Source organism: Strigops habroptila, chromosome 15 (genome assembly GCF_004027225.2).
Source record: "Strigops habroptila isolate Jane chromosome 15, bStrHab1.2.pri, whole genome shotgun sequence".
Classification (NCBI taxonomy): Eukaryota; Metazoa; Chordata; class Aves; order Psittaciformes; family Psittacidae; genus Strigops; species Strigops habroptila.
Window position 1 is genome coordinate 3,049,723 of NC_044291.2, and position 255,832 is coordinate 3,305,554.

The 255,832-nt window shown below is 46.7% G+C and overlaps 6 protein-coding genes across 13 annotated transcripts; 3 read left to right on the top strand and 3 right to left on the bottom strand.

Annotated features, from left to right (window-relative positions):
• The first annotated feature begins 1,744 nt into the window (after positions 1–1,744).
• NEK6 (NIMA related kinase 6) lies at positions 1,745–63,467 on the top strand. Of its 3 annotated transcripts, none has more exons than XM_030506749.1 (10): positions 1,745–1,988; positions 26,054–26,178; positions 34,122–34,262; positions 35,559–35,621; positions 38,328–38,438; positions 41,925–42,033; positions 43,419–43,526; positions 52,547–52,641; positions 57,996–58,109; positions 61,735–63,467. In XM_030506749.1, the coding sequence occupies exons 2-10, from the start codon at positions 26,086–26,088 to the stop codon at positions 61,843–61,845; spliced, it is 945 nt and encodes a 314-aa protein (XP_030362609.1). In that variant the 5' UTR covers positions 1,745–1,988; positions 26,054–26,085; the 3' UTR covers positions 61,846–63,467. The 3 variants fall into 3 exon arrangements, with proteins under 3 accessions (XP_030362609.1, XP_030362610.1, XP_030362611.1); XM_030506750.1 differs by having other exon boundaries at positions 26,057–26,178; XM_030506751.1 differs by lacking the exon at positions 1,745–1,988 and adding an exon at positions 13,356–13,622.
• A 1,515-nt stretch (positions 63,468–64,982) lies between these two features.
• Positions 64,983–89,213, bottom strand: PSMB7 (proteasome 20S subunit beta 7). The gene is made up of 8 exons (XM_030506752.2): positions 89,081–89,213; positions 88,855–88,948; positions 88,420–88,517; positions 87,553–87,693; positions 87,305–87,420; positions 79,807–79,865; positions 66,114–66,265; positions 64,983–65,216 (listed from the first exon to the last, which is right to left on the bottom strand). Exons 1-8 carry the CDS (start codon positions 89,140–89,142, stop codon positions 65,105–65,107), a joined length of 834 nt encoding a protein of 277 aa, XP_030362612.1. The 5' UTR covers positions 89,143–89,213; the 3' UTR covers positions 64,983–65,104.
• An 11,391-nt stretch (positions 89,214–100,604) lies between these two features.
• Positions 100,605–127,291, top strand: ADGRD2 (adhesion G protein-coupled receptor D2). Of its 3 annotated transcripts, none has more exons than XM_030507398.1 (26): positions 100,605–100,990; positions 102,603–102,680; positions 102,764–102,827; positions 103,546–103,776; positions 104,494–105,144; positions 105,464–105,562; positions 105,988–106,073; positions 106,471–106,752; positions 107,843–107,954; positions 108,321–108,452; positions 108,613–108,733; positions 109,494–109,599; positions 109,846–109,901; positions 110,761–110,887; positions 110,997–111,100; positions 111,447–111,549; positions 111,821–111,974; positions 112,767–112,900; positions 113,540–113,655; positions 115,066–115,186; positions 119,970–120,011; positions 120,225–120,278; positions 120,604–120,742; positions 121,089–121,147; positions 123,494–123,524; positions 126,697–127,291. In XM_030507398.1, exons 2-26 carry the CDS (start codon positions 102,633–102,635, stop codon positions 126,702–126,704), a joined length of 3,180 nt encoding a protein of 1,059 aa, XP_030363258.1. In that variant the 5' UTR covers positions 100,605–100,990; positions 102,603–102,632; the 3' UTR covers positions 126,705–127,291. The 3 variants fall into 3 exon arrangements, with proteins under 3 accessions (XP_030363258.1, XP_030363257.1, XP_030363260.1); XM_030507397.1 differs by lacking the exon at positions 126,697–127,291 and adding an exon at positions 124,255–124,528; XM_030507400.1 differs by lacking the exons at positions 120,225–120,278; positions 126,697–127,291 and adding an exon at positions 124,255–124,528.
• A 2,556-nt stretch (positions 127,292–129,847) lies between these two features.
• Positions 129,848–149,004, bottom strand: NR5A1 (nuclear receptor subfamily 5 group A member 1). Its single transcript, XM_030507065.1, has 8 exons — positions 148,757–149,004; positions 146,614–146,665; positions 146,407–146,525; positions 145,883–146,024; positions 141,597–142,237; positions 135,103–135,222; positions 134,424–134,571; positions 129,848–130,284 (listed from the first exon to the last, which is right to left on the bottom strand). Exons 3-8 carry the CDS (start codon positions 146,506–146,508, stop codon positions 130,037–130,039), a joined length of 1,401 nt encoding a protein of 466 aa, XP_030362925.1. The 5' UTR covers positions 146,509–146,525; positions 146,614–146,665; positions 148,757–149,004; the 3' UTR covers positions 129,848–130,036.
• A 5,520-nt stretch (positions 149,005–154,524) lies between these two features.
• NR6A1 (nuclear receptor subfamily 6 group A member 1) lies at positions 154,525–240,460 on the bottom strand. Of its 4 annotated transcripts, none has more exons than XM_030507351.1 (10): positions 240,247–240,460; positions 223,546–223,605; positions 175,834–176,064; positions 172,527–172,582; positions 170,429–170,586; positions 169,339–169,563; positions 168,400–168,654; positions 164,376–164,497; positions 162,079–162,231; positions 154,525–161,099 (listed from the first exon to the last, which is right to left on the bottom strand). In XM_030507351.1, the coding sequence occupies exons 1-10, from the start codon at positions 240,311–240,313 to the stop codon at positions 161,011–161,013; spliced, it is 1,416 nt and encodes a 471-aa protein (XP_030363211.1). In that variant the 5' UTR covers positions 240,314–240,460; the 3' UTR covers positions 154,525–161,010. The 4 variants fall into 4 exon arrangements, with proteins under 4 accessions (XP_030363211.1, XP_030363212.1, XP_030363210.1 ...); XM_030507352.1 differs by having other exon boundaries at positions 168,400–168,588; positions 169,339–169,566; XM_030507350.1 differs by having other exon boundaries at positions 169,339–169,566.
• Positions 240,461–240,586: 126 nt separating this feature from the next.
• Positions 240,587–248,589, top strand: OLFML2A (olfactomedin like 2A). The gene is made up of 8 exons (XM_030507354.1): positions 240,587–241,090; positions 245,001–245,264; positions 245,428–245,535; positions 245,648–245,833; positions 246,043–246,304; positions 246,398–246,631; positions 246,737–246,922; positions 247,167–248,589. The coding sequence occupies exons 1-8, from the start codon at positions 241,025–241,027 to the stop codon at positions 247,766–247,768; spliced, it is 1,908 nt and encodes a 635-aa protein (XP_030363214.1). The 5' UTR covers positions 240,587–241,024; the 3' UTR covers positions 247,769–248,589.
• The last annotated feature ends 7,243 nt before the right edge of the window (positions 248,590–255,832 follow it).

Below are 255,832 nucleotides of genomic sequence, written 5' to 3' on the forward strand. Positions count from 1 at the left end.
ACAGCTTTACAACAAAGCCAAAACCTAGTGACATTTCATAGAAACATAATCATGGGCTGGTTTGGGTTGGAAGGGACCTTAAAGCTCACCCAGTTCCAAACCCCTGCCACAGGCAGGGACACTTTCCACTAGAGCAGGTTGCTCCAAGCCCCGATCTTCCCGAACTGCCTGAATACCCTGCAAATGTTTGCTGCCATTTCTTGTCTCTGAATGCTAGAGGTGGCACTGCTTTAGCAAGAATGTTTTCTTCAAGTAGGAGTTTCAATGGGTAAACACCACCATTTGAGCAAGGGCCTGCCAGCCATGATTTTTCAGGTTCTGCAGAACAGAGACTGACTTGGGAGCTTGAACTGTGTGAGTGGAGTCTGATGGAGAAAGTGACTTATTTGAACCAAGATGTCTTTGGTAGCATGTTGTAGATGTAGGTGATGCAGTGATGGAGAGAGGAGACGTAGCAGCCAAGCGTTACACTGCACATGGCTGCATTGCCCTGGAAGTTGTACATTGTACATCCCTGGTTGCACAGGATGCAGAATGGGACCTTTCCCCACAGCTCCCAGGGAGTGTAACTAACAAGTACTCCTGTTGGGAAGGTGTCATGGTGTCCGACTGTTCTCCAGACAGCCGAATGCAGCAGCAGGACACTGGGGGGAATTTGGGAAACAGGAGAAGGCCAAGGCAGGGGACAAACAAGATGGAACTGCCAGTCATGGCCAAAGAGCATGGCTCCCCAACTGTGGGACTTTACACATGGGGACCCCCATGGTGCTAATCCTAAACACCAGGCACCTGGTGTCAGGAATAACATCAGGTGCCTGGTGTTAGTCCTAATGAACCTCAAACCTAGCAAGCAGGTCCCCTCCTCGTGCCTGCCCTTCCCACCCCAGCTGAGGTGGCAGCTCATCAGCTCCACACTGCTGGTCTGCCGCAGTTCACCTCGTCTTGCTCAGAGACTGGTTCTTCATCCCAAAGTAAGTACCATTTTTAACTGGCTCAGGGCTGAATAGAAGTGGAGTTATGTTGGCATTGCTTGTTCTATTTGCTGAGCTGCACTGAGTCCTGCTGGCATTACCATTTTCTGCTATGGCAGCGCTGGCAGTTTCCCAGTCACACCAGCAAACACCTTCGGATGGCGTCGGGCTTTGGTGGACGGAAGCTGATAAAGTTCGAGCAATCACGTTTCCCACCATGTGCTGCTCCCGCCCGCCTTTCGCCCAGTTTACACCATTGGTGAGACTTCCTAGTTCCGTTTTTACTTATTGTGAGGTTTGCTTTCAGGTTTTTGGTATCTTGTAAGAAATCCTGTCGATTTCCAAGTTAAAATTCAACTTAACCATACTAACATTGGTCCTCATCTGCAAAACGCGCCAATTTGTGAACTAAGGCTTTTTTGTTGGGAATGCTGCGCATGGGCCCGCCGAGACCTTTATTCCTGTAAACCCACGGAGGTGTTTCACTGCGGGCACACGGCCGCGTAGCGCCTGGGCTCTACCGGGGGTGTGGGACCCGAGCACCGCACCGCGCGTCCTCCCTTGCCGCCCTCCTGCACGGGCAGCGCGGGACCGAAGCGGAGGAGGCGGCGGCGGCCGCTTCCCCGAGCGCGGGCGGGAGTTGCTCAACCCGAGCCCGCGAGGCTCCGGGAAACCCCTTGGGGCGGGTGCTCCGGGCGCGGGGACTCCGCCGTGTCGCGGCGGGGCGGTCGCTCGCTCGGGGCCCCGCGCGGCACCGCCCCCCCCCCCCCCTTGCGCGCTCCCGGCACGCCCGGCCTGCGTGGCAGCCGGCGGGGCGCGCGCCCGAGCGGCGGCAGGCGGCGGCGCGTGCGCTGGGGGCGGCGAGCGCGCGCGGCGAAGTTGCGTGTGGGACGCGGCGCCGCTCGCTCGGTCGCTGCGGGGCTGCGGGGGCCGCGGCCGCCTGAACCTCCCCCTTCCGCCCCGCTCCTCCTTCCGCGACGGGTCACCGGCGCTTCTCCACCGCCTCGCCGGCCGCAGGTGAGCACCGCAGGGCCTCGCCGCCGCCGAGGGGCCGCGTTGTGCCGGGGGTGTAACCGCCGCGGGCCCTTCTGCGCCGCGCGGCCCCTCAGGCGGTCCGGCCGCGCCTCCGCCGGCTTCCCCCGGGCCGCGCTGAAGGGGGCAAAGGAGGGTGCGGGATGCCGGGGCCGCGGAGGCCCGCGCGGGGTCCGGGCCGCGGCGCCTCGTGGCCTGCCTTCCGCCTCACCGGGGCTGCCGCGGCAGCGAGGCCGACACGTGCCCGGGCGGGAGGGGGAACGGACGGGAACGGAGGGGGTCGGCTCCTGCGGGAGGTGGCGTCCGGCAGCGCTGCGATGCGAGCGGAGTTAGAACTGTTGTAAAAGCAGGAATGTTTGCGCGGTTTGGTGTCACTGTGGAGCTCTCTGGAGGGGTTTTGGTATGTTTTAACACTAAAAGCAGCAGTGTAGCACGCACACGTGCCCGGCGGAGGGGTCCTCTCCGAGCTTCGCTGCTCGCCGGGGAGCTCGGCGTGGGCTGTGAGTCCGTCTGCCTCATCTCTGGGGGAACCGGGTGCTCCTGCGGCTGGCGGAGGGAGCCCCCCGAGACCCTCCCGAGGGGCTTCCCCCTGCGGCCTCCTGAGCCGGCAGCTCCGGGCCTGCCCCGACCCCGCTGCGAGGGGAGCGGACCTGTCTGGGGATGCTCCCTCAAACGACAGGAACTCGGAGAAAACCAGCGCTTCAGGGATTACCACGTTGCTTTGGAGAGAGCACATGTTAGAGCTGAACTATGAAATACCTTCTTTTTTTTTTTTCTTTCTTTCTTTCCCCCCCCCCCCAACGTGTTATTCCCTCCGAAGTGTGATTTATGCCTGTTTAGAGCAATGGTGGATTTCTGAGCTCCATCTGTTTGTCTGTCTGTTCGCACACGCAGGGTATTTCTGCCAACGGTGATTGCCGATGGCATTATTGCAGTGTAAGTAGTTTGATAGGAAATATTGTAGCAATTAGAAGTCCAGTGATGCAAGTTCCTGATGCGTTATGACTGTCTCACTGTCATTTCTGTGTCTTCTTTAAAAGTTCGTTTTTGTGAATCACTGTAAGCAACCGTTGCACTTCTGCAGCGTTTGTACGGGTTTTACATTTTGAGACATCTCTTGACATTGAGTCAAACTCTTTTCCACTGTTATTTTTTCCCTGTCGACAGTCTTTGTGACAGTCATCTTTTAAGCAGCAATGGGGAGTGGGGGGGAAGGAACCTCTTTTTGATAAGTGTTGCTGCCCCTGTTTGCTGTGGCTCTGCCTTAGAGACCTAAAAAAGTGGGGGCTGTGAGGAATTTCTCTTCCGATGGAAAAAGAGCATCTTCTGTGGGAAGTGAGATTTCTAGACGGAGTGTGAGTGACTGCTGTCACCCCAAAGGAATTGCACAACAGAACCAACCTTTTGGTTTCTTAACACCTGTGACCTATAAAACACTTGTTTGGTTTTCCCGCCTTTCTCTGGAATTCTGTTTCTTGATGAGTACATACTTTATGAGACAGGACAGACACGTAATTTGAACACTAGTTTTAATAGACCTTTTCAAATGCCTCAGCGTTCATTTTGTAGGGAGAAAAATGAAGGTGAAGATGAATTACTTGGATCCCAAATCCACACAGGGAAACAAATTTTTTTTTGTAGCACTTTGTAGCATTCCATGGTCCTACCCGAGAGCTTTCACGTGAGTGTAGAACACTTAAATGTACATAGAAAAATATTGAGCCTACGCTGGCTTTTCTTGTGCCTCGTAGGGATCAAGGCTGTGCCGGGGAAGGTAGTGGGAGATCCTGAAGTTTCTCTTTCAGCATGCTTTTTGGCTTTATTCAGACCTACCTGTTGCATACTGAACAAGCGACTAGTGGCTGTTTACTCAGAGTAAAAGGAGTCACTTTCTTCTGTGGTGATGGGAGCCAGAAGTACCTGTGTGGGTTTTTCTCCTGCTTTGCCTCTGCTTTCTTAGCTGTGAAATGGGGGATAGTTACCAGCAAGTGTCCACCTCCTGCACACCTTCTAAATGCGTAGAAGACAAATTAGTGGGTGTACTTTAACATCTCTTCCTACTTTATGTGGTGCCAAATAGATTTAACCTCAAGGCTATGACAAATGTATAGACAACAAACAATGTGCACTACAGGCTAGACCGTGCGAACTGGAGGAGCCAGTAAGTGGGGCAGGGGGTGTAAACCAAATGTACTCATTCTGAATTTAAAGCAAGAAAATGGACAGTATGTTCTGGAGGAGCAGAGGAAGTACTAGGGGAAGATTTAAAAAATGAGATGATGAAAGTGGGCGTCCGTGTGACCTATGGGGTTTGACTTTTGCTCTCTCCTAAATGAAGCCTAGTTGGGATACAGTCCTTACAGGAAGTGAGTTTAATAACCCAACTTGTGGTTTGGGTTTTCTCATTTTAATTTGCTTTTCTCAGATGTTCTTGTTATAGAAGAGGTTGGTTGTGATGATCTCCAGCAAATGAGAAAAATAAGCACACAGAACCTCATTTTAGAAGTTGGGATCATCTTTACCATTAAATGAACATGTTTTTAATTGCAACCTCCTCAGTCTTATTACAATTCGACACTCACCTAGATGCACAGTGGCCATGATGCTCTGTGTGGTTAGAGAATTGGGAGTAAGGAAGTCATGAAGAGCCATGCTACCTGTGACACACGCTTCTGTATTTGTCCTGTAAACTCACTTAACCAGTTTGGTTTATCTTCCATGGGAATGATGGTGACTAATTCATTGTACACCTATCCAAGTGTTTGGCTGGGTTGTTTGTAGGAAGTTACATATTTGTCTTTGCATACAGTGTAAATGCAAGATGCAAGAAAAACTCTCTTGCAGTATCGAAAGCAAACATGCAATTTTCCTGTAGCTGAAATATAATTCCCAGTCGTCTTGATACTGTTTGGCACTGAAGGCCCAGAAAATGTGATTTTGACGAGAAGACGGTGACCCACTCTGCTGGCTCGACAGCAGAGGAGGCTCATGTGTGTTTGTGACACATGGACTGGACAAAACGGCCTTTCCTAAATAAAATCCTGTGGAAGTTAAAGTTTGTCTAAAATGGACAGAGTTAATAAATACTGTGTCCGGTTCAAGGCAGGGTCCTTGAGAATCCTTTCTTCTGTTACTAAGTCCTGTTAAATGCTGTTTGTTATATTCACCCTTCCCTTTGTAAAGCTTTTAGTACAAGCACATGCAAGTGCTCAGCAAGTTCTTTGTGCTTTTTCTGAGTACTTTTCAAAGTGCCTTAGAAGATAAGTATGGTTTATCTGAAAGCTAAGGATAACAGAATTGGGAAGATTTGGCATGTCTTATGCACAGTCCCTGCATGGCTGAGCTACCATCAAACAGCTTGGTGCTACCAACCATTATGTTCTCTGTTCTGCTGTGCCAGGGGTGGCATTCTGGATAGTGGTGTAAAACTAAGGAACCAAAAAAGGAGGGGAAAAAACCCAAACCAAAGTTGGATTAAATAAAAGGATTGAACCACTTTACTCTTTGTGGCAGCTGAAAGGGCAAGTTGTGTTTTCCTTGGCTGTGTTTTTGCCCAGAGGGGAACTGAGCCACGGAGGGACGGAAGGACTGTTGCAGTGGAGGGGCTAGGATGTGCACTGAGGAAAGCATGTTGGACCCTTCTGGCCTCATGCTTTTAATGGAGCAGTGGTCTGATGGCTGCAGAGCATGTTGGATGTGATGTAATAGGTCTCTTCACTTCTGAATTCCATGTTTCACTGTAGAGCTCTGTCTCTAAGATTAGTAGGAGGGGAAAACAAAGAATAGTATGTAGGAGATAGAAGGTGGTGTTGAAACTGAGAGATAATGTTGGCCCTGGCAGTATCTTCCTTTCTGAAGAAAAAAACAGAAGCCAAAAAATTTGCATGCAAAATCTAGATTTAAGGCTGACCTTAAAATTACAGCATATTTTTTTCCCGGCAAGTCGAAGTTGCTGCAGTATGTGTGAATTACACAGAAAATGAAATGGTATAAAACACTTGTTTAAAAATTTCTCACAGGTTTGGGGGTGTGTGGAGATCTATGTCTGCTTTTAAAGCCAGTTGGAAGCTGCAAGGCTGTAGTTGGCTGCCGTGTAGGACAGGGAGAAGCGAGGTTCTGTGTGTGTGCAGTCCTAGAGCTGGTGAGCTAGATTTTGCTTAAAAGCAGCAAGCCACGGGGAGTTATTTTTAATAGTGGTTTGAATGCAGAAGTTTGTAAAGCTGACAAATCTTTTAATGGATAGATGCATCTTTTTCTATCTTGGCTTATTTTTATATGCATATTGGATTGGATCAAGATTACTGCACGTTCTAACCTGTGCTAAGTATTTAAACATCTGGACTTGCTGTAAATGCCATTGTTGTTCATGTGTGAGGAGTCTTTTGGATTGCTTTTTAACGTTTAAAAGTATTTCAGAAAAAAATGTTTTTCTTCAATTCCAACAGTAAATTTGGCTTCCTGTGTTCAGTCAGATGATAGAGTTTATCCATGGCATGGTGAAATAAATTGCAAATAACTTTATGGTGTAGTACGATTAACAAAATTACATTTCTAAAGTGTTTACTTCAGCTTGGTGCTACTTTAAGTGTCTGCTATCATAGATTCCAGGCAGTGAACAGCTGTCTGTCGCAGATGGGAGAGGAAAAAAACCTTCCCCTTAGCTGCTTACTTCTAAAAAGGTTTCCATATAAAACCAGTAGTAATGTAATACAACCTTTTAGTCAAATTTGAGTTTCCTGTTACATGTTTAAGTGAAGCGACAGCAGACTCTTATCTGTTTGAAACCAAATAGTGTAAGTGAAGGAGACTCTAGGAATTTTGTACTTGAAACTGTTCTTGAAAGCTCACAAATGCTTGTTTAGCAGTCGGAATGCATTATTTATTATATCTCAGGAAAAACAAGCAACAACCCCCCCACCCTCAAACAACTACCCCCCCCTTGCAGATAGTTTGAGTTACTACTTTAGTCTGCTCTTTCAGTAAGGTGAAGTGGTATTGTCTGTCCTGTTCTTGTACTGTGTTTTACACAACAAAATCAAGTAGATTAGAGACTGTTAAGAAAGCATGTAGCAAATCCATATTTTTAATACGAGCCAAGTGCAATGAAGTCCAAAAAAGAGCCAACGTGAAAGGAGTTCTGATTTTTGTTGGAGTTGAGTGTTTCCTGCTGAGATCTCAAGATGGCAGAAATGGTTTGTGCACAGAACTACCCGATTTTGGTTTTAGATTGTAAATGGATATGCTGTTTTATTGCTGTATGAGCTAGTACACCATGGCAATTATAAAGCCTATTAAAATAGTTTCTACATGTCCGATGACAAAATGCAGGAGATGGTTAAGATTGTTCTTTTGAAATTAAAAAGTTGCTGCTGCTGGCATAGAGCTTTTCCCCTTATGGTTGTTTCCTTGATATCTTTATTTTTTCCCCCCTCCTTTTTTTTTTTTTTTTTTTTTAAGCAGATATATTACAACCCCAAGGCATTTCTTAAAGGTTTTGTGTTTACTTGCTTTGAGTAACTCAGGTCTCCAGTTCTGGACCTCAGTCTTTATATGTGCTTCACATGATGAATCAAAGTAGGTGCCAAGCCAGGCCCTGCCTTAGGACAGACCTCGGGTACCAACTCTAACAGATCAGTACATTTGCTTTTGAGGAAGGCAATTTATTTTGTCATTTTATCAAAATGTTGAGTGGTTTTGGTTGTGATTTCAAGAAGTTCTCATTCTGAAGCTGTTCTGGTTTTTCTGTCAGGAGCTGGCAGGTGGTCCATGCACGTTTCGGTTCACCATGTCTTTAAAATGTGGCTGCACCTCTGAATTGATTTATCGCAATATGATATGTAACATGCTGCTTTTTTTTTAAATTCAGTGGGTGGGTGGTTTGTGTAACATCAGTTGGAAGTTGTCTGGAAATGTTGTTTTTCCAAGCATGGAGATGCTGCTGAGGCTGTTCCAGAATCCCTTTTGGAAATAGGCCTTCTAGTTAGGGGAAGGACATGGCTCCAATCTCATGTTGCTGGTGGCAAAACAATGTGTGGGAGTGCTCATTTCAGGCAATGCTAGTTTGATGATCTTAAGCCTCTTATAAAGCAGCCTAAATGAGGAATCAAGGGTAATAAATCCAAGTGTGGCAATGCTAGAGACAAGGGCAGAGATTCCCCTTTGTGGAGGGAGGGGGGTGATAACGTTTTGTGCTGCCTCAGCTATGTACAAGATGAACGGCTGTCAACAGCCTGGCTGGTGCATCCCCAGATACGCATTTCAGCATCGCCCAGAGACAGCTGAGGGACCTTCCTGGGGAGGTCTCAGTGTCTCATTTCAGCGCAGCATCCCACCTTTTGGGCCCAAAACATCCTTTGGTATTTGATCTGGGTGGGATTCCCCAGGACTGTTTCTGCTGTCCATATCAGGGACACTTTCACCATCCTCCTCGTCAATGCACTATGTCCAAGTGAATCATACTCACCTCACCTAGTGCGTTAGTGGTCAAAAACCAAACTGATAAGGGCTGTGACCCTGTGCCCAGCCCAGCCTGCTGACGGAGCAGGTGTTGCTCCACACCCTGGGGAGGATTTGCAAGTCTTTCCTTTTGCAGAGTTCAGTGACAGATCCTGTTCTTCAGTTACTTTTGTTGTTGGGTCGTTGAGAAGCCCACTTGCTGCAAGGCGGGAAAGATCCACCAGCCTGTTGAAAACTCATGGCGTGCATGAAACTGAGCTTTAAGTCCACGCTGACAGGGAAAATGGGTGCTGGATAGTTGGGGTTGTTCCCTCCAAGATCTGATGTGCTGGGAGGTAGCACAGCACAAGCTGTTGAGTCCATGCTCGGTGCTCAGTTGAGGCAGCCACTGTCTACTGGTTCAGGTGGTGCAGGATAGATAATATAGGTTCCAGTATTTCTTTGCTTAGAACCAACTGTCCTCTCTTACATGGGAGAATAACTTTTTTCTTAACCTAATGATTTTTGAACTGTGGAATTGGAGATCAAAATCACTGCAGATGGTGTGATAATGGGGGAATGTTGACCTACAGGATGGGTTGCAACTTCACAGTACATTCAATACAATTCCTTTCAGGAATTTCAGTTTTAAGTCTCTGTCCTGCTCTTAACCTTGTGGACAGTTGTCTCTGCTGGCCTGAAAAGGAATGTGCTTTTTTGTTGGAACATTTTGTTTCTTGCTTAGGGAGACTTTGAAGGTCAAGCCTGTCTTGGAGAGTTTGTGATGGGTTCTGATTCTTTGGGCATACATACACCATTACGGTGAGGAGATGGGGAGAAAAGCTGTGGATATATTAAGATTCCTTTCCTCCAAGAGTAAAGACTCAGGATAGAATAGATACCAACAAACATGGACACAAAAATTCCCTCCTCTTTCATTCATGGAAGTTCTGCTTTCATTCTTCCATGTTGTCAGTATTTCATTAGCTCTTCTGTCAGAGCTGTGCAAAATGAGAAGTCTCGGAAACATTTAACTGGAACAAAATAACCCCCTAAACAAGCTTGAAAAGGTTTTAAAAAATATATGAGTCTATTCCAAAGAAGCAAGTAAGTCACAACTCAGTGTCTCTGCTACCCTTTAATCAGTTGGGAAACCTAAGTGGTGACTTTCAGCTGTCACTGTATTAAGAGCCAGTGCTGCCTTTTGTGGCAGTCTGTATATACTGAACTCAGTACTATGTAGTAAATATTCTTGCTGTGTTTTCATAATCATTCTACTTAGAGTAAGCGCTTCTTGGGTGGGTATTACAAATCTGTTAATCTTTATGGTATTTATAGGGTAATTTTTAACTCTCTCGAGCCCCTTACTTCCTCGTGGGTCAATTACTCAATTTGTAACGTTATGTCAGTTGTAAGAACTTTACCATTCAAGGGTAAACAATGTTGGGTATGGTTCCTTACCTGTGTTTGCTCTTAGTTCTTTGTATATTAAGGTATGCAATAACTTACTCTGTGACTTATTTATTGGGATTTCTTTTAGTCTCCCGGGTTTGCATCATAGTCACTTTGAAGTGACTGATGACTTATTTGGGCTTTGGTGCTTCATCACGAATGCGGGGCGAGGGAAAGCTTGCAGCAGTTCTCACTGAAGGAAAGGCTGTTAATCAACTTGCAACTACTTAAGTCAAAACTGCTGCAAATAGTGTTTAAATATTCTTGATTGTCTAGAGGTGAAACTGATGACTGTAAGTCAAATACTTTGTTGTGTTGTGAGCACACAACCCTCCAAGGGAGGATTTGACCCTCTAGTGGGGAGAGGTGGCTGACTTGAGTTTTATGTTCTCACTGTAGTTGTCCATCTTAAAGCGGAAACCTGCTCTGACTCCCTGGGGTTTCAGTTGGCCTATGGAAGAGAATGAAGTCATCTCCCAGCAGTGGAGTTTTTCTTCCTGAAATTGCCTTTCTTGTTGCTCATTTATCACATTACCACAGCACCGCAACCTCATGGTGGTGATCCTTGTGGAGCAATGGGGCATGCCCTCTTTCCATAGCATTTTACCCATTGAGAAGAAGTTTGGAGCTGTAGGGTGGGAGAGAGGTATGCGTAGTCAAGAAGATTGCTGGTGACATGGCAACTCTGGGTTTGGGAAGGATCTGTCATTGCTCAAGTGGCCAGGAGCTCTTGGAAATAGCAGGATGGTAGGAAATTTTCTGGGAAGCCTGAGGTAGATAAGGCCAGAGATGCTTAACAGTCTAGTGCTGCAGTCTCTTCCTTCTGTTACCTGTGAATGCTGAAGTGTGAAACTTATGCTGCAAAAGCACGTTTCAACATCTGTGATGGCTTTTTGAGGATCTAATAAGTCCCTGAAGGAGCCCAGTTCCAGTTGTACTTTTCTTTCTTCCCAGGGGTAAACCCTGATACATTCCCATGGGCAAACAGACCTTGTAGCATTTAGAGTATAACGTGCTGTACATTGTCACTCTCAATGAAGTGTGTATTGTTTCCAAAGATTCAACCAGGGTTTACTCAGAGCTGCTTGTTTTGTAAGCACATCGCACTATGTGTGATGTTTGTTTTCTGTTTGTGGGATGTTTGTTCTTGCTTTTCCATAAATCCCTTCAATATTCTGTGTATTTATGGATTAGAAAAATGTCAAAGGGGTAGTGAAGGAAAGGAGCTTTATTTTCAGAAGAGGAAAGTCAAATGTTTACTGCCTCAGCATCATCTAGTCTGTCAATAACAAGGCAATGAAAACCAGCATCTCAGCACTGCTTGAGCCATCCTTTCCTAGTCACCTTGTCCAGATCCGGGCACACCTTTTTGTTTTTTGGAGTATTTGGTTTTACATTTTGCTAAAGGCAGCTCCATAGGGGAGCTTTGTGCTGGTGTCTTCTCTCCCACTCAGCATGGCCATAGCATGGCTCCCTGAGGTGCCCCCCTGCCTTTTGGCAGCTTTATTTCAGAGTTCGTGGGACTAGCAGGAGAACCTGGCAGTGTCTGTGCTCTGGCTGGTGTGTGGGAAGTTGGTCAGCTGGAAAAGCTTAACAGAAAGTGAAGCCTGGGTTGGCAGATGAGCGTGTTGTATCTGTTTTTAAAGAACCTGTTTGCATCTGGTGCTCCAAAGGAAGTTCAAGTTTGAAATGAATCATTCATCATGAGTCTTATCAGGCTTTGCTGAAGTCACATGCTGTCTTTCTTATTATCCATCGGAAATTGGGGGCAGCTGAGTGCCAGCTTGCTCATTGTTTTGGTGGCATAGATGGCACTAATGAATTTGATAAAAGCAGCTAGATAATGTGGGGAATATAGTTTCCCTTTGGAAACGATTTCTAATTTGTTATACAGGATTACATATAAATTTCTATCTACTCTTAAGTCATGAGGCAGCAGTAATAACCAGGGTGGCTTTTGTTCATGCATGCAGTGTGGCATTAATTCCCCTCTGGGCTCCATTGCTGTTGTCCATAGTTTTTCCTTCATGCAGTTACCATAGCATGAGATACTGGTGCTTGCAAGTATGTGGTTGTACACTTTGCTGGGAGCACGTGGCAGGTTCTTCCATAGACCAACTATCATTTCACTAAGAAGGCTTTTGGCTTGGTTTAAACTGTAAGCTCTTCAGGGAGCGAGTTATCATGCAGTGGAGCTGGGGTTACCAGCTGTGCTGAAGCAATTCCCCCTGCCACCTCCCATGTTTTAAATGTCAGGTTTGACCTCTCAAACTGGTTGGTGTAGTCCTGCCTCTGCCTCCCTACACCAAGGGTTCGCGTTTCTGGGGCTTGGATACAACTCTGTCGTGCCTTGGTTCCGTCTGAAGTTGTCTGTCAGCCAATTGGTAGATGGTGCAAATTCATTAATAAATATGTTCTGTTTATTGAAGTATCTTATTTTTCTTCTGTGTGTTCCCCTTTTCCACACATTTACTCTTTTAAAACAACGCAGCTCTTGATGGTAGTGTGGGAACTCTGTCCGCTCAGAGGAATGTGTGCTACTGAAATGGCTTTGTTGTTTTTATAGAAACCTTGCCCACACACTCCTTTTGCTTTCCAAATACCTACAAATCCCTGCAGGATCCTGCTGACATCACTGTGGTGACCCACATTTATTTTGTGATCCTGTCTAGGGGTTAGAGCAGAGTGTGGAGTCAGGACAGGCCTGTTTTGACTCCATCTTTGACTCCAGTCAAGTCTGGATGCTTAATACAGCAATTCATTCATTTCCAAATAAATTGCTACATCACTATTGAGTTATATTTTCCTCCTAGCTCTTGAAGCTGCTTGGTTTTACATTAGGTCAGTTTGATCCTTTGCTGTCACTGCTCTTTCGTGTTGATTTTTCTGGTTTTGCTCTCGCTTTGCTGCTTCCCTGGTCTGGGATAGCTGTGCATGGATTTTGCTGGACTTAAAATGATTTCTATTGATGAGTAGTAGTGTGTTATTCACAGGTATTAATAAGGTGTCAACGTAATTTGCATTAATATTACTAAAACATGTTGTATCTTATTTTGAAATACTGTAAATATTTGTGTTTCTTTTCTGAAACAAACCTTTGTGTTTGTGCAAGTATCTGGTGGTAAACAGTTGTCTTTGAATGCTGATGAACTGGTCCGTGGTAGATATTTTCAGCTGTGTTCTGCATAATTACTCTCAAAAACTGGTAATTTGAGATGGTTGGAAAATTACATTTTACTTAGTTCATGGATTGCTGAAAGCTAAATTGCATCCTGTGCCTCAGCTGGACTTTTTTGTTTCTTTCTTTTAATTGCATTAGCACTTTAACCCTAAGTACTTCTCGTCATGGCTGTGGCTGATGGGAAGGTATCTGGTGGCGGATGGAACAGATGCTGCATTTTGAAAACATAATGTAAAGCCTTTGCAGACGTCTGTTAACTCTTTGTTTTCATGCTCTCTGGCACAAGTGCTTTTTTTATTAATATGTGAAGGACTGTGTAGTATCTGCAAAACTACTGTGAGATGGACCTCAGTTTTAGGGGGGAGGAGAGACTGGGGCAGGGCAAGTCTTCTCCACTCTGCCAGTCTTTTGTACCCATATTGTGAGAAACTGCTTAGTCTCTCATCAGAATATTGCTGTGGAGCTGGGAATGTTTGAAAGGCATTGTGTGGTGTAGAGCAGAGATTTCTCAGACAGGAAACTGGAAGTGAAACTATGGAGCTGTTGTTTTGGTAAGTAAAGTATAATCTTTCTGCTCCCTCAAATAGACAAATTTGTGTTCTAACAGCACAGTATTAGTGTGAGATCCATGCGGTGTCTTGGCAGCCAGGGGAGGTTGGGAAAGAAATGCGGGGTGGGCAGGATAGATTTTTGTTTGCATGAGTGAGCTTATGGGTTTTAATAATCGGATATGATGAGTTTATGTTTCAATATTGAAGCTTATTAGAATAATAGAAAACTGTTTCATAGAGGGCAGAATGTAGTGTGAAATGTGACTTGTCTCTTGCACAGAGCTTGTGCATTTAGTTATAATTTTCTTGAAAGGTTAGTTCCCAGTTTCTCTTCAGAACATTCTGTGCAGGCCTTTCTGTAGGGGGGGGGGAATTGGACCCAATTTAAATAGACAAGTCTTGTGAATCCTGAAAGAATTTGGGCATTTAGCCCAGGAAGGGGAAGAGTTTTCTCAAGAACTTCATTAACCCTGTCTGTCATCAGAATAAGTAATAAAAGTAGCTATGCAGACTTTATAAAGAACAGGGGTTGTTTGTTGTACCCCATAGCCTTGATTTGCAAGACACTCTTGAATGAGTTGTCTTCTTTAAGGAAAACTGTGCCCATGTGGGAAAGGAGATGGAGATGTGTCACATACAGTGATATAGAAGTGTGGATATGAGCTAAAGAGATACAGTAATTCTTGGAATACTGATGCCATTAGTTCCAGATACTCAGGAACGTGTAAGGAAGCAGATTATTTAGTGTAGATGAAACACGTTATAGGAATATTGATAATACAGTCTTATTTAGCTTATTTTGAGGCTGAAGAAATACCAACCTATTTCTAATGTAACTATTTTCGTAAGTAGAAAAATGTTAAGTCTTTTTACATGAGGAAGAGTTTCTGCTTCCTTTTGGCCATTACTTGCAGGATCCAGATGCTGCACAAATTCTTGCTGCAATGTGAGCATTTGGCTGCTTGGAAGCTTTGCATAGGGTTTTATGAGGTGGCTTTGAAGTTGCCTTTGGATTTGAATCATATGAGCCTTTAGGTTGGCTGGGCTGTGTAATTCTCGGCATCATTTCCTCTTGCTTATGATTATGAGAAATGTAAATACTTCAAGCTGTTGTTCTGATGTTTTGAAGTTGGGTGAACATATATCTATTTATATAGATACAGATATCCATATATTCCTCTGTTCCTTTTCCCTGTATTTGAGACAGATATGTTGGCTGTGAAGGCTCACATTAGTGGCTGTAGAGACAAACTGCATGAACTGAGCGGTTACAGCAGGTTTTGTGCATTCCGAGCCCATCAGACACAGGCTTGCTCTTTTTCTTTGGCCTGCCTAAGCTTTCCTTAACCATTTGAGACATTCCAGCAATATTTCAGAAGTATCTTTGTGAGGTTTGCTTATTTTTGGTCAGGTGCTTGGAAGTGTGCTAATAAAAAGCTATTTATTAGTGCTAATGGTGGTTTTTCCAATCACACATGTATTTATAAAAGCTTTGTTAGGATTTAAGGTTGTAAGTTTGTTAAGCTTTCTGAGAACAGGCCAGGCTGAACAGTTCCCACATGGGGGGTTTGGGGCTGTAGCAGCAGAACTGACTTATTTTTTTTCATACTTTTGCATGTTATTTCTGTTTTTGCCTTACTGGCTTAAGATTTGCCTGTGCTCTTGTTTGAGATGGCTGGTTGCTAAAGCTGTCTCAGTGGGAGCAAGCTGTGGAAGTAGTTTAAATTCTTAGTTGTGTGGGGTAGAAACTTATTTTAGGGATTGGTTTCAATTGGATCTTTTCACCATAGTTAGGGAACAATCAGTCTTCTCTATTACTTGATTTTTTGCTCTTTTTTTTACAAGGGCTCTTCAGATGTTGGTTGAGAGTGGAAACTTGTATTTCACATGTAGATTGTCAACTTGCTGGTAGTAAAGAAAGTTTGCTTACTTATGGGCAAATGGCTGGCTGTTCCCTTGATGGGTGAAGGAGATGGTACAGCCAGCAGGGTAATGAAGTTGACATTACTGGTACAGACAGCACACATTTCATAGCTGTATGTGATGTTGCTTACTTCAATTATGATTTAATGATGTGAAAATGTCTGGCAGTTTCTGTGAACATTCACATGATGAATATATTTCCAACCTATATTTAATCTTTCCTTCATCAAAATTAATGAATTCTGAGAAGGATAACAGAAATGTTCTTAAATAATTTGGCTTCAGGCTTGAAAGCTTTATTGCATTATGGATGAAAAGGTGAGCATGTTGTTGCATGCTTGGTAAGCAATACAGTAACATTCCAGGTAGATTTAGTATGTGTTTATTTTTAACATGTGTTTCATTAGCACCAGTAGTGGCCTGAGAGGTCTATCGCTAATGTTTCAAAGGTGGTAAAAATGAATATAGTGACTACTTTTGGAAAGCTCAAAATTGCAACTAAAAGGATATAAATTAAGGTGTGTTGGCTTTTACTTTATCTGAAACATACATAAGTGAAAACTAGTTGGGGAAGAATGCAGCCTGCTGTTGCTGTGCTGTGTTAACAGTATTCTGTCTCTTCAAAGGAACCATTGTCAGGTTAAATGCCACTGACTGTTATCCATCCTCAATTTTGAATGTGAATATGTCTTTGATATTCATCTACATCTCGCGCAAACATTGTACACAAATATTTACATGTAGTGTTGCACTAGGGAATTCTGTGCAGTGAAATAAGAGGTGGGAATAGTCCAGTTAGGCTGGTGAAAAGGAATATTTACCACATTGATTACTTAGTCATAATTATAAATCATCAAGTACTTTTGGCACTGATCCTAGGACTGCTTAATAGAAGCTATGTGAAATCATCTCTTGCAAGAGATAGATTGAGCTGCATGGCATCTAAACTGTATTCGGAAGACTTTTGCAAACAGTTGTGTCTTTTGATTTGGGACAAAGTTTTAGAGAGCTGATACTATAAAATAGGAAAAGCCCCACAAACCCAACACGTAGCTTAAACCTTTTTAAACCAAAGTTAGAAGAAAGCTCCCTGCCTTCCTGGTTGTGGTGAGAACTGGTGGAAGTAATGGGCATATGAAACATTCTATCAGAAGTACTGAATAAACTCAAGTAGCATCTTCAGGCATAGTAGTACAGTCAGGGAGGGAGAATACTGTGTCAGACCTTGCAAGTTGCAAGTAATTTTCCTAGATTTGTCCCCAGCTAGAATACAGAGTATTTGAGATAATCCGGCTTGTCTAAAATGGAAATATGGACCTGAGCTGGATGTAGAGAGTGATTTGAGAGTGGGAAGCTTGACACAGATACTTAATTATTGGCAGGAGGCATTTGTTTTATTGACATCTACAGTGATGTGGCTCTGAAGAGCTTTAAATAGTTGACTTAATGTCATTTTGCTTCTAGGTATGGAACAGTGAATTACAGTGTCTGTCACAGCATTTGTTTAATGAATATCAGTTGTTGACATAGTATGAAAAAGCTCTAGGGCTTTTCAGCCGTTTTACTGAAACATTCTCAGTCTTTGAGAAGCCTGTTGCTGGCTGTTGAAATGTAGTTTGCACAAAGTCTGGACAAAATCTGTGCACAAAGTCCTAACACAAACCTATCTGCAGCTGCTTTCAGGTGTAAAATGGACAGTGTGTTTAAAACACCATCCTTCTGCTCCGTGTTTGATTTGTTACAAACATCCTCGTCCTTTTTAGGGGTTTATAAATTGCAGGTACAGTTTTCACTGAGGGCTGTGACTTGGTTTCTACATTTTGATTGGGCAGCAGCTACTTGGAAAATTTTGAATGTATAAATGCATAAATATATTTTTGTATTTTCTCACAGTGAGGTTAATTTCATGGTTTGGGTATTTGTACCTTCTGTTAATACAAGTTATCAAAGTTGGATGAGGATGTGCTTCTGAAAGTTTGCAAAAACACCCATCTGCTAAGTGAAACTCAAAGGTGGAGTTAAAGAACACAGATAGGGGTCTTGGTGCTTAAAAATACTGATAAAGAAACTCTTACTTTGCAACACAACTATTGTCTTTAATTGTGTTTGGTACTGATGCTTTTATTACTTTTAGTACTAGATCCAGGGCCCTTTAAAGCTTTCCTGATCTTAAAGGCTGGCAAAACTGATTGCTGCCAGTTTTTATTTGCCATTTAGAGCTTATGTCAATGAGGATGAGAAAAGTTATATTAGATAATACACTAACTTGAATTCGGTCCTTCCTCTGCAGGGCTGGTGGTTGTGGGCAGCCACTGGCCAGCTCTGTGTTGTGTAGGCAGCTCTTTCTGAGCAATTCTTTATTGAATAGTATTATTTAACTGTGCTCTTGCAGTTCTCTCCTGTCTCATGCATTTCAGTGGCGTTCCTCATGTTGTCTCCTTTAACATTCATATTCATATTTATTTTCAGCGTTGGCAGGTGTGTATTTCACATTAACATGAGGGGTTTTTTGGATGTTAGGCTGCTATTTGCTTATGGTAATTTCCAGTCATCATAAGGTGACTGTTGAGAGAGATGAGCAGAGAGGAAAAAATTGTCAAGCATTTACAGTAAATACTCTCTGCTTTTGGAAACGCTGTCAGAAGTTTAATTGTTAGGTTCAAGTAAGTTTGTCATGTGCCAGACAGAATCAGTCTGCTGTAATGAATGGGTTATGCACTTCACCAGCAAAAAGGGAGAGTGAGAAACCAAGGGAAGCTCAGGATTTCCTGTCACCTTGCACTGCAGAAGGAATGGGGTAGGCTTTTTAACCTAGCCTGTAATTAGGTTTTGCATGGAAGCATATATTACTGCGCGTGCTTTGCCAAAGCTCTTCAGTATGATGGATGAGATTTAAAGGTTGATCTGACTAAATTGCAATGAGAATACTAACGACAAAGATATTTCTGTTGTGAACTATTCCTACCAGGCATCATAGCTGTGACAGAAATGGTGTAAGATAATGGACAATAAAAGTCACTCGAAAATAATACTCTCCTAGGATTGGACTGCCTTCCCCACAGCACGTACCCTGAACCGCAGCGATAATGTAATCATAAGCCAAGATCATCATTTAAATATATAGGTAATCTCATATAGTATCCTGACAGATTTATTTTATGAGCAAGCTACAGGAAGAATATTATTGGGCAGTAGAGAGGCAGAAAGTGTTACTGATGTGGCTGTGTTTATTTTGCAAAAGAGTTTGCACTGCTCCAGTCTTCGGGGAGCTGCAGTGAGCAGCTCCTGCTGCCTTGGGAGGTGGGAGAGCCTGGGCCCCCCCAGTGTATCCGCTGCGGGTATCCACAGCTGACGTGGGAGCTGGTTTGTGTGCACCCTTCATCTCATATGGATATGTATAAACATATTTGTGTATGTTAAAAGATGGACGTTTGCGCAGTAGCTTAAGTAATGTACTTGACTGTGTTTAAACAACTCATGGATTTCTGGAACTGTGTAAGACTTGTCTTTTTCATTCTAAACAAGGTACCTGAACAGAGCTGCTTTCTTCCCTCTCCCAAGTGCCTGTGAAGTGAGAGGCTATTGAGAGGGATATATATAAAAGCATATATATAATATCACATGATATTTGAGGGCATTGGAGCAGGTCAGAGGCAGAAAAAGCCCCGTAACATTTCCAGGAAGGGCACAGCTGCCCCCACAACCAGGAATGCTAAGGCTCCTTGAGATGGAGTTGTGTTGCTTTTGGAGTAGGAAGTGATGCAAAAGTGGAAAACCTCATAGTTTATTGTGCAGTATACTTCTTTGCGGCAGTACTAGGGAAAGCTGGAATCACTGTGGCTCATTCTGCGTTTGCAAAGCTGTTCACTGTAAGTCTCTGATTGCAGAGAGAGCTGCTCTGTGCAGTGCCACCCCTTGCTGGGGCCCTGCAGATCGGTTTAGCAGTGGCTGGAGTGTTTGGGTTTGCTGGCCCCTGCAGTGCTGTGGGCAGCAGCAGAGCTGCATGCAGGGAATATGGAAGCAGCTGGTGTGTCTTTGCAGGAAGGTGAAGAGTGTTGGTACAGAAAATGGTTGTAACACCGAGCACTCAAACTTCTGCTTTGCTGTCTGCTTTAGAGGTGCATTGTCCTGTCACGTTGATTATACATCTGGGAGCAAATAATTTGGCCTGTAGTTGAGTTTGAGGCATCCAGAGACACATGGTGATACCCGATTAGACTGGTCACAGCTGTTTAACCAAGCTGGTTTAGAGAGGAGCTGCACCCCAGGGCAGTAGGTGTGTGAGACTGAATGCCAAGATGCTGATGAGGTTCTGCTCCTTAATGAGTATCTCGTAACTAATGATCTTGGCCTTTGCTACCAAGTGCCCTGGGCCGTTCTGCTCTGCGAATCCCACCTGTCAGATACCTGCAAGGTACCCTGGGGTTTGATGGGGTTTTGTGTGTTCGTTTGATTTCTACTGATTCAGGAGTCAGATGGAGGGGATGAGGCATAAGGGTACAGTTAGGTACCCAAAGAGGAATTGCAGCCTGGATGTAGTAGGGGAGCTACCCTAACCCCCAAAGATGGGGTTTGTTTTCCCTTACTTTGTAAAAATTCCAGGTTACCTGTGAATACTGCCACTGTCTGCAGGAATAACTGTACTGCAGAAGGGTGACAGTAAGTGCCAGGGTGCTTGAGGACTGTGACTCCCGTCATGTTACTGTGCAGATGGAGTCTCTTTTTAGGTGCTTTGGCATAATATGTTTTGTGTTTCTCCTTTTTGCATTATTCCCCTGTGGAGTGGAGGACACATAGTGACAGACAAACCTACATCAAGTTCTAGTTTGAGAGAATAAGCTGCTCATCCCACGTGGGCTTTGGGCATATTCCCCATTATGTTGTTAAATTTATTCTGAATTCTATTATTCTATTCTAAGAGTAACTGAATTGTCTGCAAGACTATGGAGATACAAACCTGAGGTGGAAGGTTTTGGTACCTTGGGTATTCTCAGTGTGTCATTTTCAAGATTTCTTAGGTTATACCTTAAGACCTGTTGGGAGAAGTAAAGCAGCTCTGCCCTGGGTTCAGTTACATTTTCTCAAATATTGATTTATTTTAAGATGGCCTCTGATTCAATTGGAAATCTTTCATTTCCTTCCATTGTTTCAGAAACTGTTTTCCCCAGTGGATCAGGTACAAGCAAACAGTTGTATGCCTGCACCATTCAGTTGGATGGGAGCTGTCATTGTTTGTGTGTGGCTCTGTGCTGTCATGATGTCTTTCTTGTATTAGAGAGTTAATAGCTTTACCAAGACAACATATGTCTCACTTTATGCTATGCAGTTGAATACCCATATTTTAGTAATTTGAAATACCAGTGGAATCTGTATTTATGAGAGTTCCCTCTGATTTTGGTATGATAATGTGCTTTTGTGGTTGGTGCAGAGGGAAGTGAGCCTGTGTCTGTAGCACAGAGATGACACATGTACAAGGTAATTGATTTTGCTAATGTTGAATGATTGTAAACTCCAGTATTTGAACGTAATCTGAACTGCTGACGCTTTTGCTGTTGTAAAAGTTGCTGCATTGGTTGGCAGCCAAACCAAGTAATATGGAATTTGGCTGATGAAAATTGACCCAAAATACTAAAACAAATTGTGATACATTCTTAACACGACTTGACTGGAATGTCCTGGAAGTAATGCTGCATTAATAGGGCTTTGATGAAATCTTATTCCCTGTGCTTCATTTACCACTAACCAAACATGGTTATCTGCTCCTTAATCCAGGACTGGGACCCAGTTGCTATCAGTTGTTTTCTTTTTTAGCATATAGTTCTGAAAGCAGCTTTTCTGGAGGTAGAGATAAATGCTTCAGTTTTGATTTAAAATAGGGTGGAAATCAGTTTTCAAAAGCTGGAAAATGCTTCAAGAGATTTTATGAACTATGTACAGTCCTTCTTTTGTATATGTGGATCTTTGAGGCATACATTTTATCAGGGACTCGTGTATGAGACACTTGAGTATTCATAGTAACTCCAGAAAGCTGTTAGGTCGTTCTTGTAAGGCCTTTCACAGATGATGATCCTGTTCTTTTATCCACTTTCTGGAAAGATATGTGATGTTTCATGCAATTTAAAACTGTTCTAATTTACTGTCATGGTCAAGACCCAGTCTGAAGATGTTTGACACTGCAGAGCTTTGTAGGAAACTTGGAAGCAGGAATAAAAAAGCCTGCCGCTGGAGAAGTGAGAGTGCAGAGCGAGAACAATGTAACTGAAAACGTGCCAATGTGAAAAGAGCTTATTCCAAGACCTCTTATTTCCACCTATTGTCTTTGGCTGTTTAAACAGATATAAAAATCTTCACTTATTTGTCTGCAACTGCTCCTCCTCATCCCCCCTCATTTGGTAATAGGAAAATGAGACTGAACCTGGAGTGTTACTGTCACTGCTTGGTTTTGAGTTGAGTAGCTTTTTTTTCTTCCCTATTTGATTTGTTTGATGCTGTGTCATGTCAGTGATCCTGTTGCAGCTAAGAAGTGACGTGTAAAGTCAATTTGTTGATTTTGGTCCAGTTGTTAGAGTTACATCCTGAAATATACCAGGACAGTAGATCTGTTTTCTCCCACTTCTCATTCAGGTCTGTGACTGACTTAGATGAGGAGACATGACTTTGATTTAGGTATGGTAACCACTGGTTCTAGATGTTGCTGCATTAAGGGTTGCGTTTAAGATTGCTACTTTAAAAATGATTAAAAGAAAATTCATTAGCTCTTGATGTCACTGTCAGTTAATGAGGCTTTACATGCTTTAACTAAGCTGAAATGTTACGTGGTTCAGCCTTTTTACTGGGGTGTGTCTAATGAACATTCACATGACGCTGTATGGAGAAACAGCTTCTCTTAGCATGGGATCCTTCCATCCTAACCTGTATAGCCTGAGTGAGGTGGGAGGTTGTAACTCATTCAGGTAAGTTTGAGAAGATGATTCCTTTTCAAAGGAATCAGGATGTGGCTTTTGATATGCTACATCTCATTCTAGTGCTTATGTTAATTAAAAGGAAAGGTTTTATGGTAACTGTTGCATTCTGTGAGATAACTTAATGTACAGATTGTGTAGCCTGAGTGGAGTGATAGAGTAAGGGTGGCTGAACAGATTTAAACATTTCTTATGTATTTATGGTTTTGTTCAGTAGTCTAAACCAGCTCCTATCTAACCAGCCTAAAGAGTGGTGGTGGATGCAGTTCAACGCAGTTGGTGGCTGGTCACAAGTGGCGTTCCCCAGGGCTCAGTACTGGAGCTGGTTCTGTTTAGTATCTTTATCAATGATCTGGACGAGAGGGGATCAAGTGCACCCGATCTTAAGGATTAACGAAAGGTAGCTCAAAACATGGTCACTTCCTCAGGAGAGTGCAGGTATCTGGAATAGGGGTCAACGTCACTGGTTTTAAGTGTCATGTTCTTTGCTCAACATTTTCATGTTTTAAAATAGAATTCAAACTATAATTAAATTTCAATTTAAACCAATATATTGATTCAGTAGTTAAACCTTTTAAAAGAGAATCTCAAAAAGCCCATAGGATTTTGCAGAACTATGGTTCTGTGCAATCTGTGGACCCTTTTTGACATAATAAAGTGCCTTTGTGGCATTGGCTGTTATTTCAAGACCCTCCACGAAGCCCCTTCCTGGGGATCCCCCTTCTAGTCTACCTATAGTGTGTGCCTGCGAGTAGCCCAGAATAGCCGAGCTGACAGCTTCCAGCAGGACACGCTGTCCTGTAGGTGTCAGGGCTCGGGGCTGGTGTCATGTGAGCTGTGCCGTATCTCTTTTCAAAGCTGATATTTCGTTCGTTCTTCTTCCTTTGCTTCCAGCTGTAGTGCTTTAAACAAACAGTGATGAGACCCAAATACTCCACCTAATACATTCCCGTACATGCTGGTGGCAGCCAGGCTGCCCTGCACTGTTAATTGCCTTCCCGTTGTCTAATCCCTTATGGTAAAAGTAATTGTATCTTGAGTTTCCTTGTGGCAGCTGGGAAGTTATGGTTCTCCTAGGAATGTCCCAGATCTGTGTGTGATCAGATGACTCATGTTCTTGTATTCAGAAATAACTCCCTTTTTGAGCTTTCGTCCTTTCCGAAGGCAGGACACGGTAGACATGATGTTTGATCAGCGTTAGACTGCAGATATTTCACATGACATTGCCTGGACGTGCCTTTTATCTGGAGGCTGTAGATGTGAAATTTCTGAATCCCTTTGGAGATCAGTAGTGAGAAGCAAGGCCCTTGGTGGCCTGCAGTCCATCGCAGGGTGTTCTCTGATCTTGTGAGCTGAGAAAGAACATGTGGTACGTTCTCCCTTCAAGTAAACAGCCTTTCTTCAAATCCTGAAAAATAAAAAAGATAGAAATTTCATCGGACAGTTTAATGTTGATATTAAGAGACATATTTTTACTTTTTAAGTATTCACCTGGTTACTAATAAAGCCTGATACTGAAGGAGTCTTAAAATCACACTAATTTTATCCTTCTCCCAATGGAGTTTCATAGTACTGACTTTGAAAAACCTTTTACTGAGAGCAGCCCATGTGTTAGCCTGGTTCTGTGCAGCAGGTGCTCCAGCTCCCACAACTCTTTTCTAGTGAGTGCTTTGTTAGAGTGAAAGTTCATTTGCTTAAGAAACAAGACGAGCCTTTTCTCATCTTTCTCCCTGATAATGTGTGTGTACGTGTTACAGTAGCTGGGGTTGGGAAAGATCTGCCAGAGTTAAAGGCTTTATTTCACTGACAGCTGTTAAAAGAACCAAGCACAACTTGCTAGAGAAGTTCTTCTGCGTCATATTTTCTCCCCTACTCCCCCAAATATTTAAAATACCTTTGTATTTTAATTTAAGAGTTAGTCATTGCCCAAGTGCCAGGCATGCACTATTAATACACTAATGAGGTCAGGTTGTGCTCTTTCACTGAATGAGTACTTGCCAAAACTCTTGAAACAAGTTTCTGCAAATGCTTGTGTTGGCCACTAAATCTTCCCTTGTCACTGCTAAGGACGGCAACAATGTGACTCTGAATGACATATTACCTAGAGTGTGTGTGGATAATGGAATAACTGGCTATGAATAACATTATTAAATAAGCCCCAAACCTTCACACCGCCCTTTGTGGGGAAAGGGCGTTTGTGTATTTATTGTGCACGTTCTGTATATACTGTGAATGTACTTTGAGGACCAGAGCCTGACCCCGGACTGGCATGGAGCAAGTTGCACTGAGATCTGCTCTCAGTGTCCCCTGAACAACTGATCAAATTACCAGGGTAGTTGTTGGACAGTTCAGGAAACCAGTTCCTTTACCTCATTCAACCATGGGGGAATTTCTCCTATATAAAAAAACCTGAAAAATGGAAACCCACTACCGCACTTCCAGTTCCTTCTGATTGGTTTGTGTTAGGGTTGATGGTAACCTCTTTTTTGAGCCCTCTCACGCAAGTACTGGTGTCTCTTCTTCCTTCCTGTTACTCACAAGTTTTTATATATTTATTTGTTTGTATATATTGGCTTTATAATACTGCTCAAAATAAAACTAATCTCGGCATATTGTGAAATAATTTGATTCAAGGTAGACCAAGAGGAGCTGTGTAGAAGTTGTGTGTTACAAGTGCTGGATTTCACAGCTCTTTACCACCTGTGCTGCCAGCATAAATGAAGGTTCAATTTTGTTTGTTGTGACTCAGAACTTCACAAAGGAGATTTTCACACTTGAGGGAGGGAGGGGAGACTGAATTGGTCTCTACAGGGTGAGGGATAATTTGAGATGGTGAATTTATTTTCACCTCCTTACACTAAGCTCTGTATTTGATCACTTCTATTAGATTCTCTTCTCCAACACCACATCCTTTTAATTTCTGTAGTTTTTGTAGGACATTCTGCTGGACAACTGTGCTTAGTAATTGCTGTAGGTAAAACTGGAACAAAATAATTCATGGAAATTTCCTTTGTTTGTTTGTTTATTCCTAGAATAATGCTTTGATCTCACTGAATCTAACCTGGTTTCTAGCCACCGCTTCCTGTGGCTTACCAACTTGCATGAAAACTTTTAGTTTCAGAGTGGAGAAGAAAGGATGTGGGTAATGCTACTCTTTTAGGTTGTCTTTGGCCAAAGAATGCTGCAACTTGTCTGGTGCGACTTTTTGTCACTTCTGTTTTACATATGGAAATGTGCTAACCTTTCTTGAGTTGTGCACTATGTGCCTGGTACAAATGGGGATCATCTCTGTTCAGCAGTTCTAGGGGAGGTAATGCCCACCACTGTTAGTTGACAAAAGTGATATCTTTCATAGATAACATACCATTGACCAAATAAACCCATTTTCTGCTAATTTGCTTATTGTGAAGTGATACCAGTAATATTTGTGGTATTGGTGGTTTTGGTTTGTAATCTGGGGAGAGCAATGGTAGCTTTGACCTGTTGCCGCTTCCCGTGCTGGGTGGACAATGATGAGACTTCTCTCTCCCCTTTCTTTTACTCCAGCAGAACTGTGAGGCAGAGTTTGGTATGATACCATGGAAGGGCAGCATAACCACCCGCATCATCTAGGGGACCAGAACAACCCTCTTTGCAAGCTGCCAGGGCAGGAGTACCAGCATGATCCTCAGGTAAGTACGTGTGTCTCTTTAATCTTTCTCCTTTTGTGTTTTCTTCCCTTGCTTTTATAAAGGTCTATAGATTACTTAGCATTTAGCCTTTTCTTCCCCTCTCTTGTTTATAGTGTAGTTATAGCACTTTTAGGGTATATCCAGTTTGGAATTCTGCCAGCCTGCCAGAGTTTCCTGAATCCAGTTTTTTGATGATAATAAGAGAAAAAGGAAATAGCTTGAATTTTGCTTAAAGCAAGTCTTTTTAAATCATCTTATAAAAACATGTACTGGGTTGGCTTTCTCTTCTCTCTTGTGCTTTGAAGAAAAGGCCAAAGAAAAGCAGTTGGTTGTGTAAGTGAATAAATGTATTTTATCTCCTTTTATAGTTTAATAATAAATGCTGAAGAGGTAATTACCAAATACAAGAAAAAGTTCATCCTACATGAAACTGCAGGCTCTCTGGCTTCATTTCCTGTGCGTCTCTGGAATCTCTCCCGCAATGTATTTTGTCTATACTATTATCAAGTTTCACTACTGTGGCTCATATCTCTCTCCCTTCCCTGCCTTCCTGCAGAAGTGGGCTAAAACTAGGATTAGACCTGCATTCAAAGTAATGGTGGTACCTTCACTGGAATCATGAAACCTGGACTTTGTGAATTGTGGCTGCTTGCCTTCTTTAGACTGTTTTGTCCGTTGATCAGAGCAATTGAGTTTTACCTATATGCATTTTAAGGAGTAAACAAGAAGCATTGTAGAAAACCTGCCAGAAAGAAAGATATTGCAACTGTGGTGTAATGTCACCTTGGGAAGGGGACTGTGGGTATCAATTTGTCATTCCAAACACACAGTCCAGTGCTGATCCAGGTCCTTGACCAGGAGGTGGTTGTTAGGAAAGCTGGATCCAAACACAGTGTAAGATTTGCAAAAGCCATAAGTTGCCTACACAGAGAGTACAACGATGAATGTATCTTGTGCAGCACTGCTGGGAAAGTAATGTCATATGGAGCAAAGCCCCCCTCTCCTAATGTAGCAATTTGTCATATTAAGTCATTTAATAATAATTGAATCCCCTTGATTAATCTCCTAGAATTAGCCAGTTGCATTTTGAGCAATTAGGGTTAATTACTGCCTCATTTGGCAGGATAGAGCCCCTGTAATTATTTCATGAACAAGATTAGGAAGTGTTCCTGTGCAGCAGATACATTCATGGCATCTTGGAGCACATGTTAGAATTTGTAATGACATAGTTAAGCGTAATTAGTAGCTAATAATCTGTGTTCTGCTGCTATGCTGAGGCAGAGTGGGCTCATCTTGCTGTATGGTCATTGTTCAGTGAAACCTCCCCTCAACTCTCTTAATACCCAAGTTGTATTAATGGAAGTCTCCGAGTATATTAACTGCTCTGAGGATGATCTCATTTAGAATTAGGGTTGCAGAAAGGATTTCTTTGGTTTTGTTGTTAAAGTACATTTTAAAAAAAGCTGAGTAACAAAAACAGAGTCTACCAGAGAACTGAACAAAATGTCTCCTCAGCAAACTCGGTTTAAAAATTGACAAAAAATGTGCTGTTTAGAGGCCAGGCTGCCTGACACTGATGGCATGACATGATTGCTTATGACTGATTTCTGATTTTCCATTTTGCAGGAACATAATTATATATAATTTCCCATTTTCTGGTACCTATTACCTGGAAGGCTCCAAAATTACATCATTTCTTTCTGCTGAAGATCTAAGTAATGCAGATATGTTAGATAATAGCTTATGGAAGAAAGAGAGGTTTGAGAAGGGAAAATTCACCAAACTTGTCTCAGCAGAAATGCCGTGAATGGCAGGGATTAAAGCTTAAGCATCAAAACCAGAACTTGAGTTTGTAGAGTATTGGATGAGGGGAGTTTTTTTCAATCTGACAGAGGTGTTATTTTTGGTTTACAACTAGTTGGTATAGAGCTGTGAGTGTATCAGGCTTTCCTTTCTGTCTTTACGATAGTAATAAGATGACACACTTGAGTAATGCTTCATATTTAGAAGTTTTCTACAGTAAGTCAATATATAAATATAAAAAGGGCCAATAAAATCACACTTTGCTTCTGGCTCTCCTACCTGCCCAGCATTACCCTGATGAAGCTTGTCAGCAAGAGGCAGAACATTTTCTAGTCGTGTTCCAGAGTGAAAATGTCAGTTATTTAAGTCTCTAGATTACTTAGTGTTTATAGCAATAAGCAATTAAAGTTATTTAGAAGTAAATCAGTGATATAAAAATATGGAGCTATGATTTTTTTTTTACTTAGTTTTCATACTAAATAAACACAATAACTCACTTTTAAACAACCCTTTTATATACTCACACAGTTTAGCAGCAGGGCTGCTCATGGTAGTTTCATTTTGGTCTGTGAGTTGGAGGTAGATTCGAACTGGTCATCTTGCAGCAAAGGTTCTTCAGTTTGTTTCTGAAATGCTTAGGTTATTTTTATGTTAATACTGATTTCTTTATGACTATCATCTTGGGTCTGCTATTTTCAAGCTGGTATTTCTCTTTTTCCTTGTCATAAGCCAGTGCAAACATCTGCTGATAGAAATGTTAAAACTTTGAAAGTCAAGCCAAATTTTCCAGCAAACTTCAAATTCTAGGTAGCACGTCAGGTTGAGGATATTTTATGACTGTGTAGTCTAGTTTTGAAGCTGCAATTTGAAAAACCTGATGTATCCTTCAATAATTACTGGACTACCTGTTTGAAGGATAATCCATATTTTAGAAGTTTCCTCCTCTTTTGGGAGCTTAGAAGTTCTTAATCAATCTGTTCTAATGTGAATAAATTCACGCTGGAATTTCAACCTGAAAGTATGCAAAATTATTTTCAGGTAGGCATTATGGAATGGAGATGGATGTATAATTTTGAACATCATAAAGAGGTTTGAAACACTAATGTTGATAGTAAATCATTGCTTATAATGTATGTGTGCTCAACTGGAGGGGCTGAAGCTCCCCCATCTACTATCGCAGATGTCTTTTAAAGGTGAAATTAGTTTATGGTAAATGTCATTCAGATGAAGTATGTACTTTAGAAGCAAGGAAACCATTCCTTTAAAATTAATGATGCATTGCAAATATCAGAAAAAAACCCCTTCTATCCAGCATAAAGATAATTAAAATTCAGGTCAGAAGTGTATGACTTAGTCGGGCTAAATTTTTTAATGAGATTTCAGAAAATTAATTGGGCGAGTGTGTTTTTACTCTTCTAAAGAATATTTCATTTCATGGCACTACAGGAAAGATGCTTTTATTGGCATCTGAAGATTGTAGAGTCTGACTGTTTAACTGTTGGTTACCCAATCTGTAACAATTTTTAGGTTGATTATAAATAATCTAAACATCTCGTGACCATTTGCGCAGGCTGATGACTAGTGCTGGTTTCTCGCATGCCAGTCAGACAGCAATAGAACAACTGACTTCATTATTAATTAACATTAGCACTCTGGGTTTGTATATTGTGCAATTAGCAGTGAATGTTCCCCTTTTTCAGCTCAGAGTTATTTTTTTTTCCTGTGCCACTGGGAGAAGCAGTCACACACAGGCATTGCTCTGCAGCATGTCAGTATGTTACTGGTGGTTTTGTCTTCAGTCTCTCAGTACTCTCCTTTGCCTGCAACATCGAGTTGGAGACTGCTGGACAGTTTAGGTTTTCCCCAGCTCTTAAATAATTACAAAGAAGTAAATTTATTGGCCAAACACTAATTGTTCTGGAGATTGAAAGTCTATCAATGGAACAGGTCTTTTTCTTATCAAAAAAGTACAAATTCTGAGCTGTACAACTACTCATTTAAAATAATACAAAACTTGGATTGATGATGTAGCTGTCCTACCTGCATGTGGCTGTAGAAGTGTGTGGAGGATTCAGAGGAAACTATCAAATCTTCAGCTCTAAGTTTTGGCCTGTTTGTGTTCTCCTGTGCTCAGAGAGTCAGTCAGGTACCTCTGGTAGCACTGTGGCAGACATCCCCGACAATGTGGGAGCATAAGTAGAAAGTACATCCTGTCACCTTACTAATTCCATTTTGCAGAAAATCCTGTAACACCTCAAAATTGGAGGCTGAAAGTTCTGGCAAACTTGTGTAAGTGTTGTGACAGGGGCTGCCGTGGCATCCTTCTGCCAGCTTTGAAAGTTTTGCTCTCACATCAGTGATTACATCTCAAAGATGTAATCTTGTGTGCCAGAGATGTTGTTCATAATAGCTTGTTCTTGGAATAATCTCTGCCTTTCTTTGTAAAAATGAATAGCCTCTTTATTTGAATGAGGAATTAATTTACTTTTATCTTCAGCTTTTTTTTAAATGGAGTAGCAGAAGAATGAGACTTCATTGTATGGATAATAAGAAGAGCCTTTGTCTCAAAACTAGTTCTTCCCAGACTGCTCCCTTCCTACAGCTGCCCTGGGAGCAGAAATGTGCGAACAGCCCAGTTTTCATAGTACCTTTAGAAATCCGGTGGTTGGATGGGATTTTTAGTTGGTTTTTTTTTCTTTCTCTTTTTTCTTTTTCTTTCTCTTCTTTTTAATTCAAACTCCATCATTGACCTTGAAACCTGTTCTGCGGAGACAGTAGCTTAGTTTTACTGTATTCACACAGACCTGAACCCTTCACCGAGCTTGAATCCATCCTGAAAATGAGAAAATCTATTTTTGATGAACAGGTTTGAAGGTGATGGTGGCATCTAATTTTACACACAATTTATATCTGTGTATGAAAACTCTCGGATTGAAGAAATAAAGATCATGGTGTATTTAAATAAATAGGTACTGGTTCTTCAAGAGGTTTATGAAAAATTGTAGTGGTTAAATGTGAAAGGACTTGGAAAAAGTCATAAGTGAAATGTGTGCAAGGTAGGACTAAAGGGATGGTGCTCTGAGAAGGTAGATATTTCTTAGGTATTCTTGACCTTGTGACAGTATTTAGAAGCGCTACCTCTTACGTTTAGGTAAAGCAAAGCATAAGAGAAGGTGAAGTTTAGAGAGACATACGGGAAAATGGACTGCTGTAATCCACAGGGAGCTTCCTGGCATGGTTTGGTCTAACCTGAGCTTGCTCTCTGGTTTATACCGAAATCAAACATCTTCCAGCCTGTATGAAAGCTCCAAGCTCTGTTACTTTAATTAGGTCTGATAGGTTGTGATAGCAAATGCAAATCTAGGTCATTGCGTATGTAAATATGCAGCTGTAGTCCTGGAGGATGCCAGAACATATCAGCTAAGGTGTCCAGTCATCACCCGGCATTAACTCCAGCATGGCAAGCAGACTTTATGTGCTAACCATGTGAAAGTGGTTAGGACACACGCATACACCCTGTCACTTCCCTAACGTTTATTTATATTTTCAAGTTAAGAAGTTGCTAGATACTTCTTGGCACACGCTTAAAATATTAATTTGCACTTAAACACTCTTAGTTTTAACGCACAATTTAATGATTTATGAAGGGCAAATGGATACCATCCTTGACTGCAGCATGGATTTCTTCCTTTAAAAGAAAGTTTTGCGGTAGTTGCTTCATTAAATCTCATTAAAACTGCTACCTTTTATTGTGAATGTTAACTCCAAGTTAGAAAAGCTTTTGCTCAAATGTTCTTACAGCTCAAGAAGAGCTGGCTCAGGAGGCACATGTTCACAGTTAAGGAAATGCTTTGATTTCTTTCTAATTTTTAATTAGGAAAAAGCGTTCTGTAATTTTATGTACTGACACCTTTGTTTTGGCTGGATAAAGCAATCTGACTGGACAGCTCAATTTGTTTGCTTAGTAGCTCATATGTGAAAAAGTTGGGAAATGGAGATGTTAGTTACCAGTCAAGTTGAACAGATCCTTGGGTTCAGACATTCTTCTGGTGATATTTAAACAGAGAAAGCTGCAGGGGCCGATTCCTTTGAATATTTACTTGTCAGGTTTCATCCCATGTTGCCTTGCTTTGTTGATGATTTAGTTACTTAAAGGGGAATGTGTGTAAATAATAAAGTAATGTTATCTTAACATTCTGCTATTTATCTGATGACCCATTGGCTCCCTTTTTCCTCATCAGCGACAGGATACTCTTGTTTTATTGCTAAGTATACACTGCAAAGCTTAGAGAAGCAAATCCTGGATCTTCAGTTTAGTTTTTATTTTGCTGTGGTGTTATAGCTTGTAAATGCAGTGTCACTTCGAGCACAGCACAGGTACTGAGAGTAGCTTACACAAACGTTGGCAGTCAGTGGTGGCTGTGCAGTAAGGTGGCTGACGGGGCTTCTTTCACAGTTAGGGAAGACTGAAGTGATCTTAAAAGGGAAGCTCCCTGAACTCTTGAAAGGAAACACTTGATGAAATGAGCTTCCTGTTTCTGTGATTCACCTTAGTGAATAACTGGAAATTCTCTTGCACCCCTCCTATTTGTGTAGGTTATTGTACATGAATTAAAATTTTTACTGTGCCATCTTTGCCTAGAAGAAGGAAAACCATTTCTCATAGTATGAAATGCTTAAATGCTCATGGTGATAGATGGAAAAACTTACCTGTGGCCTTGGCGTTTCACAAGTAGTTAGTCAAAGTGATGTTTCATCTGAAGAGGAGTGCGGGTTTGCTCTTTTAGGGAGCTTAAACTGAGAAAGCTGATGATCATGATGGCCTGGAGTTATATTCCCAGTTATGTTCCTACTTGAATTAGCACGCATTGGCTGGGCACTGTGGTGTTGCATTTTTGTCTTCTCTGGAGTTCATACCTATCTAAGCTTCTCAGTTTAGCAACAGTCCTCTCTTTCCAGAACTGCAGAGCTTTATCCTCAGGAAGTTCTCAAGGGCGTGGGGGAGTGCAGGGCAAGCTCCAGCAACGAGCAGCCTTCTGCTGCCAGAGAGATGAGGGGGAAGGTGATGGCAAAAAGACCTGATAATCTTTCCACTGCCTGGTTTGTGATTTATGTCTCATCTCTGTAGCCTCAGCATTTATAAAAATAATCATTTTTATTGATGCCTGCAGTAGAGCAGCTTTTGTAGTGGGGATTTCTCCTGTGTTTGTTGTGATAAAAATGCTGTAAAGGTAACAGTTTTCAAAATAGCTTCTCTTGGTTGCTTGATGCAGTTTGTGGGTCAGAAATTACTATTTAGGGGACTTTATTGGTGACTTTTCTTAAAAACATTGAATTTTACAAGTTTGTTTGCAAAACCTCTGCCAAATAACTGTGAGTGTAGTTCAGAGTTGCACAGACACCTGGAAATCTGGAAGCTTTTTCAAATATCTCATTGATACTTTTTATTGTTTGTTGAATAATAGTCATTTCTGTTTCTATTGCAAAGGGCAGCAGCGCAAACTTACTTAAATATACACTGTAAGAGATCCTCACTCTCTTGTGTGTATTGCTGGCAAAAGATGCTGGACTGAAAGCTTTACCTGCATTTTAAATGCTTCCATCCACACCCCTCTGTGTCAGGAAATGACAGTGGTAGCACTAGTCATCTCCTTAAAACATCCAGCCCTCCTGGCCTGCCCTTCCTGGCAACTTGCGCTGGGATGTCTGCTGAGGATCAAGCAGTAAATGGTGGCTGCATCCCTTGGAAGCCCTCCCCCCAGCTTCTGTTGTGTACTTGGTACTAGTTTTATGCTTTAGTTAATGTTTTTGCACAAGTCTCTGCCATTACATGTGTGTATGCACTTGCAGGTGGATGCTGTGCTTTACTATTGTCACTGCTCTGGTACAGTGTTGTCTGAAGTGGGCAAGGAAAATTGAAGGTGGAAAAGGAAAGCCAGACCACTCCATTGTCCATTGTACATCAAATTTGTTTGTCTTTCTTGCTGGTCAGTCCTTACTGTGAGGAATCTATCCTTCTGAATATGATGAGTCATAGAAATTGCTACTTTGTGGTCGTAAGGAAGACATCGGGAATGCAAATTCATGGCTTTGCATCACCTTTTCTAGTTTATTCATTTAATTTCTTTTGTCTTGCACAGAGACATTTAACATCGTACCCATATCGCTGCACATTGGCAGATTTTCAGATAGAGAAGAAGATTGGACGAGGACAGTTCAGTGAAGTTTACAAAGCAACTTGTCTTCTGGACAGAAAACCTGTGGCATTAAAGAAAGTTCAGGTGAGTGCTTTAAGTTCATAGTCTTACTATTTAGCAAGTAGAATAGGAGTGTTTTAAGTGTCTACACAGATTACTGAGTCAAATACTTGTTTCACTATTCTTTTGTCAGCAGTAACAATGCAATAAAATGCTTTATAAATTGAGAGTTTAAAGTTTGGGAGCAGTGGATGATCAGGTTTGACATTTTTATACTTAAAAGCCCCAATGTTCGGCATTCTTATGTTATTCATTTGGGTTTTAGAAGTTTGTTTGGTTGGTTTTTTATTACTTTTTTCAAGATAAGAAGTAAAGAATAATGCTTCTAAAGGTCTCAAAGCAGTTTTGCAGATACTGATTAAGTCAGGTTAGTTTCATGATGTTCAGCTTACATCTGGATATAAGAGCCCAAGTGATTCCACTGCTGTGGCTCCCTCCTTGTGGTGATGATCTCCATACAGCCTGTATATCCTACACGGGACCCTGCTTCCATTTGAGCCATCTGTTTGCACTGCATGGTCTTTATCCCTCATTGTGTTGGAGTGGGCTTATGTTTCTAAATCAGAACTATGAAGCAATAGTGCAATTATATTTATTTTTCATTTCACTTTTTACTTTATAAAAAGGATTCACTAAGTTAGAGTTAAGTATGTGTGAAGGAATGAGGCCCTCATGGATGTGCTCATCCAGGTAGGAGGCTGCCATCTCATCACAGAGAAGTCATGAGAACACAAGAGTGAAAAATGCCTGCGCTTGCTGATGGGTGTTAGAAGAATTTCTGAACAACTTTCATGCAAACTGCATAGATTTGTAACTTGGTTTAAGTATTGTGCAGTGTTCAGAACAGCACTTTGTTTGAAGGAATTTGCCTTTAATCCTTCAGCAGATCCTTTAAACTCTTATTTCTAGTGACTAACTCTCTTGATTACTACAGAATGAATATTAATGCTCAATATTAGCGTTAATTATTACAGAGTAATCAGTGGAAGCTGTATCTGTTGAAAAGAAAAAGTCAACTTTTTTATCTTTTATTTAGCATGTGGAATTAATAGAAACTAAACGATGTTTTGAAAATGACAACAGCAAATTCCTTTTTTTGTGCTGCTTAGAATATTGCTACAGGTTCTACAATTAATTTTACCCTATTGCTGGCCCTTTAGTGGTTTCAAAATAAAGAAAACACTGATCTTGCTTTGATCTGGGGATTGTGTGAATACTCATTACAGCAGAAAATCCACAAATTGGGGGAGGAAAGAGCAATTTTTAAAATGCAAAATTATTTTTTCATTTTATTTTTCTTCTATGCTTTTGTCTTTGAAGATTTTTGAAATGATGGATGCCAAGGCTAGGCAAGATTGCATTAAAGAAATTGACCTCTTGAAGGTAAGAATGTTTACAATGACTCTTTTCTGATTTAAGAAAAAACCTGTTTTCAGGTTGGCAAGGGTCATTTGCCTTTTTATGGCAAATAAAGCTTATATAGCACACACAAGGATCTTAAAAGACTGATTTCTTTTGCAAGCTAGAATGTCTATGTGATGCAAGAGTTATGGTATTTTTGGGTTCTAGGTCATTTAAACAGTTTTGGTTTGAACTCTGGTTATAGAACATCATAAACTTGCACTGGATTTAGAGCAGAATGTGTGAATTTATTAGAAGCAGAGGAAACAAAATAAAGTACCCACAGTGACAGGAGAGTCCAGAAGGTCAGCTCCCAACTCCCTGGGTGGGATGACCAGAGGCAGCTTACCTTCTTGAGTGAAACTCATCAAGAAGCCATATACCAAACCAGGGTTATCGGAGCAGCTGAGTTGTGAAAGGGAATATGCTGGCTGCTGCTGAAGTCATTTAAATGATATCTCACTCTCCCCATTCTCATAACATCACCAAAGCTCTCTGGTCAAGCTGTGGCAGTATTAGAAGCCTGATTCAGCTCCTTTTGAAGTCAAAATGTTGTGTCTGTCTCTGAGAGAATGTATCTAAGTTCAAAATCTCTGGCTGGAATGAAGCACTATCTGTGTGTATTCCGACCATTGAGGAACTGGTGATGGAATTGCACAGACTTGCTGTAGTCCATCCCTGTCAAAATAATAGTTCGTCTTTTTTGATCAAAGATTTCTTTGTGACCATGAAAAAGGGGGGTTTTTGTGATCTGTAAGTGAATTATGATTATTCAAAATTTACCAGAAGCCAGACAAAATTGTATCTTACTTTCAGTGTAATTCTGGCTAAAAGGTTTCGGTAAAGCAGCTCAATAATGTGGCTGTAATCAGTGTTTGGGCTGCCAGCACCCACGCTCACTCATTTAGAGGTGGCTTACCCTTCCACATGCCTCTTGCTGACAGTGCTGCTGTGCATACACATCAGACATTAACTGCCATCACACTTTTAGGATGCATTAAAGAAATAGGAAATGTCATTAACCCAAGAGAAAGTGTTTGTGGTGTTTGGTGCATTTAAGAATCTCTGAGAATGAATACACTTTCCTTCTGACAAAAAAAAGTCCTGGTAGCCTTTTGCATGCCACACAAATATACAGTAGTTAAGAGTCAATATATTTATTTAAAGTAAGTTTGACAAGAGTGGAGAATGGAAGTTTAGCTTCTCCAGAGTGATCAACCTGGCTGTTCTGGGATAACGGAACAGGAAAATGTCAGTGTAGTAGCTCTCCCAGCAGTGTGTGGGCTTCATTCCCTGTTATAGTTGTAGTATTTTGATGTGTTTTATTGGCATGTGGTGCTGAGGCTTAGAAAAAGGCTTGTTTGACTGCCTGAACTCTCTGATGCCTTTGGGAACTCAGGAGAGAGTTCCCTCAGAGCATCCTAAAGAGGACAGAAAGCATCTCTTAAATCCAGGGCTTCACTGCACCTACAAGAGCAGTACACAGCACCCAGCATCGGGTCTGCCGTCACAGTGTGTGTGATTGTGGGGGGAAGGCACCCTGGTGTGCGTTAGGTGTCAGGGGCTACTCTGCTTGTGGTTTTGGTGCTGCTTTTTCACTGGAAGTTGGTCTTTGATCAGTGCACCTGAGAGCAGGCATTTACAGGGAATTTCAACAGAAATGGTGGGCTGTGACATTTATTTATTTATTTAAGGCTTGGGCTTGTGGGAATGTTCTTCTCCTGATGCCTGCACATGGATCCCATTAAGGCTAATGTGTGCTAGTGACACAGCATTGCAAGGGAGAATCTATCCCCTAATGTGCATGCAGAGAGGAGTGATTAGTGTGATGGATCATAACAGTGTTTCTTTCGGCTTTGTAACCCCTAGAATAGACAGGTTGAGTCACAGCTGTTTAGTAGACTACATGCTCACTTCAGGAGTTTCTAAATTTACTGCATTTCTAAGAGCACGAGAGAGAATCTGAAACAAAATGAGGGAGTGAATAGAGATATTGAGACACTGCATTATTTTTTAAGCAATTACAGTTTTCCACCTTAAGAAATTCAGACATAAAATATTAAACCTGAAAATTTAATTTGAGCCTGTTTCTTAACTTGTGAATGAAGTGAAACAATCTGAGAAGATGCAAGTTTTTAAGAAACATAGAAGGAAAAAAAAACCCTTAAATATCAATTGTGTCTGTAAGAATCTGTACTGAAATGGAAAAAATAATTAGTAAAGATGCAAGCATAAAGAATCAGAAAAAGTATGCAATTTGTGCATTATTTTCCTCCATCAGAGTTTTATTAAAGCTGTTCTTTTAAGGGGCAAAGAGACCTCAAGGAGCACTGTAGTCAACAGTTGGGTTTTTCTTTATATTTAATGAAGAAAAAAAATCAATTATTGCTTAACAAAGCTTCTTTCAGGACATTACTTTTAAATATTTTGTGAGGTTAAAATGGAAAAGGTTGTTTCACACTACTTTGGGCTGTATTGCTCTTTACTCAAGGCACTTATTATGCTGTGCTTATGATAAATGAGACTTCTTGCAGGATTTTTGTCTATAGTAACTCAGAGCACGGTTTGTGGTTGCCCCTGTTGTGAACTGTTTTGCATAGTGATTACAGAAGCAGCACAGGTATTGTATCTTGGCATTTGCTACTACAGCATTAAGCTTTTTCTTCTTGCGTTCCCTCTTATTTGCAGCAACTGAACCACCCCAATATAATTAAGTATTTGGATTCTTTTATTGAAGACAATGAACTTAACATTGTCCTGGAGCTGGCCGATGCTGGTGATCTCTCCCAGATGATTAAGGTAAGGATGTGCCAGTTCCAGAGGTGCTACAAACTGTCAGGATTAGGCAGACAGAGACACAAGGTGATGGGCACATCTGTTCTGGAAGCACTTGTATTCTCTTCTCACAGTTCTGCTCACCCACAGGGTGCTTCCAGAGCCAAAACCAAGGTGTCTGGTGACATTATAAATACTCCAGGCTATGCTGCTTGCTTCTGGTCGCTGCTTTGGGAAAGGAAGCAAGCTTCTGCATGGTTTGGTGGGACGTGTGTGTTACTTGCAAGGTTGATTTATGCAGCTTGTGACTGATAGGGACATTTAATTATTGCTAGATTCACTATTCACATAGCCTTGTCTGCCACTCTGCAGACATTCAAGAAAGTGTATTGACTTTCTTGGCAATGGGGATTTGGGTTTGAGAAAATGTTTCAAGTACTTGTTCTTCTTTTATGTTGCTCTTAGGAATACTTGTATTGCTGCAAACCAGCTTTAGTTAAGCTGTTACCACCTGCTTTTATATTTTCTTTGACATGTTAATCTTTAGACATACATCCCTTGTGAGAACAGATGTGTTATATCAAGTTTGTTAGCACTCTCAACCTTCTCTCCATGTTTTACCTGTTTTTTTGCCATCATTATTCTGTAATTATCATAAATGAATGTTTGGAAAGTTCTCCTCCTCCTTGTTGTCACAGTTAAAATATCTTATTAACAGATTTGTTTTCTTTGCCAGCAGAGCAATGAGGCACTAGGCCAAAGGCTGTCAAACAAGTTACCCATTTAGTCCATAGTCAACGGCTAAATTTACAGTATCCATGAAAATCTGCTCCATCTCATAGGAGAGTCCCCCTGGGCGAGTGAGTTGGGAACAGGCACTTGGCAGAGCTGCTCCTGGGAGGAGCCCCAAAATTCCAGATACAGCCTCATTCCACAGCGCTCAGGAGTGATGGTTCTGCATCAGACCCCAGTGACCTGCACCAAAGGATGTCAGGGTCGTGGTTCTGCTCGCTGAGGGTAGTGGGGACAGAGCTGGCCCTTCTGCCTGGGGAAAGCTTGTGTGTATTTTTATCTTATGTTTTCTTGTGGCTTCGTGTATGTTTTAGCCTTTTCCCAACAGATCCTGGGAAAATTGCAGTTTATCTCAGGCTTTTTGTAGTTGTGGTTAAAGATGGAAAAAAAATGAGGATTGTAAGAGCAGGAGTTGGGGCTGTGATTGTCCTGGGGTGGGCAAGTGTTTTGCTTGATTTCTAGATGTTAGACTATAAAGTTTTACCTACATAATTTTGAGAGATCATCATAGAAAATATTTATGTTTCTTTTGTCATTTACAGTTTTTAATTTAAAACATTCCTTACTTACAAACACGTTAATTTCTCTATCAGAGTTGGGTATTTAATTTTTTTAAATTACCTTTTATCTCTTTCTAAATAGAAATTACATTTTCCCAAACCCCAGTTTGTAGATTCCAAGGTTGATAACTCAAACAGCACTGTAACTTGCATTCTTTCTGCCAACATTCCCCAGCCTGGCCTGCTTTCCCATGTGTTTATCAGGCTTGAAGAAGATGCAGTAGATTTTTTTTCAAAGTCATATAAATTATGCTTTTCCATTGGTGCAAACCCTGGAATTCCATGCATTTTTTTTAACAGAAGGAAAAAAACCCAAAGGAAATTAAAACCAAGAGGGAACCAAAGTCTTCCCCTAAATACAGCTTTAAGTGCAGGAGTGGAGTTTGCCTGCTTGCCCCTGAGTCACCCCACACCCTGCTCATCCCCTGGGAATTGAAGCTTCTGTGAGGATTTTCAGTTTCTGAGAGGCGGTAGGAACAGCAGTAACAACACTCTGAAGGTGTGAGAGTGATAAAAACAGGGACTGTCTTTGTCACGCCCCTGGTGCCTGCATTATTTATGAGGTATTGTAAAGCTGATGTAAGAGAGAGCTGCAGGAAAACCCACTGGAGAGCTGGGACTTTCTTGTAAATGTCAGGCGAATCTTATTGGACATGACATTTAGAAAATTATCACTTGTGGTCTTGCATATCCACTCTTAAATACTTTAATGAGAATTAAGTAATTTTATTGTGTATATAACACTTTGTCCCTCACCCTCTGTAATTCCTCTGTGCTATCAAGTTTTGGTTTAAAACTGTTGCAATCTGTCAGATTTGCTGCCTGGGGAATTGCACGGTCGTGCTCCTTCACAGCTGATCTGCAAAAGAGAATTTGCCATTACTTGAGTCAAACACGAACTAGTAACAGCATTTCACATAAAATACAAGATGTGACAACGGACATCCGATGTCTGTACTGAGAGGAAAAAGCACAAGATGCACAAAGGGGCAACAACCAATTCCTTTCCTTTATTCTTGTTCTTGCATGCCACTGATGGAAATTCTCAAGGGTATGATGCAGAAGAAATGCAGTTGTAGTGTGCTGGAACGGGGTACAGCATTTCAGAGGTAGTTATACAATGGCACCTTGTATATCAAAGGGTGAGGATAAATCTTAAACCTCTGGAAGTGTATTGTGTGTTGTGTTAATGCTCTGGATGAAGAACTCAGAATCTAGCACGGGAAGAAGCAGTGAGAAGTAAGGGACCACTAATCGAAAGCAGTGTAGTTTTGGGATGCCTTGGAGGAAGCTGTCGCACTTTCCATGTGACATACATGGCTGTTGTGCGTCTTTGAAATGGAAAAAGAGCAGTTGAAGATAAATGTTTAGTCTTCACTGAAGCGTGCAGCTGGATATTTATTCCTGTAATAAGTTGCTTGGGAAGAAGACTTCAGTATTGCAGAGAACAATCACGGTGCTGCACTCCTTTGCGTTGTGTGCATTATGCTTAGGATTATTTTATTTGAGAGCAAGTAGTGTCCAGAGGTCCACGGAATCTGGACTCAGCTCTGCTCGGCACTGCTTAAATGCACACAAAACGATCTTTTTCCAGATCTGTGTGTCTCTTGATCAGCAGTGTCTTTCTGTCTCACCAGAGATAGTTCAGTTAATTTAGTATTCCGAATATGCATGAAATAGAATATATTATTCTGCCTGATCACAGAAGAAACATGGATACTTTACTGATGCTTTGGCCATCTTTTAAAATGGGAAACAGATCACCTTGTTGCTTTACAGACTATACAATAACGAATGTTTACAAGATTTTTTTTTTTTTTAATGATCTTTTGTTACTTAAGGCAAAATATTGGAGACATTTGTTGTTTTGAGGCATTAAATATGTTTTGCAAGGTAATTAAGGAGATTAATGCTAATCATAATTGGTGTCCATTCAAAAATGTCAAACCTATTGAAGCATATTTTTCATACTAGTTGTTAATTAGTGAACTGCATTGAAGTTTACATAGAGAGAGAAAGAGTTAAAAGCTAATCAGAAGAAAAGTCATGCTGCTGCAGATCTGGAAGACATGAGTAACCTGCAGCTGACTAACACAAGTCCAGGAACGAGTCAAATGTGTTGCTTTTTCACTGATCTTTTATTTATTTCCTCCCACAGTATTTTAAAAAGCAGAAACGGTTAATCCCGGAAAGGACGGTGTGGAAATATTTTGTGCAGTTATGCAGTGCAGTTGAACACATGCACTCCCGCAGGGTGATGCACAGAGGTAACATTAATTCAGTCTCTTTTCACTGAATAATAATATAATGTTCCAATTAGTAAGCGCCTACATTCAAAAACAATTATGCTGATGTTCAGCCAATGCATGTTTAGAGAGGCTGGAGCTTGCAAGATGGATTTCTCCTTCTGTCTCTTTGCCTCATTGTTAAAGGATTCAGTCCGAAGTGAGTGTGGTATTAGGAAGATGAGCTGCTTTGTATTCCAGACACTGTTATTAAGTAGAAGTGTCAAACTTGCCATTAGAAAAGTGTCAGAACTAAAATGCTGAGACTACTGGATACAGTAACTCTAAGAAATAGTCTTCATTATATTAGCTGTAACCTTACAGAGTTTAGAAGAGTTTTTCCATCTTGCAAGTTTTCCTGAAATATTAATACAAACATGTCCCACACTCTCATAAGCTGGTCTCTATTTTCATTAATTATTTTTTAATCTTGTCTTAGAATTTTTTTTATCTTTGAGCCTTACACAAAAATTACATTGCTGCTTTCGGCATAAATGAAATGCTTTGTGAAGGACTTGACCCAGGAAATCCAAATATCCCAAAAGGCACCAATCTCTGCTGCTGGTTATTTCCTTTCTCCTTTGAAGCAATGAATTCTTCACTATTTTTTTCAGCAATGTGATACCATTTTTGGTCCTTTATATATCCCTTGATGCAGTTTATCAGTTGCACTTAGGTCTAATTGCCGGCTGAAATTTGGAGCATTGCATATCTAGCTCTTTTTAATGTGAGGAAAGAGCCTCTATAACTGAATCCTAGCATGACTGCTGAGGAAACTGGAGTTCTAGTAATTTTTATGCTCCATGAACAAACTGGTCTGTATAAAGCCCAGAATTTATGTATATGGGGGACAATAATTGGCCTTTGGTGTGAGGGGACAATGGTGGGCAGTACAGTTTCCTGTAGAAAACTTGTAGTAATCATAGAATAGTTAGGGTTGAAAAGGACCTTAAGATCATCTAGTTCAAACCCCCCCTGCCATGGGCAGGGATGCCTTGCACTAAACCATGTCTCTCAAGACTCCATCCAACCTGGCCTTGAACATCGCCAGGTGGAATGATCATTTCCAAAGAGAAGCAGACTTATTCCTTTGATGTCCATCTGTTAAGGAGGTTGCCTCTATTCTGTTGTGCTGTTTCCTACTTTTTCCCTCATTGGTATTTCTTGTATGCTGGGAAGTACACTCTGATTTTTGTGTATGTGCAGAGCTTGAAGTCTTGGAAGGTTCAGTCTATCAAAGCTATAAAGAAACACAGTTCTGCTGGAGCCTCTTTTGTACAGAGAGTGCTCCAGGCTATGTTTCTATTGCAGTATTAGAACCAAATAACCTTTTGTGGCTTTGACCTTTTACCTTTTTCTTCTTGCAGACATAAAACCAGCCAATGTGTTTATAACAGCCACAGGGGTGGTGAAGCTGGGAGATCTTGGATTAGGCCGTTTTTTTAGTTCTAAAACCACTGCAGCACATTCCTTAGGTAAGATGTTAAGCAAGCGCAGCCATACAGTTGTCAGCTGTGATGTTCAAAACAAGTGGTGTCTGTCCTCTTACTATGACAGAGGCTTGATTTAGTGGATGCATGCTTATATTTTCTGTGATATGTATTTAAAATAATCTTCATATAAAATGAATAGGTATTTTTTGTTTTAAAACTCCACTTGATACTTGTTTCTGGAAGGTCTGGCTGGTAAGCATATGAATTATATAGCAAATGCAGCTTTTCCACTCTAAATAGAATGTTTCCTACACTCTGCTGACTAGAATTAAATGTTAGACCACCACCATTTTTAGCAGATGCTGGTCAGCCCTCTGACCCTGAACAGGGGTGGTGACTGTCATCTGTGGTGAGGGAAGTGTTCAAAACCTTCATGGTTCATCTGTTCCAAAAAGGAACTTCCCTTGAAACCCAGCTTAGGCTTTAAAGATCAAAGTTTTCTTCATGTCTTCCACATATCTCAGGATTCTTTTCCTGCTCCTCTGTTGGTGCAGCTAATTCTTGCCAAAGCATAGGACCTTGCTTTTATTCTCGTTGAATTGTGTCCTGTTTCCAGATGCTCCTACTTGTGATCACTCTGAATTTTTATTCTGTTGTGCTTTGGTTCATCCCAGCTTCTTGTTATCCACAAAGGCAATAGCACTGCCACGGTCCCATGTGTTAATGCATGTGTTGAACAGAACTAGAGCTATTGGCTGTCTTGTAGGACTTCACTTGAAGTAGCCTTCTAATTTGGCAATTAACTGCTTTTCCAACCAATTTTGCATCCATTAAGTAGTTTCATTTGGACAGATATAGCAGTTTGCTTGTAAGTAAAGCTACATAAGCCTTTGATAAAAGCATTACAGTTGTAACACATCTGTTGCTTCTGCTTCCCTCCCTATGAGGCCTCTTATTGTGGAAAAATAATGTTGTGTCATGATGCTTCATGGACCAGTCATAGTGATGATGATTTGTTTCTTTTTTTGTGTTTTACAAGTGGCATGATCATACCTGCAGCATTTTTCTAGGAATTAATAAAGTTGGCTGGTTTAGAGCATCTGGGTTCCCTTCTCCCTCATTTTTACCATTGGCATTAATTACAATGCTACAGAAAAGTATACAGCACATACAGTTCATTCTGTAAGTCTTTCAGTGTGAAGTATTTCATAATTGTGTCTGTAACCTCTTGAGAGGTGGCTCATTTTCTGGTTTTATTAATGGGCCTCAATTTGGAGTCACAAAGGTACCTTCTATACCTACACTGCTGTGTTACAGCAGTGAACGACTTCAGCTTTTAGTACAGTATTTAAGCTCTTCTGCATTTAGCTCTCATAGTTGATTTGGCAATACACAGTGTTTCACATCTTTCATTGTCTTTGTGCAGTTTCCTCCACTGAGTGTGAGTCTTGCTCTATTGTTTCTTATAAGGGGTACAAATTTAATTGATAATACTCACCAACACCACTGGGGTTTCTCAGAGCACAGGAAAGGAAGAGAAATGCCTTATTTTTTGTGTGTTCTTTTACTTTCATCAAAATGTTATGAGATTTCCCGTTGCATCAAAAGCTATCCTAGGTTAAATACACACTAAATAGATTAAAATAAATCCTCTTCACAGAAAGTTACAATCACATCATCTGAACAGGCAAAAATATGATCATGTCTAATGATATGATCTTACCTAGTTTGACTGATGCACTTATTATATTAATAAGAATAAATTGGGGCTTGGAAGCTGGCTGCACGTGTAAGCCAAGCTTGTGACCTTTACCAGGGCTGCTCCCTCTTAATTGAGAAAGCTTGTGTAGGAGGAGTTGAGCCTCTTCTGCATGAACCTTGCCCTTCCTCAAATCAACAGCATCCTGGAAACAGGTGAAAGAGGTGCACAACAGTGAGGGAGTGATACTGGAGACAATGTGGTGTGTTGTGGGAGGGATGGATGCACCAGTGGTTTGTGTATCCAAGTGAAAAGAACCTTCTAACAAAAAAATATGCGGACTTGAAGCTTTTCTTTGTTTTTTTTGGTCATTTGCCAGACATACAGGTTTTGTAGCAGCAGGAAATCTACTGATCTTGGGTTTGGTTTAATTAAGACATTTGTTTAAGTAGCTGTGAGTGATAAGCACCCCGCAAACCAGAGCGTGGTACCCGCACGGACCCAGGCTGCGATGCTGGGCACTTCCCATAGCCGCGTTGCCCCGGCAACCGCCCTGCACCATCATTTCTCTGGCTGCTGACCCATGAATTGAACACACGGCTTATGCAAATATATTCAGCTAATTTTTTTGTGTCTTTCGTTGTATTTGCTAGCATCAGACTGGCATAAAAGGGCATTAGGCAGTACCACGACCCGTCTGACAGGTGTACCACCAGGCTGCGGCAGCACGGCTGCCGCAGTGTCAGGGATGGGAGCCGTAATTAGAGCAAGGAACAGAATGCACGTCAGATGAATTACCAGGCAGCAGATCATATTTGTCAGGAAGGATTGCATACATAAAAATTAAGTGACAGTACATGCCGGGGTAATGAAAGAAAAATGAAAGATTTGCCCATACACAGCTCGTGAGATGCAGGCGAGCACCCGGCTCGGAGCAGCAGCAGGATGCCTGACTGGTGACACGGCGGGTGACCAGGAGGCAGGGAAAGCCCCGGCCCCTGGATAACCCTCCACGGGCAGACCTATGAGAGGGGAAACGTGGACACTTCCTGTCTCACTGAGTAACAAAATTGTGTTAGGAAAGGCAGCAGTATCATTGTGGGATGGGTGATAAATACCAGAAACCAGCCGGGGGCTGGAGGATGTGGGTGGATTCACCAGCTGGCACCTCTTCTGCCGCTTTCCCTTTTGCCTGTGTGGCTCGTGAGCAAAGACAGGAGATACTTTTCCATAGGGAGAGCTCTTCATGCACATGCTTTACCAGAAAACCCCTGTTTTAAAGGTAACGAGTGTAGCTAAGGTGAATTTTACTGCTTACAACATGGTGGTTTACCATCCTTCCTTCCCTAATTTAAGCTCCCCTGCAGCAGAAGTTCCAGGATTTAGTTTAATAGGGATGGACTCACATATCGCAAACTTCATTTTGTTGTGGAGATGTGGGGGGGGAATGGGGAACAATTTAGCTTGACAAGAGGAGCATGACAAGCACTTATGCCTTGGTGGGTTTTGGGGTGGGGAGGAGAGTGTTTTGGGGGGTTTTGGGCAGGGTTTCAATACTGCTTACTATTTTCTTGAAAAACTTTTATAACCACTCAGTTTGGGTTGATCTTTATAGTCCTGGTGTGTGATGTGTTTTCTCTTTATTCAGGATTTCCTAGGGCTAGTGGTAGTTTTTTGTCTGTTTTTAATGTTTGGTTGTGTCCACTGTTTATTTTGTTGATCTCTGAGGTGTGTAGAGACTCTGGAAAACTGCATAGTCTTGAGAAAGCTTAACAGTAAGCTCATAGATCTTGTTTTACTAGGAGCTGTAATAAATAAATATAGAGAATTTCCATCAGTGTTAAAACAGGTAACTTTATTGTGAACTGGTATAATGCCCATTTTTAGCCAAATAAACTTGGCATTATCCAAAGCTGCTGATTGGTTTTACATTTTGAAGAAAAAAAGGGGAACAGCCACAAAATCAAACAATAAAAAAAACAAATAAATTTTCACAGAATAGTCTTGTTTTGGAACAGATGATTTATTATTTATTCTTGGACAAGAATAAACTTGGAGCAGATTTTCCTTCTGGGGGATGCATGTAAGTCAAAGCTTCCCAGTTTAGAGCGTGCAAACCGCCGTGGCCTGGAATACGTGGGGTGTTACATGTTCCTTCTGGTTTTTTGTTGGATATGAGGGTGAACAGGGAGGAACCGCAGTCACGAGAAGAGCTCTTTTATAAATGGACTATTTGTCTTTTTTCTTTTGCTTGCCAAGCGAGTTTGCCATCTGACACAAAATCACAGTACTTCAAGGGGTTAGTAAGCAGTACTTGTGAAGAAAATATGGACACAAGAAATCCTCTTAAAATAAACCCAACCAAAAAAATAGAAGGACTTTGGTAGAGTTTGTGTGTGTAATTAAATACTAATAAGACAAAAATAAAGAGCTTAGAGCAACAGGTCTTGTAGAAACAGCTGAAATATTATGCACAAAGTATCTGCTCTTTTTTGTAAGAATAAGTAGATTTTCTTAGTACTGTTTCTCCCCCCTCTTCCCCCCACGTTGAAACAATTAGTGATGGAACCTCACACTGAGACTTGAAGGAATTTAAAGCATATCTTAGTGCCTTTGACTACTGTTTCACTTTAATTCCCCAAAGTTGAGCTAATTCCCACATTCTCCTTCTGGGAAAAGACCTCAGCCTTCTGGTTGGAAATATACCCCAAGTCATGCAAACATTTAGAAACAGATACTAGACTCCTTTTAAATAGTGCTGTCAATTTTTCGTGGTGACCTGCAAGCATGTCTGGAGGGATGAGAGGTGAGAGCTGTGGACTTCCATTTGCAAGTAGAATTCCTTCCCACCAGATATTACTAAAACATGCTGAAATATTTTCCTCAACTGTACATATGTTCCTGTAACATGTAGCAGTGTGTCTTGCATGTTAATCATTCTGGAAATACTTAATTATTGGTTTTTTTTAAACTGGGTGGTTTTATGTTATTCATGGATGGCATCTCAGGTTTTTGAGCATCGTTCTTTGCCTTTTTCATTGGTAATGAGCATGTTTCAAAAATCACAAGTATTTCAAAACATTGCAAAGTTTGTTTTGACAGGAGTGGAACAGCTCTAGAATGAAGGAATGCTTTAATCAGTATTACCCCTTTGAGGCCCACGTTGCGCTCTGATATCTCTTGGTTTGAAACTGGGAATACTCTGTAAAGATACAGTAAAGGTCAGATTTTGTTAGGTTCTTTCATATTCAGAACTCTGTTCCCTGCTGTGAGAAAGAGAAGTGATAGATTTGGAAACACTTTCAGCTCACCATTAAAGATTAGCTGGAAGGTGCTGGTGAAGGCGTAAAGTAAAAGCTTTCTTTATCATTTGTTCTTGTACTTTGCAGCCAAATATGGCTTTGGAGTTTGATTAATTTGAAGAAATGCTTATTTTTTTTTTTTTTTTATAGCGTTTTAAAACCCCTCAACATACAGAGCCTATTAAAATATTTGGAAATATTCTGCACTGATTTCAGGCTAATGACAATCTGTCTGACGGTGTGGGAGAACTGCTGCTGCAAGGGACTCGTCTGCTGTACATTAAATTTGGTGAATGAGGCTGTGATAGAGCCTCCTGAAAGTGTGAATGAGATTTTCTCTTGTTTCTGCCTATGAGCAGCTAAGGATGAATTCCACAGGAAGCATTGATCTGTATTTGCTTGAGGAGAACCTCTGTATAGAGGGTAACAATCCTGTGTATGACTGTACTAATAACCCAGCTAAAAACTCCTGATTCAAGCTGAAAATCGTTTTGAAAACAGGTGAGTGTGATCTTGCCTGTGTAGTAAAAGACTTGCTGTGTTCAGGAGTAATGTAGCTCTTCACCTGGGTGTTTCCGTGGCAGATGTGGGAATTCAGCTCAGAGTACCTATGTGTGCTGGTTGCTGTAGTTGCATGGGTAGGGTTTTTAATTGAGATTCTGTATGAGAGGAAAGGAGTTTGAATTTTATTGCTGGAATAACTTTGCTGCCTTTGCCTGTGTGTTTTCCCAGCGAAACAAGAGACTCTGCTCCTAATCTAACTCTGAATAATTAGCATTTCCCTAACTTGGGTGCTGCAGATATCCCAGAGCTGTTCTGGTCCGTGTGGGTGTTGTAGCTGTGCATGCAGACAGTGCTGGGGAGAGCAGGAGAAACCTTGTTCTGGCATCGCTGAAGTAGGCTGATCTTCAAGTGAACTGTGTTGACTTTTCAGGAATAGAATGGGAAGATGCTTGCTTACTCAGAATCTTCTCTACCGTTTTGTGACCTGTATAACTTTGAAGGCATTACTCTACCACCTGGTGACTAATTCTGAATCTGAACAATGTTTTGTATTTTCAGCAGGGCAAATGCCAAAGAAAGTTTCTGATTAATAGTCTCCGATTAGACTGTTCTTGCCAAATTGACTAATGTAATGCAGTGGTGAGCCCTGACTGATTGCACTGGAAGCCTTGTGAGGTTTTCTAGAAGATGCTCATTACAGGAGATTCCCATGTAATGTTGGACAGGCCATAAAGAGAATTGGGCTTGTCAGTCTTTTATCATGACAGTGATTTAAAAATTAATGCATCAGTTTTGAAACGCAGACACCTGCTTGTTGGTACATTTGCTGACAACACTAGAGTAATGATAGGTAAATGCACAAGGTAGACTTCATAAAATCAGCTCAGGCATGGGCTGCTCCACAGCCCTATTAATATAATGGAACAGACTAATCAAATACGGGCTGTAACGCGCTCATCCGTGTTACAAACCCTGTCATTCTGCTTTGATCGAAGGTTGGTTTAAGGCATTATCTGAAACGACAGTTTTACCCAACCAAGCAGACCCCTGCGAACGTGGAAGGCAAGGCTGTAACTTTACAGCCCACGCATTATTATTTGCTCTGAGCTTGTCACGCAGTGACCCAGAATAACTGATGGCAAGAACAGCTACAGCTGGAGGCTGCCCCTGGCCCCAGCACTCGGAAACACGAAGACTTCGGGGAGCAGGAGTGGGAATGATGCTCGTGTCCCCTCCTGCCAGATGTGTGCCGCTGTCTGCCTGTGCTCAGCTCCTGTGCTCGCTGTCAGCGAAGGGCTAGCGAGTCGTCTGCTTCAGCTGCTCCAGTAGCTCTCCTGGCAGATGTGAGAAACGCAGCAGCACTGGGAAGGAAGTTGAAGGTAGGGAAGTGTCTTACACACTGGTGCACAGTGGGGACTTCCAAAACTGTCTTCAAGAACTTCACATAATGAATCACTGTTTCTTCTGGAGCTGCGTGTTTTTAAGCAGGAAAATGAATCAGTGCTTTCCAACCAAGTCAGTTCGTGTACAGAAGTCTGGCAAATGTGTGGGAATTACTTGGAGAGCTGGGCTGTCCATTGTGTGCATCTTGCATGCACTTGGGAGAGATCCTTGGAAAGCCTTGTTGCGTTCTTTGAATGTCTGCTCTCAGTGTTCTGTGAAGTTACTCTCTGCAGCCTGTTAAAAAATATTAACTATTAACAGAACTCCGGTCTCATCTGTACATAGAGGCCTTCTGCTGGCAATTAAAAGCAGCCAGATCTGGGACAGTGTCAGTTTGGCATGCTCCTAAACTGGATATGAGATTTCTGGGCATGGAAATATAATAATCTCCATGTGTTATTTTTCCTGTGCTGTTATAGTTTGTATAGAATTAGCAAAAATGTAATTTCTTATTAGGGTACTCTTCACATTGAATGTGATTTCTTATTTGAATGACCTGTAAACACAAACTGAGTTTATCGTATTGGGCAGCTGATTACCAAAAGTCTTTGGGGACCAAACAAATGAGCCAGTCAGGGCAGTGGTTGTCTTTCTAGTTACTTGTTCTATTCTGGTAAGCAGAGTTTTACATATGTATTCCTATAACATCTTACGTTTCACACCGATGCCATAGGGTTACTTTCATGCTATATCCTACGTTTCTGAATAGCTCCGAGTAAAAATCATTGAGGTTCAGTAGACTCAAGGCTTGGGCATATAAATGCCTGACAGAAAAAGTAGAATGAAGTTGAGGTCTGTGATGTGGTTTATTTTGAGGTAAGCTGCCTAGTTTATACCCCAGAGAAAGAATATACCTTGAGTATTTAAAGTAATGTGATCTGTGCACTTGGCAGAGTGATTTTTGCCTTTTGGAAAGCTGTTGCTTTCTGCCCCAGAACTCATTTGTTCCCTGCAGTGTGTGAACCTCTCTCTAGGAAAGTCAGGTGAAGGCAGTGGCTGTTCTTCCTCCTCCACCTCTAACACCATCCTTCGTCTGCATATTAGTCTTCCAGCTGTCTGCAGTCAGCATTTCAAATGGAGAAATTGTAAACTGAACGTTACAGGCAAATTAAACATTTGCCATCTTGTGAGGAAAGGTCTTTAATTAGGAGAAGGGTACACTGGAATGCTAAAAGCAAAGAAAAAAAACCCAAAATTGACAGGGGATGGGCGAACAGGGGAAGCAGGAGAAGAGAGAGCGTATAAAGTCCTTGGATGTTTTAATAAATGATGTATCTGAGGATTATTTGATGTAGCTGAAGCTGCCAGGATGTCTTGTATTTTCAGTGCCACAACTGAAACTTATTTAGGATTTAAAAAAGAACCTTTTTGAGGTAAGGAATTTATTAATATATTCTTGTAACTTCTGTCCAAAATGCTGGGGTAAATTCCTTTTGATAAAATACAGACTTCTGGAAGCACATGGAAATCCCATGGCTTCTGCTGTGACTGCAGGTTGGAGCAGTGTTTTAAAGTTTGGAATGATTAGCTTGGTTCTTTCAGAAAGTTTCCGAATACCTGTCTGGTGCCGGGCTTGTTCCTTCCATTTCTCTGCTGCAGTAAATGGTCTCCTGAACTGTTAAAAAGGGTACCCCATCATATCAGGAGCCTCCCTGTCATGCTGCAAGCCAAGTGTGTGTCAAGTGAACGTTCAATTGATTGGCTGTCACAGGAGTCTTGTTTGAGCAGAGCACGTTTCATGACATCTAACTTGCAGTTTCAGTGCTGTTGAGTGAACCAGGAGAGGATGATCCTTTACGATTGCTCTGTCCGCCTCAGACACTCTGAAGGTACTTGGAAGACTGGCAAGGGAAGAAAATGTTCCTCAGATTTCAGAAAGACACAAGATATTTTCAGTAATGTTCACCAGCCCTCTCGCTCTATATGTGATGATATATTTGGTTCTGCACCTTCGAAACCATGACTTGTTTCCAAATTTTTGTGCCAGTCTCTTCTAATTAGCTTTTCATGCTAAACCTAATCCTTAAATGAAGTCAAGCTTCTGTATAATCCAGGTTGTACAGTCACTTTTTAAGATGTAACTCCTTGTTTGTTTGTTTGTTTGTTTTTTACAGTGGGAACTCCATACTATATGTCCCCAGAAAGAATACATGAAAACGGCTATAACTTTAAGTCTGATATCTGGTCTTTGGGCTGTTTATTGTATGAGGCAAGTATCTTTTAACTGTGTTTTTTCCCCCAGGTTTGTCTTAACCACACAATGCAGTACAGGAATTGAGCAGGTGAGACTTACTGTAGTTTAATTGTTGAGAAACCTTATTGAGAAGTTAACTCTCTTTGTTCTCATCATGTGCTTTTTGAGCATGAATAACAAAGGGATTGTGCCATCCAGCACAGTACTTGCACAAAAGGAATTCAGTAGGTCACTGTAGGTGTTGAAGGTACACACATAAACAAGCCAGCTCGCTGCGTTCTTTCTTCCTACAGTGAGCAGAGCTGCTGTTAGGGCAGCATATTCATAGTCTCTCCTGAATATTGCATTTGTTTTAAAGAATAGCAAATGCATTTGAAGGTAAGCTACTGGTTTGTTCCATTGAATTGTGTCCAATTGGAATATCTAAATTTTGGGAGGTTTCAATAACGAAAAAGAGAGGTTTTATGTAATGTGAAATCAGTTTCTCTAACTTTGTTAGACTATAGCTGGATTTTATTTTTCTGGTTGTACATTGTCTTCCAGTGAAATGCAGAGCTACAAAGCAGGCACGCTTTGTATCAACTACACACTTAGTGTGCAACTTTTCCTTGAAAGCTATTACATCCATTTTGAAAAGAAGTGCTATGATTTTATAACAGTACTTTGAGTTTTGTGATTTCATTTTTAGCAGGAATCAAAGGGTGTTGAACAGTCTTGTATTCCTTATAATCTAATCTTAATCCTTTTTCAGCTGTATGCATTTTAGAATTGAAGTGAAAGTGCATGTCAACATTTAGAAAGCTTTTATCCCAGCCCAGAGAATTAAAAATCCCAGGGATGTTTAGTAACAAGAATATTGCTCACATCCTTTTTGGATAATAAATTATGTGAACTGGTGACATTTTGCTTCTCACCACAGCTTCTTGTAACCACATGGAATTAGAGAATAAACAGAAGGGCTTTATATTCCTACCAGTGACCATCCAAAGACTATCTCTCCCAAGCTTCAGACAGCCGGTTCACAACTGCTGACTGCCCTGTACACTTGACCTGGCATAGACTTTCATTAAGGAAAAAGATTTCTCTGGGTGCCTGGCATAAATGCCCCGTAAGTCACCCTGAGCAGTGTAAAGACCCAGCATTGGCATTACTAATATCAGAGCAAATAGATCTGCCGGAGGGAAGATCCACTTTTGTAGAAACACTGGAGCCCGATGTGGTTGTATCACTATTATATTGTTAAAATTCCATGCGTTAGGAGAGAGAGAAAGGGTGTGAGACACCCTACTAAGTAATTGATCAAAAATATTTGGGAAATTGTGAACTTAAATTAAGTGGCTTTGTGCTTATCTTCAAATTCTTGTTACCTCTAGTGAAAGAATTGAAGCAACATACCATTAAAAAATTTTTAATTTTTATAAAGGAGGGTTTTGCTTGTAATGCTTCTAATGAGATGCTGAAAACTGGAATGGTGCAGGATAGCTGTAGGTACCTGGGTCTGCTGGTGGTGTTTGAAAAGGAATTTGGAGACTCTTCTGTGGGAACAGGGGGAAGGCAGCCTGAGCTCCCAGTAGTTCATTATGCAGAACAATTCCAGGTGCACTTCATGTAAAAGAGGAACAATCAGTTTAAGGCTTTGCTGAGTCAAGGACTTTGGCCTTTCCATGTTGGACTTGCCACGTCTGTCAGTAACAGCCAAACGCACCCAGGTTGGACACAGCTACTCGCTTGCTGCTGTAGTGTAACGGCTTCTCTGTCAGGCTGCTCTGAGTCACTTCTGAGGCTGAGCTCTGCTGGAGATGGAATTCCAGATTTATGCAGAGAGAAATATTTAGCGTTGTGCTAAGATGTGTTTTTGTTGCAGGCAATATGGTCCCCTTATGGCACAGTAGTCTTGGTACTCCTTATACTTCAAGAAGCTGACTTAATTGCACACTAAACATAATTCTCTGGTAGGAGTAGCAGTACTATAGTATCATGTGAAAGATCTGGCATGTGAAGCATTTTTAAATTTACTTCCTACGTAGGTAAGCCTTAACTTTGAGAACAGGAGCTGGAAGATCTTGCAGCTTCCAAGGGGGCCTGGGCAGTTCTAATTCTGTGCTCAGTAGATAAACAGCTACTTGGCTTTTAAAACTTTCTAGAATTTGGAAAATTAAAACTCAAGTTGGTGTGTCTCTGAAGGAGCTGTATTTTATCTTCACTAATTCCTTGAAATGAGAATGTTTTTCCATTTGGCTTTAAAAGTAAGGAAGCGATGCTTGTTTGGTTGTGAGTCACTTCTGATATTTCTCCAGATAGCTTGTATAGATAAGCTGCAGAGAGATTTAATGTACAAATTGCCTTCAGAGACACGCGTGTCCACTAGAATCCACTTAGGGAACATTGAGGGGTTTGGGATGTGATGCCACATAGCACCACTTAGCTTTGATGTTGATAATCATACAGTGATTTTTATTCAATCTTATCAATATAGTAGTAACTGTCTTCATCCCTCACTTCCTGTAGATGTCTGTCAGCAAGATAACTTGGAGGGGATAAAAATAAGTTGTTAATTCCCAGAATATAGCTACAAGCAGTGACTTCAGCAGTTCTGGCAAGACAATCAATTTAAACACTAACAGTGATTCCTCTCTCTATATAGTTTTAACTGGTCATACTGCATGGTGGTCATTTTAAATGGAGATCTGGCTGTCCTGCAATAATTGCTCTAATCAAAATGTCAGGAGCAAACCCCAGCGTAGCATCACAGACTGTTGTTAGTGAGATATTTGGAGTGCCTGTGGTCACAACCCCTGCAGACCTGACTGTTTTAGTCAGAATGTGTGTGCTCTCTCTTTAAATTCCCTGAGTTTACCACCCCAAAACCCTGCGGTGTTTCCTCCTCTTTTGCACATGACCACTTAACTAGACTTGGAAAGAAAAGTTAATGGGAATTGAAAACTCCCTTTCAACCTTACTGGCATTATTGATGCCTGTATTGAAATCTCAGAGACCTTGTTTAACCCTTGATTGCCTTCTGTGCCTTCCCTAATGCACCCATTAGTGTTGTTCTTAGACCAATCTTGTGTGCTGAGCTCTCCAGTATTGTTTTAACTGATGGAGAGCAGTTTGCTATCAATCTTTAATTGGAGATTAGAGTCTCTAATTGGAGTGTGTAATTTTTTTCCCCACTGATTTGCCTGTTACTGTTACGATACAACTTCACCTTTTGCCTTCAAAAACTTCCACAAGGCCTTGAGCACAGGGTTGTTGGAGCTCCGTTCACCAACCTTTCGGGCAGCTCTTCAACCTCAGGGTCTGCAGGGTTTATGAGGAGTAGCTTAGCATTAGTATTGATAATAGTGGTGAAACTCAGAGAGGTCAAAGTGTGCCCATTCCCCAGCCTGCTGCTTTGTGCAGCTGTTAAAGGTGTAATTCCTCTTCTTGCTCATCCTGCAGCAGAGCACAGGAAATGTCACTAGCACAGCAGATATCTCAAGCTACGTTATATGAAGCCTTACCAGACAGAAAATTGAAGAAGCCTGGAATTTTCTGAGATGTTTTGGGGAGCTTTGTACTCAGTTCATTCTGTCTTTCAGTGTAATTTGGATAACTTTCTATATTCTGTGTTGCCATTTATAAGCCTCTTTGGATAACTGATAAATACCTCTGGAAGAGCTTCCTGAAAGGTATTTCAGTCTAGTGATACATAAGGAGATAACTTAGGAAATTTGGCCAGAAATACATCTTATTACTTATAATTGCTGAGAACTCATTGCAGAGGGTCTCTTACCTTGGCTGTCTTGTGCAAGGTGACCCCTTACAACTGAGTCATAGAGTAACCAACTTGCAGATAAGCAAGGAAGAAACACAAGAACTTTACTTAAAAGATAGGTTTATGATTTAAACCAAGGATAATCCATCAGTCTTGATTCCTAACTGCAGGATAATAGATTGGAGGACCTGGTATTGACTTTTTTTTTTTTAACTCTGCTGGGAGCTTGCTGTGTGTGTCAGCAACAAGACAGCATTCCTCAGATGGCTTTCACAGTGCATGGTAATGAGCAAAAGACTAATAATCATCAAATAACCTCTTATTAAAGCCATAGTGAGAAGCATCAACTTCAGCTGGCCTCAGTATGAAAAGCTTGCCAATTTGGTGTGCCTTGTAGCAAAATGGTTTAAAAAGATCTAAACAGAGCAGATAATTTCCACCATTCTCCAGTGGTGCTTCATTAGAAGGAGGTATCGCTGTGCTGTGTGGGGCTGCCTCTGACAGGCACGAGGGGGACGAGCAGCGCTTGAGTAACGCCCTGGACTAATCAGCAGATGGGCTCAGCATGGTCAGTGACTGCAGGGGGTCTGCTGGGCTTGGGTCCTGGTGGGGGGACACGAGAAGGAAGGTGCTGTGCTCATCCTGTGTCCCTTCAGTAGACACAGCTTAGGCCACACGCTCCAAGTTCAAAAAGGCTTGTGTTGCTACGGCTGTTTTTCTGAGGCTCAGCATGTGGTGGTTGTTACGACCTCCTGGTTGAGGACTTTCAGTGTGAATGGTTTTCCACACACAAAGATGCAGTTTCCTTCCTGAGACTTAAGGATAATATAAACATTTCTTTGTAAGGAGTCCCTGCGTGCCCTGGAAGGAATTCTTTCCCACCCAGAGCCTCCCATCGTGCTCTCCTTGCTGTGTGAACAGCCTGTTTATCTTGGACATCTGTCATATTTTTGGAGATGCAAATGCTGGATTCATAAAACAGAATTGAAAGAGGAAAAAGAGCAGATTGATTAGGAAAAGTTTCAGTAGTTTGGTTCCCAAATCTGCCTGGGATACTCTTTTCTAAATGGCAGATTTCTGGCAGGAGGAGATGTTTGTTTTGAGGTCGGTTGGGTTGTTTTAAAAGGCTGAAGTACATTCCTCATGCTTACAGGATTCTTTGTATTCTAGGTTGTTGAATGTCCAAAAATAACCCATTTATTCTTCGTAGCAGTCTATTAAAAATCTACCAGTTGCAGAGAGCAAATGAACTGAATGTGGTCATAACCGAGGAAGATTGAAAGCAGGACATGTTATCAAAGAAGAGATGATTGTGTTCATGAGAAGTTTTCATAGTTACCTTTGAGCCAGTTGGTTTCTAACTGATTGGCCTATGGTCCAAGCATCCTGTTTCTTGTTTAGTTGGTTGATTGGTGTTTTGGGGTTTTGCTATTTTAAAAAAGGTACTTTTCTCTGTGCAAACAGAAGCAGCTTTGGCTGTGGGCAGTCTCAGAGAGCAACATCATCATCTGCTCACTGTCAAAGAACAAAATTTGTTCTTGCAAATCAGCAGTACTGAGGGCTATGAAATCCTTTGCATTTCTGAAACATTTTCTGTTTTTCTTCTCTCCAGATGGCAGCTCTTCAGAGCCCTTTCTATGGAGATAAAATGAACCTGTTTTCTCTTTGCCAAAAAATAGAGCAATGTGACTACCCACCTCTTCCAGCCGAACATTACTCTGAAAAGGTAAATTGGGAGTGTTTTTGCAGGGGGATGTGGTGGGGGTGCAATGAGGTTCCTCCCTGCTCAGGGCAAAGGGAATGCAGGAGGAGAAACTCCCCCATCCAAGGCAGAAGAGGTGGCCAGAGTGTGCTGGGTACCTTTAGGGCTGGCTGAGGAAACTATTGTGATATCTGCATACTGACAAGCTAAATAAGACAGAAAAGATTTCTAATTTGGGTAACATTGTGAAACAAAGCCTGACGCTGGCAAAACCCAGCAGTGAGCAGTGGGAAAGCCCTGTCCTTCGCTTCCTTTCCCTTCAAACAGCATACCCTAAAACATGCTTAAATTCTTGTGAAGTCTTTGGTGTGTAACAAGGGGAGAATGGTGGTTCTTAAGAAAAAGAGAGGGAGAAAGCTCTTCAGTTTAGTGCAATAAGCATCTCTACAGCAGTTGTTCAGGGGACTTTTAAGCCTGGTCTTTGCACGTGTGCGAGCAAGGGATGTAGAGCAGTAGCTGAACCAGAGCATGTAAAACCCTGTCCCTGTGCGTGCTTGCTCGGTGGTGTTTCACTTCAGCTGCACACACATGTATTGGTTTTGTTCAGGCCCTTTTGAGATGGGTTTAACATTTTTTTTCCCTTACCTAGGCAAAGCAGCTGTTTTTCCTTACCTCCTCATTCCGTTACAGTTGCCTTCTATTTGAAAGGAAATGGCTAATGTAATTTTAAATGTTCACCATATCCTTTGGGGTTTCTCTTTTGTTTTATTCTACCTCAGAGTTCTGAGGAGCGAGAGGCAGGATGCGGGGGAAATACTGTATGTGGCCTGGTCTCCACCCTGAGAGGGACCCTGCACCACACGTTTTACCATTTACTTAGATTTTACTTGCTGAGTAACTCGTGCAAAGAGATCATTTGAGAACTGTTCTGGAAAAGTGTATTTTTTTAATCTTCTCTTCCCCAAGCTGCCGCAGCAGCGAGGCCTGGCTCGTGCATTCACGTTTGCCATGCTGTTGTAGCATGCATTTCAGGATATGCCTGCTGGCAGCAAGAATTAGTGTAAGTTGACAGATGTGTTTCCTGTCTTTACAATTACTGTCTGTTTGCTTCCCTCTGGCAGTGCTAAAGAGTGTGTGTAGTGTAGTGATACAATCCAGGGTGAGAAGGATGGTTTTAAAGCTAAAAGGCGCCAGGTCCCAGAGAACTAGACTCCAGATGGTGTTCATACACTATTAACAGAATGCTTGACAAAGTCTGGGGAGGGCTGTGCCTTTGGCTGTAGCTCATCTCGCTGCATTAGCTGCTGCTTCCTGAAACCACAGAGAGCTTCGATTTTGTTGAATGTTAGAATGTGACTCCACCGTGAACAATACTCGGTTTAGTACATGCTTTTGAAGATGGCATTTTCAGATGCTTTTGGAGTGGATAGCCAAAGGAAAAGGTGTGTTGGTGTCTCCGTGCAGCCAGGCTCGATAACCCAGGCAGGCAGGATCAGAAACAGACCAAGTTGCACCATAAGGAATTTGTTGTTCCTGCGGGTGGTTACGTTGGTCTGGATGTATGTGTTTTCCTTCAGGAGCGGATGTCTCCATTTTAGATTGAAAAGGCTGAGTCTTTACAACCGCTCTGTTATTGTCCCTGCTGCAGGTTTGTGAGTGATGTGGGGAAGCAGTAAAAAGCCTTTACATCCTCCTGCCCAAAGGCAGGGGTGAGGATTAGGCCGTGCCATGCTACCAAAGCTCTTTGCGATGCTCCGGAGCCATTGGTGTATCTCCTTCACCTCGCAAGTGAAGCTTCAGGCTGCTGCTGATCCCATGAGTATTTTAGTTGCAGCCTTGCTTTAGATGAACAAGGCAGAACATTTATGGCAGAATTCCTGCTTTAATGGTGTTTCCTTTCTGCGATGTCCCTCTTCTCTGTACCCTTTGTGGCTAACCAGTGCAAACCCTGCTGTGATCAACTGCTGTCCTGCTTGTAGCAGGGGGAGGAGCTGGGACTCCGGCCAGGATCAGTTTTCCATATCGGGAACAAATTTGCTGGTAACTGGAGATCCTGGTTGGTGCTTCTCCTGGCTTGGTCTGCCAGTTCCCTGTAGGTGATGGTGAAACGCCTGTGCTGTCCTGGGCATTGACTGAACAGAGCTTCCCACCTGTGTTTAAGTGCTGTATTTACATGGGAGCACAGCTGCTGGTTGGACAAATCGTGCTGATAGCACAGGGTCTGTCAGAGCTCTAGAAGCATTTTAGTTTGTTTGTAGGCATTTTGTGGTGATCTTGTCTGAGCAGGGTTAAGGTACGTGTTAAACCTTCGGGGTGTCAGGGTTACAAAGGCAGCACCCTCTGTCCTCAGATGGACCAGAAAACGTCACAGCAGGTACGAGAGGATGGGCCAGGCCGTGGGGTGGGTTTGCTCTGGAGGTGGCCTGCTAAGAGGGGTCGTGTTGCTCTCTCTGCACACAAAATGATGGGGAAGGTGGTGAGCAGGAACTCTATTACAGTGTGTCCCTGCTGCTTGTGCTGCCTGTGCCACCCCCTAGGAATCCCCCCTAGATGTGCACGGGCCCAGTGATGACTGAACCATGGGCCCAGCTCCATCCAGAGCTGAAAACCTCACTCGAGTAGGCTCAGTGCTGCAGCTGAAGCCGTGTGCTTGATAGCTGTATGGGCATGCTTTTAATTACCATTAAAATAATTGGCACTGTGGCTACTGGGAGGATGTGAGAAGATCAGAGGCTCAAGGCTGTTTCTCCTGGTGCCTCGGGGGTACGAGCAGCTTTCAGTGTCTGTATAATTAAAAGCTACAATCTTTCATGTGCACAATAAAGAGGGTTGGGAGGTGGGGAGGCTTCAGCCCTTCTGCATTTTGTTTATTAAACATAATCAATGACCAGTCTCTCTTCTTCACAAAGGTTTTCAGGAAGCCCTGGTGTCTGACAGCCAAGCTCCAGTATCTTAAAGATACACAAGTGCTGGTCAGACTTCTTACACTGAAAAGCTTGAACTGGCTTATGACAAGGGATTGATTGATGTGGGAAGGGACGTGCAGTTGTCAGACAGGAGAGCTCTGTTCCAGCTTCCCTCTTTCCTCAGAGTCCACTTTCATGGACAAGTCCATCAGTCAGATTTCTGGTAGTGATCTTGGTTTCCCTTCAATCCTTATACCTCCCTCTGCCCCCAGCCAGGACCTCCTCACTCCTGTCTTGTGCTTCCTACTCCTTTGGACCACAGGCTGATGACAGTGGTCATCTCTGCTCTGGTTTTCTGAGGTAAATCAAAAACCCCCCAGGAAAAAAAGATTTCTATTTTTATAAAAGGTTTTGAACCTCCCGGTGTCAGAGCTGGTGGTTGCATCCTCTGCAGAGCCCACCAAACCCCGAGCACAGTGTAAATGATGACGTCAGATCCACTGGGTTGTTGTGTGGAAAATTTAAATCTTCAGCACACAAGAATTGGTGGAAAAGGTTCTTCTGGCCCTTTTGTAGGGTGACACACAGGATGGACAGATGGATGGACACACACCCAGGAATGTCTGCATTAGGGTTCTTGGCTCCTGTCCTGGCTTCCAGTGGTTGGACAAACATTCCTGTAGCCTTTTCCAAGAAGTCAGCGGATCCATTCACGTCTGCGTGTCTGTTTTCTTGTCTTTCAGCTGCGGGAGCTGGTCAGCATGTGCATATACCCTGATCCAGATCAAAGACCTGACATTGGTTACGTGCACCAAATAGCAAAACAAATGCATGTGTGGACCTCCAGCACATGAAGCATCTGCAGCCGCTCTCGAGAAGCCAGCACAGCTCAGTCTTACTTGAATTCTTTTTTTCTCAGCTGAAACCGAGTGGTGCCTTGTCACCCCCGCGAGAGGGTTGAGCACTCGTAGCAAGAGGCTCCATTATTTCTGCAGGTTATTTGACAAGGACTCTTACGCCGTGGTCATGCTTTAAAGTGAAGATTCTGTGAGGTATTGCAAGTGATTAGTTTTTCGTTGTTGTTGTTTTTTTTTTTTTCTTCCAGGCCAATAACATGTTACAGATGTAGATCATTTAAGGGTCCTTTCTTAAAACTGTCGTGTGTAATCTAGGATAGATATTAACAAGGGTGCGGGTTTGCTGCATCCCCTCTATCTTAACTGTAATGTGAACTATTGAAATAATTCCTTCAGTGAAATCACTTTATACTAGTGTAAGAATTACAGTAGATTTTGTGTAATTTGTATAACTGCTACTTTGCCTCTTCTGCAAATGTTCAATAGCAAATCCAGTTTTTACTTCGTATATTTTAAAGCAGCCATTTATGTGTTTTTATTAATTCCCTCTTCCTCAGACACAGGAACTGGGAAAGGTTGGGGGGGTGGGAACCCATTTCTTTTAAGAGTTCTCTTTTTTTTTTTTATTTTTAATGGAAAATGTGGAGTGAGTATTTTGCTGATGCATTGATCTGTTAACCTGGCTACAGCCAATAAGATGAGTTAAGGATGTACCTGGGGACAGAGACGAACATGCCAACAAACCAACCCAAACCAAGCATTGCTCCTGTAAGGAATTGTTCTTTATACTTATTTTTCCCATTTGGCATGATTCTTTTTAGACTACAGGTCCTTGTTAAAGCCCAGTGTTGTATCCAAGCCAGCTTGATTTTGGTGAAGCTACTTCTACGCGCTCAGTTTTACGTCGGGTACTGTAGGTAGAACTGAAGCAAAGCAGTGTTTAAACATTCTTTAAACAGAAAGAAGTCAAATGCTTTGTGTGTCTAATTCTCCATAAGGATCAGCCCCGTCTGTTCAACTGTGAAAGCTCATTTACAGAATGTGAATTTTTATAAAAGATCTCCACCTGATTTGAAGGAGTCGTCTTTAACTACACGGAAATTTTCAACCAGCTAAATTCATTCATTGAATCAATGATTTGTTTCATTACTGTCGATGAAAAATAGTCACTGCTTTAGGAACAAACGTGGATTCACGTTCAAGTGTTTCCATTTCATGTGCCTGTTCAAAGGAACAGGCTGCACTTAATGTTCTGGAGGGCTCCAGTGGGGGAAGGCACACGCCTGTCCTGTGGCAGCGCTGCTTCCATGTGTGATGGTGGCTAATGCCAAAATGTACATTTGTGTGTGACAGTTCAAATGCAGCCTGTGCCTGTTGGTGTTTTTTTTTTTTCTTAAGAGAAGTGTACAATCCTTAATTTTTTGGAAATAAATAGGATTAGGGTTAGAGGGTTACCTACATATATACGCTTTTAGTGGATTTTTTTTTTAACCTAATTTGCTCTACTTAAAGGAAAACTGCAGTGCCATCTTCAACTCCATCCCATCGAATTTTGAACTATTTATATAGGCTAGCAAGGAAAAGCTATTAATTGCTGTGAATAAGGTTGGTATCATTAATGCAAAGTGCCATTTCATTGAGTCTTTTCTCAGCAGAAAGTTGAGCCTGCTGCTCTCCTGAGAGGCAGGAAATTCAAATCAGCATGAGAATGTAGTGGAGGCACCAAATTGCTTCCCCTGTTCCCATGCTAACATGGTTCATTTATACCCGGCTTCTTCAGCAATTCTTAAGCCTGAAGACTGTCACTCTGACACTGCAGCTTTCCTTTAAGCCAGGGTGGCAGCTACACGTTCAGAGGGATGGACACGCTGCGCCTCTCTTGGTGTAACATGGAAAAGGATCTTTGGCTTCCAGGGAAGCTCAGCTTAAATTTGAGTATCTATCTTGAGAAGTCTGGTCACTTTCTTGCTACATAGAATTTCTTAGTGCTTCTAAGTAAATGTATTTCAAAAGGTAATTTTTTTTGCAATTGTGCCTTTTTAGATAAATAAAAAAATGATTTACAAAATAAACAAACACCTTTGTTTAAAAAAAAAAAAAACCAATTAAATAGTCTAAGGAAAATATTTTGGAAACCCTGAAAACAGGCCTAAATATGTGTGAAACTGTTCCTAACTGCTGTTACATGTAGTTACTTTTCCAGAATGCCTCCATAAATTGTACCTGTTGTCCCAGTGGAAACCTATGTATGAGAGTCCTTGTCCTTACCCTCTGAAATCATGGCACAGCTGAAGCTGTTTTTTCCTGGGTGGTTGTTCCAGGAGGCTGAGGTTAGGGCCTGGTGCCTGTTGACATTTTGGAGCAGAGTGTGGATGATGTCTTTCCCTTTTGACTAAATGAGAAAATAATGCTGCAGGTGGATTTTCTGCCTTCCCCTCTCCACCCGCAGGTTATGTGATCCTGTATGGAAGTTTGCAATCAGTGTCTCTCAAATAGCACAAGCTTGGGATTTTTAGGACAAGAAAGAAAAGTCCAGGTGGAGGCAAGTATAAAAGACAATTAGACTTTGAATTATGCTGTCTTTAGTGATGTCATTTAGGAATAAGAATGTGGGTACCAGTGTGGAAGCTGGATCTATTCCATATCCTGTCTTTATTGACAGAAAACAGGGAAGACTTTACATAAACATGCCATGATAACCTGTGTTACTTCCCTGCAGTGAGGTAGGTAGAAGCAGTGTTCTGTTTAGAACCACCAGTTCTCACTGTGTTTGTAGCATTTCTTGCTCTAATACATATCCACCAAGAACAGAACATTATTAGAATATGTATAATTAACAGAATTAATTTGTTAAATTGGGATTATGTAGAATAGTTTTACCCTTTGGTAGTCTGTCACTAGAATGAAGTAACAGAATAGATATTGTACTTGATGGTTTTTCTGCCCCAATGCCAGTGTGATGCCCATTACCCTTTCACATACTGGAACAGACTATTTCAGGTAAGTCCAGCTTGTGGTCACAGCCTGCAGCACTGAAGAGACAGGTAAGTTCTGTTCTGCACCAGCCTCATACTCTCAACAGTCTACGGAGGGAAAAAACAGCAAAAGAAATGAACACAAGGCAACACCACAACCAAGGAGAATAGTCAGAACCCCCTTTATTCTGTATCATCAGCTGCGTGTTTCACTGGGTGCTGGAAAGCTGCTGAACTAAGTGGTGCTGCTTGCCCAGGACCCAGAAGGGCTGGTGGGTGTTTCAGGAGGTGTCCATGGTTTGTACGGTTTCATCCACCACCTCAAATTCCAGGAGTGCCACATTTTCTGTGAGAACAGCAGTAGTTCCTTTTTCACACTTGTACCGACCATACCTGTTAAAGACAGAGGCGACAATTAAGCTTAAAGATGATGCACAGGAAAAATTCTCATTTAAAATTTTAGAACTAACCAGCTTTCTCTAGAACTTTCCTGTAAAAGTACAAAAAGTAAAGAACTGTGCCTACTGCAAAATCTAAACTCATTGCAATAACTGACAATGTTTCAGATAAACCAGCATTCTTTAGGAAACATCATCTTTAAAACAAAATAGCCCTTTCCAGTTATTAGTAATTTACTTTCTAGAAGTCTGGGGGATCTCATTAGAGCACTCACTCTAAGAAAGCTTTTTAGCAATTTATTTCTTTTTTGCAACTGTAATTATACCAATGTCTGAACTTTGGATTTCTGTGCTAAAAATAAGCTACATTTAACCCAGACTGCCTGTAATCAGGCCATGCTTCTGGCATTTTAGCTGCATCTGTCCAAATGAGGTGTTGCCATTTACACCCATGTAGAATATAATCCAAAATCTCACTTAATGTGTAACAACACTTTTCTCCAAGCTGCCTCCCTCAGATGTCTCTGCTTAGAATGAACTGTCACACTTACTTACTTAAGCATTGAGCAGGAAGAAATCTGAAAGCCCTTTACCTGAAGCAGCACAACTCTGGCTTTCCCCAGAGTGTTTGTCTTAAAAGCAGGGAAAAAACAAACTTTAAACTCTCTTATTTTGGCAGTGGATTGGGAAGTTGCACAACTTGATGCACATAACATAAAAGTACATACTGCAAAATCTTTTAGCAGCCTTGGGGGCTGTGATTTCCCCCATTAGGCAGTGGAGTTGAAATTCATACACTTATCTAGGGATTACCGTGACAGAATTTAAGTATTACAGACAATAGGAATTGCTGGGGAAAACACAGATAATGCACAGCTTTGGGAGTACCAACCTGTCCCCCTTTTTGTTGGCCACATCGTATGGACGGAGAAAATCCAACTTGCTCTTGCTTATAACGCAGATATCGATGTTGCTGCCAGAGCCCAGATCATTGTAGATGCCAGCTGCAATGGCATCCCTCACAAGCTGTTTGGCTTCCTCTTCCTAGAAAAGTTAGGAAAGCTGTCACAAGAGCTGGCATTTCACAGGGCTGTTTGTCCATGTGACAGGAAGCTGTGAGCTCTCAGAACAATAAAGGAGATGATACCAGCACCTTTTTAATCACCAGATAATCAACAACACTGAACACTGGGATTATCTACAGGGACTACCTTTTATCCTATCCATGATCCACCACCCCAGGATGGATCAGACTTAAGAGACAGCCAAGGAAGCAAAATTTAGATTTTGTATTAATAGAGAAAATAGATTTTATCATTTCTATCTTCCAGGCTTTTGTGTATGGTACAAGTTCCCTGCACTGTCTTCTGTGCAACAGTTGCATACAAATTAAAGGTTCATGCTAGTTTAGTTTAGTTACAAGAATTCCCTGGTTTGGATCTACTAAATCATCCTCTGTAGGACCAAAATCATTTCTATGATGTTGTAACTTGGCTTGGTTTGCACAAGTTACTGGGCTTATCTTAACAGTAACTGTCACGAAGCAGCCGTGCTCTGTACTGAACTGTACCTGGCTAAAGTGTTCAATTCTGGTCCTGAACCCAAGTGCAGAGAACTTAAAACCTGCTGAAAACACTGGTCACACTTGGTACTGCTGTCAAAATACTGCAATTTGTAATTAAATTCTTAGCATTTAAGTGACAAAATGGAAAATTTGATACTTTCTTTGCTGCTGTACACTTCAAATTCCATAGATAACCAAAGCAGAATACATACATACAGTTCATTTAATGCACACTGTATTTATCTATTTTAATATATATAATTTAAATATAAAAATTTTATATATTTTATAAAAATATATATTTAAATTTACATATTTCTAACTTACAGTTCTACATATTCCCTGTACCAAGTATTTGCAACAAAAGTGGAATAGAAAAACCAGAACAGGAACTAAAGCTCACTATTGCTTATGAAACCACACACTAATCCTGCAAAGCTCTAATATTTTCTTTCTTACAGGTTTTGTGTATCTATCTACTTTCTTTTAAAAGGGCAAACATGCAGGTGCTGAAATATGCACATGGAATGTAACCCTGAGAAATTTACTGTGTAAATAGCCTGGAACAGAGCCCCACAATGTCTGTCATACACCAGTAACCTTCAGATGACTGTCTTTAAGCAGGAAACATTTCAAATTCCATTAAACTCCATTAAACTCCATTAAACTACTTCAACAGGTCTGTAATCATCTTCACCCCTCCCCAGTAAAAGGCGTGACTGGTATTGATGTGAAAGTGGCAAAAATACAAGTTCTGATCTGCCTGAGAACCTTAATGGACAAGAGGAGGTTTGGCAGCTGCGCTGGCTCCCTCTACAGCTCCCAGCCAGGGCTTAGTTTTATTTCAAAGGCAGCTTATTGAAATATCACCAATCAGATCCAGCACTATTAGAAATAATCAGTAAATCCTTAGCTTTACACTTTACCTGAAGACGAGGAGCATGAAGAAATGCTGAAAACCAACTTTCGAGATGTTTTAAATCCTGTAAAAACCCTGTTGTCAGTACCAACACATGCCTATCCCTACCACTTACCGTTTGCCTAAACTATGATTCAGCAGGGGCCTCAAGGCTTCTTCCCATGGCACCTAATGTCTTGCTAAAAAGGACAAAACCAGCACAGACATGCCCCCCACCCTCAGCTCCAGGGAAGCTGGTACAGAGTGTGCAGCACTTCAGTCAGAGTGCAGGGACAACAGATTGTATCCATACACACACACTTCAATCTTTTCAGTAGCCTCTTCAGTACATACCAGAACACAAGACCCTTGGTTTTTCTTAAAGGTGTATAAGGAACTTACTTGAAAACAACTAGAACATGCCTGTTCCAATAAAGACAGACTAAAACACATCTATGAACACAACAATCCAGACTCTGTATTTTATCAAGTCATCCCTAGCAGGTGCTGCTCAGCCAGCCAAACACAACCACGTTTACCATGATCACTCCTCGTTGCTTTGCTGATATTTCACACCTTTGAATAATCATCTTCTGCCACTGGACACAGCGAACAAATGAGCAAACAGTCAAATGATGATAAATGCAGTTTTCTAATACTTCCTTCATTTTGAAGCCATGTGACAACAGCGATGCTCAGCTCCACAGCCCGATCCTAAACCCTCTGATTCCAACAGCAGCTGCACAAGCCCCACTGTACAAGTGCAGCTGAAAGGGAGCCCAAAATTAGCTCAGCTACAACCACGTCTGCTCCCCGTGCATGCCCTGCATTCTCCGATGGCCCTCTGCAAGAGAGCTGCTTAATAACAGTATTCCTCTAACAGCTAAATCACAGTACTGACCAGGAGGGGGGCTTTTTTCCAGTAAACTACAGAAATGGCATAAATTCTTATTTCACTCTGGTTTTATTAGTATTACTCTTTAAAAAAACCCATACATTGAATTGCACTTTCTACCAAGCTGACTGGAACAAAACAGCCGTGCTGTAAAAATAATTCCTGTGCCTTTCTTCGCTGTTTTTTGGCAATAAAACTCTGCTAAGTATTTCCTCATTCAGCTGATAGCAAACTACTTTCACCAATGGGTTGCATGCTAAGGGTACTGGAGAGAAAGTAAATACAGTAAAACAAAAACACATGTAGATATGTTTTAGAGATTAAGTGACAGCAACCAAAATAATTGTAAGCAATTATACAAATATTAGTATAAGAAAAGCACCACAGCTTAGGCAAACTACAGCAGATTGTTGGGAGTTTGTTCCATTCTTCCCTTTTACTCATTTTTAGACAACAGTGTAAAACTTTAACTGAAGATTATATTATATTTACTTTCTAAAGTGTACTTGATCAACCTTCTGTTATCAAAATAGTTCTAAAAATACCCAGTACAGGCAGCAGAGCTCAGCTGTAACTGCACTAAGGCATCCACTACACTGAGAATGTCTAAAATGTGATCTCAGCTCTTCCAGCTGATGTAGTGCAGCCCAGTTCCTGAACCTGGAATAATTTTCATTTTAGAAACCTCTGCTTCAGTGCTGTTTACTTCTCCTTTCATGATTTAGAAGGATGACCAGAATGGCCACAAGCAAGGATTGCTATTTTACAATCAGAAAACAGGGTTAGCATGAAAAGTGCTGAGTACAGGGGCACGAATGAGTCACTGTAATAATTAATCTTAAAAAAAACCCCTAAAAGTTCAGAGTATATAAAAGGAGCACTTCCTACTTTATGGTTGCAAAGACCAAGCTAACTGGGAATATCATTCTCTCGGGTCCACACTGCTTCTTAAATGAGATTACCACGAGAGTGATGTACTGTAACACAAGTCGGTCGTGACAAGCAGCACTTTATAGAGCTATCTGTTTGTCTCCATCACCACATCACACAATGTGTCCCAGGACTCCAATGTGCAACTCCATTTACCACTACATGACAAATGGGCAGCACTTGTAAAAGGCACAAAGAGGTCCAGATCAGCCGTGTAATGGTCACCACAGATGTACCAGAGTGCTTGAGGGAGGAAAAAACAGACACCCAAGTTCATTAAAGTGACCAGTAATGGATCTTCCAAAACGTGTCTTAGGAATAGTACAGTAAAGGCTAAAATAAATAACTCAGCATGGAAGGCTAATCTGAAATGGTGTTTGATAAATTATTTATAACACAGACAATTGTCTGCATTTAATATTGGCGCTACTGGTAGCATCTTTAAAAGATGATTTATGTGTTGTAATGCCATTAAGCTTTATATGAGCCCACTGCTAGCTATAAAGTCTGCTGAGATTTAGAGAATGAGTTTTAAACTGTCACTGCAACATCATAGTAGATAGAGCCAGTATTAAATCTTTACTTTAAACCTGTTATCTGGAGAGTTGCATTTTGTAGACACTCAAGAACTGATAGATTACCGCTCTGCAGCTGCTATGCTGCAAGTCCCAAACAGCACCAATGAGGAACTTTTACACATTATTCTTGTATATGACTTGAACCAAGTTTCTCTTCTCACTTAAGCGATTTCTAGATTTCAAATGCTACCAAAGGAAAAAAGACTTTCCTACAGAAGATGTGGCTATTTCTACATCATATCAACACTGTCTTGACTAACAGCTTTTAAACAAGTTTATCATTATCCCTCCAGCAATAAAAGGAGAGTATTATTTCCTCAGCATTTTGTAACTGCAAGCAAGTTAAAACTGGAAAAGGCATCTCCTGTTTAAAAGCTCTAGAAAGGATAATTTTTAAGTTCTTACTAAAGTGAAATGAACACCTCGTGCAGGTCACCAGGAGGCTGTCAGATATGGGATACACAGTGCAGTGCTCCAACAGCAAGTCTTACCAAGAATTTGAAATATAGTGCACAATATTTGTATAGAATAGATATGATGGTAACAATTTTTGTAAAAATTAAAAATCAAATACTTACCACATTGTCTTTTACAACAGAATGAAATGTGTTCCTATGATGTAAAAAGTTGATCCCACTTAAAGTGAGAATCTCCGAGACTCATGGGGAGGGGAGGAAAAAACCCAGAAGCCTCAGGAAGGACAATGATAATAAAAAAGTAAATCTATAAAGGAGTGTTGGGAATTCAGGGCTGGGAAAGTGATACCTCTTGAAGGACATAAGCACCTACAGAAGTATAATTAGATTTCGGAAGAGTAATCAGCCGAGTACAACATGTGAGAGGATGTGCAAGTCTGCCTGCAGGGAGAAGCTGTGGTGGAGATCAATATGTAACTGGAAGCAATGCTAAAATCTGCTGGCTAAGTCCAAAGAGAGAACAAAACTGAGAAGCAAAGTACTTTGTGTTTTTCTTGTAAGAGGAGGCTGAAAGACTCCATTAGTGAGAATTAATTTGTTTTGGGTCCCTTTTGAGGCTGGAAAGAGGCTGGCACCTGTAATTTAAACCACTCATTTAACAAGTCTTCACCAAAAAAGTATGCCTTTCAAGCAGGACCCCATACACAGATGAATGAGCTTGCTTCATAATTTAGGGGTTTTTTTAATAGACAAAATAGTTTGCTTCTCTCTCATCTCTGAGCAGGTGAATGAAACGCAAGAGCAGGCAGTCTTTCTAGTCTCCCCCTCACCTTCCTTCCTTCCACCATATTTTCTTCATGCTCTAAGAAGTTACAAACAAAGTTAGAGCTGGAATGCTGAGATGTAACAGTCCAAACATTGCAAAATAGGCTCTTAAAATAGGTAAGGTAGGATCAGGATTCCCAACCACAGAAAACCAGACTAAACTGACATGCCAAATGAACACAGCACAAAGAAACATTTATAAGGTAGAAGTTGCAAGTAGAAAGAATTAAAGGAACCATCACACCAAAGGCAAAGGGGTCATGAAAAATCAAAATCTATAAGACCAGCAGCAAGTTTATTTACTTTTACTGAACATCTGTTAAAGACTAAGATAAACAGAAGTTTAGTATAGTTTCTAAAGCAGAAGGGGGAAAGGGGAGTGAAAAAATAACTTTTGTGTGCTAAACACCTATGTTATTTTAAATCAAGGTAATGTGCATCATGTTATTTTCCAGTTCTGCTTCCACAACCTTATTTTACAAGAAACTGACATGCTCCAAATCCTGAAACATTACTTTCATTCACTTGCAGGAAAGCAAGTGAATGACTCAGTATTTGCACAATGAACAGTGTCAAGGACTCAAAGGCTTAATATTAAATATGATGAGAATTTTCTCTCCAGAACACAGCCTGTGCAAATGCTGTGGAACTTCTGCTTGGAGCAGTGACTTCAAATACATTTGTCTAAATTCTAACTAAGACTTCAGAGCTGGATTTGTATTTTAAAGCAAAGATAAAAAGCACAGGCCAGTTTCAGTTACACACTCCTGTATTTCCTTGTGACGCTGCAATCCTCCTCCACTCCTCACTGGGCACTCTCTCAAATGCAGAGTCTACAGCGCCTGTGCCGCCACCACCGCAGCACATGAAAAGGCAAAACCCCAACTTGCTTAAATCCCTGGATTATGAACACATCAGGGTTAATGTGCTGCCGACATTAAAAAAAAAAATCTCATTTACAGAACAATTAGGAAGTAACAATCTTCAGCAAAACCACAGCATGGGCAGGAAACTACACAAAAAGAAATGTGAGCACAACACTGAGCAGCAGTCTTGCTGAAACTCAGCAACTGAGTTCTTACACAAACATCTTTACATTCATTCATAGATCAGGTAATTCTTTAGAGCATTTTGTGTCAGTTTTGTTGTGAATAATATGCAAGTAAATGTTTATTTTTTCTAACTGTTTTCTATTAAGAACTTTCCAAATAAAATGCACCTTAGTTCCTAATTATTGTTCTCAGCGATTACAGTTCTTGTGTGTTCTGATGGTAGATGCCTGCAACCAGACTCATCATCACCTCCCCCTTTCTGATACCATACACCACACAAGTATAATAAACCATGTTAATATTTCATACCAGTGTGAAATATGCTGGAGTATCAATTCAACATCTGCTGTCTTTAGGGTACTGGCGTCCCGCAGAGACACTTTCAATTTGTAATTGAGTTCTATACTGAATTAATCAGCAGTTTATCTTTTTTAGTAAAATAATGTCTTCCCCACTAACCTGGATTTACATTAACAATTTATGCCAAATTACCTGCCAAGGCAAGAAACTTATGATTCGGAACTACTATTCAATAACATTAGTTCCTATGTGTCATTGCTTACACAAAGATAACTATAATACATATTTCCAGTGGTACAGAATTAAATTACAAGCTCCTCTCACAACTACGGGATTTCTTTTAATACTATTCCCATGCTCTGAACTAAGAATGAGAATTCATTTTATCCATCACTTCTTACGTCTGGGTGAAGTTCATGGGGTTTTTTAGGGAACTAATTCTCAAAAGAACTTGCTCAACAGTAACAGAGCTGTAAATTCTGCCAGGCTGGAAGTTCTACTCCAACAGCACAATATCCTCAGTTTTCTGTACAGCTGCGTTATTGTGCAGTGACACACTGAGCCTCAGCGACCAGGAAGTAAGCAGGTATGTAAAGCACACAAAATATGACAATTCCGATATTTTACTATTCCATATAAAAAAATTTATATCCAGCCATAACACATCTACTTCAAATAAAGCAAATCTCTGTTCATCCCACTATCCCTCTGAAAAAAAGGATGGAAGGGAATGAATTTCAACATTTTATTTGGGAAAAGAAGTCTTAGGCCCCTGGTAGTTTTTCCTTCCCAATACCCCAAATTGCTCCATACAACTTATTGGCTGGAGGGACCCCCCCACAGCCCAGGCTGGCTCCCACCCTCTACATTGCTCCCATTCCCTCTTCCCTGCTCAGGCAAAAGTCATTCTCTGCCTCCACAGCCCTCGCTGCAGGAGCAGCACTCAGGCTCTGTGCCATGTGAAATATTTTCCAGTGAGTTCTGCCCATGTTCCGCAGTTATGGGAGATATACAAACTGAAACAATTTAAACTGGAACATCTGCTCCTGAGAAATGCATCAAAAATAATTACCTGTCCTACATCTACCCTGTGCAGTGAAATGATCTCTTAACATGGAGCTCTGCTTCTGGCTGGCTTGTCTACATTATTACATACAAAGTTTAAGTGTTACTTTCATAAAGGTGAAGAAATTGTTGCTCTTTGTCATGCAGCAAGGCCCAATTTAAACTCAGGTAGAATTTATTTCCCTCGATACAGTCTGTAAACAGAAAACTAGAAGAAAGTGCTATTGGGCATCGCGGGTAACTCAGACTGATACTCTCGGCAGTTTCCCACCTGATTTCTGCACAGAGGCTGTGCGGTGATATATTCAGAAAGCACACCTCAGAACACTTCTCCAGTAATCCTACCCACTCCAGAGCACAGCTAGCTAGCACATTTTAAATCAGCCCGTATTTCCTGTTTCATGCTAGTTCTGCAAAGGAAATCAATCCAATGCACAATTCTGTGAAAGATGAGAACAGTATTAACTGTCCAATGTGTCAAGCAGAAACCAGCTTATCATAGAATAATTTTAATCTAAAAATAAGAAACAGCACAGTAAGCCTTTATTTTCTGGGTGACTGTATGCACTAACACCCGCGATTTACCCATGGAAACTCATCTCTCTGAAGAAGACAGTAACACAGGTACATAAGGAAAGCATGAGATCTCTATCGCCACGAGTGCTGTCAGAGAGGGCAGTGAAGATATGCCACTAACAGTCTCAGTTACTGTCACTGGGTAATGAAATAAACAGATACACAGAGCACACAAATACTAAGTACTTATTTTTGTTCACTGAGTCAGATTTTTTTTCCCCTCCCCATTTACTTAATCTCTGTGTTTGACACCAACAGGGGTTCAAGTATCTCAGGCAGGCTCTCCAGCTTAACTCTGATAGTCTGGCTTGATCTCTATTGTCTGCTGCCCGAGTTCAGCCGACAAACCTCCCAGCAAGTGGTCACCTTCCCATGGAGTCATTAAACCTCCGAATGTCAGCTGGTGGGATTAGCCTGCAGACTTCCACACCTGAGCCCTATGGCAGGGACACAGGCATTTTGATCACCATCACTAATGAATACAGAATTCATATGCAGCTTGTCATTGCTCTTGAGCCTTGAATCACACAGATGCAGGCTAAATAAGACTGATGAGACAACTATTGTTGAAGATTAGAGAGTTTTGACAGTTTCCCAAAATAGCTCACTATTATTGTCGGTAGTTAATAAACAAAAATAATACCACCATATTGAGGGACAGTAGGAAATAGGAGCACAGAAAGATCTAAATGATCTGTATGTCAGCTGTTGGAAAATGGAAGAAAGTGACATGTTTTCATAATATTTTGCACTGCGCCGGATGCATTATTTTACTGAAATAAGAGGTACACAGTGAAAGCTGCATCCGGAGGAGAACATTCTTTATGCCTCATCTGCTTCACTCTGCGGAAATGGGGCTACTCAAAAGTACCTCAAAAATCAGTGACAAAGCCAGAAACAACCCCAAGAGCCCAAGTCTACAAATTTTGTGGCTTCCAGTGCTCTTCTCTCCTATAATCTCTTTACAAAAACACCTACAACTATTAACTGGAAAAGATTCCCACTCCTCCTGCCCACCCATCATCTCTCCTTTTGCAGAGGATTACCCAAACCTGCCAGCTGAATTGCTCCTAAGATTGCTCCCTAACCCGTGTTTGGCAGAACCAGACAAGTCAGCAGAAGTAATAACTGCGGAATGATCACAAAAGCAAACCTGGCCAGCAGGTGAAGGAGTCACCATCTCTGGTAGGACAGCAAGATGTCATTTTTCAGCCAGCACAGCTTGTGCCTATGCTCCAGTCAAATACAGTCAGAACAGCCCCCTCTTATTTTAATCTGTTCTTGACTCTCCAGACTATTTGTTTTGGTACCGCATGATCTCCTGCCACACTTAAAAAATGGAATAATAAATGACTGTAAATATAATCTCACTTTTTTTGGGTAATCTATTTAGAAAAAATTATTAAATACCTGCATACCTTCCCTTTTTTCCCCCTACCTATTTCAGGTCCATGAACTCATTACACAAATTTACTTCGTTTTCCCTGCAGTAATCCTGCTTTCTGTGGCTTCTCCTGATTCTCTTCAGTTTGAATCCTTTATTAAACCTGGCTGTTTTGGTGAAATACAGAAATGAAGTTACAAGCAGCCTGTTTCCTTGCCTAAACATAAAGGTCTTGTCAGAAAGATACAACATAGCCTCAATGTACATCATGCACTTCTTCTACAGACCAAAAGCTTCTACTTTTCAAACAACTTAAGTCAAATACCAGAATAAAATACATAATACCCCCTCACTTTACCTAGGAACTCAACAACCACAGTATAGATAAACCCAGAACTCCAGCATTTAACACTGTACACTTTTTTCCCAAATCATGATGGTTTCCATATCCATCACTTCAGAGTATTTCTTCACTATTGTTTAACACCAGAAGGCATTAATGCATTTGCAAAATCCGACTCTAATGTTTAAGAACCATGTGGCTACTCTATTGAAATGCTATTGAAAGAAAAATTAGCTCCAATGAAAGATCTAAGCTCAAAACACTCTATTAGATGTGCTGTTCTTTCACTTATGTTTTTTAAAGTGGATCTATAGCTGCCCACATGACAGATTAATATTGTTCCACAGTAGTTAGGTGCTTGGCATTACATTTTTGAAGCATCTACAGGCCTTCAGGGCTGAAAGTGTTCACATCTTCAGCAATCTATAATGGTTCCTCTAGAGGCCAGCACTTGCTTCATAATGAAACATGCCTCCATAAATCAGACTGCAGAAGTGGCACTTGTGTACGTCACCATTTATCTTAGCAGTTTCTCTGAAGGATGTTGGGTAAAGATCATCTCCCAGCATTGCAACCAGGGAAAGGACCATCACGGTTGGCATTGATAAAGCATGTGCTACTTAAATCTGAAGACACACTAAGTCTATGGAAAAAAACACATCCTGCTGGTGTTAGCATGCCTCAGGCAGTGGTAGAAGCTTCAGCAACTCATCTTCAAAAGGCAGAGAGCCAGGGCTCTAGAAACCTGCAAAAATTGGCTAAGCCTGCAGTCGTCTTTTTTTTTATTTCTTTATTTTTTTAGGGTTTTTCTTTTTTTTAACTTGAGCATCTTCAAAGTCTACGATTCTAACTGTAGGGCACAGCAGCTGCCACTGCAGATTTGATCCTCTCAGCTTTTGGCAGCTCTCAACTTGAAATTCTAGCAAAAGAATTTTTCAAGTTGCTATTATTGCCTGTCATGGATTTATAAATATTGTGCACTATCTGCTGTGGCATGGCTCTCATGGGACACCAGTGCATGCCAAAAGCATAACAGCATGAAAAACAGTTCCTATTCTTCAAATACATGCTAATTTTTTTTAACTGTGCTCACACAATGCGTTTGGTGATCAGCTTCAATAGTACAGAATATATATCAGAGGCAAAAAAGCTGATTGTCTTTTCCAGTAGTATTCAGCTGCTACTTTCATTAAGCTTGTTTAATTACATTCCAGATGCTAATTTGCAAGTTGATACCAGAGGGTGCAGGACAGTTTGCCTTTGAATCATTTTTCTGTGATGTGATGGTCTTGAAGCACACCACTACCCTCCAGTAGCCCTAGCAAGATATTCTGACAATTAGTGCAAGAGAAAGCAGCATTGATCTTGACAGAGAAATATTAATCCTCTACCCATTTTATTAAATTAATCTCCAGGAATTTTAAGTTTACCACCATTGCCATTTTATAGCAAGTTTTATGTAAAATATACATAGCGTACTTCAGATTTAATTTGTTTTAATTTCAAGAGAAATATAATTTATTATTTTGTTACTTTACTGGAAAAAAAAACAAACCACATCTGACTTAGAAGGTAAATATTTTAGGCTGGCAGCTATAAATTATGAAACAGCATTTAAGAGCACAGTTGAACTTATCACTTGGAACTTTGCTTGTTCAGATACTAGGATTACTGAATTATTATTAACAATATTCTGTTATTAACAGATATTATTCTATCTGGCGAAAACAAAGGAAGGGTTAAGGTGCACCCAAGTCTCAAAAGTCTAAAAGTATCTATTTCAACAAATTGGTAGGCTGCATTTCTACATGCTTGTTATAACAGTGAATATCTGCTGCCATTTATGGTTGTCTATGAAGACAATTTAATTAGGATGACCTTTCAAATAGAAAAAGTTGGAGATTTACCAATTTTTGGTGCCTTTTTTGGTTGCTCTTACACAAAGAATGCCTTAAAAATACAAGTTTGAAAACTAGCTGAGAATAAGATGAAATTTTTAGTTTCCTAGCACAGCTCTGACATTTGTAGCTTTGAGAGCAGACTATTATGCTGTAGCTGTTGATTCCAAGGATTTGTAGTTCATGTTTTCAGTATGAATAGCACACATGCCAAGTGCACGGTCACACAAGAGGATGGAAAAAGAGACTCTGTCATTCTTAGAGAGGCATGAGGGGAGAGGGGAAAAAACCTCTATCTAGTGGTTCTTTATCAGTCATCCAGTGTAATGCCACTTACAGAGGCAACTTGAGTGCCTATTAAAAATATTCCAATATTTCTGATAGCATTTATAGATATACTAGAACCCAGAAGTCCACTGTCTTCAAATGCCACCCAAACCACTGCAGCAACACAGGAATCCTGATCTTACTCCATTTTTGCACACCTACAGCTATTACATATCTACAGAAAGGAGCCAGTTCCAGGAGTAACTGGAAAACTGCTTATTACTAACTCTTAAACAGTTTAACTGATGGAAAACCTCTTGAAGCAAGTTGGGGTTTTTTTTTAATCAAATGGTATTACACATCATATTTCTTCAGGAGATGTGACAGAGTATGACATCAATTACATTTGAATTTTTAAAAGTGATCAACTTTAGAGGAACTCAATGGACTTATGGGACCATCACCTGCAAACACAGTGCATTTGAAGGGGAGAAAATGACCCACATCAGTTGCATTACAAAGATGAGGAAATTCTGAAGACCTTTTCAGAAAGAAATAAACTTTTCCTCCTCCACGTTACTCAGTGATACTGAATACCTGCAAGATTTGTTCTATCTGCATTTCAGGCTGAAGTGATTGCAACATTTCATGTTACAAGTAATTTTTAATGGGTTCAATTTCAGTTTTGTGTTGAATTCAGTTTTTTCTTTACTGGGAAAATATTAATCAATTGGAATGAGAAGCATTCACAGAAAGTCTGAAGAGCTTAACGGGGGTTAAAAAAGGGCTTGACACTACTGAGGCATTTTACAAAACACAGTTATAGAAAGCCCTTTAATTGTTTTGTTTTATTTTCATCAATAGTCTGTCCACAGACAACTGGATTTTTCCACTAACAGGCACTGAACATGGTGTAACTAAGTGTAAGGAAATACTATAGATAATAATGTGCTGCACACACACATAACTGAATAGCTTATTCTGGTCTCAGCCACAGCACTCCAGCTTTTAGCTCCCTGAATGATTCTCTATGAGCATCCAAACATTTTTCAATTTTTAATCAAGATCATCAGCAAAACATAAACAAGCCACAACCTTGTAAATCTTCTGATAACCAGCTTTTAAGTAGATAATAATAATGAAAGTGCATTTACTAGTTCTGAACATACCCCATCAAACAAATCTAACTAGTTTCATATACTACTTGAACATTTCTTGTTGATTTTACAATCCTGTGTTCTCTTTTCAAGATTGAGAGAGGAGGGGATCTGACTACTGATGTAAAGACAGCAATATTGACTATGCAAGTACTGTTAAATTCCTGGTCAACTCTAACCAGCAAAGTGTATGTTTTTAAAGCTTTCACCTACGTTCGAACCAGACAAGCTGTATACAAATTCACAATAAACTGTATTTCTTTAAATTAAATCTTACCCATCAATTTTTACAGCTTTGCAGTAAGCTGACATTAGTACGTTTTAAGTGCAGGGAAAACAGAGCAGATTTAACTTTACTTGAAGCTTCAAACCTCTTCTTATAATCATGAAGGTTATTGAGGGAAAAAAAACTGAGGTTTTAAAAGAAAAATTCTTACCTCCATGTCCGGTTTGTATTTATCTTCAAACACTGCCATAGCTGCCAGTGACCCAGAACCTATGGCAACAGAATTAGGACACTACTTAAGCTAGTGTATTTCGATACAGTATTTTCTTAAGAAAGAGATAAGCATCAGCAGCACAAACCAGACTGAAGTCTACCTTAGCTTATTATACACTCTCAAGTGTTTATACCGAGTCCAGAACCTAATTTAATCCTAAATTCATAGCTAGGGCACAGAGACCTGTGTCCATCCTTACAGTCTTCTTTTTACTATTTTGAATACTAAGATACAAAAATGAGGTAGAAAAAGAGCGTTAACCGAATGCCACAGTTTGTAATTCCTACTCCTCCATTCCTCCTGCTCCACTTTTGTGCCTAGCCACATTAGAGGGTATGTCACTTAATACTAAAGACACTCAGAATGAATAGATTGCTTTAACGAGCTGCCCTGGCACAGTCACCTTTACACATGGGGATGAGTAAGCTACCAGTGGTAATAGGGTAGTGGCTGCTGCCATGAGGTTATTTCCCTTATCTTCTTTTAAACAGTTTATTATGCATTTACTTCGTGCCATTATTTTTACATTGAACAGCAACAGCTGAACAGACAAAATGACAGATATGAAAACACGAGTTTAACGTTACTTCTCTTAAAGGATGCAGTGCAAGGGTAGTAATAGAAGAGAAGCCACCTCTACCCAAAGCACTGTAAATGCAGGTGTTATGAATGTGCTTTCTGTAAATTAATACAAAAAGCAGTATGACACCATCTGAAACTGTAAGCTTGCTTTGTTCAGAAAGAGTGAGTCTTTAGGAAGATACCTTGTCTGTCTGTGGCCCTAACCATATTTCAGAGCGCACTACTTTTGGGGAGTGAATAAAGTTACCTGCAATTTTTTACTCCAATTAGAAGATTTTTTGGCATTTATTACTTTTTAACTTGTTTTGCATACTGCTATCTGTTTAGCTGGGTCACAGAGAAAGCCATATTTTCTATTTAAAATGATTTGTGTATATCACTTGACCATCTCAATGGTTTAGTGAAAGAAAAAGGCAGCGATTAAACAGTTTCAAATGAGGTGTCCTGCTGATTTTATCAAGTCTGCTGAATGTATAATGAAAAAGGAGAAGCTGACAGTGACACTGTTGAGAAAATACAGACTACCTTATCTGAACCATTTAAGGAGGTCCAATTATAGATCAAATTTAAAGGGTAGAAACAGCAGATTTACAGACACAAATCAATGAACATGGTAATCCCAATGAATATGACAGATACTCCTGTTACAGAATATTGCTGTGGTTGAGGATCATTACCTTTACAGTACCAAATACATCACATCTAAAAGCAGTAGGACACTCTAAGTGTGTACTTGTATTACAGGCAATGACTATTCATTTGCACCTTGGAGCAATACACGACTCCAATTTTTTTTTTAAATGCTGAAACTGGGAATAAAGAAGATTTTTAAGCAACTAATAGCAGAAATGAACTGCTGATACAAACAGCTGGTATCACAGAACAAATCACAAATCAAAGGAATTTTACTGATCCTTCAAACAAGGTCAAAATAAGGTGTGTTCCAAAACAAATTCAGGATTTTAACCATAAAATAATTCTTCTTGTGGGATGACATAAAACATTTCTAATGAGGGAAGAAAAATATCTGAGAGATGATCTCAAACTAAGACCACATTCCTACTACATTCAAAGGAAGGCCTACCATAAGCAGAATGGGAAGGCTCAAAACTAGGAAACAATCACCCTTTGGTAAGGGTTCTTAAAAAAAAAAATTAGAGTATAAAGACTAAAAAATTTTGCAGGAATGAAAGTATAAAAGGTAGTATCTGACAAGCTACTACATTAGCTACTGAGGTAAGAATATGTGGTCTTAATTTCTTACAACTTCTACTGACAAATGGAAAAATTATCACTAACAAATACTGCAATAATCCCATTCATGGCTCAGACTGGATTCATTCCTCCAGCTCCTTTTTAAAGGAAGTGCCCAAAACAACCTATGGGCCAGAACTCGGCAGACTTACGAAGGAGAAAACAGATAAGGGGGAGGTGGGGGGGGTACCACACCATATGTTGTATTACATTAAATCCTTTATACACAAAGAATTATACTTTTAATTATTTATCTCACTATATTAACAAGACACAAATAAATGCAAATAGTCCTATAATGTAAGTTTTCTAAGATCTGTTGAAAGTCTTAATTTAATTAAACCTACATGTAGACATTTACATCTGAAAACCAAGATCCCACAGAGGGTCTAACAGAACACGAAGTAAAGCTGGAAAAGCTGAATAAACTTGTTTTTTTCCTCTACTGTTTATAAATCCTAAACATAAGCTTTATGAGCTTGCATTTAAAAGAAAGTACCTTAGTAAGTCTCACAGCACAGCTAAGCATTCACTGAAAGAACACATTTTTGTAATCTTAAATAGCACAATGAAAATGCTTTACTCTTACTAGCACCAGATGTAAACAGCATGTTTTTAGAAACACAAATAGATGTATACTTCAGCTTCTCCATCAAAACAAATCATCTGCTGTTTGACAACAGCAATAGGAACTGTTTTGAAAACCACTAGTGATATGCATTCACCTGTAGCTCGTTAATTAATAAATCTTGATCCCCTATTTGCACTGCTGGTGGGCTGCAACCCCCTCACTTGACCATCCACACAGAGATGCAGCAAACCAGCAGTGGACAGTTGCTCCTGAGTTGCAAACTTCATTATCCAATTACACCGACTTCCCTCCACTTGTCAAATTCCACATACAATCCAAACAACCCCACAATGTTCCAAGTAGTTCAACTGACTTGTGAAAGCTATGCATTGTAACAGGAGAACTGGCAATAAAAGCTGTGAACTTAAGTAAACATTGCAAGTATGGTTTTCTTATTGCAGTACCTATAAAAGCACAGAAAACTTAAGATATTAAGGGTCTATGGAGAACCTGTTTGTATGTGGGGAAACAGCTGTTCTCTTGTCCATGCATTCAGTGCCCACCAATAATTCATTTTTAACAAGCATGCTTTGCCTTTATATAGAAACAAGCTTAACAATTCCCAAACATAATGTCTGGACAAAGATAAAATCCAAACATTGCAAAACACAATCCATTAATTAGGGATCGATGTTCCCACCTCATACACAAGAACTGATTTAAGTCACTACCAGTTAGGATTCAACATTGCTAGGATGCAGCAGTTCAACCTCAAATCAATAGGGATAATTAAACCAAATATAATTGGTTGTCATGTATTTGTATTATACAACATGCAGAAAAAAACCAAACCCTTTCAGCTACATTTCTAGAACCCACTAGCTGCTATGAATGGTTTCATTTCAACAGCCTTGGAAACACAGTCATCAAGAAAAAAAGCCCTATCAATTCCAAAGACTCATTTTTTCCATGTATTTTCAGTACACTTTAGAAACAAATATTCAGAAAGCCTCCAAATATAAAAAAAATATTGATTGCCAAACAAATTATACCAAACTACAGAAACCAAGATGCAAAGCTGTGTTCTGAGGTAAATGCTTTTCAGTCTGATAATCAGCATGAACCAGCTAAGTTATGACACCAGCAGATTTCTTTTTCTCCTTCTTTAAGAAACATTGGTCATTTCATAAGTTTTCACAACCAAGTTATTAAAAATTTTCTGGTCTCAACTATAACAAACTCATTTTTAAAATCCCATCTGCCTCCTTGAGCAGTTGTGCCACTTCAGGATTGATTTAAAGTGAAAGATAATTATTGATACATAGCAAAAAAAAAAATCCAGCCAACAGTAATTTCCACTGTGTTTTGCAACTGCAGGAGCTTTCCTAAAACAGATGAACTGGATCTTTTTAGCAGAACATTCACTAAAGACAACTTCTTATTGCTAAGCACAGTCCATTTCCATCACCCAAGGACCTGTTTGCTACCTCAGCCTGCCACACTGGAGGATGTACAGCGCCTTCAGAGAGTAACATTTAGCACTTCCTAATCCATCACTGTCAGGGCTCCCTGACAGGGCATTTATTCACACACACTCATTGTTATTCAATTTGCTGTTCATTCTAGGTAAGAATTCAGTGATCTCTACAGCCCCATCGATTGGGATCATTTTTCACCCTGGTTCCTGGCTGAGGGGCTGTGTCTCAGCAGTGGTAGTGCTTGCTCTGCAGGACGACATTGCCAATGCATGAAGAGCTGATTTATGAATATGAAGCAACACTGGTAGCAGGGGACCAGCTTTAGCCACTAGAGACTACTGGAACATACTTACTGTTTCCAAAAGCTGAACTACAGACTTCAAGTGCTTTAATTTTATGCATGCATTTCATTATAAGTCTTGGCCAGAAGCTTTCCTAGACAAGCCAAGCAATCAGACAATCTTGCATCGTTTGCTGAAATCCAATTTTGTCCTTTGTCAGCACAAACAGTTTAATTTGATGTTTTCACTCCTGAGTAAGCACTGAGTATCTTTTAAATCTCCCTTGCAAGAAAGGACACCACTCTGTCCATCCACAAACACACTCCAGCACATTAAAACAAAATCCCAACACCTCAACCACCTTTCCTATTTAATACAGAATTTCCAAAAACTAACTAGCCAAAAATACCTAATTTAAAAGGCTGTTCTTAGAAAATTTGGGAAAAAATTAACTATAGATTAATCTAAATAAGATCAAAATACAATTTCAACTACCATCTCTGATTTGACCTTTGATACTTTTTCTGCTTTCTTAGTTCTGTGGTTCATTTACACACACAAGCTAATCTTTTTATTAAAATATATCCTACTCAGTGGAGAGCATGTCAGTGTACCAGGTGTATAAAGGTAAAGAATACTTATGCTGAGAAGGGCTTTGTTTGACAGCACAGCCAAAAGTGACAAGTAATCACCAGACACAGACCTGGTACAGCTGACAGCAAATCAAAGTTTAAGCTACAATGAACATAATCTATTGATATTCTACTTCCTACTTGTTTGCACTTATTCTGCTGCTATGCTGTTTTTGTGGAGGGAAAGAGGAGTGACCAGGATTTTCAGAAACACCACATTTTAAAGCTTTTAAAACACAGGCACATAAGTAACCATGTACATAATGGAAACTGCAGCTTTATTCAGTCAATCAGCTACTAGCAGCTATCAGTATAAAGTCAGTTATACTTTTAATTTAATACAATATTGGGTATAAGGCAGTTATAAAATCAGGCATTTACTTTTTTTAGGTATCAAAGGCTAAACAATGACATCACATCACTGTTCCTTGGATTTTATTTGCCAAGTAACTAATTTCCCAATTCCTGAGGCACTGGCACCATCTATTGGTCCAGAACCACCTCTGCAGGGTTTGTATGATTTAATCACAGTTCTCATGACAGAGTTAACCAGATTCAGTTTAAACAGCTGCACTGTTTCAATAGTGCCAAGATCCAGAAGAAAGACCTTTAACATTTCCAAGAATATAGTATGGAGGTGTTTTATTTAAAGATGCCAACCATGAACACAACAGAAAATTAAAATTAAAGTTCTATTTTCCCATCATGGAGACAGCATAAAAGCTGCATTAAACATAGGCTGAATCTGACTTCATTTTCAGATGTATTTATCTGGACTCTACATTACACTGCCATAGCTCTCCTGAAACCAAGCTTTCATTTAAAATCAAAGTCTTCAAATTGAAGCACAAGGTTGAAATGATACACTATCTTCTGGAGTGATCACAGAGCAAAACCAGCTGCAACCCAGGCCATGTTTGGAGTTTTACTTTTTTCAGATATACGATAGCCTGAATAGGGCATTAACCTTAAACACCACAGATGAAACTGCACAAGAATATCAGCAGCTCAAAAGGCACGAAGTTTTCCCTCTATTTTTTACCCTTTACTTCCAGATTATTGCCTATAAGTCACAGAAGACTTCAGAAACAAACAAGCCAACACTACTATTGAAAACACGCCTTTTGCCAGAGACTAGGCAAGCTCTAATTTTTCTTTCAACAATGCATGTGTTATTTCCTTTCTCAAAAAAAGAGAATGATGGTGATGACTAAGGCTCTCTTGCCAAGCTGCAAAGCTTATAATAGTGTTGTACTTCAGGATTCTTACCACAGAGAATCTCTCCAAGAATCCCTCAATAATTAGGAAACAAAACAAGATGCCTAAAGAAACAATTCTATCTAGAGAACACGGTCAAAGACAAGTTAAGTTCACAAATCAAGATTAGAGATTACTGAAGATTTTTTATTTTGTGTTACATTGTCTTCCTGAATGTACTCATAACAGGTCTAATTGGGTTGTTCAGCAAGATCACAGGTAAAGGGCACACACCCAAAAGCCACTTCACAATTTGAAATTATTGCTACTGCAACACCTGTAGCTATTCACCATCTCCTCTGTAGAGCTGGGAAGTAATGGAACAATGTTTCTGCTTTTTAAGTGAGAAAGACAAGATACTCCAGAAAAGCTACTTATGATTTACATTCTGCTACCACAAAGTACTTATTTCCATGCTACCCTATATTCTTCTTTATAGTTGAAAACACACCGAATAAGAATACATTTACCAAGATTGTATTTTACAATATATTCTGAGCATTGCTTTTGTACTTGGTCTTGACAGGATAGTACCTAAACACCAGAAAAGCATGCAAAAATCTGTGGCTTCAGCTTCCAGTATTACCACAGCCTCTAAAACTGAACAAGGCATACGTATATACATATACTGAACAAGAACTACATATACTTATAGCTCACATCACCGCTACTGCAGAAACTGTTACATAGGCAGCAGAGCCGGAGTACTAACACTCCATAACCTGATGGTGGATTACTAATGTTAAGTTGACCCCAGCAATAGAATTAAACCTCTTTATAGAGAAACTCTGTACAGTAGTTAGACAATTACTGTATGTACCAAGTAAACCAGGTGTTGCTTCACTACAATGAAAAACCTTCTCAAGTAAACCACAGCTGCTTCTTAGCAAGAAATACAACAAAGGAGAAAATACTCCCAAAGAAGAACCAAATCACATTCCCCACCCCCACCATGAAACTACAGAAAAACTTCAGGCAGAACATAATTACTCAAGAGAGACTTCATGTGAGCTATGAGTTAGGACTCTCTACAAATCAAGTTTCTAGGGATATATTTATTTTTTACAGCAAGTTTTTGAGAATCCCACAATTCTCTTACGTAAAGGTATGCTGGGGAATACACACAGCAACCTTCCTAAGAGCAAGTTTTTGGCAGCTTAGATTTAAACAGCATAATACCCCATGTTTTTAAAGTGTTAGAAAAGAAAGAACAGTGCACCTGCCTTACAAATAAGGGTATGGCTTTATCTTTGAGGTCTGAGATCTGTACAGCTCCCAGTAAACAACAGAATTAAAGTAAAAACACTTTAAATAATAATTTGAAGTGTTCACTCTTTTTACCAGGCAGTTGTGTTACAATATAGAGGAAGTATCACTTACCCATGGTAACATAAGGCAATTTATCAGTTGATCCATGGGGATATATGCTGTACAGGTGAGGGCCCGTGACATCTACTCCACCTAGAACCAGGGCTGCACCAATGTAGCCTTGATACCTGGGAGCAATGTTTATATGTGAATCAGAAGTCCACAATGAAGCTGTAGTTCTTTAATACGATTACACGAGGAACAGCAAACCACACTTTAACAGTATTACTAATAAAGAAAGAAGAAACCCATTTGGTTACCTGAAAAGCATTTGCTTCAGCATTCGGTTAGCTGTGGCAACCCTTGGAAGTCGTCCAGTCGATAATGAATGGAGCTCCAGATTGGAAGAAATCAGCTGTGTTGTCATATCAGTATCTGCAGCTGTTCCTGCTCCACAACAGCTGAAACGAATGATGAGCAAATTGAGAAAAGGTGGGGAGGGCAGGGGAAACAAATAACTCCATGCTTTATCCACTAAGTAGAAATTTTATTATGGAAGCAAGGAAATTAAAGTTTTATTAAAATCAATATTTTCATGACATGAAACAAGAGAGTCTGTTTATGTGTAAAAGAAATACCAAAAATCTACAACCCTTACTAATAAAGTATCATATCAGTATGGGTTCAAACTTAAACAGGGGAAGTTTAGGTCAGACATAAGGAAAAAGTTCTTTGCTTCAAGGGTGGTGAGGCACTGGAACAGGCTGCCCAAGGGAGTTGTGGATGCTCCATCCCTGGCACTGTTCAAGGCCAGGTTGGATGGAGTCTTGGGCAACATGGTTTAGTGTATGGTGTCCCTGCCCATGGCAGGGGGGTTGGAACTAGATGATCTTAAGGGCCTTTCCAACCCTAACTATTCTATGATTTTAAAGTACACCTTAATACTGCTGTTTGCAAAGAACATGGCTAAAAATCCCCAATACTACTACCAAAGCCACTACACAATAAGACACTTGAATACTTACTAGATATTAGATGAAATGAAGTGTATTTTTGAAAGGTTATTGTCAGCAACAACCATTCCTTCAGTTGCTTTTTTATCTGCTCCCAGCACTATACTAAACATGGCTAAAAATCCCCAATACCACTACCAAAGCCATTACACAATAAGACACTTTAATACTTACTAGATATTAGGTGAAATGAAGTGTATTTTTGAACAGTTCTTGTCAGCAACAACCATTCCTTCAGTTGCTCTTGTATCTGCTCCCAGGACTATGCCATCCTACAGAAAGAGAAGGTTATTTCTAAAGCCTAGATCTCCAAAGGCGACCTTTCTGGCACCAAAGGCCAGACCGGCTGCCAGGCCCGGAGCAGCCCGGGATGAGGAGGATGAGGCACTTGTGCCGGCTCCGCACAGGCAGAGCATGACTCAGCAGCGCAGAACCTCCGCCACCAGCCGGGCCGGGCCGCCACTTCCTACCGAGGGTCCAAGCGGCCTCTCCCCGGCGCCACAGCGAAGGGCGGCCGCTCGCAGCTCGGCCTAGGAGCGGAGGAGCAGCCCGGCCCGGCCTCCTCCCCGCTGCGGAACACCGGAGGAACGCGCCGGGCGCCCGCCTCACCTTGTAGACGACGCCGGCGATGGTGGTGCCGGTCTTGCGGGCGGCGGGGAGCCGCTGCCCCTTTTGGGAGAGCTCGGCCTCCAGGAGAGAGTTCCTGCAACACAGGGCGAGAAGTGAGGCGAGGCGGAGGGCTTCCCCCCGGCCGCGGCCCCCGCGCCCCGCTCCGGTACCCCGGCCCAGCCCCGGTCCCCCGGCCCAGCCCCGGCCGTGCCGGCTCCCGCCTCACCGAGCGCAGTTATCGAAGCTGAAGCCGCCGCTCGGCGCTTGCAGCACAGACACCGCCGCCATCTTCTCGCTCCCTCAGAGACGGGCGGAGTCTGCCGAGCGCGTCCGGGTCAACCGCAGCGGGGCGGGGCCTGTGGCGGGGCGGGGCCGAGGCCGCACCGGCCCGCAGCCTGTGAGATGGCGGCGCCGGGGGCGGGTGGTCGATGCGGGGAGTGGCGGGGTCCTCCCCGCGGTTACCGGTGCGGGATCGGGCACCGGGCACCCCTGCGGTTACCGGGGAGGGGCTGTGTTAGGGCATTGTCGCCCCTTGCGTGTCCCGGGTGGTCGAGGAGGTGCCGGTGGTCCCTAGGGACCGGGGTGATCGGAGCAGGGATGTACGGGAGCGGGTGGGATGCTCGTCCTTGCTCCTTCCTTTGCCTTCGTTCTGCCGTATTTAAAGTGGAAGAAGTGCTGTGTGTACTGGGTTGTGGGATTTGGCTAATGGGTTCTGCAAAAAGCTTTGAGGCTTTAAAAGAAAATGAAGGTAAAGGGGAAGAATTCCCAAACTTTCATGTTTAGGTCTTACAAAGAGCCTATAATAGCATAAAAAAACGGGAACCTGCCTAAAATTACTGTGTTGTTAATGTCATGGTAATATGGTGAAAGAAAAAAGATAAATGCCCCTTTTCAAAGTTAGAGAAATCCTGCTGCACATCAAGGAAGTCAGTAAAATTAATTCAGTGTTTTCTGGATAAGCTACATCTAACCTCTATTTTAGCTTTTCCTTCAGCTTACTGACCTGTTAAAAGGAATGCTCTAATGTATTTCTCAAGAAAAGAACTTGTCGCAACATCTCAAGAAAGGATGTGTTTTAAAGCAAGGCAGACATGTACCGTGATTTTTTCAAAGCCTACCACATACCTAATTTGCTTTCTGTATATATCTATATATGTATAAATGTATAAATGCCTGAAATTGAAAATCTCGTTGAATACAAAAATAAAATGTTACTTGTTCCAAACATTAAATGCTAATTACAGGAGACTCTCTCCTGTAGAACAACACAAGAAGGTAAGTAGCACATCAGCTTCTTTCCTAAAGGGAACTTTCTCCAAGTATTTTACTGAGTAAAGCGTCTGCTGTCTTGAGTTAGTTAATGCTCAGAACATGACATCATTAGAATAGATGGTGTTGCTGAGAGCAGCAGACCCATGTTTCATTCCAAGAGGAACCATGGCTCTTGCATCAGGAACAAGTCAGACATTTCCTTCTGAACAGTACCCAATTAGCAGGTAGTCTAAAAGTGCAGCTGGAGTCCCACGTGTCCAGACCAAATCTATATGTCTGCAGTGTCCCTTCTAATTTAGAAATGAGCGTTCTCCATCAGTGTGTTCTTCAGATGAAAGTGTGCAAACAAAAACGGGGTGGGTGGGCAAAGCTGTTGTGCAGTGTCTGCTTTTTCCTCCAGTGTTCAAAAATGCTTGCCAATGGGAGGAAACAAAAACAGCCACAGGGAAGAAAAGCAAACCCCAACCTCGTTCTTGGTTGTGCCAGTCTTGCAGGAAAAAAACCCAGCCGTGTTCAGACTGGAGGAGCTGCAGAGCCAAGCGTGGCACTAGCCCCTGCCAGTGAATAGAGAAGTCCTGGCATGAAATAGGAAAGAATCAGCTTATGTTAAGGGTCAGGAAATGAGAGATTGTCTGATTTACAAGCTCTCACTGAGGACACCTTGCACTCTGTGACACTCTGTGACATGTGCTGACGTTGCTCAGAGTTGCTGTGCCATTGGGGTTTGAGGGGAAGGTGCCTGAAACTCAAAATCTGGAAAAAGGAATGGACATGTCCGTCTTCCTGAGTGCCCTTTGATTTATGTTAACTCTCAGAAAGCCATGTTGCTCTGTCAGACACTGGCCGGGGGCTCCTGGGGGTACATTACTAAGCTGGTAGAGTTCCAGGGGTCACTTTTTTGGCATGGGCTACATCGGACAATGTCTATATGTGGGTTCATTGCTGCTGCATCCTGTAGGCTTGGGTGCCTCTTTTGAGGTGGAGCACAATATACTGGGAGCATTTGTTCCAGCAGACCATAAAAGACCATTTTAAGATAAGCACACAGAGAACCTGCACTCTGCACTCTCTTCTCCCTCTTCTTTCAACCCTTGAGTAACTAAAGTACCATTTTCTTGTATGCCAGTTAAGCTGAGAAGCTGTCTGAGAGAAAGAATATCCCGCTGCCAGATGCTCTTTTTTTATTCTAACACAGTTGTTTTTCTCTTCGTTTGATAAAGTTAAAATAAACAGTCTCTGGGGTGAATTACAGGCGTCAAAATTGGATTGGCATACAAACTGTAGAGCAGTTGGTGGTTGGGAGTCTGGGGAAAAAGAAACAGCAGGTTTTAGCTAGAGGGGACAACAGCTTTATTTCCCTCTTGGTCCTTGACAACTAAGCAGATGTCCTACAATTATTGTTTTACCTTCTAGTAATATAGTCTCTTTTCTTATGCTCCCAGGTACGAGACTGGCTCTTTCGCAGATGTGTAGGTACATCTCTTCCCTAGTTCAAAGCCATATTAGTGCATCACTAGCTCCATCTATTGCTGGTTAATGGCCGGCTGAGATTCACACAAATGCTTGTTTCTCCCTCTCAACTTTACAGGATACCTAGTTCCAGTGCCATTTATGTAAATACAACTGGTGGTCTTAAGAATAAGATCTTTTCTGAACATCTGACATGGGCTTTTTCACACGCATTGTATTGCAGACTTTGCTTCTGGGTTGATGCCTTTCACTCTATACACAGTGGTCCTGTTCATGTTTTCTGTAGTCCTTCAGAGTCCTCCAGCATAGATGCCATCAGGACCACTAAACCCTGACATCTGCCCTGTGTGCCTCTGAACAGATGAAGGGGTAATGGGTGGCATCACAAGGCATAACCACTATCACTGGGTACCCAATGTACTGGGTTAGAAGAGACATAATATCTCTTGATAAGTCTAAAAGTATTTAAGAGCAAAAACACTGAGGAAAAGAGTGTCAAGTTTAAGTAATTTTTAAGGTTCTGGGCCAATATATAAGAGAGTGCTTGCATGGTCTCCTGACAGACAGCAAATGGTCTGTTCAGCAGTTTCTGTTTAGCATGAGGAAGATCATCTTTGCACTGTCTGAGGTATCCTCTGTGAACATCTAGGACTACTTTCAAAGCTTACCTTAAATTGGTACGATGAACTGTGCTGGAGCCTGAAGATGCAAACTTCTCTCTATTTTTTTAAGCAGTCCTTTAAGAAGTCTGCTTCTAGCCGTAACAAAGCTGCAATCCAGGTTTACCATCCTACAAGACATCTGACAGGCAAGTTAAATAGCATTCCAGACTCATTTCTAAAAACTTACTTGGGATACAAAGAATGTTGATGTTTTTCTCAGCAGGTGGGCATTCAAGCTGAGGCCTATGTCTTTCCAGTTTGTGTGTATGTAAAGTATAAACTCTCAGGTATTTTGGTGTCTGCATTTATACCCTGCCTGTCTTCCCAGTTTGTATTCAGTGCTTTCTTTGTGCATGAGAGCCAAATGACATCTTAAATTCTTGGACCTTATTTAAAGAGACGCTGGGTAACTTGGAATATTTAACAAAATCTTTAGTATAGTTTTATTCTATAAAGCTTGCACCTGCTCTTGCAGTGTGAAAGACAAAGAGGGTACCAAGTGTAAATCACTTTTTGCTCTCTAGAATAAGGGGGTTACAAAAAGTGAAGTCTTTGCAGTTGAGGCTTTTGATGCTGTAGATCCAGGATTGGCTTTGTGTAAGAGGTTAGAGTGATGAGCAGAAGGTTTCCATTGTTCCAGCACTCTCTGATGGAATAACTTGGCACCTGTTTGTTGAAGGTTTTCAAAGGACAACCAGACAGCCTGACAGCCACAGTCAGCCCAACAGCTACACACACTGAGATGGTCTCAAGTGCTCTGTAGTACATCAGTGAAGCCTGCAGCACTGCTAGGTAAAAGTCAGCAAGGATCCCAGTAGAGCACTGGTGGGAGTGTGGTGCCCAGTAGCTTGTGGCTATGGGACTGATGCCTACAACTGTTCAAAATGAAAGGTGACAAATCACCACAGGCATATGCATGTGAAATGACAGTGAATTAGAGAAACCCAAGAAATGCTTTCTCATTCCACACTTGTGTCTCTGCTACATGAGGTCCTGATAAGCGAATGGCTGACTGCCCTTATGTTCCGCGTCTGTCTGCAGAGAATATACTGGAGCCTTGCACCATCCAACCCTGCGTGGGGCTGGTTTTCACTAGAGCTGGCCAGAGGCAATGCAAATTGTCCGGAAGCTGAAAGCACATACTGCAGTTGTGTTTGAGCCTGAGACGTGGCTGCGTCTTGTGCATACTCCCAACAAACACTCACTAGTTCCCAAAGTAGCCAACAACTCCTGTAATGTCCCAAGGTGAACTTGTGTTAGGAGCAGAGCCAGCCAGAAAGATAATCACTGAACTGGAGAATAAACGCACCATGTGTCTCTCCTGTTCAAAACCACTCTAATTTCAAACATCTTGCCTCAGCAACGATCTGTTAGCAAGCTGCAGGCCAAGAATCTGTCAGAAGAATTTAAATACAATTCTGACAAGATCAGAACTAGATAGACTAAAACTTCACCAACCTGTGGGTAAAACAAAGCTAATTGAGTAAGTGCTTGCCTGGGTCGGGACAGAAGGTGATCCCTCAGGGATCTTCTTTGTTGTGCAACTGTAGCTTCCGAAAGCAGGGGATTTATTTGAGGTGTTTAAACTCATTACAGGAAATAGAGAGTTGAGTCCAAGAGGGTGTCTTCATTACTTTGAAAACTGAAAGAAGAGGTTGAACTGGGAGCAGACAAGTGGTACAGTCAAAGGGGACGTGCACTGAAATGTGAAGCAAGTTCCCAAGAGTTTCTGAAAGAACCATTTTCTGAATGGGAAGAAAGTTGCTGGCAGAGGTGTAGACATAAGAAATCGACTGTCTCCCTCCCAGGAAGGGGGAAAATGAAGTTTATGGGGAACCCTTCGCATACTTTCAGCTAAATGTTGTGGGGCTAGAAACTTGAGAAAGCCTAATGCTGATCTTACACTGTTTTCTAGCGTTATGATGCTCAAATCATTATGCTACTGTCTATCACTTGTCAATACTGTTTAGGAGACATGCCTGAATTTCTGGTGTTCTGTTGACAATTGCAAAAATCCTTCTGTTAGTAGTGTTGGAATCAAGTTTTCAGCTTTATTTAGGTTCTGCCAGAACGAGCTGGCAAAACTACACGAGTTGGAAGAGGAGGAAGAGAGTTTCAGGTATGAAGAGGTCTCTGTGCCGCTCTCCGAGATGCTGCTGCATGTCATTAAAAGGGATGTGAAGCAGAGAGTCCATCTGGACTGTCAATATGCATTTGAGTTGACTGAACATGACTGCAGAGGTACAGCCATTTTTAAGACAGGCTAAACTTCAAAAAATAAGTGCTGGTAATCTGTAAGTTACCTGCAGAATGCTAGAAAATCTAAATGATCACCTGGATTGCACCGGAAAGGGATGGAAAGAGGCAAGTGTGTGACAGCCTAATCTGAACAGTGACTTATCATTGAAGGAGTAATTACATGTCCTATGAGTCTTTAGTTCTTTCTGTGCTTTCTTACCAAGTACTACCCCTTCATTCTTCCTTGGATCCTTTAAGCTACAAAAGCCACGATTACTTTTCTTACCACTCACTGTTGCTTTGTATAAATAGGCATAAGGTAGGACTGCTTTGCTGGGCACCAGTGTGTATTGCGGGGAGGTGCTGTGACTCCATGGCCAGCCCAGGAGACCACTGTGTGCCTCTGGGCTGCTGATGCTCCTAGGCATGCTACCTGTGTGTAGGCACAGGTCTCCCAGCCCTGGTTATTGGATGCACATATTGATGTTGCACAGTGTGGGAGAGAGCACAAATAAGGGGAAACCTCCGTGCACAGATGCCTGTGCTAGTCTGACCAAAATGCAGCTCCAAAACTGTGGAGGCACCCAGGGCTCAGCCAGACATAACGTGCTTCCTCTTTCTGGACATCTGTATTCCTGTAAGCTGAGGTGGAACTGCATATGCTGGTTGTTTGTAGACCCTCCCTCCTGTCTTGTGAAGGACGTGATTAAATCCAGTAAAGAGATGGTTTCCCTATTGCCAGGTTCCTGCAGCGAAAACTTGGGCCATCTGCTTAATGGTCTGTTGCGTTTCTGGTCGCATGATGCTGCAGTACTGGCTGGAGCTCTGCTGTTGTGCAACAGTCACGTATGGAAAGCTTTACCCTTTAATGTGAAAAATGGAAAAGACAGATGCAATCTGGGCCTAATATTATTCTTGTATTTTTTGCTCTCATCTCTCAGGAGCTCTCTTGCTGCTGCCTTTCCTCACTCAGAGTACCAGAGCTGCTTTTTTACTTGATAAAGCAGGCACAGGCTCACTGTCCCCCAAAGCGAGCTCCCTGCCTCAGGGCTGTTACCCAGAATCTCTGGAGGATATAAACCATCTCTCTGTGATGTTTGTGAATCTGAGCCCATGCATATCGATTAGCCCCATTGCTTCAGAATGTACCCCACAGGAGTAACAGTTTGCAAACTTCTTGCTAGCTGTGATTACAGGTTGAAGTAAATGCACAGTGGGTGTCTGGTTAAACCAGCAAAATCCCTTTATTAGAAAACTACGGAAAAAGGATATCAGAGAGATTTAGTGTTGCAAAGATCAGAACCAAATGCTCTGTCTTGCTGGTAGGAGGGTGAGAGATTTAGGAGTAGTTAGTAGCTTGAGGAAAAAAACCCAAAGGTAAATATTAAAGGCAGGTCCTTTTTTTTTCTATTGAAAGATTCTAGGCTACACAGATTTGTTATAAATGGTGGCACTAAATAACCAGCCTTGCCCAACCTCCCCTGAAAGGCTTTCTAATATCAGCAGCTGATGCCCTACTGTGCAGGGACACAATTGGGTCTGTTGCTCCAGACAATACACCTGTCATTGGGAAACATAAAGCTGGCAATTAGCAGGGGAGGCTGTGTGTTGAGCTTTCATCCCAGACAATAAGAAGGGCCTGGAAGAGTGAGATTAAGGCTGGCATGTCCACAAGAGATTGTTGAAACAAACCTCACTGACACTTGGGGGTATTTAAGAAACAAAAACAACAAAATAAAACCCTGGTTAAATCTAACTCTACAAAACAAGTCCAAAAAGCAAAGTAGCACTGGAATAGGATCATTGGCCTCAGAAATGTAAGCCTAGGGTTGTGGAGGGAAGACTTTTTTCTCGGCTGAGATGTCTTGTAGTTGTCAGTGGTGTATCATAGGAAATTAACACCAAGCAGGGTTCTGTGCACTGAAACTACAGTGGGAGTTCTGCATTGCTTAGCCAGCACTAGGATTGAGAGCCAGCATCCATGGAACAGAGCTTTTACCCAACTAATACAAGTTCTGAGCCCTGGGCAATACTCCATACTTGGCACTCTGATAAAAATCTCCCAAATTACTAACCGTACAAAGGCCCTGAAAGCAATGCAGCAACACAAGTTGTCTCAGCAGCTTCCTGTGACCAGTTCTGAAACTGGAAGGGAAGCAGCTGACCACATCAGCCATTGTAGAGAGAGATATTAGAATAAACTAATTTGGTCAGCAAGACTCAAACTCATTTTCTGCTGGAGCAGGAGTTCATGCAACATGCAGGCATCAGCAAAGCTACAGAGGTAAGTTAGGAAAATCTTTTCCTTGCTATCAGTTCCATCTCCCCAGGCATATAACTTAAGATTGACATATGACAAAGTAGTGTCTGCGGTGGGTCTTCAGTGGTCGATCCCACACTGTGCTTTCAGCAGTGCACAGAACAGAGAGAGGAGACACAGATACTCACTGAAGAGCTCTTGCACAGCTTCCTATTTGCAAGCAGTCGAGGTGTGATTCGTGTGCTGAAGGCAGGTCACGCTGCTGCAGACAGGGGCATGGTGGGGTGAGGACTGCAGGGTGAATTGTGTGTTTTTCTGTGCAAGGAGGTGAGCCAAATACAGACAGGCTCTTGAGACCTACATGCTTGGGTCACTCTGTCCCCTTGGGGAGGTATTGCTCTTCCTGCCTGTGAACTTATACCCTCTCCCCTCATCTTCCTGGGCGACACATCCCTGATATACTAGACCCTTGATGTGAAGCCTGTAGGATCAGGAAGTTTGGTCAATCCTGATGTGACAGACTTGAACACAGAGGAGGAGAGGAAATTGAGACCACTAGACAAATAATGGCATTGCCGAACATGAAGGTGTCTGGCCATAAAAACAAATTAGTGCAGACCTTTAGTGTGCAGAATAAGGACGCCTGTTTGGAAACCTGAAGAATTAGCTTGAACACGTGTCCTCTATGCCTCTTTCCTCTGGAGCTGTGAATGTGATTTTACATCTATGATCCAAAGTCCAAAGAGCAAATTGTGCACTTGATGACTGGTGCTAGCTAGCTTGGCTTGCCAGTGGTTGCTGTGTAGCTACACAACAGTCTTCTGGGTAATGGGTAGATGGAGGCTAGTTAGGTGGTGATGTTGTGGCTTTGTCCAAAGGAGATGGAAGCATTGTCTTAGATTTTTCCAGGCACTGCTGCTTCTGATAGCTTGATCCATGTGAGAGTGATAACATGTGTTAACAGCTTGCCTAGAGTGACAGACGTGGGATGTCCTGGACTGTCATCTCCCTATCAGCTGGAAGAGCGGGAAGTTGTGCCACAACCGGATCACTGCAATGCAGTGTTAATTGCTTCCTGAACACTGATTAATCATCTTTTGGGAGAGCTGACCTGGAGGTCCTGCAGGAGCAGAAGCCAGCAGCCTTTCAGCCAGCTGGAGTTCATGGGACAGCAAGTTCACACTTCCCTTCACACATGGGAATCTCAGGGGTGTGGGAAGGGAAAGGAGAGGAGCTTTAGCACTGAAGTGTCTGTTCCAGGGATGTGTTAAATATACAGGCTGAGAACACACTCAGAAATCCATTAGTCTTGTTCCTGTTTCAGTGGTAGGCTGTCCATTCTCAGCCTTAAGTCTGCCACAGACTTAGATTTGTGGAAGTTACAAACTGCCCCTTTGTAATGCCCTTTAGGTAGGGGGGGTGGCATTTGATGGAAGTCTTTGCTGGTGGAACTGGAAAGCAGAAGTGTTTTGGCCCTGTAGAAGCAAGTTGGAGTTTTAGTTTCTGCATGTGAGAGACATCTGGTCTCTGTCTGCAGCCCTCAAGGAAATGCCTGAATTAGAGGCAGCAGAAGGCTCCAATTCTTACCTGTGCACTCACAAACAACCCAATTGACCCTTTTCAATTACCCAGCATTAGCCAAGAGAGAAGCAGCAACTTCTTCACTCTTCTTTCTGAATAATAAGCAGCTGGGCAGTCGAAGATGGTTTATGAGGATGGAAACTCTGTGCTTTCATTTATTTCAAACACTACAACAGAAGTACCCCTTTCAGAAACATCCATATGCAGATAAATAAGGGTACCACGGAAGCTTTGAACTTCAGAAGCCTCCTAAGTCAACACTTAGCAAGCCCTGTCTCAGCACAGAACCCAATCTAATTCAAACAAAGTTTGGGTAACATTAAACTCCATGAGGAGGAGCTGGGCCAGAGAAAGGGTCAGTTTTGTGCAATAAAAAGTGGGAAGAAACAAATGCTGTAGTGAAATAACATCTACAGCTGGGTTAGAGAAATGTTATTTTGAAGGATAACTCTGCAAGGGACAGGCTTGCAACATGACCTAGTGATCTCTGACACATACAGAGCTTTGTTCCATTTTTCAATGCATCTTGCTTAGACACATGGCTTTCTACTCCATTTGGCAAACACTTGATTTATAAAGTTTAACATGTTGCTAGCCCATGTGCTGGGAAGCTCTTCCAAGGGTTGTGTGAAAGATGTGCCTCGAGGGTGGCAGATCAGGGTTTACTAACTGGTAAGCGTAACACTTCTTAAAATGCACCTGAGCTGATTTTTTAAATTGACTGCATGTAAACAGAATTGCAACCCATTTAAAAATAAGCTAACCTAGAGTGACAGCATCTCCCAAACCGCACAACACGATTTGCCCTTTCCTCAGCTACTTGTTAAAGAGATTTACGGGCATTAAAAGTACATTGGGATTTTACCATCTAACTGTCCCAAGGTCATATGCCGGATTGCCAAGGTCTTCTTGCACTGGGTGGACACCTCTTAACTCTAAGGACTCTGCTATTTCTAATTTATTTTGAGATGTATGGATGGAGGCTGACTTCAGGAAGCGCAGTTGCCTTAAGGAGACAGCTGACTGGCTAGAATACTTGTTTTGTGGGAATTAGTGCCGATACAATGATGGATTACCAGCACTGGTGGCAGCGTCTCTGCTGCCATGGCAAGGAGCAAACAGATGGCAGTGCCCACATGTGAATGTGGCTGCAGGAAATCCTCTGGAGAGCTGAGAGCTCCAAAGGAAGCATCCAGCAGGCCAGGCTCTGGAGCCCACTCTCTGGACTTGCTCAGGAGCCCAGGAGCCTGAGCTCTTTGGGGGCCTTTAGGTTGATTTTAGGTGAAAGCATGATGAGGTGCCAATCCTTAGCCTCCGCTTGGTGGCTGTGACCTTTCCTTTGAAACGCCAGTGAAACGTTCTTGCCAGAGTCTCTAGAGATGACCTTGATGCCAGCCAAAGCATTGAGTCTTATTTGAAAGTCCAGTGTGTAGTTATGAAAGTTAGTTCAAATTCAAATCCAAAGAACTTGTGTAGGTGAGGTTAAAAATAGGCAGCATTCAGTGAGCACAGGAAACTTCACCTCTCTGCATGTGCACAGAGGATGGTTTATTTGTATGGCTATAGAAAAGAGGAGTGATGCTGGAGGCTGTGGGCTGGATTCCACTTCTAATGCTACCAGAAAACTGTATTTATTGCTGTTACAAAAGCTGCTTAATCCAGTCTAAGACGTGGGCATAAATAACAGTTTACTATGGGAAACTCTAACTCTTATTAAACCTAACCCAGCCATGAGTTTGAAAAACACTTTGCAGTTTTCCTCTGAAGTTCTTTGGTGTAAACTAGAGCTCTGTCTCACCCTCTTTGTTCCCTCCATCACCCAGGGAAAGCAGGATCCAGTTTTGGCCAATCCACAGCGAGTAGCAGAGCCCTCTCCCTCCAAGCCTTTGGCGCCCTGTGCCGTGCTGTCCGGGAGTGCGAGGCTGTTTCCCAGCTGGCAGTGGTGACTAAGCAGCCTGGCGCAGCTGCCTCCAAGGTCCATTCTTCTGTGACAGATTTATTGCAGTGAGCAGAGGCGCTGGGATGTTGTAATTGCCTTCATTCCTGGACGAAGACCCTCAAGAACAAAAGCCAGTTGCCTGCGAATCCATGGTGTGATTCAAGCATTCACTTGGAGGGGAGGAGTGGGAACTGTGTGCCTGTTGCTGTAGCAAAAGTGAGTGGGCATAAACCAAAAGAGCAGCTCTGTCCTGTGAGGCGAGGAGCACTGCCAGGCCATGGAGGTGGCCTGAGCCCTCCAGCCTTCACATTCTCCCCAGGACTGCCACGGGCCCAGGCTCGAGGAAATGCCAGAACACTGACGCTGCTCAGCAAGGAAATCACACCAGGGACGCACTGGAAGTGCCGTGCAGAGCTGCTGCTGGTCTGACTCTGCCTTTCAGCCCTGCTCATTGCATAAGCCGGGTCTTTCATCTGTCCTCTTAGGTATCTATCTCCTCTAGAGCTGGCCTTCTCCACCTGCACTCCTGAGCACGCTGGTGTTAGGCTCTTGCTACTGTGAGGATCCCTGGAAACTCCCCTACAGCCTGATTTTTCTGCCAAGACCATGTGCCAGATCCCCTGGGAAGCTTCATCGGGGACTTCCACAGAGAAGTGATTGCCCAGGAAGAAGATCCACTGTGCTGCTAACGCAGGTCGTGGAGCGCCGAGGATTGTGAGTGCTTTGCTATCAGTCGGGGCGAGGGTGTCGGGAGTGTGATGCGCTGGAGGATCCAGCCTGGGGTGGGCGTGCGGGATGGGGGTACCCGGACCCAGCCCCACCCCAGGGAGCCAGGCTCAGCCCAGCCCAGCCTGGTCCATCCCAGCCCATCCCGATCCAGCCCTGCCCATCCCAGCCCATCCCGGTCCAGCCCTGCCCATCCCAGCCCACCCCGGTCCAGCCCAGTGGTGCCCGCGGGGGCTCGGCGGGCCCGGCGCGGAGAACGGCAGCGCTTTTGTGCGCGCCGGGCCCGGCGCTGGCGGAGCGAAGACGCCTGGCACGGAGAAGGCTCGGCGGCTGCGGGGTGCGGAGCGGGGCGCGGAGCGGGGCGCGGTGTTCGGGGCGCGGTGCAGAGCGGCGCGGAGCGGACCCTCCGCGGGACCCGCTGTCAGCCGGGGCCGTCGCTGCCAGAGCCCCAGGGCGGTGCTTTGCTGCCCAACCGGGCTCCCGCTGCCGGGCTTGGCCCGGCTGCCGCTGGGCTGGAGCTACCCCCTTCCTCTGGCTGCCGGCTGCACCGCTTGCAGCTCCCTCGCTGCTCAATCTGCCAGACCGTGATCCAGATTTCCCGTGGTAGCATCCCCAGGGACCTCCCTGAAGAAGTGAAGACCTGGGGCTGCAGGGACAGGTCAGGAGCGGGACTGGGAGTGTCTGTCCGCTAGCATAGTGCCAGGCTCGTCCTGACTGCTGTTGCTCACCCATCAGATGAGCGCAGAACCACACAAACACATCCCTGGAGGGCCTGGAGCTGTGTTTGGTATCTATAAAGTCACTGCTGAACTCCGGAAGACAATTTGCAAACACCAAGTCCAGGCTCTAGAACTGATCTCCACAGTCCCTTAGCAGCGAAGCCCTTGACTGTGCTTTTGGTGTGCACACGGGAGAGTCCCATTGCGAGCAAAAGAGATTACTCACTGCTGGCAGTATCAGTGCCGAGAGACAGCTTTAGGACTTGTTTGCACTGGAGATCACATTGCCGTTTCCATGTTTGTATCTTTACGCACCCTTATCTATGACTTTACTGGATATTATACAGCCGCACACTCAGGGTTTCCTTCCACCAGAGAAGAGGTGGTGCAGCAGCAGACTCCCAACGTTGGGCAGCTTTCCAGGACGGCTCCATGGAACTGGGCTGTGTGTTAAGGTGCTGCTCATAGAGGCTGGGTTTACTGGTGTGCAGGTTCTGTATTCCTGCGGGCTTTAAAAGAAATGAGGAAAGCTGCCAGTGATGTGACACTGCTGAACAGTGCAATTTATAATGGCTTTTTTATTTAGTTAATGCAGATAAAGAGGCTCTGCTAACTTGCCTGTCCATTAATATCATACATCTGTATATTTTATGATTAATTATTCTGTATCCTGGAAACAAATGTTAAACTGAGACCTTGAGTTCTTTAAGGAGAACTGAGAATTATTTCAATAGGATACAATATTTTGGTAAGATTTCAGAGTAGTTTTCTCTATTTTGATTCAAAACCTTCGGAGGAAAACAGCCTTATTTGAGAACTGGCTTTCTGCAGAATGCTTCTGTCTCTGCAATATATCTCGAGTAATATTTTGTTTATTCTAGCAAAGGGTGAAAGCTTTCCAGCTGGTCAGCATGTTTAAGAAAGACTTGAGACCTGATTCTTGGTTCTTCAGCTTTCTGGTGAGTCTTACTGTAACTTAATTTGAGTATTTGAGATAATAGTAATGCTTTATATGAATGTTACAAAACGTTCTCTCCAACAGGTCGGTAGTCTGTCCAGGAGTCTCTTCGCCTTTGCAGCCCTTGCCAAGAATCAGACTTCTAAAGGTTGGTGTTTTTATCAACACTTCTGCATGTTTTTACAAGCAATATTCAGCACAGAGAAGCAACACATAAAAAGGTGTCCAGCAGCAGAAACAAAAGTAAATAAACTATAAACTTTTTCTGATACCTGGTTTTGTCCTGAAATTATATTTGCAGAGCTAAGTATTTGCTTGACTAACCATGAAATTAGTGTCTAAAATTAAGTAAGTACTGCTCAGCTGCTAGTCTTTGTGTCACTGTAACTGCAAACAAACCATGTTATTTTATACATTTAAATTGTATCTGCAAATGCAGAAGCTGGTAAGCACTGGGAAATGGGGATAAAATGAAGACATTTTCTTGTACACAGCTGCTTGGAACCAGCTACTCTGAGAGCAATCCCTGGGGGTACTACAGGGAGCTTTTTCTTTGGGCTGAGCTTGGCATTGTTTTGTGTGTCCCACAGAAGTGTGGCCAGCCCCAGCCCTAGGCCAGTAATTCAGTTTGTGAGCGGATTCATAAATGTCCCTCATTTTAGGGCCAATGTAACCTGGAGTTTTCTGTCACACTGTGACCACTGAACATCCCGAGGGCTGGCTATGGAAACGAGCTCTTGTCTTCAGCCCCTCCAGGATGGACCAGGCAGTATTTGTAAATGCTTGGGCATGACCCTGTATTGTGTGTCATGAAAGTGGCCTGGAGAGGCTTTCCGTTTCTCCACATTGTGTGTGTCTTTCTCCAGGTTTTGCTCCTGTCACGATTGAGACCTCAAGACACATGTACGAATATGTGGCCACTGCTTTAGACTGGTGGCATGCAGACAGATACTGTGAACAACGCTTTGCTCAGTTGCTTGTTGAACCCCAAGGCAGTGAGCAAGCTTCCTTTAGCAAACTGCTGCAGTCCCACCACATCAGAGGTTCTGTCTGGCTAAATGAAAGGGATGGTGTCCTGCGCAAGCCAAAACGGAGACGTGAGTATAAGTGAGCTTGAATTATTTGGAGACATGTTCACTGCTTGAGCTTTTTTATTCTGACTGGAAAAGTTGCCACTCAGTTTTTATTGTCATTGTGGTACCACCCAGGACCTCTAGTCTCAAGCTGGACTTGGCAACATGAACAACAGTGACCCCAGCACATCAGCTGGTCACTGACAAGGTATTTTAATGCATTGCCACAGAAGGGAGTTACAATGGGGCTCCTCTGCTCTGCCCTCCTGTACCATCCCCCTGTAAAGCAGGTCTAGCTGTGTTCAGCCTCACTGTTTGTGACCTGCAGGTCCTGTGGAGCAACAAGACCAGGAAAACAGGCATTCCCTACAGCAAGGCACTGCACAGCAGATGCCTCAGAGGTCTTATTTGCTTATGCTCTTGGTTGCTATAGCATGGGATGCTTGGGAACATGAGCTTCCTTCCACATTCATTTTTTGCAATCCTATTTGCTAGAAAACTAAGTTTCTGGAAATTATACTTGCTGAAATGATGCAATCTCAGCTTGCCTTCCTGATCCCCTCATGGCACAGGGGAAACAGAAGCCTTACTGTATGCTTACAGGATGTCCTTGCCTGCAGGGTACATGAATTCTTAGCTTGACTAGGAGACAAAAGAAAATGATGGCTTCATCCCAGGGGAAGATGAGCAGGCTTTGGCCCGTGCTTCTTTGTTTATGCTGGCTGAAATTTCTCCTTCTAGGGGACCACATTGTACCAGTCCTGGTGTTTGGAGACAAAACAGACACAAAATACGTGAAGGTGCTCTCTGACTTCCCAGCACTGCCTGCTGTCACAGCCTGCGCCCACCTCCAATGGGACACCAGGACCCAGGAGATTGCTACCATCTTCTCCTATGCTGTGCCGGCTTTTATTAACGAGTTCCAGCTCCGTGGTTTTGTTGATGAGGAAGGATTTGTTCGATTTGCTCTCATAGTCCACGAGCACCATTCCCCATACCTGCCTGTGTTCCGTGCTGATGGGCAGTGGCATCACTTCTGTGTGACCTGGCAGCAGGAGAATGGGACCTGGGCCATCTATGCTGATGGTAAAAGGAGAGCATCTGCCAGTGGTTTGTGTGCTGTGGGGTCTGCCCCCCAGGCCATCTACGGCCAGGGGACTTTCATCATTGGGCAGGATCAAGATTCCCTGGGAGGCAGCTTCAAGGAGAAAGAGTCCTTCAGTGGGAACATCACTGACTTGCACATCTGGCAGAAAGTCCTCAGCATGGAGCAGATTGAGAAGGTTCGGTCGTGCTGGGTCGTGGAGCAAGACCTTGTATTTCGGTGGAGCTCAAACACTCTGGAGGTTGAAAGCACTGTTCAGGAAGTGACTGCACAGTTTCTTTGCCCAGGTAGGTCTCATTACCCTCACTGCTTCAGCTCTCTTCTGCAGTGGGGAGGTCAGCATGCAGGGATAGTCAGAGAAGCCAGTCCCATCCTCGGAGAGGGAATTTGGTGCAGTTCGTGGAATGATGCTTCTCCTTTGGGAAGGAAAGCACATTTAGAGCTGAGCTGAGCAGTTTACAAATCATACTTAGAGGCACAGTCATCACTGAACCCTTTGCCATTGAAGACCCCTGCAATGGCCCTAGCAAAGACAACTGTTCAGATGTCCTGGGGATGGTGTGTCTCTGGGGCACCTGGGCCTTCTCTTTGTGTGTGTTTCCACAGGGCCTGTTGAAGAATGCCGAGTTTTTGAAGTTGGCAGCAGTGGATTCAGTTGCACGTCTTGTTTGCAGACTTTGCCTTTCATCTGTCTCTACAGAAAGGGTACAGCATCAATTCCTCATTTATTCATTACTTCCGCAGCGTTCGCTCCTGGAGGTCCTAGCTAGGATGATGGGCAGTGATGGGGAGGCCTTGTGTCTGCTCTGAAGATATTGCATGCAAAACCTGCTGTAGCTGTGTCTGCTGCAGTTGCATGCACACATTTACATGGCTTCTGGATGCAGTGCTGTAGAATGCCTCCCAATCCATGCATCTTCAGTCTCATTTGCCAGGGGGATATAGTGAGGAGGCAGACTGCCTCTCCAGCTGGGATCTTCTGCTAGAAATAAAATATAGCTGTGAAATCTCCTTCTTCTGACTGTCCTGCAAACTTACCCATCATCTGAGGACCAGTCCCCAGGCTTTGAACATGGCATGTGTTAAGTACACTGCTAGACACCACAGCAATGGTTATGTTTTATTCTCAGATGCATACTGGCAACTGAAAAGGGCTCATCTGGAATCCAGCCATTCACTTGTCGGCCGTGTGAACATGCTTGCAGAGAGAACTGTGGTGAGTCCTGAGCCCCAGCAGTGGCAGCTGACACCGGGAGCAGGCAGGAGCTGTTGGGGTGGACTTGCTGGCACCTATTGGTGTTTGAGGTCACTTTGCCAGCAGTTATGCCTGTGGCTTTTTCTGAGTTGCTGTTGGAGAGTGTGACCAATACAGATGTAACTCGTGCTGTGATCAAACAAGCAAAGCGTTGCTTCAGGTTTACTCATCTCACTGAGGTGGAGAGGCTGGACAAGAGAGTTCAAAATGTCAAGGCAGATCTTCTCCTACGATATGTCCAGTTGGCCAGGCAGGTGTCCTCACACCAGCGAGGGCATGCAGGGCATTGCCAAGGCATAGCTGATGATCAGGCAGAATCAGGGCTCTACACTAAACTGAAACATCCTTTTCATGGCAGATTCCTGAGAGCATCTTTACAAGTGATGTCCAAGACATGAACCTCTCTGTTGCTCTTGGTGCTCTTGGTGTCTTGGCAACTGTTCTGAAGGAAGGAGAGACGCCCATGCTGGAGTCGTCTGACCTTCTTTCAGTGCTTCAATTACTAAAGCAAGTTTCCGATGTGGAAGTCCAGGAGGGAGAAGAGCTGGAGATGTTGGAGCAGTTGGGCCAGTATTACGTGGAAGTGATTGAGTTAATCTTGGAAGAGCAGAATATTGAAACGTGGTCATCAGTCAGCCAGGTAATGGTGTCACCAGCAGTCTGGCTGTTGTGTACCACATCTGTTCATCTTGACTGTGTTGCTCCTTGTCCTGCTGTATGACCGCAGGCTGAGGACCTGTCCTTGCATGGTCACATGTAGCCTTTCTGGCTGTATTCTGGAGCTTGTGAAAATGCTGCAAGCATGGGCACTGAGCCTCTTTGCCAGCTCAGATAAGGACCAGATGCATTACTGTTGTCTCATTTGCTGGAGGTGCAAACAAGTTCTGCAAACAAGTGCAGTCAAGTGGTGCCTTCCTTGCAAACTCCTCCAGTGGTTTTCTTGGCTCTCTTCAAGAGACCAGATAATCCTTAAGGTCCCTTCCAACCTGGTATTCTGTGAGGCCTGGATTTACAGGATTACACACAGTTTGCAGATTCCCGGTGCTTTTTAGATTCCTTGCACCCACATCCTTCTCTCTCTGGCAGGGCAGTGCCCTTCACTTTATGGTTTGTTGTGTTTTCCATGGGTGGGCTGCCAAGGAGCTATTTGTCATCAGCCCCCACGTTCTTCAAAACACTGTCAGGCTTTGTGTGGGGGATTTCCATCATCCCACCCCCATCAGGATTTTCCCTATTAGCTTCTTCCCGTCTCACATGGGTCTTTTGTGTCTGTTGTATGGTCTGCATTCTCCACCTGAATCTGGGAAATGTGTGGCAGCATCTGGCCTGGCCAGTGTCCCAGGAACCAAGCCAGGGACCTCCAGAGATGAATGGATGCTGAATAGTTCAGTTTACTTCATCGCTTAAAGTCACTTAGGTCTCCGTGGACACAATTACTTACAGCTTCTTGATAGTGGCATAAAACCAGCTCTGGCCCAGTGTAGCTGGTGCAGCAGATATATCTGCTGAAGGAGAAAGGGGTTGAGTTTGTGGACTACAGGGGTGGCACTTGTCTCCTTGCTGAAGGAACTGGGAACATCCTTTAGTGAAGAAATCAAAGAAAAGCAAACCAAAGGCCTTGACCTCCAACTTCTCTTTTTCTCCCAAGTGTTTAAGAAAGTTCTTGTGAGCTGTGGAAAGTGTGAGCTGGCAGTGCAGGTGCTGATTTTCATTGCTTTCTCTGTTTGCAGGTTATCAGAGGGCCCATGGCTGTTGTAGAGCTCTGTGACAGAATGGTGTCACTCTTGGCTCTACTGCTGACCACAGGGAGGACAAAGATCATGGTCCAGCATGGGAATGTTGGTGAGTGGCACTGGCAGAGCTGGGCGAGGGCATCTGACAGGGACCCAGCTTAGTCATCCTGTCTGGTTCCCAATCCAAGTCCATTCCTGGCACCTCTCCTCCTCACCCTACAGCCTTCTCCCCATTTCCTCCACACAGAAGTGCCACAGTGCTGGGGGCAATTCTCACACTGTGGATTGTAAAAGGACTGTAAGAAACCTTTGGGTGTAGGAGACAAACTTAACCCATGGTTTGCACTGAAAGGGATCTGTCTGCTGCTGCTGTGGGTCTTGGCTGGGATTATAATGTCCTTGTGGTAATTTCCTGTAGCAGTAGCTCTGCAGAAGGCTGAACCTTGGGTTGGTATCTGATTTTACCACTCCACAGGGATGGAGGTCAGGAAGCTGCAGCTGGGCAGGCGGCTGAGCAGTGAGGCATACCTGGTCCAGACCCCTGAGAAAGACGGGCACGACCTCATTGAAGTTCCTGTAGAAGAAATGCAAAGACTGAAAGCCAGAGGTGGGTTATGATGCCGATGCTTCCCTGGGTCTCCCCTTGCCACTTCTGCATCTTCCTTAATGGCAAGAACAGTCAAGGTTAGGGCAGTGGTGCTGCAGTGTGGGCTGCTCAGAGCTGCTCTATGTGCCTGTGCCTGTCCTGCGATGCTCTGTCCCTCCAGGCCTCCAGAGAGTTGTGGTGAAGAACATGTGGTTTGGCTACAGCTCCCTGCAGCGCTGCCTGTCCAGTGCCAGCAGCACTGCTATCTTCCAGGATGTGGCTGCCTCTGATGGAGGACAGAAGTAAGTGAAACAGAATCTCCCCCCTCAAATCCCAGGGCTGTCCCCTTAGCACCACAGGAGAGTTCATTTCCAAGTCTGCCTTGAGTCTCTCAGTGCCTTTATTTTGGGATCTCCTCCATCCTGCTTCATCCCATCCCAACTAGCCTTGTCCCTGCTTTCTCCAGTACGTATGTGGAGACTGGACAACGGGATGGGGCTCCCAAGTCAGTGCTTTGTAAAGGCAGAGGCCCTTGCCACACCTTGCATTGAGCCTGTGTGCTGACATGCACCGTGGTGTCTCTTCTGCACGGCTCTTGTTCCCCTGAGGTTATCTGCTCTGCTGGGATGGGCTGGGGACAGAGCCTGGGGGGCTGCTGCAGGGTCCCCTCCTGCTGGGGCAGAAGGTTTGGGAGCTTGGGTGCCACTGAACGGTGTCTCCAAAGCCCTGGAGCTCTCCAGGGAGCTCTCTGGACACTAGGTGGGGATGGCAGCTCGCACATCCAGCACTGCTTCTTCCCGGACCTCAGGCTCAGCCGCTGTGCTGCTCAGCTGCCAGCCGCTTGGGATGCTCCAGTGCCTCTTATGCATTTGTGGGGAGAGTGGTGGTGGTTTCTGTTTGCCAGGTAATCTGAGGAACTTTCTGCCCTGTGCCCAGGCCCTTTGCTGGTGGCACTGAAGCGCTCCAGAAGTGGCTCTGGATCTCTCCAGCTGTCTTGTGTGTATAACGTGAGACCCCGTTTTCTGGTTCCTGGTCCTGTGAGCAGCATGCTTTCCCTGACAGGTACCTGAGCACCATGGTGGGCACTGCTGTGATCTCTGCTGCTCTGCTCAGCGACTACCAGGAGATCAGCACATCTGTGCGCTACCACCTGCAGCACCGTGTCCAGGTACCCTGAGCAGGGGCTGTGCTTCCGATGCTGCAGCCTGACCCAGCAGGTTGTGCCCAGCTCAAGGTCCCCGCTGCTTGTGGACTTAGGGGTGTCCCATGCCCAGGTCTCTCACGTTGGCTCCTGTTTCCCTGGGGAGGTGTTTTTCCCTTGCTGACAGACCTTGTTGCAGCCTAGTGAGTGAAATACATCAATCTGTGGATGTGCATGGATGTGTAATTTCTTCTTCTCCCTCTCTGCCTGCAGGACCTGCCCAATACACCGGTGGGGCCCATCTGTGCCTTCTGGAACTTCAGCCTCAGGTGCCTTGTTTCAGTTTAGGTCCCCAAATTTATGAAATTTTATTTCACCTGGAAAACCAAACCTAACAATATAAATGTAATGGTAAGAGTAGGGATCTGTAATTCTTTGCCTGCTTTTCATGCTGGCATTCTCTATCTGCTGGATTAGAGCACTCTGCTGGGAAGATTTCCCTTGGAAAAGTCACTCACAAGCAAGTGACCTTTGATGAGGTATATGCAACTAAAATGGAAAGCCCTAGTTAATTATGATTGTTGCCTGCAAAAAAGAAAGGTTGGTACAAGATGTATAGCCCAACAGACATGCAGGACTCCCGGCCTCATAAATAATGCTTGGCACTGAGATGTGTTTTTGCTGAATGTCACTGCAGTGAGCACTGAGACTGTGATATATTATGGATTGGTAATTAAGTCATTCAAGTGCAAAAAAACTCCTTAGAGTCCCAGTCTTGTAACAGGCATGGATCAGTTTGGGGAATGTGGGAAGAGGGTGTTTTTGGAAGCAGGTGGTCACTGCACAAACAGTTCCACTAGCCCTGCTCTGAATTTGCTCTTCCCTTAGTACTGGGGCAGGCTCAGAGGGGCAGTGGTGCCAGTGAGGACAGAGCTGACCCGCTGGTTTTTGGTGCACATGTTGACACTAGACTTCTTTTCTTGTGCATGCCTGCTGGATAAGACAAAGCTGCTGAGACAGGATGAGCCAAAGGAAAGTCCATATGAAGATATGTCTCTGACACCCTTCTCTTTCTCCTTTCAACTCTGTTTCTTCTGGAAGAATGTAATTCCCTTAACACCTTGGCTTTCTGTTGAAGTAGACAGTCATTTCCATGTGTTTTCCTTGCGTTTTTTTGCTGCATGTTAGCCCAGATGCTGGTGGGATGTGGTCCACAGCTGGTTGCTCTATGGTAACATCTCTCCCAAACTCCACTGCCTGTTTTTGCAACCACACCACAAATTTTGCTGTCCTGCTGCAGGTGTATGAGATGCAGGTAAGCAAGGAGCCTTTTTCTGCTGCTCTGTGGGGTGGATGCCAAACTGGGAGCAGTTTGTGGTTGATTTGTGAGGATTTTGTCTTCTGTTGTTTCATGGCTGGAGCAGAGGACCACCAAGGAGGAACTCACACTGCAGACCTTGACTTTTATTGGATGTGGAGTTTCCTTCTGTGCTTTGATAGTTACCTTCATTTTATTCTTGGCAGTTGGGTAAGAAAAGTTCAGACACTTGTAGCCTTCCCTGTATTCTTTGTTTTATACTTTGCTTCAGAAAGAGTATACAAACAAGATACCCTTTGTTGGTCGCAGAGGGCAGGGAGGGGAGCGGTGGTTGTTGGCTACAGAGGGGGTGCAGTGCTGGTTGTTTCTGTGAAGATGCTTGTATGAGCTGTGCACACACCTGAGTGTCTGTGGGAAAACTTTTAGCAATAACTAATAATGTTTGCCAATAAAGCTGCTCTGCTAGGGTTAATTTTTATAAAATAAATGGAGCAAAGACTCTTCTTTGACTGAAGAGTCTTTGCTGAATCTGAGGGCTTCCTCTCATCTTCCTCAGTGTCCCCAAGAGTGAACGAACAACCGTGCACAAGAACCTGATCTTTGCATTAGCTGCAGCGGAAGTTCTGCTCATGTTCAGTGAATTGGCCAAGACCAACCAGGTAAGCTCACCAGAAAGTGTCCTATTCATCCAGCAGGACCAGGCCTGTTCAAGCGCTAATTGTCAGACCAAACAGAAGTGTAATCCCTCTTATTAATGTTTCATTAATTACTCAATAACTCTCCCTGGTGCTTGTGGATGTTTAAACACGTTTCTGCACATTCTGCAGCATAATTTGCAGGTTGCTCTTTTCCTCCTGACAACACACATTCTGAAGTTCCCAGAGGACTCTATCTCCACCTGAAACAGTGTGTGATTTCTCTTCTCTTCAGGTGGTGTGCTTCATGATCACTGCCTTCCTTCATCTCTTCTTCATGGCAGCCTTTTCATGGATGCTGGTAGAGGGACTTCTCCTCTGGAGCAAAGTGGTAGCAGTCAACATGAGTGAAGACAAGAGAATGAAGTTCTACTATGTGACAGGCTGGGGTATCTACAGGCTCCTCTGCATTGGGCACTCAGATAAATGTGTCAAGTTTTTGTCTAGCAAAGGTTTCAGTAGGAGAGATTCCCAAATGTTTGGTTTGATTCAGTATAAGAGCTGGATGCTGCTGCTCTGCAGAGGCTTTCTTATCTTTATGTGTCAGAATGCCACTCTTAGAATATATAAGTTAAAAACATTTCTGTTATTTTTCTAAATCCAAGGTACAAAATCTAAATATAAATATAAAAAAATGGAGGAGGAGGTTTATGGTAAGTTCTTGTTCTTGGAGAGCATTACTACTCTCTGATAGTAATTAAAATATAAATATGTTCCTGACTAAGCACCCTTTATTCTGAGTGAGCCCTTTAGGGACATAGAATTTATTTGAATAAACTGAGTTTCATATCAAAGAGAAGCCTCTTTAGGCCTCCTTGCAAAACACACACCTAGTTGGACATTGGGCAACTGGTTCAAGTATTTTGGATTGTTTTATGTCTTTGATTGTCCATTTTGTTAAAAAAGCAACCTGAGGAGTAAATTGCTTTGATCGGGACTCAGGACTTGGAATGCTTTATACCTAGGAGAATGATGCTGACAGCGTATAAATCTGGTCTTGCAGAGCCGGGACAGATTTCAGCTACAGTAAATTGATATTGCTCATGGGGTTTCAGAGGCTAAGCTGGCTCATGCTGAAGCGTGCCTGGTCAGGGGGGTTTGAAGCAATTGTCTAGAGCACAGCTGACCTGCATGGGTCAGCTCTGCTTTTCCTGGGGTTCAATCTGTGCTTTATTCTGCAGGCCTTCCAGTCGTTATCGTGGGTGTGACCCTTGCAACTTCCTTTGACAAGTATGTGGCAGACAACCACTGCTGGCTGAACGTTCAGACCAACGTCATCTGGGCCTTTGTTGGCCCTGTCCTCTTCATCCTGGCTGTAAGTGCCAAAACCTGCCAGGGAGGTGTGATTCCTTCCTGTCTGGTTTTAGGAAAACATTGCAGAGTCAGGGGTGTCAGCACTTCTGTAGCTGAGGTGATGCTCACAGGGCTCATTGTGCCTCCTGCTTTTATAGGAAAATTTTTGTTATATATATGCTTTCACAACACAAATAAATCCCTTCAACCAAAGCAGCTTTTTGATAGAAAAAATGTGTTTTAAGAAAATTTTGCTGACCAGTTCTCATATTGGCTGTTAAATTAGGGATGTAGATAAATGTGTAGACTGTGACACTGCCGCAACTGAAGGTCTGATTTTTATATGGGACTATCTATGCCCTTGAAGTACTATCAGTATCATTATAAAACAACACAGTAGCAGGAAAAAGTGCTATGTTTAAAGGGTCCAGAATAGGCACTTAACAAGGAAAACATTCTGTAGAAGAAGTTTAAAGATAGATTTTCTAGAGTTCATACATTTGTGGATAGCTCTATGAAGTATTTTGTTCGCTGCTTTCTTAGCAGTGATACATTGCTCCCTAAGTTCTGACACGTAGTTATTGAGTTCCAGAAAAAAAGACTCACCCCACTAGATTTGAGATTGCAGAAGGTAACCTGGTCCAGTGCTCTTCTCTGGCAGGTGAACACCTTCGTGCTGTTCCGGGTGGTGATGGTGACTGTGTCCAGTGCTCGCAGGAGGTCAAAGATGCTGACACCCAACAGCAGCCTGGAGAACCAGATTGGAATACAGATATGGTGAGCAGGGAAGGGGCTGTTTTTCCCAGACATGGCTGCTCTGGGTATGAAGTGGTGGAATTACTGAAATCGAAGCTACCCTGGGCCTGTTGTCATCACCAGGAGCAGCACTTTGTGTCTGGGAATGGTCATTGTGAGCACAGCCAATTGTTTGCAGTGGTGTCAGTGTGCGTGAGAATGCAGGTCACTGCTGAGCTGTCTGCCCCTTCCCTAACACCAGCTCACTGTGCTACTAAGCAGCTTGCTGGTGGGCATGCAGATGTCTGCTAAAACAGCACTGTAAGGAAGTGAGGTGGCAGCTTGTGGTGTTTCAAGGAACCCAGAGACCCAACTCAGTGCCCAATTTCCATTGAATTTTAAAGAACTGTGAGCTGCAGAAGCAGCTCCTCTCCACTTCGCAGGACATTGCAGTTTGAAGGGGTCATAACTGAGTTTGTCTCAAACCCATCCCATCCTTAGCACTTGTGTGTGCCCCGCAGAAGGGTGCTAATGGTAGAAAGTGCTGGGGTTTTGGCTATTTGCCATTATAAAAAGCATTTCCTGTATCAGTTTGGGACTTGGTGGATTGGAAGCAATGCTGTTGGGGATTCCATTCATGGGGAAAGGGGCGATGTGAACTTCTGTAATCAGTCAATTTAGAGACACCTCTAAAAAACCGCTGCTTGAGTCATTTCTTTATCATCCTCTGTGGATCTTTATTGTTGTTAGCTGGCGCCGGATACCCCTGCTAGACACGCATTGTTCCCCTCTATCATAAATAAATTTTCCCAGATTTACAGAAGCACAAAGATAGGGCATTGCTGGAGGGCAGGGTGACATCCATAGACTAGTAAAACAGATACAGAAGACCTCCTTGTGGCAAAAATTTGGGGCAAAATAGCTGTTTTCTCATGGCTAATGACATCAAAGAGCTCCCTTTTTGCTGTCAGTGATAAATAAAGAGCAAGGCTGGCACACTGGAGGCTGGGAGGTGAAATGTTTGGTTTTTCCCCTCTTAATTAATTTTGTTTGCAAAGGAATTTGTTCCGTAGCTACCATCTTGGGTGCCTTTTAGTGGACACATCATCTGAAAGGCACTTGCTGGGAGAAGATTGCTGGCTCCAGCATGGAGACAAGGACAGTTTCTTCTAAACTGCAAGATAAAGGGCAGGGTGCTTCTAAACCTGTGCAGCTCTTTCAGGGCAGATCCACTTGGTGCTCTGTAACCTAGTGCAGACGCCCCAGGAGATCATGGTGAGATGCTGGGCAAGGTTTGCAGAGCCAACCAGGGTTTGGCAGGCTGGGGCTCTTTACCAGGACACCCTGGGTTCAGGGATGTGTCCACAACTGAGACCCCCCCAGAGAGCTGCTGACTGGGAAGTGAATGCTTTGAAATGTGTTCAGGTAACCCTGAGCTCTTCTTCCTGACAGGGCCACAGCCAAGCCCATCCTGGTGCTGCTGCCTGTGCTGGGGCTGACCTGGGTGTGTGGGGTCCTGGTCCACCTCAGTGTCGTTTGGGCCTATGTCTTCATCGTGCTGAACTCCCTCCAGGTGAGCCCTGCACCTCACATACGTCCCATGTACTCACATCACAGCCAAGCACATATCTGCAGTTCCTTGTGCTTCAGTGTATTTTACTTGTCCTAATACTCAAAGACATTTGTCTACTCTGAAGCCTAGCCCGTCTTTCTCAAGCTGCTGTGCGGTTTTGTCCAAGGAAGCTAAGTTGATGCTCCCAAGATACAAAATACAGCTCTGGAGGAGACCTTGTTCATCTAACGGCCCTCCAGCACCAGTCTCTGGAGTGTTCTACTGGTACCACAGCTTTCCAGTTCAAATCTTGTTTCTCATGTTAGATTTTCTGACATTAGCATCGTTTCAAAATGACACTTGCAAGCTAACATGCTTGTAGGGAACTTCATCAGAGTTTTGATTTGGTCATTTAGTGGATAATTAAAATGGTAACTGCCCAGTTTAATGGGGCAGACATCCCACCTGCTATTTGCATTAGTGAAATGAAGCTCATTCCTACAGGGGATGGACTGTGTGTGCCAGCATCACTGTTAGAATAGGGCTGTTCATGGAAAGCAATTCAAAGATCATGCCCAGCCATAGCCTGAGTGGTTGCTGCTTAGATGATGTGTGTTCTGGGATGAGTGTTTTCCACCTGGTTCATGTTCAGACATGCTTAGAGATTGTGGCCCAAGAACTGCACAGACAGAACCACCTTTCCTTTGCCGGGAGGTCAGCTTTATTGCAGGGAGATGAGAGAAGAGGAATTAAGAATCGAGGACTGAAAATCTTTACCCTTAAAGTCCATGTTGTCTGCAGCCATGCAGCTGCTCCCCAGGGATGCTTCCAGTGCCCAGTGACAGCTGCAGTGGAATCTGATGGGATGCAGGAGTGTTAGGTGGAACAGATTGCGATGTGGGCTGGTGATAAGAGCCTCGCACAGAGGCTGGAATTGTGTGTCCTATTTCTCGCTCTGACTTGCAAGACCTTGGGTAAGTCATCTTATCTCCTTCAGCCTCTTCATTCCTCTTTAGGCAGCACCAACTGGCTACATTTTTAAGGCTATTTGCTTGTCTTGGTGTCCTCCAGGGCCATGGCTGTGGCTACCATACTTCAGTCACGTTGTTAATATGTTAGTATTAATAGGGATCTCCAGAGAGCAGAAAGTAACCTTGGTGTGTAAAACAATACTTAAAATTTGCTTCTGAGTTCACTGATTTCATAAAAAGAGTTTAAAACTTCAGCCACCCTGTATGTGGTTAAGAGAGCAAAGCAAACTGTATTAGTCACAGCAGCCAGCAGCACTCCATTCTGCACTGAGCTAGGACTGTTCCCAGGATCTCAGGATATCTGAAACTTGGGGACATGTGGTGACAAAAAGTCCCAGAACGTGTTTGCCACCTGCGATGCAGAGCATCAGCCCCCTTGTTGGCAGAGAGAAAGCAGCTGTAGATGGAGCTAGAGAAGCACTGAACATTGCTCCTGACATGTGCAGCAGAGCATGGTCCAAGGGAACGATGGAGCGCTCTGCAGGCAGGCAGTTACTGGCAGCAGGGAGCCAGCCTGGGAGAACACTCATGGACTTGGTCCAACCCCTGGGGCTTGGACTATGCCAGCACAAATAACTCCTGAGGGTAGCCACACAGCCAGTCCTGTCCCTTGGCACTGGATATTCACAGGTACATCTTGCCCAGTGCTTAAGGACAAATCCTTCTCCAGGGGATCCAAGTCAGGAGAGCAAATAGGTACTACCCTCCAAACCATTTGGACCCAAAGATCCCATCTCCCTTTTTTCTTTGGATTCAGTAGAAATTGGCATCTCCTGCAGTTTTCACTTACAGAGCAGCAGAGTCTGCAGTGCTTCCCTCTGGCATACTTGGCCAGTTCCAGTGTAGCATTGGCCCAGCTCTCCAAGGGTGAAATGCAGGCGTTATCACCACGTGCACGAGATGGGTGGTTACTCCAGGGATGTTCTGGCTGCGGCTGGCGCCGGTCCATCAGCCAGGAGCTGCTCACGCACATCCGTCAGCTCTCAGATGGGGCTGTTCCAAGGCCAGACAAGGGCTGCCTCTCCACATCTCCACTAGTAAGGATACCACAAGAGTTGCACCTTTCCTAGCTATAATTAAATACATCATCAGTTCTCCTTGCCTCTTCATGGCATGCTCAGGTTATTGAGCAGAAGAGAACTCCAGGCTCAGTGCTGTGAAGGGATGAGGTGAGCAGAGCTGAGAACAGCACCAGATATTTTCATTCACACACAAAAAAACCATTTCTCAGTTCAAGTGAACAAATCAGAGCACAGTGCCCCAGCAAAGTCTTTCTCTGCTTGCTTCAGTGTTTGTGCTGTAAAACCATTCCTGGGGGCTGGAACTAGGTGATCTTTAAGGTCTCTTCCAACCCAAACCATTCTATGATACTGTGAAATCCCATGATAAGTTCCCTGGTTCAGTGACTGCTAATACCCCTTGACTGTGGCCTGACAATGTCAGTGCCCAGCCTGCATCCATCACGGCTCACTCGACCTTTGGTTCATGGCTGATGCCAGCAGAGGGGCTGCGGGATGCTGGCTGTTGTAACATGGATGCTGGGCATATGGGTTTTTTGAGAGACAAAGAATAACTCCTGAAATTAATAAATGTGTCCTCTGGATGATGCATCTCCTGAGACTGACTGCCACAAACCATGACAACATCCACCTTGGATGAGATAGGAGCTAAGGTGTTTGCTGGATCAGAACTTGTTTTCTTCCCTTGCTTTCTCAGTTATTGCTGCTTTTGTTTTTCTTTCTCCTAAAGCTCAGTAGGAGCCGTGGCTGTTATGTGGATGGAGAGTCAAGGGTTTGTCTGTGAATACGTGGTCCTTTTTTGCCCCTGTTCCTTCATTACCAAGTTCAGGTCAACTTACAGACTACCCCAGAGGAGAAATGCTGGTGGGAAGCTGTGGAGTTGAGCGAAAGCAGGGACAAAGCTGTTCCATATCAGCCCCTTTGCTGACTGTCTTATGGATCGCCTTGGAATTTCCTTTAGGGCCAGTGCGCTTCTTTATGCACGAGTGTTGTGCAGGGAAGTTTTGCTGCTGTGGCTGTTTGTTTGTTTGATTGCTTTCTGTTTATCTGCTGAAAACAAAGCCTGTCTTCAAGGTTACTCTGTGCGTCGACACCAAAACGACAACTTCTCCAGCCGGGCAACACAGGAATTCAGCCGGGAGACTGAAAAGCAGCAGGGGAGCGGTGCTGCACTGGAGGTGGCTGCGGTGGCTGTCCCATAGGTTGGCGAGCAGAAAGCAGCATCTTCCCTTCAGCCCATGGTTTCAGGGTAGCAGCACCAACACCCTGCCAGCACCTAGCACTGTTAAGAAACAGCATAGGTAAAACCTGTCAGCTTCAATTGAACTTGCAGAGCTGAAAAGATGGCCCTGAGGCTGGCTCAGGACAGGGACTTACAGAGCCACTTGTCACTGGTGAGAGCGGAGCAGAGATGGTGTTGCTCCCAACTGAGGCGTGCACAGTGCAGCAGGACATGGTGGCTGGACAGACAGACACCAGGCAGGAGCATCCATCCCGCTCTGCAGGTCTCAACACATGCTCTGGTCTCACTTTTGGCCACCCAGTGCCTGCCCTGCCATGAATGAGGAGCTGTGGTGACCAGGGCATTGCAGGCTGTGCCGGGAGAAGATGGCGTGTGGTGAGAGCGGGCTCCCCCAGAGCCGCAGCTCCGCTTCCGCCCGTCCGCCGCCGCAGCTGGGCCTCCTCTGTTCACTGCTCTGCTCCCCGCTGCTCCCTCCCTCCCCGCGCTCATCCAGAGTGATTATTTCAAGGAAGACCTGCCTTGGCAGCCTGACCAGGGATCTGGTCTGGGGGAGTGACCAGCATTGCTGGCTGAAGGACAGGTCATGGCGCCGTGCCAGGGTACTGCTACCATTGCGCCTGCCAAGAGCTCGCAGATGAAGAGCGAGGCTCGCTGAAGACAAGATGGATTGCTTCTCTTGCTGCAGCTGATTTATCTATCTGCGATAACAAAACACCCCACAGATATAACATAAATCTGGTGGGCCAGATAGGGCTGCCTTAAGGCCAAAATCATTGGTCTGGAGTTGTAATTAGCCCCAGGCTGTGGCCTCCAGGCGATGCTCACTCTGGCCCTGCCATGGGCACTTTCCCTGAGCACATCCCACACCGGACATGGGCACGTGTGACCAAGTGTTTGGTTGTGGCAGAGCACGTCATTGCTCACTGGACCTTGTGCTGAGCAAGCAACAGCACCAGTTCAGCAGGGAGAGAGAGGATGGCTGAGACTGTGGTGGAGGGAAGGATTGTCCAGACTGGGGCTGAGCAGAGCCTCTGGGTCCATACCCACGGAATTTGGTTGTGTTAACGCTGTGGTCTGTCACTGCATGGGACAGAGGAACTGTTCCCAGCATCATGCTGCACTTGGTCTGTGAGAGACTGGCAAAAGTCCCACTGGGGTCGGTGCTTGGTGGGAAGAGAAGTCTGCTTCCCGGGTTTCTGTTCCCCTAGCAATTAATTCCTGGTGGTTTCTGCTTCTGAGATCTGAAGAGAGGAAAGGAGAAGGAAGAGAGACTGGGGCAGAGACCATCTCTCTATTGGATTCTCTGTGAAGAGCCTGGTCTCAAGTGTGATCTTAAAGAAGGTCATTCTTGCCCAGCTCTGCTGTGCTGTGCCCACCATCTGTGCCTCTTCTCCTTAGCCCAGCTTTCAACCATTCTAGTGCTCATCAAACTAATTTCTTCTCATATGAAGTAGCACAAATCTTCTGCACAGCTGTACATCTCTAACCTTCCTGTGCTTTCTCCTTTGCAGGGCCTGTACATATTCCTGGTCTATGCAGTCTATAACAGCGAGGTAAGAGATGCCCCTGGCTAGGGCTCAATCACTCATCACAGCAACTGTTTATTAGCAGTCAAAAGGGTAGCTGGGGTCGTAGTAGTTGCAACAGGCAGCATAGCTCCAGCTATGCTTCTGGAACAGTGGTTGCTTTTTCTCCATGCCTTGCTGGAGGATCTCTTCTCTGCTAGAGCTGCTGTGGCCCTCTCTAATGTCCTTGCTCTGCTCCAGGTGAGGAATGCCATCCAGAGGATGAAGGACAAAAAGAAAGCACTCTCATTCACAGTAAGTTGCAAGGAAGCCCTGCTACCCACTTCGTCCATCAGGCACCCACCAGAGGAGGGCCCTAGACATGCATTTGGTCTGTTCTGAGGAGATGATGTTGGAAAGAAGTCTTACGGGGGGGTTTTTTGTCTCACTTCTTTGCAGTCCTGTTGGACAATGCAGATCCAGAGATGATCTACCCTGATGAGGCAGCCACCAGGGTGGGATGGGAGTCAAAGTCCCAGGGGCCACAGTGCAGATGAAATCGATCTTTACAGTTGGATCTGGATCTAGCAGTCTCATGTTGCAATTTTCGTTGTTCTGTTTCTCTTCCCTGTCATTACAGAACTGCTCTCATCCCATCAACTACTTATCAAGTCCAAGAAACACGACCTCCTGGGAGACAGGGAAACCATCTGTAGCTGAGAGTGCCTTGTCAAGCCCTATGCAGAAAGATCCTCCAGTGAAGAACATCACCAACAAAGGTAAAGAGGGTTGTCATTGCCATTGTCCCAGGCTGTGTGATGAGACCACAGTAAAATGTTACTCCCAAGGCTTGAATTTTAGTGCATGTCTATGTTAGTGTCTCAAAATGAATTTTCTGGAGAAGGGGAGGCAAAAGTGACAGTAGGAAATAGGGGTTTTAGCTTCAGGGTGGAAAAAGGTGTTGCATGCTCCAACCCGTTTGTGGGTGCAATTATGCAGATAACCTGTTTGGTCCCTTTGCTTCAGTGGGAGATACTTAGAGGACTCAAAGCACTGACTGCTTGGCAAAGCACCAATATTTCTACTCTCTAACCTCCAAACTCATTGTGCTTCTTCACCCCTTAGGAAATTTTGGAGCCAAAATTCCCATGGGGATTTCATCAATTATGTCACCTGAGAGACCGGTATGTAATGTCTTCTATTATTCTTCCACCTTTACCCAGGCACAGAGCATCGTAGTTACGTAGGAGTGGTGTCTGGTGGTTCCAGCAAGGGCTGGGACTCAAGACACCTGGTAGTGGTACCAGTTCTGGCACAAATTCAGTGGTTTATGTTGAGCAAGTCCCAGAAGCTGTGTGAGCCACCCACCCTGTGTGCAGTCTGAGCCCTGCTGTCTCAGGGCATTACAGAAGCTGCTGAGTGTTGGTGAGGGACCAGACAGGGTGTTAGCACAGCATCCATGCTCTCCTGCTGAGGGCCAGTCCAGACACACAGCCTTGCCTATCAAAGCCAAGAAGGTTTTGATACTCATCCTGAAGCCTCTGACTAAAATATGTAGCTGTTATTAGCAGCATATTGATTTAAGTCACTTAAAGCATTTGATATGTGTGTTTCATGCCCATAGTGGCCACTCCTGGTAGTCAAGCCAACTGAGCGTTCATCATCTTCTGTAGGAGAATAAGATGGAGAGGAAGGCGGGCTTGCGGGCAGGAGCTCCTGGCCAGTGACCTGCTTTGGCTGTGCTGTGATGGCAGGGCTTGGTGCAGGAGGCAACTGCATGAGCTGGGCAGGGACAGGCAACAGGGGAGAGCACGTGTTTTGCGGGAAGCAGAGGAGGAGGAGGCCCCAGAACAGGCAATTTCCAAAGCAAGAGTCACCCTTGAGATGATGGGGAACCAGCTCTGCTGCCACACTGGGAGGATGATTGTGGCGGGGACATACATGAACAGAAGGAGCCAGTGAAATTGAGTCAGTAAAGCACCAAGCAGAGGTTGGTACAGATCAAGACAGGAGACTTCCTCCAGGGACAGCAAATTAAAATCAGGCAGCAGGGACTTGCTGTCCCTGCAGTGGGCAAGTCACATCTGTCCAGGGAGAGCAGGCTGGGTTGTGCTGCCTGCAGGAGAGCAATGTAGAGCTCAGTGAGGTATGGCCTAAAGCAGGGAACAAATTAAATTTGACTACTCTGATACCACTTCTATCTCCCACTATTGAAGTGATCATCAGTCCCTGTGCACTTGACATACAAGTGCTGTAATTTCCTCAGAATAATATCCAACACTACTTTCGTACGAGTCTCTCGCTGAAGGATCTCTCTCCCTCTCTAATATTTATCCTTTGAAAGCCTATGTCACATAGACAGCTCTTATTTATCCAGTAGATAATACTTCTATAGCTGGCATATCGTTTTGAAGCCACTCAATAAAATCCATATTTTAATCTCTCATGATTTATATTGTGGTTATGCTGTTCCACCCTGGTGCTGAACACCAACCAGGATTTATTCGTAGGTGATGCTTTTCTCAGCCAGCCAGGTGGTGGCTGTGTAAACTGGGAGCACGGCTAAGCTCCTGGCACCAGATACGAGATGTGGGCCACAGGGATTAGCCATGGGGCCTGAGTTTCCTAAGGCAGAGAGCATTAGGATACAGCAGATCTCCTAAATGCTAAGGCCTTGGCATTTTCCAGCAGGTAAAGATAGAAAGCACTTTCCTCCATGTGAGGGTCACCGAGGTATTTGCTGTATCTTTGCTGCTTAAGCATTGCATTTTTAATGTACTTGTTTTCTTTCTAACTCATGCGGATGCAGCAAAAGGCCCTGGGTGGTGCTACCCTCCCCCAGATAGGTGCTGCTTTCTGTGCTGTTCCTTGTTGAAGTCAGTGCTGTTTTTCCTGCTCCCTGGCTAAATGAGTCATGGCACTCGCTGGAGGAGCGGTGAATTAAGAATGTCACTGGCAGCTGCACAATAGTTTGGATGAAGAGAAGATGCTACTTAAAAACGTTTGAAAACACTTAAAATGACAAAACACAGAGCGAGTGAAGATACAAACACAGACAAGATGTTCTTGTGTTCCAGATTTTTAGATGTTGTTTGGTGCTATTTATTGCTGTTGGGCTGGCAGCAAGAATTTCACACCTCACTTAGCCGTTAATGATGGTTAACATGGTGCAGATTTGTGAGCCTCTTTCCACCACAGCATGGAGGGGAGAAAGTTCTCTTTCTTCTTTTCCTGGATTTTCCAGTGGTCTCCAGCATCGTGTGCAAAGGTGGAGGAATCCCCAGCAAGGGTGTGCAGAGCAGGGCAGCACCTCACCAGGCACTGCTGAGAGGTGCAGGGGGCACTCTGCACGGTGCCCGTCCCTCGGGGACTGGGATGAAGGCTCCAGTTCTGAGCCCAGGCAGTGGCTCAGTGACAGGGAGAGTGTGGTGCAGAAGCTGGGTGCTGTGGGAGCCCTGTCTGACCCTGGGAGCGTGATGAGAGGTTACCAGCAGCTACCTTCTGCTAACAGAAGTTCTCCCCTCTTTCAGGCTGTAGAGCTGACAGCGTTCAAATCCTCAGGTAACATTTGCCTACATTATTTTCTTTCATTTTTATGAACTGTGGTTTCTGTGGTTGCTTTTATTTCCAAACTGCCTTGGTGGGTGCAGTCCTGGCCAAGCCATTGGGAGATCCTTATCCCCCTGAAGAGAGGAGGGAGAGGAGGGGTATGGAAGCCCCAGCAGCGCTGGCTCAACAGAGGGTGTCTGTCTCAGGGCACTCGTCTGGCTTCTCCTCACAAAGACCTGGGCTGCTTTCGGGGGTGGCAACAGCTTTTCACTGCCACAGGGTATTTTAGCCCAGCAGCTGCTGCAGAAAGAGCTGGTGGGTGTTAGAAGTGCCAGGGAAGGTGGGGTGTTCAGACAGGGATGGATTTATGAGCTTAAAAGCAGCCATTTAGCTTCTTCTGTTTCAGGTTGTAGAAAGGCCAATGTCGCCATGGAGGTGGGTAGAATTAAAATCAGAAATCCCTCCTAAGCTCCAGACCTGAGTGCTGGGGAGAGGCTGGCCAGCCTCAGCTCCCTGTTACCTGCCTGGCTTCCCCGCCTGGCTTTGGACAAGTCACCAGCCCCTCCAGGCCATGGGTGTAGCATATTTAGCTTTATATTTTTTACCAACCATGGCCAAGTGCTTCCAGCACTCTCAGAGCAGTCTCTGGATGGGATCACTCAAGCAGGCAGTGCAGGGAAGAAGCACTGGGGATGGATTGATAGTATTCTTTCCTGCATTGTTACATTCTCTTTTGTCAAAGGCAGCAGTGCATTAGCTGGTTTCTGATTTTGCTCCACATTAAGTGTCTAAGCAGGGCATGCTTAGACTATTTTCGAGACGATGCCACCCAGAAGCATTGCAGCTTTCCTCCCTGCAGTGGACACATGAGCAAGGCAGAAACGGTGGCATCCAGGAGTAAATGTGCTGCGGCATGTCAGGCGTAGGAGCGGGGTCTCAAAGGCAGCAAGACCTACACCCAGCACATGCGTTTGTGCTCTGTACCCCACACTCTCACCTACTCCTGCATATTTTAATCTAGCCACATCTGTAATTAAACTCCAGCTGTGCAAAGAGGTGGGTTGTTTAGTTTGGTTTTGTTTTCCCAGGTAAGACCTCAGGTTGTTTTTAAAAGCCTGGTTTTGCCCAGAGGATGGTGGGAACACCAGACTGGGCTCAGTGCCTGGCTCCTCACACACCGGCTAATGCACAAGGGCCATGGAAGCAGGCGGAGGTGCGGGGCAGTGCTGTGCACAGCCACCCTCTCTGTGCGCACCGAGAGCGGCTCCTCGCGCGCCCCAGGGCAAGGAGCCCTTGGTTGGGCAGTCCTTCAGCCTGAGGTGAACGAGAAGATCTTGAACCAGAAGAGCACTCCTCTGCACACTTGTGTATGTGCAAGCTGGCGTGCAGCACAGTGCTGTTGCTTGCTGTGCTGTGCTGCTCCAAGGCGCTGGGCTCAAAGGCAAGTGCTTCCAGCCATTAAAAGAAATAATGAAAGGCAGTAATGCCCAGCTGTAGTAATGCCTGGAAGACCCCAGGGCAGCTCAGCATTGCACAGGCTCCCATCTTCACAGCTTGTTCAACAGAGCCAAGTGCTGTGTAGCTCTTGGGGATAACAGCAGCCAGGGGAAGCAAACCATAAACCTGTGTGCTTGATGGTGAACAAGAGACAAATCATTGCAACACAGACACTGCTTCTCTTCTTCTATTTGTTTTCTCCCAAATAATGTCATGAAAAGAGACATATTTTGCCCCCAGTATCTTTATCTGAAAATTTCCAGCCAGCTTTAATGAGTATTGTGATGTACCAGCAGCAGGAGCTCATGAAAAGACCCAGGAGGAGCGCTGCCCTGCAGTCCAGCAGGGAAAACTGGTAGGCAGCAGGAGTGCTGGACCCTGGCCACTGGTGGGAGGTTCAGGGCTTAGATGACTTGCTCACAACCTCCCAGGAAAACTGTGCTGGATCTGGGATGGGATCCACCTCAGCCATGCTCTTGTGAGAGCTGTGGGCATCGTGCTGGCTCCAAGTGCAAGAGGCAGCCGGTGGTTCCCTGGAGGGAGGTGGGTAAGCTCCCAGTGGCATGTTAGCACGTGTAAGGATGAGGGCAAATAAAATCCAGGTAAATACAGGGCTGGTTTCAGACCCACAGAAATGCGGAGTTTGGCAGCGCGGCTGTGGCCAGGAGGCAGGCACGGGCCCCATCTCCACCTCCCCACCCCCAATATTAGGGCTCCCCCCGCAAGGACTCAATTCACTCAGAAAGGCCACACGTTTCAGCAGTAATGAGCTCCAGCCCAGCTGTACAAAGCTGCACACTGCAGCTAGCCACTGCCCGGATTCATTACACCCTTTATGTAAGCAGTGGATGGCCAGGGGGGTTCACATATTTGCACAAACAATAAGTACTGTCTTCCTTGTCTTGGCAAACAAGAGCTCCAAGAGGCCTCCACATCCTCCATCTCTTCAAGTGATGGCTGCTTTGTTTCCCCACGATAATTTCATTATTCTGTTTGAATACATTTATATGTTGCTAAGCCACACATAGCAACATGGATCTTGTCTCCATGGCCCACCCTTTCTCTGATCAATATCGAGTAATTCTGCAACTCTTGCCATACCAGGTTAAATAAGGTTGGGTTTAAAATAATAAGGAAATTATGAATCTTTGGGATTCAAAGCCAGTAAAGCAGCTGAGTGCCGTGGGCACTTGGAGAAATGCAGACCCCCCCCATGCCGACCCCATCGGGCTGTGCTGCAGTGGGACGGCTGCTGCCATCCGTGCCATGGTCCTTCTCAATGGGCAGAGGGTACCTTATGCCCTGATAGCTGCCACGGTAGCACTGGTATTTTCATTAAATCCCATTTAAACCTCATTATCCAGCATTCTCAGAGCTTGGAACTGTGCACAGTGGGCTAGTTACTGAGCAGGGAAAGAAGAGGTTTCTCCTTACAGCCACAGCCCCATGCACAGAGGCTGTTTTGGCTCCCTGCTGTAAGGACCATAATCCAGAGACCCCTAAATGGGCAGAGGGGTCCATGGGATGGCGGAGTCATCGCTGCCAGACCAGTGGTTGCCTCCACCCTCTGCTCCATCCCATGGCAGGTTTGGGCTGTGCTTTTCCACATGAATCCTTTGGGAAAGGGAAGGACCCCTCCCCTCCCCTCTCTGCTGACACAGCTGAGACTGTCTCTCTTTTGCTTTAGGTTTCTGAGATGCTTCTGGGTGATGGGCCCACGACACCAAGTCTCTTCCAGGAGCCAGGAGGATGGCAGGTCAGAGGAGACAGCTTCCATGTGGAGGGCTGTCCCAGCCCAGGCAGAGCTGTTAGCCCTGCGCTTCTTCCTAGCAGCATGTGTGGACAAAACCAAGGCAGGACTGGGGCAGCTGAGGTCTCACAGGGCTTTATCTGCTGCTCAAGGATGCCCGTGGCAGCCGTGCCCATGCTCCTGTGCCGATGAAGACTGCTGGCTTCCCTGGCCCTGCTGCTGGCCCATCACACCGCTCTGCTGGGGAAGGACTGGGGACAGGCTGCATAAGCAGCACATGCACTAAGGAAGACAGCAGCTGGCTTCACGTCTTTTCTAAACCAGCTGACTTCTATAGCATCTTCTGCTGTATAGGACAAAAATCCTCTTCCTGCTCCTCCTGGGGCTCCCACCCGGCTGGTGTGGTCCCTCGCTAGCTGGGGTTATGTTTTCTCTCCCTCTGTTCTTAGCATCTGACTAGTGTTTAGAGCACATAAAACATGTTGGGGTTTTTGCTGATTATGATGACAGTAAATGCTGATTTTAAAGGCAACCTTCTCTCCTTGTTGCAGTGTATCCATGGGAATGGGCTGGTGTTCAGCAGTACCTTTACACAGCTGAACACGGTGGAGGGCAGGGGACCAGGGCACTGCACACTCCAACATGCTGTCTCCTGCATCGCACTACATTCCCTCATCTCAGCACAGCGTGTGCTGGCGCACGTGTATTCATGTGCTGTTGGGAACTGCAGCCCTCGAGCAGCCCTGTGCTGCTCAGGAGAGTGAGATGTGAGTGCAGACCATCACTGTGGTTATCAGTCAAGCCAAGCAGAATCTCCAGCCATTGGGGTGGCAGAGAGCCAGGGCAAGGGGCACTTCCCAGCACTGCAATCTTACAGACAGGTCATCAAAGCTATTGCAGAGCTCTGTGCCTTGCTGTGGGCTTGCTCCCTGCCACGGTGCATGGCACGCTGGGGGGTCTTGGCCACAGTGACCACCAAGGGCTATGTGCAAATCCTAAGCCTAAGCTAATTGCCCATACCTGTTGTTATTTGTGAGCTCACTTGCAAAACACACTCAGAGTCGCTATGGCAATTCCAGCAGCACTTTGAACCAGATCTTGAGTCATCGATGCCTTGAATCACATCACAGCAGCGGCAGGGTCCTGGTCTCTCTGAAGGCAGGCAGCACCCCAAGAGAGACCCATGGGCACCCACTTGTGCTGGAGACAAGCGCTGGTCTGCAGGGATGCCAGGCAGGGCATCCTGCCTGTCCTTGGTGAGCCAGGAGGTGAGGATGACACTGACAAGGAGGGTTAGAAAAATAGGCAAAAAAGACCAAATCTGCCTTTTAAATGAACTGCAAAATTTATTATAGTGGTTTGCTCCTGACAAGGAAGTTGGTAACCTCCTGCCTGGACAGGAAGGGTGGGGAATGGGGAAGGGGAGGGATGAGAGGGAGAAAAGGATGTGAGAGACAGAGAGAGAGAGAGACACTTAAGGACACTTCATTTTCTGAAAATAAAACATCTTTTACCTCCCAAACCATTTTCTCCAGTTCTTTTTAAGTTCACAAAAAGAAGAAGGTGAAACTGAACCACAGACTTCAGGAGGAAAATGCACAAACATGTTGAAAAGCAGAGACAAACATGCTCTTCTGCATCTAACAAGCTTCCACAAACCACGCAGCTCCTGGCACAGCATCTGCAGCTCCTCAAGGCACCGGCTCTGCGCAGAGCCACTGCGGATGACAGCCCCCTCGAAACGAGGAGCAGGTACCCGCTGTGGAAAGCAAACCTGAACCAACCCCAGCTCACCGGAGGAGCCCGGCCAGAGGGACCATGATGGGCTGCCCGGCGGAGGGGTGGGAGGAGAGAAGAGCACGGCTGAGGCCAAGAGCAAGCAGCAGCGAGAATCTGACACGTCCCAGCTCAGGGGGCTGCAGCCAGTTGTGTCCTTGAGCCCCTGGCCCATGATGGGAGAGGAACCGATAGCTCTTTGCCTGTGGCTTTGGCACAGCTATTGCTGTCACCTGGGGACACGGGGAGTCTGGGGGCTCAACCCGGCCCAGCATAAAGCACAGGACAATTGTTATTACTCCTTACCTACACGCTTGGGCAGGTAAAGGCAGGAGGGGGCTGCACATGCTGGTATAGGGCAGCTCTGGTCTGTTTGCAGCCTGGATGTGCTGCTGGATCCTGCGCCTCCCTCCTGCCTGGCTGCTCTGACATCGTCTGTGGGCAGGAAGGGGACAGGGTCTGTCTCAGGGACACCGTCCCAAAGCTACCCCATCCTCACGCTTTGGGAACCAGCTCGGTTCACAGTGCTGCTGCTCCCTGGACACTGTGACCTGCAAAGCTTGTCAGCTGTGGAGTCACTGTGCTGGCATCAAGGGCACAGCAGCAGGGCTATGGGCCCAAAGAGTCCTGAGGACGGTCCCCTGCTCCCAGTACCGAATCTCTTAGAGCCTCTGCAACAACGCTGTGACATCCCAGAGATGTGCTGACTGTGGACACCTGTGGGCTCTGCTGCTGCCATGGCTGCAAAGCCACGGCTGCTGCCTCCAGCACTGGCAAGCACTGAGAAAACAAATCTCAGCCAAGGGCTTGGCACTGCCCGTCTCTGCCTGCCCTCGCTTGGCCAGGACAGTGGCAGGATGCAGAGCAGGCATCAACACTGTGGGGAGTCAGGACCAGGGACCCCAGCATGCGCACCTTCGGGTCCTGGTATGGCTGCGTGGGGCTGACATCTCCAGCCCCAGCCTCGGCATTCTGCTTTGCTCCTGCAGAAATCTTCTGCTTCTATGGCAGTGCCTGGGGACACCCCAACCACTGCAAAACCACAACCTGGGGGGAAGTTCACCTCACCTCTCCCCTGCCCTGTGCACGAGAGAGCCCTGAGACATGGGGCAGGGTTAAGGGAGGGATGGCAGTGGTGGAGGAACAGCAGGAGAGGAGCATAAATAGGAGAAAAGCCAGAAGAGGCTTTACCCTTCCATTGCACTACAGAGATGGGTTGGGTAGGCAACAGGTCAGGCAACGCGTGTGCAGAGGAGCCAGGCGGCAGTGCTGCCAATGGGACAGTCCGGCAGCTGAGCCCGCGGCCCCACAGCCATCAAATGTCCTTGCTGTGTATTAAAATAAACCATCTGGGACTTTTCCAACAGCACGGGTTAAATAGCATCACTGAGAAGGCAGGATGGAGAGGCTGCGCCGGCCCACCAGCCCCAGGCATGAGTCCTGCCTCAGCCATGCCGCTGGCAGCACCGAGGCTCTGCCGGGTCCGTGCTGGCAGCTGCACTCAAGTCCTCTTGGCGTGCAGCATCTCGATGAGGAGGTTGTTGCAGGGCACCTCCCCGCTGAGGTGCTTGTGGTAGAGGTACTCCTCCGCCTGCATGCTCAGCGCCCGGACCTCGGATAGCCGCAGCAGCAGCTGACGGAACTTGTCTGTGGCGTGGGGATAGTGGCACAGGGTGTACTCCAGCAGCGCTGCGTTGGCCTTCTCCTGAGCATCCTTAGCCAGTGTGTGGTTCTCCAGGTACTTCACATCTGCAAGGGAGAAGGATAATGGTGAAGTGGTGCCAAATCCATGTGTCTGCCCCAGCCAGCGTGCTGGGTGTGCCAAGAGGGACCTACACTCCTGTGTTAATGCCCCTCGTGCACAAAAACACAGTGCAGGAGAGGTCCCATGCCCCATCTCTGCCTGGCCATGGGCTTCCCATCCATTCCCTTCCTCCTGGGTCTCCCTGGATGCTGAAGAGGGATGCCCAAGCCCACCGGCAGCAGGAGGGCCAATGCCTCCTCCCTCACCGCCCAGGAGGCTGCAAAGCCAAAACATGTTACCAGCTGTACCACGCACAGGGAGCTGTTGCCATCAGCCCCCTTTAATTCCTGAAGGTCGATGAAGCTGCTGAATTAATTCCCCGATAAACTTGGGCTTTCTGATGTGGCAACCATGCTCACCAGCCTGGAAACCCTAATCCTCTGCCAGGGTCGCAGCAGCTCCCCCATGATCTTGCTGCCAGCTCTGCTGCCGCAGCTGGGAAGCAGCGCATCAGGCAGCAGCACCAAGGTGCAGGGAGGGTCTGGCAGCCAAGAGGCCACTGCAGCCCCAATGGCAGCAGATTGTCCCTGGGGACCACCGGTCTGTAACTGCCCTCCAACTGGCAACCATGGCAGAGGGTGACTGCAGGGACAACCCAGACTGGTGGGTTGGGGTTCCTCCAAGCTTTTGGGGTAGCCTCCACTCATGCTGCCTCAGTGCCTGGGTTGCCATGAGTGCTCCATGAAGGAAGCACTGATTTTTAATCCGTGCAACATGTTAAACCAGCCCCGCACACAAATTTCAGTGGCTGTAGGGAAACGGTGCTGTGCATTGGCCCATCAGCCAGCTACAGCCACACAGAGCAATGACATCTTGTGCCCACCCATGAGAGACCTTGCTGCAAACCCCCGCACCGAGCTCATTTGGGGCAAATGGATTTAACAGATTTACTGTACAGAGCTGCACAGCAGCGCTGTGCTTGCTAACGGTGCTGCCCACATCCAGCAGCCACTGATGCAAAACTCAGGTCTGCATTGGCAGGCTGGGAACAGGGAAATTTGGGCATGGTTCTGGCCAAGGTGACTGTGAGTTTGGGGTTTATTTCTGGTTTTCATCCCCAAAAAGCAGGGAGCCGAGCATGGCTGTACCCAGAGGACTGAGCAGCTTTTGGGAGGGCAAAGAGTGGTGTTGGTGGTGGAGATGCCTGAGCAGGAGGGAGCAGATGTACGCCTGGGAGGGAGTGTCCACCCATGTGGGTTTACCCACATTACCTGACCCCAGAAAACTCCTTTGGATGGGCCATGGCACCTAACACTGTTCCAGCCCTGCAAAGCCGGGAGCCTCGGGCTGATGCTCAGGCAGAGCCCAGGGAGCAGAGTGCAGCTGGGAGGGCTGCAGGGACACACAGCCTCTGGCCATGCCCACAGCCGGGCTGTCCTGCGGGCTGGGTGCTGCATGGCACAGGCACAAAGCGCTGCAGGTCATGCCAAAATGCACTTTATCAGATCACCCTTCCCTTTTCAGTCCTGTGGCACATTTGCTCCTATTGTCTCCCTTCTACCCGGGCTGTTGTTATGAAATCTCTTTATCTGCATAAGGTTATTGTGCATGACATTAAAAAAAAAAGAAGTTATATTGATAAATGTCAAATCTATCCCCTGAGTTGACTCAACAATAGCTAGTTCTACTCGATGAACTCACCTGGTTCTCTGAAAGACCCTATTCAGTGTTTAATTGAATATTTGAATAATCTTTTCATTCCTGCAAGGAATAAAGAATGTTGTCCAAATAACATTGACTCACTTCATTTAGAGACACTGCAGCAGTTGCAAAGACTGTCCTGTGACAAAGCCTCCCATCACACATACAGATATGCCTGGGATTATTTCTATGCCCTCAAGTGTTCTTCCTATTCACAGCTCCTTTTGTTTGGGAGAAGCTGCTGATAAATTGCAAACGCTTAAGGGAATGTGGGCTATAAAAGCCTCTCTTCCTCCCCTCCCCAAGAGTAGCTGCTTCATGAATGTAAGTCATGAAATCGAATGATAGGTCAATCCATTAAGGCTCTATTAAGCCCTTCTGTAGAACAAAGCTAACCTGTGCCGTCCTCATAAATATTGCTATTTTGAGAAGCCCTAATTTTAATTAAATCTCTTTACCTGCTCAGGAGAGAAATCTATTTAGAACTCAAATGGCAGCTCTTGTGAGTGGGGCTTGGCTTTGACTGTGCTGTGGCAGAGTGGTAAATGTGGAAATTCTCTTGTTAAAGGCAATTACATCCTGCACATAATACACAATCCCATCCTCTACAGCTGAGCCTGCGAAGGGCAAATTACTCCAAGTGAGCTCTGCAATATGGAGAGAAAAAGTTGGATTTGGGGCAAAATGATGTCTGGGAAAATACAGCTCTTTGATTCCACACCCTCCCTGAAAGCCACTGCTCCAGAGAAGTGATTGCACAGCAGCCTGTGCTCTGGGAGGACACTGCTTCTGCTCGCTGTGCTGTGCCATTCTGTGCTGTGTTGGGGGGCAGCGAGGGGACTGGCCCTTGCAGTGCTGAGCCCCACTGTCTCCTGTACTTCCCAGCCCAGGCATTGTTTGTGCCCCACCTTATCACTGTTTGAACAGCAAATTATCCTATCTAATTTCTCTGGATTTCAAAACAGCTCTAGAGGAAGAGAAAGCTGCGGGAGGAGGTGCTGCAGGTGCAGGATGGAGAAAGCATAACTCTATGTCCGCAGCAAAACCGAGTCGAACTGGAGGATCATTCAGACCTGCCTGTGCCCCTGGGATGGGGGAGTGGATTCCCATTCCCACTGCTCCTTAACCCATTAACCCAGTGGCGGTGCTGCTCCTGGAGCAGGCTGGCTCCTCAGCAATGCTGACATACAGCAATGAAACTCTCCCTCAAGCACAAACTACCAAACCACACAGCAGTGTCCATTCAGCACAGAGTGTAGGTCGTCGCCTGCTGCACTCGGCAATGAAACACAGAGCCACAGGCTGGAGTCCCCCTGGATGGGACCCCACGGAGGCAGAAGTGCAAGCACAGACCGATGCATTGGTTCAGGGGCGGGGATGGGTTGGGATGAGGATGGAGACAGTACTGCCCCAACCTGGGCTTATGGACCCAGCTCAGCACTAACATCCAGCTGCTGCAGGGACCCAAGTACAGGTTTCCCTAGGGAAATGCCTGCCCTGTCCAGGTGCATTCAATTAGCAGCAAGTGTGGGAAGTGAAGTAGCTGCAGTGGCAGAGGTGTGAGCCAGGAGCATGGCAGCCAGATGAGCTCCTAGGAGGCCACACCACCATCCTTGTGTGGGGAGGTCAGATCTCTCACTGGGATGGTGATGAGGGGACTGTGTCAACACCAGTAACAAAGGCAGCCAGGCACCCTGGGGTCCCTGTGGTGCTCAGCACCACCCACAGCCACACAGCCTCACCGAGGGCTGAGATCGCTCTGGTGGGACTCTGGTGGGCATCCCTATCATGGGGTGATGCCTGCGGGCAAAGGAGCTGCATCCCTAACTGTGGTGCATGGGGAGATGCAGGGTGGGAGCGGGGCAGAGCCGCTGTGCAGCCCCAGGAATGCTGAGGGCTCTGCAGCAGCTCCCATGTGTTTTGTCTAGGTGAGGAGGGACCGTGTGAACCCGCCGCCTCAGCCCGACCGCAGGCTCCGGGATGAGCCTAATCAGGAGCGCAGGCAGCCCCTGCCCAGCGCGGCAGCACGGGCCTGCTGACGCAAATCCCGAGAGATAGGGCTGCCGCCTCTGTCAACACGCCTGTTTTGCTGCAGCCGTATCAGCCGGCTGTTTCCCTGCCCAGTGCGATGGGCGAGTGACCGAAACAGGCTCTGCTCAGCCAGCAGGACAGCAACGTCCCCCACGGATGGAGGCAGAGCCATAGCAGGGATGTTTTGGACCCCGTGGTGAGGTGAGGGAGCTGGCAGATCCCATCCCTTACTCCTGCCTCCTCATTAGAAGCCCCTTCATCGCCCATCTGTGCTGCCACCAGCATGGCCGGACCCTCGGCTGTGTGTGCTCCCTCTAGCTTTATTCCCACGCCTGGAGACCCCCTCAGCAGCATGCCCATGACCTCTGAGTGTGGCTGCCCCTCACCCTGGTGCCCCTGCAACAGCACTCACCGAGGCTGAAGAGGATGAGGAACTTGAGGCAGACGTACTCCTGCCGGTCCACCTGGAGTGAGTGCAAGTGCAGGATGAGCTCCTGCGACCGCAGCATCAGTGTGTTCAGGATAGAGCCGGCCTGGGCTGCAATGGTCGACATGTCCACCTGCAGGGACAGGGATGGTCAGCCATAGTCACCAGCCCCCCCCCAAAAGCTGCAGAGGACTGTATGCAGGTCAGGAGCTGGGCCTGTGATGGGCATCTCAAAGCAAAGGCTGACAGATGAAATGGGAACCCCGTTTCTCCAGCGCTGCTTAAAACAGAGGGACCCTTTGCATGGTGCTGGCATTGCAGGCACCCTCAACCCTCAACTCCAAAAACTGCCCCAGGGAGGTAAGGAGCCCCTCCCCACATCCTGCCTCTGCACATATGGGTGTCACTGTTAGTCTGTCCACGAGAAACATTTTTCTCCAGAACCAGTATGGGACAGAATGGGATGGCACGGGACAGCACAGAATGCGATGGGATGGAATGGAATGGGATGGGATGGGATAGGATGGGGTCTGCCCTGTGCCAGGTTGGCCAGACTCAGCCAGAAGTAAGGCAAAAGCCACCCTGCACCCCCGTCCAGCCCCACCACCCGTCCCTTGCCACCCCGCTGCAGCAGCCGCCGCGGTCTCTGACAGCCGCCGCTCACCTCCTGCCCGGTGACCAGCAGCAGGCTGTGCTCCTTGCCGTGCTGCAGCTGCCGGAAGACGTGGTCGAACACCAGCAGCTCACTCCAGCAGTTCTGCAGCAGCTTCATCTGGTCGCCCACCTGAAACACATCCAGAGCAGCACCGCTGACACCACTGCACCGGGGCATGGCTGTGGTGGCAGCCGGGGCTGTGTCTGTATGAGCCTGTTCCCAGCAGGCAGAAGGGGGCCAGGCTGTCCCTGCACCGCTTCTCTGGCACCCCAGCTCTGCCTTTGAGAGCCAGCTCCACACTCGAGCCCGAGGGAACGTGGCTGCTGCACAAAGGCCCTGTGTCCCTGGGAAGCCCCTCTGGATACTTTAAAATGAAAGAAGACAGCACCCATCCTCACTTCCCTGCCCGGGACGGCAGGTTTGGGACCTGTGCACGAGTGGCCTCAGTGCAGCCATGGGGGAGCCACCAGCCGTGGTGCATCACTGCACCCTATAGCTGTCAGGTCAACCCCTGCCCACACAGCAACACGTGTGATGTGCACATCTGCGTGTGTGCTGGTGTGTACGTGCAGGCACAGGTATAAGCAACCACAGCTATGCTTTCAAAGAAATGCCTACATTACCTGCGGTAAGAAGCTCAACCCAGGATGGAACACAAGGCACGCTGCCATCCCGGCTTGGGGAGAAGGCAGGAGAAATGCCCCTCAGCTGCCTTCCCTACCACCCCTTCAGGAACGACCAGCTTCAGCAATGCTCTTTGTGGGACCCCAAGTCCTTTCTGCAGAGAGCTGAACCCCATCCCTGCTCGGAGCTCCTGCCTCCTGCAAGACTGGTGCAGGGAAAGGGCCGGGGGATGTCAGTAACACTTCCCTGCAGAGCAAATTCAGCGCGAGCAGAAGAGCTCCGCAGTGCCATTGTGCTCGCTGCCTTTAATAGAAGGAAGACAGATGCAGTATCACAGGGCTGGATAATACCCTCGTTTTGCTGAAGAGGCTGCAATAAACCAGTGCTGGGAGATTGCAAAAGGAATAGAAGTCAGATGAGAAAGAGGTTTATGGCTTCAGAGCTCGGCACTCCCCGTGAGCTGCTGGGATTTGTCTCTCAAGTGCGGTGGGTGGTCAGAGACAGACACGAGCAGCACAGAGAGGGAGATGCGGTGCAGAAGACAGCGACGGCAGCCGGGGCTGCAGCACCCGCTCCTGCCCAGCGGCACAAAACCTGCCTGCAGCGAGGTGCAGTGGGTGCAATGGGGCTGCCAAGGCTGGGCTCCCTGCTACACCACCCTAAGCAGTGAAGGAGCCACGGTACATGGCCCAGCAGCACAGACCGTGAGGTTTCTGTTCAGCCACTGAACAAAGAACTGGGGAAAAGCTCATTCTGTATCAAAACAAAATGGAGATTTTCTGCATTCGGGATGTCCTCTGCCCCAAAGCGAGTGGACGGCTGTCACCTCAGCCAGCCCTCACAGGGACCTGGGCTCCCAGCATGGCAGCACACTGCCAGCCCAGCCACACGCTCCTAGCCAGTGCTGAGCTCCTCTGCTCCGGCTGAGTCGCAGTGTTGTTTTGGAAGCTCCTTCCTGTGCCTCATTCCTGAGTGGGATGAGCTCCAGAAGGGACAGACTGAAAGTTTTGTTTTGAAAATGGTTTTTAAAAATTCTGGAAGAAGGAAGCATTTCAACCATTTTGAAATAGTTTCTTCCTTTAAAAATTACTAATCAGCTTCTCCCAAACTCTGCAGGTGGTTCCAGCTCTCACAGCAGAGCACCTCCCTGTATCCCAACAGCAGCACGCTTTGCCCTGTATGGCTGCTCATGGCTGTTCCCCTACCCTGTGGCCTTTCCTGGGAGCATCACAGTTCACCAGAGCCATGTGGCCATGGCATGGGGGGACACGGTTGGGACACCAGCCCTGCCTGTGCCCCAACACCAAGTTGGGTGTCCCCATGCTCTGGGCTGGGGCAGCAGTGGGCATCCTGCTCCAGCTCCCAGCTGGATATCACCTCCCCTGCACCCAGCACCAGTCTTGCCTCCCTGGAGCAGAGGCTGCTAATGGACAGCCACTCAGAGTCAATCAATCCTCCCAGCGAGGCGGCACGCACGCACTTTCGCCTTTAAAAGTTAAGCAAAGGATCTTCCTCTTTTAATGTCAAGGCTTTTCAATGGAGAGCTTATCAAGGACCTGATGCAATCTGCCTTTTAGAGGCAATTTTAATTTTTTTTTTTTTTTAAAGCAGGCATTTAACCCATTCACAAAACGTGGCAGCAAAACCCTCCTCAGGCAGGGAGAGCGCTGCCCTGCTGCCTGACCACTGAAAGCATCTTGCTGCTGAAGGCCTGCGATCCACATTAAAATGCATTTCCCTTTGGCAAATGGGCTGGGACCACGGTCTGGATGGGAGCAGGGTGTGCAGAAGCATGGGTGGCAGGATGTGCAGAGCACTGCCCGGGTGTAGGGCTGCAGGACCCACATGCATTGTAGTTTTAAACCTCCTGCAACAGGCACAAGGAGAGGAAGTCCCTGGGAGTGTTGAGGTTCCCCAAAATATGCCCAGGCTACTCCAGCTCCTCAGCAAAGCTGGTCAAGGGCAGATGGTGGTACCTGAGGTGGGGGATGCCCTAGACCACCCGTGCAAGGAGTGGGACTGCACCATCCCCACAGGTACACGGCACATGCCAGCATCCCGAGCTACAGCCCGGGCAATTATTGGGTGCAAGCAGGACCCATCACCTCGGGTACCAAGAAGTGCAAAAGTGGTTTATCGTCCACCAGTCACCTGCATTGAAAACCCCCACAAGTCTAAAGTGTTAATGGTCAATGGAGGTCCCCACCCACTGCCCAGATACCACCGCGATGGGCATCTTAAAGCAAAAAACCATCAAGACTATGTTTAAGAGAAGGATCTAATCTCCCTGTTGGCAGAGCACGCTGCCGTGACCCAGGCTACTGTGTTTTGATGGGGCTTGCAGGCAGCTGGCTGCAACAATGCATGGGCGTTGTGACTCTATGTGCACCCCTGGACAAGGGCAAGGCTGTGCCAGCCGGATCGCCAGCAGGCAGGGAAAGCTGTCACATTTCCCCCAGTGCATAGGATGCTAAACATTGCTGCAGCATCCACGACCAGAAGGAGATTTTAAATCTGCCAAAAACGCTCTGGCTGTTGGCCAGGAGATGGGGTCAAGATGACCCACGCATGCTAAAGGCAGAGAAGCAACTGACTACAAATAGGCTTTGTCGTGGCTCTGAGATCTCTAACGAGAAGCAAGGGAGAGCAGCCCAGCCCCAGGAACTCCTTGGTCCACAGGAACAGTGATGCCCTCAGCGTGTGTTGTTCCCCCTCACACACTGGTGCTTGCCCATGGATGGGAGGGCGGTTTGCCCCAGCTCCATGGCCAGGAAGGGCCAAGGAGGGGATGAGCATCAGCCCACCTCCCCACAGCCACTCTGTGCCCCTCCACCAGCAGCAGGGACCAGCCCAGCCCGGCCTTCGGGCTGAAACTGTGGCAATTTGTTTAACATTCCTGGCTGCTCATCCCAATCTAAAGGTCATTGCACCCCTTGTGCACAATATTTATATGTATGTGTGGCTGTAACACCTATATAAACCAGTCTGTGCAAGATACCATACAAACCAAACCAAAACCAGACACAATGTGAGTGTGCAAGTGTGTGTACGCACATCTCTCTCCGTGCCTCTCTCCATACACACATATATAAAAAAATTACATCTGAAAGGACAAAGTTGCCTGAGACTCACGACCCAACAAAATATATTTCACCCCTGGCCCATATTTTTCTTCCTGAAGAGATGCTGCAAATCTTCCCTCAGTCCTGACACATCTCATCTAGACTCAGTTAAAGTTCGTATTTATGGGCGTCAGCGCTGACCTCTTCCACCTCCGCCCGCATGGCCTCGTGCCGCGGCTGCCTGGCCGGCCCTCGATAAACAAGCGGGCCCCCAAATCCCCCTCTGCCGCGCGGCATTATTAGTCTTGCCTCCGAAGGCCAGTGCAGTCCGTAATTCTCTGCCTGGTGACACGAGATGAGCGCCGCGACATCAGTCTCCCCGGCGGATTGGCATGGGGACCCTCGTTTGTCAGTGGCAGACTGACAGAATTACTGGCCCTTAAATGAAACGATATATCTGGGAAGTTAAATCTGTTTTCAATCTGACTGCCCCGCGCCTGCGGGCGGACGTGGCGTGTGAGCCGATGTCAAGAGGCCATTAGCACAGCTCCCCCCTTTCCTTCCCCAGGCGCAGCGCTGGAGCCGAGGGGGGGTGTCTCTCCAACACCCCCCACTCCGGCCACCCTGCTGGGAGGAGATGGCAAAGCACCCGGTCTGCCACTGCCCCTCGATGGGCTGCTTGTGCGGGAATGAGGATGGGAATGGGAAGCAGAACTGCCAGACCCAGGGGGGACCAGCTCCTGCTCTCCCTGGCAGAGAGCAAAAGCTCCTGACCATCCCTGTGTCCCTGACGGTTTGCTCCATCCCCTTCAGGTTCCCAGCATGGCCCAGGGGAGAAGCCAGCAGTCGGCAAAACAGCCCTGCAGCAGGAACATGGGGGTTCTGGGAATGTTGAGGCAGGGGACACTGTGCATGGGGTCATCTGCCTGTACCCCCTCGTCAACCCCCTGAATCCCCTCCCTGCTTGGCATCAGCCTGGCATGATGCCCTGGAGCAATGTCCCAGCACGATGCCATTCCAGCCTGGATCCCTGCACCAGCCTCAACCAAGAGCCCTTCCCAGTTGGAGATGGAGACAATCCATTTCACAAAGATGCTCCCAGGGGATGGAGAGGGCTGCCGGCATCCCCTGCTCCCAGGAGCCCTGAGCACCCAGCAGGACTGTCTGAATGATGGCCATCGATCTCTGGGGTCACGATTTTACTCTGTGCTAGCAGGCTTTAGGGTACAGCCATAAACTCTGCACTAGCAGGAGTTCATTTACCGCCCCAGCAGCTGTTTGCTTTTATGTGCTGGGCAGCAGCAGCAGTGGGGATTCAGGAGCTGCGGAGCTACTCCTGCATCCCAACCGCTTCTCTGCAGATGCCCAAGGGAAAGCTACTGCCCTATGCCAGGAAGGATGCACCGTGATGGGTGGGTGAAGAGCAGCCTGGGCACCATCCCCGGGGGAACAAGCACAGAGGGGCCCAGGCACCACAGCCCCACGCTGGGGGCTCGGATCTTCCTGGTTACGCTGTGCGCTGTGGGGCCAGCACAGGGGAGGGAGCCAGGGCCAGTGACAGCCACGCTTTCCCATGCTCCCTCTGGACAGTGTCCTGTGGTCCCTGGCCCTGCGAGATGCTGGGAATCTGCCCCATGCTCCCTGCATGGATGAAAGCAAAAGGCAGGAGTCTCCAGCACAGCAGTGATGGATGGGGATGTGCCATCCCTGGGCACTGCACCCTGTGTCCTGGGCATGGTTGGGAACATGCCCCACTCCCAGCAGGATCCCAGGTGAGGCCTCTGGTGCTGACGTCCCACCCAGAGCCCCATGGGAAGAGGAGCGCCCACCGATGTGGATTCACACGGAAACAGCCTATTTTGGTGGCGCAATCAAGCTGACAATGGAGTTACAAGGCTACGCAGCAATGCAACCGGGAGCTGAATTTACACTGTTTACAATATCTCCTGCAAAACAACAACCACCCTGTTCCCAAAATCCAGGCTGGACACTGATATGATTGAAACGAGCCCGGCCCACCCCCACAATGCCATTTCCTGACGCTGTTCTGGCAGCCGGGGGCTATTTTGAGCCGTGAGGCTCTTGCCACGCTCAGCCCCATGGCACCACAGGAGGAAGGTGATTTTGGCCAGAACCAGGTAGCACAGCCTCATGCTGGAAGCACAGGAAGGCACACAGGTCTCCCAGGATGTGGCACTCTGGGTTTTGGCCACATGGCAAAATTTTCTCTCTCATTTTTGCAACAGTTTGGGATCTTAGCCCAGGACATGAACAGGAAACGATTTGCTAGAGGGGATGGCCTGGAGGGATGGGGTCAGCTCCACATTCCCAGCGGGCACACTCACAGGCTGCCAGCACCAGAAGCAGCTCCAGAGGAGTCTTGGTGGTGTCCCCTGCCCCGGCCAGCCCTGCCCCGGCTGCCTGGTGCTAATAGGCACCCACCTGACAACATTGATTTTCCTCCTAAAGGCGCAGGAGAGAATTGTCTCAACTATAATTCCTCAACGTTACATTTTTCAATTATATCTTGAGCTTGACACCGCAGTCACTCTGCCGGCGATTGCTTCCACACCTGCCCCCGCCGTGATGGATCTGAAATCATTAGCCCCGCGGTGACAGCAGGAATTGCTCCGGCATTGCAGCCGGGCTCCGGTACCTCCAGCCCTGCCATGTGGGGAGCCGGGAGCGGGATGGAGACACACCAGTAGACCTGCAGCCCACCACAGCATCTCATCGTCACAGCACTTCAGCCCCAATCCTACCTGCCTCCCATCTCCCACCCAGTGCAGCATCCCTTCTCCCTGCCCAGGATCCTACCTCCAGCTCCTTGAAGAAGATGCAGCTCCGTGCCCATTCCACGATGGAGAAGAGGGTCTGATCAGCCATCTTGCACATGAGGCCGAAGGTACTGAGTTTCTCGTGCCGGCCTTTGCCTTGCTCTTGCTGCAGGCAGGACAGTATCCGTGCCTTGACCTGGGCCTCGTCCGGCTCCAGCTGCAGCAGCTTCAGGATGATATCGGGAATGTCAGGAGGGGAACTGCTGGGGTAGGTCTCTGGGTACATGTAGGTGGGCATGGATTCATGCACGTTTGTGTAGTGGTCCGGGTACTCGGACTTGATGGTGCGGTTGGGGAAGGAGGGATAGTGGTAGCTGGCGAGCGGAGGGTGGCTGGGCATAGTCATTCCCAGGGAAGGTGTCCCATAGGGGCTGCGCTCGTAGTCAATGGGTGTCAGGGCGGCTGGGTTGGGCGGCAAGGTCTTGGACATGGTGTGGATGCTGTGGATGGTGGAGGTCAGGCTGTAGTCGTTTTGCACCGGGGACATGATCTGAGGCACGGTCTCCAGCTTGAAGCCATTGGCACGGATCAGAGCTTTCTTCTGCTGCTTTAAGGCACGGTCCCGCTTGTACATGGGTCCAAACTTGTTCCTCCCTCCACGCATCCGATCTGCACGCACAGCTGGGGGCAGAGAGAGGGCAGAGGCTGCAGTGAACCTGCTTGGAAGGAGACCAGTGCTTCCACACGGCACGGAGGAAACGATGGAGGGGGATTTGGTGGCTAAAAGGGGCTGGGGGGGATGAGGGAGACCTTCCCAGAAAACCACTGTCAGGCTGTGCTGCTCCCAGCCCAGCCAAGCACACCATGGATGTGACATGGCAGGTTCAGGCCCAGGCTGTGGCTGGTGTCACCCTCTGAGCCTCTGGGAATTGCAGGAAAGGAAAAGACATTTGCCTTTACCTATGAAATGGGCTAAGGGATAAAGCAGCTTGCATCCCTTGTGGGTTGAGGGGGCAGCCTGAAGCCTGGACAGATGAGGGGGCTCAACACCCACTTTCATTTTTATGAACCCTAATTCTGGACCAGCCCTGTGATTTCCTTGTTTCTGCAGAGCCTGGGACCCCAGAGCCCCCTCAGGCCCCTGGTTCGCCTGCATCAGGATACAGCTGAGGAGCTCTGCCGTGACACCGGTGGACTGACTCTGACAGCCCCATCACATCTCTCGGTTGGAGCAAAGCAGATGTTCCCTCTGAACCCCAAAAGAAGCCCAAGAATGTGTCAGCGTGCGAGGGAGCAGGTGCTTCTCTGCATCCCGAACTCGTGCCTCCGCACCGCCTCACTGTGTTCCCAAGGCAGCCCTCCCTTGGAAGAGCCTCAGCTCGCTGGAAGCTGGATGGCTGTGCAGAGGGACGGAGGAGAGCGTGCCAGGGCTTAGCATCAAAGGGAAAAACCCCTCCGCTAGTTCACATCCCCGCTGACAGCAGGCGGGTCTTGCTTTTGTAGCTCATCTGTTACCTCTGCCTCTCCTTCCCCTACTTATCCTGGGGCCTCTGGAAGCACAGCCAGCCCCCCCGGAGAGCCAGGCCACCTCCCAAACTCTCCCCCGGCAGGCTGGAAAGGCGGGAGCATCATCGGGAGCAGCAGCATTTCCAGGCAGAGCAGGAATGTGCTCCCAGGGGAGCCGCCCCGTGCTTCCTCCCTCATTCTTTATTCATGAAAACAGCATCTCGCTGGGAGAGGGCAGCCAGAGGCATCCTCTGAGGCGAGGGGTGCTGTGGCCCCCTGGATCTTGAAAGCCTGCCTGGACGCCCCGGGGTGACAGAGAGCTGCCCTGGGGCAGTTCCTAACTTCAGGGGTACAGGGAGGTGGCTGCAGTCAGCATGTGTGTGTACCCCAGCCCCAATCCCCCACGGCAGACCCTGTCACACAGCCTGAGCTGGCGCTGGCAGGTCTGGCATCCCCAGACACACACCCGGCGATGCCAGAGCAGCACACCAAAAGCCCAAATCTCCCACTGAATATAATGTGTTACCACTACTGCTTGAGGCAAGGCCCAGCAGTGCCCAAGGATCCCATCCCAAACCAAACCTTCCAAACCTGGGAAGGGTGCTCAGGCAGGGACCCCACTGGTGCTGCCTGTACCCCCCCAAACAGCGAGACATGCTCGCAGTTCAGTCTCACAAATCCTCCACAGGCGACCGCTAGCACACCTCCTTCCCTCTCCCAGCAAGAGCACAAAGGGAGAAGAGGCCTTGTAATTCCCTCCTGCTCCGCTTTTCCAGCCGTTGTGCCTCACTTGGGACCAGGAACCACTTGCTATTTGCTGTGTCCCAGCTGGCTGCTGGGAAGCAACCGATGTGCCCCGACCTCTGGGGCAATGAGGCCCAAGAGGAGCCACCCAGGGAGCTCCTGCACGCCCGGCATCCCCCTGACTAAACCATCCAGAGGCAGCCCCTGAGCCACACGCCCGGGGTGCAGGCAGCCTGCACGGGCACGGCAGCAGGAGTGGGGCCCCAACCATCCTGTGTCACCCCTTCCTGCTCCATCTGCCTGGCCAGCCCTCGTCCCCATGCAGAGCCTGGGCTGGTGTGAGCTGCCGGCCGAGCTCTGCCTCCCTTCTCCCATCCCCTCTGCCTCCATCCACCTCTCCCTGCCTGGAAAAGGGGCTTCGGGGGTGCCCAGGGTTGCAGTCAGGCTTGGGTCAGGGTTGTGCAGCTCTCCCCAGTCAGGCTTCCCTGCAGCATCCCTTCAGGCACTTCGAGGGGGGCCTGTATCATCACTCTGGCCCCAAAATTAATCCTCTCAGGCTTGCTTTTGTCCTGTGGACCTGGACGTTCACCTTCAAAGCACCACCTCAGATTCCCTGCCCAAAAATACTAGGAACTAAGGAAAAGTGGGCTTTGGTTTTTACCACAAAAGAATCGGTCCCACGGGAATATCACCCTCCGCTGGGTGATCCACCCGGCTGCTTGGCTTTGCTAAGGAGCTGACAGAAAGAAAATACACCAAAAAAAAGCTGTTTAGGAGAAGCAGCCTCCCAACACTCCAGTCACTGCCCTCCAAGACACGGGATCGAAGGAGCTCCATGGTGAGCAAGACAAAAACTGCTGAAAAGGGGCAAACTGAGACCATGCCTGTCTCCCCAGTCACCCCAAGCACTGCCCCTGCCTGCCCCAGAGCCTCCAGACCCTGCCCAGAGCCCAAATTCTCCTGCACCGTTGATCGGAACTGCCAGATCATGCACAGATTGATTTAGGGCACCAGTAACTCCAGCTCAGTGAGGAGTGAAACTGGGATCTGTTTGGAGATGGGGCTGGAAGCCGGCCCACGCCGGGAGTTTTCAGGGGCTGATTTTGCAGCTCTATGTTGTTGTGTCTTACTCCTGCGCCTCTGCTCGCAGGCTCTGATCCCGCTCCTGGAAGCGAGCGGCCGCCGTGCGAGAACACACAGTACTTTGTGATTAACCCGCACTCTGCCCCGAGCTCCCGGGAGGGCAAAGCTCTGTGCAGAGAGCCCGGGCAAGAGAGGGGTCTCACCCCGGCCGGTGCATCTGACCGCTTCCATCCGCTACAAAACGAAAACGATTTCGGGGGCAAAGAGGTGGGGGTGCAGCTGACTCTGGAGCTGGGGACTCCTTTCTGCGTTTGTTTTTCCTTTGCAGTCGATTGTCAGCGATCTGTCCCCCCAAGCGTATTTTTTAGACCATGCTAAGTGTTGCAGAAACCACAACACACGACTTGGGGATATTTGGGTCTGACTCTGATGTCTCTATCGGGATCGACTTCTCTTCACATGAACGAGGTGGCGGCCGTGGGGGCTGTAATTGCACTCCCCGAGAGCCAAGGTGAGAAATCTGTTATACTAAATGTCACCAAGAAGAGAAATATAATTCTTGGTGGGTCTGCAGCAGTTTTATTGCGAGCCCCATCATTTTTAACGTTTTCCTTAAGTCTCGGCTTCTGAAATTAACAATAATTTCTACGCTGAAGGAAAACAATAATTTCTACGCTATTTCCCAACCGTTCTGCCAGCAAAGAAAATCCTGGAAAGTTGCAGCCGCAGCAGCCAAAACCCCCGGGGAAACAAAACAAAACAAAACAAGGAAAAGCAGGAGGCGACGCGAAAAAACGAATTTTTCTTTAACTTGGGAGGGGAAAACGGAATCGAAGCGGCCGCGGGAATCACCGGCCCGGGGACGCGGCCGGGCGGGCGGTGGCGGCCGGGGACAGCGCGACCGCCACCGGGGAACCGCGCAGCGCCAGCCGGCCCCGCCGCCCCTCATCCCCCGTCCCCGGTGTGCCCCGGTGAGCCCCGGTGTGCCCCTACCTTCCAGGCGCATCCCCACGGTGAGGCACTTCTGGAAGCGGCAGTAGGGGCAGCGCTTGCGCTGGGTCTTGTCGATCTTGCAGCTCTGATTCTCGGTGCAGGTGTAGTGCTTGTTGTTCTGCACTGTCCGCTTGAAGAAGCCCTGCGGCGGCGGGCGGCGGCGATGCGGCGGGCACCGATACCGGCAGCCCGGCATCGGCACCGGCAGCCCGGCATCAACACGCCGGCAGCCCGTCCCCACGCCCCGCTTCCGACGGAGGCTCCCGCCGCCCCCCGCCGCGGCCGGGGCTCCCGTCGCGGCCGCGCTCCCGTCCCGCTGCCAAGCGCGAATCCGCCGCTAACGAAAACGGGCGCGGAGCGGCCCGCGGCCGGCCCCGCTGCCCCGGCCCCTGCAGAGCCCCCTCCCCGCTCCCTGCACGGCCCCGGCTCGTTCTCCCCCGGGCAGCGGTCCTCGCAGGGAGCCGGTCCCCGCACGCCCCGGCTCCCGCACGCCCCGGTCCCCGCACACGCCGGCCAGTTCCTACCTTGCAGCTCTCGCAGGTGAGCAGCCCGTAGTGGTAGCCGGAGACCTTGTCCCCGCAGACCGGACAGAGCTCGTCCAGGTCCTCATCATAGGAATATTCCATCCCCTCCAGCGGCCCTGCTGCGGGACAAGCCAGCGGGTCAGCGAGACGGGACGGGGACGGGGACGGCGGCCCCCAGCCCCTGCGCTGGGTGCGGAGCGGGAGCGCGGCGCGGCGGAGACCGAGCGGCAGGTGCCGGAGCCGGAGCCCTTTATAGCGCCTGGAAGAGCATCTCCATGTTGGTGCGGGCGAGCGGCCACCCCCCCGGGGGCTGGGGAACCTCCTCTGGGGAGTGCGGGCGGCTCACGGCGCCGGGGACGGGCTGGGGGCGGAGGGACCTGCCGACACGGGGACATGGGACCGCTCTGCCCCGCTGCCGACACCCGGGCCCGCACCACGGGCCCCGCACCCCCGAGCCGGCAGCTCCGGGCAGCAGCCGGGGACAGGGAGGGAGCCGGGACTCGGTGGCTCCGGGCAGGAGCAGCCCCCGCTGCTCGGCCAGGCCCCAGCAGCACCAGGCCAGGCTGGCGGGCACTGGGCACCTCTCTGCAGGAAGGGATATGAGACCCTCTTTGCTCTGCTAGTGGAGCTGCCCCACACCATCCGTGGGGAGCAACGAGCACCCCACCTTCCCAGGCATCTGGCCTGCAAGCAGCAGGACCAGTGTGGGAACTGGAAGTCCCAGGGCTGGAGCACAGTTAAACGTGTCTGAGCAAGAGGAACACTCCGCAGCCGGCCCCGCTCAGTGCACAGCCCCCAGACCCCCAGGTCCTGCTGGATCCACCCCTGCTACCCTGCACCAAGAGGTCCTGCCACTCCCAGAGCCTGGGAAAGCAACGTGAGGAGCACTGGGGCATGCAGCAGCTCTGGACACCTTCACTGGGGCCACTGATGGTTCAGACCTAGCACCGGCCACCCTGCGAGGAGCAGCCACTGCCAACAGTGTCCTCCTCCGCCTGCCAGACAGCGGTTGTTCACCGTCGGTATTTAATTCATTGCTGCACATTTAGGGATTCTTAATGAAATATTCCATGACGGCAGCAGACCGACACGGGAGCACCCATGCTCCCGGCACATCCTGTTTATCAGAATGCTCCCAGGCTGGCACTTGGGCATGGGGAGCTTGAGGCTCTGACTCTGGACTGGGCACTGGAACTGAACCCAACCCATCAGGGCCAACCCGCTTGGTCAGGAGAACCTTTGTGGCTGGTGCAGAGTCACAGCCTTGTCCCAGCACGGCAGGAGCCAGCTGCCTGCACAGGCATGGGGAGGGAGCTCCCATTTGAGGCGTTTTGGTGCTCAGGGAGCTATGGGGAGGGCTGCAATGCAGGCTATCTTAGGCTGTGGGTGCCTGGAGCTCCGCGCGGCCAGGGCTGTGCTGCCAGCAGCACCCTGTGAAGGAGAGCCATGGCTGCTCGCCCCGCACAGCTCATCCCAACACAGCTTGTCCCGCACGGTTCACCGCACACAGCTCATCCCGCACGGCTCGCCCCACACGCGGGTGCGGCGGGTAGGAAGCGGCGCTGGCAGGGAAAGCGGCAAACAGGAAACGGGCTCGGCGGAGCATCGCTCCAGAGCCACCAGGAATGGAGCCCAGGCTAAGAATAGCAGTGGAGCAGCCCCCAGTGCGGGGCAGGAGCACTCCTACCGCCAGCGGAGCCCCTCGGCCACGGCCCCCACAAGCTACCGGGGGAGCTGCTGGGCAGCCATGGAGCGGGACCTGCCATCCGGGAAGAGGAACCCAGAGGGGCCGTAGGTTGGGAGAAGAGCCGAGCAAACGCTGTGAGGAACAAAAGCAACTCGGAGCCAAGGGCTGCGGGATGGGGAAGGGACGTGAGCTCAGCTGGCTCCGGACACCGAGGGGTCCCAGCCGCTTCCCATGCCTGCTCCAGGGTCTTGGGGTTCCCTGTGCTCCCATGGATAACATGCTGGAGTGACTGGGGACCCACAGTCACCAGGGGCTGGGCTTCCAGAGTCCCTCGGCAGCCGGAGCTGTCATTTCTGGGCAGCAGCATGGCCGAGGGGCTGAGGCTACGGCGAGGCCTCGCTCTGCTGCCCGCAGTGTGCAGACCCTCTATCCCCACACCCTCTAATGGGGATGGGACAGGAAGCAGAGGCCCACGCGTGGCTCCTGCTTCCTCACAAGCCCTTCTGCATCCCCAACTCTGGCCTTGGCTGCCACCATGCCGGGGAATGGCGGCAGTGGGTGGGAGACGGGAAGGACGGAGGGGCCGCGGTTCTCCCCACGGACACGTACTCACCACGAGTTGTCTGTGCACGCTGCTGAGTGGGGCTGGCACGGCAGGAGAACCTCCGCACCGCTGGTCAGGAGCTGTGACCCAAGGAGGTGCCGGGCACCGCTGCCCCGTCCACAGCGGGATGGGCGATTTATGGGACCTGTGTCTGCTGGGAAGGTGTCGGGGCTCTGGCTGCGCACACGCCGCCCCAGGCAGGACATCGGCCAATCTCCTCCCCATAGGGGCCAGGCTCAGCCGGGATGGACCCACTTCGGTGCCTTATTGGCTTCTGTGGCCACGTGACCGTGCTGAAAAACATCATAATTAAGCTACAAAATGCTGCCCATAAACTAGCATTAGAAAGTGACAGCGGAGATAAGTGGGACCCCTGCGGCAGATAACGCGCCACAGGAGAGAGACCCCGCAGGGAGGCGGGGGGCACCAGCGGGTGGGAGTGCACCAGCACCCACAGCCACGCTGATTTACAGCCCAGGGTGGGAGGGAGGGGGCCACGGGCACAGGGCAGGACACCTCCAGGAGGAGTGTGAGCCCATCGCACCCACCCAGTGCCGTCTCCTCTGCAGGGGAGGGTGGGAAGAGGCTCCTCCAAGCGTGAGGCCCCATGTCTCAGGTCCCTGCGAGCTCACAGCGCCCATGGCCGGCAGCTCTGCATGTGCCAAAGCAGTGCTCGAAGAGTAGCCAACCCCTGGCAGCGGATGTGTGTTTGCTGTGCGTTTCCCCACGGGCACTGCGCCGGCCACAGGGCTTGGTTTTCCGATTGCCCTGTGAAAACACAAGGGCGGCAAGGCCGGACACCGCGGTGAGAGGCTGCACACTGAGACCTCCCATCCCGTCAGAGTGTGGATTTGCTCCCACTGCCGGCCTCGCGCTCCGGCCATCCATCACTGTTGGTGTCTCCTTGTGTGTTTGTGCACAGGGTCCTGCTCCTTGCCTTGTCCTGCAGTGATGATAGCCCTGAGGACGGGCTGGCGACCATGACCCTGAGCCCCGTGACAGCACAGTGACGGCTGTACTGAAGCTCTGCCCTGACCAGGCAACTGCTGGCACCCGGGTGGCATGGCAGGACCCACAATTCCAGGCTCAGGGGTTGAGGAAAAGCTCATTCCCCCTTGGCATCAATGCAAAAGGCATTGACATGGCATGACGGTGATGGGCCCTGCAGCGTACCCATGCTGAGAGGGGGGAGCAGGGAGACCCCCGTAGCTGTGGCTGCAGGCAGAGGAGCGGGAGCAGCGAGCTGCACAGCCCTGCTTGTTTTTTCCTCGCTCTGCAGCTGAAGAGAGAAATAAAACTAATGAAAACAGAGCTCTGGAAGAAGCGCCAGGCCTGGAGCAGCTTCCGCCCCGATCCCCAGCAATTATCAGCCACATGCCAGATGTTCCGACGCGATGCCAATGTCAGAGAAAATAAATCTGTGGCAGGTTCAAGGTCCCTGCCGGGCCGGCACGCAGCGGCTCGCGGCTCAGCACCGTGCGAGGAGGGGACGGAGCTGCGGGGCGCTTCCTCCTGCCGGGCATTGTTCCCCTGGGAAGCCCCGGCCTCATGCTGGACACTTGCTATTTTTGCAGCAAGGTGTTTTCAGGGGTCAGTACAGCCCTGCCGGCCTTGGGCACTTTCCTCTGCATGGGCTCTTGCCAAGGCTGTGGCGCAGCTTCTGCAGTGGGTGCGTGGCCCTGGGTCAGGGCCGACGCACAGGCCACGGTGCAGCCCGGCAGGTCCCAGCCGGCAGCAGTGGGAAGGCGGATTTGGGAAGGCTGCTTTGGGGCTGGACAGAGCTGGCTCCTGGCAGGGCGGGTACATGGGGCTGCGGCGCCAGCGGGTGCCAGTACTGGCGCCAGGGCCCTTTGCAGCGGCAGCTTCCCCATGCTCCTGCTCTCCATCCCCATCCTGCGCTGGGTTTGCGCTGGGACATGGGACCAATTGTCCCCAAGGAGGCCCTGGATACCCCTGGCAGCATGCACTGCCAGCGCAGGAGCAGCCATGGAGCTGTGTGTGCAGCCCCAGGGGTGCCTGGGGACAGGGAGGAGGTGCAGACTGGGATGTCATTTTGGTGGCCACAGCATCCAGGAGGGAGGGATGGGATGGGGATGCACAGGTCCCCAGGGATGTGCTGGGGAGGAGATGGCTGCTATTCAGTACGAGGGATGGACCCCAAAGTTGTCCTGCCACAGCATTGTTATGGCCAAAGGACCAGCACAGCCTCTGCTTCGTGCTCCTGATGGGCCCAAGCACCAGCCTGTCTGGTCTAGTGGAACGTGTCCCTGCCTGTGGCAGGAGGTTGGAACTGGATGATCTTAAAGTCCTTTCCAACCCAAACCAGTCTGTGATTCTATGACTGCCCTACCCTATCTCCTGTCTGGGCCATGGGGCCAGCGTGGCTGTGGTGCAGCCGGAGCCCTTGGATCTATACCACCCGCTGCGGGCCGCCGCCGCCGTGCTTTGGCTCCTTGCTGGTGCGTAGCCTTGATGCTCAGCAAAGCATATCTCCTCCTGGGATTTTATCTCCATCCACTCAGCTTATCGGCGGCGGGGCAGCCCTCCTGCCTGCGCCACGTTCCCGGAGCGTGCCTGCAGCAGGTGTGGTCAGCACTACTGTTTGCCAGACCCCGCCGCCTGCCCGCAGTCCCTGACCGCTGACAGCGCGCGCGCGGCGAGGACTTTGGTGGTGGCGTTCCCGGTGACATTACCTTGTCCCCTGCATTTTTCCGATGCCATGCACGCCTTCGCTCCGGGCCGCAGGCGGGCCTGGCGCGGGCCGGTGTGTGCAGATGGTGCGCAGGCAGCGCCGGGAAGCGCTGGTGGTCTCCTCCCAGGGGGGACTCATTGACATATCAGTCACATAGTTCTGCATAATTGGGACTTGGATGCAGCCTCTCTTTATGTTTCCTCTTGGCAGTTGCCAACAACATGAAGCACTCCTGGGTCAAAATGACAGCCTTTTGTTTACTATTCCTGCTTATGTGCCTCATTTTCTTCAAGGATAAGAGCTCTTTATAGGAATCTTTATTGTGATGAGGTTAGCAGAGAGAAAGATTTCTCTCCAGCTTTCTCTCTCTCTTTCACAGCTGATTAGAAGGGTCGGCCCGTGGGGACAGTGATGTGGAGCTCCAATCCTGCAGTCGCCTCGGGGTCCCCTCAGCTGTGAGCTGCATCTAGTCCGGTGCAGTCCTACCCACTGACCCGCCAGCACACAGCCCCATGAAGGATGCCCAGGTTGTCCTGTTCCCCTGCAGCACCACAAGCTGGAGCTGCAGCGAAGAGATGCCACCAGCTGGAGCAAAGGTACCACAAAACCCATCCACTCCCAGGAGCTTTGGTAGGAGCTTACCGGGAGCACACACCTCTTGAGCACGCTGTTACCATGCTGGCCGTGGTGGCCCATCCTTCGTCTGACCTCCACAGTGGTGATCAACCCTGTCAGAAATGCCATGAGCAATTCTTGCATCTCAACGTGGCAAACAAACATGAGAGGCTTGTGATGGTCCAGTAAATGGCAACCCACCAGTCTACTGCACGCAATGGACTAGCTTTCAGGTTTGAACTCCAGTGACAGTGACTGGGCAAGAGATGTGAGAGGAGCTGGTGACAAGATGGGGAGAAGCTCAGGGAATAGACATGGTCAGTGACGGACATCAATGGCAATCCTTCCCCAGCCCTTCAGACACTGCACACAACCATTCTCACAGAGCCTTCCTCCGTTGCTGAGCTGACACCAGCACTGCAGGCATGGTAACCAGCCTCACCTCGCAGCCCTGTCCCAGCCAGCGGCCGTGGGGTGACACTCCTGGGGACAGCAACTCTTTGGAAGAGGAAAGCAGCTTATCCTTGAAAGTTACTTTCCGAAGGCCAAGAGTGGGACTGTGACAGAGCAGCCTGACAAACGCATCTCCCAAAGTCCTTGGGCCAGATAATGTATGTCCCATGCAATGTTGACACTAGTGATCCACCAAAGATCAGGTTAACAAGTTTGACGTTAGTGACAGTGTGATTTGTTCAGCGCTGGCTCTGAATTCATAGAGCGGCTGGCCTTCGGTGATAAACTATTGCACTGCGTGCACGAGGCTGTGGCAGTTGTCACCAGCCCGAGCACCGAGATGAAAAGGAAGCAGAGCTCTAATCAAAATACAGTGGTCAGGAGAGGTTGAGCTGAAAATTAAAATGTGCTGGTATTTTTCCCACACCATCCTCGCTTTCCAGGCAGCCTCTTGTGCCAGTGCAGGGTGAGGGGAGAGGACGTGCCATCGCTTGTTGCTTGGTTTGAAGGTGAGGACAAACCCATTGCCCCAAGCGCATGGAGCATCCTCTGCCACCTCCCGGGGAGCCCCGCCACTGCTGGCCTTCAGGGCCCCCTTATAGGGAATAAATCCAGCGTCAAAGCTGCTTGAGCTGCACCACAGAGGAGGAGAACTGCTGTAAAGAACTAACACGATGGAGAGGAGACATGAGAGCAATTGGCAGAGGAGCAGGGCAGCACGACTCGTGCCAGGATTGAAGCAAGGATGCAAGGAACCCTCTAGAAGGAGTGGGGAGGGAGTAGGTATGGTGCTGGCAGAGCCACAGGCTGGCTGCCCCAAAGCTGGGGGCACAGCAAAGGAGCAAATGATGGAAAGAAAACACCCCAAAACCAGCCAGCGATGGAAAGCAGAGCGTCACTCCACACTTCTCTGCCCTGCAGCTGGAGACAGACCCTGCCCCACGCAAAAACTGCTTATTACAATCCAGCAGCTCGCATTCCAACCCAGGAGCTCTACCAGGGACAAAATCCTTCAGCTCAGGAGAAACACGCAGAGGGCTGCACCCGTGTGCCAGGAGGCAAATGCTGAACTGCCATTTCTTTGCTATAGAATCTCTCATTATTAAAATGGAGGAGGAGGGGGGAAAACCTTAAACACACTTAAGCACAAGAGCTCCTATGCATTAAAAGCGAAGAATTTCCATTCCGATGGGTTTAGCAGCACGGCCCCGCGGGAGGGAGCCGCGGAGCGCGGGGCTGCTGCTCACTTGGAGCCACTTTTGTGGCAGCGCCGCGTCTGCCTGAGTGGGCCTTCATGTGCGCTCTCTAATACACGTGGAAATGTAAATATGTAAAGTGCTGCTTAGTCTTTTAACACGCACCCACCTCAGTGACACGGGAGATTGTTAAATGGTTTCTGCAGTTTCTCTTCGGAGCATGCTGGTCAAGGATTCCTGGTCTGTTTGCTTGTTCTGATTATTCCTCCTGCCTGCAGCAGCTGCCGCTGCACGGGTCTCCTGCTGCACCCTGCGGTGATGGTGACCATCCGAACCACAGCATCTTCTGGCCATCCCACAGACACGCAGGTTCATCATGTCATCTTGGGTGATAGCGGTGGTGTGGCCGTGTCGTGTGTGCCATGGTGGGCACCTCGGGCTGCAATGACCTAAAGGAGAAAACCCATCCTCCTGCCTTCTCCTCTGGGACCTGGGCAGGGGAAGGGGACCACCATGTGCCTGTCGCATGGCAGGGCCCAGAAGACCATGCAAACCTTCACTCTTTGCACTGCCCTCACTCCTGTCGTCCCCTCCAAGCCAGGACCCCCCTCAGCTCCTTCACTTAGACTCCCACAGCCAATCCCGCTCTTAGCAGAGACCAGTCCAAGTCCCCAACAGCACCATGGTCATCTCTAGACTCACAAATGCTTCCAGCCCCGGCTGCTCCATGACAGGGCAGCAGCAGGCAGGGCAAGGCAGCGCTGCAGCACCCGGACCTGTGCTGGGCTCCATCACCCTGATGATGCCTCCCCAACCAAGCGACAAACACTGCTGAAGGGGGAAGATGCAAGCGAAGAGCAGACACCACCAGTGCAGAACAATTCACATTTATTAGTTCATACAGCTAACACTCGCTACACATGCGTTCAACACTTATTGGTCACATTTCCACAGGTAGTCAAGTCACAGAGCAGAGCAGCGGAGCAGGGGCAGGTCAGGCTGACACTGACCCGCGCCGGTCCCACTGCACAAGGGGGACCGGCTGTGCCACGGCGCGCCCGAGACGTGCCAGCAGAGACATTCATTTGGTCATAGTGTAGTGACGGGGAGGCTGCTCCCGAGAGGTGCCACATGGGACCCGCTCCTCCTCGGGCACTGTGGGTGAGGGTGGCAGTGGCCGGACACAGTCTCCTGCCCCAGCCCTGGCTCTGAGCGTGCCAACGTTCACCGTGTGTCATGCCGAGGCAACATCCTGCTTCCCTGATTTACACAAGGGATTGTGGGAAAAATGAAGTGTTTTACTGGAAGAAACCATCACTTGGAACAACAGCGGAAGGAACCGGAGACCGGGACCAAACCATCTTGGAAACATCCCACAAACCAACAATGGGCTGACACTAGCACATGCAGCAAACTGGACCCGCTTCCTCCTTCAGCACACTTACACCCAGGACGTACACAAGGGCTCTGCAAGGTCCAGGCTACAAATGCAGCCTCTGCATTGTGTCTGCACCAGGACAGAGCTGGAACAGTGGCTTGATGGGCACTAACAAAAGCCAAACCGGCAAGAGCCACGTCCTGCCCTGTGGCTGCAGACAGGAGCTGTGCTCCACTGGGAAGGACGCTGGAGCTCAGCCTTCCCCTGTAGTGTCACAGACACTGCCTCACTGTCACATACAGCCACAGGACACTGCTCGCCCTGTGAACAGTGGCTCATTGTGGCAGTGGTGACAGTGGTCACCACCATGGCACATCAGTGCTAGGTGAAAGCACGGTGTGCACAGCCCAACACCTTCTTTGGGGCTGGGAGTCCAAGTCAAAACCATCACCAGCAGGTTGAAATGCTGTGGCAGTAATAGGAACCAAGCCACAACCCATGGGAAGGGAAACAAAACTCCACAATCACCCCCCTGGTCTTCAAACACTGGCAGTATTTTGTTTTTCACACAATCCCTTTGAGATGATAAACAGGATGTCACACGAGGTAGTTTAGTTATGGAAATTGAGTCAATAATGTTATCAACTATTACAAGACATTTTATAAATTGAAAGAAAACAATGAATCACAAAAGGCTTTGTTAAGGTTGATCGTCATCTGGTTTCAATTTCTGTTTCTTTTTGCCCTTGGGGGCATTTCTTCCACTGAACCATGTTGCTTCTTTCATAGACTTGTTAGAGGTCAGCTGTACACGAGCTCTTTTCAATTTCATTTTTTTCAAGGGGAATATAATGGCCTGGATTGGCCTCACCAGCTTTTTGGAGGGCTGGCTGAAACTCGGATCCGCAGATCCTGACCACTGAGAGTGCTGGGAAGGTGGTTTTCAGCCCTGCAAAGTTTTCCTGACTCTCGGTCAGTGCTGGCACCAGCTGTAACTGAACCAGTTTCACACTTTAGCCCCTTTCTCAAGCAGTCTGAATCTACAACCTGACTGATCCATAATGATAAATCTATACACACTGGAAATTAAGATGCTCTAATTCACAAGCAACAAACTGAGCGCAGAAAACACTGTGACTGGCTGCCAGGGACATACTGAGAAATTCCCATTTTCCCCTTTTCCACGAGCACTCAAACACATAAGGCAGAAGGATGAGGTAATGTGGAAATACAGACAAACCTCTCCCAGCCCTGGGAGCTGATGTGCCTTCAGCAGAAACGTGTAGTTACCAAAACCTGCTCTCCCTGCAGCTCCCCTTGCAACAGCCCAAACAGCAACGTGCTCCTTCGGGATGCTTCAACCATTAGGGCACACCTAAGCCTTCAGTAGGCAAACTTCCCACATGCCAAAGCAAAAGTTTTCCCCCCCAAAATCTCTATATGGGGCTTTATTCAGCTTCTAATGGGTCCTCCAAACAAGTCATGAAAGAAGCAAGAGTTGCAACATCAAAACTAGGGTTTCTCTGGGTCACATTTTAAATACTTATCCCTGAGCTTCTGTGTATTGCAAACAACACACCGTGAACCCAGAGAAACGCCACAGCTTGATACTGACATCCCATGTATTACCCTTGATTTACACATCATCTACAACTTAAAAATTAGCTTCATACTTAAACTAGTTCCCCAAGTTTCCCCCTTTCTCCTGCCTTTTATGTGGCAGGGATGATTGCCGCTTATTATCCTGAGAAAGAACAACATTTTCACAGACACCAAGCTTCATAGCTTCAAATCAAAACCAAGAAAGAAGAAAGAATGAACGGTAAATAGCACATTCACAGGAGATCTTTTTTTTTTTTTCCATTTTTTTCATTTAAAAAGATGTAGTAAAGGTAAAAGAAATTCAAGTTTTTTTAAAAAAAGGTTGGTTTGAAGGACAAGACTTAAACTCCTTCACCTGAGGCGACTGTGTTCTGTGCAGAGGCCTGAAGAGCAAGATCTGATGTGTGTGGCAGAGGGAGGGACGGGCAGCGAGTGACACTGATGTGAGCTTGAGCCTTATGGGCAACAGCAGGGTGAGGGCACAACCACCCAGGGCTCCCCCCGGGAGCAAGAGCAGCCCTGCAGACACACTGCAGTGCCCAGAGCTCTGCTTGCTCCGACAGGCTCACTCCAAAGCAACACCAGAACACCAGGAAAACGGGTGTTCCTGCAGTTGTCAATGCGACTGACTGCTTTGCACTGATCACCCTAAAAATACCATGTTCCCCTTTAGTGTTTGGGTGATGGGAGCTCAGGATTTGAGGTACAGAAGGATCCAGAGCTGCACACCACTGACCCAAAGCATGCAGTAGCTCTGCACAGCTCTGCGGGCTAGCAGGCAGATGAGAATGATGAACACGACCGCATTATTAACAATTAGAAAGTAGTTAATGCACATGCAAAATGGCTGGAGAGTTACCTCCTGCTGCAGCGGTTTTGCCCTGCCCAGAGCCCATCAGTTTCGGGGTACCTGGCACCTCTGAGCACCCTGGTTGTCCCCCAGCCCTCTCGAGGGGCTGGGCACGCTGAGGACAAGGACTCGCTACTGACACACACAGTGGGGTCAAGACTCAGCAGCCTGACCCAAAGGCAGGCAGTGGAAGAAAACTCAGTTGCTTTCAAAAAGCTTTTGTTCAGGTCCCAGAGTCTGGCCACTTGCACTGGGACTCAGCCCCATCAGCTGGAGCACCAGTTTCTGCTCTGTTCTCTGCACTGGGTGACCAGCTCCAACCTGTAAAACAGCAACTAGGACACCTCAGCAAAGCCCTTCTGAATGCGTGAGCCTGAGCTCTTCAAATTTATGTCCCAAATCTCTGTTCGGATTAAAAGTAACTCTTCAGCCTTCCACCTGCACAAATGCTATGAAGGAGAGGAGGGGGTCAGTCAGCCAATTTATCTTTCAAATCGGGGATAAAAATTGACTTGTCATGGCAGAAAATTCTACCAAAGACTATTATTGTTGATTGATTCCTCTATGACAGAAGGTCAGATAAGCAAGAGCAGATAGATACCAAAGATAATGAACTTCCCCCTACTAGCATTAAGCACAAATAAAATATGAGTCCCTGTAAACTGAATGTTACGTGAAGAATGGAACAAAAATTCCAACCTTTCCAGGGTGTCCTTCAAACCAAATTCACAAATACATCTAGTGACTGACCTAACGTCTCTACATCTCTAGCTACATTCCTACCTTCTCATAATACCTGAGTTTGCAATGCAACACATTCACTTTACCCTGTTTAAAAAATACAAGTCATTAGAGGACTTGGTGCAGAAGATATTAAGAATGACTGTCCGGTGAGCTAGATTCTGGTTTGATACTTTAGCTTTTTCCTTACTTGTCAGTTTAGCAAGGCTTTTCTACTCCCTAAAACAAATGGGTTATTTGGAAACGGATGCTGCTGCCAATCAACCTTTGTAAAATTTGCTTCATACAACAGAAAGTAGAACATTCTTGTCCATTCATCATCAGAAATGAATTTAGGGGTTTTCGTCATTGTTGGTACAGCATTAGTCTTGGGAGTCTATTTTGGATAAACACAGAATACCTAATAGATTATTTTTGTCCGATATTTGGCAATATGATGACCACTTTTATGTACACTAATTAAAACAAACTCTTATTCACCAACAGATCATAATAATTCAGTAACTGCAGAATAGAATTACTCCTATGCAATTGTAACAGTTCCTTGAGTGTATAAAACAGCGAGCCAGAAGATAACCCGTAATAAAAAGATCATATCAAGCTATTTGGAAATCAAACTTAAAAGCTGAGAAATACTTCCTAACTTACAAACAGATATACTAACATCTTCCCATTTACACTTGAGGTATGTATGCAGAAGGCTTTCCTGAGAAATACTTGCTTGTCCCATTTGACAGTGAGAAAGTAAATGAGATTCACGGAACCACCTTTGGATTGTGGAGCTCTGTCAAGCTGAACTGCTGCTGGGCCCAGCAGCTCTTACCCGTAACATCCTATTTAAATAGTGAAAAATGAGCAGCTAGTGGACTTCTAGGAAAGGGAAACCATCAAGCTGGAAGATGCCCAAGCGGGATTGCCGCCGTGAGTCCTGGGTGAGACCACGGCTGCCGACTAAGCCAGAGATGTGCCAAGCCAGTGGGTCACAGCATCTCTTGGGCTGCAACCAAGGGAGCACCCGCTGGGTGAAGGGGAACGAAAGACTACTTTGGTGAATTGAGATTTTTCTCCTGTTCACCATCACATTCATCTCACAGCAGCTTCAGTACCTCTGAGCAGTACTCACTTTGTGCCTTCGTCAGCACAAGACAAAAAGGTAGCAACTGGTCCCTCTTACCCTGAAGAAACAGAAGTTGTTTCCCAAAGTATTTTAAAAATAGCATTCAAACATTTGTTGATGAACCCTCTTGCTACATCAGATTCATATCTAAGGACACAGGGAAGGAAATCCAGCCAGGGCAACACAGCTGCCTAGGAGAGTGACTGAGTCTTTGAACGTTAATTCTTAATGAAGGAGATGAGAACAAGGTGTCTCATCCAACCTCACCACCACCACGAGCTGGAAGCCATGATGTTACTCATAAGAATACCCAAGTTTAGAAAACAACAGCACTTAGCAATTGCTCAAACAGCTAACCAGTTGTCATTAACCCAGCTCTCCATGCAGGGGAGTGGTGTGGAGGTTGCGAGATGGAAAATCCAAGCCTTGCAACACCTAGGACAGAACAGTTTACCAAGTACTGCATTAATAGCATTTTCCTGGCAGAAGGAATTCCACAAGCAGCAAAACAGTCCTGGCAGGATATGAGTATGGATCATGCATTCCCTGAGTCCAGCAGAGAAAGCCATCCCAGCAGACACTGGAGTCCCTTGCCCCATTTCGGGTCACACTGAACCACAGGGTACATTAACTGTTCCCAGAAACAGACTGCTCAGGACTGCTGCAATGCAGAAGCCTCCTCAGTAGTCAGATACCACCCTGGAGGAACACACTAAAAGGGGCAATCCTGCCTCTTCTCTAAGTAGGTTTTTCCTGCTTTTGTGAACTTAAAATGAATGTTAAGGAAGTGAGGAGAAATTACTTTCAGTTCTCTAGCAACAAGAGTACCTTTGTATAACACCAGGAGCCTGCTACGAACTGCAGCAACGCAGTTTCAGTCGAATGGAGAAGTGCTGCAGCAACAGTGAGAGGCCAGTGGGTCAGGCTGGGGTTGGGGCAGAACCCACTCCTGCAGCTCCCAGGAGAGGACAGGAGCACTAAGCCCCTTGCAGCTTGGGAATATTATGATCCCGCTGGGGCAGGATTCAGGGAAACCGCAGGAGCTAAACCTGCACCTGAAAACTGCCTGGGGAAAAGAAACCAACTGGCTAGACAGACTTTTCCTTCTTCTCCACTCCCTGCCTTTTAAAAATTATTATTATATTTAAAGACAAAAAGCTTGGCACTTCTCTAACACCCACTTCTCCAAAATCGTCCATCTGGGATACTAACAGCTCTGTCGATGCAGTGAGGCCATTTGCTCTCTATGACAAACGCTTTTGGATACAAATCATGGAAAGAGCAGTGCACAAACAGCATCTTCTCCTTGAGGTAGTCTTAGTCATCTTGGTCCCAAGCCCCCAAATACAAAAGAACTAACCCTAACAAACACTGTAACATTAAACATCTTCACATTCTGTAAACCGCTGGAGAATGCATCTGCTGCATTCATACAGAACCATGTGCATCGTGTTGAAGATCATACATTCAACTCTGTCGTGAAATAAATATATAGGAAAAAGAGTTAAAAAAAAAAAAAAACAAAAAACAAACAAACAAAAGATTCTTGCTACAACGGCAGGGACACCACTGCCCTGTCTCCTGCCTGGATCACGTTTGCCCCTCTCCCGGGGTGAGCCAGCTCCCTGCCCGAGGCACAGCGTAAGGCACCGGCCGGGCCGAGCTGGGCTCACTCTTTGCTCACACTCGTCTTGCAGGAATGTAGAACAGCCTTAAACAGGAGAGGCAGCTGCTCCAGGGGAACATTCACCATTTTTCCTGGTAAGAGAAAAACCAGAATTAGCAGCCACTCCTGAATCAGATTTCAGAGACACCTAAGCCAGCAAGGCTAGCAATAGTTTTACCTTGAACTTCTCAGAGAAACAGTTAATCATCCTACCGCTACATTAGACATTTGATATTCATTTGGACACAACAGGATTTATTATTTACTGAATAGAAAGCAAAATAAATGGCCAAAGTCAGATCAAAATGATTTCTTCACAATGGAGCAGTATTTATAGAAACTGGGAAAGACTAAATCCCGTCTCTCCTCAAAGTCCCTTGTTGATCTCAATGAGTAAATTATTAGAGCTACTCTGTGATTATTATCTAGTTCATTACGACAGAGTAGGATGAAGCATACAGAGCCTTGACACAGGGAGGCAAGTATCTCCCTTTGCCATAACATTCAGGAACAATGTTTTAGTAACACCAGACCTTGTAGATCTAATTAGTGACACAACTGCATTTGAAAGTTCACCTGTGGATTTCAGAGGTCCAGATGAGCTGAAACCTGGGGGTTACACTGCGGGTCTGCCCACTGCTCTCTCGACCATCTGCTCCATAATTAAGCAGCATTTCAGGGCTTTCTGTTTCTTATAACTACTCAAACCAGGATTGCACCCTTTTGAGGCAAAATGCCTCTGAGTTGGGATTGAAAGGAAGAAAATAAAAGGAGAACCCCCCACAGTACTTAAAGGGCAGCAGGTCAGAGCAAGGCATGTCTTCTTGGAGCAGAACGTAACACTGCATCTGCCAGCATTACAAGGACAGCTTGCAAAGAGCCAGTCTGGCTGGGTGAGCTAGGGGTGATGGGAGATAGGCTTAAAGGTGGGTGAGAAGCTTTGACAGAAGAAGGTCCCACACACACATCCTCCAAAGTCAGCAAGAATTTCACTTTTATGAATTTTCTTTTAAAAGAAGCAAATTTCATAACTTGTACATGATCCCATGGGAGAAGAGCTCAGAAAGTTACCTGCAATATATCGTATCTCTGGCAAACACATCATTAAATCCGGAAAACGGTTTGGCTGGTGTGGATATTTGTACTCTGTGAAGTCCTGGCAAACATACCAGTACCGCTTATTCAGCTGCTCCAGTTGGGATGCATTGGTCAAACCCCTGATGTCTGAAAGGGAATACAATTAGAGCAATGAATGAAAACATGACAAAAACATCCTAGAAGAATGGCAGCCTCACACTTATTGCCGTTTCTTCAGGAAAGACAGATTGATTTCTATAACTCTAAGCTGTGTCCCTGCTTCAGAGGCTGCCCAGTTAGATGACAACTAAAATTCCCATCTCCCCTCCTGGCTTACCTGCATCGTGGGTGCGTCTTTACACCTATGCCTGGGTACAGGATTTCCTTCCACAGAGGGCCAGGATGAGAACAGCTAATGTCTTAAGCTGCTCATCTACAGAGCTCAACTAACACTTTTGGAGATAACGGCTCCAGCAACCTTAAATCCCCATCTGCCTGGTGTAAAGCAGCTGTGTGTCAAGGTTTAGTCCTCACAGCAGATTCAGCGCAATACTTCCTCAGACAGAAACATGTTGGTTTTAGCTATATCATCCTGGCTGAGGAAAGCACTCAACTCTATAATTCAAGGTATCATCATATTTCTCCCTGTTTCATCTGTTTATGAATTATGTCATATGAGCTTTATAAACTTGTCAACTTCTTATTTTTAAATTTAGCTTTGCCAATGTCAGGCAACATACAGAAAGGAAAAATGGACATTTCCAAGCTATCAAACTGGCAGGAAGTCCCACTGCCACCCCTCAGTGTGATCAACAGCATCGGCACGCTGCTGGGAGTCCTGGGAGAGATCCAGTGCCATGGAGCAAGGAAGCTGCAGACCCTTGGTGCAGACTCGTATTGTAAGACCATCTGACGGAAGAGGCATTTATCTACTGCCCCAAAGCTGACTTTTAAAAATAATTCTCAGGTATTTCACATAAAAAATTGCAAACTTCAACTAAAAATAAAAGAAGACAGGAAGTTAATGAAAATACATTTTGGAAAACAATGGAGACAGCTCGAGAAGTGTATTATCCAGTGTCAGGAAACTGCCCAGGGAAGCAAACCGGAACCTCAGCTCAGCACAGATTGAAGCGTCAGCACTATCTCCTGCTGGAAATGAGTGGGGGAGGAGAGAGCCTGCAGCACATTTTTACAGACTGCAACTATCTTTCACAGTATGAAAGACTTTGGGGACATTTATTTCCAAAATTACAGCTGAACGCCATCCATTGAGCATTTGCCTCTCAACAGTTTTCTTCTTTTACAACATGGAGAAATGTTGACGCTGGACCACAACAAATGACCAGCAAGCAGTGGATTGAGACGATATGCGAGAGTGGAGACAGGGACAGGCACTTCTGAGGAACAAACACAATCTATTCTAAACTATTCTGGCCCACTACAGTTGTTAGGCAATGACCAGGATCTTCTCACATGTTGAAGAATTGCTCTGCATGGATTTTGAAATGTCCAGGGTCTTGCAGCAGCCTGGACTGCCAGCTTTAATACCCTGGTTAATCAACAGCCCCTTCTTAGGCTGAATTCATTGCCTGCACACAAATACTTCATTTGTGATTACTTTTCCCTGTGAAGAGTTAGCATTAGGGGTAGCATCTAAAAAGTAGGAAGCCAGCTAGGTGACCTAAGTATATATCCTGAAGGTAAGTATTTTAAATAGCCAGAAAAGCTCGGAAAAAATCATTTTCTAGTTGGGAATCTTCAAAAGGTTGCTATGCAAACAGCCAACATTTACTTCAGGAAAAGAAAGTGATGCAAATTAACTGTTTTTAAAATATCATTCAGTTAACTGGCTAAACAGTTACCTAAAGGAATAATACTTTTAGATTAAAAGTTCGTTAGCAGCTGGTAGGTCATCACTCACTCAACTCTCATCCAGAAATGGTTCACCAGCCTCTCTGATCTGTTCTTATCCTGGTGTTGGTACCCTTGGTACATATGTAAAATGACACACTCACTGTGCTTAGTCCCTGTATTTAAAGGCTATAAAAATTGTCTAAGCAAATTAATTCATTCACTTCCAGGATTTCTTCATGTGGGTACCCAAGTATCCTGCTCTGCGTGTGTATGGTCTGAATGATGGCAAACACATACACAGAGGTTTCAGAGCTCGAGACTCTTTGCTGCTCTCAGACCTCTTCCTCTTATTTCTCATCAGGGAAGCAAAGACTGCTTAGACTGTTTCACAGAATTTCTCCAGTGGGGCCAATACCTCCTCTTCATAGACTCACCTTGATTTAGGAAGTTAATGGCTTTCATACACGCATACTCCTCATTGCTGACCTTCAACTGGTTAAATTTGCGAAAGAGGTAGATCAACCGCTCCATCACCTCCATCCCCTCTTCACTGAATCTGGAGGATAGAGATCACACATCAATGTATACAGGACACAGTCCATACAATAAAGGCAAGAAGCTTTTTAAAATAACTTCAGAGGTTTTAACATCTTCAAAGAGACTTAACAAAATTTGCCATCAAAACTGTCTGAAGTCTTCTGGCACCATTCTTAAAGTAGAAGTAAGAAGGAAAATTACTCTAGCAGACACAACTGCGAGAGATATTTTAGCACAAAACCATCTCTTGGTGATGCAGTTCATCACCAGCCTGCTCTGATAGAGGAAAAGGTTTGATGGAGCCAGAAATATGCACAAACTGCTTGCGTGCTCATAGGCACACTGCTCTGCCTCTCTGCACTTCTATTTCCCTGGATTTCAATGAGGATTGTGCCTCTGCCAGGCTGCTCTGGTGATATGGCACTGCAAGAATACGGAGCCCAGACTCTTGCTGCACAGTTACTGCTTCCCAGAACAATTTCCAACAGGAAAAGTGCCTACAGTTTCCTGTATCTGTAGAGTGCTGCTGGAAATAGCCTTGCTTTGAACACTGAGGAATTACACTGGCCCATGTGCAACAGTGGCACACACTTCATTTATCTGACAGGTGAGGAAGCTCACCTCCTGAAAATTCCCAGGAGTGACTCACAGAGATCCTGTGCTTCCACAAAGCCTCTTTATTATGGCTTGTTGATTTTCCTCAGCTGAGAGCTTCTGGGGTGAGACATATTGTAGGAAGGCTGGGATCCTTCTCACAAGTACAAATATACATGAAACCACAAATAACCAGTGTTAAAGGAAGTGGAACTGCAGGGGATGGCCTAAGGTTGAACTGTGCAGTCTAAGGAACACATGCTGCTTCTTTCTAAACTTTCCCCCTCAAATAGGATTCATTGCACTTAATTAATGTGTATCAAGATCCAAGCAGGAAAGCACTGCTGCTAGTTCACCGTCAGGGATCCTCCGCTGGGATCTGGATCCACCATCCGTACCAGCCCTGGAGTATCTCACCAGGTAGAGCCAAATTCATTTCTGAATCTGTGCTGAAAACAAGCTGTGTGTTTCTCCTCCATGTGCACACTCTCCAAGGGAAGCCAGTGAGAGATGGGCGGGAGAGCACACACTGATGCACAGGGAATGCAGATCTTCCCAAAATCTCCTGGGAAATTGCCTGATGGAGGTTTTGCAGGTGCAGAATGAGATCCTCCTGCTGATGGGGATGCCAGGCTCCTGCTTCAAGAGTGATGCCCCATGTGTGCACCACGACAAAGCCATGGTGTAAGGGGAGCTGGAGGGAGCGGAGAGCTGCCGGTGCCCGCAGACACGCTCTGGGACCATCCCACACGTGCCAACAGCCAGAACAGCCTCTTGGAAACACATCTCACAGCAATACCCCCGGTTTCAAAGACACCACATATTGCAAAAATGCTCAGAAGTGGGACAGAAGTGTTTAGGGAAGCTTCAGCTGCACTCTGGCATTGTACAGCACAAAGAATAAGAGCACAACCAGAAAGCCATCTTTGAATAGAACAAAAATAGAACCTTTTTCACTGAAGAATACCTTATTTTGGCATGTGTGTTTGTTTACTTCAAAGTTATTTGTAAAATGCATGGTGGAGTTTGACCTCAGAGAAGTGAAAACAAGCTGTCTGAACTCCAGGTCACTTCTTCAAGAAAGTAATATTGTAAGTGATGAAAGCCTTGTCGGCTAATCTAAAGTTGTACAAGTTTTCTTGCTCTCGAGTTGACATTAAAAATCTTGCAGGTGCAAGATTGCAAAGCTCAAGAAGTTAATGAGCACAAAGACCACTCAGTTGTGTGTTGGGTTTAATTGTTTTTAGAGCATGCACATTTTTACCAGCCACTCATCACTTCATAAATCCAGGAGAGCTCTTCTCTCACTCCTGCAGTTCAACTGTCTCACTTTTCTGTGCATACTTTCCTCCCCCTTTCAAACAAAGCTGTTCTGTTTTTCACAGCCCTATTTCTTCTCGAGGACTGACTCCTCCACACACCTCTCCTCGCAGTTTACACCAGGCAAGTTTCTGGCTGAGAGTTATCGGGATCAGCTGGGGAGGAGGGGGAAGGGAAGCGCTATCAGGAGTGCTGGGGGAGGTCAGGAATCTATTCATTTCATATTCATCTCCAGAAAAACAGCACAGTAAAAGAAAACATTTGATCTTGCAGACAAACAGAACATTTAGCCAGTTGTTAGAAGTGATTAAAACACAGGGGCTGGGGAGCTCATCTTATGCTTTCATTCGTCACCTACCTAAGCATTAGCATTGCTCCCGTCATTTTGCTAAGTAAGAACAAGTATTAACCCCAAAGTGCCAGACTATGGCAGCTCAGTGAGACTTCTTCAGCCAGCTTGGAGACGTAATGAGCTTCTGTTTGCAGTCATCACTGATCAATGTCAGAGGAAATGGGGGCTCTTTGAGAAAGCCCATGAGTCAGACACCTCTCCCAAAGAGCCCCTCCCAAATCCAAAGGGATCAGCTTCTCCACAAGTGTATTGGACAGAAGACTGATACTCATGAACTATCCCACTGCCACCTGCAGACAGTCAAGCTATGGCTGAACTACCATGAAGACCATGCAAGCCTGAGACCCCTCACCTGTGCAATTTCCCGCTAAATGGCTTTTTGGTGTGCATTTTCCTATGTCACAATGACAATTAATGATACTCGAAAAGCTAAATCAGAAGAAGAGACTGCAGAAACATTCCACTCCAGAGAACACCTATTTTCATCCATGTGCACAGATCTTCTCTGAAGGACTTTCGAGGCGACCAGCTCTGAATTGCCGGTTTCTGGAGGGCGAGGATTCCTCCTTTGTCTTGTTGTCTTACTCTTGCTTGTATTTATCACAAACCCAAAATGAAAACAAACACTTCTCTTTTGAGGCTCTGACCAGGACAGCAGGAACAAAAGGACAGCTGAATGCAGGAACAAGTGTTATTGTGGTTTTCTATGACCCTTACTGTTCCTCGCAGGAGCAGCACCAGATGCACGATGAATGGCTGGGCAGAACAGTGCTGCAGAGGAACCTGCCCCAGGAAATGAGACACCTGGGTCCAGCTCTTGGCTCCTCCACTCCTTCACCGTGGTCTCAGCCAGCCAGCCTCTCTGGGTGTCAAAGCAGATGCACAAAGGAACCTCAAAGAACCATAAAGATCCTGCAGTGGCTGAGGACCACAGCAGTATTTTAAATCTCTGCTGTATCTAGCAAAGGCAGAGTGCAGGGTGGGCAGCAGTTTCCATAAAACCTACCTATTCTGCCATAATAATGTGAGATTGTGAGTCTACTACCAGGAGGAGGATCTGTCTGGCACCAAGACTGCAAAAAACCCATCCAAACCAGAAAACAACACCCTGACCAAAATGATAAATGAAAGGCAGGTTCCTCAGAGCATCAGATAGTACATACTATGGAAAAAACAAGAGCTAAGTTGCAACATCTTTTAAATTTATGTAATCAAAACAAAGAAACAGCAATTAATAATGAACGCTTTGATAATGCAGACAACCAGCTTTGAGAACAACCTTTCCACTGGTCCAAATGGTTTTTAAATAAGACCTTCCGTCCTGAATCTCAGGGTTACCCAAAGTGTTGGTTAGTTTTACTCTCCTCATGAAAAAGGCAGTTTGTTGGGCTGTGCTGGAGGACAGCAAGCACTGCTATGGGGAATTCAAACATCATCATGTACCTTCCCTTGAAGAAGGAAGTTTTGATTCAATACTAGCTAACCATGGCATACTTTCTAAGGCTGGAACAACCGTTCCCTAAAAGAACAGGAAAGGAAAACAGCTGTCGGTGAAGTGACCTGTCCTGGGAGAGGTGGCAAGGTGGTCACAGGGCACCTAACATCTCCTCTACCTCTAGATCTCACTTACCCACAGGCTTAGCCTGACATCTCACCTGTGCAGCTCGTCATCAGAGGGAGAGTACTTGGAGGTGACGTCTGCAAGGTCACCAAAGATCTGCTTGCTGTAAACGGTCAGTGAGGAGAGCAGGATGAGCTCCTGCCATGTAGAGCTGAGCAGGCAGGTATAGTCCTTGATGGAGAGTTCACAGAAGAACGGCAGCTTCTTGATCCAAGCAATCTGCCTGAAAAGCAACTCATCCGCCAGACGACACAACAACGCAAACAGCTCTGCCTGAGTCACTTTATACCTGCAGGCACAGTTAATATGAAAGCAAAAAAACCATTAAGAACATTGAATGACATCATTTGATCAGGCACTTGAAAAGCAAGGCAAAACCCCACAGGAATTCGTGTCCAAGTGCCCAGCGTGCCAGTTCCCAGGGTGTTGCAGAAGCTGTGATGGCCAGCACCCACCCTGCCCAGCCAAGGGTTGTGAGAGGAGCCACCCCAACCCCTGGGGTCACCCACCCCACCAGCACCCAGCCTCAGAGAGCCCTGCAGCTCTCACTAATGAATGGAATACCCAGCTTTTTTCCATCTATGTGTATTTTGCCAGCTACTATGCTACTACCAGGCCTTTTGTACAGTTAACGAAGTCTCAGGGCTGAAACCCATCGAACTCCACTCCTGCACAGGCTCAGCCTGGCCATGTAGCCTGGAACCCCACGCAAGGTCTGTGCATGCCAGCTCCAACCCCAGGCAAGGGCATAGGACATGCACAGGTTGGGGTCTGGTTTGCTGCTTGCACTGTGGCTGCATCTTCTCTCAGGGGATGTACTCCCTGTGCTGATCAAGCCATGAGCGCACGCACCCAGCTGCCCCCCTCGCTGTCAGCAGCCTCTGTGTGTGCAGGTAGGAAGAGCCAGACCGAAAGGACAGGCAGGAACACAGAGCTCTGGGCAGCCTCTTGCACCCACACAGTGCACGCTCACCCGTCCTCGATGAGCATCGGCGTGCCGAGCGGCTCCAGGTCCTCTGCTGACACCAACTGATTGATAAGACTGTGCGACTGGGGGTCCAGGCTGCGCGTCTGGGGGGGCATCAGAGCCGAGTGAGCAGAGTAGCTAAAAAGGTGCGGGAGGTACTGATAGTGCGTGGACACCGGTGTCCCGATATACTGATCCCTGAGTGCAGCGAATCCATTCAGCTCCACGGACCTACTGGAAAAGGAAAAACTTTTCAATATACCCCCCAAATTCCACCCAATTCATTAAAATGTTGTAGCTAGCTCCACCAGAAATGTTAATAAAATATATGGAAAGAAAACAGAATGGGAAATGCCTTTGTATTTAAACTTACACTAGGAATAATTTAGAGTGTGCAGACCAAACACCTTACATCTGCCCCACGTTGAGCCTGGCTCCGTGTTAGTTCCACTTAAAGGAGATGTGGGAACAGCAGCTGAGCAGCCATTCGGAGAGTAACAAAGCATTTCCACCCCAGCTTCCATAAAGGGCAGAATTTAGGATTGTAAACTAAGTATTTAGACAGTGAGTGAACACAAATATCTCCCAGCTTAAGACGCAACTGAAAGCAGATGGAATGCAAGTCTGAGATGCTCACTGTGTTTACAATCGAAGGCTGCATCAGGAGGCTGGCACTAACAGTAACTGACGTTAACATAACACCATCAATTAGTAACCTAAATGGAGTAATTTATGTTCAAAATCTGAGCACAGTGCAGAAAAAGAGCTTATTCTGAATGAGCAGTGAAAGGTAACCAAGTTCCCATGATTTGCAGAAAAGACTATCAATGCAAATTAAAAGATATATTTTAAATACAATTTATTTTTTTGCCTTCTTTTACATTTGCTGGTGAGGGTTTCACCTCCCAGTTCAATTCTTTTCAATCCAGTGGCTGTCTGCCTTAAAACACAATTAGAGATGTAAGAATCTGCAGTATGCTCAGTTTATGCAAAGACGTGCTCACGGTGTATTTTTCCTACATTGACCCAAAATATCACTCAGGGAAAGGCAGTCAGGATTACTGCCATGAGGAATTCTTCCAGGGGTCATTCCCACCTTGAAGATGGAGTAGAAACGGGTGAAGGCTGGTTGCTCTCAGAAACTCCATTTCCAGGGGAACTATGGTCACTGTCTCCGTTGTTGCTCCATGACATGTTCGCCTCTCCCTCAAATTCTTGCCCAGACATAATTCTCTCAATCTCTTCCTCTGATATCTGTCAAGCAGAGGATCGTTATGGTTACTTCAGCTGAGAAAAAGAACAAGGCAGAGCCTCTGTATGCAAACACCTTGACCGTACGGTTACATCCAACAGAGCTGAAACCACCCCAACACCAGGAGAAATGTTTTGCCATTCCTGCAGGTATCACATCTTTCCTTTACATTTAACAACATACATGAAAAATTCTATTTACAGCTAATTGTGGTGACCTCCAGCAGAACAATTTAAGTGATGATAACACAGTAGGCAGGAATGGACACATGAAAAGATGTCAAACACACACAGCAATAAGCCGTAAATCAGCCACTGTCACACAGTGAAAAACCTGGGCGTAATTGAGGCCAGTTCATTGGGAACATCACTCAGTACTGGCAGAGGTAAAGGCAAATGGAAAGTGGGACAGGCTCTGGTTTGATAAAGCAATTGGGAGAGGCAAGGTGACATATATAAAATTAGTCAGGAAAACATTTACAGGGAATCACTGTTCCCTGTTTTCCCTCAGAGAAGAGCCAGGTGGCACCCAAAGTAATCAAGCCTCTAATACTTAAAACAAGTATTGGAGAGTAATATATGTGAAGCTAAAAAAGACTAAAAAACCCCAAAATTAGTTCACTGAAGTACAAAGTTTTAACTGGAGAAATGTTGCACTAGTAGCGGGATAAACACAACATAAAAGTTTTGGGGCTTTTTTATTTAATTCTGTGTGTCTCTTTGCGAGGCTGTCACAAAATACGGAAAGACCTTGAGTTAACATGCTGCCAGACAGTGCAGTGCGCTCTGAACATCATTTTCAAGAGCCAAACATTGCTCAGACAGCTTATTCCAGTCTTGCAGAAGTGTCAGAAAAACTCAGCACGCTTACCCAGGGACAGAATCTGAAGAGTGCAGCAGCTGAAGAGTCTCACCACAGGAAATGGACTTAATGGCATAACTTATGGTCCAACACTGGCTGATCATGCGTGTCTCAGATGAGCCCACTCTGGCTAGCAAAAGCTCCTGGTTTACTACAGCTACATTGCTCACAGAAGCACTAAAAATTGCTACCTGGCCAGAAATGCAGTCTTTGTTCTTCTGCGGCTTTAATCAGGAACTGATGCTGTTATAAATATCATGTTTGCAAACAGCAGAAAATGTTCTATCATTACAAAGAGGTTTTTTTTACTGTTTGAGCTAGGCTCTCTCTGATGCTGACCACAGGCACGGCTGCACTGTCTGATTCTTGCCTTTCTCTCCATCTGCTATGAAGGATCTTATTGAGCAAGCAGTGTGTCTGGTCGCTTGGCTTCTCATGGTTTGGCTTTGGGCTGGCGTGACTAGCCTTTTCACAGGCACACAGAGTCACAGAAAATGCTTTCAGTGTTATTTCTATTTGATTAAAATAAATAGTAAACTCCTAAAAGACCTCTTTTCTAGAAGCAAGCTGGAAATGGCCATCATTTCTCACGTGTGCAGTACAAACTATTGGGCTGAATTACCTCGTGCTTTACAAGACATTTCCAGACAAGCTGTGCCATCAATCAGCAAGACATTTATCGGGTGCCCCGCTTGCAACAACTGAAGGAATTGCAGCAGGCAGCCCCTGAGATTTACTGGGAGCTGCGGAGCCGTCCTTGTGCAGCTCACAAAGGCCAGAGCGCCTCGAGCCTGCCCATGAATTCACACAGGCACCTGGGACTGCTCTGGGGACAAGCAAGCACCGAGCTTTATTTACAAATCTACAGTTCATGATGTATTTCTAATGCTTGTGGAGAGCCAAAGCCCTGCTATGCCAGCAGGAGGCATAGCATGGCTGAGAAAGGCTCAATCAAATCAACCCTGGCCCCATCCTAAGGTGCTGCCACAGTCTGAGCCCACCACCGCGAGAGGAGCTGTGTGCCAAGGCCAAGAGAGCAAAAGCTGAAGGGAACCATGGAGAAACAGCCAGACATGCTCACCTGGACAGGTCCGATGCTTTTGTTTCTGCCTCCTGGCATGCCATCTTCTCTGATTGCTGAAAGAAAACAAGCAAACCTTGGTGAGGAAGGCTACTGTTGGGTATTCCAGAAGTCTATAAGAAGGTATCGACTGTTCTGAAGAAAAATCTTTGTGCCTTAAAAGATTCATTTTGTTCATCAAAGCAGTTTACACAGAAACCTCCAGTGCTTTCCAGGGCACTGGAGAGCTCGAGCTGTACATGCCATGATCCTCACCCTAATGGCATAAACACATCGATGGGGCTACAAGCATTACCCAGGGAGTTTAGTTTTCTCATGCAGTCCTTGAGTGACAGGTAATGAAGGAATAGCAAGTCTTTACCACAATTAATTCCAGCGTAATTTGAGAAATGGCACATGGAAAGCAACCCTGCTCCACTTTGGAAATAACCCAGTGAATGCCCACGACTGCTGGAAAAGGCAATGTGAATGCCAGCATTCCTGCCCACTGTGAACCACCATGAGCCAGACTCCACCTGGACAGACACAAACCAGTGCTGCAGCAACACACAGATAAAGCACCTCACTGGTAACTACTAACACCACTGTCACGTCAGAGGGTCAGATCTCTATGGCTGTCATGGAAAATGAAGGGGAGATTTTACCCAGCCGGCTGCACACGAAGCTGTCACTGAACATTCGAGCTACTAGACCGAGCTCTGCAGTTTCATTTCAGAAGGGCAGCCCCGTTTCTCAATACAGCAGCTGCATTTTTAAAGCTCTTTAAACAATTTCCAAGGAGCTTCGATGAAGTCCAATTAAGGGGATTATCCTGGAGATGCTTCTCCACCTTCCTTTTCCCTCTGCTTTAATCTTTATTGGCAGAGCAGCTCTGCAGAAGCTGACAGCACTCGAGGACCAGCCCTGCTCCGGGTGCGCTGCCTCTCCCGGGCCAGGTCCCCCTGTTTATCAGGTCCCAATCTCTTTCCCACCACGACCTGGCCAGACTTGGCAGGAGGCTCTCCCCAGCTGCACAGTGACCTTGCTGCTGCCGGCTGGCCTGGCCCTGCTTGGCACACGGGGCTGCAGGAGGCCCTCCCGAAGCAGAAAATGACACAAAATGTAAGGAAAAAATTGCCTGTTGCTTGATTTGAGATACCGTCAGCTCAAATCATCCTCGTCTGTGCTTGCAGCTCGGTGATTACACACATTCAGCTAAGGCAATCGCTGCAAGGCAGAGCTGCACACACCTCCACTTGCACCTAAACTGCGTTTTCCTGCATCACAACCCCCTCGTCAATCAATGCACATCACTACAAAGAGTCTGACGATTTACAGTGATCCCTGTGGCACCTTCCAGCAACACGTTATGAGATCAGCAATACAGTTTTAATCCTTCTAACACAAACTCTATCACCTCCATGCAACAGCGAGTAGTTTTGTTTAAAATGCCAGGCAGCATTCAGTTAAGCACACTTGGGGAAGCCACAGACACAGGATAGAAACCAACTGCCATTACCTTTTACATCACACAAATCTCTTAAGATACAGCAAGACAACAAGCTCTTTTTTAAAAAGAGGGCTGTTCATTTTCTATGAAAGCTCTTCCCAAAAAACATTAGTTTCTCATTAAAAAAGTGTGACTGGTATAAAACTGAGCTGTCCTGGTTACCTCTCGGTTACTCCCTTTAGGATTTCTTTTAACATAATGGAACTACCGTAACTGTTTTCCAATTTGGGGGGAATTTCTCTACTTTTCCAAGATATTTTATCGCTAACTGTGATTCAGATAGCTTCTCAGCCAATGGCATTATGAGCGATGGACATGAATTGTCTTGGTCTTTTGATTTCCAAGTGCTATTGGAGGAAAGGGAAAGAGGGAAAAAAAGAAGAGGGAAGAAGAGCGGGCACCGGGCCAGCAGGTGGCGCTGTGCCCCCGCGGGTGAGCTGCGCCCGCCGCCACCGGGGCGCCTGCTGCCGGTACCGGCAACGCCAGTGCGGGCAGGGACCGGGCAGGGACCGGGCAGGGACCGGGCAGGGACCGGGCAGCGAGCGATGGGGCTTAGAGAACCCCGAACACCGCCCCTCGAGCGGTAAGATCCCAGAGGCGCGGAGCAGTTCACGCTGCAGACCCTTAGGATGAACGAACCCAGCCAGGTTCTGGCCGCCCAGCGCTGCACTCTCATCACCGGGAGCTCAGTTGCCGTCCCCAGCAAGTGGAACTCCCAAAGATCATTTGTAATCGAAGCGGTCAGGAGATAAGCTTTCCATCTCAGCCTCAAGATACCCTTCCTAAGGAAGATCCTGGCGGATTTGCAGTAAATTGATGGAAGTTTTAGTGCTTTTGACAGGCAGCTTTCACATGAAGGATGACACTGAAGGCATCAATAGCTACATTTGAAAAACATGAGATGACACCTCTGTTTGGTGGCCAGGAGGGAGTCCCTCCTGCCACCACCCAGCTGGTCCAGGAAGGAAAGAAGGAGCATGACTAGCCCCTGTCCTATGGCAGCACCCACTCCTGCTCCAACTCCTGTCAGTTGCCATTAAACCAACAATTCTCTGCCTTTAATGGATAACAACATTTCCAGAGATGAAAAAGGCAACAGATTGGAGCAAAGACTCTATTCCAGTCTATTTGTTATTATTAACTTCTGAGTTAATAAAGATTTTCCATCCTGAAGATGATACCATAGCATTTCATCGCTCTGCACACATGGGGAATAAGGGGTGGCTAACCCAGATGTGGGTCCCTAACCCAGATCACATGTGCTCCACAGTGCCCTCGTACCTGGCAAAATCACCTTTAGCATTTCCAGCCCCACACCACTGTGCCTCATCAACCAGAGGTGGGTGGTAAGTGAAGACCCTCATGACTGGGGAGCAACAGCAGGTCTAAGCTCCCACAACAAACAAGTAAATCTGGATCGGATCTCTGGGGATTTTAAAAGCCTATTTAAATGCATTGATTTTTGCCACATTAGTATATTGAGGCATAGAAATAGCGACTGCTTCGCCCAGGGTAAATGCAAGGACAGATCAGCCAGGAAGGACGGTAACGAACTGTCACCTTCCCTGATAAAAGGAATCACAACCATCAGCCCTCCAAATACGTGCTTTCACACAGATCTTCCCTTCCATACAGTAACCAAGTAGTTCAGGAAGAATTTTTTATCCATGCATAATTTTGCTGAAGTTTCTCTTTTTCTTGTCCAGAATTTGAGAGGCAGAACTGCAATACAGAACGGCAGCTGAGGCTGGGCAGCTCACATTGCTAACACAGGGCCCAACCTGCACGTTCCTCTCTAAAGAGCCCAGTGTTCTTTACCTTTCCGGTTCATCCCCATCTGGAGGCATTTGAGCAGGCGGCAGTACTGGCATCTGTTGCGCTGTTTGCGTGACATGACGCAGTTCTTGTCCCGACTGCATCTGTAAACCCGCTTGTTGCAGATGCTCCTTTTGAAGAACCCCTTGCAGCCCTCGCAGGAGATGATCCCATAGTGCAGCCCCGTCGCTCTGTCCCCGCAGATCAGGCAGGTTCGCTGATCTACCCGCTCATCTGCAAGAGAAGAGGAAAGGCTTTGTGGTCAACAGAACAGCTTCACTGAGTGACCAGAAACTCTCCTGAGGGAACTGGGAAAGGCACCCCATGACCTGCCTGGACAGATATCCCCAAAGCAGAGCATGGCACAGAACACTGGTCTCAGCAGCCTGGCACAGCCCAGCCAGAGGCACTGGCTCTGTGCCTCTGGTGAGGAGTAAAGGCTCTTCACCACCTTTACTTTGGGAAACAAAGTGCTGTTTAGATTGTGAGGAGCGCACACTACAGCCATAAGAGGCCACACTGCTGCAGTGCCTGCCTCTGCCATGGATGAGGGTCTTCTCCCTCCATGAGCAGCAGGTCAAACCCCGTCACCCAGGGGCCAAACAAGGCTTCCCTGACACCTTATGTATTCCCTTAATGAAGAGACGAGAGCAAAGAAATGGATGCTGTTTTCTCACCAGCATAGCACAAGCATGCTGTGCTGACCTGACCCAGGAGTTTATTCCCAACATACAGGTTTTTCTCTGGATGTTGCTCTTGGTGCTCGGTGGTGCCACTGTGGACACTCAGTAGGAAACCCCTTGAGTTTCTGTTAGGTCAGTTTGATGAAGCAGCAGCAACCGTCAGGTTCATGTGGATCCATGGCACAGCTCTGGAGAGCAGCAGCACGTGGCTGCAAGGGGGGGCTCCACCTCTCACCTTCCCAGCGCTGGGACAGAACCCTTGGGGAGAGCTGTGCTGTCGCCCCTGCTCCAGGAACCCCTCTGAACTTCGTGCTGTTGACATGAACCTTGAGGGGAAACAGGGTATGAAGCGCCCTACCCCAACTGCACAGGCCAGGGTGTGCAAATACAGAAATTGTGCCTGACAGACACCACTGAACACAAAATGCTGTGACACCTTGTGTGTTCCTGAAGCAAGCACCTCCTTGCTTCCTCCTGCGGCTCCAGCTGCACCAGCAAAAGCCTCACAACACACATCACTGCCCAGAACTCAAGTGAACGTTATTACAGAAACGATCATAAAGTTACCCCACAGTGATGTGATTTTACTGTTCCTTTTCCACATCTTTGGAAAGTCTTTGATGGCTAAAAATGTAAACTGAGGATGCCCAGCAACAGCAGCTGTCGCATTAAATTCAGTATCTTCTGACTCTAACACTGCCTGAGAGACAGAGCGGGAATGATGCACAGCTCAGCGAGAACCTGCGAGCAGACAGCGAGCTGCACAGACACTGGTGTCAAAAGGAAAGGAAAAAGTACATGATGGTTGAAGAGAACCCAGATGGATCCTCACTCATCTGCTCACGGAGGCCTAAACCTCACTTCACATCAACAGTCAGCTACACTTAAAATAATGCCAGCAAGTTGCACCAGCAGCTTTTCCTGTAGCAGATGTTTAGCACAGGCAAACAGCTTAACCCCTCACACACCGGGACAATCTGCCTGCCCTGTCCCAGTGTTTTAACCCATTAGTATCCCAGTAGATGCAAACAGAGCTGCACTTTGAAGACAGGCACTATTCAAGTGTGTTAAGGGCTACATACCAACCTGCAGCATACTTCATGGGGTTGCTTTCCCAGATAATCATCACCCAGATGAATAGATCACCCTGGCTTAGCAAGCTGGTGGCACTGAGGAACAGAAAGGACATGGCTGAGCAAGGTGGTGGCACCGAGGAACAGAAAGGACATCACTTTGGTTTGGAGCAACGGAACTCGAGGAACTACACTTCTGCCTTTCACTCAGTCGAGCATTTCCTGTGGCTGCTGGTTAAACCAGATTGTTTCTGGTATTTCTTGGCTTGAACACACAACCATGCAATCTCCAACAGGCAGAAATGCCCACAGCTAAAGCAGGACCCGGGAGGTGACAACACTTCTCTGCAGCTCCCTGGGGATGGATGCTGCACGTGGTTCTCCACACGAGTCTAGGTACACAGAGTTTAACTTGAGTCCAGTCCTTTCTCTCTGGAGTTTGTATGATACATATATTTAATCCCATTTAGTTAAAGGCAAGCTGCTTAGGAGCATATGCTTTCCAGAGCCTGCCTTGCAGACACAGGCTGTGCTGCACACAAGTTACTCCTCTGTGGCCAACTGTTCAAAACACTGAGGAGAAACTCCTCTGGGGCAGGAGCTCACATGATAGCTACAATCAAATTAGTAATGAGGAAATCAGGAGTACATGGCAGTGCTTGGGGGAGTCATGGTAGCAGTCATGGTAGCAACCTGATAAACCAGTGCATAGCTTCTTACTACTGGGGAATATGTGAACACAACAGGAACAAATGAGATGCACGTATTAGGATCAGAAATGAAACCAGTTTTCAGTTACACAAGCCAAGTAAACATCCAGACCTGCTCTCTCATTCACAAGCAAGTTCCTCCACGGTTTAAACCCAGGAGAAACCCCAACCAATGTGTGTTAATGTTTAAAAGGTTTGCTCCAGCACAGCATGCAAATTAGCAGTTTTCTGCAAATTTCACTGCAATTGCTATAAAACCTTAAAATAAAGGGATGAATGAAGGAAACACAAACTTTAACTAAAGAAACATTCACGGTGTCACCACCACACTAAAACATTCCCAGTTTTACAGGACAGACAACCTCAGGTATGTGCTTAAGGCAGCCCCAGAGGAATGCTGGCACAGATCAGGGCTGGGGCTATCGGAGCATCTTGCTGAGGGGAGGCAGCTAAACATGACTTTGTAGTCGCCAAGGGCATAATCTCTACCTTCAGCTATCTGATAAACACTGGGAGGGGGCCGGGGATTAACCTAGGACAGAAGAGTCCTCTATCTGCAGGGTTTAGCTCAGCCCCAGCTTAACTCCTGGCCCTCCCCCTGCTCCCAACAGCAGTGCCATAAATCGCGGGTGCTGGGGGATCCCGAGGTCAGCAGCAATGTCCGTGCTCGCTGCTGGGCACGTTGTGCCATGGCCAGGCAGGCTGGGCTGCAACTAGGGAGCCATGAAAGTACCAGTTTACACACATGGAAAAGGCAGAGGAGGATGCTGGGAAGGGCTGCAGCATCACACCCCAGCACCTCAGCCCGCAGCGGATCACATCCCATGGTGGGTCATGGGGCTCCCTCCTCGCCCCAGCACGCTGATGGCTGAGGATGTAAATGAGGGCTCATTTCCAGGCACAGCTTTTTTGTTGTGGGAAGAATAGGGCCACTGCCTGGATGGTTAAAGTGAAGAGGAATCAGAATCCTTCCCTCGCCATCCCCATCTTCCCGCTAGCAGAGTGACGTCGAGATGGTGTGAATGGCCCCATCCGCAATAACCATACAGGTTTCCCTGCAGAAACTGTTAACTGGGAGCGTTTCCAGGTTAAAATGCACCACAGAACAGCAGCACACACTGTGAACAAAGACACAGACCTACAGGGACTAGAGAGGTGCCCGAACACCCTGTAAACCTCAGCTCAAACAAAAGTGGTAGATAAAAATTAATCACCTACAGAAAGTGTGAGGGTTTCAGAGGTCTAAAAAATCCTGTAGGAACCGTGACCAGGCCCAGGACGCTCCCGCTGCAGCCCATGGGTTTGCTGGCTCCTGACCTTTGCTATTTTTCACCCTACTTAATGCAAGCGCCTTGTGTAGGCGATCGGTGGGACAGGCAGGGCAGAATCACAGCCAACTTCACAGAAATGGTAAAGCTCGGGCAAATTTAAAGCAGTTTTGTGCTGGGGGTGCTCTGAACTCCTTGAAATTTCACTAGAATATCAAAACACACATTAAGTACCGTAATTATAAAGCAAATAAGCTCTCCCTCTCTCCTCCTTGGCTCTGGTACCTCTCACTGATTCCCACACAAGACAACGCAGATCAGGAAACAAAGCAATTGATAAGAAGTTTTTACAAATACCTTTTGCATGTGTTTTATTTCAGAGAGGAGGCTGAGGAAGCTCCTGCCCCAATTTTCCTGACGGGTCTTACATTTAGCGAACTCATACACGGGATATTCTGGCTTTGTTCTCACAACCCATTGTAGCAGGGGCCACTAAATCAAACAGTTGCTGCTACGACAAAAGCACTCACAAAAATCTCAACCTCATCTTGAACCCTGAAGATTTTTATGGCTACTCCCTCGCTAACCCCTCCCCGAAGCCACATTAAAGGATGTATTGTTTGCAAAGGTCATGGTAGGTTTCATACCACATTTTAATACAATGTAAATTCTCCAAGAATATTATGATGTTATAGAAGAGTCACAGAAGACGGAGTGAGAAAGAGAAGACATCGCTCCTTGTCTATGTTTTATAAGGGAAACAGTAGAAGCAGCTCACGTATTTTTTAAGTCTTGCTTTTTCCCCTCAGTGAAATGAGGAGTTTTGGTAAATTTTAAAAGAAAATTCCTATGAATTTCCAAAAGGAAATACATTTGAATCCTGCTGAAGCACAGGGCACAGACATGCACAGAAAACACAAAAGTGCATGAATTCATGAACACATGAAAGGACATATAAAATATCTGGCAAATCAATTAAAGTATCGGGACATGCATCCAGCCCTCAGCAACCCTGCATCACCGCTCCCACCTGTATGGCTCCCGTGGACAAACACAGGCTACTGGGAAGCGCCTGTGGTGTTCCGAGAGCAGGCGGGCAGCACGGCGGCATTCCTGGAGGGAACCAGATGCTGGCTTCATCTCCACGGTTCCCCACGGCTGCGGGAAGGATCGCACCCACCCCTGAAGATGCAGTTTAACACCGTACAGCAACCACAGCTCCCCGAGAGAGATTCACCCTGGAAATAGGACCGTGTGCCGGTGCAGCCAGCTTGTGTGGCTTGTAGTATCAGTGCTTTCTAATGGAGCAGAGACAAAGCCTTTATTTCCTAGAGTGAGGCCAAAAGGGAAGGCACAAACCCCGACCCAAGCCCCCCAAGCTGGGATTTGGTCCTGCTGGAAAGCTGCAGTTTGGAAAACTTCCCCCATTTCCACCACAGAATGGGATTTACAGCTAAGAAAATCTTTCATAGCTGAAAGAAGGATTACAGACCACACTCGGCACTGCGATTCATTAATGTATTTAACATCTTTTCAACTGTGTATCAGTTATTTGCTTCCTGATTAACTGGCCCTATCCCACAGGCCCCGCAGTACCCTTTAACTGGGTCTAAATCTCAAGCTGCTGAACACCAGCTGTTTGAGGAGGGGGAACAGGAGGGGGAGATCTCACACATGTGTTACTTAAATCCTACCCAAATCTCGCTCCCCTCTGATGATGCCTCAAACACAAACAGACGTGTTAAGGTTTCTTTTCCCCCTTATCTTCCCTAACAATTTTTTCCTTGTCATTTTTTTGTTTCAAGTAAACCATCATGATAAATTCAAGACAGAATTGGTGTAACTCTCCCCACGCTGCAGAGCGCTGCATTGTCCAAACAAGCCCATCCCCAAAACCGGGCTTTTTTGCTTAAGGGGCTTTTCTTTAACTTATAATCGATGAACACAGGGATTAGATTTTCTGTTCAGCAGCCCCTCCCCGGGACAGCAGCGACCTCGGCAGCAGAGCCCATGGCTGGGTGCACAATGGGCTGGAGCATCCCGCTCCTGCTCCCCCATGGACCCCACAGATGGGGGTCCCAGCTCCACGCTGGACACGGGCAAAGGCACCAGCATCCTGCTTGGGCTTAAAGAGCAGATTGTGCTGCCCCGGCTCAGGCCGGCCATGGTGAGAGCCTGAATAGAATTAACCCTCTGTGAACTAAAACAAAAACATTTGTGTGCCCAGCTGGGATAAAGGTTAATTTAAATGGACAAGCCTCCTCAAGTCCTTTAAAAAAAAAAAGAGAAGGAGAAAGAAAGAGGCTGCCTCCAACCTTATTCTCTGTACTGTAAAAGGATGTTCTACTTACGAAGACATTTTAAAAAGCACCAAGTATTGAAAAGAGGAGAAATGCTGCGACAGAGGAACGGCTAAGCACATCCCAGCTCTCCTCTCCCTTTCCAGTAATTAAATGCCAAACTCACAGGCTTATTCCACGCTGGGTTTGGTTCTGCCAGGGAAGAGTTCGGTCAAATGAAAACCCTCATAAAAAACAAGAGAAACCTTTGGCTGCTCTTTTTCGGGTAGGTATAAATCACGAGCGTGCAGCTGATGAAACCCGTCACCCTTCCCTTCCTGGGGCTGGGACCAATCACCATTTGCATATCAAAAACTCATCTGTGAAATGCAACTTCTCCCAGGCAGGCTGGAAACCCCTGTCCCTGCTTCTCCCCCTCACCCCCACACCCAGCCCTGCGCCCCACAGCACCCGCGTCCCATGGGACCCAGCGCCAGCCCCGGAGGTCCTTATCCCGCTCCATTGTGTGGCACAGGGAGGACGGACGGGCGATGGGCCTGATCCTTCGCTCCAGCCAGTTGTTGCACAAAGAGTTTGGAACAAAAGCCACTGCACCAAAATGTGCCCCCGTTCGCCGGAGTGGCTGCGAGAGGCGTGAGGGTCTCCCTCCATCCCAACCCGTTTGCTCAGTCTATGGATCCACTCTGAGCTCGCAGCCACTCTCCCGAGCAATCAACTGTCCCTAAGCCCAATTCCAGAAAAATAAAGCTTTTTGCAGGGTCCCTTTGCCCTCGCTCCAGCACGGCCATACGCTCCGAGCCAAAACCTGGCTTAGCCTCTCTATTCTCCACATTAATACATTACAAAGCAACAAGATTAAAAACTGACTCAAAACAATTCCCTTGGACTTATCGAAGTTATCGACATGTGCAATGACTGAGAATGAGGCACAATTAAGAAAACCTAAGATTAACCCACCGCCAGCAAACGCAGCAGCCCCTGCCCACAGGGAGGCAGGGCCTCGGCACGGCTGAAAATAATGACTTTTCAGAATGTGTGTTACCCGAACAGCAACGTGCTTCCCTTCAGCATCCCGTCCTTACTCTGCAGAAGAGCTTTGCCACTGTCTCCAAAGAGAGGGGGGAATGAAAGAGCTGTAAAATACCAGTGAAGTAGTGCTGGTCCCCGGAGAGATGCGCTATGTTATCAAGTGCCTGCGTGACCCCGATGCTATCAATAATTAACGATACTAAAAAAAGCTCTTCCAGATGGTCAAAGCGATTAGGAAGTTTAAAATATAAACAAATTAACTCATAAAATAAACTAATACTCCCATTTTATTCCCCCTCGTTTTTAACTGCATAATCCGCTCTCGCACCCCCCCCCGCAGCTCGCAGAAAACGGAGAGAAAAGAGGGAAAAAACCCTTCACGGCTGCGGCAGCTCCAAGGCCCGGCCCCGGCCTCCCCCGGCCCCGGCCTCCCCCGGGCCGCGCACCCCCGGCGGCCGCCGCCCGAACAAAGGCCGGCGCCCCTGGGCCCGGCCCCGCTCACCTTCCATGCAGGTCGAGTCCCGCTTCATCCCCCCGGCGCCGCGCTGCTAGGGCCGCCTCATGGCGGCGGCGCGGCGGGGAGCGGGGCAGCGGCGCGGGCGGGCGGGCAGCCCGGCTCGGCCATCGCCGCCGACCGCGGGCCGGGCCTATGCTAACGAGCCGTGATGTCAGCGCCGCCTCCGCCGGGCCCCGCGCCCCGCCGCGCCCCGCCGGGGGGGGGGGGGTGGGTAATGAGGGGCCGCCTCGACCGGCGGCATCGGGCCCGGGCACAGTGCCGGGCACCGGGCACAGCTCCGTGACCCTTCCATGCTTGAGAGAGCCGTCTGCACGGGGTTAAACTGGTACCTTGGGCACCCCGGCAAGAGAAAATGGAACCATTGAATGGTTTGGGTTGGGAGGGACCTCAAAGCTCATCCAGTTCCAACCCCTGCCACGGGCAGGGACACCTTCCACTAGAGCAGGTTGCTCCAAGCCCCTGTGTCCAACCTGGCCTTGAACACTGCCAGGGATGGGGCAGCCACAGCTTCTCTGGGCACCCTGTGCCAGCGCCTCAGCACCCTCACAGGGAAGAACTTCTGCCTAAGATCTAACCTAAATCTCCCCTCTGGCAAGTTAAAGCCATTCCCCCTTGTCCTGTCCCTACAGGCCCTTGCCCAAAGCCCCTCTCCAGGTTTCTTGTAGCCCCTTTAGGCACTGGAGCTGCTCTAAGGTCTCCCCTTCAGGAGCCTTCTCTTCTCCAGGCTGCCCCAGCCCAGCTCTCTCAGCCTGGCTCCAGAGCAGAGCTGCTCCAGCCCTCGCAGCAGCTCCAGGGCCTCCTCTGGCCTCGCTCCAACAGCTCCACGTCCCTCTTGTGCTGTTGCCCCAGAGCTGAACACAGGACTGCTGGGGGGGGGTGTCTCAGTGCAGGCACCATGCTGCCCTCCAAGAGCCTGCCCTTAGACTCCTAGAATCCCAGGCTGGGAGGGACCTCAGGGATCATCTGGTCCAACCTTTCTTGGCAAAGCAGGACCTAGACTATAGGGCCCAGCACCCGGCCCAGCCGAATTTCTATTACCAACTATTTTTTTAAACTGGTAACAACTATTGGCCAAAACCATACGCTTGGCTGCAATCATGACTGAAACACAGTCCCACATTACAATAAGCAACACAAGCAGCCCCAGGCAGAGCTGCCTGTCCACAGATGCCAGCACGGATGGATGCTCTCCTCAGCTTCCTCACCAGAGGAACACATGTGCTTTGTCTATGATAATACAGAGATTTCCAAAGGGTGAACAGGCAACAGGGCACAAGCTCACACTCCTTCCTAGTCTTCATTTACAGAACCATGGTAGTTGCCAGACAAGCAGGAGCACACTCTGTGCCAGCATCCCCCCAGCCATGACCAACACTGATTTAGCTGCCTCACTCAAAACACGGACCACCATGGTGGCACTGGTAACAGTGAGCTCTCCATCAGATACAGATACATCTGCACCAGTGAGTATTTTCATGAAGCTCTTCTGCTCCTTCATCCTCCTCCTGGGATGAACTCAGCCCTGGATATTGTGCAGTTTACGTGTCCTTAGTGCTGCGAACATGAGATGCTCGATAACCTGTCCCAGTGGTCCGCTGTGTTTGACCAAGCCCAAACCAACACTCACCACACCAAAGTCATTTAAGGGAATGCCCAGAAGTATCTCTGCCAATGCCTGGTTCAACCTGTCCTCCAGATGCCTGCACTGACTCCATTCAAAAGCCACGTTCTACTTCTATTCCCCATCCTGAGGACCGCAGCGCTCAACATGCTCTGAGAAATGGCTGACTTAAAACAAACAAGGCACAGAGGCAACAAAAGAGGTCATATTTCACCCGATCCCAAGCCTGAAATTTTATTGCTTTCTGGTGACATCCAGCAATGCAAATAACCCCATGTGCAGGCAAGAGCAGAGCTCAGGGGCATCCTCCTGGCAAGGTTGGACAGGGCTTGGAGCAACCTGCTCTAGTGGAAGGTGTCCCTGCCCTTGGCAGGGGGTTGGAACTGGATGAGCTTTAAGGTCCCTTCCAACCCAAACCATTCCATGATTCTGTGATTCTATGATTCCTGCAGGAGCAGGTGCGTAACGCAGGAATGAGCCGTCACAAACCAATCCTGCACTGGGCCTGGTCTCCAGTTTGCTTATGCTGTCAATCTGTGAAGCTGCTGTGTTGGTCCTTGACGTGCTCTTCAGATTGACCTCTCTTTCTTCCCTCTGGAGGTTACCAAAGCAGGGCTGTGTGAGGAGCCGGTGACGCCACGCATGGCCAAGGTAAGCAGTCCCCTGGCCACACTATTGACACAGCTGTTTGCAATTGTGCCTGCTCCCAAAGCTCCGCATTCTTCATCCCATGTGAGCACTCCTCTTGCTCCCGGCACCCCTCGGAGAAGTGTGACCAGAATGCAGAGCGCTTATTTTGCGACACGGCAGTGTGATGTGAACACAGAGATCTGAAATAAAGCAACTTAATCTCAGGATAACACACCGCCTCGAAGCTGCTCACACAACTGCTGCTGGGATTTGAAACAGAGATACACCAAAACCACCCAACCCTGCTAATTCAGAATCTACTGCAGCTACTGACTGCAGGCTGGGAAAAAAGGATACGTGGCCAAACAACCCAAATCTTCCAAATCAACTCAATACTCACATTAAATACACATGTCATAGTTTGTCCATAATAAATCCTTAAGGGCAGAAAATAATTGCAGAGATCTGGAACTATTCTGTAAAATGAGAAGCCAAACTGGGAATGGGCAGAGAGCAGGCAAAGAGACAAAAAGATTAATTCTGTTGTCTGAACCGAACAGCCTTACAGCAAGCCTGGTAAAAGGAAAAATAAAGTGGCTGGTCCTTATTTTAGCCTGAATCAGCCAGTTCACACCCCAAATAGAAAAAGCTGACAGTATTGTAGCCGACATTTAAGGTTTTAGAATAACACTTGTTCATAGCAGTAAAAGCCAAAACCACTGACAAAGACTGGACAAGTGATGCTGCCTGGAACTGATTTATTGTCTTGACGTTATGGCCATAAGGGACAGGCACAGGGAGCAAGAGGAGGATGAAGGAAGATCTCCAAGGCATGCCGGGCATTGGCTCATCCCATTACCAACACAGTCACTTGCACCAAGCCAGGACAGGAAAACTGCTACGTTTCACTGCAGTTTGCCCACAGTGAACAGTGGTGCCAGGGCAAAGCAGCCAGGTTTGGCCCATGTGGCCCCAGGACGGGGCAGCCCTTCCTCACGATCTTGCCCTCCCACCCTCAGCCACTGTTCCATAATTCTCCGGCTCTAGCGAGGCTTTGCCCATTTTCATGACAATCGGGGCTCTGTTGTGTCGACGCAGTTTGAGACATCAGCCCCTTTGTGGCACGAACAAAGTCCGGGCTGCGGATAACAAAACCGAGCACATCTCGGTGCTGAAGGCAACTCAACCAAAAGCTGCCTCCACATAAGCGAGCTTGCCACAGACCAAATTAAAATACTAACTCAATTTGATTTCAAGCAGCAAACAGCACCTAAGGAAACACCAGAATCCTGGATTTGTTATTTTACCAACAAACAGTGCCAGCAGCAGCATCTCCATTTTCCAGCCCAACGCTCCCGAGCCCATGCGGTTCAGCTGTCCCAGAACAGCCCCACATACACAGGAGCCCCACAGCTGGGGAATGACACCCAGTGCCCACACACAGAACCAAGCTAGTTGCAAATGTAGATGAATAAATGTTCTAAACTCAGATTAACATGTCCAAGTGGCCTCGGTACTGTGGACATCACCGCTTCCAGCCACTGCAGTGAGAGAACTGGTTCCAGGCAAACACAGCACATACTTTTCCCCCCAAAATCTATTCCCCTCCATCCATATATACAGATATTTCAGAGAAAATAATAATAAAAAAAAATAAAATTGTTTAGAGAAGCTATGGAAGGAGCTGCAAGAAATGATAATAAACATCCTCCTGGCTTCTAATAATGGTTTAATAATGGATGCGGTTCATTCCTCTGCTCCCAGCGTTAAACACACCAGGAACGTGGTGTTAATAATTCTGGTGAAGGTAATCGCTTGCTGCACATAAATTTCAGCATTTTCCTCCATCTTATTGGTTTGATAGGTCGTTGTGCAAAATGAATCCTTCCATCAATTTCCAGTTTTATCTATTTATGTTTTCATTTGCTTGGCTACTGAATTTGCCATCCCAGCCTATTGAACAGCTTGCAAGAAGCATTTCATTGCATCTTGCTTGATGGGTGACAAACAGTGGTGACCAGCTCTGTATAACAGAGGGAAAAGCAGGGGGGGAGGTTAAGGGCTCCTTAGACAGGTCGCCTTCAGAGGAAAAAAGGAAAACAAATGGGATTGCAGGCATGAGAAGTATATGGTTTTACTGCCTTAGTGGGCAAGTACAAGAAAGGAGAATTGCAAAGGGAGAAGCTTTACATTTCTATGAACAGGCAATCGAGCTCCATTCTAAACCCTTCGTAGAAAGTGCTTCCCTTCCTACGGGATGACTCTATCCCATTCTGGGAGGGTGTCTCCTGTAACTCCCAGTAACCCAAACCAACTCACGCAGCATCAGATCATTCTGGAAAACGAGAGGAAGTGCTTGAGTTGGGTCTCCATTACCAGTGACAGCCCCACAGCACATCGAGCACCTTCAGAGACAGGGCGACAGTGAGCCCAGGGCTGGATCCGGCCCTTACACCCTCCTCGTGTCCTTCTGCAGCCCCTTGATTCTCCCATAGGGCCAATATTCAGGCATGGAATCCGCTAAGAGAACCCCGGGAGCAGCAATGGGGCTTTTCCCTGGCTTATTCCATCTACAGACCCAGCACGCCCCATCAGCACCAGCGAGTGCACAGATGAGCAGAGATATCCTCGTTCAAACCTGAGATGTTCAGCAGGATGTAGGAACAGATGAGAGGCACATAGGCGAATAGGCAGAGAGCACCTCCTGGATTTGAAGAGGCAAGAAAAGTTTTGTGCACCCAAGCGGTAAACTGAAAAGCCAAAGGATTATTTTACACCTGACTTACACAAATTGCAGTCATACAGCTCCACTGGTTTGCTGCAGTTGCTGGTGGTTTTAATAACAACAACAGACCAAGGGTTTGTTATGATGACTATTATTGTTACAGTTCTGAGCATCATCTCCAAACAGGCAGCTGGTGGATGAGCAGCAATTGTTGGTATCCCCAGGAAAAAACAGCAAACAGTGAGAGGACATTTCCTCAAAAATCAGGTCAGACAGCAAACAAAGAGGGAAAAAACTTCAGCACTAAAGCTGCAGGTTCTGTACCTGCACCCAGCACATTGCTATGACTGCAATTGCTAGTTTAGATCATTAGGAGCATGGGACAAATCCTGTCTGCGAACAACTGGACTGCTCTGTGCCTCTTGCATGTCAGTGGGACTTGGCAGCAGAGGTGGCACATCACTACAGCTCAGCACCCAGCGCTGAGACGGGCACAAAAGCAACACTGAGGAAGGCGGGAGCATCCCTGTTGTAAGCAGGGCTGCCTCTGAGCACAGAGAAATGTACGTATTCTGTGGAAAGAGGGAAAATGGTGACAGCATCTAGTCTTTGGGGTTTAGAAAATGTGCTATGTGGAGCACTGCTGTGCCCTCAGGTAAGACGGGACCCCAACCCAGCTCCCTGTGCAGATGGGTTGCTCACCCTGCTCCATGGTCACTGCCAGCCTCCAGCGTGCTGTTTGACACTGCTGTGTCACTGAAGGGCCCCGTTTTCCCACCAGGAAGCAGCTCCAGCCCAGGCTGGCGGCTGGACGGGAGAGGGCAGCAGCTGACAGACGGACGGACGGCTCCGCACCCGGCCGGCAGCAGCAAGCACAGAACGTGGTACAGCAGCGCTATGTGGGTATACACCAAGATGTAAAGATCGGGTTTTACTGTCCTCAGGAGCAGAAACCCGTGAGCTCTGGTCTGAGCTTTAGAGGCAAGAGCCCTCCAGGCCACCTGCGCTGCCAGCAGGAGAGGGCTCTGCCGACTCTCACCTCCCCTGGATGCTCCATAGATAACCAACACATACATGAGTTCCACAAGCAGGCTTTGGGTTAAATATCACTGCATTTAGCTTTTCTGTTATTACGAGTAGCCATTAAAAACGTCTTTTTTTTTTTTTTTGGTCTTCTTTGAATATTACATTTAACTTGTTGCAGTTTGTAATCCTATTTTCTTGTTTTATAAGAAAAGGACAGAAATGTCCTTCCAGAATTTACAAGAATGGGAATGAAAGCATGGAGGAACTGTTTGGTACACCCTGACAATACCCACAGACTTCCCAGGTACCTGACCTCCCTCATACTAATATTGCTCTTGCGTTTGAATAGGGCAAAAGCTGGGTCCTGAGAAAATGTTACCTCTCATCTTCCTTCTGCTAAACCTGATCCCAGTCCTTTCCTTCTGATAAACCGGATTCTCAATTTTCACATCATCTCTACCAGCAGCTCCAGGCCCTGGATACCACCCACCCGAGACAACACAAGGCCCCAAATTAAGATGTACGTGACTGCAAGGAAGAGCCAATTTTACCAGGCTAACTCTAGGGAGCAAAATCTTCCATCCTTCTTTCTGCTTGTGAAGCTGCTCAGGACAGTCTATTCACATAGTTATTACTGACAGATAGTGAGGCTGCCACAGAGAGGGGGCTGCTTCTTTGGGTGTAAAGACTGAATCGAACATGCAGTATTTAAGACAATTAGGTTTTCAAAAGAAACTACACTAAACATTTCTTTCATGTGTAATCAAATTATGTTGAAGCAAACCTCATAATTTAAACCATTCCATTGGTCAGCTCCTATTTGTTTTCCCTGCACCCTCATTTTTGCTCCAGATCTGTCACATTACATTAACACCTTTCCTACTCACTGCCTACAGAAATAACAGCCTTCGACATGCCTGCACAATCCATTTGTCCTGCTCTAATTACTTTTTGACATAGCCTCTTTTGCTGTTATCTTGCCTTTTCTGACCTCTGTCTGTATTAAAGCCATTTAAAACAATCTTTAAGCTCAGTATCTATTGCGATGTGTCTTATATGATACTTGCAGAGTAGCAGGCAGCAACATTTTGTAAATCAGATATTTAAATCTATGGTAATAAGAGAATGTACTTGAGGAGGAATACTACGATACTACATATTGGAAACAGCTACAACTGTCTGTTCATAACATGAGACCCAAGTCTGCAAGACATTTTTCAAGATGAAATTCCTATACTCATAAACCTGTTCTACATAACAAGGCATCTCAAAGATAAACGGGGTGTTCTGGGTACTGAGGACCTTCCCTCAATTTCACAGTGGGAAGGACAGCAGGAGAAAAAGAGAAAAGCAGTCATCTTGCACAAAAAGAACCCCAACAACCACCAACCAAATTGAGTAGACAGGAAGAGGACCGGGCAGGGTTCACCAACAATGGCAGCTCAGGATGAAGCGTGACAAATCACACTCTTCTCCAAGCCCAGAGAAGAAACCAGGAATCTCTAATCCCAATATCCCTCTGTTTTCATCAAGCCCATTCAAAAAAATGTGCCCTCATTTTCTTCTGTGGCTGCTTCACAGAAGATGAGCCTCTAATTACCAGCTACTTCCCTGGCTGAAGCAGCAGAGAATCTGCTCTGTGCCAAGTATCTGCTTTGGCTTTGGAGTCAAGAACTTACTTCACATGGTGGAACTAATTTTTTGGATATCTAGTTGATCCCCATGTACATATGTCTCACAATACAGTCTAACTACATCTTCACATGCTATTTTCCACACGATCCAGCCTTGTGCTAACTTAATTGGTAGCTAGTCAATATTTTACTCACATCAGAAGATACTTCACAAGCCTACATTTGCTCTGGTTCATTTACAGGCTAATTATCCAGTTCACACAAAGTCTGGTCTTCCATATACAACCCGTACAGATAGAAGCACAGCTCTGCTGGGAAAGCACAGCTCTGTATTTTGTCTTCCAGATGACAGCACTATAAAACCGACAGGGGACAAACCCAGAGTCAATTAAAATACATTAAATGTAATGTAACAATGCTGTGACTTGTCATAGCCATCCCACAGATATTATTTCCTTGAATTTCTCCAACTTTGTCCTCAGGATATGAAGAGCCCATGGATGTTGTGGAAAGCTCTTCCCACAACAATTCCCTACACACATTTTTATTTCCCCCTTTTTCCTTCCTGTCAGCAGCCCTGACCACAAAAGCCCATCTCATTACGGCATCTAAACATAGAAGGAGCCTGTGGATGCAAGACCAGACCAGTCTGCTGCTGGTCTGCTTGTAACATCCCTTTTTGTAGAGCTCTTGAATCCCTACATGCTGCTGAATGATGCTGTCAGTGGAAGCAGAGGGTGGGCACAGGCCAGGCACTCCCAGCTTTATTTCTGCAAGATCCAGAAATGCACTTTTTGCCGGAATCATTTTTTGGTTTGTAAAGTCACTTTTTCACATCTATCTCCCAACTTTCTTTCGATACAGCTGTTGGAGCAGACCCCAAACAATAATTACTACCAACTACCGTGTCCTCCCTCACATTTGTATTAATAGTGTATCTAAAATCAATGCACTGTTCCCGTGGTGTTTCTATAAAGCAGGTAACATGGACAGGAACAGGCCCCCTGCAAGCCCTGACCTGGGCTCAGAGAGTGGCTGGAGCAGATCAGAGTGAACAAATAATTACAAATACTAAAATTAACCCCTCTCGCTCTTTAACTTTATTTTTCTGTAAGTAAAATTTAAATTTATTTTCGAGAAAGACATTTAATTCTCCATTTAAAATAATTCTCCTCATCCAAATCCTTTCGGACCACCACCAGTGGTCTCCCTCTCCTCTGTAACACAGTCCTGGCAGTAAAGCCAAATGGCTTCTCCTTAAGCAGTTTGTCACCATCATGAGGGTCTCTTGGCTTTCACATTTCTTCTTAAAACAACCACAGATGTTTTGGGGGCATTTGGAAATTCAGGGTGCGTAAAAGTGGTTTGTATTTTTAATTTGTGCTTTTTAGCCATAATCTTACATCACACCCTGAATTCACCAACAGTTCCACTACTGACAACATTCTTTGTTATCATTCACTTTTTGATTTTGTTTTTTATACATCTGTGATTCACTTCTGGAGATGGATGGCTGTAACATCCTTACTGCATCACAGTATTCAGCATTATGGTGCAGAAGCTCTAACCAGGTCTGCTGGGGTAGAAGCTGCACCAACAGAAGGAATTAGCAACAGCTACAGCTTAAAGGCAACAAGTAGCATAAAATGTGCCTGAACAAATTCAGATACTTGCAATTTGTAAATACAAGTTATCCAGCAAATTGTGTCTGAGCATCCGTGGTTAATTGGCTGATTTCTTACAGTCTAGGCAGAGGTTCATCTCGAGAAGAGAGCTCCATGCATTTTAAGCCTACACAGGTACCAATTTATACACCCCTGGATCCTGCTGGAAAACAGATGGACAGATTGCCAGGGGAATAGATTCTAAAGGTAAGGAACAAAACCACCCTAAATGAAGCACCCTTGAAGAGGCAGAGATGTTCAGAGAGCTGTAGCGGCTCTGACACTGGTTTCAAACAGAAAGAAACCTGCCCGAGACTGGCATTCGCCCTCAGGTTCTGTAGGATTCAAGCCAAGACCCATAAAGGCTCCACCACTTTCCAAAGTCCTACATTTCCTTCCACCAGATCCCAAAATGATGTGGAAACTATTTTGAACTGGAAAAGCAGGAGTCTGAGCTGATGCTGTGCTGGAGCACAGCTGATGGAACGGCTTTTTAGTAATATTGAGATTGCATCACATCTAATAGCAGGAGCAAGTTAATGGCTATGTTAATTACTGAAACAGCCTGTACATACAGGACCAAAGGCAACAGACCACCAGATTTACAACTTTTATGCCTTGCAAGGGAATAGGCTCCAAGTTCCTGTGCACAGCCAGCAAAGAACAGCAGCTCTTCCCCCAGCCAGCTCAAAGCAGCACCCAGAAAAGCCAGGGACCTTAATTCCTTGTGCAGGAACCTCGTACTCAGAGAATACCCAAGTCAGGACAGTGATTACTGCCTAAGAGATGCCTCTCAATTGCCTACTGAAGGAATCCACCTTTCTCCATAACTGCCTGGGGATGATGGCCCCTAAATTAGAGGGGTTGATTTCCCCTCATTAAGCGTGTCCTGAGCTGCACTCCACTGAACACTGCGCTCTGTACAGCTGGAGCTGCAAACTCAAGAGAAACACTAAAACCCCATGGAACCCACCGCTCCCACTGTGGTTTTACCAGCTTTGCTGTGTCGGGAATGTGGGAATGGCAAATTACCTAAAACAATCAATCTCTCCCTGCTCCTCACAAGGGGCTGAGGAGCGAGTGTACTCCAGGTACAGCCGCGGCAGTGTGTCTGTGTGTGCTGTGGCAGGACAGACAGACAAAACTGCCCCTCCATGGCTGCACTGCACTTCACCAGCCGAAACCCAGCCGGCCTCGCTGCCTGCTGATCATTTCCATAAATACTCCCACAATGCAGCGCACCCGTGTTTCGCCAGAGGGATTCTCTCCAACACGAGGTGCTGTAAGAAATGTGGGATGATCTTAGAGGAAACAGGGAAGATTCAGATCCGAAAGGAAAACGATCTGCCCCAACAACAGCTCCTGGATTTCAGCATTAATTTTTTGACATTCTAATCATATGATATATCGGTGGTTATTTAAGATAAGCCTACTCGTGTTTTGAAAGTTAGATGTTAAAATCTGTCTTTGTGGGTTTTATCACATATCTTGAAAACAAGGCTCATAAAAAAACTCCCAGTGCTTACCACCAGGCACCTTATCAGCACAAAATACGGGGCTATTTGTGCCGTGTTGTGATGACTTTGCAGCTCACGTACTACAGAGAACAGTCGTTGCTACTCATCAGAGACACTCGCTCTGTGTTCAGATTCACGTATCAGCACAGCAAGGGTGGCACATCGTGTGTGAGAACAGGCTAAATCACATCTAGCAAGTTCCTACACCGAATTTATCCAACTACGCTTGTGCTACATTTATAAGAGCAAATGTAAGATGTTAGATAAAGTAGACAAGGTATTAAAATGCAGTCAATATTTGGTTAAAACAAGAATTAGGCTTATACTGTTCTACAGACATGAATGCCACTTCACAAAACAGAATATAAACACCCACAGGGCAGCAACCTCTTATTTAAAGCAAAAGACATCCATCTTTTCCTGTATTTATTGTCATCCCGGATATAAGCCTTGCTGAAACCCAACTGCATTATTGCTTACTAGTCGTAACAACATATAAACATTTTCCTTGTGCCCTCAGACAGCAATCACAGAGGAATCCCTACACCCACACCTTAATATACACTATTGTGTGGAATATAAAGCACTCTGATCTCGTCTTATCCACCCACTAAATTGCTCCAAACTTTTCCTTGTGCATATTATCTGCAAGTCCAGGGAGAAGCGGCTTTATGCAATGGCAGTGCAGGGAGTGCGGGGTGACAGTCTAACACGGTGTCCTGCTGAGATCCAAGAATAGCGATGCCTTAAAAGGCAGCGATGTTGAGATCACAAGGAAAAGAGAATTAGGGCACAGCTGTGGAGTTCTGTAGGCTAAAACATAGACTCAATATGTCAGAGAAAATTAAATCATGGAGCTACATGTAATTTCAAGTCTCATTTATAACTTCGCTGTAGCTGTGCAGAATTTGTACTTGGGTCACGCATGTGAGTCTCTGTGTTTCTGCACACAGAAATGAACAATTGAATTAATTTAAAAGGAAAAAAACCAAAGGAGTTAGGTGCAAACAACAATACAAACGCCCATTTTTTGAATGATGTTTGCATGCTACTGCTGCTTAAACATGGTTTTATAGGCAGCCTTCTATCCGGTTCCTGAGGAGAAACAGCATCGCTTGTGAAACAAGCAGAGCGCACAGCTTTACCTGCAAAACAAAGGAAAACTGAACCAACATGTTACCAAGCTAAACATAGCTGAAAACCCCCTGGTTTCCTGTGGTAGTCAGAAACTGGAAAAGACCCTTCCTCAAAAATGAAGGTACCAAAACTGCTAACAAGCTTTCCCACCTTTTTCCCAGCTTGAAGAAGTGATGTTCTCACATTTTCCAGAACAATATCTGCACATAAATTTGCTGATATTTCATTATGCTTGAAGCCCAGTACTAGCTTTTGGGGGATGCCAAGGCCTGCAAGCATTGGCATGAGAGCTGTGCTCTGAGCATGGAGGTTGCACAACTTCTCCCACGTCTTCTCCCTAGCTCCAGACAAGCTTCCGGAAGGCACCACCACAGAGGTAACTACATGGAGTTGTTAGATAGTAAGGACTGTGGATCCAGTGGGACCTTGTGGATGAAATGATGGCCTTCAGGCAGAGCAGGACAGGCTCTCCCGGCTGAACTCCCTCTCTGGAAGCACTGAGCAACGCCTTACCCAGCACAAGCGCCCAGGCCTTACCTGACAAGATGACTTAAATTATCTCTTTAGAAGGCTCTGAAGGCCAGGGACAGATAAGAGAGAAGACAGAGGAGATAAAAAAGCTGGTAACAAGGGAGTAAAAGACTGACTGGAACAAGGCATATATAGTGAGCTTTCAGAAATAACTGGTACTTGAGCACTAACATGCTACAGAACAGCAAGAAAACAGAGGTAGGAAGCTGCACATAATTATGACTTTGTTTAGCTAAGTATATTTCCTGTGGAGCTCACAAAGCACGACTGCATGCAAAGCATGCAGATTTGTTGATATCAGCTATCCTTTGTCCCTAAAGAGCTAAATTATATATCTGATTTGTATACAGAGTCGAAAAACCATTACAGGTTATGTTTGAGCTGCAGCCAGAGCTGCAGACCAACAGCCTACAGGAGCCAATTCCTATGAAGGGGTAATAGATGGAGAGATTTTATGAAGGGTAGAGAGCTCAGCAGGCAACAGACAGGGAGAAGCTAAAACAGCTCAGTGAGGGACATCCCAGTGAGTGTCTAACCAAGGGACGCTGTCCAGTGGGATGTGACCTGTCAAACCATCTCCCACTGCTGGAGTTGCAGAGTGGCGTGCACATGGCATTGCTTGGGAAAGGGAGGAATGTGCCATCATATGGGAAATGAGATAAGCAAGGGTGTAAGGGATGAGCGGGAGCAGGGAGTGAGTTCAGTTTGCAATGACGAAGGTGAGAAAGCTGTTTGGGAGACTGCTAATATTGGGAAGGGTGAATAAGACAGTCCTCGAGCACAGGTTTTGCACACAGGGGTACACGTGCACACCACAATTTAATTGATAGAGAAAATGCCAAATATTTGCGATGAATTGTTTTTCCTGAGCAGAACCGTGTACCACCGACTTTAAAGCACAGCCTAGTTCATACATATGCAATGTTCTTCACAAACACCGCACGTGGTGCAGAAAACAATCCTGTAAACGAGGATGCAAAATGAGGTCATGAATTCCCTCAGCAGATCTCTCACAGGAAGGCTCACGGCAGCCACACACGCTCTCAGTGTCCACACTCGGGTCCTCACGGTGACCCTCTGCCCTCCTCGTGTGGTGGGAGCCCTCGTCCCCCCGCGGTGGGTTTGCGGCTGCGCCCAGCGCTCGCCCTGACCCACTTTCCTGCAGTATTTCTGCATAGCGACAGAGGTCCTGGCAGGACAAGTGTCACCTCCCAGCCCACGGGATTCTCCATTTCCTACTGCTTCGACTGGAAGAATGTGTTCAGCGTTTACATGCAGGCACACATATGAGCACGGCATTGCACAGCCATGCATAAATCCCAGGAAGAGAAGGAATTAGAACAACAAGAACAAATCCTGTTCTCATTTGCAGAATATTCCTCTGAAGTAGAGGCAGGGCTGGGAGAGCAGCTAAATGAATATCCATCCGGAGGATCCTCCTATCCGCTTGGAAGAAGCCTGGCGGTTCCCTTCTGGCTAAAGCTCTTTTAAAGGGACTTTGCTCATTTCTCTCTAGCCGCTTGGAGCATTCCTATTACCCTGAATCAACCCTGCCCTTTGACTTCAGCCAAAGGAAATACTAACACACTGAGCCAACCAGAACATTATTCTTCCTTCATTACACCTAGCCAAAGCTCTGACATTGTGAGGAAACGCATTTTCCCACCCCAAGCCCTGCACACCTCACTGTCCTGTTTCCAGTCCGCTCAGCCCCTACAGAACTACAGAGTATTGACTGCAGATGCACTTGTAGCTCTGATGGCATCTCAAGGCTTTTTCTTCTTTTCTCCCCTAGGTGAAGCATCTATATTTCCTCTGCTCTGAAATTCTGTGCTGAAACTATAACAAGCCAAAAATCTCCTCAATGGCAAATTTCACAAACAGAGGATTATGACTTCAGCTACAGAATAAGCAGCAGGAGCAGATGGAACTCTTCAGAAACAATGATTCCATTTTCATGCAAATTTCCTTAGTAGTTAAAAAAAGACGAAGAAGGGGGAAGGAAAAAAAAAACCCACCAAGATATCAGAATGGATTCTAAATGGAAGGGTTTTGAATGATGCTAAAAGCAAAGGGCCGGTAGCTCTGCCCAGCCCCAAGCATTTTAGCAGCAGCCAGGAGAGGAAAAAAAACCCATGACAAACCCCAGATGCTAAACCCACTCAGAGTCACGATAAGAGAAACGGGAAAGGGAGTGAAAGTGTATTTTAATTTTTATGATGTTCAACACCACCGGCTTTGTGATAATGCCTACTTCAGAGCTAATTCTTATGCTCTTTAAGAGCACAGGCTTCATTCATGAAGCAGCATGACAAAAATTCTTTATCCACTTGATGACTACAGAAGGTGACAGCCACTGAGAAACCGCCAGCCACAGGGACCCTGTCAGAGTGCTAACCTGCAGCGCTCCTCTCGCCCAGTACAAGTGCTCCCCTGATTACAAGCACACAGACATGCATTTTTCATAGCTGAAATGTGGAAACTGAGCCAATTCTTTTGTTATTAATACTGGCAGCACACCCTAAAACACAAATACACGCACAGAGTTAGCAGACCCCATTTCTCTTCCACTGACTTGTTACTCAGTTTTGGTCTTCATTTTTCTATCGTCTTTAACCCTCGAGTGAGAGAATTCAAGCTACTCCCTAACTCTCAACATTGTGAGGACAACTGACTTTGCACAAGGCGTGGTGTAAATGTCTCTGTGCCATACTATAGTGTAAAACACAGCTGTTTTGTGTACAGAACACATCTCAGTGGTAAGAAGTGGGAATACTTTGGAAGGCCCATGTCATTCTTTACAGGCTACTTGTTTTAACTGAGGTTTTAAAGCAGAGAGGAAGCTGTATGTGCAGTAAAGCAAGAATGGATCCACTGCTGTTTGTCCCTGCTTCCCCCAGCATGATGAACCAGGGAAATGCTGCAGCCAGGTCCCTTCCTGGGCAGATTCCAGGTGCCACGAGCCAGCTCCAGCCTCATATCCAAGGAGCAGAAAGCCACGGGCAAGGCCAGGGACGTTCCTTTTGGATCACCTACTCCAAACCCAAGCGTCCTTCCAGACATGGCCTTTCCCTGGTGCTGCTCCTGAAGTTTTGTCGTGAGCTTTCATAAATTTCTATCAATTCTATTAAACCATTTCTATCTCAGTTTCAGGTTGGTTTTTTTTTAATGAAATCTCTCCTTCCTTTTTCATGTAAAGGAGATACAAAGTTAGTTTTATGTAAGACTGCAAAGAGTGTTAAAGTAGAGGCCTCTGAACCACATGTTCAATACCAAGAACACTTCTGGTTAATCCCGTTCTACCTACACTCATCCCTTTCATCATGTCGCTGGCCAAATCTTTTCACTTCGAATTTGCTCTCAAACTGAATCTCCTTCCTTTCTCATTGAGTTAGATGGATTTAAGTAATGACAGCTACAGAAAGGACAGAGCACATACAAAATAAGTCCAAAAAATGGGCTCAATAGGTTTATTTTGAAGCTTTTCCTTGCTTGCTTCTTAGCAGAAGGATGTACAAGTAGAAACAATTTCCTCAGTTAATCCCTCCTTGACCCAAATTAACTTTTTCCAAACTATTTTCTTAAATAGTTTCTCCTATAATCTTGCCTGAATGAACTCGACGATAGACACGTTTCAGTAACCCAACGAAAGGAGAGGAGCAGCAGTGGGGAGGGATAAGAAGGTAACCTGGCAGGTCTGGCCAGTGCAACGCCATGTAGCAGGTCTGTGGATGAGGTGAGGTTGTGCAGTGCAGGACTCCAGGCTTCTTGGTCAGAGCCAGCTCACTCACTCACAATGAGTTTTGGTTTTGCACAACTTAATTCACATTCTTCCGAAATGGGGGATGAGGAAAAATAGTGACCAGCAGCTTGTACCACACTACCAGAAGGATGGCACTTCCACGCTGTCCCGAGCAGCAGGAACTCAGGCTTAGCACAGCCCTCAAGGACGGGAACTATTTCATGGTGAAAAGTGCTGCCCTTCACATTGAAGGCTGCTGCAACACACAATCAGTCAATGAATGGATGGTAAAACACCGCATCATGAATTTGTCTGAAGGCATCCCTACCAGTTAAGCCCCTCCGCTTTCTCTTCACCCCACTGCCAAACTGCATCTCTGCTCAGAGCTGACTTTCTGGTTTCTAACTATTCCTGCTGCCGCATTTCTCATGCACACTTCACCCATTAGCAGAGCTAACGTCAGGGCGGATGACGGCCATGTGAGCCAGTCCTGCCCTGTTCCTGATGCCACTGAGGTGACGGGCAGCCAGCGCCCATCAGAACAGCCAGGAAAGTGGTTATTTACAAACCAGCAGTGTCCCAAACAGCCACAAGCACCTCCCTTCAGATTAACACTTGGGTTTCTCTGTAGCTACAGTAAAGACGATATAGGGGAAGAAAAAGACAAGTATCATTTAAGCCCTCACTTCTTAACTTGCTGGGGTTTAAGGTATGAAAAGAAATGAAATATTCGATGCAGATGCTTGGGTCTTGCCTGTCTGGGTCAAGCATATTGAATCTGAGCAAGCTTACTGGAAGATTCTTCCTTCCTCCTTCACCTGCCTTGTCACAGCCTTTCTCCAGGATAGGAACTGCCAGAAAGACTCCAGAATAATTGGGATAAGCACAATGGAGTACCAGCCTTGCCTCTCTTTTAAATGTCGCAACAGATCTCCATTGCTTTTTCCTTTTGACTCGTGTAAATTTTATGCAGCAAAATACAACACCAAATTGATTACAGTACTGTAAATTGGCTTAAGGGTTGAAAACTGGGTCCAACCCCCATCTCATCCTTGCAGTCCCATCATAACTGACAGGATCCTGCAGGCCCAGCTCTGGCTTGCAGGAACAGCCACGGCAGAACAGCCTCGGCTGCAGTGCCCTTGCCTGGGGACCTTGTTCTCCACAACTGCTCCAGCGGTTTATTTCCCAACAGGAAATGATGTTTTCCATAGATTTAGTGAAACACAGTTCTGATATCGTAATCACAATGTACATCCAACCGAACAGGACCTAGTGTTTTGATAATGAGAGCAAGGTATTTAGGACGAGCCTCAAAATATTCAAGCAACTTAACCATTTGAAGATCACCTCTGGCACGGGAGACAGAAAGGTATCTGGGGATTGGGATGTGATTGTGTTTATACACTATGCCAAAACACTGCTCCTTTTTCTAGACTCTAATATTGCCTATTTTGGGCTTTTATATTATTTCTGCAAATTTTATTGGTTTACTGGAGGACTTCTGACTCTTAGTGACTGAAGTTTCAAAATCACCACAGTCTTGTATTAGGCAGACAGCACTAAGTAACTTTTAATTCAGGGTGTCTAATGTACCAAGAGCACTAGGCTGGAATCCAATCTCAGTATAGACCTAAACGTTTTGCAATGCAATTTGCCCCACTTGTTTAGTTTTTTAAAGCAAGTCTTAAGAATAAAGCGTTAGGAGAAAACATAAGGATATTACATGAGGAGAGTTCATTACTTGGGCACCATATGGGGTCTGGGAAGTACAGTAGGTCTATGAAGCCATGCACAGGAGGCTGTAAAAGCTCCTACAGCTCAAATAGCTGTTCAAGTAGCTTGTAAAGACCATACTACCCTCAAAGACACTCTTATGGTTTTTTATCTTTATAAATAGGATCAAAGATACTGTATGCTTTTGAGCCAGTGCAACCCACAACTGACCGCTCAGAAGCACAGACATACCCCAGTAAGCACAAAACCACCTATTTTAACAATAGCATCAACCTCGTTTCAGAAGACTTGTCAAGCGACTCAAGAAGTGAAAGATAATCTTTGAAAGCGGAGACAGAAAGGAAGCTGTCTGGAAACTGGAGAAGTTCCTAGGATGGTTATTGTGGGCAGAACAGACAGCAGATATGAGCTATCTCCTTCACACTCATGACAAGGAGGTGGGAACCTCTTGATCTACATCAGTAGCAGCTGCGTGATGCTGATACGAGCCTGGGTCACCACGAAAGCAGCATGTTAACCTTTTCCTTTTTTTTTCTTTCCTCCAAATTGCTTCCTTTGGATGAGTTCCATGTAAGTGCCATTTGGTTTTTTCATTTCATTTTCATTTTCCCTTTAGGCATTCATCCAGTCCTTGAGGGTGAATTCTATAGAAATCCATGTCAAGAACACCCAGAAGGGACCTCTCATCCCAGTGTCCCAGAAGTGCCAACATCACGACATGTCCAAAAATGCCCAACAAACCTCAGGAACCATCTAGCCCAACCTCCACTCCAAGGAGGGTGTCCAGTACTTTGGTCTCCCCATGTCAAAATGTCCTCAGAGAAGAAATAAAGGTCGATGACTGAAAACAAGCAGAGAAAAATGACTAAAAAGACTGGAAAAAGAGAAGAGGAAATGGAACAAGCACATTAACTCCTCCCCACTTATCTCCAGGGTCTTGCGTTGCCTCTGAAAACACTTTACAAAACCAAGATTAGTGCATCCTCGTTATGCAATTCCAGAGACATCCCAGTGTCTTGTTTTACTGTGCCAGCACACGGAGAGGTTACAGACAAGCCCATGGGAGCAGCTTTGAGTTTTATTAGTCTAAAACCACTGAAACTAGCAAGTTAGTGGAATTCATTTATCATCAGATGGTCTCATTGGAGAACATGCTTAAAGGCATTTTATGTCTGTCCTGCAACAAAAATGGCAGTAGCTGTTCTTGCTGTGCTCCGGCACCAGTGTTGTTACTACAAGGGGCACTTGCAAAACAGACAGAAGTCGCCTTGATGTTATGTGTCGTTCGGAGGCAGCTTTGCCAATGACTTGGGGTGGGAATTGTCCAACTGCTCAGAGGAGACAACCCCCGGGATGTTTTCCCACAGTCTGCAGTGTGCTTTAGAAGCTCTGGAACCCTACTATGACATGTTGCTGCCTTTAAGTATAAATATGAAGTCGACTGCCATTAAATGAGATCTACATTCCAGCACTAACCAGGAACACCGTCTGGGCCACGCAGTGACCCCTTTTCCCAGCGGCACGGAAAGGCCAGAAACAAGCCCCAGGGCCCACAGACAAGACCCGGCCGTCTGGCATGGCCCAGGACCACTCTCCCAGTGAGCTCCACACGTCTGGATGCCGACACCGGCGTGACAGCCCCCTAAAGGGGGCCGGGCCGGGCTACCCGGGCACCCAGCGCGTTGCTTGGGCCTCCCGAGCTCGTTGCAGGCGCGGTGCGGAGCACCGGCGCCTTTCCCGGGGGTTCGCTTTGGCCGCATTGTGCGATGGAGATGGGACACAACCCGCCGATGGCCGCGCCGGGAACGGCGGGAGGGGAGCGGGGCGGCGGCCCCGGGCCCAGCCCATCCCATCCCGCCGCCGCCGCCGGCGGCACCCAAACAAGCGGCCCCGCGGCCCCGCGCCCCGCCGGCGGGGAGGCGGGGAGGGAGGGAGGGAGCGGGGGGGGGGACGGGACGACGGGACACCCTCCGGTGCGCGGGCGCGGCCCAATCAGGAGGCGACTCGGCGGGGATACAGCGAATCGGCGTCGCCGCAGCACGCACGTGACCGGCTGCGCCCCTGCCCGTCATCTGAGCCCTATATAGCGGGGCGGGGGGCGGCGGCTGGCGCTGCGCGGCGCGGGGGCTCCGCCGGGCCCCGCGGACAACTCCGCCGCCTCCCGCGGGCCGTACCGCGCCGCCGCCGCCCGCAGCCGCGGTCCTCACCGCGCCCGCACCAACTTTTTGGAGCGCTCAGCCCCGCGCGGAGCCTTTCCCCCCGGAGCGCGCCGCCCCGCCAGGTAAGGCTTTCACCCCGGTTAACCGCCGGTTCGGGCGGGCGCCGCCGGGGGAGCCGCTGCCGGGGGGGGGGCGCGGGGGCCGGCCCGCAGCCCGCCGTGCTGCCGGGGCGCGGAATTGGTTCTGGTTTTCTTTCCAGTCTCATTTCTGCACGTGTTCCTTTGTTCTCCGAACAGAAGCTGTTCTTTTTTTTTTCCTCTCTAATCTATCCGCACGCACACCGGCCGGTGTAACGCGGAGGGCGGGGGGGTCGCTCCCGCGGCTGCCGGGGCTGGGGCAGGCGGCGGTTTCCCCCCCCATACACACACGCCCTTTCCGAGGAAGCAGCAGGAACTCGGGCGATCCCCGGCGCTGGAAGTTGCCCCCGGGCCGGTAGCCAGAGCCGCGCGTCGCCCGGGGCCGGCGGGCAGGAACCGAGCCAGACGGGGACACAAAGGCGGGGGCAGCCCCCGGCGAGCCGCGGGGCGGGGACGCGGAGGAGCGGGAGGGGGGGTGCCCCCGGAGTCCCGCTTTTGTCTGGCCCCGCCGGCCGGGCCGTCCCCGGTGGCACCTGCCCGCCCGCCCGCCGACAGTATCGCGACCGGCGACTGCTTAAGCGACAGTTGTTGTGGCTCTCGGGTGAGGCAGGAGAGGGCCGAGACAGCCCGAGTCTCGGGCTTGCTCTCTAGCCATGCAGAGAGCTCTTGCTTCCACGGAGCAGTCTATCAGCCCTGTCTCGCTTCCATTAATTACCAAAACCATTAGCTAACCCCCCCCCCCAACCCGATTTGCAATATCCCCTCCCATTCCTGCTCAAACTCTCATTCCAGAAATTTTTCTTATCATAACTTACTCTAAAAGAAACTTAATCCATTTGCTCCCAAACCATCTGCAGTTATTCCCTGTGTCGCTTGCTGTGTACAATAAAAGGCTCACTCAACATGCACTTAAACCTGGTATGCTCCAAGAAAATAACGTTCATAAACTTTTCCTATCTGTTTCTTAGCAAAACCAACTCACTTCTAAAGCTGTAAGTAGAATTCCTCGGCAAGTTAAGAAAGTTGAGAAGGGGCTCATTCCCCCTCCTTGTTTTGCGCAGGAATGCGAGATAGCATATTTTAGGAGTTAATAAGTATTAAAAGCCACGAGGAACATTAAAAGTGTGTTCCCAGCCCTGGTGCTCGCTGCAGCCGAGGTGCTGGGGTGTGGACCTGCGGTTTGGTGCTTGCAGCAGAGGTTATTCACATGGCTGTTCGAGAAACTCCATTCATATATCCGACTACCTGGATTTGAATAGAAACCAGACAGCAATTCTTTCGTCCCAGCCACTATTCGCCCCGCTGGACAATAGCGATTTGTTAGCACGCAGGCACAAGCCCTGGGACACAAAGCTGGAGGCAGCAGAGATAGGGGCTTCACTGCACAGGAAATTACAGCTTTTGATGCACTGTTGGCAGGTCTGCCGGTTCAGAAAAGCAACATGACTGTGCCATGTTTAAGAGCTCCTTACTGCCATTTTTAACCACCTAGAATGTCATAAAAGCTTTATTGTCACAGTACATAAAATCATGAAGTCCATATGGTTACTTTTCAGCTGCAATCGCTGCCCCGTGTCTGGAAGGCAGAAGCATGATCTGGCTGGAGACTTTAAGTCATTGGGGGGGTGGGAGGAAGAAATTAAAAGAATTTGAGGACAGAAAACCTCAAAGTGCTTATAAAAAGCAGAGGTTTGTTGCTGAGGCAGCTGATGCTTTGCCTGGGATGTGGTGGGGTTAGAATGGACTTCATTTTCACTGTGGCTGTACAGGGACAAGGCTGGACAGATGATTTCATCATAAAGGGTCCAGTAAATTTACTTGGTGCATCTCTTGTATCAGTTGTGGAGGAGGAATTACACAGTTGTGTCAACTTGGCAAATACCAAAATAAATAAGAAAAACAAACCACTCAGTGTCTGGTACCTCCCATTTCCCCTACTTTCCCCCCCGGTCTGGAGTTAAAATGAGAACTCCTCAGAGACTGGGCTTTAATCTGCTGATTGGAGCCAATGAGCAGAAATGATCAAGATTAGAAAACCAACCAGCGGGTTTTATTAGCTGAGGAGCCTGCCCCTCGCTGTGCACTGTGCCTCGGCTCAGGGGTGGAAGTCCCTTCAGTCTTCAACCCAAGCAGCAGGAAGGTTGGGGCTGTTCCTCGTCATTTTCCATATTTTTCCATTGATCCAACCTATCCTACCAAGTTAGAACCAGATAAAATAGTCCATTTGGATATTGGGGCTTTTAGAATTCCCACGGGCATACAGCATTAGAGAGCAGTCAGGAGCATGTCTACGTGTGAGTATCCCCACACGCACACACAGCAGGAATGACTTAGCTTGCCTCTTCACCCAGGAAAAACAATGAAAGTGAGAGTTTAGTACATTGCACTTGTGAAGTGTGTGTGGTTATTATGAACACAAAATAGGATACAAAGTATCCTAAAATACAGCAAACAAAGGTTGGGCCGTTGCCTGCTCTTAAGCATGTTTTATCAATGCAGTCCTTTCGACCTCAGAAAAAGGGGAAGAATTTGAGAGTGAGGAAAACAGGTCCGTGTCTGGAGGCATCCGGGAAGCCTTGTGCCTGTCAGGCAGACGATGGACTTGCTTCCATTGCTCCATCTGGAGGGTTTTTGCCCTGTTGCTAGAAGCAACCCCATTTTTGAAACAAAAATAAGTGAAATCTTCTCTATAGCGCTACTTGTACGAACAAAACACACGTATACGCGAGGGGCCTGCTCAGAGAGTTTTCAGCTGCTGTTTCAGAGCATTAGAAATACAAATGTGAATGTAAATACTGTTCACAGGAGTCAGTCTTGTCTGAATAATTATATAATTTCCTTGAATTCTCTTCCTGATGTAGTACAATGGCTTGGGTGTATTACGTCTCAGTAACACTTGGGTGATAAGAATCATGGGTAGATCACAATCAGGCTATTTTGATTTTAATATTTTCTGGCTGGTATTTACAAACCCAGAAAGGCCTTACCTAAGAATAAGCCTTTGAACAAAAATATTATAGGTTATTTTTGTTAAATATTAAGGATATTGACGGCTCTGCCTACAAAGCACTTACAGATTAAATACCGTGGTATTCTTAAAATACAGCAACCTTTTGTGTTACCTGCAAGACCGCTAATACTTGGTATTCACCCAGAGGCTGATTTTAAAGCCTACCCTTGAAAGTACTGCCTGAATAAAATAAATATGATGGGTAGTTAAATTCTGCCCGTGCAATTGAGTCTTAGAGTTTGAATACCTGTTAAGCATCTCCCTTTGAGTGGAAAGCAGACCATTAGAGGTTGGCAAAAAGAGCTTCTGCCTAATCAAAATAGCCATAAAAGGAATGTCTGGGCATAACCCACCCCCATCAACATCTGCATAGTCGGCTTGGACATGGGAATAATCCTGTCGTGCACATAAGAGGCTGCTGATGGCTGTTCTCGTGTGGTCAGGGGGTTTTTAAACTGCACATAGATATAACAGATAATTCAAAAGCCAGTTTTTTCCCCCAAGTCCAGTTATGGCTATTGCAGTAGAGAGTTTATAAAGACTCCCAACAGGGAAGAAACCTGTTAGCCACTAACGGATTTGGAAGTTGCGGCTCATGCAAAAGACCAACGAGTATATAATCAGAGTATAATATATAGTATTGCATTACAGGGTTAGTTGCCAATAAAAATGCATCAGGTATGCTGAAATCCAGCAATACACTTGGCAACCTAACAAAAAAAAATGTGGAATCCTAAGAATTTCATTTTATCTTACTAACAGCCAGCAGATGCTGTAATCATTTCAAAACCACACTATTGATTAATATCACTCAGAAGTTGGAAACGTTAAGCACTCCGAAGACAACAACTGAGTATTTTTATGTGAAGGAGAACATGGAAGCAGGGTTTTTTTCTTTCATAAGAAGCAACACAGACACACAGGCTGATGACATCACCTTTTTAAATAGACTTCAGTCATTCTTACTTTCCCTGCACTGCCTGAAAATAATTTGAACTGTCAGCAGCTGTCCAGAACCATAATACAAAGAAATTAACACAATCCCCCTGAATGACCATTGCACAAAACTGCAAATTTTGAGCGCGCTGAAGTGCTGCATCCCCGCATCCAAACCCTTCTGCATTAATCCTGCCACCTAAACACACACATGTGAATGAGTATTGCAGTAAGCTCGAGAACTGGAGGTCTGCCTGCTCAGTAGCAGGTCACTTCCAATTCTCACTGCCTTACAATCCTACACAGCTTGGTAAAGCCCAGGCTGAGATGAGATGCTAAAATGTGATGAAGGGCAGGAGCATGCTTGGTGATGGGCATGCTGAGGTGAACGGGTGCACTAACATGTCTCACGGGACACTACCAACCGCTCACAAGGGGCTCCTCCACAGCCCAACTCACAATAGACATCAACTGTGTGCTCTGCTGGCAGCTCCAGGGCAAGGTGTGATGGACCTCAGAAGTGATGCTGCCATTTCTCACCAAATAAATAACAGGCGCATTGGAACAGAGTTGGTGAGGTCCAGCCAAGCATGGGTTATCAACCCAAAACATTCCTGTGGTACATTTAACGATTCTTCATTTAATAATCTAAAATAGCTTATAGTTTTCTTCACAAGTACCTTGTCATATTGAGCATTTGAGGCTTTACCACTTAGTTTCTTTTGGGTTTAGTGGCAGACAATACCTGTAACACAAAAGCACACATCATCTTTTCTCCTGTAGAAAGTTCGTAGTGCCTTCTGTAAACAATGCTACATCTCAAAGCTGATGTCATGAACAAAAAGGATCAGTCTGGTCTATGAACAGAGGTGGTCAGGGTTTAGCTGTATGCGCTGTAATTTCCAGTCTCTTGTATTCACTTCTTCACAGCTGCATGTGACACAGCAACCTGGTGTGTCAGCACTTCCCATCTACATAATCACAGTGCCTTAGACGTGGGTGCCACTAGGTCTTGTGCTTGGAGCTGAAGTGACTGGTGCAAAGGAAGGTGAGAGCTCTCGCCGAGTCAGAGAGCATTACACCTCATGAGAAAGTGTGGGAAGCCTGACAGGGCAGCTGCGTTACAAAATGTGCTTATACAAGGGACAGGAAAACTCTCCTCTGGAACGGGGTGCTACGAATGGCGACTCACATTCAGATTTAGGGGGGGTCTGAAATTCAGATTTTTAAGATGATCAACACGTCCGCAGACAGGGGTCACATGACAAATACAGATTCTGGTTATAAAACAGAATGCATTCAAGTTTGCCATATATTTTTTCTGCTAAAGACTTAAATATCATGTGGCTTTAGCTTTCTTTCTGTTCACTGAATATCAAGGTCAATTAGGAATGATGTCTGGCTAGTACTCGCAGAGCAGATTAGACAGTTGCATCAAAAACTAGGACCACGTATAGGTCATCTGTTACTGTGACCTAGATTTCTGAGAATCTGTTCAATTTGTTTTATTGAAAATGTGGTACTCAGTTCTGTTTCTCATAGCAAACCTCTCTATAATAGCAGAAAATAGCTTTATTAGATACTTACAGACATTGCTTACTACTTCTTGCTAAGACACAAAGAAAATCAAATCCATACAGCAGACCTGTGCCTGCCGTCCATTTAATTTTAAAATAACTTAAGGTTCTGAAAGGCTTACGCCTTATAATCTAAAGCATTTGGTCCACATGCCAAATACTCAGCAATCTGAAATACATAATAGCTTAGCTTCAGCTTTGTTTGCCCTATTTAATTCATCTTTTTCCTTCAGTAACCAGTGGATAGATGCAATGTTTCTGCAGCCTAGTCTGGAAATTAAGAACATACTTAAATATTTGAGTGCGGCTCTTTGGTTTGTATCACCTGCGTGAGCTTTGTGGTGCCCTCAGAAGATAGTTGGTTTGGATGGCTCGGCCCCATGGCAGAACCAGACTTCCCTCCTAAACCCTGGTGTTTGCTTACGGAGTGTAATGATGTTGCTATCTGAATTTTGACACTATTGCAGTACATCCACCTATGCTTTCTGGGTTGTCATTCTGAAACCACATAAAAGCAGATTTCCATTTGGAACATTTTATGACAAATTTCCTCTCCTCTCACAGCTCTTAATTGTTCCGGTTAGAAAGCAATTACTGAAGCATAGATCATGCACAAACACACGGGTTTGTTGGTGTAGTTGGGAGAGGGAGAAAGTGTATCTTAGAATATTAGAAAATACTTAATAAACACCAATGGGTTCAGTGTAAAAGAAAACTATAAAAATAATGAAGCGATGGCAAAATCCACGACTCAAAGAACAGTCCACCAACCAGATGTTAGAATTACCATCATCATCATCAGCCTCTGTGGCTTATCGTGCTGCGGTACGTAACACATGTAGAACAGTTGTGCTCTCATCACAGAAAAGGTAGGTAATACAATCATACAGCAGTAGAAAGGGCACCAAAACAAAGAAGAAAACGTGCCAGTAGACTGAGATTCGCGGATTAAAATCTCCAGTACTTACTCCCTCATAAATTATACTTAGTAATATCTGTTCCAATTTTCTCAAAGTTCTAAAGCCAGTTCTACCAAGTCATCTGAATTTTATACTACTTTCATATTCAAACTTTTATGTGCATCTCACAGCACACTGGGACCAATTTATTTTATAGGCAAGATAAAAACCCAGCAATATTTGGGTGACGTTATCCAAAGATCATTCTTCTAAATGAACATAAGTACATTTTCCCCTTTCTGTTTCACATGATGGCTGCATTTAAATAGGCTAAATGTATAATTCAGAAAAGAATGGCTGAGTCCTGCTCACCTGGGGGTCATATCCACATCCATCCAATATTTAAAAGCACACAAAAGCAAATAAATTAAATATATGAGGGGAGGAGGAAGCCTTTCTTCCAACAGAGTATTTGCCTGGTAACCAGATATGAAAGCAAGACTTCTTTTCCCCCAAAAAAATCATACTTCGTTGTTCTACACGAGTCTTTGAAGATACTTCTATTTTAAATTTTAACACATGAGGAACAGTTGCAAAGATGCTGCTGCTCTCTGGCTGAGCAGCATAAACAAGCAGGGAGAAGAAAAACATCATAGGAATACAGCCGAAGTTCCGTCAAGTGAATGCTGCATGTGCGCGCTGTTGTTTAGATCATTTGTAAGCAAGGCTAAATGAATTTGGTGTGAAAATGTGAGCAAACAGCAAACAAATGTAGTGGAAGTTGTTCTGTGCATAGCACCCTTTCAGCTCACAAGGTGGACTTACTTCTCACTGAAAGAATACCCTGTTTCCAGCTAAGCCAGGTGTTGGCAAATGATAAGAAATCTCACAAGGACTGGGAGGAGAATGGGGAAGATGATAGGATGGATCTTCACCTGTCTTTTTCCTGCTCATTCCAATGTAATTGGCATTTTCTTTGCTTCGGTTATTTACTGTTATTGGAAGTAAAATCTTTCTTGTACTGAGTGTATCGTGAAATGGAGTCTTACAAGATGGAAGCATACAATTGCCCCGGAGGTGCCATGCCGCCGAAACTGGACCAAAGAGTGAGATTTCAGAGGTGTTTCTTTCGAGAAGAACTCCAAATCTTGAAGTCTATCAGGATGAGAATTGCTGGGTTATAAAGCTGAAAAGCAGAAACTAATTATCTTCAAAGGGACAGCTATCAACGAACCGGGAGGAGACACGATTATGAAAAGCAAATCCTTCATTTGATTCCTCTCCATCCATACTGCTTCCCAGGCAGATAACCTAAGCTTTATCCAGCCAGAATTGCTAATATTCCAAACAGTGAGTCAAATGTAAGTCCCAACCTGCATATATATAAAAAAAATGAATCTATATTTTCATATTATTATGTATGATCAGTGTGTGAACAGAGGCACACTGCAGCAGTTAAAATGAGTCATGTCACTGGTCTGGAGGTACAGTGTTCTGCTCTGGAATGAACCTTCCTTCTGTAGCACGGATGGTATTTTAGTATAGTCTTTATAAAGATCAAGCCATACAAACAAAACAAACACCTCAACTTTCTCTCCTGATCACTTTGCAAGACACTTTTCCCCTATTTATCAATTGCACATGCGGGTTCTTTAGTATCTCACATGGAAGAACTAAAATGCCAGGGCAGGCATCGCAGTCAGGAGGAGCCTACACAACACAGGCTATGCAGCGTGCACTGGCTCATCAAAAAAGGAAGCCTTAATTCCAAAAGACAGGATTCTCTTTAACATTGTCATCTCCAGCTATGTTATACATTGCAGAAATAACAAGGGAATCCCAGTTTGACTGTTGAGACTCGTGTGAGAACAGAAGGCATTTTCTGCCCTCCCTACCCTGAGAAAGACTGGCCAAGTCCAACTAGTTCCCATCTCAGAGCAAAAAGGCAATTCTCTCCAACAGAAGAACTAATTTTTGCAGAGACTACCATACTGACGGCTGTGCCAGCAATTTCTAAAATGCTAAAAGGCAGAAAACAATCCGAGTAACAGAATCATCTGCAGTTGGGATCATCTCTCTCCCTCCCAAAGCGCAGCCACAGGAACTATGCCTAAATTCACAGCTCATGGGAAATCTTTTTGATCTGCACAGAGACTGAGCTGCCAGCCAAGAAGCAGTCAGCATAGGCGGGTCTTCTGAAGAAGTATTTATCCTAAATTCACCACTGTAATAAAGACAAAGCATCCCAGGTCTAGAGCAAAGCAGCTCTTCAGTGATGATGAACTGTTAGCATGTTTAATACACCAAAAGAGACAATGTTATTTATATCTACAGAAGCTGCTTACCCAGCATTAGGTGTGCCGGGGCACAGTACCACTGCAGGAATTCATCAAGAGGACTCCTGAGATTCCTCTCTATTAAAAATGATGAGTCTAATATAGACAATAATCTTCGTGACAACAAATATTATCTTAAAATATGGGGGATAAAAGTTCACAGGGAAGCTGTGCAAATTCATGAAAGAAATATGCTTTCATGGTTACTGAGTGCACAGAAGCCTGTCTCCAGAAGTCTCTGTGTGTGTTGAAAAGTATCTGGAAGGCAGGAGATGATTAGTAGGAAATATGCAAGTTTCTCCTCCTTGTATCCTTGTCTAAACATCCATTAGCCACTGGTTTGGTTTTATTTTAGAGTCAGAACTGCTTTATTGATTGCAGCCAACAGCTGCAGTTCAATAGTGGTCCCAAATGTCAAGGTAGGGGTTTTTTTTTCCCCCAACAAAGATAATTTCTAAAGTTATGTGCAATGAGATGAAGATACACTATTATTAAGACTAGGCTGAGGTCATATTTGTATGCTGCAGGTACAAATAGCTCGTAAAGGCCGCTCCAAAGCACATCCCTGCTGGGTCTGCTCATCCCTTTGGGTGTGGGAAAGCAGTCACAGTCCTGGAGAAGCTCCTTAACTCCTCCCCAGTTTGCCTGGGTGAAATTGTACCGAGTCCTTTGGGAAGCTTGGTGAAGAGGCAGACATGGCACGTCTGAGCCCTTCACCTTACACAAAACCAACTTTGGAGACAGGATAGCGAGCTGGAGTCTAATCCAGTGTGATCAGTCCTGTGTAAGTAGGTCAGCAAGGAAGCTTCTGACCATGGTAATGTCTTCCAGCCCCAGCCTCCCTTCTCACTACAAGCACATTTGACAAATAACTCGCTTTAGCAGGTAACAAGGGGTGGAGGGGTTTAATTCTAGGAGCTTGTGTGTGTGTTCTAGGAAGGTAAAACAAGTTTTGTTTAAAAATACAGCTGTTCCACTATTTCAGCGGCTTGGAAAGAGTTCAGTAAAGTGCTTAAAAAAAACCCAGAGGGCATCTGATTACTCAACCTGGGATGTCAAGAACATCCAGAGTAGCTCATTCATAAATGCCTTATTTGAAAATATTATCATGTTTGGCAAAAGAATTAAACCCAAAGTGATTTTACTTTCCTGCTAAAATCACATCCTGAGACTTAGTCCAATATTTTCCAAGAATGAGGAATGTATAAGATAATTTGTTTTGTTACAGATCCCCTCCCTGTAGTACAAAAAGCTTTCCCGCTCCTCTATATGCTTTTGAAACAGAAGTTCACACATGGAGTTTCTGAAGAGCAAGTCAAACCATTTTTCCCTGCTAAAGCCCATCTTCAAGGTTCTGCACCCCCTACAACCCAGAGCCATTGCCTAGGCCAGGGCAGTGTTGCTGTGTTCTAGCTGGCTCGTTTGTGCAGATATGAACAGACAGGATGAAACTCTCTAACCTTCACTGGTTTACTTCAGAGAACTGTATTGTACTGATGACAGTCTTTCTGATTATTTAATTGCTCTCCACTCATCTTTTCAGAAAGCTGCTCAGTGCAGTGATGTCTTTAGGGCAGCCTGTACCAAAACTGGACAAAGGATCATTTCAGCAGTTACAGGAGAACTAAACACAGATGCAACAGCCTCTATTCCTATTCAATAATTCATTGTTTGCACAGTAGTAAAAGTCAGATTGTGCACACACATGCAGTTAATTATCTACCATAGCAAGTACCGCTTCGTGCAGTGGAGTCCTTTATGTTCACACATGGGCTGTATTCCTTGTTCCCAGACATGTAACTTTGCATTTGACTTTGCCAGAGCATTCATTTATGCTTGATTTATCTAGAGATCCAGATTTGTGTCACTTTTCTGTGTAAAAAAACCCCAAACCTGCTAACATCTGATACAGTGCTTCTCCCAGGCCAGTAACAGCAATGTTTTAGGACACGGCAAATAGTCACTCTTAAGACTGTGCCAACTTGATCAAGTTCCCACTCAGAATTGCATTGAGACCTACCCGTCTGTCATTTTTAAATCTTTTTAACATTTGCCACAGCAAATTTGTATCATACCAGTTTAAGTTGTCATATGGTATTAAGTCAAACACCTTGCAAAAATCTAGGGTATGCTACACCCACAAGCAAGCTTGTCAACTCAAAATGAGATCAAAAGAACTTGATGAAGTCCTCCATAAATCACTGGAAACTGGTATTAACATCGTTTCTCTCAGGTCCCAGAAGAGGTCTGCATTTATTCTCTCTAGCATCACCATCACAGCACTATGTTCTAAAAGGGCAAATGGTTCAGACTGGTAGCTTTGTCCCTTGATTTCCTGTAGTCCCAAGACTTGTCAAGTCCAAGCTTTTGGACAGTTAAAAAATCGCCAGTACTAATTGTAGAAGATTGCTGAATTGGAAGTGTTTGCCCATGACATTGCTACTTACACACTCACCCGAATTTCAGTGAAACAGCAGCAAGAACTAAAATTACTGCCAGGGATTATGTCCTCTTGTCTCTCTGTTGTCTCACCAAGGTGTATTTCCATGCTTACACTGCTGAGGTCATTTACATCCACAAAGAAAACATGTTTCCATTGTAAAGTTCTACTTCAGCACTCTGCGCCCTCCCTGATTCCCATCGTTACACTGATGGCCTCGCAGGATTCCAGTTTCTAAGGGGTTCCACATACACAGCTAATGGAGTCAGGTTCTCAGAGATCTGTGTCCCGTGGTTGGTGGTCTTCAGCACCTAGGGAGGGTGTCAGGTCCACTTGATGCTTTTTCCACGATGGAGAATAATTAAGCAATAACAATTGAGATGGCAGCTGTCAACTATGGGCTGGTTTCACTGCTTCCTAGTGCACTGAGAAGTCTGAGAGGAAGTATGCTGAAGACTCAGTGCAGATAAATTCTGGGATGTGTCAGACCAAACAGCCTGCCACAGAATAACAGCAACACCTGCCATGCTAAGGCAAAAGAATGAACAGAAGTTCCTGTACAGTAGCTTGGCCAGTAAATCGTTGAGCACAGGCTTTTCCAACTGCCCTGCACTCACCCAGCTCAAAACCGTCACAGGTGCTTTGCTCCCCACTGTCGAGGCTTCCATTAAGCATAAAGATATTTCAATAGGGAAGGAAAAGAGGGTAGAAAATAAGTGGAAAATGACATGCCCTATTTCATGGTAAGACACAGGCAATCACTTGAGCAGCAAGAAGAGAAAGTGCTAGGACTATGTGGAAGAGAAATCCTATCTCCATGCTGGTAGCACCCACTACTATAGTTTTCAGATGGCTCTTGCTGTAACAGGGTTACCCTCTCTAAGTTTCCTTACACTGTATAGATGTATACATGTGTGTATATATTTACACATGCACACGAGAGAGAAAGGACTTGGAGAGTGAAAAGAGAACACAGATTTCATATGCAGTTTTGGAGGTAAAACTTGCAACAACAGAACAGTTGTAAAGATCCCATTTTTGTCTGTCCTGACCCTTGCACATACTGCCCAGTTACAGTTTCCAGAGAATTATTTTATCATCTAAGAATATGACCAAAGTCTAACTGCTGGAGTGCTTTGGAACTTTGCAAGAGGGAAGGAGCGTGCAGCCAGGATATAGAAATAACATGTACTGTTTGGTTTTAGCATTAAGAAACTCAAGCTCTCCAATTGTGAAATGAGAAGATGAAAGTTACTAAGTCGAAGGTCAGCAGAGGTACTAAAGGAGGAAGAAAGAGTGAATTGAGGAAAAAGCCTCTCTCCCAATGTAGTTTAAATATAAACACACTGTTTTGGTTTGTTAAAACAAGAATTTCGTGCTTGACTTGAATTTGGTTTCCTTGATTTATGTTACACCTACCACATGTAGTCACCCTTCACACTGAAGCTTAACACTCGAGGCTGAGCATCACTTGTTATTAATTCAACTTTTCTTTGTTCTTTCCACCAGCTTGCACTCCAAAAAGACGGCAAGAAAAAGGTGAGACTAATTTTCAGAGAATTCTTTTGATTTTCAGTATGAGTTGGTGTTTAATGATATCTAATCAGTCCATTTAAGTGCAAACTGTATTCTGGGAGCAAGCTCATCCCAAACAGCTTACTCGGTATAGTAAGTTGTTTCAAGTACTTTATTAGACAATACACTTGCTGTTAAGTTACATATATCAGCTCGGGATATTCAGAGGGACACTTAACAGTCCCTATGGCAAGGGAAAATACTCTGAATTAAAAGCAAGTCTCCAGAGTTTAAGTGATAAATTGCCCCATAACTCTGTAGGCTCCGCTTCACTCACAGCAAAGTTATTTCAGATATGGCAGCAGATTTCATTTTTAACAAATGAGCTGCATGGTTTGAGAGAGAGGAATTATTTGCAAGCCAGGTGGAAAAAGAGAAGATAATTGGACAGATGCAATATAGAGGTTTGAAGAGAATAACCTACTTTTCAGGGGAAAGCTAATACAACTTGTATATTCTAACCAGACATTTATGTGTTCAGTTTACAACTTGCACTTAAGCTGCTCCAATAATGTTCTAGATGGTATTGAAAGTGATCGGAGGATCAGAAGGATTCCTCATGCAGTGGTTCATTTTGGGCAGGATTTCCCACACCCCGGGCCACCAGGTTGCTCTGTCTCCGCTACAGGGAATGGAGGAATCTGACTCTGAACAGAAAACACCTCTGTAAACTTGCCCATGGCATACAGACTCACTGATGTTCAGCGATGCCCATTTGTGCTTTCATCAAGAAGAGAGGGGATAGGAGCTATAGGAATACAGACATTATGTACTCCAGTAGGAAGCAGATCCCCCTGTTCTCACTTTTGCTCATTTACAGTTATTGGGTGTCCCTCCCCCTATTTTTTTTTAAAGTGAACTTTATAAAGAAACCTGAAACAGTCTCAACACCTTTAGTGTAGCTGTTTAGACCATATCCACAGGAGGAAAGGCTTTTTCACAACCGCAATTCAGATACTCAAAGCCTTTGAAGAAACACTAAGCCAACTTAGCATCCCTGTTACACTTCTGCAATTCATTAGCCCTCATGGTTCCATTTTGTAATTAAAATACTTGCAGTTTAAGACTTCACAATGAAGAATGTGCAGTCCTCAGCAGTGTTTCCACTGCTAGTCTATGGAAAACATATGCATGGAAAATATGTACAGCGCATGTATACAGCCATCTTTGGATAGCTTCAGTGAACATTCAACGCTGTCGGTGAGTTTGAGAACTAGAAAAAACCATCGACCGTTGACTGTACCTTGAGGTTTATCACAACCCCTCTGTTAAATGGAAAGCTCGAGCCTTCATAGTTTTTTCACATATGGTTGCCATTAACAGGTCATGATTTACAGATTATATTAAGAGCTCCAGAGGTTGAGTTTTTCCAGTTCTTCTACTTTCTTCAAAAAGGAATTGGTGTATAAGAAATATTTGTTTTCTTAAAAACATTAAAAAAAAACCCCTATACTAGAGCAGAATTTCTGTAAAACAAAGTATCTAAGAGTAATGGAAGGTTTTGTATGGGCAGCACAAAAGCAGTAATGTATCCACGCCATATGGTATACTTGGAAACAAATCTGAGCATGGTGTATGTTCAAAATAGCAGAATACAGGCCAGATCAGGAGGGAAACCTCCTTTCCATTTGGGCTGGCAACTTGAGCTTCGCTGGAAAAAGCTTTGGAATGTCAGTTCATTTGCTCACAGGAACCTGCGCTCGATTTCAGCAGCTGCTCACCGGGAACGCTGGCCGAGGACCGGATCCCTCCCAGCAAGGTCCAGCTGCTCCCATGACTCAGGCTGTCGCTTTACAACTAGGCAAGGAGGAAAATGTCCTTCCTTTCAAAGGAACAGAAAGCCAAATGCACAGGCACCTCAGCAGTATCTACATGTACCCTTTCCACCCCATCTGGGTGATGGGAGGTGGGACTGCACACAGCAGGCTCTAGTAGCTCGTGCCTTCACAAGGGTGCAGGCACAGGGACTGCAGAACCCACAAATGAACAAAAAGACTCAAGGCATGTGCCAGGAAATGTTGTCTTGGGCTGCTGTAGAACAGACCTTGTAACATTTTGTAACATGTATACATCTTGTAACATGTATAATTTTACTTTGTATATGGTCACGGATGGGCAGCACTTAATAGAATAGGTACCTGTCGCAGGACCAAGAGAAAGCACAGGCTTTTGAAAGGGAAGGCTGTGCCCTTCAAGCATGCATTATATCTTTGTATGCTTGTATCATGACCTAGTGGCATTAAAATATCAAAACAGGCCTTTCTCAACACATACACCAGTAGAAGGTGGTTCAGGTGATAGTTACATATGCCATCGGAGCCTTGCTACCATAAAGAAGGTCTAAAAATCGTGAACCACACAATTTAGCCCTCTGAAACAGTTCTCAAAGTGATAAGCCACTTGTCAACAGCAGTAAATACCTCAGTAAACATGGTGGTGGTATTCTTTTGATAGCCAAGAACTAGACTCAATAAGGGCATGATAAATGCTTTCAAGCAGGATGTCTCTCATACTGGTGTAATGTGAATGCTTTTGGGAAGAGGCCCAGCCCTCACTGAGTTAGAGGACAATGTGCTGCTTGAGAATTTTATAGAGGATGTATGCAAGAAGAGGGAAGGGTCACCCATTTTCAAGCCCTTGGGGTACACAGAGTCAAGAACCATAAAAACTATGAAACAGATATTCCTGACTGCAAGAATCTGTAGTATAAGTGGAATTACCAAGCAAAATAAATCACCTTTACCAAAAAAGGGTGATTTACGTCATATTTTAAATGTAGTTTCTAAATGAAAATGTTTTTCTACTACTGTCCCTGTGAAAGTGTACTTTCCAGAAGTCACCAAGATTTTAAGAAGCCCTGTAACAGTTGTATGTCCTGAGCTCAAGAAGGCTGCAATATGGACTGTTCCATGGAAAAACACAGGAACAGCACTGCGCAACTTCAGCATCTAATGGCTGCAATCAACATTCATTGCTGTCGGTGGGTTTTCATTCCTATCAACTCACTGATCAATGAATGCAAACTGCGGACCAGCTACCTGAGAGGCTGCACAGTTGTACAGCTCAGTGTGTTTCCTGCAAGAGACTCTTGCTGATGCAGTGCTATGTGCAAGCTCTGCCTGCAAGTTACTGCGTGGAGCAGCTCTAGGGCTCTACCACCAAAGACATTCAGGACATATCATCCAGCTCCTTCATTCCAGGCACCTTGTTTTGTGAGAACAAGCTCCTCTTCAATTCAGTATTCTAAGAGCTCCAGCAGCAGTGCAAGAAAGATCCTGCCCTCCTGCATTTCTGTACAAGTCCCCTGCACTGCTTACTGAGGCACATTAAAAGTAGTATCTCTCACTAGGTGTATTTTTGCTGTGGTTTGGGTTTTTTGTTTTGGGGTTTTAAGAGAATTTGAAGTTACTAAGTTTGCACAAGTAAAATATTTCTCATGTATAACCAGAATTTTAAACATTACGTGTCCAACTTCCACCACAGCTTTACAGCACAAATGAAGATTTAACTTGAATACTATCATTGGAGCATTGATAAAATCTGTGCTGCAAAGATGTGGTGTTGGCTCCCAATGACTTTCTTCCTCCTAACCCTGAAAACCTGCCCCCAGCCATGCAGCAAAACAGATCTGCAAAGGCAGCACACCACAACAGTTTCTCCACCCCATCAGAAGTTGTGCTCCATGAGCACCTCCAGCCAGGTGATCTCCATCCCAGCATTTTTAACCACCTTTAGAAACTGAAAGATGACAGTGAGCTGCTACTGTGGCAGGTCTTCCTGAAATTAAAGCACATCTGTATCAGAAAAATGTCAGAAATGCAGAGAGAGAATGCACTGCAGTATTGACAGATGTTCATCAGGTTGTAGCCCTCACCACGTTTCAGTGTTCATGTTTCAGCCACCCACTCACTTAATTCTTCATTTTACAGCATGTAAGTGATAGCACTAGAGCCATGGACAGCATCATTATAACCCTTCACAGCACTCAGCATAACACAGCAAAGCCATCCCGTTACTACCAAACAAGAACCTTCCTGGCCTGGGAAGGAAGGAGTCACGTTTCAGAGGGTGATGGATGAGAACAATAGCCTCTTTCTTCTGTCCCTTTCCCCTCAGATTCCCCAAGTCTCTGCTCCCAAGCCACCTTATTCTCATGACATACTCCTGAAGGATTTTACACCACGCTGGACTCTGCAGTGTGATGTGCTCCTTGGTCCCTCCTCTGCTGTTGGGTTCTTCTCCCTAGAAGCCTATCCCTGCCCCACCTAGAAGTTTAGATAACTCTCAGTGATCTTAGCCCAGGTTAAACTGAGCATTAAAAGCATGATGTAATTCTTAAGAATTGCACTGGGATTTCCAAAGGGGCAGAAGAGGGGCAGAGCAGTTGATCAACTAACTCAATTTTAATAAAGTCACACTTAACTGTCTAGTCCTTTGGTAAATCTCTACTTTCAGTAAAGTGTAAACCCACAGCTTTACCTGGTTACAGGAAATGAAACTTCCTCCTGAGCCAGACAAGCTATGGAGCAGCACTGGGCCCTGTGAAATGATCAGCAAGAGATGACAAAGGACTGAAGTTGTGGGGCTTCAGATTGATGGTGATAAGAATGGGAGGGGGGGCAAAGCAGAATATTTGCAATGATAGAAGATGCTGCTGCAGAGAGCATTCTTCATTGCTGTGCTGGGCAGGGCAAGCTGCAAATACAGTGGAAAAGATTCCGGATGGAAAAGCTTTGTGCAGGAGGAAGTGCAGTGACAGTGCTGGGGCTGGCTCATTCACAAGTGAGAGTGCACAGCTTGGATTGTTTTTTTTCCAGTGTCATCTCTCACATGATGCACAAGAAAGCACTTGTGTTACTATTTTAAACAGACATTTCAGCCAACTGGTTTTCCCCACAGACACCCATATGAAAATACAGAATACAAAAGTCCTGACAGAGATGTTCATCTTTGCTACAGGGAGATGTGAAAATAATTCACTGCAATTACTCTGAGTAAGACAGACAAACAGGAAAAACTACAATAAAGGGGCCATCCCCATTTGCTAATGCATGACAAGCAAAAGACTTAAGCAGATGCTCTGCGAACCTCAAGTTCTCTGGATGCACAAATAAGCCTAAGAATTCAGTTTTCTACTGCTGTGAAAATCCTCAAGTTCTTTGCTTTAATCATGTTTGGTAATTGGACAGCAAGGGAAAAAACTTCTAGGGGAAGACAGCTCAGTAGACATGTTCAGAGTTTTTCAAAGTCCATGCTTGGGAAGTTTTCGATGTTTCTGGCACCAACTGTTGGCTCCCTACCAGAGATCACCACCCTGCAGAACCACCTGCCCCAGACCTCGGCCAAACCGAACACATCAGGATGTCCAGCACGTCCAGTGCTGCTGCTACAGAAGCTGGAGAGGACTCGGAACTGCCCCAGCAGGAATTGCCAGGGCTCGTCTATCAACATCCAGCAATGGCCACGCTCACTGCAGCACTCCATGGCTGCCCGGTTGTCCACCCAGCACTCAGGCCATGCGGCAGGACCCAGCAGCCACCAGCACACCCACACCACGGCTGCTGCAGCTCAGTCTGCCCACCAGCACTGAAGGTTGATCAAAAGACAGGAAGACGTCAAAAGAACTCAAGGAGCTCAGTTTATTTAGTTTATCAAAAGTTTATATAAAATATCTTCAGAAGTTTGACAAGCATTTTTTTTTCAGTTTAGCAAAAGATAACAGACATGAAAGCTGTAGCTAGACAAATTCAGACTAGCAATAACATACAATTACTGGGGGAAAAAAGAGGGTCATTCAGTTCATGTTAGCCTTGCTTTTAGCATTTGGCAAATACATTCCAATGTGAGAATGCTGTGGAAAATTTAGTTCTGTTTAGTACCTTTTAATGCATGAGAGGCCTGAATGCAGTAAATCTGAGCTGTGTCAGATTACCACGGGTCAGCAGAGTATTATCTGATATATCTTCATAAACTATACATGTGTCTAAATGGCAACTTAGATTACTCTACATATGCATGTGAAATTCCCTGTTTCCATAGAAAAGCCATCACCCCCATGAAAACCTAGCTAGATGCCTACAAAAGTGTGCTTTTTTGATCAACAAGCACATAACTGCTCTGTGTTTACAACTCGGAGCCTGCTGTACATTCATTCCACATGACTCTTCTCATTATAAAGGAAGGAACCGGATATTCCCATTGTAGGGGAACCACAGTTCTCCACAGCTTCAAAGTTCTCCAATAAAAGTGCGTGCAAGTCCATCAGCACAATGCCATACATGGCAGGGACAGTGTCCTGGCTCTGGCAGGCTTTTAGCAGTTCTGAACATCTGAGCATGGTTTTTAAAATGAGCTGTCAATTAATAGCCTGCCACATTTGTAAAATCCAGAAGGTTTCCAAAAAAATGACAGGAAAAGTTGCTTTAAATGAGAAATTTGCACAGAGCTCATCCCTCTGTTACAAACACAATTGTTCTGTGTTTATGCCTGTAACTTCCACAAGTCCAACAAGGACTTGTTGCCATCTAGTGGATTGTAATTGACAAAATACATTTCGTCCCTTGACACAGCAAATACCACTAGATGGAGTATTAAGAATTCTGAATTCATATTATTTTAGGTGTCCAACAGCTCATATTTTCAAAGTCTCAAGAAGTTCCAGGCCCAGAAAGACAGTGAAATTAAGGAGGATTTCATCAATTGCTTTTAGTTCCATGAGAAATTCCAGGCTACAGATTTCCAAGCATAATACTGAAACACTTCATATAGATACTTCCATGTCAACATAATTTACCAGCACACCTCAGGTGTTCCTGTCACTGCCATAGAGGCATCTGTGTTAGAGCTTTCATTGATACATCTCTGGTGGCAAAGATCATCTGCAGCCTACATCTGCTGGTGTAAACAGTGATGTACAGACCTGCTCTCCACTACTTTTGTGAGAAAGATGTGATCAACTGTCAAATACAGGACTCGCACCTCCACGAATAAGCATTAGCTCTAAAACTTGTCAAAGTCTCAACCCTGAAGTACAAATTCATCTCTCTCTTTATCTCAATTAAAAATTCCACCTCATCACAGGTGGCAAGAAAAGGGTACTTACTGCCCATGGAGTTCATAGGAAGGACAGGAGAGGAGGAACTCATCTGCTCCACATCTGTAGCTAATGGGAAAGTGAAAATGAGAAAGTTGTGATGTGCGTGTTACCAAGGAGACTTTCATTCTGAAAACTTTGATTTACATTTAAATTGAATATGCGTGTCTTTGATCACCTGAGGAAGCTGCTTTGAGAAGCAGTTAATTTTTGACAGCATCGTCCTTCCCTTTTTTGAGATATTTCTCTCTCATACATGTTATCTGCAGATCTACTTCTCCAAGCAGTGATATTCTCAAACCATTGCAACTTAGATTGCCAAGAGCAATTCAGAAGCATTTTCAGCACAAAATTCTGAATTATATCAGCGTTAAACTGTATACAGTATCACCTTGTAAGCAGAGCATTACTGTGGAATGAAAGGACATAATCTCACATCTTCAAAAGATTCCTGATAGGAAGAGAAATCCCCTTCCAAAGGCATGCAAAATGCTGGCATTTGATGTGGAGCAGTATCAGAAACAAGCATCTTTAAGACACTCCTAAAGCTTTATTTTCTAACAGCTGAAAGAAGAAACAGAACTACCTTTCTGGTTTTTGCCAGTGAAAATCCCCAGAGTCATAATGTGATCTGAACCAAATGCCAGAGACCTTCTGCATTTGGGGAAGGGTCCACATTTCTGGGACCCAAACCAGGAAAGACCCAAGTTTTAACCCAAGATTAAGTAAAAACTGGGGGGTTGATCTCTAAGAAAAAACACATTCGCTCTTAGCACATCTCCACAAACACCCAAGTCAAACAAATCAGTCTCCATCATTTTGGTGCTAGTAGGTACCACAATTACATATTGTATGATTCTCAGTTAGCTTTAAGACCCAGTAAATGCATACTACAAGTTTACATTCCCAACCACAGAACACAGTCCCAGAAGCGTAACTTCAACCCACAAACCAGGGTTTGCTGTCAGCCCAAATCCCACGCTCCACATTCTTACAATTCCCATTTATTCAGCAGCAGGCAGCTCCCTGAAGGCCACTGTTTACACTGAAAAGTGCAAAGTTCTGCTCTAATTAGACAAACCACAAACAAATGTAAACACTTCAGCAGACCAGCTTTACAGAACGTGAAGAGCAGACACAGCACCACGCTTACATTAACTTAATCCTCCTGCCATGCTTTCCTGCCACAGCTAGTAAGCACTTAGTTTAGAAGCCTACTCAGTGTTGCTACACCAAGCTAGCAGCTTTAATTTCACATGTTAAATACCAGCCCCAGTTAAGAACAGCAAACACAAGGGCAGATTTATGGAGAAATGCTGAGTTATTCCTGTCCTAATCTCCATTAAATTATCAAAACATTTACTGCCTAGAACATTAACCCGCTAATTTATAATCTTACTTGGCTCTTCCTCACAGATCTTATACCAGTGTTCAGAAAGCTGCATGTGATGTGCTAAACTGCAGCATTTCTGACAGTCACACTGGAATACACTTTACAGGTCTCTGGTATGCTTGGAGAAAACCCCTGATTTTGTATCTTCCTCTTTTCCACCTTAATACTATAGTCTCCCTAATGTGGGAATTGGTAACCCTCCAAAAGAGCTAGCAGGTTATACACTATAGACATTTTTATTAGCAAAATGCATACTTCATGTGCAGTATAGCAATTTCAGATACCTGGAAAGAGTTTTATATTTTTTCCTATTTAAAGCTACACATGCTTTCACATACAGCCAAAATAACGTGAAAAGGGGCAGCATTAGTTACTTCTGTTCTTCTGAGAGTGGTAGGATTTAGCCCGTGTACGTATCAGTATTAAGCACAACTCAGCTTTCAGAAAGGTTGAAGTAACAGATTAGCAGATGGTCATTTAAAGGTTACCTGCTGCTCTCTGGCAAGAAGAGGTCAACTGCCCAGCAAGCCAGCCAGATGGCACCGAGCCGGCTGCCAGCAGCAGCCGCATCGCTTGAGAGGCCCTTGTGTGAGTAACAGCCACAATGGGTAGTAAGCTACACCTGCAAACATCTGGAATAGTTTATCAAGTATCATTCAAATAGCAACTGAGAAACGCATGTGCCTTCTGAAGAGAAATTTGAGTGGTGAGCATTTAGAGAGCCAGTGTAAATTTATCTAAGTCCTGTAGTTTTAGATTGTTCACTATCTAAACATGCTAAAGGCTGCAAATAACAGAAGAGGAACTATTTCCCAACTATACTTGGAAAGTGGAACTATTTCCCAGCTATAATTACAGTTCATGCCTGAAATTATATATTCCAATTACTATTTCGAATGTGTTCACCAAGGCTAACACTGCAGTCACAGCTGTCTGGTTGTTCAAGTTTGAAGTTACAGAATTGCCTCAATGTCCTGTCAAGTGCTGCTGTAAACCAAATGATGCCGTAATGCAGACTGCATGAGCAAGGAACATGGCAAGTCTACAATATCAGAAGATAGAGTAGCATTATTTGGGCTTTTATATACAATTGGCCTTGAATAAGTGGATTTTAAACAGCTCTTTATGAAACATGGCAATGCTGGGCTTGTTCTCTTATCCGTAACCCCTCAGCCTCCCCTCCAGCCCTTTCTATCTTCATAATTATATGCAACACATTAAAGTCCTAAAAACAATTCAGCTAAGAGAGAGGAGATATGGATAACAATCAGCCAAGATTTTGGAAACTGGTTTGCTCCAAAAGATGAAAAGGACAAAAGTCTGCTGAGCTATGAAGAACAGCTGCTGCCAATACAACTATTTACCCTCTGACCTCTCTGCTGCCCAGTAAGTGAACAGTGCCAATTGTTTTCTTGTATTATATACTGTTTACAAGCCCAGAGTGGCATGAAAGGAATTAATAATTTAGCTCATGGAGCTGATGACCTTTATTGGGGTACCCCTATTTGCTGAGCAGAAATCAGAGCAAAAAGCTCCCTTGAAGCCACAGGGTTTCTTTAAGAGTTTTTCACTTTACAGCCTAATTGGCCACCATAACATAAATCAATTATTTCTCCTGTTGCAAGCAACAATGCTATCTATTCTCAACCACTCGATTTCTAACTTCCCTTGGATCAAGCCAGGCCTTGTTCTTTGACTTTTACAATTGTCTAGTAAACACGATGGCAAGGACAGCTTGGGGAGCTCTGCAGCATTAGGAACATTTGGGAACATTTGGCAAAAAAGGTTATGCTATTTTGAACTTCTCTTGACCTTTGACTGCCCTTGTCCCTGTTTATGCTAATTGAAGGGGTATATGGGCTTCTCCTAGAAATGAACTTAGCCTGAACCTGTGACATAGCATTGGACTTTGAAGATATCCGTGTGTGAGTTTTGGTACCTCCTCCCCAAAGGTTGCCATCTTACACACAGGAAGAGTACAGTAGGTAAAACATGGTCCCCTGAACAAATGCAGGGACACTCGAGATCAAAGGAGGCAGAACATGCTGATTCAGTGAGTTGCATCATCTTCCACTGCTTCTGACCAGCTGCTTGCCTGCTGAAGATCAATCACACACATGGATCTGTTTGGTAAATCTGCAGCAGTGCTTGTGGGGTGGCAAACAGAAGGACATTTGCATAGTAAAATCTCAGTAAGGTGGATAACACTTTAGTAAAGGCTTTCTGAAACATCCATGCTAAAAAATAGGAATTCTGACCTTGAAAAAGTGTTGTTAATGTAACATAGGGTAATTATAGACTTCTCCCTCCAAAAGGTGAAACTGAAGCATCGGAACTTCCAGGTAAGAGATGGTAACAATATCCCTACCACCTTTCAGCAGAACTGTACTTTGTTATCATTGATTAATTCAGGTTGGAAGGCACCTCTGGAGCTCATCTAGTTGAGCTTTCCAGTGGAAGCAGACCTAATTTCAAGGCTGGACCAGCTTGGTCAGGGGTCTGTTCATTCAAGCTTTGAAAATCCCCTAGGATGGAGCCTCCACAGCCTCTCTGGACACCTATTCCAGTGCTGCATCACTTCCACTAAGTTTTTATCCCCATCCCCAAAACATCCAGTAGGGATTTCCTTTGTTGAAACTCATGACCATTGTACTGGCCTTTTGCCATGTACCTTTGAAGAGCCTGGCTCCATTTTTTCTTACAGCCACTTTTAAAGAACTAGAAGGCTGGCAGTTAATCCCCAGTTAGCATCCTCTTCTCCAAGCTAAGCAAATGCAATTCCCTCAGCCTGACCACATTTGTCATGCTTCCAGGCCCTCGCCATCTCAGCAGCCCTCCAGTGGGCTTCAATTCAACCTGTCTTCTGCTGAAAGGCCCAGAACTGCACAGAATACTCCAGATATGACCCCGCCACGTCCCACAGAGGGGAACAAGTGCTTCCCTCCAGCTCCTGGCTATCCACAAGCCAGCATGCAATGAGCCATCATCACCACAAACACGTCCTTAGGCATGAGGGTCACCAGGACTCTGAGTCCTTTCCACAGAGCTGCTCCCCAGCCTGTACTGTTGAGGTCCTTCTGAACAGCCGCTGTGTCCTCCAAAGTACCAATCTGGTGTCATCTGCAAGTCTGATGAGTGTACTCCATCCCATCATCCAGATGATTGATGAAATTTGGCCCAAATATTGGCTCCCGAGAACAATTACAGAATAACTGGCTCCCAGTTAGTATTTGAACTCTTGACTGCTACCCTTTGAACCAGACAGCACAGACAGTTTTTCACTTACATTTGCCTTGTAGCCCAGTTTGGGCTACATGGATGGTAAGAGAGACTGTGTCAAAAGCCTAGGTTGAGAAAATTGCTCTCTCCTCATCCAGGGATTCAGTCATTTCATCACAGAAGGAATGAGGTTGGTCAGGCATGATCCCCCCTTGGAAAACCCGCAGTGAATGTTCCCAATTACCTCCCTGTCCCTCAAGTGCCTAGAAACATCCTTCAGGAGGATTTGCTCCATACTCTTCCCAGGGACTGAGAGGAGGCTGACCAGCCTGCAGTTCCCCAGATCAGCTACTACTCAGCAGAGCCGAGTTAAAGGTGATTCATTATCCCTTATCAGCTAAATTTTACTATACAGAGACATTCCTCCCCTTTCCCCTACATCGGGTAGAGCTTCTTGTCTCACCTCAACACTGAAAACACACACTGTTTGGAAAGAGGAGTGGGAAGTAAGGTCATCGCATGCATATTTTCTATGTTAATGAAAGGAATTAAAACCAATCACAGTTCCTGCTTACCAACATCACTGAAATGAAACATTCATGGCATAGTATACTTCACATACTTAGAGCTGTACCTGCACTGTATTCCTCAATAAACACTATACAGACATTGTTATTTTAAATGCCTGTTTACATTCCAGTAAAATTCTGTCAGCATGGTATCTGATTTATTGATGCCATCAAAAGTCACAGGATTCCTGAAATGCCTCCTGAGACACAAAAATCAAAGCAGAAAGGAGATGTGTGTTGTGTGGTATCAGCTTTACCACATATGTTATGGGCTAGATTTCCAGAAGCTGCCTGTGTTTTCTGAAACAGATCCCAGCACCCTTCCTGAGAGCTGACCATTGCTGCTTCACCAGGAGATTCAGCAGGCAGCTCTTCTGTAACACGGGTGGTGGAGATGGAGGAGCATGGGCAGTGCTCTCAGAGCCACTGCTTGCTAACAGCAAAGTTACCCAGGGCTGCTCGCAGCCAGTTCATTCCTGTAAGGGGCTTCATATAAATTTTGCATCCTATTTTAGACTTTCACACTCCAGAAAAGGAAAACTCAAGTGCACAGTCAAGCAGCAAAGCTTTTTACAAAAATAATTATGCTGAAGAAAGCCTCCTTCTGTTATTGTTTCAAGCATCTTACTCATGAAATTCAGTGATCTACAGCCTTTCAGCCTCATTGAGTACTCCCTGTCAGCCCTACCAATGCCAGTATCTTGGGGTTTGTTGGAGTGAAAAGCTTACACTGAGCATTTGGCCTCCCAGGGATGGGGATTACATAGAGGCAGGAATCAAGGGAAACTTGATTCCTTCTCCCCACCTACCTCTCTGCATAGTGTCTACCATGTTTGCAAACCGTATTAGTGCCTGCTGCTTGCAATTCCAGAAACACTTCCCTTTCTCTTTGGGGCTCATTCCAGCCACATCTGTCTACTGCTATAATCACATTTTGCAGCATGCCACATCTCTTATTAGCTTTTAATCGTGGTAGCACACATCTAAGCGTCTTAAAAAGCACATCAGAAACTGTTTATCAGCTAGAAAATATTTTTCAGGTCAGAAGCATCATTCCTAACATTTGGGTATTTGTGGGTATTTGTCTCCATTTGTACTAGAAAATTAACTTAAATACAGGGAAAAACCAAACAACTGTATTTTTAAAGGAAGCTCCTGTTCTTCTCAATGGGATAATAATTTTGGAGTGAACTCAGTATGCACTGTTGCTCTGAAGAGCAATCTGGAATTTTAATTCTAGTTTAATCTCATTTCATAAAAATAATGCAGAAGTTTTGCTGGTTTCCATGAAAAGGCAGCGTACAATTTTGCCTTTTTTTTTTTAATCTCAGGGTGTAAGACATATGATTACAAGTTTTTAGCATTCTAAAGTAGTTGATACATACACCACTAAGAGAAAATCTATTTCTCTTCTTCCTTTTGAAGGCGAGTAGTCTGCTAGGTGAGCAAACAAAAATGTTCAAAGATCAGCCGTTTATATACTTTTTTCAAAACCAGGGTAAATATCCAGTAGCTGTGATTTACCATTCAATTATTTCTTTTATGCAGCAGCAAAACTCTATCTTAAATATATTAACTCATCAGTAAATCATCTCCCACTGTGCTGACAGCTGGAGAGGTGAAGTGTGTCACTATCTCCCCTTCTGTATATGCATACAGCTTGTTCACCACCCACTTCAGGCAAGCAAGACACCGTGTGTGAGCAGGCTGCCATCCCCCAGGTACAGCCCTCCCACCCTGAGCCACCTCTCTTCACCCATCTCCCCTAGGTCCACCCTGACACCCAAAGCCCCGCTGGACCAGCACACCCACCACTGACACCCTTCTGCTGCTACCCAACAGCAAACAGGAGCATGTACTTCAAGCAGAGAGCACAATCAGGCCCAAAGCTGAACCACACATACTTCACCAGTGAGCCACTCAAGACCAAATCACTGATGCTGAGGAGCTGCTGATCGTGATATGGTGCTTGTGCTCTCTCCTGAAAGCCTCAACATGCTAAAGCACAAAACAAGCACTACAGAAAGGCAGTGATTTCAATGGGCTGTGAATCACATTAAAAGAAGTCAGGCAATATTTCATCTGAGGGCCTATTCAGGCTGATGCTAGTCTTGCACAGGGGTGAGGAAAGAGATTCAGTACTCCATCTTATCTGCTTGGGGATCCACGTGAGCCTTCCAGCTACCTAAACTGTAGCATGCTCATCTGCAAAGCCTCTCAGCACAAGGAGAGTACATTTCAGCTGGTTAGAGTCACAACAAATATTAACGTGCTTTTAAAGTTGTAGCTTAATTTTTAATCCCTGTGATAAGACCTGTCAGGAACTTGTATTCCTGTCGCTTTGCAGGAGGATGTACAGTATAGCAGTCCTCAGGAAGGCATCACTCAGTGCTACCATCAGGACTGCTCTCTGTCTGCAAGGCCATTCCATGCTTCAGACCATCCAGCCAAGCCAGGACAAGACATAAGCATGGCAATGAACTACTGTAGGTACACCCTCAAGAATACAGTCACAGTTTGTTCCTTGGCTTGTTTAAAGCATTCTCAGCTTCAAACAAGGAAGAGAACAAGTCACTGCAGACAACTGGCACAGTTTCAGTTCAGACATGTCCACTGAATTAAGAAAAAAGAAAATCAATGAAAAAGCAGCAGATAAGCACCCAGCAGCTCTGCCAGTTTCCATCAGTGTTTAACCTCCCTTCACTTATTCCACTCCTGCAGTGCTTGCCAAACTTGCCCTGCGAAGTGCAGGGCAGAAGGCCACCACAGCCCACATTTGTTCTGATAATATTTCTCTGGCAACTGTCTCAACACCACTTGACATCTTCATCCTTATGAACCAGGGACTCTCGAGTTCTCACCTCATATGTTAATTAGAAATTATTCACTCTAGAAAACAGAATGAGAACACTCCCACCTAGGCACTCCCTGCTGTTCATCACTGTCACGTTTCACAGATGGCCACGTTCTGCTTGGCCAGCGGTGTGGGGTAAGGCTTGTCATTTGAGCACGAGCCTACTGCGCCCCAACCACAAACCGTGTCCGAGCTTGAAAACATCTTACTCTGCTAAAGAAAAAAAACAATCCCTATGTGACCTGATCTTTAGTGGAATGAATAAGATGAGGCTGGCTGTAGCACTGCCCCAGTGCACTGGCCAGGGCCTGGCTGCACAAGGCAAGCTCAGGAACACCTACAAGGGAGCTTTCGCATGCTCCACTCCAGATTTCACTTAAGCTTACTTCATGTAAAGCCTCCATTTTTAAGCTATGATACTTAAGTGGATAAACCTCCTCGATATAGGAGAAAGATTGGTGTATACATTATGGCTTACCCCTAGTAGTTTAGCATTTTGAGCTGTAGGGTGTTACCCTCCTTACTGACAAATAGGACAATTTTTACAAGAAAAAGTTTCAAAATCCCTAATAATCAAGGTTCTACCCGAAAAGCCAGAGCTCAAGAAGAGTCTAAGAAAGAGAGTTTCAACATCATTTTAGACCAGACTAGTGCTGAACTGAAAAAAACCTCAAAGATTATCACTAGCTCTATAAGAAAGCTGCAGAGTTAGAAGAGCACCCTTTCAGAGCAACAGCCCACACTAATGGTACTCTCTTGGCAGTAGAGCTGAAGCTGTTTAAATTCATACACTTACAAAAGGGTAAAACGTAACTTTTTACCCTCACTGACTATGAAAAAAGGGAGTTTTTCAAAAACAGATATTAATGAGAAATCCAGCTGGATATTTAAGCAGGGTAAGCTATTACAGTAAGTCTCTAAAACAAAAAATAAACTCCCAGCAGTGAGGTGTGAGCATGCAGTTCTGTCCTTTGGTTATTTCTACGTGTAGAAATACATTTTATTTTTTAATTTAATTTTTTTTTTAGATATGTACTTGCAAACATCCCACATGGCCATTTTGTGCCTCGGCTGCATGCTGATCATTTCTCATCTTCAGTGTTCATTCAAGGCTGCCATGAAACATTTCACCAAACAGCACAGTACGCTGTTGTACCCAACTGCTTTTGCAACAGAGAGAAGTTATAAATTTACTTCAAGACAGCTTTAGATTCAAGGTCATTTCAAAGCTTTTAATTACTAACCAGGATTTGGGGGTTTTGTCCTAAGCGTTTAAGAGCAGCTGGCAATCTCATTCATTAACTGTTACGCACATGCATTGCAGACCAACTATTTTTAATACTTGAGACAACCATAGCAGGGTGTGCTGGCTCACCTCTGGCACCTGCCAGCTACATCCACATGCTCTGAGACTTGCTATGCCTAATAAACCACCCCAGCGTGTCATTTAAAGATGTGTATTAAACACTAGGATTTAAGAAACTTTTAAAAAATTAAGTCAAGAGTATTTCTGATGTAGCGTTTCTCAAGTTTTAAGGGTTAGAAATGCTCCTTGGCAGTTACAGGATGCACTGGAACAGTAAGTGTTGTTCCAAAGGTGTTTTGCAGAAGGCTGCTATATGCCAGGAAAATGCACTTCATGTTTGACGCAAGTCGCTGAAGTCCTGACACCTTTTCCATGAAGCCAGGTCAGAAGAGGCTGGCCATTTTAAAGTTACAGCATTTGTTTCAAATGTCTGTAGCTATCAATAACAGAAAATAAAGACGTAGCACTTGAACCACGCAGCCAAATTAGTGTCACGCCCTACTAAACACATTAGAGTGGAAAGCATCACCAGAAGCAGCACCCAGAAACACCTCAAAGCCAGCAGCCAACCCAGGGGTAGCACTGCCTCTGTGATCACCCTCAGCTACCCAAGCCACCACATTCAGATCAGGCATCAGCAAAGCAATGCCAAGCCAGGCCATTAGCTCAAAGCCTCTTATTTCCTGTCAAGAAGTGTTTTCCTGGGGAAGGAATTCTAGCAATCTACTTGCCAATTATTTTGCCATAAATATTGTGGCATTTCTTATGTAACAGCTATTGCAGAGTTTTCCATAGAAAGAACAAAATTACAGACAACTCTCTTGTTCCAATTTATAGCATCTTACTAGAAAATAAGAACTCAAATAACCCCTATCCATTTGCTACAATAAAATATCCTACAGATATTGACAACTACTGATTACTTATTATTGGGTAACCCATATGTATTTTTACCAGTTTGCAATAGAAGCTCTTTCAAACTTAAGTTGTTTCATGAAGAAAGCGCAGTATTTTAAAAGTCTGGTCCTCTAGATAAAGCCATCATGCTGCTGTACTGGCCACTTACAGAACACAGAGGTTTGGGAACAGGAAACAAAACCATCACCTGTCAGCTACAGAAAGGTAAAGAAAAAAAAAATCTCCAACCAAAACATAGCTCAACATCACTGGAAACAAAAATCTTTAGTTCAAGCTTAAGTTGCCTGTACAACATCAGTTTTCTTCACAGATTGTCTTTCACAGAAGACAGAATCCATTATACCAAGGGTCTTAGTTACTACTAGTGACTAAGCACAAACACAACACTTTTTCCTTCTGTCAACATGAAGGAACATTTTTGGTAGGGCCACTGATCCCCGTTTCCCACATTCTGTGATTGATTACGCTCTACCTCTTAGAACAGTTGATTGGTTTCCTGGTGCCAGGAAAATGATTGATGAATATTTCGAGCCATGGGCCTCTCTTCCTGCTGGGTGTCCTTTTCACATGTCTCCAATGGGCCTGAGGATTTTTTTTAAGACAAGGAAGTGTCATTTTTATGGATATCATCCTGTGATAGGGACAGTTCACTGAGCAGAGGCCCTATGTAAATCAAAGTGAAACACTAAAGGTCAGCTCAAGTGTTAAGGTGACAGCCCCATACCGCACGTAGCAGGTATGCAGGAAAATACAAGTGGGCTAAAAAAGCTTCACAAAGCCAGCAAGCAAAGCAGGAGGCAGTAACTACACTGTGAGCTTGCTGCTGCATACAGGTAGTGGCAAACTCTTGCACCAAATGCAGGCTTCCTCAGTTATCTTCCATTTTGTAACTGAAATGGAAAAAGACCCATTTTGGTGGGAGCTTCTAGACACATATGCACACTTTCAAGGGGGGAAAAAGCCCATCAAACTCTGAAGCTCAGAAGAGCATTCTGGCTGACAAACACCAACTAAGAGTGTCTAATGAGGCAGCAATGAAGAGACTAAGCTATGAATTCCCAGTTTGCACTGGAATCAACATACACCCACCACAGTTTTACGCATCTCCAAGCATCTTACAGTTAGCACAGACTTCTCATTTGAAAAATCAGACAATGTAATTAACAAAATACCAGTTAGCTTTTATGTGTTCAAGAAAGTTGATTAGTCTGACACCACAAAACATTACCTGAATCAGTGTTCCACCCCAGGGCTGCGAGCTGCAGGAGAGGATCACAAAACCGGAGCTCTACTGCTGGAATTTCAACCAGTACTACCAGGAAAAGCTCTTCCTGCTACCAATTCTAGCTTTGCTGTGTGTAGAAAAGACTCGAGCCTTTAGAACCATCATACAGATGCTGTAAGTAAATATGACAAACTGGTATGGAACTGCAGTGGCAAATACAGCCCAGCTGTAGCAGAGGCAGGGAGGGGCAGCCATGGCAGGAGATCATGAGGGGAGAGCAGGGGCAGCCATGGCGGGAGACCGTGAGGGGAGACCAGTTTGCCCTTAGTGACATGGTTTAGTGATGGGCTTGGCAGTCCTGGGGTAACAGTTGGACTTGATGATCTTAAAGGTCTTTTCCAACCTCACTGACTCTATGATTCTATGAGAGAGAGAAAGCACCTTCCTCGTCCCTGCTGAACACCACCTTGACAGAGCCTGCTTGGAAGAAGCTGGATGCTTCTGTCTGTGTTCAATATTGCACTACCCCTATAAAACCCTTTTGTGTAGGTAAGTACACAGAAACTATCACAACGTATCTGGGCGCTCCCATGAATAAGGTAGTCATATGCAGAGAGCAAAACCAAGTTCTTCTAATACCTAAGCCACTCAGTGCAGGCTGAGCAAAGCAATCCCAACCTCTGCTGAATGGACACCCAGACCTGACTGTGAAAAAAGCCAAAGACTCTTAAATAAACCAAGCCCTGAGCTTACATTCTACTGCAAAATAAGCCAAGATCTCAGCTGAACAGTTACCCATCTTAAACCAAAGCCCCAGTAACCGAGAATGCCATATTACATTACGTTATTTGCAGGCTGTGAGCCACAGAAAGGGCATTTCTTTACAGCTGTTGACAGAACATGCACACAGGATATGGAGTCTCCTGGCGAAAGCATACTCAAGACATCTGAAGTAACAATATACTTCAGAATAATTCTTTGTATTGCCAAACAACATAAAACAGTCAAGTTACAGCTGTGAGACTGAATGAAGGGATTTTTGGAAGACGAGATGGTGTTTGGCAGAACTTTCAGAGACCAGAAGTTCTTTTCAGATTTTTACTACAACCACGACAGCGATCATTTAATCACTTGGCTTCAGGATCTGAGGGCTCCAGAACAATTCCCACAGATAAACCGTGTGCTTCTCAGTAGTGCCAGAGTCAGCAGCAACTAAGCAGGATAAACCCTAATGTTTATAGGAGCACTGTGCTCATTTACAGTTTCATAAAGTTAGCAGTACAGAGAATTCACTACACTGACTTGAGCACAACATACATCTTTAGAAATACATGACACCACTGCAATTCCTATCTCCTGCTGGAATAACTGATGGGGTTTTCTCTGACAAGAGAATTTGGAGATTTAGTCCCAGAGGCTTCACAATTCCAGTTTAAATTTCCACGAAAAATATACATTTTCGGCTGAGAGATATTTCCAGGCAAGGACATCGCAGCAGTTTGTAATCAGCCTGGCATTAGAGCCATGGCAAATTTTGATCAATTTTTTTCCTGATGCATCCACAAAGGGGAAAAGGGCTTAAAAAAAATAGTAATCCTTCACACTGACCAGACATTTCTCCAAGTCTAAATTTCACCACCTATAGAAGCCTGTAACAGGGATGGTTAGGCAACGGAAGGCAGACATGTAACTTATGCTCTCTGAAGGACATGGGGTCCACCCTTTGTAAATGAAACCTCCTTATCGAGGAGCTGGAGTAGAATTCAGATACTCCAGACATATACTGCTTTCAAGATAAGTTATTGGTAATCATTTACCAATAAAGAACTTCACTGAAGCTAGCCTATCACTGGTGTATTTCCTCTTTGCAACAAAACCTGTACAGAATCATTTTTATCAACACAAAATCTGAAAGTCTTCTAATTAGGTAATTAGAACTGTAATAATTAAGACTAAAGCTAAACCTCGAAGGGTCCTCTTGTCCCCCAACTTCCCTTTCTCAATTAACTCTGCAAAGTGATAACCACTCTGGCTTAAAGGCTAAAAAAAAAAAAAAGAGGAAAGGATCAAAAGGCTAGTTTAATACAGCTGGAGGGAAAGAATGCATTTCAACTCACCAGCAACCATCTGATGAAACCCTGGGCCAATTCTTTATGTAAATGACTTAATTAGAATTACCAGATTACACTGCTGAAGGCCTTATTTAAATAGGCAGTTTATCAACAGGATAAACTGTGCTCTCATTCCCAGAGAATGCTAGTGTAAATGCATCTGTTCAAAGCTACTACCATGTAAGAGTCAAACAGTAATTCAATAAACTGCTTGCACATTCCCCCCATTAAAAAAAAAGATACCACAAATGACTTGCCAGAGACAGGACAGAAGGATGACTATTGCTTCCCAACAATCCAGAAATAAATCTCCTAGATGGAAAATTTCCCTAATTTTCTATGATACAGTATCTTTATACTGTTTTATAGCAAAGTGGGGGAAAAATCCTGTTGCAGTGTCACATCACAAACTGCATCTGCTGAACATACACTGCTAGTCCTGGTTTTAGTACAAAAAGGCATGCATAAACCCATTTTCCTCATTAATGATCTACAGAAGCCATCAATACCAAATTCCAACTTTACAGAGAGGTATTTTTCCCCCCTCTTACCATCAAATCAAACAAAGGAATTAAGTTCTTCCTAAATTACAAGTCTTATTTCCCATCATAGCTTAAAATTCTGTTATTTATTATTCTCTATTACTATTTACAAAAGCAAGAGCATTCCACATTCAACAAGCCAACACTGAATCAAAATAACACTGTAGCTTCTTGTTTATTCAGAGACATTTGACTTTAGCAGCATTGCCATTCAACAACTCGATTTGTTTTTCTTCCTAAATCTTCAAAGAAATGTTTATAGCAAGTAAACCAAGACCTAACTATATCAATGAAATAGTCTTTGTTAAGCAAAGGCTTATCTCATCAGATGCAAAGCAATCAAGCATAAAAAACCACTAAAAATGTCAGTGTGTGCCAGTAAAGTTTGAGAGCGCTGTGGAAAAGGGAAGGGATGCAAGCAATGGGATTTTTCTTTGAAAACCTTGCATTCTTTGTGCTCTCGCAACTTTTCTCTTCTCTCTGGTATGAAGTTCATCCAGATCAGTAATCTGCCTATCTGAAACTCTGCTCATTTTAAGGGAACACAAAATTCAAGTAGTTTCCTGATACTTAGATCAGTCTTCCAAGACCATACTACACACCAAAGTATCCAAAGATGATACCTTAATTCTAGATAACCTTCTTTGTCACTATTTTAGTTAAAGCATAAAATCATTAAAACTGTGTAAAAGCCACCCTGTTTCATTCAGAGGAAACAGATACCAACTGAAGCTATGGGGAAACTCATCTGAAATTGCACCATGTTGAGAAATAACTGCTAATAGTGCAGGAAAAATTAATGCCTTAATGAAGTGATTTAAAATAATGCATTTTACTCATTGATTTGCTCGACGGCAAAATTTTTTACATGAAAGGGGACGTACTGAAATTGGTAAGGGAAAACCATCATCTTAGAATATAAGAATGTCAAATGCTCCCCTTAAATAATGAGGTTGCAATTGCCCGTAACTGCCAAAATGAAATCTGTAACTGCATTTCAAAGTGATCCTGAGGCTCTTTCACTGAAGACGCCAATAAACTTGCAGCAGTTTACTCTGGGTTAACACAGAAGCCACGTGCAGAGCTTAAGTTCATTAATGATTTTAACACAGCCACCAAGAATATTTATGTATCTAAAAGTAGGATTATAATCCCCTCTGTAGCTACGTACATGTCATACAGTTTTAGCTGGTTTTGTAATGAAGACGCTGTACCTCAGGGTATCAAAAGTGCTATGAATCCTCCCTAAAAAGAGGAAACATTAAAGAGTCTTTATTTGCCATTGCCATTTGCAGATATTTTATAAGCCAACAAAGTAAGAAGCCAATCTTTGCTGCTCCTCCCCCTGCTGCTGGAGGCTTTAGAAGGACTGAAGGTCACGCAGTGTCTCAACACCACGCCAGTATTTCACGTTTTTGAAGGCAAAATAGTAAAAGGTTGTTACATCATCCATTCAGGAGACTAACCGCAGCCACAGGTACAACATCTATCACTTGAGAGAGCTATATAAGACATGAAAGTAACTTACAACTAATCTGATGAATTGAAAGATATTCCCGCAAAACCCTATGTTTCTGTGCGGGAAAACAGTATGTGCAGACAAACCACGAATATTGCGTTATTAAGGACACCAAAGCATCAGACACTTCCCAAATTAAGTCAGAAAGTTCAAAAAGTATTACGGATTAAAAGTATCTTTCATCCAATTGGACATCTGGTTAAGAGAGGATTAAAGCGTTTCTAGCAGCCTCACAACTTAAAGCTACATTTTAGGGTAATTACAGAGATAGGCAGCGCTGGTGATTAGAGAAAAGGGTACGTTTTGGGAATGCCGGCACCCAGCAAATGCCAGGGGTGCTGCCTGATAAGGAGCTTCTTTTGTCTGAGCAAATCCTTTGTAGAAAAGGGTAGCTTGAGATGGTAAAATGCAATTGCAAACCACAAAGGTTGGCAGGGACATTCAAGTGCAGATGCGGTATCCGCACGCTGGGAGTGTGAAGTGTCCCAAAGCGGCCCGGGCAGAGGCACCCGCGCCGGCCAAACGCCCGTTCTGGGGGTGCCGGCAGCGGGACGGAGCCGGCAGCACGGGCACAGCGAACCGGGGCAGCACCGGCGCGGTGACCACCGGGAGCCGCCACACGGAACGTTTAAGGGGCAAACCGCACACTTCGCGGGGAGCAAGCAGGCGAATCAGCGGGGAACAGCTCTTATCCGACGAGGGGACCCGCCGCAAGCCGGGGAGAGCCCCGAGTGTCCACGCCCGCCCCGCGGAGCCCCGGCGCTCTCCGAGCGGGACGGCGGCGGCCCTGACAGCGGGGACGGGCGGTGGGCAGGGCGGGCAGCGCGCCGGCCGCGGCCCTTTGTTGTGCCCCACGACCGCGGAAAGCCGCGGCCGCCGGGAGCCCCCGAGCCCCGCCGCACCCGGTGGGGTGGCCGAGAGGCGGAAAGCGGAACGCCCCGGTACCGCCGGCAGCGCGCCCCGGCGCGTCACCCGCGCCATACGGAACCCCCCCATACCCCTAACCCCAAAGGGTGGCCGGGCCGGGCCGGGCCGGACCCCGCGCTCCACTCACCGTTGCGGGGCGGTCCCTTAGCGGCAGCGCGGGGCTCCGGGAGTTCTGCGGGCGGCTCCAGCTCCATGGCGGCGCCGGGGCCGCGGCGCGGCGGGTCTCAGGGGCCCCGGCGGCCGCGCTGCCCCATGGCCGCTCCGGGCGCTGCTGACAGCCAGAGCCGCCGCTGCGGACGCCGCGCTCGGGCCGGGCCGGGCCGGGGCCGCCCCGCCCTGCCGCGGGGCACGACGGGAAGCGTAGTCCGTGCGCGCCGCCCGGATGTACCCGCGGGGAGGCACCGCCCCCGGCACCGCCCCCTGCCGGCACCGCCCGGCACCGCCCGCCCCGCCCCGGTGGGCTCCGCGCCGCCGCCCGCCCCGGAGCAGGAGCCGCGTCTCTGGCTCGCACCGGGCCCGGCGGGGCGCTAGGGGGCTCCCGCTGCCCGAGCCCGCAGCGCTGCCCCAGCGCGCTACGGGATCCGGACAGCCCCGAGGACGGTCCGGACGGGCACCTGCCTCGGTAGCTGAGGGGACCGGCCGGTCCGGGAAGGGGGCAGTGGGCAGCCCGCGGTACCCGCCAGCCCAGTCCAGGCTAGCAGCCAGCCCCGATACAGTGAAAGCCCGGACCGCCCCGGGGCGGGCACCGGCCAGCTCCGCCCGGGTGGGACCGCACCGCCCCCGCCGTCGCGGCGCCGCTCCTGGGGCCGGTGCCGCCGCCGGGCCGGGACCAGGCGGAGCGGAGCGGGGCGGGACGGGACGGGCGGAGCGGGCGCTCGGTGCGGGCGCGCGGCGCCGCTCTCGCCATGCGGGTGCTGCTGCTCCCGGCGCTGCTGCTCCCGGCGCTGGCCGCGGCGCGCGGCGCCGCCACGGTAAGCACCGACGGACCGGCACCGGGACCGGGCGGGCTCCAGGGGGGGTCCCAAAGCGGAACGGGAGGGGGTCCCCGCGCACCCCGGCACCCTGCGGGCAGGGCGGGCGGCGGGAACCCCGCTCCGGGCTGGCACCGGCACCGCAACCTGCGCGGAGGACCGCGGACCGTGCGCTGGGCCGGAGCTCCTCGCTCGGACGGGGCTTTCCTGGAGGAACAGACCCGCCGAGCTCCGCGGGTCGGCAGCGGCCCCGCCGGGGGAACGGGCAGACCCCCCGGTGCCGTCCCTGGTGCGGAGCGGGAGTACTCCCCGGGAAAGGCCGGTGCGGTTTTGGTGCTGGCGCTCCCTGCGCTGCGGGGGTTTCAGCGTAGGGAGAGTTTCAGGCTGCGAGCGTGTCTGGTGGGTTGGAAGGTGCCCAAGCCCCGGCGCTGCGGTGATGGGCTCTGTAATGAGCGTCTCCGTGCCAGGAAGAACAGCCCCGATGAGGCTTGCCCCGTGGAGGTGAGAGGAGCGCGGGAGCGGGACGTGCAGCGGGTGGGAGCCCGGAGCCCTCAGATCCAGGCATCCCCACGGCTGCTATCCTGCGGGATCAGCGGCTGCAGCTGGGACATTGGGACCAGCTCGAGGGAAGGTGGTGGGAGCAGCACGCAGGGAGGAAGGGCGCTGATGCCGGGATCACCGAAGCGTTCAAAAGTCAAGATTTTCCCAGTCATTTAATGGAATAAGATGAGAACACAGCTGTTGTTTGCAGCGGCTGTTTTGGGAGCGGTGCCCGGGAGAGCTCTGTGCTGGGTTCCCAGCAAGGTTTTAGGGTGATACTGTCTGAAAGACACTGGGGTTCGCAGCCTAAGGACCCGTGCAGCATTGTCACCTCCTCCATCCTTCCCTCCCACTGTGCAGGTGCTGCCTGCTGTGCTTGAAGGGTTTTTTTTCAGTTCTTGCCATAGGAATGAGATCCCATCGATGGGCATTTGTGTGCCGCATGAGCGATTCGCATGGTCGTGTCACCATGACCAACACAGGACAGCCAAGCAGTGCCAGCACCCAGAGCCTGGCCGCCATCAGCCACGGCTCTGCCTCAGCTCCCAGTGCTGCAGAACGTGTTCAACGTGTTGTGCCAAGCCAGGGAGGAGGAGGAGGAAGAGGAGGGTGACATGGTTTCCCTCCTGTGACGGGGACATGCCTCGCAGCAGCTGTGCAAGAGGCACGCTGCGCGGCAGCGTGCTTATCAACACAGCGTTTTTTCCTCCGAGACAAGTTCTCTGGCAGCAGTCAAAGGACAGCTTAAGAGCTGGCCAAGGTTCATTGTCAAAGGTCCCACTCTCTCCAAATAATGGCACAAACTCAGTGCTCACACGGACGCTCTTGCAAGAGGGCTGAGAAACGGCAGCGCTGGGAAAATTACCCAGCTCGTAAAACTGGGAGTGAGGAAGCCCTCGGCAAAGCACTGGGATGCTATCCAACACCAGCCGTGGGTGTGCAGCCCAGCACTGAGCTGGGACCCAGCTCCAGAGCAGCGTCAAACCCAACGTGCCTGCACCCTGGGCTGGGGTCTGCAGTGAGCAGAGGGATTCAGGGAAAGATCCACCTGGAGACTCCATGGGCAGCAGCCCACATGGAGGTTTCTTAGGGAGCCGTCGGATTCCCACCCTGAGCAGTAAGTGCAGCCTTCAGCAGGGGCTGCCCTGCACACCCATGTCCCAACCCACCCACACGCTGTTGGGGAGCAGGTCCCATGGGTGCCAGGGGTGCAGGCTGTCCCTCGCAGGGTTGGGGCACAGCCAGGCACACGCTGATGAAGGATCCCCAGCCAATGCATGAGCTGGGGTGACCCTCATGGAATAGACCATGCAGGAGCCTTTTTTATTAAGACTTCCTTGTTTATAGCCTGTTCTGTATAAATAGAACATACGGTTCCTGTTTAAGGAAGCTGTTTAAAAGGCAGAACGAGGTTTAATGTTACTACCTCACGTGAAGGCTGCCCCGGCTCTTGTGCAGGAAGGCGCGTCGCTGGGGCACGGGAGGGAAACGGCTTGAACTGGGAAGTCCCTGGGAAGAGGTTGCCCCTTCGTGCTGTGGGGGAGCCTCCGTTTGCTGGCCCCCCATGCCCTGCGCAGTGTAAACAGCCGCCGATAGGGCTGCTCGGGTGCATTTGCTCCAGCCCACTCGCACCCCACCTCAGTGGGACGCGCGGGGCCTCCGCACCAGCCGTGCCTCCCACCGAGCGCTGCCAAGGGTGGTGGGAGGGAACGCGCCCTGCTCCCATGGGAATGAGCTTCCAGCGCAGGCAGCTGCAGCCCTTCCCTGCGGAACGCGCTGACGGCAGGCGGGATCGCAGCATATCCTGGGTGGTAGCTTCGCCAGCTTGGGGTGTTGGTGGCAACAGGGGACCCCAACTGGGAACTCAAGTGGGGGTCCCATGGGGCACACCAGGACCTTGTGCAGGGCTCCCATGAGGGTCATATAGTGCCATGCACATGGAGGGACAGAGCTGGTGGCAAGGACAACAGCCCGGGACCGGGGAGCTGCCTGGGTGTGCATGGAGGGGCCAGCAGCTAATGTCCAGGCTGTGAATCATCTGGCCTGTTTGCACAAGCACCAGCATGGCCATGGGGAGGTCAGGGGGCCCAGGGAGGAGAGCCTAGAGAGGTGGTGTTGGGGACAGAGTCCTGCTCCCTGCTGCTGCTCCCTGCTGAGAGCTTGATTAGATCCTGTTCAATTTACAGCCCTCTTGGCCGCCTGGTGTTTTCCTCCCAGCCAGCAGGACCTTCGTTTCCCTTTGAAAGAGAGAGCCTTTTTTGAAATGCAAAATACAGGAGGTTTTGCTGCCCCTTTTAGGAATGGGAGCCCCTGGCCCCACCTGTGGGGCTGTGGGGAGCTGGGGGTCCCCAGGGAGAGCCGCTGCCGGGTGCCACCAGCACATCATCCCGGTTGGGCGTGGGAAGGATGGTGCCTGCATGGCCTGGGTGCTGCCCGCAGGCAGGACATCAGCCCTGTGGGCCTCTGCCCTTTCCCACGCTGCGCTGTGCTCCAGGGAGGATGGGACAGCCAGAGCTGAACTCGTTTCCCAGCTCTGCCACCATTCTGTTTCCCAGGGTGAGTCAGAGTCCCCGCGGGCAGAGCCGTCTCCCTCCGGGGTCACCCGCTGCCTCTCCCCTTTCTCCCACCCTCCCGGGTGTTCAGAGCAGGCGCATCTCCAGCCATAGGGCACCCAGTGCAGCCCGGCTGTGCTCCCTGCCAGCCTGGATGTTCCCCATGGGTGCACAGTGGTGGCAGGGGGTGAGTGGGACATTGCTCCCATCCCATCGGGCAGGCTGAGCCACAGCCTTGTTCCCAAGCACAACAGGGAGAGGGAAGAATGGTTCCTTATCTGCAGAAACCAGCCAAAAAGCACCCTGGGCTCCGTAGCGTGAGTCAGGGCCATGTGTGGAAACAAGGGAGTCCTTGAGTGTGTGCCTCAGGCCATTGCGGGAGTCTGGAGGGGCTGAGCTCACCCCGAGGTGGCTGCATGTCACCATGAACAACAGACCCTGTGTGGGCTCGGGGCTGTGGGCGCGGGGGAACAGAGGCGCTTCTGGGTCTCCTTGACACTGTCCCTGCTCACTTGCGTATTGCTGGAGGCTGGGTAACAGCTACAGAAATGGGGCCAGTGTATGTGGGGCACAAAATGCTCTGGTGGCCGCGGGGACAAGTGGCTGCCTGGGTTTTGTCACCGTTACCCAAGTGCAGGGTGATGGGACGGGGTGCTCTGGGCAAGACAATGCCCTGTGCTCCTTGGGGCATGGCTGAGAGCCCCAGCGGCAGTGAGGGGGCTGTGGTGGCTTGCTGGGGTCAGCGGGGTCCTATAGGGCTCCCGGGCAGGCCACCGGGCTCAGTGGCCACCCCACTGCAGCGTGTGCCCCCCTTGCAGGCACTGGGTGAGGCGGACCAGGTCCGGATGACCTCGGAGGGCTCCGACTGCCGCTGCAAGTGCATCCTGCGGCCGCTCAGCAAGGACGCGTGCAGCCGCGTCCGGAACGGCAGCATGCGCGTGGAGGACTTCTACACGGTGGAGACGGTGAGCTCGGGGGCCGACTGCAAGTGCTCCTGCACCGCACCCCCCTCCTCACTCAACCCCTGCGAGAACGAGTGGAAGATGGAGAAGCTGAAGAAGCAGGCACCCGAGCTCTTCAAGGTATCTGTGGGATGGGGATGGAGACATCCTCCCCATGCCCCCCATCCCTGCCCCTGCAGGCCCACAGGGCAGTGGAGCAGTGTGGTTCCTGTGAGCAGGGATGGAGACATGTGGGGCCATCCACAGCCCTGCCCCATGCCCCAGCCCTACTGTCCCTCTGCAGCTGCAGTCCATGGTGGACCTGCTGGAGGGAACGCTCTACAGCATGGACCTGATGAAGGTGCACTCCTACATCAACAAGGTGGTGGCTCAGATGAACACGCTGGAGGAGGTGAGTGAGCTCAGCAGGCGCTGTCCCACAACGTGCCCTGTCTGTCTGCTTGTGAGTGTCTGTAGGTGCCATGGGCTCCCTGAGTAGGGCTCCAGCCTCTCTTCTCCTCCAGACCATCAAGACCAACCTGAGCAGGGAGAATGACTTCATGAAGGAGAGCGTCCTGCACCTCACCGACCAGATGAAACGCTACGAGAACTACTCCGACATCATGATCAGCATCAAGAAGGAGATCTCCAACTTGGGCTACCAGCTGCTGCAGAAGGACGCTGCTGCCATCCCCGAGAGCAAGGCACAGGTACCCTGGGCCCTGGCAGGCATGGCTGATGCCACTGAAGTTCGTCTGCCATGGGGCAGAGCTGAGCTCGCCGGGGCTTGCAGTGGGTGCTGGCAGCTCTCACAAGTGCATCAGGGTGCCGGCAGCCAGGGCTGGTGCTGTGCCCACTGCCCTGCACCGTGGCAGGAGGGGAGGGAAGGAAGGGGGTCTAACCGGGCTGTGCCCCCCAGGACACAGCAGGAGGACGAGAGAAGGAGGCAGGACGGTTCCCCAACACCCGCAAGGCACTGGGGGACAGGGCGCCCCCCCGAGCACCCAAGGAGAAACAGCTGAAGCCTGAGAAGCCCAAAAAGGATAACCCAAAGGCCAGGGGGGTGTCACAGCCTACACCCAAGCCCAAGCCGTCAGCACACCAGCAAACCGTGGTCCGAGGCATCACTTACTACAAGGCCAAGCAGGCAGGAGCAGCGGAGGGGCCAGCCAGCAGCCGAGGTGAGTACCAGGGGTCAGAGGGGATCCTCCTGCTGAGGCAGAGGGCCAGGGGCTGCCCCACAACACGCTGACCCCCTGGCTTGTCCCCCACAGAGAGCCCAGCAAGGGGGGTGGCAGCACCAGAGCGACAGGAAGAGAAGGAGCCCCCATATCCCCAAGCTGAGGAGACCCCAGCCCAAGCCATTGCACAGGCAGAGACCACCATGCCCAGCACCATGGCTGCACCCAGCACAGCCCTGGCCCCCCGCACCACTGCCCGCAGCCCTCCTGCCACCGTCTTTGGGCAGGGGGCTGACGGCACTGGGGGCCCTGAAACACCAAACAGAGGTGGGTGAGCAGGGGGCTGGGAGGGGGCACCCCCCCGGTGGTCCTGGCAGCCATGGCCAGCGGGAAGGACTGGGGTAAGCCTTCCTTCTCCTCCTTGGTATCCAGTGAAAGAGGTGGAGTGTGAAGGCACCATCGAGTCAGTGGAGCCCCCCATGGAGCACCACAGCTATGGGCGCAACGAGGGGGCCTGGATGAAGGACCCAGCGGCCAAGGATGACCGAATCTACGTCACCAACTACTACTATGGCAACAGCTTGGTGGAGTTCAGGAGCCTCGACAACTTCAAGCAGGGTGAGGGCTGGTGGCTGAGTGGGCACAGGAACCCCAGCTCCTCCTGGGGGGGTGCCCAGCACCATGTAACACTGCCTGTGCTGGGCCCTGGGGTGGTGGGCAGCTGATGGAGACCTGCACTGGGGAGCACCGATGGGGCAGTGAAGGGGACACAAGTGCCCTGCTGCTGCCAGCACAATTGGGCCATCATGTGTGGAACCCCAGTGCTGTGAGGGGTCTCAATGCCTGTCTTGCTTGCTTGCAGGACGCTGGAGCAACCTCTACAAGCTGCCCTACAACTGGATCGGCACCGGGCACGTGGTGTACCGGGGGGCCTTTTACTATAACCGTGCCTTCACCAAGAACATCATCAAGTACGACCTGAAGGAGCGGTACGTGGCAGGCTGGGCGCAGCTCCATGATGTGGTGTATGAGGACACGACGCCCTGGAAGTGGAGGGGCCACTCGGACATCGACTTCGCTGTGGATGAGAGCGGGCTCTGGGTCATCTACCCCTCCGTGGACTATGACTACTCGCAGCAGGAGGTGATCGTCCTGAGCAGGCTTGATCCCGGGGACCTCTCGGTGCGCAGGGAGACCACTTGGAAGACGGGGCTGAAGCGCAACGCCTATGGGAACTGCTTCATCATCTGCGGCATCCTCTATGCTGTGGACACCTACAACCAGAAGGAAGGGCAGATCTCCTACGCCTTCGACACACACACGGACACGGAGGCAGAGCTCCGGCTGCCCTTCCTCAACCAGTATGCCTTCACTACGCAGGTCGACTACAACCCCAAGGAGAAGGTGCTTTACGCGTGGGACAACGGCCATCAGATGACATATGGGCTCCGCTTCGTGGTCTGAGAGCCCGGCTGGGCACACGGAGGGTGGGCACAGGGGTGCAGCAAGAGCCCGGCTTCCACCCCAAAACCCTCCCCATCCGCTGTGCCCATCACCTGCACCGTGCCCGCTGTATTGCGGGGCAGGAGGTGCAGGTGAGCGCACCCCAGCAGACACCCCCATGACAACGTGGCCTCTGGGGCCATGGGGCTGCCCCGCCACCGGCAGCTTGGCCAGCGTTGCCTTCCCAGGGACACAGAAGAGTAGCTCAGCTCTGTGTCCCCGCAGCACCGGGAGGCAGCCGGGCCTGTGCCGCCGGCAACGCGGCAGCACCCACCCCGTGCCACCGCACTGAGCACCCGCCTGCGCTGCACCCAGCCTGCTGCAGCCCGTGTTGGCTGCGTGCTTACCCTGGCTGCCGGCTGCCAGCGGTGTGAGTGCCGTTAACAGCCCGGTGCCGGCTGCTGGGCACCGTGCCCTGGCCTGTGCAGAGCTGCCGCGGGGCGGGCAGGGCCCCCTCGCCGCTGGAGCAGGAGGAGCAGCCGCCGATTGCTATTTTAGGAGATGTGATTAAGACGCCTTTGCTTTTGCTGCTCATTAGCTTATTATTTAAATGCATTCACCGGAGCTGTGCTGAGTCCCCTCTCCTGGCAGTGGGTACAGAGCAGCCTGCCCGCAGTGCTGGGGTGCCCTGCTTGCACCCTGCCTGTACTCAGCACTGGGCAGGGAGGACGGACACTTGGCTGCTCTCTGCCTAAGGGAGGATGAGGGGTCGGGAGCGCTTGGCTTGGTTTTGGTCATTTTAGACATGAACAGTATTAAAAACATAACAGATGTGAAACCAGGCTGCGTGTGCTGTTGTTTCTCCCCAAGCCGGGCAGAGCAGGCACTCACCATCCCCATCCCACGGCCAGGCGTGCCCAGGCATTGCTGGCACATGTAGCTGCTGTTCATTGCACATCTGACTGGTGCGGCTCCAAGCAGTGCTCCCCACACCGAGCCTGGGGAGGGCACCCCACATCTCCCGCGGTGGCACACAGCACAGTCCCATGGCTGCACCCACAAACCCTGGAGTGGGCAGCTCAGAGGCAGGCGAGTCCCCAGCACAGACCTGAGGGAAAAGGCCCGGATGGGTCCTGTGGGAAAAGGGGATTTGGCACTTCCAGGTCCGAGCAGCAGCCGGGAGCTGAGCCCCGCTGCAAGGAGGATGGTGAAGGGAGGGAGCAGCTGAGCGTGAGCACGGCGGGAGCAGCTGCCCTGAATCTGCTGCAGAATGTGGTGAGCGTGGAGCTCCTGAGGGGGGACCAGTGAAAACAGCCCCTTCAGCCCAGCTCCATCCTGCCTGTGTCCGTACATGCCAGGGCGGCCGCCCTACACACTGACCGGGTGTCCCGTCGTGCTGTGGCCGCGCTCCAGCCGCAGAGCTGTCATGGGGTGGCTGAACCCGGCATCCCAGGATGTTGGCACAACTGAAGTGTCTCCTTCTGCACAGACCCAAAGCCAGTGTGGGGCACGGGGCAGTCTGGCATCCCTGGCCCCACTCTGCACCCAGGTCCTGCTCTACCTCACAAAAGCACTGACCGTCCCTTGCCCCTGCTCATGTCGAAGCCCCTGCTCCAGCGGTGCTGTGCATCCCTCACTTGGCTTCAAGTTCTCACCAGGAGAAAGGAGCTGGCTGACTTTTCCCCCCCGAGCTGAGTCCCTGCCAGGCTTTTATCCAGCGATCCCCAGCAAATCCCTGTCCAAACAATACGGATTTCTGACATATTTTTGCAGTAAAGTAAACTCGCAGCACATCTCTAATTCCAGGCTTTTGTTGTTCTTCAGCAGGGGCTGCTGCGGCTCTGCGCTGCCTCGCTGCGCCAGGCTGGGCTGCGGGACACCCCTCTGCTCCCCTTGGGATAAAAACACGGGGACGGGAGTAATTAAACCCGCGTGTCATCTCGTTGCAGCTGTGGAGCCTCTTGCAAAGGCGCCCCTCTGAGAGCATGCCCCTCGCTGCTACTAACACCGTGGTAACGAGGAGCTTTAATTATGCCACATGACAGACTCCTTATGAAATACCTGCTCCCCACCGATGGCTGCCTGGCTTTGCCCCAAAACATGCAGCCCTGTCCCACCACAGCCACGGCTGGGGGTGACAGGGGTGATGTAGGATGATGTAGGTGATGCAGGGCATCAAGCCAGCAGCAGCGTGCAGCCTCACGAGGGTTTCTCAGCAGCATGGGGCTGAGCAGCAGCAGCACAGGCTGTTAAAGAACCAGTGCTGTAAAAGCTGGGGTGAAGGCACTGCGGGAGCAGCCCCTGACACGGGGGGCTCTGCCTTACCTCCACCTCCCCACCCACAAAACATCAGCAGTGAGCAAAAGCAAAGGGGCTCTTGTTTCCCGATGGGGTTATTGTGTTGGGTCCTTCAGGCTTCCCAGACCCCCACTCTCTAAAGTCACCCTGATCCCCTTCCTCTGCTCTTACACATCAGGGAATCACAACCCAGGACGGGTCCATGGAAAAGTCTCAGTGCCTGCTCCAACATTCCCTGCCTATGGCCTGACCAGCCCGTCCCATCTGGTCTCCAGCCCCAGGTTCTGGTCCTGGTCCTAGGCAGGACGAGGCAGGCTGGATGGGGCTCCCAAGCAGGACACGGTGGGGACATGTGGAGAGGGACAGGATGGGCTCCCGCCGCGCTGGGCGCTGCTGACTTCCAGACATTCCTCCTGTGCGTGGCCGGCACCACCTCGGCTCATAACATGATTAAAAGATTAAAATCTCTCAGTTCAGCAGCACGCAGCAAATGAAGCTTGAGACAGGGATGCTGAGGGGCTGCAGTGCTCTAGGTCCCTACGATGGCAATGTGGTGCCTGGGGAAGGATGGCTGAGGCCATCCAGGCAGGAGGTGGCTTCCGCTGCATCCTACCCCCCTCCGAAAACAGCCTCCCCTGGGCACATGCGGCCGCTCAGTGAGGCCGGGCAGTGAACCCGCTCCTGGCTTTTTCTCAGTTACTTGCTGGGATTGGTTTGTTTGTGGTGGTTTTGCCTCATTCCTGGCCCTGCTGACCAGGCTGGATGTCCTGCCTGCCCTGCTGCAGAGCGGGCCCCATTGGCACCGTGCCATGGTGCCAGTGCAGCACAGAGCTGTCCCGGGGCTGCAGGTGAGCCCCAGGTAAGGGGACCAGCCATCGGGTGGGCAGGATGCACAGCAGGTAGAGGATGGCACCAGCCCTGCTCCAGGTGACATCCCGGATGGATCCTGTCCCTGGCTACAGCCTGTTGGCACACACTAAGGGTGCATCGAAAACCTCTGTCCCTGTTCCACCTGGGTGCCGGGAGCCTTAGTGGTGCAGTCGAACCACCACCGGCTGCCCTGTGCCCACCCCATCCCGGAGCACAAGACACTCCAACAACTCATGGGTGGCCACACAGCCCTTCCCTTGCCACAAAGAGCCGAGAGCCGCCTGCTCGGGGGCTGCAGGGCTGGGAATGGCTGTGCTCGGAGCATCTGATGGGAATCGGGCCCTTCCCTCCATTCTTCTCTCCAGCCGGGAGCTGCTGACCCGGGAACGAGGTGATGTGCGTCCAGAGCAGGTGGAAGCGAGTCCTGGGGCTGTGCCCACATTGCAAACACGCTTCAAAGCCAGAGCAGCAGCACTGAGCGTCACAGGGATCTATTTTTATTGCCCTCCCTGACCCGTCCCTCTGCATGGTCCCTGCTGCCGACAGGCCTGGGCGCAGCCCTGGCAGCACAGGGAGGGGAGGCATTTCCCGATGTGCCTCTCCCTCCTGCTCCCTGGGGATGTGTCCTGGCTCCTGGTCACAGCAGCAGCGCAACAGGATGGAGCTGGCACCGCTCTGCACACACATTCTGCCAGGGCATCCCTGCCCTCCGCATCCCTGAGCTGTGCTTGCAGGGCAGCAGCTCACTGGGATGTGCATGGCCCTGCTGAGACCCACCAGCTCATTGCACCCAAAGCCAGCAGGGACGTGGGGAGGACACAGTGGACGAGGCTCCCTCCAGAAGGTGTGTTTGTGCCCAGCATCAAATCTGCTCCAGTGCTTCCCCTTGGCCAGGGCTGCGCTCGCAGAGGGGAACTGTTTCTCTTGTAACCGCAATGAAGCTGTGGCTGGAAGTGCAGCGGGGTTCAGGATGCAAGTGTTGACCAACCCAAACAACGCTGGTCGGGTGAGCAGCAGGCGCTGCCGGCTCTGCATGCACCTTCCCAGCACCCTGCAGCTGCAAGAGGCTGCCAAAGAAGGTGTGGTGGGGAAACCGAGGCATGAACCCACCCGCGGGAGCAAGGCGACTCTGCATCCCTCCACGTCCCCCTCTTTGGGATGGGGCACACATAGAAGGCATGGCTCAGCGCTGACACGCTGCTCCCAGCACGGAGCTGCTGCAGGGGAGGAGGAAGGTGGCAGGGGCAGAGCAGTGGACAGAGGCAGCACCCATCTGCCGGGCCATAGGTGCTGAGGCTGCTGATCCCGAGCAGCAGCAGGAAAGGGCTGCGTGGCGGGAGGTGGCAGTGGCCGGAGGGAAGGGAGGGAGCCCTGGGCCTTGGCGGTGCCGCCGCTGACTCACTCACCAGTGGAAACAGGAATCTGTTCCCAGGCTTGACACTGCCAGCTCCAAACACCCCAGCCCCTGGCATGGCACAGCAGCTCCTCAGGGTGGTGGGGTGCACCCTGCAACACCCATTCCCTGCAGCACCCCAAGGCACAGCACAGGGGGAAGGAGAGGGTTGCCCATAGGCTGCTCTCATGGCTGGGCTCTGCACAAGTGCTTTTCCATCACCCTTTGGAAGCACAGCCGGGCTGGCAGGGAACAGGAGCCCCTGTCTCCTGGGAACCCAGGCACCACCTTTGTCCGGGAGCCCCCTGGATGGTGGGATCAGGGTCCCGTGGCGCAGCGCCTGCATCCAGACACTGCCCGTATTGATGGGAGCAGCGGGCCCGGGGCAGTGTGGGGCAAGTCCTCCCCCAGCCCGGCCAACAAAACGGGCATTCAGGGCAGGGAGCAGGCGGCTGCCCCGGGCAGTGGCCGGAGGGACGTGGTGTTTCCCCACCAAGCTGGGTGATCACAACATGGGGCTTGTTGTCAGCCTGATGCGCCAGACACGCTGCTCACACGCAGCCATGCGGAACTGCCTCTGCCCCGGCACATGGAGGGATGTGGAATGGCAAAGGGCATCTGGCGTTGTTCCCAAGCTCCCTGCCCATCCTGTCCTGCACAGCACCTTGTGTGTCTCACCCTGCTCCCTGCACGCCCTGCTGCGTGCAGAAACCGGGGTCAGCCCTCAGTGTCAGCGCTCAGGAAAGCTGCTAAGGAGCCGTCCCAGAGGAGAGAGGCAACAGGAGCAATGCCAGGAGCGTTAGAAGAGTTGGGGCTTGTGTCCATCACAGTAAACACTGGCCAAGGGAGACCTTGTACGTCTCGCATCTACCTTTGCCCCCTCTGCATCTCTCCCCTTACCCCAGACCCCTGCCCCAGCTGCAGAATCAGGTCCCGGGGCGGGTCCTGCCAGCTCCCAGACACCATCCACGCCTGGCCGGTGCCTGCTGTGCTGGGGAGAGGAACATCTGGTCCTGCCCAGCACTGCCCAGGGCACACAGCCAGGGCTCCCTTCGCCGTGGCATCAGCCCTGGGCTGTGCCCCGCAGCCAGCCCGTGGCTGCTCCTCCTTCCTCATCCCCGCCCTGGAAACTATTTATTTGGTGAAGAGCAGCTTTCCCCGGGCAGTCTGCTCCGATGCTGAGGGACATCTGCACTTACAAGGAAAATAAACATTTCTGAGCCTCAGAGGCCTTGATGCTCTGCAAACACTGGTGCTAAACCAGGGCCAGCACTGGCAGCTGCACTGGGTCAGTGCAGGAGTGCAGTGGAGACCCTCAGGAGCTGATGACACGGACCAGGACAGGCACCTGCCTCGCTCTGCAGAGGGAAGAAGTGTCTTCTCCACCCGTGTCCTGGAGGAAACCTGTGGCAGAGCCCATCACTTTACCTCTCCATCCATTCAGACAATTGGGATGCTGTTTCTGATTTAAAGAGCTGCTTGTCTGTGGGATGTCTTCTGTGACAGTGTAATTCTGATGAAAGGGCTGGACCGGTTGGTTTTGCCACCCTGCTACAGGTGGATGGAGTAATTCAGCCCCGGGATTTAGTGCGGTGCCAGAAACTCATTTACCTCCTCGAGTAGCTGCTGTGGATTGTGCACCAAGTGAAGCTTGAGCTGTTCTCCTGTACCAACTCCTCCTTCAGCATGGGGATGGCTGCTGGGTGCAGTCCCAGCTTCCCAGCCACGTGTCTGGCAGGTCACCTACTCCCCCTCCCGACAGCAGAGCCCTGTGCCAGCATTCCCGCTCCCAAAGGAGCAGTCCCACACTTTGCTCCAGCACCCTCTGGGCAGGAGGCAGAAACAGCCTGTCCCTGCAGGCAAATGCTGTGCCTGGCCCAGTGCTGTGGAGCAGGATGAAGTGGCACCGAGCTGGGCACCCTCTGGTTTGCTCTTCATTTACAAAAGTGTACAGAAAAGCTTCAAAAATGCAGCAGATTGTCACCGAAATCCCCATCAGATACCTGAGAAGTCGTACAAAACCAATTTACCCTCAAAGACGGCCTTGCTCCTCCAGATGCCCAGAGGTGCCAGCTTCAAGCTGCTATTTGTTTGTGCTCGTGTTTAGAGTCTTCTCTGGGCACAATGCTGCTCTCCAAACCTGTGACTTCTCCCCGATGCTGTCATCAGAGGCATCCACCTTCTTCCTACCCTCATTTTCCAGCTGCCCCACAGCTCACGCCATTCGGGAGCAGACTCTGGAAGTCCATTAGGACATTACCTGCCTTTGCTTTTCCGTGTTGGGAATGCTGGCAAGAGCCATCAGGCTCCCCCCTCAGCAGTGCTGCCACAGGAGCATGGGGCAACACCCATCTAGAAGAGGCTGAAACACAAGTGGGCAGAACCTGATAGAAGCAGCCTCCATGATTCCCAGCACAGGGAGCAGCCTCTTCCCTGGGACAGGAGTGTTTGGATCTGGGATCCTGGCAGCGCTGTGCTGGAGGGCCATGTGTGCAGGTGGAAAGCATGTGGTTGTCCAGGAGTAGCTGCTGCCACTGCAGGGTATTCAGAAACCCACCACAAAGCACTGTGTAACCCTGCCTGCCTTCATGGCAATGGGAACGTGAGCCAAAGGAGCCCGTTCCCACAGGCAACAGGCCATCTTACAGCACGTTTCAGCAGCCTGGCCCCATTTGGGGCTCGGGACTGAGCCGTGCCAGGCTGGGCCTCCTCTGCTGCCAGAAATATCATGTTCAGGACCACGCTAAGCTCTCAAAGCCACTGCAGCCAGTACCAGCATCATTGCAAAGCTATCCCTCCCAACAGCTCAATATATGGGAAATTCACTTTACTGCACGTAATTAGACCTCTATCTGGTTAAAACTTGTTTGAGGCTCAGAAATCCTTCAGATCTACGCTTAGTTCAGCAAGCAGAATTAATACCTTTTTCCTAAACAGAATCTGGATCCAATCTAAGGACTCCCTAATGGGCAGAGAATTTTTCGTGTTAGACTGCATTAGCTACACTAACAAGAACCATGACTGCTGCATCCCCAACGCACGAGCAGCACTTCATAACTCTTCTTTACATCAGCACCAAAAAAGGCCTTTGGAATCGCAACTCCATCTGAGTCCCAAAGAACTCCATGGGGAATAGAAAGTCAAAGCCTTTAACTAGTTCCACACTTCACAGGTGGAAGTGTGAAACTGTGAGACCAGGGAGTGCCTTGACTTTGAGAAGAAACAACCTTTTAGCTCAGCTTTTTCCAAGTTTCCTTCACATGCACATAAGAAGAATGCTTGCTCTGGAACTATCAACCTCCTCCTACATTTTCCTAACTTAACTGGAACTGGAACTGAGCTTCCCCTTTTCCCACCCCAAAGCATGAAACCCTGTGTGCTAACAACAGCCTGGTTGGACCATCCTCATCCAAAAGAAATACCTGAGTACCACTAGAACCATGTCCTCTTTACTCTCCAAACTTGAGGGCAAGTGCAGCTCTAGCCTGCAGGCTTTGACAGGCAACACTGCAGCCTGTGCAGGT

Coding starts and splice junctions, on each gene's coding strand:
- NEK6 (XM_030506749.1), top strand. CDS start 26,086: ATGGAAGGGCAGCATAACCACCCGCATCATCTAGGGGACCAGAACAAC. Junction 42,034..43,418: donor CCGCAGGGTGATGCACAGAG/GTAACATTAATT, acceptor TTCTTCTTGCAG/ACATAAAACCAGCCAATGTG. Junction 43,527..52,546: donor CACTGCAGCACATTCCTTAG/GTAAGATGTTAA, acceptor TGTTTTTTACAG/TGGGAACTCCATACTATATG.
- PSMB7 (XM_030506752.2), bottom strand. CDS start 89,142: ATGGCGGCGGTGTCTGTGCTGCAAGCGCCGAGCGGCGGCTTCAGCTTC. Junction 79,866..87,304: donor ATTGCCTTATGTTACCATGG/GTAAGTGATACT, acceptor CTGTTGCCATAG/GTTCTGGGTCACTGGCAGCT. Junction 66,266..79,806: donor AATACAAACCGGACATGGAG/GTAAGAATTTTT, acceptor TAACTTTTCTAG/GAAGAGGAAGCCAAACAGCT.
- ADGRD2 (XM_030507397.1), top strand. CDS start 102,633: ATGTTTAAGAAAGACTTGAGACCTGATTCTTGGTTCTTCAGCTTTCTG. Junction 109,902..110,760: donor TTCTGGAACTTCAGCCTCAG/GTGCCTTGTTTC, acceptor GCTGCATGTTAG/CCCAGATGCTGGTGGGATGT. Junction 121,148..123,493: donor TTATGTCACCTGAGAGACCG/GTATGTAATGTC, acceptor CCCCTCTTTCAG/GCTGTAGAGCTGACAGCGTT.
- NR5A1 (XM_030507065.1), bottom strand. CDS start 146,508: ATGGAATATTCCTATGATGAGGACCTGGACGAGCTCTGTCCGGTCTGC. Junction 134,572..135,102: donor TGCTGGTCACCGGGCAGGAG/GTGAGCGGCGGC, acceptor CTGTCCCTGCAG/GTGGACATGTCGACCATTGC. Junction 130,285..134,423: donor CCTCATCCTCTTCAGCCTCG/GTGAGTGCTGTT, acceptor TCTCCCTTGCAG/ATGTGAAGTACCTGGAGAAC.
- NR6A1 (XM_030507350.1), bottom strand. CDS start 240,313: ATGGAGCTGGAGCCGCCCGCAGAACTCCCGGAGCCCCGCGCTGCCGCT. Junction 170,587..172,526: donor AAAGCATCGGACCTGTCCAG/GTGAGCATGTCT, acceptor TCTGCTTGACAG/ATATCAGAGGAAGAGATTGA. Junction 161,100..162,078: donor AGAGATACGATATATTGCAG/GTAACTTTCTGA, acceptor TTCTCTTACCAG/GAAAAATGGTGAATGTTCCC.
- OLFML2A (XM_030507354.1), top strand. CDS start 241,025: ATGCGGGTGCTGCTGCTCCCGGCGCTGCTGCTCCCGGCGCTGGCCGCG. Junction 245,265..245,427: donor AGGCACCCGAGCTCTTCAAG/GTATCTGTGGGA, acceptor GTCCCTCTGCAG/CTGCAGTCCATGGTGGACCT. Junction 246,632..246,736: donor CCCTGAAACACCAAACAGAG/GTGGGTGAGCAG, acceptor CTTGGTATCCAG/TGAAAGAGGTGGAGTGTGAA.